Source organism: Idiotropiscis lumnitzeri, chromosome 17 (genome assembly GCF_059441095.1).
Source record: "Idiotropiscis lumnitzeri isolate Australia: NSW breed Sydney's pygmy pipehorse chromosome 17, RoL_Ilum_1.0, whole genome shotgun sequence".
NCBI classification, from domain to species: Eukaryota; Metazoa; Chordata; class Actinopteri; order Syngnathiformes; family Syngnathidae; genus Idiotropiscis; species Idiotropiscis lumnitzeri.
The window spans coordinates 13115190-13391419 of record NC_142407.1 but is presented as its reverse complement, the minus strand read 5'-3'; the positions used below and the strand labels follow the sequence as shown (position 1 = coordinate 13391419).

The 276230-nt window shown below is 43.4% G+C and overlaps 25 protein-coding genes across 41 annotated transcripts in view; 12 read left to right on the top strand and 13 right to left on the bottom strand.

Annotated features, from left to right (window-relative positions):
• Positions 1 to 42195, bottom strand: part of LOC148320354 (cell adhesion molecule DSCAML1-like) — a 42417-nt gene extending 222 nt beyond the window's left edge. The window contains exons 1-33 of one of the 3 annotated variants that reach the window (XM_088279313.1): positions 41896 to 42195; positions 34330 to 34650; positions 32462 to 32608; positions 21596 to 21742; positions 21013 to 21291; positions 19423 to 19698; positions 18232 to 18528; positions 16590 to 16862; positions 15476 to 15760; positions 15242 to 15361; positions 14979 to 15155; positions 14471 to 14670; positions 13918 to 14014; positions 13659 to 13787; positions 13414 to 13581; positions 13264 to 13334; positions 12484 to 12724; positions 11644 to 11829; positions 10356 to 10511; positions 8166 to 8305; positions 6421 to 6574; positions 5839 to 5956; positions 5423 to 5586; positions 5246 to 5344; positions 4821 to 5009; positions 4430 to 4717; positions 4062 to 4217; positions 3952 to 3982; positions 3739 to 3857; positions 3438 to 3590; positions 2755 to 2955; positions 2334 to 2645; positions 1 to 2207 (exon numbers count right to left, since the gene is read on the bottom strand). The exon at positions 1 to 2207 is cut by the window's left edge and continues 222 nt beyond it. In XM_088279313.1, the coding sequence (XP_088135439.1) occupies positions 1780 to 2207; positions 2334 to 2645; positions 2755 to 2955; positions 3438 to 3590; positions 3739 to 3857; positions 3952 to 3982; positions 4062 to 4217; positions 4430 to 4717; positions 4821 to 5009; positions 5246 to 5344; positions 5423 to 5586; positions 5839 to 5956; positions 6421 to 6574; positions 8166 to 8305; positions 10356 to 10511; positions 11644 to 11829; positions 12484 to 12724; positions 13264 to 13334; positions 13414 to 13581; positions 13659 to 13787; positions 13918 to 14014; positions 14471 to 14670; positions 14979 to 15155; positions 15242 to 15361; positions 15476 to 15760; positions 16590 to 16862; positions 18232 to 18528; positions 19423 to 19698; positions 21013 to 21291; positions 21596 to 21742; positions 32462 to 32608; positions 34330 to 34650; positions 41896 to 41938 (6165 nt within the window). In that variant the 5' untranslated portion in view covers positions 41939 to 42195 and the 3' untranslated portion in view covers positions 1 to 1779. Of the gene's footprint in view, positions 2208 to 2333; positions 2646 to 2754; positions 2956 to 3437; positions 3591 to 3738; positions 3858 to 3951; positions 3983 to 4061; positions 4218 to 4429; positions 4718 to 4820; positions 5010 to 5245; positions 5345 to 5422; positions 5587 to 5838; positions 5957 to 6420; positions 6575 to 8165; positions 8306 to 10355; positions 10512 to 11643; positions 11830 to 12483; positions 12725 to 13263; positions 13335 to 13413; positions 13582 to 13658; positions 13788 to 13917; positions 14015 to 14470; positions 14671 to 14978; positions 15156 to 15241; positions 15362 to 15475; positions 15761 to 16589; positions 16863 to 18231; positions 18529 to 19422; positions 19699 to 21012; positions 21292 to 21595; positions 21743 to 32461; positions 32609 to 33274; positions 33649 to 34329; positions 34651 to 41895 lie in introns of those variants that run through there. The other 2 variants (XM_088279314.1, XM_088279315.1) reach the window with 2 other exon arrangements.
• Positions 42196 to 44677: 2482 nt separating this feature from the next.
• Positions 44678 to 50335, bottom strand: scn4bb (sodium channel, voltage-gated, type IV, beta b). Its single transcript, XM_088279793.1, has 6 exons — positions 50099 to 50335; positions 49766 to 49961; positions 47963 to 48126; positions 47678 to 47891; positions 46858 to 46987; positions 44678 to 46648 (listed from the first exon to the last, which is right to left on the bottom strand). Exons 2-6 carry the CDS (start codon positions 49848 to 49850, stop codon positions 46549 to 46551), a joined length of 693 nt encoding a protein of 230 aa, XP_088135919.1. The 5' UTR covers positions 49851 to 49961; positions 50099 to 50335; the 3' UTR covers positions 44678 to 46548.
• A 1114-nt stretch (positions 50336 to 51449) lies between these two features.
• mpzl2b (myelin protein zero-like 2b) lies at positions 51450 to 56385 on the bottom strand. Its single transcript, XM_088280479.1, has 5 exons — positions 56024 to 56385; positions 54145 to 54314; positions 53487 to 53697; positions 53174 to 53363; positions 51450 to 52357 (listed from the first exon to the last, which is right to left on the bottom strand). The coding sequence occupies exons 1-5, from the start codon at positions 56085 to 56087 to the stop codon at positions 52174 to 52176; spliced, it is 819 nt and encodes a 272-aa protein (XP_088136605.1). The 5' UTR covers positions 56088 to 56385; the 3' UTR covers positions 51450 to 52173.
• Positions 56386 to 56983: 598 nt separating this feature from the next.
• pafah1b2 (platelet-activating factor acetylhydrolase 1b, catalytic subunit 2) lies at positions 56984 to 62164 on the top strand. The gene is made up of 6 exons (XM_088280368.1): positions 56984 to 57151; positions 57576 to 57663; positions 58684 to 58773; positions 58911 to 59027; positions 59974 to 60096; positions 60690 to 62164. Exons 2-6 carry the CDS (start codon positions 57577 to 57579, stop codon positions 60966 to 60968), a joined length of 696 nt encoding a protein of 231 aa, XP_088136494.1. The 5' UTR covers positions 56984 to 57151; position 57576; the 3' UTR covers positions 60969 to 62164.
• A 2481-nt stretch (positions 62165 to 64645) lies between these two features.
• LOC148320350 (transgelin-like) lies at positions 64646 to 69845 on the bottom strand. Its single transcript, XM_088279392.1, has 5 exons — positions 69668 to 69845; positions 65813 to 65999; positions 65566 to 65734; positions 65393 to 65495; positions 64646 to 65270 (listed from the first exon to the last, which is right to left on the bottom strand). Exons 2-5 carry the CDS (start codon positions 65990 to 65992, stop codon positions 65120 to 65122), a joined length of 603 nt encoding a protein of 200 aa, XP_088135518.1. The 5' UTR covers positions 65993 to 65999; positions 69668 to 69845; the 3' UTR covers positions 64646 to 65119.
• An 8065-nt stretch (positions 69846 to 77910) lies between these two features.
• Positions 77911 to 91832, bottom strand: LOC148320349 (gap junction delta-2 protein-like). 2 transcript variants are annotated; one of them, XM_088279390.1, is made up of 3 exons: positions 91467 to 91832; positions 90469 to 90525; positions 77911 to 78908 (listed from the first exon to the last, which is right to left on the bottom strand). In XM_088279390.1, the coding sequence occupies exons 1-3, from the start codon at positions 91535 to 91537 to the stop codon at positions 78038 to 78040; spliced, it is 999 nt and encodes a 332-aa protein (XP_088135516.1). In that variant the 5' UTR covers positions 91538 to 91832; the 3' UTR covers positions 77911 to 78037. The 2 variants fall into 2 exon arrangements, with proteins under 2 accessions (XP_088135516.1, XP_088135517.1); XM_088279391.1 differs by lacking the exon at positions 90469 to 90525.
• A 3788-nt stretch (positions 91833 to 95620) lies between these two features.
• rab6a (RAB6A, member RAS oncogene family) lies at positions 95621 to 102528 on the top strand. 2 transcript variants are annotated; one of them, XM_088278855.1, is made up of 8 exons: positions 95621 to 95989; positions 97806 to 97864; positions 97948 to 98001; positions 98105 to 98210; positions 98341 to 98452; positions 100171 to 100264; positions 101232 to 101298; positions 101526 to 102528. In XM_088278855.1, the coding sequence occupies exons 1-8, from the start codon at positions 95920 to 95922 to the stop codon at positions 101588 to 101590; spliced, it is 627 nt and encodes a 208-aa protein (XP_088134981.1). In that variant the 5' UTR covers positions 95621 to 95919; the 3' UTR covers positions 101591 to 102528. The 2 variants fall into 2 exon arrangements, with proteins under 2 accessions (XP_088134981.1, XP_088134980.1); XM_088278854.1 differs by lacking the exon at positions 100171 to 100264 and adding an exon at positions 99704 to 99797.
• Positions 102529 to 102972: 444 nt separating this feature from the next.
• Positions 102973 to 108621, top strand: dnajb13 (DnaJ heat shock protein family (Hsp40) member B13). Its single transcript, XM_088278853.1, has 9 exons — positions 102973 to 103467; positions 103551 to 103654; positions 103990 to 104151; positions 104227 to 104375; positions 104493 to 104606; positions 104725 to 104838; positions 104909 to 104985; positions 105166 to 105362; positions 108037 to 108621. The coding sequence occupies exons 1-8, from the start codon at positions 103400 to 103402 to the stop codon at positions 105323 to 105325; spliced, it is 948 nt and encodes a 315-aa protein (XP_088134979.1). The 5' UTR covers positions 102973 to 103399; the 3' UTR covers positions 105326 to 105362; positions 108037 to 108621.
• On the bottom strand, positions 105691 to 109031 carry LOC148320346 (dicarboxylate carrier UCP2-like). The gene is made up of 7 exons (XM_088278856.1): positions 108927 to 109031; positions 108106 to 108266; positions 107633 to 107840; positions 107372 to 107569; positions 107188 to 107289; positions 106312 to 106492; positions 105691 to 106249 (listed from the first exon to the last, which is right to left on the bottom strand). The coding sequence occupies exons 2-7, from the start codon at positions 108229 to 108231 to the stop codon at positions 106144 to 106146; spliced, it is 921 nt and encodes a 306-aa protein (XP_088134982.1). The 5' UTR covers positions 108232 to 108266; positions 108927 to 109031; the 3' UTR covers positions 105691 to 106143.
• A 2982-nt stretch (positions 109032 to 112013) lies between these two features.
• On the top strand, positions 112014 to 116984 carry ppme1 (protein phosphatase methylesterase 1). Its single transcript, XM_088280446.1, has 14 exons — positions 112014 to 112280; positions 113298 to 113391; positions 113566 to 113658; positions 113766 to 113823; positions 113985 to 114036; positions 114438 to 114592; positions 114784 to 114874; positions 114972 to 115037; positions 115155 to 115281; positions 115444 to 115573; positions 115652 to 115696; positions 115772 to 115836; positions 115916 to 115983; positions 116171 to 116984. Exons 1-14 carry the CDS (start codon positions 112195 to 112197, stop codon positions 116172 to 116174), a joined length of 1134 nt encoding a protein of 377 aa, XP_088136572.1. The 5' UTR covers positions 112014 to 112194; the 3' UTR covers positions 116175 to 116984.
• Positions 116985 to 119104: 2120 nt separating this feature from the next.
• Positions 119105 to 136229, top strand: nectin3b (nectin cell adhesion molecule 3b). 3 transcript variants are annotated; one of them, XM_088280148.1, is made up of 9 exons: positions 119105 to 119309; positions 123240 to 123410; positions 123720 to 124067; positions 124157 to 124456; positions 124918 to 125035; positions 125282 to 125433; positions 133456 to 133600; positions 134931 to 135033; positions 135130 to 136229. In XM_088280148.1, the coding sequence occupies exons 1-9, from the start codon at positions 119231 to 119233 to the stop codon at positions 135286 to 135288; spliced, it is 1575 nt and encodes a 524-aa protein (XP_088136274.1). In that variant the 5' UTR covers positions 119105 to 119230; the 3' UTR covers positions 135289 to 136229. The 3 variants fall into 3 exon arrangements, with proteins under 3 accessions (XP_088136274.1, XP_088136272.1, XP_088136273.1); XM_088280146.1 differs by lacking the exons at positions 133456 to 133600; positions 134931 to 135033; positions 135130 to 136229 and adding an exon at positions 127661 to 130586 and having other exon boundaries at positions 119108 to 119309; XM_088280147.1 differs by lacking the exons at positions 123240 to 123410; positions 133456 to 133600; positions 134931 to 135033; positions 135130 to 136229 and adding an exon at positions 127661 to 130586 and having other exon boundaries at positions 119112 to 119309.
• A 1803-nt stretch (positions 136230 to 138032) lies between these two features.
• rtn2b (reticulon 2b) lies at positions 138033 to 141125 on the bottom strand. The gene is made up of 7 exons (XM_088280114.1): positions 141081 to 141125; positions 139962 to 140169; positions 139359 to 139497; positions 139200 to 139269; positions 138622 to 138668; positions 138365 to 138423; positions 138033 to 138282 (listed from the first exon to the last, which is right to left on the bottom strand). The coding sequence occupies exons 1-7, from the start codon at positions 141091 to 141093 to the stop codon at positions 138204 to 138206; spliced, it is 615 nt and encodes a 204-aa protein (XP_088136240.1). The 5' UTR covers positions 141094 to 141125; the 3' UTR covers positions 138033 to 138203.
• A 1728-nt stretch (positions 141126 to 142853) lies between these two features.
• On the top strand, positions 142854 to 146481 carry ppm1nb (protein phosphatase, Mg2+/Mn2+ dependent, 1Nb (putative)). Of its 2 annotated transcripts, none has more exons than XR_015839634.1 (6): positions 142854 to 143358; positions 143994 to 144565; positions 145458 to 145575; positions 145773 to 145862; positions 146100 to 146163; positions 146247 to 146481. XR_015839634.1 is itself a non-coding variant. In XM_088280161.1 (6 exons), exons 1-6 carry the CDS (start codon positions 142953 to 142955, stop codon positions 146262 to 146264), a joined length of 1293 nt encoding a protein of 430 aa, XP_088136287.1. In that variant the 5' UTR covers positions 142854 to 142952; the 3' UTR covers positions 146265 to 146479. The 2 variants fall into 2 exon arrangements, 1 of the variants encoding a protein (XP_088136287.1); XM_088280161.1 differs by having other exon boundaries at positions 145748 to 145862; positions 146247 to 146479.
• Positions 146482 to 147980: 1499 nt separating this feature from the next.
• kcnk12l (potassium channel, subfamily K, member 12 like) lies at positions 147981 to 149802 on the bottom strand. The gene is made up of 2 exons (XM_088279973.1): positions 149333 to 149802; positions 147981 to 148975 (listed from the first exon to the last, which is right to left on the bottom strand). The coding sequence occupies exons 1-2, from the start codon at positions 149670 to 149672 to the stop codon at positions 147981 to 147983; spliced, it is 1335 nt and encodes a 444-aa protein (XP_088136099.1). The 5' UTR covers positions 149673 to 149802.
• Positions 149803 to 152067: 2265 nt separating this feature from the next.
• ccdc61 (coiled-coil domain containing 61) lies at positions 152068 to 156952 on the top strand. Of its 3 annotated transcripts, none has more exons than XR_015839610.1 (13): positions 152068 to 152166; positions 152276 to 152323; positions 153469 to 153624; positions 153715 to 153797; positions 154275 to 154435; positions 154531 to 154683; positions 154889 to 155099; positions 155183 to 155265; positions 155376 to 155554; positions 155829 to 155907; positions 155973 to 156173; positions 156248 to 156434; positions 156595 to 156952. XR_015839610.1 is itself a non-coding variant. In XM_088279879.1 (13 exons), exons 2-13 carry the CDS (start codon positions 153477 to 153479, stop codon positions 156687 to 156689), a joined length of 1494 nt encoding a protein of 497 aa, XP_088136005.1. In that variant the 5' UTR covers positions 152101 to 152323; positions 153469 to 153476; the 3' UTR covers positions 156690 to 156952. The 3 variants fall into 3 exon arrangements, 1 of the variants encoding a protein (XP_088136005.1); XM_088279879.1 differs by having other exon boundaries at positions 152101 to 152323; positions 156248 to 156281; positions 156368 to 156434; XR_015839611.1 differs by having other exon boundaries at positions 152101 to 152323; positions 155379 to 155554.
• Positions 156953 to 157471: 519 nt separating this feature from the next.
• Positions 157472 to 175598, bottom strand: LOC148320339 (chromatin remodeler ATRX-like). 2 transcript variants are annotated; one of them, XM_088279874.1, is made up of 35 exons: positions 175419 to 175598; positions 174835 to 174932; positions 174702 to 174757; positions 174298 to 174326; positions 174087 to 174208; positions 173762 to 173878; positions 173545 to 173654; positions 173347 to 173414; positions 171539 to 173262; positions 171075 to 171135; positions 165592 to 165746; positions 165311 to 165502; positions 165117 to 165219; positions 164120 to 164210; positions 163852 to 164037; positions 163644 to 163776; positions 162996 to 163105; positions 162670 to 162813; positions 162423 to 162597; positions 162223 to 162360; positions 161942 to 162117; positions 161745 to 161862; positions 161362 to 161498; positions 161255 to 161301; positions 160749 to 160840; positions 160551 to 160668; positions 160381 to 160469; positions 160145 to 160250; positions 159878 to 160055; positions 159614 to 159805; positions 159405 to 159548; positions 159250 to 159321; positions 159086 to 159181; positions 158063 to 158191; positions 157472 to 157996 (listed from the first exon to the last, which is right to left on the bottom strand). In XM_088279874.1, exons 1-35 carry the CDS (start codon positions 175424 to 175426, stop codon positions 157892 to 157894), a joined length of 5619 nt encoding a protein of 1872 aa, XP_088136000.1. In that variant the 5' UTR covers positions 175427 to 175598; the 3' UTR covers positions 157472 to 157891. The 2 variants fall into 2 exon arrangements, with proteins under 2 accessions (XP_088136000.1, XP_088136001.1); XM_088279875.1 differs by having other exon boundaries at positions 165311 to 165481.
• A 1416-nt stretch (positions 175599 to 177014) lies between these two features.
• On the top strand, positions 177015 to 187977 carry pls3 (plastin 3 (T isoform)). Its single transcript, XM_088279876.1, has 17 exons — positions 177015 to 177096; positions 177173 to 177399; positions 181632 to 181737; positions 181826 to 181977; positions 183480 to 183609; positions 183752 to 183884; positions 184198 to 184279; positions 184376 to 184541; positions 184613 to 184755; positions 185204 to 185299; positions 185377 to 185572; positions 185739 to 185817; positions 185919 to 186036; positions 186118 to 186248; positions 186317 to 186440; positions 186553 to 186677; positions 186983 to 187977. Exons 2-17 carry the CDS (start codon positions 177196 to 177198, stop codon positions 187113 to 187115), a joined length of 2118 nt encoding a protein of 705 aa, XP_088136002.1. The 5' UTR covers positions 177015 to 177096; positions 177173 to 177195; the 3' UTR covers positions 187116 to 187977.
• A 1678-nt stretch (positions 187978 to 189655) lies between these two features.
• LOC148320337 (cyclic nucleotide-gated cation channel-like) lies at positions 189656 to 195083 on the top strand. 2 transcript variants are annotated; one of them, XM_088279877.1, is made up of 7 exons: positions 189656 to 189809; positions 190898 to 191011; positions 191446 to 191556; positions 192001 to 192177; positions 192451 to 192558; positions 192630 to 192736; positions 193346 to 195083. In XM_088279877.1, exons 2-7 carry the CDS (start codon positions 190905 to 190907, stop codon positions 194797 to 194799), a joined length of 2064 nt encoding a protein of 687 aa, XP_088136003.1. In that variant the 5' UTR covers positions 189656 to 189809; positions 190898 to 190904; the 3' UTR covers positions 194800 to 195083. The 2 variants fall into 2 exon arrangements, with proteins under 2 accessions (XP_088136003.1, XP_088136004.1); XM_088279878.1 differs by lacking the exon at positions 189656 to 189809 and having other exon boundaries at positions 190711 to 191011.
• A 1770-nt stretch (positions 195084 to 196853) lies between these two features.
• On the bottom strand, positions 196854 to 200206 carry rraga (Ras-related GTP binding A). 2 transcript variants are annotated; one of them, XM_088279557.1, is made up of 10 exons: positions 200096 to 200206; positions 199608 to 199719; positions 199330 to 199429; positions 199178 to 199244; positions 198877 to 199099; positions 198466 to 198561; positions 198253 to 198375; positions 198060 to 198151; positions 197775 to 197890; positions 196854 to 197349 (listed from the first exon to the last, which is right to left on the bottom strand). In XM_088279557.1, the coding sequence occupies exons 2-10, from the start codon at positions 199632 to 199634 to the stop codon at positions 197246 to 197248; spliced, it is 948 nt and encodes a 315-aa protein (XP_088135683.1). In that variant the 5' UTR covers positions 199635 to 199719; positions 200096 to 200206; the 3' UTR covers positions 196854 to 197245. The 2 variants fall into 2 exon arrangements, with proteins under 2 accessions (XP_088135683.1, XP_088135682.1); XM_088279556.1 differs by having other exon boundaries at positions 200012 to 200184.
• A 506-nt stretch (positions 200207 to 200712) lies between these two features.
• Positions 200713 to 203584, bottom strand: chmp1b (charged multivesicular body protein 1B). The gene is made up of 8 exons (XM_088280136.1): positions 203413 to 203584; positions 202632 to 202729; positions 202415 to 202561; positions 201947 to 202015; positions 201694 to 201801; positions 201568 to 201611; positions 201387 to 201459; positions 200713 to 201236 (listed from the first exon to the last, which is right to left on the bottom strand). Exons 1-8 carry the CDS (start codon positions 203417 to 203419, stop codon positions 201192 to 201194), a joined length of 591 nt encoding a protein of 196 aa, XP_088136262.1. The 5' UTR covers positions 203420 to 203584; the 3' UTR covers positions 200713 to 201191.
• Positions 203585 to 204144: 560 nt separating this feature from the next.
• On the top strand, positions 204145 to 208996 carry LOC148320334 (terminal nucleotidyltransferase 5C-like). Of its 2 annotated transcripts, none has more exons than XM_088280325.1 (2): positions 204145 to 204613; positions 205770 to 208996. In XM_088280325.1, exon 2 carries the CDS (start codon positions 205776 to 205778, stop codon positions 207813 to 207815), a length of 2040 nt encoding a protein of 679 aa, XP_088136451.1. In that variant the 5' UTR covers positions 204145 to 204613; positions 205770 to 205775; the 3' UTR covers positions 207816 to 208996. The 2 variants fall into 2 exon arrangements, with proteins under 2 accessions (XP_088136451.1, XP_088136450.1); XM_088280324.1 differs by having other exon boundaries at positions 204145 to 205678.
• Positions 208997 to 209816: 820 nt separating this feature from the next.
• Positions 209817 to 223451, bottom strand: brwd3 (bromodomain and WD repeat domain containing 3). The gene is made up of 40 exons (XM_088279509.1): positions 223069 to 223451; positions 222851 to 222909; positions 222706 to 222735; positions 222459 to 222518; positions 221391 to 221541; positions 221168 to 221266; positions 220180 to 220340; positions 219883 to 220104; positions 219695 to 219795; positions 219535 to 219605; positions 219357 to 219457; positions 219236 to 219276; positions 218988 to 219092; positions 218746 to 218896; positions 218516 to 218650; positions 218302 to 218430; positions 217928 to 218153; positions 217688 to 217828; positions 217429 to 217609; positions 217241 to 217334; positions 216995 to 217156; positions 216464 to 216537; positions 216185 to 216395; positions 215958 to 216068; positions 215602 to 215709; positions 215184 to 215308; positions 215012 to 215094; positions 214819 to 214930; positions 214639 to 214700; positions 214351 to 214506; positions 214158 to 214278; positions 213961 to 214086; positions 213777 to 213849; positions 213646 to 213699; positions 213416 to 213553; positions 213146 to 213298; positions 212907 to 213064; positions 212665 to 212753; positions 212137 to 212283; positions 209817 to 211680 (listed from the first exon to the last, which is right to left on the bottom strand). The coding sequence occupies exons 1-40, from the start codon at positions 223100 to 223102 to the stop codon at positions 210896 to 210898; spliced, it is 5340 nt and encodes a 1779-aa protein (XP_088135635.1). The 5' UTR covers positions 223103 to 223451; the 3' UTR covers positions 209817 to 210895.
• A 2358-nt stretch (positions 223452 to 225809) lies between these two features.
• npas2 (neuronal PAS domain protein 2) lies at positions 225810 to 256847 on the top strand. 3 transcript variants are annotated; one of them, XR_015839562.1, is made up of 22 exons: positions 225810 to 226143; positions 243812 to 243968; positions 244760 to 244816; positions 245308 to 245462; positions 245533 to 245624; positions 245778 to 245867; positions 246665 to 246785; positions 247440 to 247553; positions 247638 to 247756; positions 248205 to 248287; positions 248359 to 248465; positions 248785 to 248932; positions 249075 to 249159; positions 249236 to 249362; positions 251079 to 251176; positions 251310 to 251396; positions 251691 to 251867; positions 253144 to 253353; positions 253475 to 253659; positions 254055 to 254150; positions 254330 to 254458; positions 255170 to 255317. XR_015839562.1 is itself a non-coding variant. In XM_088279016.1 (22 exons), exons 2-22 carry the CDS (start codon positions 243895 to 243897, stop codon positions 255368 to 255370), a joined length of 2637 nt encoding a protein of 878 aa, XP_088135142.1. In that variant the 5' UTR covers positions 225812 to 226143; positions 243812 to 243894; the 3' UTR covers positions 255371 to 256847. The 3 variants fall into 3 exon arrangements, 2 of the variants coding, with proteins under 2 accessions (XP_088135142.1, XP_088135143.1); XM_088279016.1 differs by having other exon boundaries at positions 225812 to 226143; positions 254248 to 254458; positions 255170 to 256847; XM_088279017.1 differs by lacking the exon at positions 225810 to 226143 and adding an exon at positions 238159 to 238624 and having other exon boundaries at positions 254248 to 254458; positions 255170 to 256847.
• A 10-nt stretch (positions 256848 to 256857) lies between these two features.
• LOC148320331 (RPA-related protein RADX-like) lies at positions 256858 to 264884 on the bottom strand. The gene is made up of 15 exons (XM_088279018.1): positions 263826 to 264884; positions 263455 to 263597; positions 262886 to 263078; positions 262548 to 262656; positions 262307 to 262407; positions 261914 to 262033; positions 261688 to 261783; positions 261448 to 261615; positions 260943 to 261100; positions 260746 to 260870; positions 259944 to 259985; positions 259775 to 259872; positions 259459 to 259695; positions 258889 to 259074; positions 256858 to 258816 (listed from the first exon to the last, which is right to left on the bottom strand). Exons 1-15 carry the CDS (start codon positions 264409 to 264411, stop codon positions 258680 to 258682), a joined length of 2499 nt encoding a protein of 832 aa, XP_088135144.1. The 5' UTR covers positions 264412 to 264884; the 3' UTR covers positions 256858 to 258679.
• Positions 264885 to 265609: 725 nt separating this feature from the next.
• On the top strand, positions 265610 to 275327 carry tbc1d8b (TBC1 domain family member 8B). 2 transcript variants are annotated; one of them, XM_088278930.1, is made up of 21 exons: positions 265610 to 265864; positions 267230 to 267340; positions 267455 to 267573; positions 267964 to 268189; positions 268431 to 268671; positions 269049 to 269256; positions 269341 to 269508; positions 269589 to 269750; positions 270122 to 270272; positions 270347 to 270561; positions 271026 to 271143; positions 271409 to 271694; positions 271776 to 271905; positions 271973 to 272071; positions 272240 to 272308; positions 272393 to 272633; positions 272707 to 272772; positions 273590 to 273682; positions 273829 to 273876; positions 273971 to 274068; positions 274395 to 275327. In XM_088278930.1, the coding sequence occupies exons 1-21, from the start codon at positions 265738 to 265740 to the stop codon at positions 274800 to 274802; spliced, it is 3384 nt and encodes a 1127-aa protein (XP_088135056.1). In that variant the 5' UTR covers positions 265610 to 265737; the 3' UTR covers positions 274803 to 275327. The 2 variants fall into 2 exon arrangements, with proteins under 2 accessions (XP_088135056.1, XP_088135057.1); XM_088278931.1 differs by lacking the exon at positions 273590 to 273682.
• Positions 275328 to 276230: the final 903 nt, after the last annotated feature.

The window sequence follows — 276230 nt, the reverse complement described above, 5'->3', positions numbered from 1 at the left end:
TTTTAGAGGATCAACAAAATACAAAATTATGATTTAAAAAAATGGAACAAACAACATCAACATCAAAGACCTTAAAAAAAAAGAATTAGTATCAAAACAAAGGGAAAGAAAAATGTTTGCCCATTCAGAAGTAATATACTGTATTTTTAATTTATTTATTTCAATTCTTGAAAGTGGGGGATTGAACCGTGACGTCTCCCCTTAACCATTCTGACGAAAATAGCTCTTCATACAAAACTGTTTTATGTACAAGACTTCATCTATAAACAACACTGACACAGGTAGCAGATGGTTGAGGGCTAACGGTATTTCAACTTGATTTCATCCGTGTGGGGCCAAACGTGAGAAGCCTGAAGGTGGCATTTTGACATCCACACTCCACTCCGCTATTTGGAAACAGAACAGCAGTTTATGTGACCGAAAGCGCTGCGGGTCCCTGATTTGCTTTGGCTGACAGGCCACGTACTTGACTTAAGTCGAAAATCGACATTTTCATTAAAGCCCAACTAACTCAGATGAAAATCAATAGCCAACCAATAAACCCTCCTCGCAAAAAAAGAGACAAAATAAAATCCATCATGGAGACGCGTGTGCGAGACATTCCAGTAGCTTCTCGTGTGAATGTACACATTTTTGTGGGACATCAAGAAAGATAACGATCGGCTAACTTGCACAACTCAAATGCCTGACATCAAACATCTCGAAACGTTCGAATATTTCACATCGTTACTGGGATTTCTTTTTCCTGGGAGCTTGGTTGTCATGACGATAGCAGGAGCATCTGCTGGTTATAGACACCGGGCTCAAGTTTGGGAGTGATTTTATTCATGAAATGCACAGAAATGCCTGCAACTAGATAGAATTTCAATCATACAATAATAATAATACTTATAATGATGATGATAAAAATATTAACCAATAAGGAGTCCATCTTGCTTTTCCTATTTCCACATACAGTATTGACAGTAATATTTCTTATTCATTCGAAACATCCACACTTAACTTGAATTTTTTCTTTCGTCAAACCTTTATTAAATGTTTTCCTTTTTTCATTATTGAGCGATTGTCTCATTCTTCTTCAATTTGAAAAAAAAAAACTGCCTGGTATTGTATATAATTGACTTTTGTAAATATGACTACACGGCTGTAGTAGATAGCTTTTATGCTTTATCATATTTTCCCTTTGATGTCAATATACCTATATAGAAATATATATATGTTAACTCTTTTTAAATAGCAAACATTCTCTGTTTTCAATGTGGCGTACTTGCAGATGCTTCATTTGGGTTGTCTCGACTTCACAATTTAGTCGCAGAGCGCGACACTTGCACTGCTCAAAGAGATTTTGAGGAATGCACCTGAACGTCTTCTTTTTGAGGACAATTAGAAAGACATACAAAGGATAAACAATAGAATAAGAATAAGGAAGTGAATTGGAAGTCCTCCAAATGGTCAGTAATACTCAAACTATGAAGGACGGTGCATGTGTGTGTGCGCGTGTGTGTGTGTGTGTGTTGTGACATGTCGTCCTGGCCGTCATGGACTCAGAGCTTTTTGTTCCTCACAAATAATCAGCATTTGGCTGCGCAACTCCAGAACTCAGCAACTGTTAGTTGGAGTTAGTAGTTCTTTTCAAGAGTCCCTCGGGGAGATTAAAAAGCAAAGTTAGCTGGGTCTCACCGACGGAGAGGGCAGCGGGCGGCTCACCTTTAGTTGGGTACAAAATGCGGCGGCGTGCCCATCGAGGCCCGGCCGAGGGGCGGGATGGCACCGATTGGACTAGACCAGCGTGTATGACTTGGAGTAAGCCCCCGCGCTCTGTTTCTGCAGCCTGCCCAAGGCCGAGGAGCTGCTCTCCAGGAGCGAGTCTCTGGAGCCGCCCATCTTGTTGCCGGGGTTACTGCTCGTGCTGGACGTGGAGGCGGTGGCCGCCACATTGGAGCTGGGCATGGTGAGAGTCCTCTGGGGCAAGGTGGCCGTGCCCGAGCCGGCGCCCAAGCTGCCAAGTCCGGAGTGGCCCAGCGTCAGCGCCTGCTGCTTGCCAGAGTCTAGAGTCTTGTGGCGGCCCTGCGTGTGATACGCGCGCTGCGTCAAGCTGCGGATGGACGCCTCTCGCGGGGGCACGGCTGGGCAAGGATCGTGCAGCTCCCCTTGCTTGCGGAAGAAGGGATCCGTCTTCATGTAAAGGGGCAGGTTGCAGAATTCACCTGGGAAAAGCAAGCATGGCATTAAGGTGAGAAGCTCTTTTGACCTGAGCTTGGAGATGTTTTACCATTTTTTGTTTTTGTGGAAAAAACACATGGAGGAACTTTGTATCTGCAATTAAAACTCACTTTTGTTTGCGCGATGAGGAATGGGCACCGCCACATTTTTCCCACGGTCGTAGTCCTGCGGTTTGGGTGGCGAGGCGGTAAAGCGGCAGATGCCCGGCTCGGACGGCGTGCTCAGGGAGGTCATGCTGTCCGCAGGGTCGTTGGTGCCCGTCGTCATTTGGTCAGAGGAGCTGTCGGAGATGAAACACTCCGTGATGGTAAACTTGGCGTGCTGCAGGTGCTCCTCCAGCTTGGCGTGCTCGTACGCCCTGGCCAGCTCCTCGTAGGTGGACGACGCGCTCTCTGTTGACACCATGCTGTTACGACCCTTATCTGGAAATGCAGGAAAAAAAAATCAAATCAATAAAAAACGCCACTGTGATGCCAACACAGACAACAGCGGCGTGTAGAGGAGTGTTCAAAATTCTCCGAGGTGTCTTACCTGTGTCTTGAGAGAGGCTGGCGCTGTAGCTGTCACTCTCAGTGGCGGTGATGCCATGAGAGCCCATGGTCCGCCAGTCTGAGGTCAGAGTTCGCGCGGAGGCTGTGGATTGGCTCTGACTGGGTCGGCTGAGCGTCCACTGGCTGGAGTATCGGTTTCTGGAGCTGTGAGCTGATTTGATGCTCTTTCTGGAAACAGGGTCTGAAACACGATCCAGATGATTAGATAGAGCGCTGATTGTGTCATAGCGCGAGAGCGTTCTCCATTACACACCGCTGGCACACATGACAATTGAGTGAGAGGACGTAAACTAGACTTTAGACCAGGCGAAAGCTGGTCTAAGTTGTGGTGCAGGTGGCACGTGATCTCTGGTTGAAGGCGGTCTCCAAGTGCCCACTTTGCAGCAGCCACCTCAACGTCTTCTTGAGACGCTTCGATTTGCCGGGAAATAAATCAACCGTGTTCGGCCCCACAACGGCGCAAACGTCCGCCCGTTTCTTAATGCGCCCGTTTATGAAAATGCTCAGAGAATGAAAACTTCTTCCGTTATAATCACTTCTCTATACTTTTGGTGACATGTTTGCTTGATGGCGTGGCCGGGAAATTTTTTCCTACTGTCTCTCGGCTCAAAGGCTCAGAACCGTGGCAGGAGCGACACTTTGATAAAGTCGGATAGAACTTACTTGTGCCAGGACGGATGTCGGACATGTCGATCAAAGGTCCCGAATTTTGGATGAGTGCCTGGTGGTGAAGCGAAACGCCCGTGCAGAAGTTCTGCGGATTGACTGATTGGCTGAACTCCGTGTCTGTCACCGGCACCGCGGCCTTGTCCTCTCCTTTTCGAGACACATCACATCACAGTTAGCAGAGATATAAATCCACTGTGCCAACCTTTCGATCGCCTCTCGGCTGGGTTGGGATCCAGAAACCTCCATAAATTTGCGTAAAATAATCAAGATGGACGGATATTTGACAAGCGTGCACCTATTTGTTTGATGCCTTCCTTGTCCTCGATGAGCAGCTGAACGCGCGGGATGTCAATGTGGAGGCGTGGCCCCTGCGGAGGGCCCTTCACTGGCGTATCAATGCTTCGGTTGTTCTTGCTGCACACAAAACGCACAATCCATTCGCATGCCTTTTCCAGACTCTTACGACTTTGGGAAAAAAAAAATGATGTTCCTCCTAAAATTATCTCACCTGATGAGCATCTCGGCAAGACTCTTTGCATCTACAAATGAACAAAATGAGATTGGCAATTCATGATGAACGGACTGTCATTTTTTTTCTCTTCCACTTTTTCATCTTACCTCTCAGTCGTTTCAGTCTCTTCTCCTTACGTTTCTTGCGGATGATGAAGAGCAGAGCAACACCGATGGTGACCAGAATGACGGGAGAGCCGATGGAAAACAACTTTTTCACATCATCACCCTCCCCGCGGGCGGATTTAATGGGAGGGATTGTACCTGTTGTGGGAAATATGCATTTAGCAAATTTAAAAAACTGTCCAGGCGGTGTTAAGTACATTTTGGAGTCTGTACGATTTTACTTTGACTTCAGAATGAAGACTTTTTTTTAATTTCTGTAGTCCTAATTATGTAGAGAGTGCGAGTACTTTTCCCACCTCTGGCTCTTTGTTTGGCGCTGGCCGCTGCAGATGACTTTGAAATACACTTACTTCCATCATAATCGGTGGTGGCAAACTGGGAGCTCTGGTTGCCACAGCCAGCGCTGTTGCAGGCCTTCATTTTGAGCTCATACCAGGTTGCCTCCCGCAGCTCGCTAAGGAAGAGCTGAGTGCTGGAGTTGGCTTTGAGGCTCTGCCAGGCCCAAGTGCCTTTGGGCCTGAAGTCCAGCATCATATCCGTGATGGGGCAGCCTCCGCTTGTCCAACCCTGCAGGTTGAGGCCCGCGTGGGTGGAGTTGATGTGGGTGAGCAGCGGCTGGTCCTTGTTGAAAACGGGCTCTGAGGAGAACAAAAGCAGCCCGAGAGATGAGCAGGAGGCCCACAAGGACAACCGGGGGGAAAGAAAATGTACAAATCTCCATAGCATACAATCCGTCCTCACCTCTGCCGTGTGTTTTGGCTTCGATAATCTCACTGATGCGCCCCGGGCCCACGCTGTTCTTTGCTGCCAGCTTGACCTTGTACCATGTTCCACAGCGCAGATTGTCCAACCTAAAGGAACGTTCACTGGAACTGATGAAAACCTCCCTCCACTCCTCGGTGTTGTCCACTGAATACTGAAGCACGAAGCCTACACAATGATGCCAAAGGCACAAGAAGCATGAATGGGAGAAAAAAAAAGAAAAAAAGAAACTGCTGTTATATCAGTTGGCCACTAGGCGGCAGACGTCCCTCGCATTTCGATTGGCTTCTACTTCGTTTCAGCAGCTGCTTCTATCCTCAATCCATGCCATAATGCGTCACGGGTAATGTGTTTTCCATTCCACAATGTGTGACAGAAGCATGATGTGGCTATAGACGGCATACCTCTGATGGAACTCCCACCGTTGTCCCCGGGGATCCAAGCCAGGGTGATGGACGAGGTGGAAGTGGTGGAGACTGTCAGGCGGGGCTGGTCTGGAGGAACTGGAGGCCAACACACAGGCAATGACGTGACAAGTGAGCAGAAACTTAGATGAAGAATATGGATCATGTTTTCCTGACCTTGCACGACCAGATTGACGATGATGGTGTCAAAACCAAGCGTGTTGGTGGCCGTGCACGTGTAGTAGCCGGAATCTTCTGCTTTGACTGAACGCAGCACGAGTGTGCCATTGGATAAGGTCTGCCGCAAGCTGTCGGCCGTCACCGGAATGGCCGAGTCCTCGCTGACAAATGACACACACGATGCAGGTGTGAACAACTTTAGAAATGAATTCTGTCAAGGGAGTTGCGTCGTAATCACGATATGCTTCCATTCAATCGACGGCATTATAAAGTCATTCGTCTTTTATAAAATCAGATTTGGATAAAAAAATGTGTCATGATGATTGAAGAGTGGCCAGAACTGAAATGTAAAATCCCACATGGCTTTGAGAAAAGACTTTAGGGATTATTTTCTTGGAGTCTGATCAACTGACCTGTCTTTGGTCCACTTGAAAGTTGGCGCTGGCTCGCCCACAGACTTGCAGGGCAGGTGAACTTCTTTCTTCCAGGGCGTGGTCACCGTCCCCCCAAAGGACAAGATTTTGGCTGGCACTGCAAAGGGAGACACAAAGACATCACACAAAGTGTTTGACAGATACACCCAAACAGGGAGTCTTACCCCCCCCCCCTTCTTTTGTTTGCTTTACGACTGGCCCAGTTTGTCTGAGAGGAAAAAAACCTTTATTCACGGCTGAGCCCCTCCGCTGACCTCCTACTTTCTCTCATAGTCTATCTTGAAGCCATAGATCCTCCCTCTATTGATTCTCGCCTGCTTGCGCTCTCCCCAAGGGTCATTTTACTTTGGACTCGATCGGCCCTGTTCATCACCACATAATTAACAACAACGTTTCTTGCAAGACAGCCGCCCACGCGATCAATACGACGGCTGTCGATCAATAGCAGCGAGCGCCGACAGGGCAAGGAGGAGGGCGAGCGATGATCGTGAGATGGTCCTGCCGTTTAAAAGTCGTCTTTCGGGCGCTCGGCTCTGGCTCCTAAACCTTTCGGAGACCCACCTTTTCCCGCTGGCTCCACGATGACCTTTGAGCTCATGTTGCCCCGGCCGGCAGTCGTCACGGCAGCGGCCCAGATGTGGTATTGTTTTCCTCGGCTCAGGTGCGTGATGTGGTAGAAGAGCGTTTGTGGGTTGGCCTCGTATTCACTGGGAGCCTGGAACGGAGTCTCGCGTTAGAGGATTGCACAGATCGCAAACGTCCATTGATGACACTTCTGCCCGCCAGATATTGCACAGAGGAGTGCGGAAGTCACGTAAGCTCAAATTGGTAGTCAAGTCAAAATATTTACCTCAAAATAAAGGTTCCAATTTGTCCCCCAGTTTCAACAAAAAAAAAAAAAAAATCGGCAAAAATCATATTCTTAATATAGTGTCAAATAAAATGACCATGGTCAAATTTCTTCTTTTGACCTTAAAATATGATTCAAAATTATGTCATGTACGAATCCAATTCCATATCACAATTGTTCTTGTAGCAGTTTTGGGGTCAAAATAGATTGAGATGTTTCTGAAATTTTTTTTATACGCCCAAAAAAAATCATTTATATATCCGCTTTCAATAATAAATGTCTGAATAATACGATAAAATACATATTATTGATGTGATGTCAATCAAATATTACCATCATCCATGAAAGGGCCTGAAGTATTTGCTTTATGAAGCAGGAAAATCAAAGGCATCATTTCATTTGAACAATTCCAATGATTTCTCCGAGCAAAAATAGGCTCCATTTTGATGCCCTGACACAAACCAAAATGTGCTCACGTGATACAGACATTTCTTGAAAACGATTTCACACTTTGGTCCTGCGGGCACGCAAATCAACGCACGGCCAAGCGCACGCAACAAAAACGCGGCATTCTTTCAAGTCAATCTCCTGTTGTGACTCTCCTCTTTGCTGCTCATCTTTCCGAATTTGCTTTCCCCGCTTTCACCTCTCTGTCTAAATCAGTGAGAGGATGGAGGGATGAGGGGAGGGAGGACGTGTGTGCATGCGCGTGTGTGTAAGGGGGAGGGGGGGGGGTGCGCGAACATTCCACCAGAATAGCGGCCGTGTTGTGGTGATCCAGGGAGTGATACAGGGAGATAATGAAAAGACGGACAAAAGCACTCTCATCTCGATGTGACTGATACCCTCCTCTGCCCCCCCCCCATCTGCCCCCCGCCCGTCTGTCACTCTACCCCCTCTTTCCCCCCCGCCCCCCAGTTCCCCTTGGTCTCTGCCTACCTCTAATGGTGTCTTTCTTTCAGCCGCCCTCCCTTCCCGTCTCACAGATCGTGCTCATTTACATTGCGCTCGTGCACAGAAATTGAGGAGCATTTTTTTTTTTTAATAACAACGAAAAAAAAAGTGAGAGATAGCAGAATTCACGGTGAGATGCGTGCGCGCGCACATGATATCAGCAAAAGTGAAACGCCACACACGCGTGTATAAATAGCAAATGGCTGAAATGTGATGTCTGTGTGCCGTCTCTGATGCGGCAGTGTGCATGTGTGAGCTTGTTCTCCGCTTCATTTGCATATCTACGTCTCATCACGTTGCCAAGACAACCTCATCTGTTCATCTGGGAGGGCAGGAAATAAGGCGACGGCGCAAACGCGAGTGACAAAAAGAGACGCATACAAACACGCATTTCTGCAGGTTCACTAAATAATCGATTTGATCAGCATCAAGGTTGCAAATTCTCATCTAGTCTGAAACCCCCCCCCCCCCTTCAAACCCTGGTGTCTTTTGAGTCGCTTACCGGCTGTCCAGACCCCGGGCTGGAGCAGTAGATGGTGTACTTGCGGATGACCCCATTCGGTTTGTGGGGAGGCAACCAGGACACGACCACGCTACTAAGCGAGGAAGGAACCGCCTTGATGCCAGCCGGTGGGCCGGGAACTGCACAAAAACACGGAGGCAGATTAGCAGGGCAAACATGTACTGCATATTCATGGCAGTGCTTCTCAATTATTTTTTTTTGTTACACCCCCCCCCCCCAGCAAGAAGAAAACAATTCGCCCCCCCCCATCACCTCCTCACTCTCCGCCGAGTCGAGTTAATACTCGCTGTGCACAATGAGCAAGGAGAGCGCCGCTGCCCACTACTGGAGAGCATGTGCAATTACACTTTATTGTAGTACGGCGGGAAAACAGCATGGTCCCCAGGGGCACACGCGCCCCCCACGAATTGAGAAGCACTGATTCATGGCCTCCATGCGCTCTCCTTTTCCATGCTGAGTGTCGGGTGTCTATTAAAGTGATCAGGCTTGTTTGCGGCTTTTTAGTCTTATCCATCACTAAGCTGCTCCGGAAGGACTGGAAAGAAGCGCCTTGACATATGTTCATTCAGACGTCGGTCAGCAGTTCTGACACCGCCACACCCAGCATTCTCCGAACTGGCAAACCCACAAACAGATTAGACACTAATGTCTGATCCGCTGTCGGCCACTTCAGCTTGACACCGGCTGTAGCTTAATGCGCTCAATTGCGAGTCATCAAGGAGTTTCAAATGCAGTAAACACACAATGGCATTGAACGGCGCGAGCGTGAAGATTTTGTCTCGTCGGGTCGGCGGTGGCAAACCTCTTCAGTTCCTGACAGAAATATTTGGTGTGCCCGACAGTGGGCCTCATCTCAGCGCTACAAAAAGAGGCACTACAGCGTAATGCCAAGCCTCCGTAAATCCATCCCCAATTCCTTTTCCCCGCGAAATGTAGGCCTCCCTGATCCCGCTATTGAGCCAGTCACCGACTCAGGACTCAGGTAGGATGTAACAGGGCAGCTTTTACAAGCGAAGGCGAGGGCGAAGCATTTGATAGCTGCTGATCCCGGAGGCAAAAGGGGTGTCGGAAATGAACCTCCATGCCAGAGTAGAAACCAATCCAACTTTATTGATATCGCGCATTTCACAACAGCTGGAGCTGGAACAAAGCACTTTCCATGTGGTGTCAGAGAAATTAGAACGCAAATTAAAAGACATTTGAAGTAGACATCAGAAGAAGAGCAGAACTGCGACAGTCTCATGTTGCGTCAAAAGCAAAAGAATAAATCTTCAAACGAGTTCCACAGGCAACGGAAAAGGCGGGCTGAGGCCATTTCAAGATTTCAAGACCAACAGAAGTATCTTAAAGCGAACTCTAAAGTGCACTGTGAGCTAGCGAAGAGAGGCCAAGATCGGAGTGCTGTGATCCGTCTTCCGAGCTCCAAATAAAAGACGAGCAGCAGTAGTTTGGAGCAACTGGAGGCGCTTGAGGGAGGACTGGCTGACCCCAAAGTCAAGTTCATTGCAGTCATCGAGCCCATCTGGTTCCAAGAATGCGCGTAAGGTGCCAGCAAGCCGAATATTCTGCAGCCCACCGTGTGTGGGCCATGTTAAGATAAGAAGGAAACAGAAGCACCGACATGATTGGTGCGTGACGAACCGTCGCTGATAAGAAGCGGGACAATTGACATTAAACGGCCGAGGAGTCCTCAAGGCGCACAATCGGCAGTCTGACGCTTCTGCCAATCTTCCCATCTTCAGCCCTTGTTTGCCAACCATGCCCCCCCGCCCTCTTTCCTTTATACAGAGTCGTGGATCTGCTGGCAATAATCCTGCCTCCAATGGTGTAAGCACAAAATTAATTCTTTCTAATCCAAGAGGAGTTAATCCTGATGCCTATGGCAAGGGGGGCGGACGGAAAGGATGCAGGCGGCTCGGCATGATGGTTGACTCCCGTGTGCTGTATGCTATGAGACATACGAACGAACACACAACCCCCCCCCCCCCTTCTCGCCAGGATTCGCTCAGCCTGGAGCCGAGTACCCAAAGCCTCTTAATTCTCATTAGCGCCACTAATGGAGCTTCGTAGCCTCAATGAGCTTTTGTCACACCCGACGACAGCCATTCATCTCGTCCCCTACCTCTTGTACGGCCAAAAAGAAAAGCATGTTTGTTTGTATATACTCACGATCTTCACGCGTTTGGATGTACAGCACATTGCTGCGGGCGCCGTCGCCAGCCTGCGTGTAGGCCAGCACTAGGACACTGTAATTGGTGAACTTCTCCAGTCCTCGCAGCTCCACCTGCTCACGTGTGGTGGTGATGTTCTGCATCTCGCCCCACTCTGAGAACAATGGAGTCATTTCAGTCACACTGGCTGGATTGGATCTTTTTTTAGAACAACGGTGAACCTCCATATATTTGCGGCGTGGCATTCATGAATGCACCGATTTGCTATTTGCGGGACCAAAATCCTTCATTCTTATCTGAAAAGCTCGCAGAGGTCACTGTTTTTCTGCTCAGGCCATGCCAGAGCAATAAAAGTAAAACTCTGGCGCCATCTCTGCATCCGGGAACTATTCTGGAGTGAGTTGAGGCGTTTTATTTCGAGAAAAATGGTGCTTTGCTGCCATCTTGTGCCATCTATGGGCAACTAGACGCAGTTTTAGAGAGGTGCGTCAATTATTTCACTGATTACCCCCTCGCTAATAGTGGAAGTTCACGGTACACAAACATAAATGAAAGGACATCGACAACTACGAAACAACAACTGGAGAAAACTCAAAACATTTTATGATGTTCAATATGAACGGGACTGAAATACAAACTATCATTAAACTGTACTTGTACAGCAGGCACATGGGTACGGTATACCAGGGTTCCCCAACCACCGGGGCGCGGCCCGTAAATGGTCCGCGGGCCACAGCGGGCCGCACAGATGAAAGGAAAAACAAACAAACTTGCATTATTTCCGGTGTTCTGAAATTCCTTCCTACCCGTCCAGACGTCCGACCTTTTTATCAACGTGTATTTTACTGAGAGATTTTATTTTATGTTTTATAGTTCTACCGATCTGCACGTAAAAAAACAATCTGAAAGTGCACGGTAGTACTTTGGCTGTCAAATCAGCCTCCGGTAGGACGATTGGTACGGGTAGGAAATTTTGTCAGAATTTATTTATTATTTGAGGCTGAAAATTTTTTTAAATTTTATTTTGAAAAGGGACCGGTAGCTAATTGCCTCGGTCACATTTCGTTAATATTAAACTCACAAGCTACGTACAACGCACAAAAGTTAGGGACCGAATCGGTTCGCAGCGGAAAAAAGGTTGGGGACCACCGCAGTATACGACATTGACACATTTAACTCCAACGAAGCAATCAAAGATACACACAAAGAGGAAGTGATTTATGAGGTACATCCATCGACAGGTGAGGTGCAATGGTGACGTTTAGAATGATATAGATGATAATTACTCTGCATTGGCCATTGGGCCCGGCCCCCGCAGCACCCACCTCCGTCGGGGAAGAGGGACCAGAACACAACCCGGTAGCCTTTTAGCACACCGTGCAGCGTTAGCCGTGGAGGCTCCGCCCATGTGATCACCGCCTCATCCGATGTGACCGAAATGGCTCGTACGTTCTGTGGGGGTTCGCTGGGCACTGGGGACATAGCAGGGGGGAGGGGGAGGGGGGGCAGCAATAAATCAGTCAAATAAGATCAAATGAGCTGTCAATGGCTTCTTATTGGATGCAAGCTTTCAGAGAAATGGACGAGAAGAACGGGAAGGAGAGGTGACGTCGATGGAGGATGGGGGGGGGTGGGGGTGAATGGGTAGAGGGCTTCCGATGCAAATGAGTAGGGTGGGGCGAAATGAGATGCGGACGATCAAATCTAGAGAAAGGCAGCATGCGTCGTTAATGTCAATGCAGGTGTGGTGACACACACAATCAGCAGATCTGGGTAATTACACAAACACGAAACATCCTATCATGATCTCGATGTCGACAAATTACCCACAGAGGACAAGCGGCGTTCTGACAGCAGAGAAAAATATTTGACCAAAAGCAGAGGGACGATGGCAAAGATAAGGAGACAAAGGAGCATGTGAACGCATTTACTGCCATTGACGGCTAAAGACGTCAAAGATCCATTTTTTTTTTTTTTTTTTTACTCTGCTGGTGGGGTGCTCCAAATCCACTTGGACAAATGCATTTTTATTTGCGTCTCTGTTCCATTGGAGCTTTTAAGCAACAGATTTTTTTTTCTACTTTCTACTCACTCCTACTACTTTGTCCTTCTTGCGTCGTCCTTACCATCTTCCAGTGTGGTTGCATTGATCTCCGTACTAGAAGGCCCCGTCCCAGCTCTGTTGAAGGCCTGGACCACCACTCCGTACTGGGCAAACTTCTTGAGGTTGTCTAGGGTGTATACTTCGCTGTCTCCAGTTGCTTTCATCTCCACGATGCTGTATTGGCCATTGCTGCCCGGGCCGTTTTCTCGGTAGCCGATCTGGTAGCCACGGATAACGCCGTTCTGAAGCTCCTTCTTCGGTGCCTTGAAGAGATGTGTTGAGAAAATTCAAACGGACGGATCTTCGCTAAATTCATTTTTTTTTCTTCCTCAGGCATATAGGGAGAGGTCAAATGATATTGTTTCCTATTTTGGCTGAATAAATATCTCTATCAGCTCAATAGTAGTTCCCATAATTGTAAGGTTTGCCGATTTGCGCTTGATCACAAATAACGGCACAATAATCCAAATCAGCTCCGTCGCCGTCGCCTCAAATACTGCGTCTGATCGCCGAGCCGAAATGCAAATGAAAATATTGGACGACTTCAATATATTTTGACTATTGCCGTCATGACATTAACTGCAAATGAAAGTCATGCCCGTTCTGATATCGTTCAAGTGCGGCCCCTAGTGGCGGTGAGCAGTACACAGATGACATCGGCGTCATCTGATTGGATGCTTTGTCAGCACCTTTAAGCAATTTCATGGCATCGCATGACGAGTAGCATCATTATTTATTTTTTTTAACCGTGGCTTCTCTCGTCAGTATTTTCCATAATTAAGATGATAACACACTCATTTACCCTCCATGTGACCCGAATGCTCTGTGATGTCATGGGCTGCAGGATCACATCCATTGGCGGCCCATCAGGCGCTAAGGAAGGAAAACATTGAATAAATGATGAATGTTTTTTAATTTTTTTATTTTGACATTTTTGACATCTGTGACTCACGTGCTTCTTCTGTACTGATCGTCAGCTCTTTGCTTGGAAGGCTTCGGCCAATCTTGTTATACGAATACATGCGGATGCTGTATACACACGCCGGGTGCAATTCAACAATGTTGGCTTGATTGTTGGTGGGTGAGATGTTTCGGGTCGTATACATATGGTCCCAGGAGTCTGACGAATGGATACATGACGATTTCTTTCTCGAAACACAACTTGAAGTGATGAAGACTTTGATTTGGGGAATCTACCTGACTTGTTCTTGTACTCAATGTCATAGCTTGTGATGATGCTGTTGCCATCAAACCTTTGGATCCAGCGTAGGTTCATGCTCCTGTCCTTCACCTCCCTTACTTCCAGCTCAGGGGGATCTGGCGGTTCTGTGTGCATGTGAATGCAAAATTTGCAAGATCTCAAATTGGACTTCGAATACCGACAAGAGTGCGTTCTTATGAGCGCCAATGCTTTATTAAAGGAACGTTTTTGAGACACGTTGCCGAGGCGCGGTACCTTGCACGGTGAGTTGGATGAGTCCTCGACCTTCACCGTAGGAGTTTATGGCGTGACAAGAGAAGAAGACGGAATCTCCTCTGTCTGCCGGGTTCAGCTGTGAGCAACAACCAATATAATAAGCGCCATTGACAGAGGAGCAAAAACACACACGAGCATTAGCGCAATTTAGTTTGTAAAATCAAAAGCGCAAAATACATTCATTTGCTTTCCAACTTAACTCAATCAAGACCAGCCGAGTAAAAAAAAAAAAAAATGTAAAAATTAAAAAAAATATATCTTGGACGTCTTTAGCCGTCAATGGCAGTAAATGCATTAAATTCAGTTGAGAAACTCTTTAAATTGATAACAAAGACAAACGGCTCGTCTCGCTCTCAAAAAGCAAAGATTGCCAAAACATCTCTGGAAATTTCAATCCGCTTTTCTATCTATACACGCTTGACAAATATTGAAGCGTTTTATTCCAAATAATAAACGGAATTCTTGCTCCTCAGCCACGCACGGTAATAAAGACATCAGACACACGTCGTGTACAACGCGCTAGATATTTGACCTTTAGGGTGGAGATGACTTCATCGCCCTTCTTGTTGATGCTGATTGAATAACGAGGATTCCTCTCGGCGTCGATGACCGTGTCGCCCCGCTCCCAGCGGATGATGATGGGCTGCTCGCCCCGAGCGGTGCAGTTCAACTCCTTGGTCTGGCCCTTTCTGGCCATGGTGGTGTTGGGGTGGCTGGTGATCATTGCGGGAACTGACAGGAATCGTAGACACGTGTCGTTACGCGGCATCACGAGACGGGGAAAAAAAAGCCATGCAAACCGATGATATATTCCAAAATGTATATCGTCCCTTCCGCTTCCATTTCACGCTTTAAGCACCGCTGGCCGCATCTTTCGTGCCACATCTCGGCGCTGCTCAGACATGGATTATTGATTACCGGGGTTCTTGCGGTTTGGTTTTCATCACTGATTCATCAGTCCTTTTCCCCGGTGACGTTGAGCAGTGCAGAGACAGGCGCGAGCCGATGTGTTCAAAGCAGAGGAAATGATTGCCACTTACTCTTGACAGTGAGGATCATGCTCTTGCTGATGTCTGAGCCGACTCCGTTGGAGGCCTGACACAGGTAGTATCCGCGGTCATCCTCGAGCACATGTCGGATGAGCAGCGATCCGTTTGACATGATCTGGATGCGACCGGTGAGAGGGACCGGGTGGTACTGCTGCGGGTTTCCCACCCCTGTGCCGGCAAACAACATTGGACTTCTTTGGCTTTGTATTGAGTTGAGCTGTTGCAAAAGTGTTGCGATGCGCTCACGAGCTGACCTTTGGCGTGTTTCCACATGACTTTTGGCGGTGGGTAACCCTCCACGGAGCAGTTGAGAACGCCGGCTTTGCCGTAGATGCAGTCTTGGTTGTTGGGCTGCACCACAAAACGTGGTGGGACTGACAAAGGCAAAGTTGCACTCAACTCATTCGAATTTGGATGGAGGGACTGGCGAGTGGTTCAACTATCGAAAGCGATTCGTCATCTCGCGACTTGACGTGCGAGAGCCTCACCCGTGACAATCAGCTGTCGCTCCCAGCTGACGGTGGCGGCGGCGTTGCTGGCAATGCAGGTGTAGTTTCCGTTGTGTTTGAGTGTCACTTTGGATATTTGGAGGGAGCTCATGAACTCCTTGGTCTCGATGGCAACGCCGGAGGTGGGCCCCGGCACAATGAGCTGGCCGTCTTTGTGCCACGTGATGCGAATGGGCATGTCCCCTGATGACACCACACAAGCGATGTAGATGAGCTTGCCCACTGAGGTAGACGGGATGTCGAAGGGCTGGATGAGAGGTGGCACTGGGGAGAGAGAAAAATTGTTGAAAAATGACGCGAGAGAGCGGCAGCTATGTCGAGAGAAGGTCATTGGCCAGTAGGGATCCTTCTTTAACCCCGCCCCCCCACCACCCCCATCTCCCGTAGCCCAGAAGAGCTACTCTGGTTAGGATCCAATTGGCAGGAGGAGGTGATTCCGTTGCCATAGTAATGGAGGTTGGCGCGGTGGTAGTACAGCTGAGACATCTGGGGGATTTAATCGAGGCTTCATTATTATTCATCTAATTAAATCAGACACACGCAGGCACATGCGCACACCCTTAAACACCTTGCGGCTTGCCCCGCCACCGTCGTTAAGACAAAATGAGTCAATAAGTCCACGCTAAAACATAAAAAATACCAAAACCAGGGCGATCACAATTTGTGGGTGACTTAAGGACTTTGTTGCTAACAACAGGCAGCCATGACACCCCCGCCTCACTACCCACAAGACTTTTCCAGATCTATCTATCTCTCTCCCCCCCCCCCCCGCCACATAATAAGATATAATAATAGTTTTTGACGACGATTGAGTGTGATCATCATCATTGAATTTCGATTAATTGCACAGCCCAAACACGTACTCACATTCACACCCACGCAACTGAGACAGAGCGAATATGAAACCGCCACGTGACGGCTGAATCCTGCATTCAAACTTCACAATTGTGCCCAACAGCATGTGAATGATTATGAATACAAAAAAAATAATATATCGTAAATGAATCGTTACTCTGTATTAAAAATGTGCAGTTTGTGCTCATGTTTGACTAATTGTAAGTTGACCACTTGAACGGATTCCTTCCACACGTACCTTTAACAGTCACATGCACAGTCTGGTTGATTGACAGCTGCGGTTGGATCAGAACACTACAAAGGTAGGTGCCCTCGTCGGCGCCCTTCTGCACGTCCGTCAGCCGCAGGGTGCCGTTGTCAAACAACACTTGGCGGTGATTATCGGGCAGCTGCATGCCGTCCTTCAGCCACTTAATGGAGTAGTAAGGGTAGCCAATGACACGGCACGTGATGTACGTGTTCCTGCCCGCCACTGCCGTCATGTCCCGCATGGGTCTGATTCGGGGCGGACCTGGAGACACGGGGAAAAGAGGGAGGGGGTGGCGGGGCAGACCCAGTGGTCGCAAAGACGGGCCGATGAGGTGAGGGACGTCGTGGCAGAGAGATGGAGCAGCCATGGAAACAGAAGGTGAAGCGATAAAGGTCGATGGACAGAGTGATTGGGGTAAGTTGAGAGGTTACAGGGAGGTTAGTTTTGCTCCCTTTGCTAAAATGGACTGAGGATATTTCTTCTATTGTAGACTGCAAAATGACTAGCAGACAGTGGTACCTTGACTTACAAGTTTTAGTCCCTCTGTGACCAAGCTCCAAAATCAACCCGAAACTACAGAATGTTCAAAAGAAAAATACGATACTACAGCATGGTGAGAATAAAAAATAACTGCAATAAAAAAAAACATTTTGTTCATGAAATAAAATAATGAGTGCTTTAAAATAAACAATAAGTGTCAGAACATTTATAGAATTATAAATATATCGGAAATGTCCTTTGTCGTTTTCGTGGTTCATTTTGAATTATTTTATGTTAAGAAAGAAGGTCCAACAGTCATTTAGAAATTTTACTTCATTACACCACATTTAGTGACTTTTTTTCATCTTGCGTTCAGCAAATGTGCCATATATAGACCACAACTCAAACTAATACTAGAACTAAAAAAACAAAAAACTAAAATGAAGAATATCTGAAAAAAACCCATCTCTAAAAACTCATTAAAGCAACAAGCCTAATAAATTAGTGGAGGACATTTTCAAATAATATTTCTGAAAAGTGAGAGCGAGCTTGATCGTGCGTTTGAGACACATCCCGACTGCCGCTGTTTTATTAAAGTCTGAAAATCTTTTACCGTCGCTCACAGTTTGACCATTTGAACAGCATATTCACAATCTGACATGCTAAACTTAAAAACAAAAAACTTTTTTTTGTGGTTGCCATCACATATCAGAGTCATCGTAAAAATTTTGTACTACTCGCGAGTGGAACACATTTTCTTTTCTCTCCTTTTGTGCACCAGTCGCTGTGGTTCCGTTTTATTGAACAAGTTGGTCATATTTTTTATTGTATTTATTTATTTCATTTATTTTTAATTAATTTGATTGATATATTTAATTCCATTATTTGTTATATTGCACGACTGTTTTGTTTTTTTTTGGGGGGGGGGGGGGGGGGGGTTCGCAACACAAAGCACAAAAAAAAAAAAAAAAAAAAAATCCATCTATAAATAACCGGCAAAGCGATTACTTGTAACTTGTTGTTAATTGGGGCACGTGTAAGTCAAGGTATCAGAGTACTTATAACCCGCTAGACAGATTTATCACTAGCTGGACTGTATTTGTATAGAATGAGGTGTAGAGTGCATTGATATTGAAAAGCAGACAGGCACCTCTTACGTTTATGCGCGCTTGGTACTCGGCGCTGCCGGCCGAGTTGCGTGCGACGCAACGATAGACTCCGCCATCTCGGATGAGCGGGTTGCTGACGTTGACGTGCGAGACGGTCAGGCCGTCCGACTGGGTGTACTGGCTGGTCTTGTAGGTGGAGTCGCGCACCACGGGTTCATCGTCTAGCGTCCAGGTGATGGAGGGCGGCGGCGCGCCTTTGGCCTCACACACGAGGGAGAAAGGCTCACCGGGGTTCACCACCTTCTCGCTGAAGGATGTCACGATACGAGGGGTACCGTCTGATGACAAAGAGAGGCAAACATTTTCGGACATAAAGTAACAAGTTCCAACTAGTCAGAGACCGATATGCTTTTTTTTTTCAGGGCCGATCATTAGTAATCGTGGAGGCCGAAAACCGATATTTGAAGCCAATATTCATTTGTTGAAAAAAAAAGGGGTAAAAAATGGTGTCAAATTTTGGAAAATAAAAACTTGAAAGTTTAAATGCCTTTAAGCACATATTAATTATTCATTATAATTTATTAAACAACTTTAGTGATTTACAACATGTTAAAGCTTTTTTTAGAACTTGGAAAATAGACAACTTAGTTTTAAGGTCTAAAACAAAAAAGTGCAAGGAAGGCCAAGGCTCAGCTGCATGTCTTAGAGTTCAAGGAAAACAAGTTTACTACGTCAAATACTTTTCTATTAATTATGAAATGTAGTTGACTGACATTTATTAAAATTTCGGCAAAGTCTGTTGCCTCCCGTAGTGCGTGTGACTCGAGGTGAAAAAAAAACAGGAAGCTTACTGCTGATTGGCTGCTAGTGACTGCACAAGGAACCAATCAGATGGTGCTGTGAGCGGGCCAATCTGCTTCTGCAGGCAGGGCCACCAGCACAGCAGATAGAGAGACCGAGAGAGAGAAGTGTGCAGCAGCGATCCAAATTTAAATCAGCTTTTAATAAATCGGCCTTGAAAGTAAAAAAAAAAACAAAAAAAAAACGCTGATGCGGATAATCGTCAAAATGCCAAATATCGGTCGATCACTAGTTTTAACATGCTAATTTGAATTATAATGCAACGACCAACAGGTTTGCTCCCCCACTCTATCAAACGTCACCTTTCTTTTATTTTGCAATCACAGCACCGCAGGGCAAGTGTGAACTTGTTGGCGTCTCGTCCAACGTACCCTCGAGCAGAATGATGGAAAAGTCCTGCGACGTGTGGCCCTTGCGAGAAGCAAAGCACTGGTAGGCCCCGGAGTGGAACTTCTGCGCTGCCGTGATCTGCAGCGTGTCGTTGTGCTGACCCTGGATGGAGATGTGCTGGTCGGGGAAGATGGCTTCCGTGTTTCGGTACCAGTTGACCGTGTATTCTGGAGAACCTTCCACAGTGCACGTGAAGAAAAGTGTGCTGCTAATTCCGGTTTTCAGGTTCTTGGGGGATAAGGTCACTCGAAGTGGATCTGAAGAAGAGGAAAGACGGAACGCAATTGAAAACGTTTGAGGTGTAAATCAGTTTCTTGTTCATCCCAACATCGCACCAAATTTCATTCATTTGCGTTTTCAATTCAATTTGTGTCCTCAGTGATGCTCGAAGCTTTTCTGAGTGCAATTCAAACCGTAACCTGTTTTTCACAAGCTAAATGAGTTTCAGCATTTTTCTTATGAACCAGCGCAGGGTATCGATTCAAATTTCCCCAAATCGATTCGCTTCGATACACAAGGGCCCCATTCGATTCGAGTTTCGATTCAAGATTCACTTTGAATGATTTTGGAGTCAATCGAGTATTGCACGCAGTACCAATTTGACTTTGGAATGGAAGGCTTTCTTTGACGAACCAGAGAATGTTGCCAAGTGCGTGCTGGAACGAGTCAAAATAGTTCATATTTACATACATCGTCTTGGCAACGAAAATTGAAGTGGAAAAAGACGTCCGATATCTGGTTTTATGGATCGATATCGGGCTTCGAGAAGAGTAAGCGATTCAAATGACGATATGGAGGATTTCTAAGCCAACTTTTAGGAGCCCGGGGTCGACTTACATTCGCAGAGGAGGGTGAAAAGGGGGCGCGAGCACCACCAGCGGTGGCGACTCAATCGGTTGGACCAAGCAACTCATTAAAAAGCAGCTGGAGATATCGCTTCACATCTACGTCCACTTTTGTGTGTGCGCAAATGTCAGTGAGCAATGAGGCAGCTGGTGGTGTGTGCTAGGGGGCATCGCTGTGCCTTCCAAGCTACACCTCCCCCCCCCCAACCTGTCAAAGTCACAAACTGTGCTGCCGTGATGTGCCCACTGGCAACGCTGACCGCCTCCCCATTCTCTGCCGGTCTGGCTCGCTTTTGCTTCGTTGCACGCTTGCACACTTTCACCTCGCTGTCCTACGCTATCGTTATCGTGTTACTTTGTTGATAATGTCCTTTTGGGCCGGCTGCTCGTCTTGACGATGACCCCCCCCCCCCCTCTCCTGGTCTCCTCACCCTCTTCCTCAGTGATGCTGAGTCGCTCTGGCAGCTGTGTTATGGCTTCAGTCTCACCAAATGACATCGCCGTCGCCAATTCCGAGACCTGACATGTCGCGCCATCCGATACAGTCGCGCTCGCGTTTGTTACAGACACTCACACACTACATGTGCCTGAAACCAAAAAGGAGACGAGCGTGTGAATGGGATCGTCTGCCAGCAAAAGGAGAGAGCGCCGTCGTCTGTCACTTAGTGTGTGTGTGTGTGTGTGTGTGTGTGTGTGTGCGTGCGTTCGTTCGTAGCGCTCACGCACCGATGATGTGAAGCTGTCCGGACACTTCTTTGGAACCGAAGCTGTTGGTGACTTCGCATGCGTAGTTGCCGCTGTCTTCCTGTCGCAGGTCACTGATGGTCAGCCCCGTCAAGCGGCGGGTCCAGCGGGCGTCCGACGGCAACGGGCGGCCATCTTTCAGCCAGCGCACGGTCGGGCTGGGGTAACCTCCCGCGATGCAAGGGAGCTCGATACTCTGGCCGGCATGCACCTCCCCTGCTTGGAAACTGTCCAGGATGGTGGGTGACGACTCGTTGGGGTCTGGAGGGGACATATGGATCAATTATTTCCATTAAAAAAAAAAAAAAAAAAAAAAAACATTCAATGTCAAACGTATATGAAATATTTACTATCTCCAAAATCATATTTACACAATCGCTGTAATATCTTTTGTTTTTCATGCTATCATGACATTTTCCTGACATGTTCTTAAATGTCATTGTGAAGAAAATTGAAAATCAAATTGCAATATTTGTCTGAAAAATCGCAATCCAATTTTTTCCTCCAATCGTTGGCCACTCCTCTCCATCCACGCCATAGAACAATTGGACCGAACGTCTCTCACCCATGACAGAGAGCCGGGCTCCGTTGCTTTGGCGTGTCTCCCCGCTGTATTTATGCCTGGTGATGCAGCGGTAGGTGGAGAGGGCATCCTCCTTCTGAACATCGGAGATGTACAGAGCACCAAAGGAGGTCAGCAAGAACCTGTTACCTGGAAGCACAGCGTCACCAACAACTTCAATTCTTGAGGGGGAAAAAAATGGCATTATCATTTACATAAACAGAAACATGTCATTGCAAAACCAAATTATAAGAACAAATGTGTCATCCAAAAGTGGTTGCGTAAGGGTTTTTTAATAGCGATAAAAAAGGCAGATGCCGATTTTTGGCCTTAATGCCAAAAATCGGCATCTGCCTTTTTTTTTTTTAACTTTCAAGGCCGTTAAATTAAAAACTGGTTTATTTTGGCTCACTGCAGCACATTTACCTCTGTCTCTCTCTCTCTGCTGTGCTGGTGGCCCTGCCTGCAGAAGCACATTGTCCCGCCCACAGCTCATTTTACCCTCTTTTTTCAACAAATGAATATCAGCTTCAAATATCGGTTATTAGCTAATAATCGGTATCGGCCCTGAAAAAAAAAAAAAAAAAAAAGCATATTGGTCGATCACTAGTATTTACCAACAGTTGCGTTTGTTTTTTCAACAAGCGTCATGTTTATTGGGCTCAAGCAAACGCCAGGCGGCCCCGCTTATCGACGGCATGTTTGCATTGAATATTTTGTGCGACCCGATGACGAGACGCAGGCTGCAATTTCCCCGCCGCCTTTGTTTGCCCCCCTGCAAAGAAGTCTTACAGGATAATGAGTACTTTAAGAGCGCGACTCTCACTGCAGTGACAAGTGTCTTGTCAAAACACTCCGACACAAGCGGCGCGACGGCGAGACCAGCGGCATGTGTCAAAAGCACAATTTCCGTCCTCGGCGGCACACCAAAGTCATCCCATCCGCGGATTCAATCGCAGGAATTCCCTTTACTGCTCGCACGATCTATTTTACACTCAGCTCTCGTTTGTCAACTCCCTCATTTGGTTCGTCTCGGTGACGCGGTCGCCAAGCAGAGTGGCAGACGGCGTCAAATATTAATCACCAAATTTATTCATGCTTGCTTGACAAGCCACCGAGAAACGGAGCCCATGCCCGTTAAAGGCGCACAATGCTAGGTATCGATTCAAATTTCCCAAATAGATTCGATTCGATTGACAAGGGCCCCGATTCGATTCGAGTTTCGACTCAAGATTCACTTTGATTGATTTTCGAATCAATCTGGGATTTCTCGCACAATTTGACTTTGGGATGGAAGGCATTCTGAGAAGCTCCAGAGAATGTTGCAAAGTGCGTGCTGGAACGAGCGGCATGAGTAAAAATATTTCATATTTATGTTTAGAACTGAAGCCAATCGTTTTATTGAACATGACCTGATCGAAACCATCAATCCATCTGCCTACATGCTTGTTGGCGCCGACTTCACTGCTTCCGCCATTTTGTTTTGATACACGCGACGTGACGTGTGAACTCACGTCGTATCGATATACGGTTTTGGGACTCAATACGAAAGGGAAAATCGATTGAAATGAGCTCAGCGTCAGCACCTAAATGTCTTTTCGTAACAATGAAACTTCAAATAGCTTTTGTCTCACGCCAAACAAACTTGGAAGTCATATGTGGAACATTTAATTTGAAAACATTTTCAAGGTATCGAAGCGTTCAAGATTGGTTTTCATAACACAAAAAAAAATGGAGTCAACAACGTGGCAAAAAGGTCCATACAACTCAGGACGATGACGGCGTCTGTTGCTTTTTATTCACCATAAATGGCTCTGTTCATCCAGAAAGAGGCTGCGTGGCCTCCAGGAGCGCCGACATTGTTGCAATTTTGCATGAGCTCCATTTGAGCCGCAATACAAGCCATTAGCGGAAAGCAACAATTTCCAGGGGGGGAAATATCGCAATTTCTGGATGGAGATTCTTGAACGCGAACAGAGGGAAGAATATTTCATGGTGAACCAACTGCTCGCTTGCAACTATACCCTCATTAAAAATTTCCCAAACCATCAAGTTCACACTTGTAGCTGGACTGCTCGACGATGAATAGAAAGCCGTTGACCAATTTAAAAGGGGCGGAAAATGAGCCAACTGGATTTTACCAAACCACCATAAAATTCTTCTCGTGTTCAATTTTCTGACAACATGCCTGCGACCTCGGAGACGGAACTACGGCTGAGACAAATAATAATAGTGAGGCTTGGAAGTGAAGATGAAATTATGAATGTGCCAGTGCGGAAAAAAATAAACCCACTCTGTCTATAAATAGAATGCATACAGTAGGCCATTTTGGCACAAGTGTGTGTGTGTGTGTGTGTAATGAATGTGAGCACAAGCGTGCTAGCAGCAAATGCAAATGAAGGCGTCGGCGCAAAGATAACGAGGCCCATATTTCCACCTCCTCAGTGGGCCCATTATTTATTGATGTGCATCTTCAACACACACACACGTTGTTCATCGTGTCCCTGTTGCTAGGGTCTCCTCATTCTGTTTTGGTGTCATTTCAGCAATTATTAAAAGCACAAACGTGATCTCGCTCCGAGATGAATCAATGAAACCACAGCAGCTACAAAAAATGCTTCTCGCAGAACAAAATAAGAAAAATGCACAGCACAAATATAGCACTTCATATTTTGTACCCAATCAAAGGAAGCAGATTTTATTTATTTATTTATTTTTTATTATTCTGGAGATACTCTCTGTGGTGCTGGCATAAACACACACACACGCACACCCTAGCAAGCTTAAAAATAGGACAAATCGTGTTTGTCACAAAAAAATGCTGTCAATTTCACACCAGTGAGCTGTTGTGGAAGCCATTGGAAGAAGAATCCAAGGGGAAGAACGGGCAAAGAGAAAGAGCAATGAAAACGGCGGAGGAGGTCACCGCCCACATCTGCGAGCTCTCGTCCTTTCAAACCTTACGAAAACAAAAGGGGGGGGGGTGTTGTATCTGTATTAAAGTGCACACTCGCTCCAGCCTAACTTGGCTCGCTCTCGCTACCGCGTCTCCATTAAAAGCACAAGTAGAAGCAGGTGTCAGCCAATTAAATATCTCCACTTGTCTGGCTTTTGATTCAGTTTCACACTCAACATCCATGAATGGCGTCCTCTTAACTCCTTCCATTGACATTCAAAGCAGGTTCGATTGGCCCAACTCATGTCGAACAAGCCACGGCGCGTCGGGAGCCCGCCCCGCTGCACCTCGTCCATAAAAGAGACTTTGTTAGAGCCAGCGAGATGCTCCGACCGGGGCACAAGTCACGCTGTCCGTCAAGAGCACGCCGCATGAGCAATATCGCTCTTTCGCCTCTCGCTTCATTTTGTGGAAGAAAGCTGGACGGCGGAAAGCGGCTCGGTCGTCTTTTCATTAAAAAGCCACGCTTGACTGTGTCATCTAAACGGCTGCGGCCTTTCCTGAGCAATTCGGACGGTTTACCTCATCTTTCAATCATGGCCTCTCTTTTGCCAACGCCGGACAGTCGCGTGCGCACACAAGACAAGAGGACACAAAAGGTGAAGACGAAGAATGGTGGCAGAGGAGAGGGGGGGGGGCAGACAGACTAAAAGTCCAGTTTCCATTGCGTCTCTTCTGCTCCACTGACTCCTCTGTCCCAAATTGGCCTGTGTGACTTTAAACAGTAAACACTGGGGTGGAGGGGGGGGGGGGCATGGGGTGGGGGGGGTGCACATGTGTTGTGCTGAATGGACAGCGGGGACCCTCGTAAAAGTCTTCTTATGCAAAGGATGTCGTTTCCATAGATACAACTCAGCACCGCCGAGCCATGTCGGCCTCCGCGAATGCATCGCGAGCGGACAACGCCGCCGAAAACTAACCGCTCCGCGCCCCCAAAAGAGGGAGCAGGCCGTAGACGAGGCATCAGTCGAAGCGTCACGGCAAAACGAGAGATGGAGAGTGAGGGCGAGGTGACGAGAGACGTGCGGAGAAAGACGTCCAAATAGGACTCCATTATTCATGATGTGTGTTTCATGTGCTTGCTGACATCTGGGACAGAAGTGATAATGAGGGTCCCGGGAGAGCACACACACACACACACACACACACACACACACACACGCACATGCGTCCAAATTCACCGCAGTTTACACGAACCTCGCCTCACCTTCCTGACACCGACGCTAAACGGAACTTTAGAGTGTCCCGAAATGAAGCCTGTTCCACCCAAAAATATGCTAGTAGATTAAAAAAAATAATAATAATCATCTACGGAGACGATCATGACCCTCCACCAAGTGGTTTTCACACAGTAGTAGATTAACGACACAGTTTAAAAAAGAATTTTTAAAAATTGATATTTATATATATATATATATATATATATATATATATATATATATATATATGGGGTGTGTGTGTGTGTGTGTGTGTGTGTGTGTGTGTGTGTGGTGAGGTCCACTTCAGCTTAGCCCATGGCCTGAGGCCGTGAGCTGCATTAGCAGCACTGAGTGTGTTGCCTGGTCAAACGCCGCCGCCCCCCCCCACCCCTCCCCACCCACCACCCCCACTACACCATTAGAGTGCTGGTGGCACAGGAGTGTCACTGCCCAGCATGGAGAGAGGCAGAGCTTAGCTCGCGACTGACACACACACACACACACACCCCGAGACACGCGTGCAAAGGCACGCTCGCACGCTCGCACGCACGCACGCACGCACGGGAGATTGTCCGTGTTTACCAGAAAGGATCGTTGAAATCCCAGGCAGCAAAGTAAACAAATAACCCAATGTGACGTTTTAAGACTGGCCGGGCTCTTTAAAGTCGCTCGTTGTTATGTCGGAAAATGAGCTTGAGCTCAAATTGCCAACGTGAACGTGAGCGTTTCCAAGCCGGCTTCAAACTTTCCAGTTTCGGCGTGACCCCGCTGCACGATAAAGCCTTGCTTGGATGCGCTTCGCGTTAGAAGAAGTTCCGGTGACGAGCGCAACACCTTTTTGCTTGGGAGCCACACCCCCCCTTATTTATTTTTTATTTAATTATCCGTCGTCATCAGAACGGTACAATATCATTCAAAGGCTATTAATTGAAACGGCAGCTATTTAATTTTTTTTCCCGTTCCGCTCCGAATTACTCGGTGTGAAGTCTTAATAACATTACACATTGATTAATCGTTCCGCTGTATGTGTGTAGTGAAATACGTGGCTTAAATAAAAAAAAAAAAATTAATAAATAAATAAATCACACGACCCTTCATTCTATCGTCGGTTGTTTTTGTGATTCCGAGTAATAACATGTGATACGATACGTGACCTTGCCTCGGCATAATACTAATCCAGAGCACGGGCTGTTTTTGTCCTTTTTGAGTCTTCCCAGCCAGAATTTGCTCAATGAGCACCAACAGTGTGTGTGTGCATGTGGGTGTGCGTGTGTTTGCTCAGCAAACAGCGAGTCGGATCAATAAGTCTGATTGCCAGGTCATGTAAGAACATGACATTTGGAGGGCCACCGGGGATCACATTTGATTCTTCATTATGTCTCCTTGTGACACCTCTTCGACTGGTCGCGCTCTGGCTCAAGAGAAAAACACAATTGTGTCAGAAGACTTATTTGCGAAGGATTTATTTTATTTTTTTTAATTCAACGGAAAAGCCTCAACATAGAAATCATTTGGCGTTTCAGGTGACATCAAGTTCAACCAACGAGTTACACGTAAAGCGATGTTCGGAAAGGATTAGTGGGGATTAAAAGCAAAAAAAGTTGTTCGCAAGAGAGAGAAATGTGGCCCACCAAACATTTGAACAAGTGCTTCCTTCAAGACAATTTCTTGTGCTGTAATCTGCCGTCGCTAATCCGCCTTTCACTCGCCTCAACAAAGCAGTGGAGGAAAAGTAGGAGGGAAAGCGTTCAAAGCGCTTTAGTTAAATCCCATTTCTTAACCCAATCCAAGCGAGCGATTCCCATTCACTTCTTTTCACACCACGCCTTCCTTCTTTCACCCGTGTTCGTGATTTTGAATAAAGGCTGTGCAATTAACCCAAATTCAATGACGATTATTACACTGAAACGATTACAAATTGGCAAAATCGGAAAAAAACTTCTATTTTATCATATCTGTGTGTGTGTGTGAATGGTTAAAATAGTGCTCGTTTAACAATGTCGAATACTCCAGTCCGAGTTCAAATTATGAAATTGTTTAAAGGTTGCAACCGTTTTATGGCAAACCATACATTTTTCTTTTAAATTTCAAGATAAAACAAATTTTTTTTTGTCTGAATATTGTTTCTCATTGTTTTGTGCCCCCACCCCCAAAAAAATTATAGAATAGAATAACGGTGATTTCAATTATTACTAAAATAATCGTGATGAATATCATTTCTCACAATCGAGCAGCCCCATTCAGAATACTTAGAAAATTAAAGATGTGCTTGAACTTTAATGACGAGAAAAGGGCTGGGATTTGGATTTGGATTCTTCCAGAACCAACTTAATTTGGATCAGCGCCAAATCCCGTTTTTTTAATGCAAAAATTATGGGAAAAAAAAACTTCAATTTTAATATACTGCAATTGATGTTGTCCCTTTTTTTTTGCTAAATCTGTAAATTAGAGCCTCCATCTGGCTTGAAGGCTGAAGTGGTGGCCAGATTTGCGTCACAATGATGTGCTCTCGGGGACTTTCCCATCTCTCCCTCTTACGCTGATTGACACTGATACAGAGTCGCTCGACAAACACGTCACGTGTGTTCTTCACAGCGTGCGTGTGTCCACGGTGCGCGCGTGCTTGATAGAGACACAAAGGAGGCGAAACGGCAGACGATGCAGAGCGTTATGTGTTAAGTGCACGTGAGCCGGCGTGTGTCATCGCGTGGAAAGAGTCAATAATAGCCGACACTTGGCAGCCCTCTCGTCAATACACACAAAGTCTGTGGTTGGGGCATTGTTGTACTCCGCCTCTCACTACTCCCCCCCCGTTAAAACTGGCCTCTCAAGCAGAAATAATTCCGCCTATTGTGGCCCTCGTGCACGCACACGCACACGCGCACTTGTTTGTGCTAATTAACACACTCTTCCACGTGCCTACTCAACCTAACTGAGTAAAAGATGGCTGCCAGCAGCCCATCTGTTCCTGCCTTGCTCTCACTCTCGGCGAGGCAAATGGGACCAAAAAAATAAAAAAATGCGACATGCAAAAGCGAGGGAAGCGCACGTAGAGGTGAACAAAATGCAAAAAAAAAAAAAAAAAAAGACGCAGTCGTATTGTAAATGCAACATGAGGGCATACTTCCAATTTCCTTCCTTGCATGGAGCTTTTAATGTATGTTTGTCCACATGATATCAGCTGCATGATGCCCCCCCAACCCCCCCCCCCCCCTGCTGTGTGCCACATGGGCCACAGAGGCAGGAGCATTGGAGGGATGGATGAGTGAGGAAACGTGATATCACTGGGCAGTTTGAGGGGGGGGGGTCCCAGGAGCCCCAGTTAGGCTCATGTGCTCCCCAGCCTCCTCTGTCATGCGTTGTCCCGCAAGCTGAGTGCAGCAGGACCCCCCCCCCACCACCACAGAGGCGGGCGCAGCCTTAATGTACCCCAGGTTAATGTTTAATGACTTCTCCCGATTCAGGCAGGTTCATGGAAAATCTGAGAATGGCTTCATTGTGTTACAGTGTGTGTGCGTGCGTGCGCGCGTTTGGGTGGCTTGCACATTTGTTCTCTCTCGAGTTTACATGAGTATGTGGTGTCCCAGACAAGTGTTTCTATTAATGTATTCCTTGCTGTGAGTGCACAAGCACAGATTTACCAACAGACACGGGGTGTGCGTGCGTGTGTGCATGGGGGGGTGCGCGTGTGTGTGTGTGTGTGTGTGTGTGTGTTTTGAACCGCCTGACTTCCAAAGAGGACGCCAGGGGCAGAGAATTGATCAGTCATGTATCTTTGGCAGTGACCTTGCCAATCAGGGACAGCATGCTCATATTCGTTTTACTCCCAGATATGTTAAATATTCTGAGGTTCTTCAATAGGAAGCAAAAGTAAACAACGGCAGAAAATAAAATTGCGGCTGTAAATTGCGTCCATTTAGCAGCTTCTATTCATGAAAGCCATCCTCATTTATGCTTGGATTTAAGATGACATTTTTTGAAGGACAAAAAGCAACATTTTTTTTTTTATTCCTAGACTTAAGAGAGTTTTGCCACGACGTGTACGAAACGACTGCGGCCGGCAGTAAACAAAAGCAAACCGTGTGGCAGGTGGACTCGCTTTTGCCCAGTCGGGCATCTTCTGCGGGCCATCCATGTGGCCGCAGCCATCTGCTGGTCCAGTCTGGATGCATCCGAGCCACTCATTAGCTCTCTGCTGGTAACTCTGACAGCGTCAATCTGTGCTCATGGTGTGTTTTTTTTTTTTTTTTTTTGATGCTCGTCCACAAACTCTTCATCTCTCTGTCACGACTCCAACTCTCCTCCTTCAGATCACTACTCCAATTTGCGATCCCCTATTTTCTCATGTGGGCGCAAAGGCGATGGCACCGGGACGGGCAAGTGAGAGGGAACTAGGTCAGTCTGCCTGCACTCCTCCCCGCCCCTTATTTTCCAAACCCCCTTATAATGTTCTGGCTGGACAGGAAAGTGGGACACGTGCACAAAAGCATTAAAACACATCCACTTATATTAACACACACACACAGATGGTGAACATGTGTGACTGTCAGAATGGAAGCGGTTGGGCTTCGGAGGGCTAGGCTGCATGACGTTATGTCATCACCTCCACTTCAATGGCATCGGTACACAACTTGGATTTAGCGCAGAAGCATCTCATTTTGTTCATGGATCCTCTGTCGAAATATGTCAGCCAACTGCACCGCTTCTGCTATATGACAGAATTTTTTTTTTTTTTTTTTGGTGGCTCTTTACAGTGTACAGGCTTTTATTGAATTTCTATATCGAAGAAAATCCAAACACAAGACGAGCAGAGTCAAGATGCACACTCCTCACACAATAAGACCAACAGAATTTAGAGATTTTGTGCCACAACATCCCAGACAGCACTGAGCTCTACCGGATTAGGTGCCGGTGTCATAAAGAGCGAGAAGAGGCAGAGAAGGCTCCCTACTAACCTGCCGTAATTGTGATTGTTGTCACAGAGAAAAGCGACATATTCCCATGAGCAATAAAAATTAAGAATAAATAAATAAATAAATAAAAAGTTTAAAAAAGTGATGTTACAAGGTTTTTATTAACCGTCACATTATTTTTAGGTGAGTTTTTTTATCCAATCAGAATTCTGTTAGCTTGTGTTGCCAGGCAGATTTCATAATACAGCGGCACGTTCTTTTTCGCGCAACCTTCAAATACAATCGTGCGAGTGTCGGTGCTGTGTGTGTTAACGGCTCTCACAGTTGATGGACAGTTGTGATAGCCAATCAGATCACGAGTTGGCTACAGTGAGGTCTTTACGTTGAAGGGGATGAACGCGTCTCGTGATTGAACACCTGAAAGTCGTAACTGGCGACCGTTCGAAAATCTAAACTATATCCTTGCTTTTTTTTTTTTTTTTTTTTTTTTCAACCCACAATGGCCGAAGGACGGAAAAGTGTGGATTTAATTGCAGATACACTTGCGAGGCCATTTTAAAGACGGACCTTTCAAGAGAAGCTACGTCGTCCAATTGTGTATTTCATGTTGGATTGGCATACGCCGCTAAAAATCGGGTGGAAGGTCGAAACGGCATTTGTGCATTCTACTGTTGGTACGGAGGCGAGCGCCGAGTTCAACGAGCGCCGAGTTCAACGAGCAGCTCATCATGTTCGGCATCTGATCTTCACACTCACTGCTCATCGAGTGACCTATTTCTCCCCGAACACACAGCAGCCTTGCGACGGGGGCGAACACGGAAAGCATAAATAGACGCAACAGTCTTGCATTTCACAATCAGATGCGACATTTACGCGTCAACCAAACATGTCATCACGTTTGTGGAAAAGGTTTAAAGGGTAGGAAAGAAGAAATAAAATAACGAACACTACAACAGCTAATTTGACACAATATGTACAGATTTTTTTTTTTTTTTGCATTTTTTCATGAAAACGCCTGGTTTGTATGTCAACCACTAAACAAAAAGCCTGATGTCTGTTTACGAGACCGAATGTTGGACTTTGCACCATAAAACGCCATCTGCCGGAACCTGAGGCCATTCTTGCCCTACTACCCTCCTTGCTTCATTTTCCTTTCGTCATCTCGCTTCAACATTGCACAAATTGTTCAAGAGTTTGAATATGCCGCAGTGATCACATACGAAAAACACGCAGAATGGAATTAGAAAAGACAGAAATGCTGGACACTTTTTTTTTTTTTTTTTTAATTTTGTAAATTTGAACAGAACCGTAGTTTGTGTTCTAATCTATCTGCAAGGAATCCTTGTTCTTCTGAATACAGGAAGTGAGTAACTTTCTCTAATTGGAGCTCCTTTCTTCAATGACATAAAGTGAGACTGAAAAGAAATGACGAAGACAACCGTAAGGTCGTCGTCGCAACTCGTGACGGGATGTCAATTACAGTTGACGTCAACATTTGACATTTGTATTGCATGTGATGGCGTATCAACGTAACGAAATGCGAGAAAAGCAAATATCTGCCCAAAGGCGGCCAGATAGGAGGCCAAGTAAGGGGGGGGGGGGGTCAAGCTGGAAGGGGGGGGGTGAAGGTCAGCTAGATCAGTGATCCAGAACAGTGAGCAGACACAAGACACAAAAGTCAACATACGTCAAGTGTCATGCACCAGCGCAAACTCCAGAAAAAAACATCCGAAAATTCCTAAAATGAAAGCATCCGCCAGCGGTTCAGCGTGGATATAAAAAAAAAAAAAACGTGACTTACCTGGGACGATAGAGACCGTGTCTCTCTCCCAGGAGACGACACTGACGTACTCCTGCACGGCTGTGGGGATGAGGCACTTGAACACAGCTACGTTGCCCCGCATCGAGCGCTGGTCCGCCACGCGCACCGTGTAGGGCTCCCTGAAAACTACACGCACACACAAATGTGGGGGTTACCTCAAATCATGTCGTCGTTCTCGCATCGCGGACAGATCACTGTCATGCACTTGACATTGGAGTCAGCCCGTCCTCCCGAAAGCGCCTCCAGTTGCACCCAAACGCTGCTGCTCGTCTTTCAACCGATTCCACTGTTACCACTTTTATCTTTTCGTAATGCATAATCCTTCCTAGTTCATCAGAATGTCGTTGCCTTGTATGATTAGTTTGAACTAAAACGGACTAAAAACCTTGCGCCTTTTCTGTTGCAGGTCCTTCTCTATGGATAAATGTGAGGCAAGCCCCGCCCCCTCTGTGTCCACTTCTAAAGCATGTTTGAAGGCATATTTTTATTCTTTCGCTTTTGAGTCAACATGAAACTCTCGTCGTTTTGCTCGTCTTCTGGTTTCCACTTCAAATATCTTTTCATTTGCGTTCTAATTTCCCGCTTATTTATTGGACACCACCGTATCGCGCGATTGTAAAGTTAAGAGGAGCAAAGGAATTGCTGAATAGAACCAGTCCACGGAGGACTTGGCTAGCAAATGCAGCAACGCCAATGTGTCGTCGTTGGAAGGGAATTGGATCCCGATTTGCATTGTGCTTTCCACCCAAATAGGAGCTAGCTGCCCCAAAAAACGCCAAGCACCTCTGCTACCTGTTTCCGAGAGATGCCGGGGCCCGGCGGAGGCCGCTGGCGACAGGATGTTTGGTTCACGCTAATCCCTCGTCTGCTGCCGCCAGGCTTTTGGGTCATGCGGGAATGAAGGCAACGCCCGGCTGGCATGCAGCTCAGGGTCCTGGATCAAATCCTCAACTTGCCGCTAGTATTAGTATTAGTATTCGAATGAATATGAGTATTAGTTGCGGCTGGTGTTGGGAGGCAGAATTGGAAAGCAGATGTTGACGACAGGAGGGAAGGGGGAGGAAGCGACTGGCCTGAATGAACCACGAGAGAACAGATGCAGCGCAACTACGATGTCATCCAGATTTACTCTGGTGGTGATTTCAGGTTACTACTTGTTTGGTCATTTCGGTCTCTTCTTCGTGAACCCAAAAGTGCGATTTTTAAGAACAGGATCACACAAGCTAATCATTGAAAAGCACCAATTAGTGTTGTTAATGAGCGATGTGTGCTGTGGCGATATTTAGTCAAACACAGGAGGGCAGTTCGGACAAGTTGGAAGGATACAAAAGGGGATAAATGATGGTGAGATTTCCGCTCATTGACTCGCTCTGCACTTCTGCAAACACCAAATGCAAAACTGTTATTTTTGCTAATACAACGGCAGCAAATGCACTCAAATGCGTCATGATCATCTTCAAGACATGACATCTGTCATGAACATGAATGAATCCTTGTGACAGACGTCATTCACTCATTCACTACCAGCGGAGTTAAAAAAAAAAAAAATGGCCGTCAATGGCAGTAAATGAGTTCAGTGTCATTTGGTCAATGATGTCACTTTTGATGCAAAGGTCACATTGACCAACGTATCAATTCCCATTCGGGATCAAACAGTCTATTTTGGGGGTCAGTGATCCCGTGAGAGAGTTGAGTTTTTTTTGTTTTGTTTTTTCTAGCTGCCAATCACATCCGCTCGACTCATCATGCAGTCTCATTTTGACCTTTGGGGTGTTGCGTTTTTTTTTTTTTTTTCCACCTCCATCATGAAGATTCTTTCTTTTATGACTCATTTCCACCCAACTCACCAGCTTTGATGCGGATGTTGGGGCTGCGGATCTTGCCCGCCTGGTTCTCGGCAGTGCAGAAGTAGTCGTTGTCATGGATGTAGCTGTTGTAGGCAGAGGGCGAGAACGGGTACAGCTGCAAGGTGCCATTGGCGTACACGTGACGGATGTGGGGCACGTCGTAGATGTCGTCGCCAGTGGCCAGGTACCAGCGCAGAATGGCACTGGGGGTGCCCCCTGCTGGACAGGGTAGGGACACCCCCACCGAGCTGGAGTAGGTTACCCTCTGCAGGGAGGCGTTCACAAAGTACAGCCTGGTCGAGCCCACATCCTCACTGTGTACTGAAAGGACAAAAGCGCAAAACGCAACATCAGGCCCGGCTCCTTCAGATGGATTGCAAAACAGCGGTCACGTGACGCAGAAAGTCAGGGATTTGGACCAGCAATCTGTGGTGAAAAAGGTGGACGGACGGGCAAGAGGAGGAGGAGGAGCCTGCTACCTCCATACAGTTGGACAAACAAAAGAGGAAGCGAGAGACCACTGATGATGCGTTATGTGATTGGAATTTCTATGCCAGACGCAGATTTAAGTCTTTTTAATCTCCTTACATATTTAACACACACACACAAACGTGTACGTGCACAGACAGGGCTGCTCCTCATTGGCACTCAGATTAAACCCATACAGAGGAAGAAGAGTGAGAGGTTAGAATCCGTTAGATGGAGGGAGGGGTGAGAGGTCTTGAAAATTTGAGGACATCAGAGGAAAGATTCGACTTGGAGGATGGACACAGCAAATATTTAGTTCCTATTTTTTTTTTCATCCGTACTGTTGGCAGACAATCCAATACTGGCCAAACAGCCAAATACATCTTATTTTGTATGGAACAATTTTTTTTCTTACAATATAGTGTCGTTAATATAGAACAACGACGCGTTTCTACCCGACCCTTTCATCTCGACTGGATACATAAAAGTCTGTCGGTATGAGATTAATGTGAGGAACATAAAAGTTGAAGGTAGTTGCCGTAAAAACGTCCGCACGGTTATGATTTAACCCAAATAACTCCATGAAAGCTAAAAATGGATGTACTATAAGAAAATGGGTTAAACACAAGCGATGCTTGTACATCAACACTGTCACCGCGTTGATAGAGGAGCAAACTTCTCCATCTCGCGGCGAATTTAAACAACAATCAACATTAACAGTGCAAGTGCAAACGTGCCCCTAAACTTGAGAGTGATGAAAACGGTGCAGAATGTTACAGCTGGTATATGAAATGTGACTGACAGTCCAGTGGTGATCTGGGGGAAAAAAAAAAAAAAAAAATCCAGGTCAGACTCCCTCCCCACTGCAGATTACTGATAATGGCCCCTAAGCATAAAGCCATATTAAAGATTGCAATATCTATAATCTCCCAATGGGGGGACAGGACTAAAGTAGAGGAGAGTGGGGGTCACCCTGAGAGCTGTGGGGGGGGGGGGGGGGGGGGGGAGGGTGGTGGATTATATGCCCGGGGGACGGGCACACCAGGCTGGCGAGCGCGGAGGTGGAACAGAAACTGGATCAGAGCTAAAGTCCCACCAAGCAAACACACACTCGCCACTTGCTCAACACACACACACACGTGACACTCGTGCAAAAACAAAACAAAAGTGGGAGGTGACAGCGTGTTGACGTGGTGGCACTGGCGTTGAAAAAAAATACAAATAAATAAATAAATCTAGTGCAGTAGCCACGACATGAAGACTGCGAGTTCACCTCAGACACAAACAAACCGATGCGTCCTCGCAACATGCCATAAAAGACTTCAGGCGAGCCGAAGGTTAAAATTCTGGACAGCTAATTGAAGACCACAAAAAAAAATAATAATAATCCATACTCACAGAACCACTTTGTATGTTCAATTATAGCATGCACGGATTTGGATTCAAACCCGCGAGCTTCGAATTGTGCTAACCACTCGTCCACCGCGCCACACTAAGACATGTATCTCTGGAATGAGATTAAATGACAGCTTCGGGCTGGAGATGCGAAATAAATGTGTTTATTCATTGGAGTTGTGATTTTTAAATGTTGTGAAATATTTGCTCCAGAAAAATGGACCAACCAACCGACCTTTTCATATCTGATTGACTGGGAATGGACACGTTTTAGACACAGAAGGAAAATTTGTTTTGTTCTGCTCCTTGACGTGAATTTGGAATTTCATGGTTGCAAAAGCTCCAAATAAAGATACAATATTTAAAACAAAAAAAGTGAAAGAAAGTGAAATATCATACCGCGATGGGTTTCTATGGCTTCTAAAATTCTTTTTTTTTTTTTTAATATTTATTTCCTTTTGTGTTGTTAAATAAGATCTACATCGCGACAAACTACAACAAAAATGGCGAGCACACTGTTTATTTTTTTTATTTAAGAAATCTTCAAAGAATGCCACGAAAGTAAACTTTTTTTTTTAGGGCATTTGTAAAATTCAACTTTAACGTCTACTCTTGGAGAAAATACATGAAAAACGCGCTTCCTCCACTGTGCTGATTATTCCTCGGCCAACAAGAATGTCACTTGCGTAATTAGAATCAGGATCAAACGGCCCATCTCCTTCCCACTCATTTATGATTTTTTTTTTCTTTACCTCCATCTATCGTGCACAAAAAAAAAAAAAAATCCATGGATAACTACATGTGGGCAACTGGTTAGCACGATGGCCTCACAGTACAGAGGTCATGGGTTCGATTCCGGCTCTGACCTTCCTGTGTGCAGTTTGCATGTCACCCCCGTGCCTGCGTGGCTTTTCTCCGGGTACTCCTGTTGCCTCCCACATTCCCCCCAAAAAATATGCATGGCAGGTTGATTGGACACTAAATTGCCCGCAGGTGCGAGTGTGAGCGCGGATGGTTGTTCGTCTTTGTGTGCCCTGCGATTTTCTGGCGACCAGTTCAGGGAGTACCCCGAAGACAGCTGGGATATGCTCCAGCACCGCCTGCGACCCTCGTGAGGAGAAGCGGAACACAAAACGGATGGATGGATAAGTACAAATATTTTAATGTGGTCTTTCTTCGGACTTCGTCCCACACCTCTCCATTTTTTTATTTGTGTAACTTGTCTCACAAACAAAGAGAGAGTAAGACAATTGTGTGAAAACGCAGAAAATTGCACGACGGTTCTCCAGTACTGCATGTGCTGTCAGCGCCGCAGCCGCTATTTTATACATCCTGCCAGAGCAGCGCATGAATATGGATGTCGTCGAGGTACAAGTCATAACCTATGCAAGGTTTCATCATGCATAATGCAGCTGATCTACGCCTCACCGGGGTGCGCGTGTGTGTGTGTGTGTGTGTGCGTGCGCACACACACAACACTCACACGGCTGTAAAACGGAGAGAGGTGGTAAACAAACGCCAGAGCCACCGGTGTTTCAACATACACGCACCTTCGCACCCCCCGCGCCCAACAAGGGGTGTCAAAACGCATGTTGCCGCATGATCTCCATCCATCGACATCGCCGATCAATTTGACAGCATTCTTTATTAGATTCGCTGCCGGAAATGACAAAGTTGCACAACTCAACCAGATTGAGACGTTTCAACGTGCAGTTTAACGACTTGACGTTGCATCAACAGCGCCTCGTGTGGCAGCCCATTTGGCAGCACTCCCGTTTTGCCTCGTGACACGATTCATCGACAATCTGTGGCGCGCAATTAACAAACCGTCGCCATCTTAAACGTCCCGCGCCGCAACGTAAAAGACAATAATTTTTTATGCTAAATCATTCTACGCTGATTATAAGATAAGATCATTTCGATTGGAAATTGCCCAGGATGGCATTTTTCAATTTGTTCTATGCGCACCCAATCGTCTCAACGCGGCATTCTGATTAATATTCAGTTTGGAGTATGAATCAAGAAACAAAAATTTTTTTTTTAAAAAGCTGTTTTTATCCATCTCATTTTACCTTAAAGCAGGCGTGGGCAAACTACGGCCCGGGGGCCACGTGCGGCCCATTAAACGATTTAATCCGGCCCGACAAACTTTTAAAAAATTAAATGAATAAACCTTGTTAATGCTTTATTTTATAAATCACTTTCATTTAAAATTAAATGTATTTCTTTTCTCCAATGAGGTGAGGTGACCAAAACACTCCATCCATCCGCTCCTGGGCCGGCCCCTGTGTCAAATTTTAGGGGTGTGTAGCAATAACGAAATGGGCAGGTACCGTAATTCCTGGACTATGAGGCACACCCACATAAAAGCCGCAACAACTCTTTTTGGGGAAAAAAAAATTGGGTTGGGATGTCACGGGACCTTTAACTAGCAGTCAATTAACTAGACAATTCTCATGCAGAAAGAAATTGTTTCTTTCCAAGAACATCAACAACTATCTTGGCATTACGAGTTGCTTTTGCCCATCACTGCATACTTGATTCTTTTGATGACATCAAAGCAAAAACTAACCTCTAAAGTTGTGCTTTTGACCAATGGGACGCAAGGGTGTGGAAAACTGAAGCGGAGGAGGGCAAAGTGGACAGAGGCGCTGTCAGAATTGGTGTGAATTGAATATTGGGGGGTGTCAGGAGATAAAGGTAGGTGTAAGCTTGTAGATAATCCTCGGGGGTCTCGTGTAAGTAGGTGGAGGGTGGGAGAAGTGGGAGGGGGGAATGTGCTTGAGGTTACATCTAATCAACGGAGGGATATCGCAGTTCCCACCTACTGTCTTTCTGCACACGCTGTCCCCAACAATCTGCTACGCCCCCCACCCCACCCCCACCAAGATCACCCCACCAAGTCACCCCCAGCCTGTGCTATGTCAGTAAAAAAAAAAAAAGTGTGCTACTTCAGCAGTCCCCCGGGACCTGCTCCCCCTCACATCAAAGCAGCCAGTTTCTCTCCTAATGTGAATATCAAATCTGTGGATCACAAGTCCCAGCACAGTCTGCATAAACGGCCCCTCCCCCCAGCCTTTAATTCTGCCTAGTGATGAGGGAAAGAAAAGGAGGGGAGTTGCTGCGAGAGGAGGAAACCATGGCGGGAGGGAGCGATGGAGAGGGAGATGGAACAAAAACAACCACTTGCTTCTCTGATTTGACATTTATCAACCCAAAAAAAAAACACGCATGGCCACCATCTTGTTATCATTTGACTTTTGTGTCTGTTCCAATTGTTGAAAAACGCAAGTTGCCATCAACAGTTGATTTGACTTGGAAATGTGATGATGGACTGAACGTGGATTCCTTCAGTGACAGTCTTTCATACTTTTCAACTTTGCAGCACGGTTGAGCTCAAGTGCATCTATTTGTTTGGTTGAGGTCTCTGAGGCAACTGACAGTTTACAGTGTTCACAGTTTAACGGCGAATTTGGGAGTACGAGCAGGAAGGACAAAATGGTGACCATGTCTCCGCAGGCACACAGTCGTCGATTTGAAATCATCCTAAGAAGTTCCGGACATCCAGATTGGTCCACATGCGTTCATATTTACAATTGTGTACCTTGCACATAAATAAGCAGCCATTTTGAAAACATCACATCAGAATTGTGGAAAAGGAAAGCTGACTTAATAATGTCACCCAGTGGAGCACATGGCTCTGTCATTGAGCGGTGCCGACTGCTCACATTGCAGCTTTAATTGTGCAGCCTTGCAAAGACAGCACGGGGAATTGGACTGCGCGCAGGGAGGGGGGAGAAAGGGGGGTGGGGAGGGCGAATTTAGCATATTTCTATTTGTGGAGGTAGAGCTGCTTATGGGGGACACGCGAATGTGCCAGGGTGAAGGACCACCTTATTGCTTTGCGAGCGTCAAATTCACATTTTCCGTTTTTACTTGGAACGGCTCACGTTTTTAATAGGCGCCTCAAAAGAGGGCCCGCACGTTGCAGGCCGCTATCGTCAAACTGCTTTGAGGTTCGTTCCACGCAAGGAGAATTTGACCGTGGATACCAGTCAGAAATGGGACGAAAACATGACAAGTTTTGGAGAACATTTCAAATCGGTTGAAAAATGACCAGCATTGTGCTTTAAGGGGCGAATCCTTTGAAGCAATTCTCGTTAATTACGTGGCTGCGACGCGCGTGCCTTCCCACTCGCATTTTGGTGACACAACTACAATTTTTGCACTTGCCGTATCGTATAATGTAAAAAGTGAAAAATAAACATGCGTTTCGCTTCCTGAATGCATAATGTGTTGGAGCCATATGTTTACAACAAGCAAGACAAGGGTGTCCCCGTTCTCTTCATGCGCGCCATTGCGCACACGACACACACGCGCCCAAACGGGCGCGCGCCCGGCAGGCGCGCGAACACGTCTGGGGGTCCAGGTGCGCCATTAGTGAGGAACATGACCGGGCAAGTCTGCAATCTGGCTCGACTCCCTGCCTGTGTGTGTGTGGACACCTTCATTTGCGTAAATTCACATGCGCGAGAGGGCACCGTGACTTCATTAATTCCCCCTTCCAGTTGATAAATAAATAAAAAGGCTATTTGATAAAATACATTTAAGAAAAAATAAATATTTGAAATCATGAGGAAGTAAATGACAAATTGCACTCAAGGTGCAAAAATAATCCAAATACATGCATTTGTGTTTGTTTCGAAAGCGAAGATATGAGTTCCACGTTTTCATTTAAAAATATCAAACATTCGTTGATACAAGGGCCCGGATGTGGAGATGGTGCTTAATTTCTGCAGTTTTCGATGCAGATGTGTCCAGATTATAGAGCACTTTAATAGCGGAGGATCAACTCGGCAGCAGGATCGGGGATTTATTTCATAGGAAAGGGAAAATGTATTTAAATCAACCACGTTGTCCTTTGCGTTTACAAATCAATTTCAACGCTGTTTTGTCAGAGCGGCTAATTGCACCAATTAGGGCCTTTATGCGGGTTTATCCCGATTTAGCCAAAAGGGCCGTTGTCAGGGAAATGCCTTTTGTTCATCATCAAATTACTAATAGCGACAAATTGGCACTAATTACAAAAATAATTAGACGTGGAAAAAAAAACATCCTGGTGAAAATCACTGGTTTTGTGGAGGAGCGATTGGACAGGGCCTTGATCAAAACAGCTGCAATTAGCAAAATATGCACAATGAATGCAAAATAATCATTACAAACCACATGCGCGCCAAGTAAAAACTTTAAAGAGCGCGAGAATTGTTGTGAATTCGTTGCGTAAAATGGATCGATTGAAAGATTTGCACGATTTGCATGTTTTGCACCTCTCGCTGTATTTGCAGCTCATTCTCTCCATTCAGCCATTTTACATATTCATATCCCAACTGGTAATGCGAAAAACAATCCAGGCGTCACGGGCCCGAGCTTGAAAGCACACAGCTCGCACAAAAACACACTTTTCACCATCACTTTCTCCAAAACTTGCACATTTTGAGCCGCCCTTTACATTTTAGTTTTATAAAAAAAAATGAATAGGCAGAATGTTTTTCTCTTAATTAGACGTCGCGTCAACGCGGAAGCCTCGGATCTCATCGCAATTCGCATTCACAACACTTTCCTTACATGGTCGCCTTTAAATCAACTCAGGAACTATCATGTTCACTCTTTGGGATGCAAATGAAAATATTGTATTTGTCTTACCTTCTTGGAGAGAGTACAGCAGGAGTAAAGTTACAAGCCACATGCCATAAATAGCAGGTATATTTTTGGGAGATATTTGCAATCCTTGCAAGCGGGAGGCGGAGGTTTTTCTTTTCCCTTCTTCTGTTTTGGGTTTCTTTTTTTGGGGGGGGGCGGGTGGTTCTGCGTGCTGGACTGGCGACTGTGCTCCCCGGAGGTCTCTCCAGCCCTGCCACCCCACTAAGAATGGATGGGAAAGGAAAAGAGCTTCAGCCCCGCCCAAGTCCCTCCTCTCTTCGCGGGACTGGCGCGTGAACAAATCCAACATCCAACCTCCTCCACAGAGCGAGTGGACCGGGTCTGGTCGAGGGGTTCATATAGGCCTGACCTTGGGCTGTCCATATGTGCCCCAAAAGTTACAGTCTGAATCGCTTGGCACCCACGGGAGCGCGCCCACCTGTGAGTGCAAGGCGACACCGACACTTTGCGCAATGTGGAAGGAACAATTAAGACAACGCGTCGGAAAGGAACGGCGACCGTGGGACTAACGTTACCTCTTAATTTTTACCAGCCTTTTTCTACGATATGGACTTCCTTTACATGATACTATATTGTCTTATGGAGAAAACAGTGAGAAGAGCGCAGCTGTTTGCACATGCATAGGAAAAAACGGAAAAAAAGAAAAGCCTGCAGGGAAAAGTGTTTTTTCTTTTTAAAAAAAATAAGAATCATTAATTGCATTTAAATGTCGAATATGGATTCCACTGTGTCTTCATAAATTCAAATTTAGGACTAAATCACACCCAGGGCATTACATATTCAAACTAAATATGTTTGATTTTTTTAATAGTCGAACTGTACTGTCAAAACGAATAAGGTGGAACAAAAATTATTTTATTTATCACAGTGTGCGTGGTGTGCATGGTCGTATTTTTGGGACACATTTAAACGATGGTTTGACAATTTCCACGCTGAAAGGTAACACCCTAAGGTAAAAATACGTTCTTAACTACTGTGCTAAGTTAATATTGCTCACAATTCTATTTATCTACCGATCTATCTGTCTTCAGATTTGTGGTGCGAAAATTTTCTTAATTTTCTATTTTACTAACTAACTTTTTTTTATACACTCCATATACGTTCTATCACCGTGGAGCTATCTATTCCAGCGATTTAAAGTGACAGGATCAACAATTAAATACACTTTCACTAGAACTCATTTTTGGATTCAAAAGTTCCTAAAATATTATCAAGAATGCTCACCATTTCAGTTTGTATAATGTGACATTTTTGTTTGGTGATGACGTCTTTTATTGTAAACTATGTCCACGTGTCACCTTGGCTCCGGAAATGTCGGGAAACGTCAATTTCAACAATTGACACAATTTTGTACCTAGCAGGGTCAGTCAGTAAACGTCTGTCGCAAAATCCAACACACTGCTGACATCTGCTGGTTGAATATGAACATGCACGGTGTACACTTTACTGACATTACGCGTAGTGAGAATGAATGAATGAATTCATTATCTTAATATTAATCAGTTAATGGCGTGTGGTTCGTTTGGGGTTACTGACGCCATGAGTGTGAGAGTAAAACGTGATTAGTGGAGCATAAGAAACTATGTTTACAAGCTATGTCAATAAGTTCCATTACCTATAGCCTTCATTAAAAAAAAAAAAGTCCAGCAAGTTTTTGTATTTTCCACACTGTGCTAATTAAAGTCTATTTGCTTTTCTGACCAAGCAGAGATGGGGAGTCCGTCCCGAGGGTAGAACGGTCCGGCCGTGACGTGACCGGACACGCATTTTTTTGAGTGACAACTTTTAAAAAGGGTTCAATTAACAAAGGCCGCAGGCTGATTTCAGTTCGACCCAAGAATCGGCCCTCGTGCGTGTGACGAACTTACTCACGCCAAAATTGCCTCCGAACGCGTCTTTAGCGCCACTACCAACTGTACGTGTATAAAGAGACGTGAAGTGTAGTGTCGTCAAGCATTTCCTCCAGTATTTCCTTATTGTGAGATCACGTAACCCTACTTCCCACCTGCTACTGGGGCATACCATTATAAGAGGGGGGCGCAAACCAAGGACGAGAGAACGCAGCGGAAGTCAAACGGTTATACCACGAGCCAGATAATTATTGTTATAAGGATTATGGTATTGACCCCCCTCTTGTAATGGTATGCCCCAATAGCAGGTGGGCGGTGCGGGTTACGTGATGTCACAATAAGGAAATCCAGGCACGCTTGAACGTATGCTGCTGTCTAATGTCTCTTCCTCTCCAAACAATATTTTTTACACAAACTTCTGAGCATCTTCCCCGCACGGCGTCATGTCGGACGTTTTTTATTTTTTTGATTTCGACAATTTTTAAGAATAAGGTCGTAGAGTCGAGGCCAAGTTGGTTGCAACCAATAATAATAGGCATCATTTTGATTCATCTTACGTGCAATGCATATGAATCATTATCCAAGCGCTCTATTTTCGTTTCCAAAAATTTACTTCATCTTTTGATAATCAAATCGCATAATTGGCTTGCACTGACACACAATCTTTTTGGGAATAAAGCTCTCCACATTGTTTTTGATTTTGACATTTAGGCCTTCTACGGTATGTTGTTGGATTTTACCATTGCTCATTCTGCTTAGTATTTTTGAGGAGATGAGTGGTGTAAAAAATGGGATCATTTGGTGTAGATTGCTCCTATCCTGACTCCACAAGCAAGACGAGGCATGCTTTGCTCCAAACTTTTATTTTGTTTTTCAGTAATAAACAGGTTAAGAGCTGATATACAGGAAGAACTTCTAAAGGCAGAGACGTCATCTGAGGGCGAGCCTCTTAGCAGAGTTTTTGCGTGCAGCGATGGAGAATGACTTTGTAAGTCTGCAGACTGCATAATATGATCAAGTATGGTGGGTCCAAACCCACAAGATGGTCCTTTCTGGATATTCGCCCAGCAGTCCAACATCCTGATCCAAATTGTATTAAATTGTATTGCTTGCAATATAATCACAGTGACTCAGATGATGCGTGTTGCGTGCACTTGTTTTGTAATTTGCATAGAAATGGCGACCATTGCACTGTCCTCACCATCAAAATACACACAACACACTTTGAAATGAATTCAATGCGATCCAATCACAATACCGAGTTCACATACAATACAACATAATTCTTCACCCAAATGTATCTTCCAAAATGATCAACTCGGGTTTCTAGATGTAACACGTGTGGACATTCTCACATTCAACATTCAAGTTGTTCTCCTCCCGCATTTAGCCCAAACTCCAGAGGTCATCTTTTTAAAGTGCAATTTTGTAAATAGAAAACATAATAAGTATACATTCATCAATCTGTAGAACACTGCCACTAAACTCTCCAGCGTGCAATATGAGACCTTGTCACATGGTCTTGGAGGTTAATCGAAATTCACAGCACTGCATTTATTTATTTTTTGTGCTGAACTATGAAAATATGTAAAACTAACATCTGCATGGATCGATCGAGTTGGTATAGGATAGGTTAAGCAGGACTGGACACAGACAATGCATATGCAAATTTTCTACTTGTAGTATATTAGCTTTTATTACTTGACCTCCCAGGGCTAAAGCTTTCACTGCAAGAGAATATATAACCTCACATAAACTGTTGTTTTTTTTTTTTGGTTGTTTTTTTTTTTCTTTTTAAGCGTGACTCATGTCGCATGTATGAATTGCATTGGTTATTTTTCATAAAAGCAGCAACACTGGTTGGACATTCATAGGCGTTGGGAGGATTGTCTAGTTCACTTGAGAAGCTTCTGATATTATCCCTTTCGTTGTAATATTTGCATGTCGCAAGTCCACACTTTCGAAGGAACTAAGACGGAACAACAGGCACCAGTTTTATGTCACACAGAGTAAAAAGCCCTGTCATTTTTTTTTGGATGTCACATGTGCAATTTCCAAAGCAATTGTGTTATGTGTGATCACGCAAACCATTACGGGAGGAAGATTTCACCCAGCTGTAGCAACTTTCAATTTTTTTTCCATTTCATTAGTGCAGATATGGGCAAACCACGGCGTTTTAATCAGGACCGCTGAACTTGAAAAAAATGAAATATATAAACCTTGTTCATGTTTTATTTTCCCTGTAGTTCTGATGTGTCACCACTAGGAGGTGCACTCTAAGACATATTTTGTTGTAAGGCGTTTGTTCATTTTCATTTAAATTGAAAGCACATATTTTCTCTTTATACATGTATTTTTTTCTGCAATGAAGTGAGGTTATCAAAACACTCCATCCACGTGCCCCTCTGTCAAATTTTAGAACCCATTGTGGCCCACCAATCAAAAAGTTTGCCCACCTCTGCTCTAGTGAATTGCAAAGATGTATTTTTTTAAGAGAGCGTTTTTGTGTTGATGGAAAAACGCTGAGTATGAATTAAATTTGACAATATAGGAGGTTTAAATATTGAACTTAGGTATCTTTGGTTGAATCTTAAGTGTAAAACTGTGCACGTTTGACAAAAGCGTCTAAAATCTTGCATCCTGTGCAGTGCGTGTACATTTGAAAATCAAAGCAAGGCAGGCCGATTTTTTTGTTTTTCCAAACATATAATGCTTGTATCGTACATTTCCGCAATGAAGGCCGTTACATAAAAGCACTCATGAAGTTGAAAATGCATGCACTTCCTCATTTCTGTTTTGTAGGTTTGGGCTTTGAATCCACTTTCGATCCTGAAAGGCCATTTTCTGTGTTGTCGATCCCTGATGAAGTTACAAGGCACTCCTTACTGCTCGGGGGTACGAGGAGGGGAAGGAGGTGGGGTTTTTGTTGGAGTAAGGGGGATGAAGAAGAAGAACAGACATCAACAACATCTCAAACATCAGGATCGGACCTCTTTGAGGTGTCCGGCACAACGTTCACGTTCAGATTCATATGGAAGCAACATAAAATTGTCAGCTTTTGTGAGAAATGTCAAAGTGTCTGGCAGCAACTCACTTTTTCTCCTTCAGCTTGGAAAGAACAAAGAGAGTAAAGTTCTTCAGCAGCATGAAGCCCATGAGCAGCGCAATAGCTCCGCCCACAGCAGAAGCTATCATAATCGTCAGCGTGTTGTCCACCACCCTCACTGCAAAAAATAAAATAAAATAGAGCACAGCACATCAATCTGGAGAATTACGTTGGTGACAAGGCATCATGCATCCTCATACAGAAAGATCAAAGAAGGAAAAAGCTCCCATTATATTATATCATTACATTACATTACATTACATTACATTATATTATATTATATTATATTATATTATATTATATTATATTATATTATATTATATTATATTATATTATATTATATTATATTATATTATATTATATTATATTATATTATATTATATTATATTATATTATATTATATTATATTATATTATATTATATTATATTACATTACATTACATTATATTATATTATATTATATCATCCTCTGACAGAAATTCCCAAGTCAGGAAATTGGGCCACTGACGATAACAGGGCAGTCCAAAAAATTTTTTGTGTTAAAATATTTTTTTTTCCAAGTCCTTGATTGTCAAAAGTGGGAGCACACACCAGTGAATGAATGATTTGAATGAATGGAGTGAAAAATGTTGGAAACCACTCATTTAAATGTGATTTGGTTTACTATGTGGAAAAAAAAAACACAAAACAACGACATGTACACAACGCGCGTGTGTGTGTAGTGCAATGTCCCCTCATTAATAAGTCAACAGCTGTGCAGGATGAGTAAAGCACTCCCTTCATGACCAGAAAAGAGTGACACACTCACACTCGTCGACTACAATGAGTTTGAAGATGGCGCTGTGGTTCTTTTCCTTTTCTTTGGGGTTTCGTCCGAAGCAAGTGTACTGGCCTCCGTCCTCAAAGGTGATGTTCCACAACAAGATGGAAATGTTGTTGTTCTTCCCCACAAATTCAAAGCGCTCTTTATAAATCTTCACCTTCGGCACCACCCCCTCTGAGGGGATCACCGCGTCACACACCTGATGGCAAAGAGGAACGCCGTCAACCATCCCGGAACGGACACGAGCAAAAATGATGTTGAAGGGCTTACCGTTTGCATGGTTCCGTTGTCATTGAACTGCCATCTGAAATAAAGGTTTTCAATGCCGATGCAGCTGGAGTACGTGCAGGGCAACATGACTGTACTGCCATTGACGGCTTCCAGAAACGGAACCTTGCCGACAGACATCTCCAAGGCCTGAGTGGACTTCACAACTGAAGAGCAACGCAGTAAAATTTTATGATATGAAATCTCACAAGACCAAACCAAAATGTCACAAAGAGCAGATAAAAATTGCATTGATTAGGACGTCTCAATTTAAGTCAAACAAAAATACAAGTATATACTAGTGATAGACCGATATGCTATTTTTTTAGGGCCGATACGATACTGATTATTAGTAGCCATGGTAGCCGATATTCATTTGTTGCAAAAAGGGGTAAAATGCTGTCAAAATTTGGAAAAATAGACACTCCAAAACTTGACTTAGTCAAGCACATGTTGATTAAACAACTTTAGTGATTTACATGTTAAAGCTTTTTTAGATCTTGAAAAGTAGACAAATTAGTCCATGCTGCATGTCTAATAGGTCAATGAAAAACAAGTTTACTCCGGTAAATAGTTTTCTTTTAGTTGTTAGTTGAAGTCAACTGACATTCATTCAAATTTCGGCAACGTCTGTTGCCTTGTTCCCTCCCGTACTGCGTGTGACTCGAGGTGAAAAAGCAATCAGGCAGCTTACTGCGGATTGGCTGCTACCCACTGCATAAGGAACCAATCAGATGGTGCTGTGGGCGGGACAATCTGCTTCTGCAGGCAAGGCCACCAGCACAGCAGAGAGCGAGAGAGAGAAATGTGTTTCAGCGAGCCAAAATAAACCAGCTTTTAATATATTGGCCTTGAAAGTGATTAAAAAGGTTGATGCCGATTATCGGCAAAATGCCAAATATCGGCCCGGCCGATTATTGATCTATCACCAGAATACATTATACATGCGTCTGTGACTGCTGTGCAGGCATCCAGTCCCTTCCTCTTCCTCTTGCGATTCATGCTTCCATCTAGTGTGTATTGTGTAAACTACATGCTGACAAAGCTTTGTGCACAACTAAAGGCTCAGGTGCAATGACGCAGAGAAAACAAAGCATGCCAAAACCCGAATAGTTGTGCACGCCTCTGCGAATAAACTTTTGACGCCGTTTGCGGCGTGCAAGTCACAATGTGCTCGTCGCAACACCAAGGTCAAAATGAGGTCAAGCATCATTGCAGCAAATAGGGAGAGTGAAGGAGGTCACATGTGAGCGACTCTTATTGATTCCGTCACATCGCACCCTCGCTATCGCAATGCCTCTTCTGCTATGGCGCATGGTGAGTTTGCAAAAATAGTAACAGTACGAGCGTAGCGCTACTCGCACCTCTCTTGCATTCATACGCCAGCATGCTGACGATTACATCGACCACACGCAATGCATTAGCGCAATGTCATCATTTGCTGTCAAGAGTTGCTGTCACTTTGTGCCGACAATTGACTACAAAGGTAAAAAAATAAATATATATATATATATATATATATATATATATATATATATAAACAAGTGTAATGAATAATGCAAAGCAAATTGAAAAGAAATAAAAGCATCATGTGCATTAATGCCACATGATTTTTGATGCTCTCCAAAAGCTGAAATCTGTCATGGCCACATCCGTCCCTCAAAACGGGATTCATTCACTTAAATTTAGCAGTTCACTTCAAATTCAAATAATTTTCAAGTGACCTCACTGTCATGCAAAGTATGTTAACATGATAGTCACTTAAGATGACAAAAGGCAATTTTGAAAAAAAAAAAAAAACATTACCAAGAAGTACTGTGACGATCAGGTTAAAGGTCATGTGTGGAAGGCCCAGCCTCGGGCCATCCGCCCGATTTCGACGGACCTCCATGCGTATGCAGGATCTACGCCCCAGACCACTTCAAGATCCAAGCCCGACCTTTGAAAATTTCCTTTAGCCCTGCTCAGCCTCAGCGCTTTCCAGGGTGGAGCCTGGAAGCTTCTGAAGAAAACACAAGATAATGTCAACTACGAAAAAAAGTAACTGAATGTTCAAATGTACACGTAAAAGTTATCCTCAAAGTGTAAAGCCTGCAAAAAGCACGACGACGACTGACTGGTGAGTTCAAGAGCGCCTACCTGGTTCTGCCGGGCAGCGTTCCCTCGGAGGCCCGGAGCGCGGCGGCGGCGGCGGCTCAGCGGCCGACTCTCACCGTGGTGCACCGTCAGGGTTCATTCAAGGAGAATCGGCCGGTCCGCACTCTCACTGCGGCGGCTGCCACATTGCAGGAGCAGCCGGCTAGAGAGACAATTAGTGAGGTAGAGGCAGCCGGACAGAAGGAAACGCCGCCAGTGGAGGCCCCCAAAGCAGCTGACTCCGCCTCCTACTCACCCCTCAGGCTATCGAACAACTTTTGCCTGTCCTCTACACTGGCTGCGTGCCAGCTTCCCTCCCTCATCGCCCCGTCCTCGGCCCCCCCACCCCAGCCCCTCTGCTGACTCGGGGTGTGTATGCAGGCACTTTTGTCAGAGAGTGTGTGATGAGCAGGGAAAAGTTCTGCAGTGCAGATCGGGCTTGTGTAATGCAGCTCCAGGGTCGATCCACACCACATGGCAAGCATTCATAAGCACGCATTATTTCCCTCATGCCGCATGTCTCTAGCGGACGCGATCCCAAGCATGCCGCATGCTTTTTGTGTATCGAAGATGCACGCGCATCCTATCCGATGTTGAAAAGATCAAACTCTCAGTTATGTCACATGACTCCAAGTGCTTCGCTGTGCCATGAGTGGTGCAATCATTTTTCACAACGGGACCTGCTTCTTTAGAATAAACATGCGTTGAGTTGTCAGTGACAAAGATTGATTCACTCTTCATTCCATGAATGGCTTAGCTGATGATCGACTTTATTAATCATTGCCAGATGACTAATGTTGTCATTTTAACCGTTAGTGAGAGGCCACATCCAGAATCCTGTTCATGATGTTAACAGTTAGGATGCGGGAGTCACAATTCTTGAACGGCCACAACTCACCAGTCCGTGGTGCCGTCCCAATTTGGGAGTCATTTCAGGGAAAGTCTACAGCAGTGCTATTCAACCTGTGCCTCAGCTCACTCTACAGAAACCTGAGCACATATGTTCGTACATGAACAGATTTGATTGACAGGTAGGGGTCAAAGGTCACAAAAATGTGTGTGCTGTAAAGGGAGTGAGCCTGGCGCACTGCTTGCACGGCCTCTGATTATGATTAACTCACACAAAATTCGCTTCGCCTTCTGGTTGCTGTCCCTTGGTTGGCCACCAGGGGGCAGTATAATACAGACAAACGGAAATGCTCACAACTCCTCAGTAAGATGCAGGAATAGGAAGCCATCCAACCATTATGTGTTCCGCTTCTCCTCACGAGGTTTCAAATATAACAAAATACATTCAACAAGATCATACTGTAGTCATTTCGTTTTTAACGGTCAGAACAAAAAACATTCCACGTCATGCTTCCAAACAGTTTATTCCGGTTACAAATAACATTCTAGACTATTAGACAAAAAAAAATGTACAATCAAAATACAAAATCATAAGTGCAAAGTTACCATTGTACAGAAGTAAACAAACAATTTTGTCATCTTACGGAGGGGAATCATCCGAGGGCCAGTTGATGCTGTTCATTTGCATTTGAAAGCACGACGAAAGTGACAAATGGTGCTTGATCGTATGTCAATCTTTGTGACCGCAAACAGCGCCTCTGCTTTTGTTCGAACAAAACGAAAATCACGCCACATCACTTTGCGCCATCAGCAGCGGCATGGAGAAAATGCAGCCAACCAAAGCTGGAGCACAGCGACCATCACCTTGAACAAAAAGCGAGAAGGCGCACGAGCGCCAAGCCAACAAATCACAACACAAATACGCAACTTGCACGCAGTAGAGCACAGATGCTACACTGAACCCAACAACGACCATCTCACACGCAAGGACGACGCCATCTTTATTTCTGCCCCCCGGTTGGTCACTCCTTCACTTGGCCCTAATGCAACTGGACTGTAACTGTATAAAGGGAAAAATACATTCTCATGTCAGCAAATTTGGTTCTCCACCAATAATTAATGGTCCTTCTGCTGAAAGGGAAGTGCTTGTGGAAATTTGGTGTCGTCCTGATAACAAACGGATCAAATTCTTCCCGCTCGTCGCAATTACCATTTCACAAGTGCCTGACTTAATCGTCATCGTCACCGTCGTCATCGTCGTCATCATCATCGTCGTCATCATCGTCTTCTTCTTCTTCAATGCCGTCATCCTCGTCATCGTCTCCGCTGCTCGGCTCAGACTCTTCATCATCTGAGCTATCAACTTCAAGTGTCTTCTTCACAAGAGACAGATGAACCGCTTCCTCGGGTTTACTGATGCGGCCCAGCGTTCACGCAAGTGCACACACACACACACACACGCACACACACACACACAATGTGAGCTGGGCTGCTAAGAGGAAAATGTGATCAACCTTCCCAAAGCCCAAAGTGGATTGGACAGCAATACCCAGAATGCTCAGCTTGACCCAGCCAGCCTACAGCAAAGGGGAGAGGCAGGAGGGCGCAAAAAAAAAAAGTATTTAAGCCACATAAGCATTCGTGGCAAAACACAGTTGGCCTTTGATGTTTCTTCACAAAGTACAAAAGGCAAATGTGCTGACTCGCAGCTGCCTATTAAGAGGAAAAAATTGACAAGCCAGAAAATAATCTGCTCATATCATGATTTCAACCCTTAAAAAGAGCAAAAAAGACTCAAATTCTCAGCAACAGTTTTGAATTATAAGGCTGGAGAAAAAGGCACAAACAGAATTTGGAGTAGACTACTTTGTGTTTCATGGGGGAAAAAAAAAAAAAAAAAGAAAAACAAAACAGTTGATCAAAACTGCTGCTGTGAACTGAGATGAATAACTTGAAGAATAGAAAGATTGCTCCATATTCACATCTCCGACATGGACAGCATCTCCAAAACAACAACATTGACAAATGGCAAGTTTTTGGAAATTGCACAAATCGCAGACACGTAAGAGCTAACACTGTCGAGATACATTGAAATAAAAGTCACAAGTTTCACATTGGAGGAGCAAACATGGAAGAAAACACTCGCAAGCTGTTATTAGTCTCTTTCCCAAAATAGCCACACAAGTCCCGAGAGGGAGAGCAGGAGAGGAGCGGCCGGCGGCCCCTCACCACACGGTCGGGTCCTTGCGTTTAAGCTCCGCCTCCTTGCGTTTGGGCTCCTGTGCGTGCATCTCCATGTCTTCGCCCCGCCGTTTCCTCTTATAGAACTTGATGGCCAAGCAGGTACAAAGGAGAATCAAAATAAACACACAGCTGCTGACGACTGCGATGACCAGGATGCTGAGCTCGGAGAGGGAAGCTGAAAGTAAAAAAAAAACAAAAAAAAAAACGGTGATGGCAGAGATATGCTGAGATGGTTCGGAATAATATTTGGGCTTCGTTTTGCGGACCCTCTGAGATGTCCTTGAAGTGGAACACTTACCTTTGTTGACCACGCTGAGGGTGGTCTCTCTGTTATCGCCGTGCACATCTGGGCGATTTCGCACGTTGCAGATGTACGTGCCGTTAAACGTTGGGGGCACCTCACGCAGGGTAATGGAGGCGTCACTTTTGGTGACATCTCCCGACCACACCGCGTGGTCTTTAAAGCGCCCACTTTGAGGAGGATACGGCACCTCCTGGTAGTAAAACACCTGACAAACCCGCACAAAGAAAAAATGGGGTTTAAAAATAAAAAATAATCTCTCTCTCTCTCTCTGTCTCTCTCTCTCTCTCTCTCTCTCTCTCTCCCTCCCTCCCTCCCTCCCTCTTCCCTAATTATATATATTTTTAGTAGGAAGGATGAGACACCATTTCCTCTGACATGTTTTTGGAGTAAGCATCCAGTCAGGGTTTTTAAACAATCGGAGATGTCCGTACCTCAGTGGTCATGTATTATTTTCTTCCACCGGGCTGGGACTTTCTGTCAGGTTTCGCCTTATGCAATATGAAACTGACACAAGTGTCAACAGTAACTGCACTGCAATTGTTGACTGAATAGCGGGCCGATTCAAATGATTTGGCATGTGTTGGCTTGTTCACGACCATACTTCGAAAGTCACCATTCTCTTTGTGTTTAACAGGATTATGTTTGTACCTACCGACTCTTCTCTTTTAGAATTGAGCGGACGGAAGTTCCAAGACACGATAACAGACTGAGTCGAGACAGGGTGACTGGAACGGAAGGTGCACTTGAGTTTAACCGTGGTCCCGTTCACCGCCTCCAGCTCGGACGGAGCGTAGATCTCAATTCCTGACACGTGAGCCACTCCTAAATAAAGAGAGAGAGAGCTCATTCCTAAACTGTTAATGATTGTTACAGAGTCTGAAGGTCACATGTAGTCAAGCCGATGATCTTCTGAAGCAAGGAAAAATCCAATCATTTCCAGCAATATCCACCAAAAAACAAATGAATGTAAATCTTGCAGGTACTTTCTGTAAAAATCTTTTGTGGTTTTTTTTTGAGAAGGAGGAATGCCAAACAATAGCGAGAAACATGATAAGTGTAAGGACGTGGGTATTTTTGTAGGGTGGGGTGGCGGGGGGGGGTGGGTAGGGGGGTGGGGGGGTCGTATATTGCCTTTAGCAAGTACACCTGAGAGCTAAAGTGAAATCTACACGGGAAGCTTTACATGTGACAACACAAGATGAATTAATATTTTAAAAACTACAGTAGAGCCTTGAGATACGAGTACCCTAACTTGTGAATTTTTAATGATAGGAGACATTTTTGGGATGATTTTTCTTTCTTTCTTTCTCTTTTTTTTTTTGCTAGTTCACTTAAAAGGAAAATAAACGGCTTCCATTAATGACAATAAGAGCCACAATCAATTCACTTCAATTGTAAAGAATGAGACACTTTCAATAAATCACTCAAGGAGTTTCCCAATTAGCTTTCTCAAACAACGCATGTGTGTGTGTGTGTGTGTGTGTGTGTGTGTCTGTGCCACAACAACAAATCTGATGCCAATACGTGTTTGGTCACCAAGAGGAGCAACGGGGCTCTGCCGAACTCTTATCACAGACATGACATGGATTTGCGATCTTAAATATTGAACAGGTTTAACAATCAGCCTGCTGTTTTCCTTGAAGACCAAAAAAAGAAAAAAGGTTGGGGTTAAATCCCTCATTACAACCCACACCACGGGATTGTCACTGCGGTTAATCATTCAGGCATCCAATAATTGGGCCTTTGCTGATTTTGATTGGAAGAGGGTCATCAAATTCTGACAGATTATCAGATGTGTGCACCCATCTTCAAGAGAAAGACAAAAAATTTGAATTTAATTAGTAACGCTAAATACAAGTCAAGGCTGATCCTGATCCAGAATCTGAGTAGGCTGTTGAAAATGTCTCGCCAGTCGTAGTGTCAATCCAAAAAAACGACTCATGGATTAACAGCCACTTTTCAAGGCTCAAGTAAATTGTTTAAAGAACATCAGGATACGATCTGGATGATGGAAACTAAGAAAAAACAGTTTCTTTCCCAGAGCATGCTCCATGCTGAACTCTGCTCTCAACCACCTTTGCTTTGAAGAACTGCAACATAATGTATCACCCTGTAAGCGTTTTCAACACTCATTTTTTGTTTTTATTTCTTTATTTATATTTATAAATTTTTATCATTTATATTTGCACCGGAGAGGGGAAGCTCTCCAATCTCGCTGAACACTGAATATAATGACGGCATTCAGATTCGTATTCTAGACAATTTGCTCAGTGTATTAAATCGATCTATTAAATTAAATTAATTCAACATATGATTGCGAGACATTTGTTGAAATGCAAAAATGTCTGAAATCCACAGCTCGACATGACCAGCAAGTCATCACCACGCAGTGTATGCGTTCTAAGGTTCAAGGTTCTAAGCAACAAAAACACATTCGTTGAAAAAGCCTCATTCTACAAGCGAAAATATAAGGTGACTTTTACAGGAGAAACAAAATCTGTCACGGAAGTTTCAGTTTGTCTCGCTCTCACCTGACAGGACGAAGCCTCCCAAGAAAAGCAGATGCCATGTCGGACACATGAGACTAACAAACATCGATGCAGTCTCAACTCGGACCGTCCCTTCGTGGAAATAGAAAGTGGGCAGGCATGTATGTTCCCAGTGGTGGCAAAACAAACCAAAAAAAAAGCCCCCGACAAACTATGCGCGAACTCCGCTTCACACCACTCCCACCGTGAAAATCTTGAGTCACCTCTCCGAGCAAGAACACACCTGATGGGCGGTGTTTGGCCACTTCTTGCATAACCTGTTGCTCTGCCTCCTCAAATGGTCTCCATGCAACTTTGCTTTCAACTCACATATTAAAGAGTGTTTTTTTTTTCTTCTTTTAATCCAAGTTTGCAGGTTTGTGCGGGTTAGTTCCTATGACTCAAATTTAATAGTGACTAGCTTTGCCTCCACCTGGTGGCAAAAAGGGAGATTATGACAAGGGACGCAATCCCAATAAATAAATAAATAAATAAATAAATAAATGTTTTTTTTTCTTTTACCATTTTGGTGAAGCTTTTAATTGGTATTGAAATCACCAAATATGAAGTGTATTTTAAATCAAAGAGTTCTAATAGCGTTCTTTGATACTTGAAGACGATCTAAACGGAGACATCTTTCCAGGCATTTTTCTTCTTTTCTCCACACTCCAGCAGTGTTGGTTTGCAAGGCCCAGTGGTAACTTGAGCAGGATGTTTCGTTCTGAAATGACATTTTAAAGATGGACAGCAAATATGGTACACTGGTACAGTGTTTGAATTTCGCTTTGCAAGATAACTACAGCTTTAATGATACGACCTCGAGAAATATGATATAGGTTACGTTGTTTACATATAATGTAGAAAATAGCCATCATTTAAAATAAACGGGTTCATGAATGGCCACTTTCAAGAACTAACCACCCCTCGATTTTGAACCAAATCGTCGCAACGAGTCACTCTCTTCTCAATAGGATCTCTGGTAGATGCCTTCACGACACGCCTTTTGTTGTCTCGCCTAGCTTGGAGCTCTTTTGATGCTACCATAGCGAGCATCCTCCGCGTCCAACTGCTAGCCAGCTGTCAGGTCTACAACGCAGCTCACGCCAGCCTCGGCTCGAGAAGTGACGCCAGGTAGACCATTTTCTACAATGCAATTATTTAGCATTTGGTTTCAAACGCGGGGGCACGCTAGTGTCAAATGCAGCTTGCATTAGTATTAGTCTCCGACGTTTAGCTAGCTGACAAGCTAACGACAAATCAACCTCCGAGGATGTCATCGCGGACCTCTTTAATACTAGAGTTGATTCTGGAATTTTATAAGCAGTCGCCTAGAAAGGGAAAGTTGTCTGGGTGCATATTAGGCCACACTGTCTGCTCCTAAAACGTTAATCTGCTGCTGCGCGGCTCGTGTCTGTGCTAGCTGCTTCTGATGCTTTTCTCCTCAAAGCAATGGCGTCCATCCTGTGCAGCTTTATACTTTGAATTTTTTTTTTTTTCGTTTTGTTTTTTAATCGTTTGAGATGGTAGTTAGTAAACGTTCTTGTCCATTCTGCAGGATGAGTGGCGACGGTGATGCTTTCAACCCTGCTGCAGTGGCTCAGCCAGTTGAGGATGTGCAAGGAGATGGGCGGTGGATGTCACAGGTATAGTGGTGCTATCGTTATAGCTTCCCTTAAGTCTTTATTTAAGTCAGTGATTGATTAACGTGAACTAATAATCGTGTGTGCCACGAAAATCATAATCTTGCCCTTAAAACGTTTAATTTGCTCCAACTTTTTGATTTTTGCTCATCTATTTATGCCTACGGTATATTGTGGTAGGTGGAACAATTAAATTCACTTCTTCTAAAAGTCACATTGTACGATTAACTTGTGTATCCACGCGCTGTCATTCATGCAGCCGAATAAATCATGACTTCCTTTGAATATGTTTATATATATATAGACTCACACTATCGGCTTTGTGTTCAACCAATCCCAGATTGCGCACTGTCAATTTGTGTGTAAACTGAGAAAAGCTCATCATTAGTTCAGAATCATGTACTGTATTATATAATCAATCATATTTTTGTTTGATGATGTGAATCTTTAGTGTTTCTCTTGAGTCCTCTTTGGATCAATAAAAGTTGGCAAACCGATGCAAGCCATGACAATTTTCATATATAATTCTGGACATGGTTATGATAAATTAGAGGCCGATTCTGTGGGTTCCTATTTTGGATCCAATGTACTCAGAGCACTACTTTATCCAACTTGTTTAGTAGTGCCACATGGTAGGTCTCTGCAAGGTTAATCCATTGATGCTAATAGGACTGAGACAGTCTGCTACAGTTCAAGCTCTCCTATCAGATGGGACTCCAGACGTTTCACACTTGCGGAGCAGGATGTTGTCCCGATTTGGACACAAAATTCAACAGTCCTTCACTGTTTGTGGACAAAATGGGCAGAAGTGTGTTGCAAATAGCTTCAAATATCACCAGCAACTAATGCCCCTCCACAATTGTTTCCTAGTTTTATAGTTTAAACTCTGAACTCAACTTGGAGCATATTTGCTACGCTTAGAAATAAATTGGTCGCAGAATTTTATGATTTTATTTGAATTAAAATGCACGTAGAGGGATTGACATCCCAAACTCTACTGACAAGGTAGTGTTTATTTTGCAGCACACTCGATTCGTGCAAGAGTGCAAAGATGGGGAGCCAGATGTGCTTTTTGTCGGGGACTCTATGGTACAACTCATGCAGCAGTATGAGGTGAGATGGCAAATTTGCATTTATGTACTTTGATGTGAATGAATTACTAAACATGAATAGAAAATGGATTGATGGATTGCGTGGCGCTGCTATTACAAAAAAAAAAAAAAAAAAACGTGTCTGATTTGCTCGTGCAGATCTGGCGGGAGTTCTTCTCCCCACTTCACGCCCTCAACTTTGGCATCGGAGGCGACACCACCTGTAACGTGTTGTGGCGGCTGCAGAACGGAGAGTTGGAAAACATCCGTCCCAAGGTTGGTGTAACTCTTGTTTCGCTGTTGTGCGCACCTGTGAACACTTTGTGCTTGTGTCCTTCTTCGCATGCACAGTGTGTTCCTGACGCTCACACACGCTTAGCCCCCCTTGACTTTGCCATCTTGGGCTGTATCGGAAAAAATGGAGAAGTGGCACCTTACAGCTGTCATGTTGAAGGCCCCAAAAAACTTTACAGTTTGGACTCGCTCTCAAATTTAACTGAAGAAATCTAATATAAATATATAAATAATTTTTTTCCGCCGTCCGACAATAAAGTGTAATTGCACCTCCACTCCAGTAGTTGGCAGTGGCGCTCTCGTTGGCCATTAATTGCAGCGAAAATGCAATTCTTTTGTTGCGGCAGAGAGTGGGGGTGGTGGGGGTGTGAATTGTTTTCTTCTCACTAAGGCGAGGGGGGTAACAGAAAATAATTGAGAAGCACTGCTTTAAGTGCATTTGACCCTCTTAGCTTTTTATTTTGGTTGATTCTACTTGCGTTGGCTTTTCTCCTCCAGTGTCAAAAAGCTTTTTGTCAACAAAGAACTTTTCTCTGAATCTTCTGTGACTTGTGTGGTTTGACATCAAAAGAGCATCAAGAAGTAGAGTTTTCTGTGTTCTGATTTTACATTTGACGTTTGTGGTTGATTCCATTTTAGCATAACGTGACAATGAGATACAGTAGTTGCAATGTTTATTAAAGTTGAGTGTTGAAATCTTTTTTTTTTTTATAAACGTCATCATTGGCAATGACTTATGTTGCCTCTGTCCAGGCGTGTCACCCCACAACGAGAAGTCGAAAAGCTTTCTTAAGATGAACAGGAATGTCATTTGTGTTATGTCAACAATGGCAGCCGCAACATTCACTTGATGAAGTTAGTTGAAAAGAAGCGCACAACACTGTCGTTGTGAAAATGAGGCCAACATCTGTTTTTGGTTTTTGTTCAGATTGTGGTGGTGTGGGTGGGAACCAACAATCACGAACATACGGCAGAACAAGTTGCTGGAGGAATTCTTTCCATCGCGAAGCTGCTCACCTCCCGTCTACCAAAAGCAAAAGTCGTTGTGCTGGTAAGTTGACTTTTGTTTGCTACGGTTTCTGTCTTCCTTTACGGAGTCAAGCAACATACCTTTGAATGGTGTTAATCCATGACTATCTCTCTCGAAGCGTGCCTCGCTACTTGTATAAATTCTGACAAGTGGATATGCATTTAATTGTTCTGCTTGTCACTATACATCGCCGGCACAGATAAACGAATAAAGATTGAGCAACCGTATGTGTTATTTTATTTTTTTTACCCGATCGAATGATTTTCATCACCTTGAGGTAAAATATCACAATGGCTTTGAGCGGGAACATCAAAGTGTGGTTTTATAGTTTTCCCTGTCAGTGTCTGTCGGCTCAAACGACCCCTTTTAAGGCCGGTGCTTCACTTTATTGGCAGCTTGGCGAAGTCAAGACACCAATTGCAATCGTGAAACACCGAGACAAACTACACAGGAATGACCACGATAATGTTTCAAACATTATTTGTGACATAGAGCGAAATGTTTTTTTGTGGCTCAAAGTCGGCGTTTGCGCACACAAGCCAAGTCAAGTCCGCGCTTACGATTCCGATGGCTTTGTTGCGTTTGCATTGATTTCAAACCAAACCGGTTCTCAGGGATTATTACCACGGGGGGAGCGTCCAAACCCCTTGAGGGAGAAGAACGCCGCCGTCAATGACATTCTGCGATCCTGGCTGCCTCGCCTGGGCCAGGCGCAGTTCCTGGACGTGAGCGGGGAGTTCGTCCACTCGGACGGCACCATCAGTCCGCAGGAGATGTTCGACTTCCTCCACCTGACGTCGACGGGTTACCGCGTCATGGCCAAGCCCCTCAGCGACCTGCTGCTTCAGATACTCGAGGAGACGCCGGAGGAGCGAAGGGCGTCGCTGGTTTGAGCCACTGAGTCGCAGCAGCGCCCAAATCCTGCCCCTGGTGTCCGGAGGAGGAATGGCACCCCGAGATGGGCGTGTCTTGGTGTTGAGCGGAGCTTGGGCGCTGTAGAGAGAGAGAGAGAGAGACATCACTACACTCTTGAAATGACTTACTGCCTGAGACCTTGTGCGAGTGCGCCTTCAGATCAAATGAAGTATTTCTCTTGTTTTCTGAGCTCCATTACTCACTGATATGTACAGCCTCATTTCTTCCTCGATGATTTTGTCATGGTCAAATGTTGACGACAACTCTGGCAACATGAGATGTAACTTGGACAAATCTGCTCAAAAGGAAAAAAAAAATACAAAGTGCTTAATGTCCTTCAGTCATAGCTTTTTATTTCAAAAAGGCAGTATCACAAAAAAGAAAAAAAAAGTTCCGGTATATCCCAAACAGCACAGAAAAATAGCACAAATTTGTGTAGTGGTTGGTTCCCCAAAGTGTCCACAAGCTCTATTTCAGTGACTATCGATGACTCCAGTTTGATTATTTTGCTAAACTCACCTCGCCTTGCTGAGCGTTGCGCAACCAAGCGTCAAGTTACACGATGTGATCAAAGAATTTTGTTTCCAACGCAATTTACGACTCGTTGAAAGCAAGTCACTCATCATGCATGCTGACATGGATGGACAACTACGCTCTCTCTCTCCACTTCCCACTTTGTGACGCTAAGACAGTATTTTCTTTCTTATGCACCTTTTCATTCTGTAGTTTTTTTTTTTTTTGTAATTTTATCTTATCGCCCGTTGTTTCATTTTCTCACTGTCCTCTCACACAACCCCGCCCCCTTTTGACTTCTGTACTTCAATACACAATACTTTTAGGAATAAAAAAAAATTGCAGAAGCTACTGAATATCATCACGCTGCCAAGGGGAAAAAAAATTGTCGACGAGCTTATGCTAAAGCTTCTTTATCGCTCATTCGGTCACATAGTGAGCTTGAAATGATCGAAAGTTACTGCTGTCTTAAGCTCTGCCCGATGCGTGCTGTGTTTTGCGTGTGTGCGATTGTCCCTGTGTGTGTGTGTGTGTGTGTGTGTGCGTGCCTACGGAAGCCGTTGTGTACAGTGTGCCTGCAAGTTGGAGTGATGCGCGTGTTTCAAAGTGAGCCGGTTGTATATAAGAGATGTGGAAAAGGATGTCTGAAGGGCGGGTTCGATTGCGGCAGTCTGTCGCTCTCATCAATTATGTGAACTTGTTTGGCTTGTTGTCTCATTATGGAGTTAAAGTAACGCATTCCAATAAAAAAAATATCAATAAAAAAATGATTGGAATTCATTTGCGTTTTGAGTGGCCTTATCGTCTTCACCTTTTGCTTCTTGACGGACTAAAATCCATCTCCGGCCTTTGTTTATGGAACCCTTTTTCAAAATTTTAAGTGATATCTCTTAAGATACACTCTCATTAGTAGTGCAATGCGTGCAAAAATAAAAATGTGTTCTGTACTTGAGTGAATTAAGATGACCGCCTCTATAGAGCAAAATATAGCGTTTTGCCGATCTGATATTTTTGTTCCATTTTTCTGAGGGAAAATTCCGTTTTTAAAACCCTTGTTTATTACCCTTACCCGTCTGAGGACTTATTACTGCAGTTTGAGATGCTAACCAGCAGGAGGCGCTGTTTGATTAAAAGCGGGAAAAGACTGCTTCACGCTGAAGCTTTTTTTCTTTTCCTTTTTTTTAAATCTGCATATCGCTAGCATTACCGTTGCCATGCACCAACCACTCTCCCACATTTGAATTTAAATGACCTGACTGCACTAGTCATGAATGTTTGGTCGACGCAAAGTTCTTTTTTTTTCATCTGGGCTGCTCATCAGCTTTTTAAAAAGCTTGTTTTTGTAATTACTCCTTATCGTGTGTCCAGGGTCTGATATGGATTGAATGAAGAAAATGGCAATGGCTCTATAAATCAAGTTGTATTGTAGTGTATTGCTGTTGCAATGGTGTGCTTTTATTTAGAAGGCCTGACCTTTGACACGGAGAAGCAGAAGGGAAGCTTGGTGCATCAAGGGAGATATTAAACTTTTTTTTTTTGCAAACTGGTTGCAAATGCCAAGTCCTCATCTATCAACAAAGAGAAATTTAAAACAAAAAAAAATATTATGGGCTCAGACAAGCTTTTTACTTCCGGTCAAAATGTTTTATCTTGAACCTCAGGGCGATCGTTATGCCCCTGGATGGCATCAGAAGTACATTCCACTTGAGTGAGGAAAGCGCCGTGTTGCACTTTTGTTGCTTTTAATGCATCTGATGAGATACCAAAAAAAAAAAAATTTTAAACGCTTGGCTCCGTTAGTGAAACGATCCGCCCGGCCGATGTTTAAGTGTTGAAATGTCTTTTTCCCCTTCCGCTCTTGTCATCCTGTGTGCAGGCCGTTTCTCCTAAATCCCCAAATCCTCTTTGTGCTACATTTGGAGCAGACCAAGATAAGAACGAGGAGGAAGGGGAACGGGAAGTCGTTTTTATTTGGCCTCCCTCTGTAACTATTCCTTCGTTGAAAAATGCTTTGACTTGACCTTCTTTCTGACCTCACATGTCGCAATCTCCTTCCTGTGCTCCTTGCTGGGTGTCCTTTTCGAAACAGCAGAGTGTTCTCGATGTTTTATCGCCGTCCCTCGCTGCTTCTAGAACTCACTTATCTGTTATGACCTCCGTCCCTGACTGCCCTTTGTTCGAGTCACTCCAAACTTGGTTCTATGCACGCACACGTGCATACAATGGCTGCCCCCAACAATCGTCCTCTTGAACTCATTTGCTGCCATTGACGGCTGAAGACGTCAAAGATCCATTTTTATTTTTTTTAACACTCGGCTGGTCGTGAATGAGTTAAACCCGGCGATTTGCACATTTCAACACTGTAATCACTCCCTGACGATAGTCTCCTCCCCCCCCTTTTTTTTTCTTTAGCTGCAGATGTTATCATGTTGCTGTTCTTTGCTTTGCACTAAAATAATCAGATAACGTTATATTTCAAGATATGTTATCCTGTTTGTGCGTTGGCACCAACGTTGGTTGAATTGAAACCTTTGGCTTCTGACCATGTCTTTGCCAATTACCTTCAGGTAAAAAGTTATTTCAAAATAGGAAATTTGCTCCACAAGTCAGCTGTGGATGGATGAAAGCACTCGTATAAAATGTTCCGGGTTGTGCACTCTGTGGTGAGGGAAAATAATTTGAACCATTGGGTCATGAGAAATCTTTTCCTCCCAGCTGCTTTTTTCGGGAACACTCAATGAGTTTGCTTGAGTTGTTCTTTCCCGTTTCAAAACAAACGATATAAAACTGTCAATGTTGTCAAACATTTGTTTGGGACATCTGTAAAATTCTGAACTGTTCAGGTATTTAAAAAAATAAAAAATGTTAACCCCTGGAGAATAGAAATTAAAAAAAAAAAGTTAAATACAACAAACTGTACTTAACAAATCTTCTGTAAATGATTAGAAAATATTTAACTCGTGCACAGTTTAAGCATTTCATTCAGTAATTGTTTTGCGTGCCACTAGAGGGAGCCCGCGTTCCACGCTTTGAAAAGCTGACTCAGCTTCAGTCTCGTGGGATTTGTCGTCCGTTATTCATATTTGCAGCCTACTTCCCCAGATCGTTTTGATTGCACTCCAAATTTCGACAAGGCTTCCAAAACAGTGACATGGAACTTTATTTTCAAATCATTTTCATACAGAATGTAGTACACCCCAAAAAAAATGCCAACATTTTGATTCGCGAGGTCGACTATTGTCAAGAGAAATGTAGCAATGACTTAGTGCGTCCCGCTATCTTGTTTAATTGATTCCCTCAAATCTGTGCTGCACTTCGGCTAGGAATGTTTGCAGCCGAGTTTCCTTGAACGCATCGTAAATTAAGCCCGAATTATTTTTTTTTTTAATGAAACTTGCAGAAAACGTACGTTAGCAGAGACGCTCTACAGGAAGTGAAAGACATATTTATTGACAACGTTATGTGCACAAGATCGCTTTGGTCCCCGTTTTGGTCCAGTTTGGTCTGAAAAACAGACGGCTCTCATTTTGTCCTGCCGGCCTAACGATTTTCTGCGAGCGAGTTTCTCCATTTTGGTGCTGGCTGGCCTGGAACAGGAAAACATTTTTTTTGGGCCTCAGTTGTTGTTGATGATCTGTCTGGGCCTCCCGTAGCCCGTCATGCCAGCTTGAGACGCCAACTTGTTTGTGCCCATTTGCAGGCCGATGACGTTCCTGCCTTCGCTCAACTGCTCGTCCGAAAAATCCCTCTTGTTCTCTTGAGCCTTCCTGTAGACAAAACGAAATGTATTTTGGAATATGCCGAATGGACAAGACTCATTTCTTTCTTGCAGATCCGCTTACTTTGACGTCATGTTTTTAGTCAGACCAAAAAAAAAAAAAAGACGTACTTATGGAACCAGCCGGGGTCTCCTTTGTAATTGCCATCATTCTTTGTGACAGCCAAGCTACCCAGAGCCGCCAAGGTCCTCTGGACAGCCGCCATATCCTTGCCTGGAGATGAAGAATCAAATCAATAAAACACGCCGCAAACACTCGCGTTGTGAGTTAAAAGCCGACTTACTTTCATAGAGGTCAACGGTTTGGAATATGTCTGTTTTCGTAACTCCGTATTTTTCCGCCGCGTTGAGGAACAAGGAGATTTGCTCCATTTGCCCAAAGGCCATTTTGGACGTCTTGCTCTTTATTGGCTTGTTGGGCGCGCTCAAGCTGTTGATGAGCTCGCACAAAATCTAGAGGCACACAACAATGTTTTTTTTTTTTTTTTTGTTCCGATCAATTTGTTGCAGTCAATATTTGAGTTGACGTACGCATCCGTTCTTTAGCCACTCCTGGAAGCCGGATCTGCCCGCCTCTGGCCGACCCGCGTTAGGTCCGCACTGGGCCACGATCCACTCCACCAGCGTCTCCTCCAGCTCCGGGTCGTATTTTTTGTCAATCTTGCTCTGCACCTCGCGGGTGAGACCGTAAGCCGGGCCCCTGTTTGCCATGTTGAGCCTGTTAGGAGAGAACGTTCGCTTTTAGAAACAGCGCGAGGATTTTCCTGTGCACGTTTAATGGCCTTTGACCTGGAGATGAAAGTGCATACCTGAGTTGTGCAGCGAGACCCGATAGAGACGGTAAAATGCGACATAAATTTGTGTCATCACAGCTCGGCTCTGGCTTTGTTGTCCGCTTTTTCCATGCGCGACCGAAAACACTCCTTTGTTTTTGCCTCAATCGCTCTCATTTCAGTGCCACCGCTTGTATTTACAAACGCATCGCTCTTCATGCTAACGTTGCGAATATAACGGATATAGAATTCAGCTGTTCCTCGGTCAATCCGTTTCCTCTCATAAAAAACATTTAGCAGTCATTTTTACAGACCCTGTAAAGTGAATTGCGAGATTTGTTTCTTAATCCGTTGTACATGTTTGAAGATAATTTCTGAAGACATTCAAAGACAAAAAACTGTGTCGTGCTCAATTGCGGCGATGTACAGTAGCTGGCGATGATTAAAGAATTGGAGCGCTTCTGCGATCCAGTGAATTCCCTTGGTACTGAGTTACTATTACACGGCCCATCTCCCACTGCGGTGTGCTGTTAGCTAGCTAGCTAAGCTAGCTAGCTAGCGAAGCCTACACCCTCAATATGCATCTTCCCTGCATTTCCAAAACAGCTTGTTGTTCTTATTTCAATTCCCAAGCGAGGAGGTGACACTGCGGGTGAGCTCGCTTACTCTTTTGCTGGCTGAATTTGCTGTCAAAAGTGAACCACTCTGAAACATAAAAAAAAAAAAAATTGCGATTTTCCTCCGAATATCACAAATATAAGAATGTTCAACTTTAAAAACGCCACTTTGATTTGATTTAGATTGTGCTTATCTGACAGAAACGGTTTAAAGTCACTTTGTACAGCTTTTATTTGTCATATCATGCTTGCAACTCGAGCGTGGGTGTGTGTGTGTGTTTTCATAGATTTTCTTTCCTGTCAAACGTGCTAAGCCTTCATCTGTGATCCCCTCTCAAGCTTTTCCAAATGACTTTTCTGTTGCTTTTTCCTTTCCCAGATGCGAGGTTTAAACCGGGGGATTTTTTTTTTTTTTTTGTCGATCTTTGTGAACTGTGGCCTTGTGGAGCCTTTTAAGACCCGTTTGCCATTAAATAAACTTGACAGCCTGCTTTTTTTACTATTACATTTTTTTTTTTAAATCTGCCATTCAAAACTGTCCCTGTTCACATGGACCAAAAAATAACGATCAACTTTATTCCTCAGAATTCATAATCATAGTTTGGCTGGACAAAAAAAAGGTGCACCTTGTGATGATTTCCAGCAGCCTGGTGTCTCTGAAACACCTCTTAATGCCGTCTGAGCTTCCTGTTAGCTTGAACAGAATAGTCGTCCTTCCTGCATCCTGTTTGCTCATTCAGCTGTCATTTCCTTCCTCTCTCGCTAACAAAGAACGTTATGTGTTTACAAGAGTCCAAAGAAAATGCCAAACAACACGGCCGCAAGGACTGCCCTAATAGCTGCTCAAGCCTTCATAAAGCACGTCTAGTCAGGAAAAGTGAAACCGTAATAGCTTTCGAACATGGCAAAGTCTCATTTCAATCATTGTGTGGGAGAGTCCAAGCCATATGGAAGTGTTTAGCCCCCCGAAAGGAAAGTTTTTTCCCACACTTCCTTTTTCTCGCCTACAGGTCGTTGGTATGTCTGCCGACTGCCGATATTAGGAATGAGCTTCGTATTTTTTCAGCGCTTCTGTGTTGTCAACCACCTTTGTTCCCTCCGGGCAGAACGGCACACCCATGACGTCGTCTGCCAAACAAACGGCTGACTTGCATGAGACGCGCTGGCTTTTTGACAAATGATCGTTTTTGTCACACGGCTTGCGTCTGTTTATTGTCTGAGGTTGCCGCGGTTATACGGGCGGTAAGAGCAGAGGCCTGTTCGCCAACTGATTCCAAAGCACTTTATCAAAAACATGTGCTTGGACACTATCGCTCGCAATCTCAAGTTCTGTGCGGGCAGATCCAAACTACTCCAGTTGGACTTTATCAGTGAAGGAAATGAAGGCAGAAAAATATGTACGTTTTGACCTTAACGTGCATTTTGAGCGTTTACCCGTGCACTAACAGCTGATTGGAGGTCACAAGGTCCTCCTGGCGTGAACGATCACAAGTTCTTTTTTGGGGGGGATGTTTGTAAACACATGATGCCGTTTAAGAGCAGGAGTTGAATCATATGCTTTTGGGATATTTAATTCCGACGGTGGCACACATTCCGAGACACTCGGGGAGAAATGAGTCATTGTTACTGTTCAATTGGTATCGTCTTCCATGCTTCGGAATTTGCATTTTTTTTTTTACCACTTGGCTTCATGACCGTTCACGGCTTTGCTGGCGTGTATGCCAGGTGGCTGGAGAGGAAGAGGCAACGCTGCCACACCCGCACGGCATTCGAGTTAAACAAGAAACTCATTAGTCTCGCCTCCCCAAAATAAGTACACTCATTAAAAAAATTAGAAGCAACCAACTTCAGTGACTACAGATTATTTTTTCCCAGAACATCATGACATAAATTTGTCCCTTAAATCACTTTTATACGCCCCGCGAGGAAACGACGGCACCGGGTCCGAAGTTACCAGACTAGGAGCAGGAAAAGGAAAGAAAAAGAGAAAGTTCAAGTTCATCATATTCTAAAAGGAGAGCGAACGCTACTTGAAACTCTCGTGAAGGAAGAGGCTGTTATCTTTTCATGCATTTGAACGTCGTCGCGCTTCATTTCACGGCTTTGTTCCTCTTTTTCCACTTGTATGCCAAATACTGCGACACAAACCACACCTTCGTTACTTGCCTGCAATCTTTTATCATTTCTGTGACTAACTGACGTACTTTTTTTTTTTTTTTTTCGAGAAATGAATGACAGTTTCGACTATTTCACTGTTACTTCAAATCTTGTGTAGAGTTAACTCATTCACGACCAGCCCAGGTAGCATGAATGTACTTTTTGGACTTCTCTATCCGTCAATGGCCATGAATGCGTTTCATGTTTGACCCGACTCATATTATGGTGACCAGCATAAAACTCTTTTTGACTCATATAACGTCCGAATTGTAGTTCCAAAATCTGGCAATGTGGATGGTTTGGATTGCCATGACAGCATGTGTTTATCAGCGGCCTTCAGTCTTTCTTTCGCTGTGTTTTGTCATTTCCCAGTCGATGCACCAAGTTGACTTTTGCTCCCGAACACATTTCACCACATCACATTGCCATGACGGACACAAATTCCTCCTCAATTTGATTAAGAACAATTGAATGAAACCTAGCTGGGGTTGAGCGACAGACTGCAAATTCATTGCCGCTGGACCTATCTCTAGGCGGTCGTTTTCGGATAGAGCAATTATTCCAAACAAAAAGTCTGCTTTTGTGCAGTCCATTGACCAGTCTGTTTTGCTCCCAATTAGAACGTTTTGCAATTCATCACAAGTGCCAAAAGAGAGCAACACTTCAAACAACAGAACGCTGCAATTCCAACCAAGGTCGAAGGAACTTTCACCAACCGATTCTTTGGGGTGAGTGAGTCAGGTAGAAGGAGACTTTTGACACTTCTCGCACAAAGTGAGCCCGAAGCTCGCGTTGAAATCCAAAAGTGAAAGTGGGCTGAAAAAGGAGCTTTGACTTACTTTGCGTGCTGTAGCGTTCAGGTCCACTTGTCTTGTCTTGACTCGTCCGCCTCTTTCTTATCTAATCCCCTTCGGCAGCGTACACTGTGCACTGCGCAGGTTGCCAAGGTAAATAGTGCAAACACCCTCGCCCCAAATATATGACTTCACCGCATTCAAGAGAAAGGAGGGAGTCCGAGAAAGAGATACGCCCTCGCGTCCTCTTATTTCACTCTGTGACCCCGCCCCTTTGTCTTTCTGCCTTTCTTTGAGCAAATTGTAATTCCTTATTTAGGAGAAGGAAGGCAAGGAAAAAGAGGTCACGTGACCGGGGAGTTCGGTGTGGTCACTGAGAAGCATTTTCCAAATATCTCCCCCGCCCCACCGCAGCTCTCGATTAGTGGGGGCAAGAGGGAGGAATGATAGAGGCATCAAGAACACTTTGTGGGAGGACAGGAAGGAGGCCGATTTAGGGGAGAGTATCGAAGCACACGCACGGAGCTCATCTCGCGCCTCTCGTCGTCTAGTCTTAAAGCAACATTGATTTGAATCTCGCGTGAAAAGGAACAGGCCGCGACATGAAAGTGTTGGAACTGAAACTCGCTCGCGCTTGTCCTTGTTCATTTTGTTTCCTTGCGACAAGGAGAGACACTCCCCATACTGAACATGCCAGAGACGAGAGCAAGTCCGCACATGACGAGACTTTTTACGACAAACAATGACGTCACACGTGCGGAGTCATCGGATGAGGCCTTACGGGTCGTGAGCAAACATTCTTTCAGAAATGTTGGCGAGTCTTGTTTGGGATGAGTCGACTCATTACGATGTTTTAACGACTACCTCCTGTAAGAAAAGTCATATGAAGCCAAACTGTCCCGTCGGCTTCAGTGTTAATCATTCGCGCACTGGAACCTAAAGTTGTGCGGTGGAATTGTTACATGGAAACCAGATAAAACATAAGCAGTGTGTACATATTACCAGTCTACTATTCACATTCCAGCTTTGCATGTGGCTCTGATTCACAATTTGGAAGATCATTCGTCTGAACACACCCAGTATTAGATCACGTCTGTCACTTTTGTGTTTTGTTGTCTGTCACAGTACATTGATTATTCCAACAACAAATAGCGATCGGTTTCACCTCCAGCAGCATTTGGTCCGCAGACCTGCAAATGATCAGATATTGTCCATTTTGAGACACAGTATTTTCACTTTTTTTTTTTTTTTTTGATCGCTTCGATTCTTCTTCTGCTGCTTCAACCAGAATTTATGTAGACATAGCTTAGCTGCTTTAAATGCTGCTCTTGTATGAATATATCTTGAATGCATCATTCGATTGTAGCAGTACTTCATCTTTTCTCCGCTATGCTTCCTCCGCATAGCACCAAACATCTGGTGGCTCAGACAGGAGCTTTTCCTGTGAACAGACCTAACAGGTTTAATTTGGTTTTGGGGTGCTTTGACACTCAGCTGCGTGTTAACGATCCTGCTGGGAGCTGCTAATTGAAAAAGACTCGCCGGGAGGACATACAAAACTGTAATGTCATCATGGTGTTAAAAACCAAAAAAAACAAATGGAAAAAAAAACCACGACGCATTAGACAGAATTAGAACGTTAATAAAAGCAGGTGAATAATTCAGAAAGGACGACGGAGGCATCATAGTCGATTTCATACAACGAAGGAGGCAATAATTGCCCAAAATGGTGGCAATGTTTCTGTTTTCAGACTTTTAAGATCTATTATTGGGTACATAAACATACGGTTGAGATCGAACGAAACCTTTTGCTCAATACCTATGAGGACCTCGTTTCGACTTTGCTGCTGAGCGTGTTATGTATTGCACTGTAGGCGTTTTTTTTTTTTTTTTATGAATTCATTGACATTGTCGTATTGGCTTGCGTCGTGGGTGATAAAAAGCTCCATTGTGTGCTGTATCTTTTTTTATCTTAACAGTTCATGTGCACAACCTTCCACCATTAGTGGCTTTGTACTCTGGGAAAGGTGTGTTCATAATGAGGTGCAGGACGTGCATGAATAAAAAAGTCTACATAGACCACAGGCAGTGGATAACACAGGACCAAGCCCTAATTGGACACAGCAGGGAACACATCCAAGCCTTCTTTTATACTTGCTGCGATGCAGCATGAATATCCAAACAATATTTTTTTGTGAGCCCGCGGCTTTTTGGTCTTTTTTTTTTTTTTTTTCTTAGGCTACAGTAAATATCTCCAACGCTCATTGGTGGCCAGTCTCCGGCTGTTTTAAACCTAATTTCCCTTGGGGATCGATGGTCTCTTCTTTTCTTCATTGGAGGATTAGCCGCTGTAGTGTGGTCTTAAATCCTCTGCGGGGCGCTGTTTCATTGGACACGCTGCAGCCACTGCGCTTCTTGACTGTGACCCCCAAACGTCCATATAAATCTTGTGCATGCCATTTAGCGCCTCTCAGAAGGCCATCGGATGCTCACCAGCTGCGCAATGGACATGTTCAAGGTGGATGTGTGTTTTTGGTGTCGTCACGAGCGGCACAAAAAGCGTGTAATGCGCATGGAAGCCATCATGGACAGGCCGCATGTCGTCTGTGAGACAGTCATTTAAGAAATGAGATTAGGCTTGCGCTGAATTCATGTAGCTTGTGTTTATTGATCCAGTGTGGGGGATGTGTGCTGGGAGATTGAACGACTGAGAGCCACGGGGTCCGCTAACAACCTACCCTGGTGTCTTCGTGAAGAGTAAATACATCATTAGCGGCGCAGGGGAGGCCACCTAACCTCTGTTTGCGTTTGAAAAATAAAAAACGCAATTTGTTGGCAACTTCTTTTTATTAACATTCACCAACTGGAACAGGCGTGTCGCGATGACAAATGCACACTTTGGCGTCCACACAGTGACTGGATATTTTTGCAGCGGAGGCTAATTTGGGCTTCCAGTAGAGGTTTATGCGTTCTTAAAGCCAATCCGTAGAGATATGTGGGTGCAGTGGTGTGATAATATGTCCGTGTTCACTGAGAGACATTTTTGTTCCTCAGATATGTGAGTAAAAGTTGTAGAGTACCTCCATTATGTACCGAAGGTATTCTTATAAACTCTAGTTTTTGTCATTTTCATATTGCAAAGCAGCAAACGGTTTGACGACATTTTAGGTCAGTCTTGATGAAGCGACACCTGTCTTCAGGTTGTCCAAATGCTTCAAGGCAAAAATCACGATGCTGACGATTCTCAGGCCTCTGTTGTGATCCAGGCTCAAGTGTCAAAATATGTCAAGATTTTTCTTTTATTTATTAATTTTTTTTTATTTATTTTTTTTTATCTCTCCCTTATAGCTTGATAGGCCAAGTTGGAAACAATGAAAACCGTTTTTTTTTTTTTGGAACACCCCTAGTCTTAAATATCATAATTCATTGTAATTTTTCAAGATTGTGTGCCCATGGCAGCGTACTGTGTTGGCACGCTTCATTGATGTCTCCACTGGCAGGTTACACCATGCCTTGCCGGCATGATGTCATGTTATTTATGTCTCTGACGCACTTATCGCCATCCTGCCTTTCACGCCTCACCAGATCAGGCTTTACCTTTCCAAATGACGAGCTCAACGGAAGCACTCGTTGGAAAAAAGAAATGACTCCACTTAAGTTTCATTTGTACCTATTTAACATCCATTTGAATTAAATTAATTCTAATTATAATAATTACATCACAAGCATAATTGCAATTTACTGAATCAGCTTCGCTTATGGGTTTTTTTGTGATTTTTTTTTTTTGTTTGTTTGTTTGTACCCATCCTCTGGTTTTCACTGAAAAAAAACCTTTTTGGTCAGAAGTATTAACACTATTTACTTTGTTGTCATCTAGTGGCATTGTGTCACCGAGGTTTGTCATAAATACATCAGTGTCCACCACCAAAAGAACACCATCCCTACAATGAAGCAAAAGTGAGGGCAGAATCATGCTTTGGGCCGGATCATAAAACCGGGAGGGGGTGTAGACTTTTAATATCTATTGTATTGATTTGAAGAATGGAGTTGGTGCGGGGAAACATATTTTTTTGACCCCCAGAAAAATACAAAGTATAAGAAATTTGCAGTTTCAAAAAAAATCACTAAGCCAGAACATTAACGAAGAAGCACTTTATTTATTTCTTTTTTTAAGAGCACATACATGAAATGGGATGGAGAGAAAAAGGTGGCTGGAAACAGGGTGACAATTGAGGCAAAAGGCTTTTCCTAATGGTTTGCTGGATAGACAGATGAGGGGGAAGTCATTGTGTTTTAATGTTACCCAGGTGGTTAAAAAAAAAAAAAAAAAAACCCAAGAGAGAGGACAGGCAAGGTCAGAAGTAGCACAGTGAGTCAGGTGGAGGAGGAGAGGGGCAGATGGAGACAGGAAGAGAGAGAGGGGCGAGCGAGAGGAAGGGCACGGAGCGGGTGCCAAGTGTCAGGAAGGGGGGGGGGGGGTGGGTGGTAGCACGGGCTGAGCGCAAAATGGAGACTGACACAAAATGATGGCACAAGACATTAAGAGGCTGCAAGAGGAGGAGCACACTCCAGAGGGACACGCCAACTCCACTTTCATCTTTATGAATGAGCCGAGAGGCACGGAGGCAAATATCCAAGGAACAATAGCGACTAATGAAATGATCTTTCTTCATGCCGACTAATAATGAACAAGCTGTACTGACATGTAGGTCACACGGGGATGAAAATTTGATGAACGAAGCAACCCTGTGTAGAGCCGGTTCATGGAAATCGATGCGTAAACTTTCATTCATCCTTTGACTGACGTGGAGAAAAAAATCCCCGATCCAAAAGGAGGTCGATTTGTGACGTGAAAGATTGGACGGATGCGCTCGGCGTCCGCTTGAGGTCGAAAAGTGACATGATGATGAGCAAACATGCCACAAGGACTGAGCATTTACTCGTAGATGGATCGCAAAGGAATAAAAATAGAAGCGGTATCCTCATGACAGCGCTCTTCACGTACACGTCCTTTTCAGAATTTTTGACAACTACAAATACTGCATGAGTGCATTTGTGTCCCTCGAGGTACAGTGGACATGAACGTCCCATCCTGCCGTTTTCTTGACCTCTTGTTCTCATTAGGGCGGTGATTCTCAAATAGTGGGGCGGGCCCCCCTGGGGGGGGGGGGGTCCGTGTGACCCTGGGGAACATGCTTTTTTTACCGCCGTACTACAATAAAGTGTAATTGCACATCCTGTCCAGTAGTTGGCAGTGGCGCTCTCATTGCCCAATGTGTGCAGCGAGGATTAAATCGACAGTGTAGAGTTTTTTCCAATGAAAATTCTATCATTTATAGTCGTGGCAAAGAGTGGGTTGTGGGGTGGGGGCGCAAATTGTTTTTTTCTTGCGGGTGTCGCCCCCCTACTGGCCGAAGATAGCTGGGACAGACCCTAACCCTCGCGGCCCTTGTGAGGAGAGGCGGGGCCGAAATTGGATGGATTGAAAATTAGCCGCACTGTTTTATAACAGTGTAATCCAGAAAGAAATAAATCAAAAGCGAAATATTTCCTTGGTTGTTTGATCTCCGACTCACTCTTTGTATATATGCAATAAAAAAAAGTATTTTCCTTCTGTCCCCTTTTATATCAGCCAAATGATAACACGGCATGCTTCGGAGTATTTTGGACCACAAGGCATCTGCGGAGTGACGGCCGGGTAGATGACGTTTGCGCTCGTCATTACTGTCTTGTGTGTACTGCTTATGATTACCACTCTCCTGTCACCACGGCAACCAGACTGGCCACATCCTCGCTAATGCTTTTGTCTGGCCGCTTATCGACTCGTTTCGTGCGCGCTTGTCGGCTGGCTTGTTGATGCCAGCGTACGCCGCACACAGCGGTGTCAATCGCATGTCAATACGAACCCGGCATGGCCTCGAAGTCAACGAATAGATCCAAAATTCATCTTCATCAACACGCCTTTTCATCCCTTTGTCTCCTCTCCTGTGCCTCCCTTAGGCCGCTTAGACGCAGCCTGCACTGACTCAAGTTTTAATAACGCTAAAAGGTTCACTGTCATTCTCTCCCCTCACCTCAAATGAGCAGAATTGCTCCGATGGCTTACCTGCTTTTTTTTTTTTTTTAGCCTGGTGTCAGCCCGCACAACAACAAAAAGCTTTTAAAAGGGTAAAAAATTAGGGCTGTCAAAATTCAAAAATGAAGTTAAAGTGACACATTTGAACTCAGTTTGATTGACTTCGAAAATTATTTGCAAATATCGTTCCATATTGCAATAATTGTTCCATATCGCAAATATCGTTCCATATTGTAAATATCGTTCCATATTAGCGGTCTATCTTTTGCACGTCACCTCAGAAGAAAACACGGTGCTCACGTTCCCACTGGGCCTTGCAAAGTTTGAGAAAGGTTTCCAAGAAAGATGCCTGTGAAGAGGTCTCAGTTGAGATCGTCTTTAAGAATCAAAGAAAGCTATTAGAAGAGTCTTTGAATTAAATATACTTCCTAGTTGGTGATTTTTGCATTCATAAAAAAAAAAATCAATCAGTTACAAGCTACGCATAAAGTTGGAATTGAAAAATGTGATTAATCGCAATTAAAATAACGGCATTTTTTTGGTGATTAATTAGTGTAAAAAATTAATCACTTGACGACCCTGGTAAATTAAAAACAAATTGATGTTGGCCTTGACAGTTAAGGATTGTACTCTTAGTTGATTTTCTTTTGGACGCCGACCCCGACAGGCACTTCAATATCCATTAAGTGTCGCTTGGAATAATTTCGTGAGGAATTAACTTGAAAAAGCCCCCAAATAAACAGCGGATGATTTTCGAAAAGCTTCTGCCGTGCACCTTCTTCTTCCGCTGACATTGATGGACAGATGTGTAAGCCGACAGCTGGCTCATCCTCACGTCTCGTGGATCGACCCGATCGGCCTCTTCACGTGAGATGACGTTGCGCATTTTTTCTGCTGTACTCTCACTCGTGGATTTCGTTGAACACCGTGTGAACGATTAAGCAATAAAGAATGACGGATAGATGGGCCAGGAAGCCAAAAGTGTTTGCATAATCATTTATTGACTTCTTTTTCTCTTCACATCTGATATATTAATATTATTGCTGCAGTTCGGGAGCCTTTCAAATATTCACTTTCCACGTTTCCCACGATGCGAGTCTATGTATCGCTTAATATCATAACGCATGCTGAGTACAATTTACAGGAGCAGGATGCAAAGAAATAAAAGTCTTCTTAAGTTAAATGTCATAAGCTATCCATTCTATGTATGCTTCTTGAACATGCCGTTTGTCAGTTCATGAGACGGTGCAACACTTTTCAAAACGTCTCGGAAGGATGAAGGGCGAGCAGAGAGCGCGTCCATCGTACATTTGGTTAAAAGCGGCTCATCTACGATTCATCCTCGTGACCACCTTCGATCGTGAAGCGAAGCGCATCCAGAACGATGAATTCCTAAATGTCAAATATGTACAGCACCTTCAAAATGCCGTACCGAATCGGCTTCAAATGCCTGACAAGCATATACGTATATTTTTTTTTACCCTTGAATTGAAAATTGTGTCGTATCTTCGGATGGTGGTGATCGGATACGGTGGAAACGGCAAATTGCGTTTCTCAACACCCCCCCTTCCGGGTTGCTCTTGAAAATAAACGCCCGACCTGGCGGGCGCCATGAGCACTGAGGTGTGTTACACAGTGTGGCGAGGCAAGTGTGAGACAAATCGTCAGTGCACACGTGTTTGTGTTTTACCGACTCGACATGTTGCGGCAGCGCAGCACCAAGATATTGCCAAATTCCGCAAGGCCATGTCAGTGTTTCTCAGAAAAGGTTTGCACGTGGGTCGTCGGTGCTGTTATATTTCCTGTGGGATTGTGTTTCATCATTTAAAAAAAAAAAAAAAAAAAAGGGTTAAGCGCTTGTCTGCTGACTGAAAATGAGATGTGTGAGTCTCTCTCAGCATCACAAATGATCTTCCAATTCCATTTTCCGACTCGAGTAAGCGATTGGCTTTTTTTCCCCCTCTACGCTCATGCGTATGCATCTTTTGCATATGTGCACATTTTAGGAAATCGAGACGAGAATTTGGTGAGCTACGACAACGGCAAGTCATGAGGGCGGGGCATTCCTCAAGGCAATTTCAATCGAGCGTTTCATTGTTCTGAAATTCCTCAGCTGTCCGTTGGGTTCTTTAAAGGCACCTAGTGTCACCTAGGCAGAATGGAAAGCTCCCTCAAATTCGGAAAGAGCTTGAAGCAGCACCAAAGTCTGTGGTGGGAAGCGGATTCTTCTTCTCTGTGCTCCGTCAAAGTCAGAAAACCTTTTGCGGCCCTTCTGATCGTCGGTGGGTCGGGGGGGGGGGCTCTTCTCCAAAATGTCACGTGTCCTCGAGAAGCCTCTGTCAGACGTAGGCCGACTCGCTGGACTGGGTCCTGCCCAGGTTGGGAGCCTGAGACAGGTGGGAAACGTCCTTCTTGCGCACTTCGCAGATGGACTTCCTTCGAGCCTGCACGCCACGGATGGCCGTCTTGATCTTGCGCCAGCCCAGGTGGTTGAGCTCGGCCAGGTTGAGCACCACGCAAATGCCGCTGACGGCAAACATGAAGACCAGAAAGACGGTCTTTTCCGTCGGGCGGGACACGTAACACTCCACCTCCTTCACGCACGGGTAGCGGTCGCACTCAAACATTCCCGGCACGTTGAAGCCGTACAGGAAGTACTGGCCTGCCAGGAAGCCGATCTCCAGGGCGTTGCGGAAAACCACCTGGATGACGTAGAAACGGGAGATGCCTTCCTGTCGCCGCACTTTGGCGCTCTTGTGCGTGGGCGGGAGCCCTCGAGGTCCGTTGGGGATCTCCTTGACCTCCAGGCAGTCGTGATCCTCCTTACTGCTGTCGGGGTGCACCAGGATGCCGTTGATGTTGCGGGAGTGCAGCTTGCGAGCGTGATGCTCGTGATGGCGGCCGTGGTGACCGTGACCGTGGCCGTGGTGGTCCATGTACGGGTGCAGCAGCGAGTAGCTGCGGTCCCGAGCTTTGGCCGACTGGTGGACGGAGTAGGTGATGAAGCACAGGCTCGGCGTGCACACCAAGATGATCTGGAAGACCCAGTAGCGGATGTGCGAGATGGGGAAGGCTTTGTCGTAACACGCCTGGTTGCAACCGGGCTGCATGGTGTTGCAAATGAACATGATCTGCTCATCCTCGTACACCTTCTCGCCCACGATGCCGACGATCAGGATGCGGAAAATCACCACCACGGTGAGCAGGATCCTGCAGGCACACAACAGGAAGGATCAGCTCGATGTTCAAGTTGCTGTGCTACGTGTATTTGTTGAATTTGTCTCCCCTTTTTTCCTTCCTTGTCTGCTCATTTGGTTTTCATTGCAACATTTTCTCGTCAGCCCTGTTCCTTGTCGCTACCAATCAGCTCCCTTCAGCCACTCGTGTTTTGTCCGGGTGTGCCTCGTGGCCGTGTTCTAGTCAAGGGGCACGCGGTCGCATTTTGAACTAACTGTCGGCGTTTGCGGTTGGGCTGGCTGACTCCAAAACTCAGCAAAGTGCATTTATAGCAATCCATATGATCTCAAAGTGATGCTGTTAAATTCTGCCATGCCAATTTCAATCAATCACCATTACCGGCCGATGCAACGGTTTCTTTAAACCAATCAGATTTGCCATTTGCCTCAAAGGGCCACCGAGCTAGCCCGCAAACACTTCATCATATTCCCATCCTCTGATTGGTTGGTCAGAGCGAGCCCAATTGATTTTGTTGGAGACTAGAAAACGTGTCACACTTTTTTGCATGTGAGCAGCTTCATGCGTATGCATTTGCACGTTATTGCTCAGCAGCTGGGATGAAAATGAGAGCAGTTCATTTATGACGGCGTACTTGCTCACAAGTTCGTCGCAATCACGAGAGGATGCCAGTTAGCAGACTGACTCACACTCCACATTGACATGTGTGTGTGTGTGTGTGTGTGTGCCTACGCATATGTTTAAACAGTTTGTTGTTTGTCATACTAAACGCTAAATATTAGCCACTGGTGCTGATCCAACTTGGCCACTGCAGAGGAGGAACGGGCCTTTGGAATTGCACTGTCAGCGCTTTGTAATGAGCAGCGAGCGCCCGCACATCGCAGGGTGCCCGCTGCCAAAATGCAGAGGATGCGCATACTTCCTGCGTGGACGAGCCAATTACTTAGAACGCACTTTGTCTCGAGGCTGCGAAAAGGAGTGGAGGCAAGATCAATGGGAGCCGCCCCAGGTGGGATGGGCCAGCCACGCTAAACAAAATGAGATCATCAAAGTAACTGACTTCAAATGAACGTACCACGAATAGCAGCATACGAATCGTGAATAAAAAGCGAGCTTTGTAAAGGCGGATTTCTTAATCATTTTTTTTTAAACAAGTGTCTTTTTGATGAGGCTTCACTTGCATTCAAAGGCTTGTTGCCAGAGCAACTGCAAAAATGTGAGATGTTTGAGCAGGGTGAAGGAAATGGCTTGGATCAGATATTCATGCTATATTCCTCAAATGTAAATTGGAAGAAATGGAGATGGAATAAGAAGACAAAAAGTGTTGCAAGTTAGAACCATGAGCATCTCTGGTGAGTACGAAAATCTCACGCCCAAAAATGCGCCTTTGCTATTTCTTTACCAATTAAGCAGGAAATCCCGAATCAACTGGATTGGTTACAAAGTGAAAAACATTTTCTGGTCCCAAAAAAACAAAGATACAATTTGATCAGAATGACAAATGGCAAATGGAGTGCACTAATCATGTACTTTGTCGTGTGTAGCGCTTTTTTTGAAAACACAGCGCCACCTACTGGAAAGCTTTCTTAGAAAACCTCCAAGAGCCGTCGTCGTACGCTGACCAACGGCCATTTTCTTCGCTTTTGGTAACGTTTTTAAACCTATCCGCGTTCTGTCATGCCCGCTAGCTAGCACTAAGCTAACCCGGGGAAGGCTCATCTCTCCACTTCAATGTCCGAGTTTGAAAAACTCGCAACGTGCTAGGATGACGCCAGAGGCCAACGGCAAAGTCACAACAAATATTTGGGCTTTATTTATTTATTTATTCATTATGCTCATTAGCTGGCTCTACGTTCCGATTCTTACTCGAATCCATCTTTGACGTCTTTATCCGTCAATGGAAGTCAATGAGTCAACAGCCAATTTGCGTCACCGCGATTTCTGTTATTTGAGTCAATTGAGTTCCCACTGAAGGCCCTCGCACCAAAAGCATCGCGTAAGAAAGTTCTCGAAGCGCCTTTGAGTTCAAAAGAAACCCGTCTGCCTTCGAGGCGTGGACGCAGCTGAAAGCGAAAGGCAGCCGAAGAACACGCGTCGTTTGCGTGAAAGCGGTTGAAAATGGAGTCGCGCTCCACCTGCGGGTGCACGCCAAGTACGTTTCCTCGTGTGTTGCGACGCAGACGACGAGGAAGGGTCAGCCATGTGTGTGACAAACGTGCAAAATGGCAAACGCGCTTGGCCGTCTGTGATGGAGCAGCTGTGAGCGCGCACGCTACACTGACTTTCACTCCATGAGCGCCGAAGATACAATAAAGCTCAGCTGCACCTTTGGACCGCCATAAATTCAAGTTGTCGGAACGCAGCCTTCAGCTCGAATCAAAAGGTTGATATTTTTTCGGCGTCATGACGGTTGCGAATCATATACAGTGTGCTTTTTTTTTTTTTTTTTTTTTTTAATGCAGTAGTAGGAAAATAAAATAAATTCACTGGCAGATTATAAAGCCGATTATTATTAGGACTTTCGAACTCCGTTTCATCACGGCACACCACACACGACAAGTCCTATATATTCTTTCCTGATTTTATTTGAATATTTAGTTCCCACGCAGTGACGGTGTGCATCTACCGTATTTTCCGGACGATTTTGAAGCACTTCGTTACAGCTCCACCTGTTGTGAAATGCGCCATATGAATATAGTTGGATTGTATTGTATAGAAAGCAGATGGATGAAGGATTCAAGTCGATTATATATTAATATATCATTTAACACCATCGTCAACCATGACGAAATTCCACCCGGACGTCCCATTATTGTATTGCACGTTTTGAGCTTTTCATTTCCGTCCCATGAATAGATTCTGTGCCAATGAACATATTGGGTGTTGTGCAGTGTTTGTTTGTCTTATGAGCGGTTCTGCGTGTGTGCGTGTGTGTGTGTGTGTGTCAATATGTGCACTCCTCTGCGGGCTAACAGGATAATTAGCACATGGCAGATTGCTGCATTAGCAGAAAGGAACGAAGGAAGGAAGCAAGGTTATCAGCAAACATCAAGTGTTTTAGTGCTGCAGAGCGCCAATCGTGTGCTTGAGCACATTTTGCCGAAAAACAACTCGTTTTGGAGATGGGAAGGAGGGATGAGAAGATGGACGTTCGGCTTCAGATAACTGGTGCGCGGTGATTGGTCGTTCTCAGTCCTGTGCAATTGTGACGTATCGCTTGACGTGAAGAATATGCGAAAACGACAGCACGCTGTAGTTAATGAAAATGAAGCATCCTGATTGGTGAGCGGCAGACGGTTCTGTGTGACATCAGATGCTCTGCCACTGTACGTTGGCTGGACTTGCTGGCTTGGCGTATCCCGCCGGCTTCAAAAGTACTCACCCACACACATGCACATTCATTCATAAGGCAGCTGCCGCCCCTCGGGATGACAAGAGCCCGCAGCATGACAGCTGATTTAAAAAAAAAAGGACATATAAAATGTCCCCGTAATTCATAAAAACAAACACACACACACACCGAATATACAGTCAAACTCCCCTGAAGAGGTTTGTTTATTTTCAGTGTCCAGTTTAGGGTCACGGCAGACTAGCGTCTGTCCTGGGCCGACTACACCCTGAATTGGTCCCAGACCACATGTGTGAATCCGAGTCAATCTCAAGCAAACGGAAACCACTCCTTATCTGTTACACAAGTGTAAAATGATGTTAAAAACATGCGAATAATACGACTAAATTGAATGAAGTCACTTTACATTATGTGTTGCACGGAACTGAATCTTATTCCCAACTATTTCCCAAGGGTCAAGTTGAATTTTGAGCAGAGCTTACAAGCTTCCCGGGAAGGATTGTGTTGCGGAATGTTCAGCGGCGGGAGTGCATCCAGCCTTATCTGAAGCGTCAGGAATAATCTCTGCAGTCAGGTCTTGAGTAAAAAGATTTATTCCACCCGTATGCTCTCAATAATAAGCTCCAGCGATTGCCGTGATGAATAAAGACTTGTGCAGGCCGAGAAATTAGGCCGCTTAATGATTAGTGTGCCGACATTTCTATCCTACCGCCACTCAGCACCCCCCCCCCCCCCAACTCCGCTTTAATAGTTTGGAATATACGGCAGGCAGGCCGCCTGAGGGTCCACTAAACAGCGGCGTGAATTATTTTTTTAAGTGTGCTCTCACCAAAGCAGGTGAACCGAGTTCAATCAGGATATTTTAGCCAAGCGATTAACACCGAAACGGTTTCTAAGTACGATGGGCCGCCGAGAAATGGAATTATCACTCTTCTCGCTCTGCTCATGAGGGAAACAACTTATTTGCGGAATTGAGAAACTCACCCACATTAGTTTAAGACGGGATTATTCTGAGGAGGATGCAGCCTTCCTCTTTTTTTTTTTCAGTTTTCATTCAACCTTTCATCTTTAATGCTCTTTCCATCCCTCTTCCTTTACTGGCAGAAGAAAAATAAATTCTCTGTGAAGGTTTCAAATGAATGAAGCGGTGCATTTTTGCTGACTGCATCGAAACGCGCTTCCTGAAACCGCCATGAATCTTATTGCTTTCCAGTGTTTGGAGTAACGACGGCTTCTCTGTCATCAAAAATGTGATCACCTCTGAGGTTTTGTGTGCTCTCAAGTGCCGTGTACTAAGTTCAGCATAACTATACAACTTTCATTAAAACGCCATCATTGATATATTCTGCTTTAACGCATTGTTGAGTGTCACGTAATGGGCAACGGAATACGAACACTTCATGCATGTAATAACATCTCATCGTTTTTATTCGGGTTATAACTCAGCGTAATTGAGAATGCATTTTGTACATTAGAGCACTGCAATAGCAAATTATTACGCAATTATATACATTATTACACATTCACATACACGCAATGTTTTCTCATTACTAATTAAACTGACAATGCAGTGCCAAACAAAATTATTATTACTATTTTTTTTCCAGAGCATTCAAGTAGGAGTATTTAAAAAAAGTTTTTCATGAATTAATTATTATGTCCTAGATGACTCAGTTTGATGTTTTTGAGAAACAACGGAGATGATGTGGTTGCAAAAGTGTACACACCCTCTTATATAACTAAGCAATGTGCCTGCGTTCGGAATTGACCAGTCGCATTCAATCTCGTGTTAAACGGGAGTCCGCACACACCTGCCGCCAATTGACGTGGCCTCTGAATGACGCAAAATTAAGTTCTGATGTTCGAGCAGGCTTTTATTGACGTTTTCGTTTTTGCTTGTTTTCTACAGCAGCGGGTTTATGCTAACACTGACTGCTATTCGGATTTTTTTTCAGAACTCCAGTTCCAGCTGAAGAAAAAAAAAAAAATAACATTTGAACGGGGGTGTGTAGACTTTTTAAACTCACTTTATATTGATTTTATATCTAGTTAAGCCGAAAATGATTTTGAACTGAAGTGATTTGTTATTTGGTTGTTGTTGAGTGGAATTTTATTTTATTTTTTTGCTCATCAAAGCGCAAGAAAATGCCAACCTTTATTTATTTATTTATTTTTAAAAAAACATCAGTGACCCAGTATTTTCTGTCGTACTCTTTCTTCATATAGGCATATGAAATATTCGAATGTTCTCTAGTTTATGCCGTAAATTCCGAGTGTCACTCAGACTGCTGCAAAAGATTGCGTCAAAACTGTCTGATAGACTCAGCAATATGAAAAAGAATCAACGAGGGAAACTTCTTGTGTCATTTCCAGTATCAGTAGAAACTATTATATACTTATTGTAGATCTTTTTTTTTTCCACAAATCACGTCTCTCTCTGCTCTCGCGATGCCTCCTCTGCAGACCCGTCATCCTTCATGAGCTGAACCTCAACTCACTCTCTTTCCGCTAAGAGCTTTATGCGTCTCACAATGGGACGCAGTGCGGCCCATTCCGCCATTTGAAACAGAAGCTTATTGCGCCGCGTTTTTACCGGGAAAGAAGGCGGGCAGGGGGAATATACTGTACGTTTATCAGGAAACATTTTTTTTTCTAGTCTCAGAGAACGTGCAGAAAAATATTACAATTATTATTATTATTTTACATAATTGTCCTACCATTTTTATTTCTCAAATCTGTTTACCCACTCACCGGACACTTCATTAGGTACACCTGCACAATCTAATCCAATCCAGTACAATAGCTGGAACCAAAAAAATAATAATAATCTGCCTATATGAATTTAATTACGCGCAATTATGTTTGACACTGCAAGAGAGATTAATGTTAACAATGTGGTGTCGTTTGACGCCGTATAATACTCCATCATTATCTCTTTCTAGTAGTGAAGCACCCCTCATGTAGCCAACTATGGTTTAATTTAGGAGTAATATATTGATTAAGATGAGCGTAAACTCTCCCTGTATGTGATGTTCATGAGAGCTGACTGGAGGAATAATTGTTACTTAAGGGAAACCTGCTAAGACGAAACGCTTTAACATGCAAGTTCATTCAAGTTCAACCAACCAAGAAATTGATCTTGATTGAGAATTGAAATATAAAACAGGCCGCCGGGCTTATAAATAGTTTATAAAACATATCTTCATCAAATATCAAACTCATTTCAGTCCCAGGGCCGCATTGTTATGTTTTCAAACCTCAGTGGGCCGACTGTAAAGACATAAATGTATGATAACCTCACTATATTATCACATGCAACAAATGCGTAACTACTTTAGAAATCCCAAGTCAAGGAGAAAAAAAATGTGAAAAACTGCGCATGCTCCGAGAACTTACGCGACCTATCAATATGAATAATACCTTGCAGTGAGCGAACGCTGAGCTCAGCTTGACCGGGAAAATCCGCCGTTAAACAGCAAAATCAATTGCAGTCAACTTGGAGGATGGACGTCCGAAGGAACTCATGAGAACCCCGCCGATGCGCCGACAAATTCTTTCATCTAAAAGACCAATGAGCTCCTTCAAGTCATCGCCGAATGATGGATCGCTAAACAAATGTTGACGTGGGGGATTTCTAGCATGGAAGCTCCAATCACAAAACGCGTTTGTCAACTTCAGCGTAAGGCAAATGAGAAGGCTCACTCTAACCAACTCGTGATCTGATTGGCTATCGCAACTGTCTGGCAACGGTAAAAGCCCCCTTGAGACACAAAACAGACACCCCCACGATTGCATCTGAAGGCCTCGGAAAAAAATAGTGCGTCCTACTGGTATTGTGAAATCTGCCTGGCAACACGAGCTGGCGGAATTCTGATTGGATAAAAACTCTCACCTAAAAATGTAACACTTCGATAATAATATGACATCCATGTGAAGAATATGATCATTTTTTTTCTTGATTATGTTAGGCCAGCAGGCCTTGACCGCTCACCGCTGCTATTAACTGAACTGTACGAGCATTATTTTAAAGTGTAAAAAAAATATATCATCCACGGTTTTAAGTCCATGAATGAAGCAGAAGTGCAGCTCTCTTTTTTCTTTTTTCTTTTTTTTAACAACACAAGACTGGTCAAGTCTATATACATTTTTTATAAAGGACGTGACATCTGTTGCCGCTTGCAACAAATGACACATAGTGGTCCATTTTTTTTTTTTTACGTTTTTACGCTATTCGCATGTACGTCAATGTGAAGAAAAACAAGTCAGGAAATGTTCCCGAGCTTATGTCAATTTTTCATGACGGTGTAATTATTTGGAACAGCTGTAGCTTTGAAAATGTATGACGATGTGCTTTAAAAAGCGACACGGCTCATTTATTTTGAAGACGCATCCTCTGCTGCTTATTAAAGGTGCTGTTTATTCAGCCAAAGCTGCATTGCTGTGTCTGCGGAGATGGTGAATATTGCATGTCATTTCTCTCTAAATAGCACTGCAGTACTTAATTCCGTGCAGACGAATATGAAGATGAAAAAAAAATAGATATTCATGGAATAAAAAGTGCACATGTTGACATTGTTAGATACTTTGAAACTCTTTTTTTTTTTTTGCCCTCACCATCCTTTCGTCTCTTTGCATCCAACAATATTTTGGATTTGATCTTCCCGGGATCACTCTCTCCCTCCATTATCTTTGCCTCTTTTCTCGCTCTACTTGTCTTTGGCTTTGGCCCCGCAGCATTGCAGTGGAGAGCAAAATGCATCAAATTCCTTCCTTCCGCTCTACCTGCAAGGTGTACACCTCTGATTTGTTGCTGCAGCCCCAAGGCGTCGTGCTTTTCACGCAAGACAGCGACACACACACACACACACACACACACACACACACACACACCTGTGGCCGCAAGAACATCTGAGAGAGAGATACACTTACGTACATGTCTTGATTGTTCCTGAAAAAAAAAATGGTTCGCATATTGGATGTGATTGAAGGACCACATATGAATCCACACACACACACACACACACGTGTCCCCTTTTCCAGCGTTTTCTATCCATTTCCTCACAGATGGATTTGTAAAAGGAACTATTTATAACTCAGACTAATCGAAATTGCTCATGCCTCCATGATGACAAAGTATGAATTTTATAAACATTGCTTGCGTCTTAAAACGAAATGTTGCCTCTTTCCCTCCCAGTTTTTCTTTTTTTTAATCTTTTTGCTCCTGGCCGTAATTTGCTGCTCGATGAGGAAAGCGGTGTCAAAGGATCATTAATTTTCACGAGTTGTTCAACTCCAACTAAGATTAAATACAAAAGTTCAATATTTATTTTTCTTTTGATGAACAAAATATTTATACTATGTGCCTTGTAGTCTTCTGACAAGAATGATGGTGCCTAATGCCCCCCCTCCTCCCATGATTCACTTTATACGCCACAGTATACTTTACTTAAAATCTAAAATAATCTCAAATAACGATTTCTATGACAGTGAGTGAGGAGACACTATGCAATGCCTTCTTTTTTTTTTTTTTTTTGCAAAGCAAATATGATTACATTCGTCCGTTAATTACGTTGCACATTGAACAAGATGAGACCACCTTCAAACGAGCAGCGCACCAAAACAACCTTCGTCATGAGTCATCGTATAGAAGCCACCTGCAGTTCGTCTGAGGCATAGAAGCAAATCTCACTTTGTCCTTTTCCAAGACTGTGATTAAGCCAACCTATGCTAGTTTCTATTTCTAGTTGAATAACCGAGCAAATGCAGTCGCATCGGTTGGCTTAAAGTCTGCAATTAAGAAGAAAGAGAATGGCACCCGGGGGGCACACAACGTCTGATGGAACGCGGAACGTCATCGTCATATTGCAAGAAGAAAAGCCAAACAGATGACTGACATGCAAAGGACAATACTTTGGAGCAGCGTTCTTTCACCTCCAAGCGCAGGCATGCAATATATTTCGCGTTCTAAATAGCACACAAGGCTCAAAGTTCTTTTTGTGCTGCCGTCAAGCAGTCGCTGCATGCTGCGGCCACACCGTGCGAAGAAGAAACACTTGACGATGCACAACTGTGAATGGCTGCGTCACAGTTGATGATCACCACTGACCACACCCAACTGGGGGGGGGGGGGTTGGCTGTGGTCAGTGGTGCAACACACTTGAACCTTTCAACCCACAGAGGTCAGTGCAACAATTTGGACTCCAGACAGCTTTTTATGGGAGGCACCTGTACAGCGGAAGACTGTGCCAGAGGGTGAGCAGCATTCTCCAACTTGCTGGCAAATCCCAAAAATAGAATTCAGGTGGATTTCCTGACCATGCAAACACATGCTTAGTGTTGGGGGATTCAAATCTTAACAAAAAAAAAAAAGGCTTTTGTCATCTCGCCTCAGATGGCGGAATTTACGGAATAAGAACAAAACAACAAAATCCAGACTATTACTCAAATCAGTGGAACCACTGAAAGTGAATTTGAGAAGAATCAAATATAATTAACCCTGTATGACGCGGTTTTTTTTTCAGAACATATTTTAGTGTTTTTTTTTTTTTATACAGTTCATAGAAAATATAAAGTCGCCCAACACTTCTCTTTGTGTGTTTTGCTTTAATTTGACGATTAACACTCACACGCCACACAACACGGTATAATTGTCAAGAATAACCCGATTGCCCCGAGGCCATTCAATTGATAATCTAAAAATAATACATGAGGAGGAAATAAAGGAGAGTGTCATTATGTGACAATTTCAAGGCTTTGGGCTTTTGACTGCATTCATATTTCGGAGACTCTCCACGCTTCGCTTTAAGTCACAGGTCATTTTCAATCTATGTTGAGTATTATAAGCTCGTTTTGTTACAAAACAAAATCAACTAGCGTAACTCGTGGCCGATGCCCTGTCGCTCATAATAATCGCCGGATTGCAGAGCCGTGCGACATTTCAGTTGCTTTCTGCCGCGTCCTCGATGTGTGAAGCGCTTAAGAGTAAGATCGACTGCTGTCATGCATGACGCTTCGTGTGATAAGATGTCATTCTCATGAGACCTCAGCTTAACTCGCAGGACCTCTCTGTTCTGTCAGCATTAAAAAATCAACTAGTTTGAGTGTTGCTTTTTATTTATAATTTTTTTATTTGCCAATTAAGCATTTTTTCGAATCGACATTCAGGTGTATTTTGTTTTTTTCTAAATATATTTTCAACGTTATTCTTTGATTATTTTTATGTGTTATTTTCATCAGTAGTTACCTTATTTTTGACAACATTAACAATTTTAAACATGGCAATAGTTGGCCTTGGTTTTATACTTTACTATTTCCTACGGGAATTTTTATTTTGAAACCAGTTTCTTGTAATGGATCATGCTTGACCTTAAGGTTCCACTGCATTGCTAAAACCGGGGCCTCATGTAAACAGTTTTATTCCAGAGACAAACAGAAAAGACATGTTTAGGGAACTGCAGCCGACTAGCGTGAGTGCAAAGTGGTACCAAAAACCATGAACTGCATGGACAAGCAGGAACCATGTGGAGACGTCATCGGAAAAACTCTAAAGTTACAGCTAATGCCCCAGGGCCAACTTGAGAGGCTCGCAGGACCAACACGATTTGAGTGAAACCAAAACACATTGACAAAGTGTGTCACGTTTATTTAAGACTGTCTGGATGTTCATAACCTGAGGGTGTCAAACACCTTCTGGATTAATTTTTTTAATCTATTTTACATTAACACTTAATTTTGTTTGTGTAATTTTTGGGTTATAAAGCTAATGCCCGCTCATAATTTGTTTTTTTGTTTTTTTAAAACACAACCAAAACAAGTACTTAAAGGACCATTCTAAATTGAGCCAGAAAAGCTTCTAGTGTGATTGTAATGGTGACTCAGGGAACCATTTTAATGTTCTTCCAGTGAAGTGCATGATCAACAAATAGCTTAATTAAGCACAGGAGAGGGAGCCATTACATTGTTAGAGTATTCATTATGACTTTTGAAAGCGGGAGCAGACAAATTGAGAGTTGCCTCCATGCCTCTGAAAAACTACAGGTGGCGTTCTGCATTTGTATGCGGTTGAATTTAAAAAAAAAGAAAGAAAGAAATGGAAAACGCATTCAATTATGTTTTGACCACTAGGGGGCGGAAAGACTCATTTTAAAAAAAAAACAGTCACAACAATTAGCAATTAGCTTAGCAAGTAGCCATGGCTGACATGTTAGCAAACAGTTTCCTACTTACAAATCCAGTAGAAACAGAGCAACACGGACATCCCTTTGGTCTCCTTTTTCCGGCCACCTGTTGAACGCAATTCCAATATTCACTGGCGTTTTAGCCCTTGTGCTATCGTTTAGCGCTAGCTAAATATTCAGCATTGTTCAACAGTCACTCGGACAAGAAAAATTAGCTTACAAATGGCTCCACAGAACTTGAAAGTTGGATCTTAATTCCTAGTGGTAAGCCCATAAAGTGCGGTCATATAATCACATGACTATCAAATCAGAGTCCTTTCAGGTTTTCCCTCCATCGCTCTGTACGCCGGCAGATTGAATTTCATAATATTGTGCTTTCAACCACAAGCAAACGTCTAAAAATGACTTAGTTGGAAGGAAAATGTCCAGAAAAGCAATTGCGAGTGCGTTTGGTGTCATGTTATGCCGCTCACGTCATCTCTGTCGTGGCGACCCACATGCTGAAGGGTAGAGCCGACGTGCACGCACAGATTTCCCACACGTCGTCGTGTCATGTGAGGATGACGTGTATTTGGATGTCAAATTTTTCTCGTTTCATTTACTCAGTCAAACAGAGATGATGTAAAGTGCGGCTTTTGGGTTTTTTTGGGTGTTTTTTTTTTTTTTTTTCAAGATTTATTACAGCATGTCTGCTTGATGCCAATCAAAATAAAAGCTTATCGGTTCAACCTCTCAGATAAGACTTTCAATGTGAAGTGTTTGCAGATAAGAAAAGCCGCTCAGGTGGTTCTTTTTGATTCTCTTCATTCGCATTCTCACACCTTTGCTATAAATCTCGTGCTCGAGGACGCTCTCTGAATTTACTGTAAGACTCAGTCAAGCTGCTTATTGATTATGTTTGATTTGTTACGCCCAGAACGAATGGTCACGTGAGCAGGAAGGAGAAGGTGAGGAGGCATGGGGAGTTTTGAGGACATCCCAAATCAAGGGCGCAGATGTCCTCAGCAAGTACACACAAAAACTGTGAAAAATCAACCCAATTCTTACCTGCCAATCATGGTCGAGTGCTGCTGGACGGCCGCCTCCAGCAGCCGCTCCAAAATGGTCCATTCTCCCATGGTGAAGCGTCAGGGCGATCACACCAAACGCCGTACTCTGAGGTGACCTTTCTTCCTCTTGGACCCGGTAGAAGTCGAAGGGGGCACAGCCACTAGGACCCCCCCCCGCCCCCTCCCCTCCCCTCCACCTCCCAGTGCACTCTGTGTGAGCCCCACCAGCTCCCTTTTGACCTCTACACCTGGCCTTGGGTGATGTTTTTATGCTTCCCCTCGGCCTGTCGTCCGATGATTCTCTTGCCAGTGGTGGAAGGGTGCTGATCTATTTACCCCCCCTCTCCTCTCTCCACTCTTCCTCCAAGGGTTTTCTCTTTGCCCGCCTCCCCCTGACCCCCTTTCCCTCCGCTCCCTTGTGCAGCGATGCTTGTCCTCCCTGCCGCACCACTCTGCTCTGCACTACAGCATATGCTATAGCTCACTGTTTGACAGGCATGATCACCCACTCTTTTCCGCCCCTCTTTCCCTGCCGACGTTCTCCCCTCTACCTCCAGGGTGCTCCTCTCGGAACCTCAGCTGGCCTCCCTGCCACGGGCGCAGCTCTCTGCTCGTCCTTGCATCGTCCTAAGATCTTCTGCTCCTCTCACCTCAAGACACATGAGGCGTTGGGCTTGATAGCCAGCCGGCTTACCTCAGCATACGTCGGCGGAAAGAAAGCCTCTCGTACTGGATAAAAGCTCCGCTGCTGCTTCCTACTGAGGACTGCAGAGCCGCACCAGCACACGCAGCTCCTGTCTGCTGAATGTCATTTTATGACTGGAGGAATGGTCTCTCCCAAAGCTCCAAGCGCTACAAGGACCCATAAAAAAAAAAAAAAATAAATAAATAAAACTGCACACACACAGGCATAAGCACGCTACCAACCAGCTCCTTCGTAATAAATCAAGTGCCTTGCTGCATCCAGCAAAGGCTGCTGCAGACCTCCCGTCCTGCCTTGTCCCCCTTTTGCTAATTTGAGCACACTCCAGTGCTCAGAGTCACGTCTGCTGCAGAGAGCGCTCGTGAAAAGCTGTCCTGTAAAGCCGATTTCTGGGCTCCATCATCTTGACTCCCTGCAACCTCCTCCTCCCCACCTTCACCTCCCTCCCGCTAACCTCCACTCTCCTTCTCCCTCCACCTTTTGTACTCACGTTTATGTGCGGATCTTTCCCCAACTCGCTCTGCTCTCAGCGCTTAGTCCCCATTTCTGCGTTCCCCCTCCACCTCTGCCTCGTTCTCGTGCATGGAACCGCTCTATCTCTGTCACATTGTGAGCATGCAACAACCCCCCCGCCCCGCCTCCCCGCACCCACTCTCTCTCTCTCTATCTCTCTCTCTCTCTCTCTCTCTCTCTCTCTGGCTCTCTCCTCCCTCTCTCCCGCCCTTCCTGGTAAATGTGCTTACGGTACTCTCCTCGCAGCTTTACTTATGCTTGCAAGAATGCCTCCTTCTGGCCACAAATGAAGGGATTCGACATCTCACGCTGCATTATGTGTCATCATCGCTGCAATCCGTTGTTCCATGGTCTTTCCCCACACTCATCCGAGAAAAACCATTTCCATAGAATGTGTCCCGGCTCCTCCAGTGATTCCCTCCTTCACTTCTTAGCGTCAGGGATGACAACACATCGCCTTTTCCCCTGACCCAACCCTGACGCCGTTCCCATATTCCCTCGCCTAATCGGGCCCTATATGCTCTTCATTCTGTTCACTCCTACTCCCCCCCCTCCTCCTTCATTACATCCCGCGTGCTCCCCATCCCTCTCAGGAGACATGAGTGCTGTATTGCACTTTGCTGTGACATTGAAAGCTGCATTCATTAGATTTATATTAAGGTGATGTGGAAATGGGAAGGTCTCCGTCCATCCTGTGCACACACACGCAGGCAGAGCTGCGTCATTGGTACGCTCGCTTAGAGGCGGTCCGCTCAGGAAGGCCGTATTTCTGCATGGGCAGTGTGAAAGCAGGAAAATAAAAGACACATTTGTGAGTCATTGAAGGGCTTCCCCGTCCACGGAGGATCGGGTGCCGTCGTTTAGCACAAGTGAGAAATGCAGTGGGAAGACGACCAACTTGCACATCAGTGTCAAGTCACCACTTTTCATTTGTGCCATCTTACTCATGCTTCTTCGGAATTTTTAATGACATGCTTTAGCACACGGACGCATGTAACCACAACAGCAAATCTGCTCTATCGTGAAGTGAACAACAAACTCCATCATGCATTTTAGAATCCACTGCATGCAAGTGAACGAATCGAAATGGCTAACACGACAGCGTGAAAGACGGATTTGTCAGTTCAGCATCTCGCGGTCATTCTTGTTCCAAGGACATATGGCGTCGTTGAGGAGAGCAGCAACGGGGAGGTGGGCAATCAAGGGGGATGGCTCGAGTTTGGCGAGGTTCAGGTCTAAAAAAAAAAAACGTGTAGAATGAAGTGCTGGCATCAGCCAGATGGAAACTAGAGCGGCGTAGGATGTGAGCTCCAGAGTCGCAGGTGTGTCTTGCATGACCTACAGCTCAAAAATGCTAAAAAAAAAAAAACACTTACAGCGTGTTCACACAAAGCAGCGGGAAACCGTGCTTTTATGAATTCATATATAGCAATTCAATCATGTAACTGAATCAACCATTCAGCAGAAGGTCACTTTTCATTTCACGCATGTAATCAAACACCCATGCGTTCCTGTATACTGCAACTATCAATTTATTTGCTCAGGTTTTGTTAGAAACGATTAAATTACCCTTTTCGATCAAATAAATGTAACTACAATTATAATGAGCGGGAGCTTCCACATCGCAGTTCTCTGCGATTTGACTTGGCATAATGGATTCTTTCAGTTTTGATTTGATAAGACATCACAGTAGAGCAAAAACGGTCATAAATGACTATTAAAGAAAAAATACTCCCGTCAGCGTGTGTCGGTGTAGTTTCACAGCAGCACAAATTATAGCCTTCAAAATGACTATTAACGCCGTTCTTGAATGGATTTAATAAAAAGTGGTTCTTATAATGGACTTGACAGGAGGTTTTATTGCCAGACTATTGTGTAAAACTGCATTCATTTGACTGGTGAGCGTATGCCATATGAAATACAATTACAATACTATAGATTAATTCGTGTTTTAACTCAATTAAATATTTTAACTCAATTAACTCTAATTTGCATACTTTGCAAATATTGTTCCATATTAGCTGTATGTTTTAAGCACGCCATCTAAGAACATTATTGTCTGGTCAAGTTACCACTGGGCCTTACAAACCAATACTGCTGGAGTGTTAGTACTTGGGGGTAGTTTTGAGAAATGTTTCGAAGATCCCATTCATGAATCAAAGAAAGTTATTAGAACAGTCTTTGAATTAAATTTACTTCATAGTTGATGATTTTGCATTCATTCCGAGATATTATTCAAGTAAATATCGATTACAACTGATTGTTGGTCTATATTACATGATCTCAAGTAGAACTATGCATTAGATTGCAAGAATTCTCCTCACGAGTGCGAGCTTGTCACAGTTTGCCCTCGTGTGGACAAGTTGTGGTATAACATGCATTGAATTAAATACGTTACTAAATAGTGAAAAAAATACAATTGACGTGAGAAAAAAATATACTGAGGATATTGTGTTTCTCTTCCATTCTGAATTCGCAAACACATTATTGTAGGACAGTATTCGATTTATGCCAGTGACATAAAGTGAGAGGCAGAACGACTAATACTTTGGTTGGTCCGCTACCAACTTTAATTATGCTACGGATAATTGATTTTGAAAAGAATATTAATCGCGATTTTTGTAATAATTGCAATCACAATTATTCAGACGATTTTCCCCATACAAAACAAAAACAATGCAGAAAAGGAAACAACATTCAAACAAATCAAGTTTGTTAAAATATCTTTTGTTTAAAACGGTACAACGGTATAAATTCGAGTTTCTTTGTATAAAGAAACAGTGCATTGGAGTTTATTTGCTAATTATTGTAATTATTTTTACTTCTATTAACGGGCGGATAGCAAATTCCACTCCCGCTGCGCGTGGTCGTGCATCCTGTTGTAAGCTATTTTTTATCACCAGTAGATGGCAGCACACTATTTAAGGATAGTGTTCACCGACGCAGAAGAAGAGTGGGCCAAAGTGGCATCTCGCCAGTAGACATGTCACACAAGTAATGTACTGTAATGCTAACTTGTCTGCAGCTCGGCGGTGAGTTGTTCAAAAAGTGTGTAGACGTCGAAAGGGGACATTTTCACAACAGAAACCACGTACAAGTGGCTTCTATCGTGACTTGGGCTAATCGGCTCCACATTACAGATATTTCCTTTTTGAAAACAAGTGGTTAGCTTGCTTTAGCTGGCTAGCTGGGAAGCTCCAGAGAAGTCGCGCACGTCAAAGCTTGTTTCACAGCCATGTCCACGGCCGGAGACTTTGGAAACCCACTAAGAAAATTTAAATTGGTCTTCCTTGGGGAACAGAGCGGTGAGTCTTATTCTTAATTGGGCACATGGACCGTTTTGTTTTAAATTGGTGTTAAATGTGTCCAATTTGGATATGATACCAAATACTTTGGGTGGGTTGTGGCTTTGCTGATATAATCGGTTGTCGTGCCTAGCTCATATTAGCCACGTAACGTATTGATACATATTCCTGAAATGTAATCCCGCTGTTGCTTTCGCTATTAAAACGTAATGTTCTTCTTATTCAAGTGCACGGTTGATATATTTGACGTCGACTTCGTCAGGTGATAATGGTGCTAAATAAGCAACAACTCTTACACTAAAATTGACTAGTAAATCATTTAAAGTCGTCTGTATCAGACGCTTGTGTAATACCGACCTAATGTTGTCTTCTAAACCTGGCCAGTGGCATTCCTGCATTTCTCTTCCCACCTATTTTCCCACTTTCTAGTCGAACATAACATAGAATTCCCATGTAAAGGACAAAAAATGGTCCTGACTCTCAAATCCTTAATCCTCATTTAACAATGTTAAGATAAAAGGCTGCCAACACAACGTTTTAATAGCTCTCACCCAAGAGGTTCTGATGCCTCAAACCAGTACAGAATTACGTATTGATACTGCACTGGAAGTCTGCATGACTCAGCTCTGTGCTTTGTAACTTGAAAGATATTGCTAGCGTCACTATCACTCATTGGATTGCACTGCCCGTTTGAAACCTTCTATTTTATTGTCAAGATTAATTCAGATAAACTCAGAAATCATACCCCCAAATCAAATATCTTGCTCTTAATTCGCGATTAATTGTGCTTAATTCCACCTCCTTGTGGCAACAGTTTGGGAGAATGACACTGTCCCAGGGCACAAATTAACGACTGTAAAAGCATGCTTGGATGAATTTGTTGTTGAAAACTTTTGAACCCTGACCTCAGCCCCATAAAAAATGGTTTTAGGATGAACAGTGAGTCTCGACTTTGTATGTATTATTCACCTTTATACAAACAGAAGATGATTAAATGTTATTAGCCTTTTTCTGTGGAAGATGACTAATACATGCCTGTTAGCATTGTCATTTTGTATATCTGTATGTGTTGCTGCACTTTTTCTGTACCAAGATACATGACTTAAAGAATTTTGATGCTAGTATTGTTTATTTTTTTTTGTAATATTTTTTAATACACGGCATGTGATTGCATATTTTTTTATCTCTAGATCACTGTAAACCGCAACTGGGAGTGGCAACAGTGAGATTGAAGCAGGCACTTGGCCTCATTTTTGAGGATTTGTTCACTGTTTGCACAGCTACTCCTTGTTGTGTTGTTCGCTCCGTCAAATTTTTGTTGGCAACTCGAGAGAAAAAAAAAATATGTTCACTCATAAGTACTTACTTTAATGCCCTCACATCATGTGGGAAAGCCATCCACTTGAATTATTTATTAAATGCTGGCCCACCACTTCTCCACTTTTTAAATTGACAGTTTTTGTGTGTATGGGAATACATTTGCATGTGTTTAAAACATTTGGGTTGGTTTAAACTAAAGAAAAAAGCTTTCATGCGGTCTCTCGATATCTCACAGATTTTTACCCGGTACCGGTCGCCGTTTTCTAAACAGACGTGTTGACTTTGGCCCTCTCGTCATGAAGTGAATGCGTCTTGTAAATGATAGTCCACGCTGGCAAGTGCTCATCTCCCCTGTCCCCCTTCCCTTCCCACACGTATTCACAACAGGATGATGAATGACAACATGAGTTTTTCGGGTCGCTGTGGAGCGCTACTGCTCATGAGCGTGAAGCATGACTCGGTGTTACATTTCCATTGATGTGTGTGTTGCTTTCAGTTGGGAAGACCTCGCTGATCACCAGGTTCATGTATGACAGCTTTGACAACACTTACCAAGTGAGGCCAACGCTCACATTAAAAAAACATTGACGGACTTCTTAGTAAATATGACTAATGAACACCATGTGCCATGTTTTCAGGCCACAATAGGAATCGACTTCCTGTCGAAAACCATGTACCTCGAGGACAGAACGGTAAGTTTTGTGTGTCGCTTAATTTAGCGGTGTCTGATTATTTCAGTTCCCAACATTTGTCTCGTTTGTTTTCCTCTTAAACGTTCCCCGTTCTGCCTTCTAGATCAGATTGCAGTTGTGGGACACTGCGGGTCAGGAGCGATTTCGTAGCCTCATCCCAAGTTACATCAGAGACTCTGCCGCCGCTGTCGTCGTGTACGACATCACAAGTAAGCGGTGATTCCTTTCAATTCCATTTTGTATCTTATATGTAACACCTTTTGAACATCCTTTGGCCAACGCAAACGCGCAAATCACATTTGACGCCATTTTCCATTTCCCTTCTCATCGCGACGGTAGACGTCAACTCCTTCCAGCAAACCACAAAATGGATTGATGACGTGAGAACGGAGCGAGGAAGTGACGTCATCATCATGTTGGTGGGAAACAAGACCGATCTTGCAGACAAAAGGTAATCTCTTCTTCCTTCAGCCAGCGTGCTAATGAAGGCATTGATTGTTGCGGCTCCAACGTCAAGACGGAGTGCTTCACTTCAGAGTTTCCTCATGCGGCAACGTACGTCGTCTGTCTTTGGCTACGATTGTCTGCGTCTGCGATGATTTACCACACTTAGTTCTTTCGTTTTCAAAAGTAGTGAGTAAATGGAACTCCATCATATTATATCTCTTTATTTACCTTCTGTATTCTTCATTACGGGCGGTCAAAATTTGAATTGTTTGTTCCGCAGTCCAAACTCGTGTCAGACGAGTCAGGTCATCTGGGACGGGCTTCTTGTGTGTTTCCCAGAACCTCAAGTGAAGCAGTATTCTGTTACTACCATTTGTCTGAATATTTTGTTTCTCTTTCTGTAATGCTGCGCGCTTTTATGTAAAACCCTTTTGAATTGTCTTGTACAGCAAATGTGTTCTACAGCTAAACTTTCCTTGCCTTGAATGTAACAGGCCAAAACAGCAGCATTTTTTTTTTTTACATTTATGCTATTTTTATCTTTTGGTTTTTGGTCAGTTGCCATCTTTTATAAGGTGTACTGTGTTGATTTAAAACTGTTCGCTTTTTCTTTGTTAATCACAGAGGGCTCTTCAAGCTAGAGACACCAGTAGTAGTTCTTGACCTATTTAAAAAAAAAATAAATAAATAAAAATGTGACGACGCAGACAAGTATGTTGCTGCTTCACAACTTTAGAAAAAAAAAAAAAAAAAACAATTGTCAAGTGATAAAACTAATAATAGATAATAAAAGTCTGTTGTTTGCCATCTTGAGCTTTTCATGAGCTAGTTTGCAGATCAAGCGCAATGCCCTGCAGTAGACTAAATGTTGCTTCTTTGCGACATGTAAGTTTTTGGTCTCTCAGTCAAAATGGATTTCGTCAACATACTTCCTTGACACCAATCCCCACTTTCCTTTGAGCCAGTGTGTTGACGCAATATTGTGGTCGCTAAGGGCGTCACAGAAAGAGCCCAAAAATATAGCAAAAGCTGCAAGTAGGAAAGTACCAATTAACTCCGGATAGTTTTTGCAGGAGTAGAAACAGACAAACTTGTGAATCGAGAGCCACAAAGATTATCCGAGAAAAATTGTTACCTAGCCAGAACGGTACCATACGTACAATGAAGCTCCTTGCTTATCGCTCATTTTTTTTTTTCCTTTTAGTTAATGTTCTTGTTGTGTGATGTCCAACTTTAACCCATTTATCTACCACAGGCAAGTATCTATTGAGGAGGGAGAGCGGAAAGCCAAAGAACTAAATGTAATGTTTATTGAGACTAGTGCGAAAGCCGGCTACAATGTCAAACAGGTAAGATCGAGCGCGCGCGCGTCGTGCTCAGCCACCTCGCCACCGACGCTGCCACCTTGGCGACGCCTCCAAAAGTGATCCCCCCCGACCCCATCCGAGTCACTCATTAGACGGTGCGCTTATGAACCAACCACCGATCAATAGTGCGTTTTGTGAAATGGACGCCTACATTCCATCCTCCCATCCTCCTTGTGTCGCCGGTGAACTTTTGGTCTTCGGAAAAGGTGGCAGCAGGAGCAGGGATGAGCACGACTCCTTCATTCAATTGAAAATATTCAACGTGTACTCCCCCCCCCCCCCCTTCCCTTGTCTGTCTGCGTGACTGTCTGTGTGGTTGGCTGTGTGCGTCCCCGTACGCTGTGACTCATCACAGACAGATTACCACAGAAGAGGGAGAGCAAAGAGCAAAAGAGATGAATGTTCTGTTTATTGAAACAAGCGCAAAGACGGGCTACAATGTCAAACAGGTAGAGCGTGCTCGTGCTCGTGCTCACGCTCGTGTACGTGTGTGTTCATGCTGTCCATTGGTCGGCTTCGTTGGGCTTCACGCACGCATGCATGCTTTCAAACGGAAAAGGCGTCGTTGACCTTTGGCCCCGGGGTGGACATAAACGGGTGTGGCCATTCTGACTGACTCTCTTTTGATGAGAACGATTGACTGATTGGGGGAAAAAACGAATCACCAGAGTGTGAATCGCATCATCGGCGCTTGGATTTTTATGCAAGTGTGCGCTCTGCAAAAGTGCAACGTTTAAAAGCTTGCTGTGTTGGAATGAGGTGAAAAAAAAATGCTCAAAGTCAAGGAAATATTCACACTCTTTGATGAATATCAAAAGATGTGTCAGGATTAAAAAAACAACCAATGAGTATTCGGGGCATGCTGAAAAACTTTGAGATTTGAGTCATTGAATTACAAGAATGAAGTTGAAATGTTACGGGAAGAGTCATTTTAAGAATAAAGCTCAATCTCATTGTCAAGAATTTTGAGATCTTTATTTTCCTATTTATGACTAGACACAGACGCATTTACATAAATGTATTTTTTTTCTTGAAAAATTACATGACTTTATTTATTTAGCCAACATCAGTGTTTATTCTTGTAATATTGACTCCACTCTCGTAACATGAACTTTTTCTTCTAATTCTCACATGTCGTCTTTGTTTTGAACGTGCCCCAAATACTCCTTCATAACATTCCACTTCGCTTCGTCTGTTCAATTCATCATTCACTTGACATCCACTTAGTGGAAAGTCTTTTTTTTTTTTATAATTGGTGTGCCTTTTCGTGTGTGAGTGCTTCAGGTTAACCAGATGCTTGCTCATGCCAATACATCCAAACGTCTCTTCATTACCTTCCAAACAGTGTTTGCAATTTCCTTCATTTCTTTGTCGGGGGTAAAAAATGCTTCTGTTTTTTTTTTTCCCCTCTCGCAGCTCTTCCGTCGCGTGGCAGCCGCCCTCCCTGGAATGGACACCACACAGGACAAAAATAGAGAGGACAGTATCCTTTTGTGTGCGTGTTTGCTGTCTGCTCTCGTCTTGTCATAAGCCGCTACGTCGCTCTCAAACTCGTTTAAGCCCCCCCGTGACAGCTCGCCGTGTCCAGCCTGCCGTTCAAGTGCAGCTTGGTGGATTTGTCAGAGCGCATCATATCCGTCCTCGCCATTGCCATTGACATTGAAATTAAAAAAAAGAAACGTTCTATTCCCTAATTGATGCATCCTTCAGTGATCGACATCAAGCTGGAGAAGCCGCCTGAGCAGCCTGCCAGCGAAAGCGGTTGTGCCTGCTAGAAGTCACCGGGAAACTCTTCTCTTATTGGGCTTGTCTGTCTCTATCTGTACCCTTCACTACATCCGCCTCACTTCTTCAACCCCAAGGAGAAGGGAGACCTTTGTGTTCTCGACAACCTACCCTTGCGTAATGTGGAAATGGTTGCGCAAAAAAAGCGAGCTGGCCTTCTCACGGCGCCAGCTCGGTGTCGACACAGACTGAAAGTCGCAAACAGGCGTGACATGTCAGAGCAACCCTTTCGTCGCAAGGTCGCCCATCTCCTAATATTTCCCAGCATGTCGCCAAGACCTCCAAAAGGACAAAAACATGACGCCCCCACACAGGCTGACACTACACCCTCCCTTTAACCGTCCTCGCACATACTCTTGTTTGAATTTCTTTTCCTGGCTTTCGTTTTCTCCCCTTTTTATTTGGATAGTTTTTTTATTTTATTTTTTCTTAAGAGTATTCTATAGCAATTGTTTGATGATAGTGTTTGGTAAAGAGTTTCTCATATACACAGTTGTTACAAAGAAAAACACTGTAAAAATTACAAATGGAGATGCCGTGAGCATTTTTAAAGTAAAATTAGGGCTTCCTTTCTAGTTTGGTTGGTTAAAAACTTCCTTTTTGCTATCTTTTTTGGGGGGATGTTGATCTTTTCGTTAGTGATTTATCTACATTGACTTGTTATATTTATTTCTACAGAATTCATTGTTTTTTTTTAATGTTTCTTTAATTTCTTCAATCTTGATATGGGCCCCGAATTGCTAATAAAATGTCGACATATCTAGATCACCGTTAGCAGATCAAAGAACACGACTCACTGCTAAATTGTTGGTAAATCATGCAAATTTTCATTGTGCAATTTAAGCTCGTTTCAACATCTAGAGGAAGTTTATTCAGTAGTTTCTGTCTGAAATTGATTTGAAATGAAAAAATAAATAAATAAAATGAACTTGTTACGGCTGCTGCAATTCACTCCCTCATTGGTCCACTTCATTTTCAGATCTTTTTAAAAACGTGCACCTCAGTGACTCCTGTAAGTATTAGCCTGTGTGTAGGTTTTTTTTTTTTTTTTTTTAAATCTAAACTCTAAACGTTGCCTGCGTATTTTCCGTATAATACGAGAGTTACACGTTTTGTATTTTGGATACTATATGCCTGAAATATTAATGCGCACGTTAGCCTTGCATGTCCAACTTTTGGGGGGCTCATTAACCGCATTGATGGCTGCTATTCTTGTATTTTAATTATTTAAGAAAATATTTATTATAAAATATTTATATTTTAACAAAAGGGTTTTGGTTCTGTGCTACCATTTATTGACGGTCCCTAATGACTGTCGGCTTTCCATAGCAACCGATGTAAACATTTCCTACTCAATGGCCTGTTTTGTTGAAACGGCGGTTGTACTAAGTACTGGACTATATGTTTTGTGTGTGTTTGTTTTCGTCATGTCTGTTTTAAGAGTGCTTTTTTTTGGTAGCACATTGACCCGAATTTCTTCCTAACGTTGCAGCGTTGAATGAGACGTCAGTTGGCCGACGGCGACATCATTTGCGTAAATCGCTTTCAAATCATCAACGTCCTAATCGTGCGTGTTACGTCATTCATGTCATCGGTTGCGAACCCCCAAACAGATTTTTTGGTGATTACTATCGCTTTTTGGTGAATGCGACGTTGCCACGAGGATTGAGGAAGACGTCGTGTCGTGGGATTAAAACGCGTTTATTTCAGACTAATCTTTCTTTGATTGATTAAGTGGTTAATTTTACATTTTCATTTCTGACGGGTGGGGGAGTCAAGATCAAGCATTCAACGTTGCAATGTGCAGCGAATACTACGACAAACTTGAAATAAACCGAAATGCAACAGACGCGGACATAAAAAAAGCGTAAGTCTACCTAGCAACAGTTCTGGAAATTAACCAATCACGGGAAGACAGCTAGCGTCAGAATTCCTTTCTGTTTTTTGCAGGTATCGACGTCTGTCACTCAAATTTCATCCGAGCAGCAATAAAGAACCAGAAAGTGCCGAGAAATTTTACCAACTGGGTGAAGCCTACGATGTTTTGAGTGACCGTAAGCATGTCATTTTTTATTTAAAGTTTTATATTAAATACAGCAGTAGTGCATTAATCCTTTTTGGTATGACGATGTATGATGATATTGGTTGTTCTTCATTTTGTTCCACTTTGTATATATTAATTGATTGAATATTATGGAAAACCTAATTTAGTTGAATCCAAAAAGAAACATTACACATTAATAACTACATAGGGGGAAAAAGCTCTGCTGTGTTATTAAGAGACTGATTTGACAATATGATCATTTCTCATGTGTGCCTTTTTTGTGTATTGTGACTTTGGTTTGGATTCTCAGTGTTGGTTCATAACATGAATACGATGTTGTGACAGCTCGAAAAAAGGCAACATATGACAAGTTTGGAGTGGAAGGCCTGAAAGGTGGAATCCCATATGAGTTTGGCAGCGGTGGCGCTTGGTCCACCAAGTACGTCTACCATGGCAATCCAGACAAAACCTTCCGGCAATTTTTTGGCAGTGACAACCCATTTGCAGGTACCACAAATGTTTTGATAATAAACCGCATGTGCAAGATTGATTGCGCAATGATGTCTGTTTGTCTCCTGTCAGACTTCTACACGAATGACATCCCTCTGCTGTTGGGTGGCCTGCTACCAGAGGAGGTCAAGACGCAAGATCCCCCCATCGAGAGGGATCTTCATTTATCCCTAGATGACCTCTTCCATGGTTGCACTAAAAAAATCAAGATATCTCGAAGGGTCAGTTTCGGATGACCTCGCTTGTCTTTTATGTTTAGTTTGACATCAACCAAGGACAGAGCACCACTTTATGTTAAAAAGAAACGCTCCCAAAAATTCTTCTAATTCAACTTGCAGGTTATGAATGATGATGGCTACACGTCAGGTATTAAGGATAAGATTCTGTCAATTGATGTCAAACCTGGATGGAAAGAAGGCACAAAGGTCATTTTCTCCAAAGAGGGCGATCAGGTAAGAGATCAATTGAATTCAATCGTCACAAATGACGCACAAATCGCACATGACGAGACTTGGATATGGCGCAAGGAGTGTTAAGCCTTTTACTCGAAAATGATTTTGTGACCTCCAGGGCCCGAACAAGATCCCTGCTGATATTGTGTTCATCGTGCGACAGAAGACTCACCCTCAGTTCAAAAGACAAAACAACGACTTGATCTACAAGGCCCACATCTCACTGGCAATGGTGAGTCACATGTTCCCGTATATCATATGAAGTGGGGACCGTGGCAGCAACCTGGTCTCTTTCCCCACAGGCCTTGACGGGTTGCTCTGTCAATGTGGAAACACTAGATGGCAGACTACTCAACATTCCCATCAATGACATTGTGCAGTAAGTCTTTATATTTCATTTAGATTCCATATTTGTATTTATACGTCACCAAAACTGTAACCTGAACTAATGACGATCTCGTTTGGATTTACTCATGTCAGATTACTTTACTCTTTCACTTGCGTTCCACCAGAAACTTTTTTTTTCTCTCTCTCTGATTTGTGTGTCACCACCCTGCAGCTTCACATATCAAAAAGTGGTGACCGGAGAGGGGATGCCGCTCTCGCAGAATCCTTCCCAGAGAGGAAACCTCATCCTCATTTTTGGCATCCAGTTTCCTGAGAGGCTCTCCCCGGACAGGAAGGATCTCATCAAACAAGCCCTGCTTTTTAAAAATTGATCGCGGCTTCTCTTCACAAGCCATCAAGAAAAGAAATGTAAGTCGATGACACTAAGACGGAAAGACGATGGCGACTGTTGAGTCATGCTGAAAACACAAAAACGATTCGCTCTTTTCCTTCATTCGCTTTTGTTATGAGCATAACTGTCATGTGTAATCCTTAAACATTATTATCCACTGTTAGGATTAAGATAGCAGTGCGCCAGATTCAAATTTGTGGCCTGAAACTCAAATCAGTCCATGCGTTTTTCTTGATGCGTACAAACTGCTTTGCTTTGTCTTTTCATAAAGTGAGTGAGCTGTCAAAATGATCGAACGAGATCCAATACGACGGTGGTACCCAAAGATCGAAGCAAATCAAACACTTCAACAGTTAATTGCAAAAAACTTGCACTTTATTGTATCGTCTTTAACACCTTTTTGTAACATCCATCCATCCATCAGCTTGTTTCTTTGAATTTATTGACCAGCAACAAATCAAATGTATTTGAGTGCGAGTCCTATCATTAACCCCGAGCACATGGTTCACAAGCAAGCACTGTAATTCTCCCAACAAAAAAAAAAACAAATCAATTCCCTTTTTTTCAATCATATGGCTCAGTCGACTTAAATGGATGTGCTCTCAAGAAGAACGACGCAAGCAACAAAACACACACAAAGTTTGTTGTTGTAAACATAAACATCCTGTTTTCAAGCAGACACCAAATTTGGATCTGCATATTTTGGCCCTTACTAAATTGCAAAAGGTTACCTGAGTTTGTGACCCCCCCAGCCCCCCCCCAAGCTTTGGTCTGTGTGGATTATTGCTGGAAGAGGCTTCAAAAGGGTGACTCCCAGTACTGCGTCACGCCGCGTTTGATTTGCTCGTAGGTGACAAACATGACGATGTTCCAGGAGCCCAGACGCAGGAAAGAAGGCATAAACCTGATGGATGGAAAAAAAAAAATTGTTCCTGATGGGCGCTATCGATGTTTTATCGGATTTACCCTTTATAGAAGGCTGTGGGTCCTTCATTCTTCATCATGGTGAAAGCGCAGTCGATGGCGCTGCGGTACTGCTCGGCACCCGAATTCATGAAGCGTGTTTTAACCACGTCCACCGGCGACGCCACGACTGTGGTACAAAAGCCTGCGCCGAAGGCGGCCGTGAAATGACACGGCAGGTTGTCTGGAAGAAATTAGCGTTCAGCAAATTGGGATGCAAACAAACTCACTCTTAATTTCAATTCACTTGATGCGAAGAATCTGTGTGTGCTCAACCATGATAAAGCAGGCAGGAGTTGGTTGTAGTCGTAATACCACCCATCACCACTAGATGGCAGTTAGTTGCACTTACATTGACTCTTATACTTTTTTTTTTGCAGATTTGGAACGATATGCGAGACAAACATAGTAGAACCTCTCTGATATTCAAATTTGTAATGAGTTTATTTTTGTATCTTACAATTTTGGTTTCTTTATCAGTTTTGTGCTGTCCTTGAATTTTTTTTTTTTATGCGAGAGCTGTCTCAATTGAATTTTTTTTTATACATGCATTGAAAAATGTATTATCGAAAATGTTTTTTTTGCACATGCCCGTAATTTTTGCCCATATTTAACATCGCATTTTTGCTATGCATCTAGTTACGTAGTGCGTGATCTCATGTGAGCGCCCAGAAGCACTTGAAAAATCGTGGCCCCCTCCAGCAATTTTTTTTTTAAGTTGCCCATCCATACAATACTAAATATGAACTACTGAAAAAAATAAACTTCTCTCCAAAATTCTATTTTTTTTAAACACACCTCTTCCTGTTTCTCTGCTCCTTGGCACTCTCGTGAAAACGACATCACAAGAAAAGCCTTTCCTTGATCCACTTTTCTCACCTGTCATCAAGTTATACTTCAGGATAACCTCCTTTATGATGTCGTAGGTCACCAGCTCTGCGCAGTTGACAATGGCATTACGGGTGATGTTGGGCACGCACCCTGCAAGCATACAAAAGATGCTTATTCCCGGAAAGTGAACATCACGATTGAATTGTTAATCCGATCAAAGTCGTACACGGACCTTTCCAAAGGCCTCGTACGCCCTCGTCCCGGGCGATGGTCTTGTAAGCATCCAGGGTCCCGTTGTATCTCCTCCCACCGTCAGCGAGGCGCGCCTGGGCTTGAAAGCGCACTTTCACCACATCGGTCGGTTGTGCCAAAGCCACCGCCATGGCGCCGGTGGTGCAGCCCGCCATGAGCCTCGTGACGATCCCAGAACCTTTTTTCCCCACGCGTTACTATCAGGGAGATGGCGAGATCTTTCCAGGGTCGGGATACTCACTTTCAGTGCCTCGGGTGTAGAATTGCTTCATGGAGTCATAAAGTCCGATTCGTACGGAGGCGAAGCTCATCTGCCTCTGGAGTCCGGCAACCAGTCCGTTGTAAAGACTGGCGGGGCCTTCCGTGCGCACCATGGTGGTGATGGTGCCAAAAACCCCACGATATTTTCTTGCATTGACACCCTCCGCTTTCTGAACCTCGCCCTGAACCTAAAGATCGTGCCGCATATTGAGTGAGGGACATAATGTACAGGATTCATTTTTATCCGGGCGGCACGTGACTTAGTGGTTAGCTCGTCTGCCTCGCAGTTCTGAGCTTCACGTTTCATGAGTGGAGTTTGTTTAATCTATAATCGTTCAGTCCCTTCAAAGATTGACAGGATTTGTCTTTTTTCTTCGTTTTCAGACCAACTAAGCGGATTTAATCATTTCTCCCAGCACACTGGTTCGGAATCAGCCATCAACAAGTTCCCACCTGTAGTCGCACTTTGGCCGTGTCCAACGGAAACGTAAACAGGTCCGCGACGCACGCTGCAGCGCCAGCGCCGAAGAACTTGACCGTCGCCGAGGGCACCACCTCACTGCCTTTCATCGCCACCATTTTCCGTGAAAAATATGCACTCAGCCCAACTTGACCTGCACATATAACACTTCGGTCAAGTTACATAATAGCACTTGAGAGAGTTGAAAGAACCATATTTGGAAGCCACGGCGGCAATGTTTCATGTCTGTCAGCCAATCAGTCAATTAAGTCGAGTAAAAAAAAAAAAAAAATGGAACTTTGACGTCTTAAGCCGTCAATGGCAGTAAATGCCAACAATAAAATGAACTCACTAAATGTAACAAAACAAGTGTTCAGTTGTTCGTGTTTCATCATAATGATCAACACATTTGGTTTTGTAACATAATGGATCAAATAGAACATTTTCAATTTGAGTTGAAATTGTTGTAACGTAGGAATTATTACTTACTTTTGCAAAATGATTGTAAATCTGGCAATATTGACACATTTTGAGGAAATTATTTCATTTCATCTTTTCTTTCCAGGCTTATGGAACAACTCAAGAATTAAAAAAATATCGTGACATTAAACTTGACACTCTTTGAAGTTCCAAAAAAAAACAAAAAACAATTAATTGTAGACTTGAAGTAATCCTTTGTTTGATGCTTCAAACATTTCATGCCAACTGCTTTTCATCTGGCTTTCATTGTGAACATATCCGACCGACTTCTGTCTAAAGGCAGCCGCCACAAATCGCCATCGCATCCTTAATGCATTGAAACCAAATCCATTACCTTTGTTTTCCCGAATCAGCAAAAAGAAGAAACAATCCTGCAGGTGCTCCCTACTCTGTGGCCGCCTGCTCGCTGCTTGTGTCGCCGCCAAGCTCTTGAATTTATGGTCACCTTTTGCACATGACCCCCAGGCTGCGTGACAACTTGGACCCACCTGTTATGTGAGTCGCATGTTTACCAGGGTGGGAGCCAGACACAGATGGGATACTCGAGCTCTTGTTGATCTTCACTTTGCAGCGTCACCGACGGACGGGACTCGTGGACGCTTGCAAACGTTCAAATGGAATGATTGAAAGCACTTTCAAAGACTTTGATGTCATCGGCGGTGGCTTGATCTATGATTATGCAATTCCTTGCATGTACTTTATGTTCATCTGGTGACTCCCATTTGCAACTAATGAGAGGTTTCCTTCTGGAATTCCTTTGGTGCTTTCGCTGGCCATTGGAGGGACTCCGCCAGGGCTGTGTTGGAGAGCAAAAAGTCGACACACTACTTGAGAAAAGAAATATTGGTGGAAGAAATCTTTGTGAAAGCAGCACTGATTTCATTCCTGTAATGAACGGTAATAATTCAGCTCTGCAATGTGCTTGAGTATGAACGTCAAAACGAAGCTTTGCTGTCAATAATCTACTGTACAATACTTTTTGGGATAATTTGGCACCATGGCACCAGAAGACTTCTCTGCACACAAAATGCAAACGGCTCTTATACTGACACCACGAGAACATCATCGCATCGCAGTCGCGTTTGTTTTTAAGAGGGATTTAGCGTTATGAAAAAAAATAATATATATATATATATATATATATATATATATATATATATATAAATATATATATATATATATATATATATATATATATATATATATATAAATAAATTAATTAATTTTTTAAATATTAAAAAAAGAAAAAATATTGAAAAAAATATTGAAAAAAAATAATAAAAAAGATTATTAATTTTCTTTTTAAAAAATATATATAATAAAAAAAATTAAAAATAAGAAATTTTCCCCTAGTGGGGTTTTGAGTTTTTATGTCGATTGTGGTTACATCAAGCCCTTTGAGACTGTGCTTAAGGGCGTGACAAATAAAATTGACTTGACTTGACTTACCACGGTACCCCCTGAGCCATGAGCGCTCCAAAAAGTTGGTAAATCTCAGAACTAAATGTTCTCTAATCTCGTTGCACACTTGAGTACAATGACAATAAAGGGATTTCTGATTCTGATTTCTTGTATATAAGTTGCGGTCATGCTTTCAGTTGATGAAGGTGGGTGGACGGACAGCAAGCTTGGAGTGTCCGCACATTCTACTTGCTACAAACACCCCAAAGCGAGCTATGTCCGCAAGAGGGCCGTCACTTTTTTTCGGCACCGTTGGAGTGTGCATGCCTGCCTGCCTCCATATACGCCGCATGTGACTTTCCGTGGCTTCGGCCCAGCACACTTACGTCACCAGTCACAAGGGAGAGAAGCAACTATGTCGTCGTTTTTATGTTAACGGCCTCGTTTTGATTTCCGATACGATGGCAAATTTAGGCTTGTAAAGTGCAAAGGAAACAGCATCAGAACTTTCCCCTAGAAAAGTTATCTAACATGAACTTCTTGACTTCCAGGGCAATATAAAAGGACCCTCGCAGATTGTAGACCGAGCCGTAAACACCTGCTGGCTGTTCCAGCTTCAACCGGATCGAGGTGACCTCGTCATATACGGCCCTTGCCAAATGAAACCGAGCAGGGCCGCTCGCTTGCCTCACTTGTGCTCTGCTGCACGCCGAATTCCACTAAGTGCGCATCAGCGCCGTGAACACAGCTTATCACCGCTGCCTGCGCTAGAAATAAGGCCCGCGGCTATTTTTAAACTCAGATGCTGCTTCATGTAAATGTTTGTACGCTTGATTATTCACTGAGCCGTCCGCCTCTGTCTCAAGTCAAATGATTTCATTGTTGGAGATAGAGAAAGGAGCTCTTGAAAACAACACCTCGAATTTACCGCATTAATATAATACAGTATGAGTCTGTCATTTTGCCAGAATTAAAGATGATTTGCGCTTGTGGGGTTTTTTTTTTTTGGTAGCATTATTATAGCGTTTTTTTAAAAGATGCCTCTATTGTATTTACATTGTTTAATTGTTAGTATTGTATAATATTAGAACATTTTCTCATGCACTAAGACTATTGTTGTCTATCTCCTTATGCAACTTGATACCCTGTCCTGGTAAATTTTGAACACTAGAATAACAAAGTCCACCCTACTTTTCTGTCGACCTGATGAGAACAAGTCATGCGATAGGATCAAATTTAAACCCTTTAAAAGCCACAATGACATTGTACGATGTGATCTTTGTGTCGTGTAATTATATTGCATGTCTGAAAGAATAATGGAGTTGTAACTCCTACCCACCGACCTACCAATGCCTACAGCACCAGAAAAGTGATTTCTATTTGTTCCAAAACCTATTTAAGTCAAATACTTGGAAATTATTGCTCATCTGTCTCTGCTAATGATGTGTAGTGTCAAGCAGAATAACTACATGCTCTCCTACTAGAAGGCAGCTATAGGCATTCAATACTGATTCCTTCATTTCTACCCCATTTACACACACACACACACATACCAGGCACCACATAATTTTTTATGAATAAGGCTGGCGGGTCAAGGGTATCCAGATCGCGGCAAAAAAGGGTCAAGAGTCCAGCTCTGATAATGAAAATAATATAAAATGTAATATGTTAATGTATTTAGGAATATGTATGAAGTAAGGGTTAGGTTGAGCAACAGGTGTATTTTTTCTTAAACGTCATAGCTATAAATTACAACGCATGGTATATGTATTGTGTGAGCTTCTACAAGTCAAACTGGAAATGAAAACGTCTCAGAAACCTGATTGGAGTCAAAATGTGTTTAGGTACACATTAGGTCATATATTATTAAAATTTGCTATTTTTCCAGTGTTATTTTTTCATTATTAAAATGAATGAACTCTTGTACTTATAGAAAATATCCTATTGCTTCTTGTTGATAGATCTGGACACTAGAGGGCGACATAACATCAGCCATAGCGGAGAAGAATGAGAAAGCGGATGTGACGTAGTGAAGAGAATTAGCCCAATAGCCGTTAGCCTGTGGTCCAAATGTAGCAGCAGTTAGCTGGCATCGGTTGCGTCATGTGTGCCTAGCATCCGTGCTGGTGTGAAAGAAGAAAAAGTAGGTTGATGTCACTTTCAAGCTTTCCTGACAGCGATCGAGATCCGCTTTCAGCAACATGGAGAAACAGTTGCATTTGAACCTGTTAGCTTCCAGACCTCCGATGCCGGGTGGCTTTCAGTCCAGCTCCAAAATGAGGATGGGGTGAGTCAATACGCATCATATTAGCGTGCCATCAGCTGTGTTGCTCTTTAACATTTGAACAATTCGAATTCATCAGTTTCGTTCGGTCTGCATTATTGTCGGACAAGCATTAGTGGTCATGTCAACTGACTAAATTAGCCTGCGGACTGGATCGCAAGCAGCGACGTCGTCAAGACATTGAAATGGACCAGGTTTAATATGACACGACAAGCTCAGTTTTGGACCGTATTCAGACTGTAAGGATTTTTTTATATGGCGCTTATAAACTTGAGGGTCACAGCTTTGATTCAAAGCGCATATAAATAAAATGGTCTTTTTGATATACCAGAAGTCCAGCATTAGTAGACATGATTGAGCAGTTGTTGAAGTATTCATACCATAACTCAATGTCCAAGTAATCGCAAACTGTGTTTCTGCACAACTTGGTCATAAAATGCAACCTCATCTACTTCCAAGGCATGACAATCGAAAAACTAAGTCGTCTTGATAGTAACTAGTAATGCCTTACATTTATTGGAGATGGAAACTTTAACTAACACCTCACTCATTGATTGCACCCAAGTTTGGCTGACTCTTGATTCTGATTAACTGCAAGAGAAATCTTTAGACAAGGACCTTCTATACTTTTTCCACACTGCAGGGTGAACGTTCACGTGATTTTTGCAGTAAAAACATGAAAATGTCTTGATTTTAACCAGCCTCTGTCAATTGTTGTGGCTTTGGTGAAAACTGATGATATTTTGTGACCACACTATGCAGAAATGCATCTAATTCCAAAAGCTTTTCATGCAAGTGTATTCACTGTGCAATTAGGAAAAAAAGGTTTATATACAGTTCTGATCTTTTTTTTAATCATTTTGATTATTATCAATACTGTGAGATTTATATTTTTCAGTAAGAAAAGTTAACACACAACTGAACAGTCCAAATGAAAAATCCCCTCTAAATAAATGATTTCCATCCATTTGTATCGTCAATGGCTGTTCAGACAAAGCTTTGTTTGTTTTTTTAATCCAGGCCTGGAAGGAGGAGAGATTTCACCCCGCTGTCCTGGAGTCAGTATTTTGAAACCATGGAAGATGTTGAAGTGGAAAATGAAAATGGCAAAGACATATCTTTTACTGCTTCTGCATGCCTGCAGAAACATTGTAATGATGATTGTGGTGATCCTTCAAAGTATTCTATTCCAATGAGCCCACACTCAGATGAACATTTCAGTTCAGTCAACAAGAAGCTGTAATAGCGTCTCGCTATTGAGTTGTGCGTTTCTTTGACGGCATGGAACGTTTTCAGAGTTTACTGCAGCGGTGCTCATGGGCCTGTGCTGCTCCTGCTTCATGGCGGAGGACACTCGGCACTCTCCTGGGCCGTCTTCACTGTGAGCGTCATGACCGTTACGATTAGTGTGTCCTCCCATACTGCACGACGGTTAAAATGCTGGTTGTTTTAAAAGTCTCCTTCAAGACATTCCGACATGTTTTACAGGCTGTCATCTACAGCAGGATTAACTGCAGGGTGGTGGCTATGGACCTTCGAGCTCATGGTAGGTGGCATGTACTGTATTCGTCATCACATGAGATTCAGCAGCCACATAAAAACGCACAGAGCAGCAAAACATACAAGCACATCAATTCGACGATGTTGAGGAGCTTTGCTTTATCGGGGGAACACTGAATTCATGTTCACTTCTGTCTTCTCCTGCAGGTGACTCCAACGTGAAGAATTCTGAAGATCTCTCTGCAGACACTATGGCCAAGTAAGTTGCTGGATATTGGAGAAAGAGGTGCAGTGGTTATAACAAGTCTATAACCCCGTCTTAAAATGCCAAGTTGTTTAGATGAGACCAAGCAAAATAATTTTTTCCATAATTAATATGGCAGCTCAATTTAATTGGTTAATTTTGAATTCCACATTACTGCCATTGCTTTATTTTCCTTCTCCACTCAAAGTTTTCTTTATTCCCCCCCTACATTAGTTGTCATGGTGGGCAAGTTTTTAAATTCTTTTCTTCTGCAAAGCCATGGCATTTGAACAGGATTGGGAAGACTAAAACTGTATTTAGTGGCACTTCACATGCCATGTCATTCATTGATGGTGGAATTTGGACCTTATATCAAATACAAAGTTATCAGATTCTCTTTCCTCTTCTTTCCAAAGGGATGTTGGCAAAGTGGTCGAGGCGCTTTATGGAGAAAACCCACCGCCGATCATGATTATTGGGCACAGCATGGGCGGGGCCATAGCCGTTCACACCGCCGCTGCCAATCATATATCGTCGCTGCTTGGCCTCTGCGTCATCGACGTCGTCGAGGGTAGTAGGGTTTTTTCTTTTTTGTGTTTTTTTTTTGAGGGGGGGTGTGCTAATTTATATGACACCATATGGAAAGCGTTTTGTGACAGCTCCAGCTGTTGGGAAATGTGCTGTATCACCAAAGTTGTAAATCCTCAACAAACATTTGTTTAGTAATCTTAAACATGCAGTCCGTTGTGTCTTCTCTCTCAGGCACAGCAATGGACGCTCTGAACAGCATGCAGAATTTCCTCCGAAGTCGGCCCAAAATGTTTAAATCGCTGGAAAATGCCATCGAATGGAGGTGAGCCGAAAAGAGAACCGTTGTTGGCATCTGGCGCTTCAGAATCTTCCGTTTGGTGTGAGCGCCCGCTTAAAGCATGACTACATTTCCATGTTAGTGTGAAGAGCGGCCAGATCCGAAACATCGAGTCGGCACGGGTGTCGATGGGAGGCCAAGTGAAAAAGTATGTACCGCCTTGTCCAGCGCTGGCCATATTCATCCAAACGTCTCCGTGTGTGCCAGCATTTGCTCATGACAAGTCTCCAGTCCTCACGCTTTTCCGCTGCGCCGACATTGACAGATGTGAGGAGTCCACCAGGAGTCCGCTGGTCTCCAATAGCATCGGTGAAGGGATAATCGAAGAGGAGGAGGATGAAGAAGGCGGCGAGGAGTCCAACAAGAAAAGAATGAAGGAAGATGACCAAGAGGTAAATTGTGTGTGTGAAGCTGACCTGCGCAATATTGTGAGATCTCTCGCAGAGAACATGTGAAAAAGCAACAGATCTCCCAACAACTTTTTCAAATCTCGCTAGCTTGCGCAAACGAAGCTAATCTTGTGTCCCTCGGCTGTTACCTATTTTTTGTTGCAGACGCAGAAGGAAAGCGTGTTCACGTGGCGAGTCGATTTGGCAAAGACAGAAAAGTACTGGGAGGGCTGGTTTAAAGGCCTGTCGTCACTTTTTCTCACCTGCTCTGCGCCAAAACTGCTCCTGCTCGCAGGTGCGATCGCTCACCTCGCCACCATTTCTCATAATCGACATTTTGTTGGTTTGGAATTCACGCGTGTTCTTTGTGCAGGGGTGGACAGGCTTGACAAAGATCTGACTATTGGACAGATGCAAGGTAAAGAGGTCGAATCAACATCAAAGCAAATGACAAACTCCTTTGTTTGCTCATCTGTCTGACTTTTGTCCACAGGGAAGTTTCAGATGCAAGTCCTCCCTCAGTGCGGCCACGCCGTCCACGAGGATGCTCCTGAAAAAGTACGTCGCCCAAAAAGCTCAACTTGGCTTTGTTATTCGCTCAACGGCTTCTAATTGTTGCGCTGTCGTCTCTTTCTAGGTAGCAGACGCGCTAGCGACGTTTATGGTCCGGCACAAATTTACGGACTTTAAAGAAGGTTACATGTGGTAGGTGATTCTCCTCCTAAATGCGTATGATCGGGTTCAAAATGTCGTTGCGGACTTGACAAATTCTCAAGAAAATCCCAATTTTTGAAACGGAATGCATGAAAAACCGTCGTTGCAAAATGTAAGCTGCTCTTGCATCTTGTCAAAATATCAAAACTAATGTCTAATTTGTCTGCTCTTTCTACAGTTAATTGAATATGTTGCCATCGAAAAAATATTTGAAGAATCGTCAACATCGTTGCGCAACAGCAGATTACAAAGGATATTAAGAAAAACAGAAAAAGAAACAAATTTGTTTTGTAGATAATTTGCCTTTCTGCTTTGCCTTATTTTATTGTAAAACAAGAATTTGTTTGTATTCTTTGCTCTTTGTTTTTGTCATGTAAAGTTGCTCTTAAGTTTTTTTGTTTTTTTTCCTCAAGACTTGATGTGTTTTGGTTACAAAATGTGTTTGTGATGGCACACGGTGGTTCAGAGGGATTTTTGTTCTTCCTTTCTTCAAATGTGTAAAATTTAGCAATATGTCATGTAGCCAGATCAAACCGGCTGAATTACGACTGGTTTACTTCAAGGTTCTCTACGGTCGACCTTGTAAAGAACTCAAACTTTGGCACTGTTCAAAAACATTATTTGATTGCCACACCATATTCCTCGCTACCCCCCCAAACCAAATCGTTTCCATCCACTTGCGCTCAAAATAATTCAAATCTCGTTCCAAGTTGTACTTTCAGTTGAGAACAAATTTAATAGCCCCACATAATCAATATCAGTCATTATCTTTATTTAAAGCTAATTCAAATTGAAATGATTTGTGATTTTGAGTGCAGCTGTTAAAAACCTACATTTGATTTGTGAGTTTTGGATTATTGCTTGAGTGCGTCGTGAACAGCAAATGTGTGTACATGAATTTAATATCACATAGCACAATGGCACCCGATGCACACAAACGACAGTTACTTACTTTCTGCGTTTCATGGAATAAAATGAGGATTTCAACTCTTGTTTGTGTCTGTTTACACGTTACTATATTGTGTGTAGTCCAAACTGGCGTGTGGAACAAACGTGAATGGATTTAAAGTTTTCTTAAAACTCGTGACAAACGGTGATGGGTACCAACACTTCCAAATCTTTGCTGAGGCACCGTTAAGACGAAAAATCAACAATGTCAAACCATATCCAGCAGATGGCCTCATTGGTATAGATGTGAAAATAATGGGCACCCAATGTAAAAATACTCAATACATGCAATCGAATGAGTTTCTTGACTTATTTGTGTTCACCTAGTCCCAATGTACACACACAAACTGTGAGACTAATTTATGAGCATAAACAGGGAAGGGGGGTGACAACCCATGGAAGAAAAAGCAATGTCTGAGCGGGAGGTGGACTCATTTAACCGATCTTTCCTCTGCCACAAGCCTCGAGTCCTCTCAAAACCTTCTTGGCCTCTGCGAAAGAGCACTTGAAGGCCTGAAAAACATTCCAGAGAGGGAGAAGTACCTGGTGACGGGGGGCACCGAGACAAAGGTTGTTGTCATGATCACAAACTCCTTCACATCTTTTACCAAGAAAATGGACAATGACATTTTATTTCCCCGTAACTTTCTCACTGTTTGTGTGCCAATCATTTATGAGTCGCCGTTTCATGACAAACATATAAACGAGGCTGAAACAAATGAAGTTTCTAGTTTCAGTAAATCCTCACAAATGTAAGTGCAAAATGAAAGACTGTTGGCTATTTGAGGGAAACACCAGGAATCAATCACGTTGTGCTTTCAACTTTTATTTTGTTTTTTAAGTATGACTCTTTAGGCTATTCTATCTAATGAATGCTTTGAGTTTGCGCCATATGCACAAAACGGTGCACAACCTCCATGTACACCATCTATGAGTTGGGCCTCTTGTTTGCAACTTGCCAGAAATGTCTAGAGGGTATTCAACAGTGTTGAAAGTCCAATTACATAACAAGCTGGTGATGAAATGAAAGCTCGGAAGAATGGCATTGACATGTGACGGTAAAATGCAACAAAATGGAATTTACTAATGCAGCAATCTAATAATTCTGCCGCAATTACTATTAAGTAATGGTATCCTCAACGGTTGAGACTGAGACTCAAATTAAAGCGCTGACCTGGTTAGCTTTCTGTGAGCAGGGGGGAGCGCGGTACCCCAACCCCCCCTACTCATCCCACCCACATTCAGACATTAATGAGACTGGAATACTGGATGTGTCAACCAAAGTTTTTCACTTGAATTTTACAGCGAAAACGGAAATATGCAATGTGACATTTTAGTGATGGATGAAGCAAAACTATTCACCCATTTAGGGGAGGTCTACCTTTAAGGAAACTGAGTTATCAATGATATTAATTGCATCTGAGCTTATCTCGCAACACACCTCTAATGGGGGGAAAGAGTGTGTAAATGCGACGTCATCAACACGTAATAATAAGGAGCCCATGTGGACATGTATGTACTCTATGTATTCTGCGTGTGCGCGCGCACGTGTGTAAATAATTAAATCTAGAACTGTGGTATATATCCGATTTTAAAATTCATACAGTCTATGGTAGTTAGTTTCTCTTCAAATAGGCCATAAAGCTCACATAAATAAATAAATAAACATGTACACAGGTCGAGTCAAATTTATTGATAGCCCTAATCACGTTTCGAAGGGCTTCACGTGCCCACAGTTGACACATATTAACAACATCCCCTCATCTTAACCCCCAGGAGGGCAATGAGAAACTAAAAAAACACTAAACAAAAAAACTCACACAGGTTAAAACTAAAAATAAGTTAAAAACAATTCAAACATTGACATCTGAAAACGGGCGACTGTTGAAAGTATTAGACGGGTTAAGTTTTGCATTTGGCAAAGGTGACGACATATTTAGTTAAGCTCGGCGTGTGCGGAGACAGAAACGATTAAAGTGACTTGATTAATCAATTGATATTGGGTTTTCAAAAGAGATTACGTAATGTGACTCCTAATGGTTTGCTCCTCCGAGGGTAAGTTTTGCTTTGGACGCACGGTTAAATCTCATTGACTTCATAGGCAGGTGAGTTTACGTTCCCCCCTGCTGTATTTGGCGCAGATGGTACGGTCCACATGCACTCTGAGTTGTTGCTGAGGAGCTTTCTCTGTGCACTCAGTACATACCATCAAATTGGCTCGCAGCTGCCGCGTCCTCTTGCAAGTATTTGTCGCTTTGATTAAAAATCAAAGGAAACAAAAAGAAAAAAAATGCCATCTTTTTCTTACCGAACTTACCTCGGACGCCATGGCACCGTCGCGTTGTTTCACCTTTTGTTGCATATCACAGGTGAGTGGGATTTGATTCGTTTTGTGTCTTAAAAAAAGATAAGTTTTTGATGAATCAACTGTCAGGCACGTTCGGCTAGCAAGTTTTTCAATATAGTTCCACTCGTGGACTGAAAGTGCGTTTTTTTATTATTATTATTTGTGAATATCTATATGTATATTTCTTTACTATTGCAATTTTAGCAGGTGGCTCGGAAAGAAATAGCTCCGAGAAAAACTTGGCTTCAAGTTGACTTGCCTCGCCGCTTCGGGGTGTTTCCAGCTAGTGCCACCACGTTTGCTCGTGCTCCGACCTGGAGCTTCCATAGTGACACTCCATAGGAACCGCCGAGGAACAGATGCAATGAAATTGTACATACCGCTACCCTGCTGGTTCAATGGCAGCCATATTAACGCCTGAACAAAGTAGCATGTTTCTATCACTCCCTCTTTCAAAAGTATTGGGACATTGATTCCCGTTTTTTTTATTTTGCAGGAAACTGAAAACATTTTGTTTTGCCATCGGAAGATAAATGGGTAACAAGTGAAACATTTTCAGGTATCACATGTAGGTGTAATGTACAACTTAGAGTAGTGATCGCGATGAATATCAGATGTGCCTGGGATATTATCCAATTTCACTAAATTGGTCCGAAAGTTATCTATTCACCACAAATAATGTAATCAATTTGTTTATTTCTCTATGCCAGCCATGTAGAAGCACAGCGCAGAACAATTCAATCCCCTTCCACTTGACCACCGGTGTCAAACTCAAGGCCTGGGGGCCAGATCTTGACCACAACCTCATTTTTTTTGGTTGTGTACCCAGAGCTATGTCTAGTGTTATAGTGTTGGCTGCAGGCTGCAAAATATGAGCTGCGGGTGATCTTTTTTTTTTAATGACCGGCATTGAAAGGCATTGATCGACATATGCCGATCACATACTCTTCCAAGGAAATCGGCCAATCACGATCGTTTGGAGCACCAATTGGATTTGTATGGTATACTTTGCTTCATTGTTTAGAACGAGTTAACTGATTTTTCTACTGACGAGTTTTGCTAAGACTGCACTTGTGACATCAAGGTGGCTCATTGTACACTTTTTACAAGTTAGATCAAACTTTTTACTTGTACTGACTGATAAGGAGCATTTTATTTTATTTTTTATTTAAAAGTGTTTAGCTGTCTTAATGTCTGGGGCTGAAGATTCGATATTCTAGACATCTTTACAACATAAATCTCGATACGGTGAAATCGTTTCATTTTAGGGTCGGATCTCTCGTGTGTGTGTGCCAGCCCTTATCCCGCTCCGCATATTGCTGGGCAAATGGTGAGCCTGGCTTTCCTTACATCGACAACCACCGTGCAGATTCTTGCCGGCCTTTGGCCATCTCCTCTTCCACCTCGCTCGGCGCAGAGTGTGCGTGGTCGCCAGAGTGTGGAGAACAAGCAAGCACCCAAAACAATGAAAGCATTATTGTGGTGCGCGGCTACATTGCCAAACACAAACACCACCCCCACTACCCCACCAACAACTTAACGGAGCAATCAAGTAAGTGTTGCTCATAAGAAGCTAACGCCGTTATCTCACCTAATGCGAGTCTATTTTCTGCTCTGATTCCCACTTTAAGCAAAACTCCCCGGCCTCTGCCAAGACATCCATATTTATATCCTTGCTGCCACTTACACATGCTTGATGGACTAACTTGAAGTAACTGCCAATGCCTTCCCTGTCGGGAACCTTCGGGTTACGAACGATATGAATCGCACGAGCCCACCCCTCGTGTCTTTGACATCAAACCACATGAAAGGCGACTACTATCTTTGTTTTCTTTTTTCTTTTTTGTTTCTTTAAGTCACTTCATTTCCAGTATGGACCCAGGGAATCCCTGGAAGAGCACCCTAAAGCTTTTCTACAAGCATGCTTTATGTTAATTATTCGTCGCCCATCTGAAAGTGGTACGTGTGACGGTTTTATTGTCGAAAGCGAGAACCAGCGTCAGACAGTCCCTGCGGAGCAGTGTGTCCTTGATGCGAGGATATCTACAATCAGTTTTTTTTTTTTTCTTTAACAGGGTGTGAAGGGGACACATTGTGGTCCATTTGCACCCCAAAAATCTTCTTTTTGAGACGCCCCTGCCTGCTTGCACCCCAAGTACATGCTTCCTCTTAAGTCACGCTAGGCTGCATATATCATCAAATACTTTGCCCCTATTCTTGTCGCTTTTTACTCTCAGTCGGAGAAAAACGAGGGCACGCTTATGTAAGGTTGTCATGTCACCACTAAAAAATTGAACACAGTCGCTATACCGCCCGTCATTACATATTCACAAGTGGAGAAACGCTGCTTGCTTCCCTTGTACTGAGCTCTTTGCTGTCTTAACTTTTTTTTTTTTTTTTTTTTTTATTGTGCTTGTATTGAAACGGCAAGGCGAGAAATCAGTTTTACGCTTGATTTGAGCAGCAGAGAAGTGCCCACCGGGAGTCAACTTGGCGGATCGTTTCTTTAGCACCTTGTAGCGGACGTTTGAATCGGTCGTAAATGGACGAATGTGGAGTTTATGGCTCCATATACTTCCAAAAAAACGCTGTTATGTTTGACTCAGTTTTTGATAAATGTTGGAACCAAATTGGAGGTTGAGAAAGTGCTACCTGGGCTTTCAAAGTTTGATTCATGCGGCAGACGTTACTTTGCCTCAAACGGTGTCATGTGTCTCTTGGGACAAATTCACGAGACATTTTAAGCACTTTTTGGGCTGCATCGAGCGGCGGCGGCGGACTGTGCTGTGAGAAGTCCGTAATATTTCTTCGGAGGTCTTAGCCTGACATAATTCTTCTTTTCCAGGACGCTTGCCAATTGGTAATATTTGCCTCCGAGGCCTTCAAGTGAAAATCTCATCTGTTTGCACATGTACAATTTGATTACTGCCAGAGGTTTCCAAGTGAATTACTGCCTCGGAGCATGTGTCGTGATCTACTTAGTATTGAATGTCAGCGTTGTGTGCGGCTGACGGTGTGAAATTGCCAATGCCTCGTTTCAGGCAACTAATTAGCGCCGCTAAGTGAAGCAACATTGCCGCGTTCAAGATGGCTCGGCTTTCCGTGGAGGTGAGCTTACAGCGATTGTGCAAAAGAGCGAAATCAAATAATGGCTTGATAGCGAGTTGACGCGGTCGCTCGGTACTCCACCGAAAATTTGAGGACGCGCTCTTTTTCAAGAGGGAATTTGGCCGGAGATGGCGCTGATTTTGGCAAATCAACAATGGAATACTGTTTTTGGAACGCGTTGCCGAGCAGCACAGCAGGTTTTGATTAGTCGTGATGTTTTCCACGCTGGCAGTTTGTTGCAATTAGTGATGTAGTCCAAGGTTTAGGGACACATTTTTCAATGTTCTTTCGGAAAGCCGTGACGTCATCCGTCTGGTTTCTCTTAACTGGAATCTTGACGACAGCATCCCTCTCGGTCGTCTTTCCTCGCACTTTTCCTTTTTTTTTTTCTCTCTCTCGCTCTCTGAGCGGTGATGTCATCTTCATTTCCACATGTACCCTCGCCTCCGCCGCCTTCACTGGGATCCTGTCTTATCCCTTTTTTGCCTTTCTTTAAAAATATGAGTTTGGGGCTTTTGAGCGGTGGCTGGATTGTGACAGAAGGACCACGAGTTTGTTGGAAAAGAGGACATGCCGAGACGGGCCGCTTTCATGCGCTCCGTCTGGGTGGAGGGAAGCTGCAGATTAAACGGATTCATCAAATGAACGCTCCCACTGTCGTCTGTGTTTTATTTGTTTAAATGCTTGACGCCTGCTGCGATGCTATCACGCTTTGAATCCCGTCTTATCACCGCAAATGTCACACCGCTCGGAGCTTGGAAACATTAGAAGCGACGCCATAAATATTCCTCCATGTAGTTTGAGCAAAAGTCCTAATATGACCTATATTGTTTCTCTTTCTTAGGCTGGCGGCGGCAAATACCTTTTCATCCCAGGCCGCTGGATTATTTTGTTCACCGCAGTCGATGCGCAGATTTTTCAGTGTTGGAAAAAATAATAAAGGATGTACTATTTGAGAAGTGGAAGAAACATTTTTGCTTAAATGAAAGCACAATTTTGCCATCTTTCCTAGCTGGTTAGTTATTTAATAATATTTTCTACGCGCCTTCTCTAGGTTAAATATGACGTTACATTTGTGGAATACGATTTGAGCAACAAAAGTCACCCCCGTTTTTAGCCATCTCAGGGGCGGCCATTTTGTCACTTCTGTCAACCTGATAATGACATCCCAGTTGCTCAGGTGACGACCAATCACGTTTCAGAAGAGACAAAATGGCCGCCCTCTTAGATGGCTCGAAATATCTTCCACATAGGCAGTTTGTGTGTGCGTGCTGTTTTCTGCATTTGGGACAATCTTTTCCTTTTATTTGTTTGTGTATGGCAGAGATGCTGGCCAGCCAGGTGGTCGTGCCCGCCAGTGTGAGCGCCGTGCTGGGGAAGAACCTGACGTTAGAGTGCCGGGTGGACGTGGCCACCAATCTCACCCTCACTCAGAGCTCTTGGGAGCGGCGTTTGCCTTCCGGCTCGGTCACAGTGGCCGTGTACAACCCGCGCTACGGCATCTCCATCTCGCCCGAGTTCATCCATCGCTTGTATTTCCGCTCGCCCTCATCCCACGACGCCACCATCGTACTGGAGAATGTGGGCTTTGCCGACATGGGCATGTACACCTGTAAGGTGGCGACGTTCCCACTCGGGAACACTCAAGCCTCCACGACGGTCAGTGTGCTCGGTAAGCATTTACCGCCCATGTACATAAATCCAACGTCGTTTTCTTTGCGATGCCTCGTCATCACTCGCGCTCCTTCTCCGAATCGTAAGTGGAGCCGAAGGTCTACGTGTCTGCCGGCTCCACGGCGCTGATAGACGGCAGCAACGAGACGGTGGTGGCCACGTGCATCGCCGAGCGTGCCCGCCCACCTGCCGAGGTGTCCTGGGAGTCCAACCTTTTCGGCCAGTCGGAAGTTCAGCTTTTCGACGACGTCAACGGAACCACCACCACGCAAGTGCGCTACCTTTGGCCGCCCACCCGTCACATCCAGGGCCACACGCTCACCTGCGTTGTCCGCCACCCGGCTCTGCTCAACGACTTCCGGGTCCCCTACCAGCTTAACGTGCAATGTAGGTGAATCTATATATGGGCTGATGTTTGTACCTGAAATGGCGCCGGGTAAAAACAAGCGATAGACCGAAATGCTTTTTTCAGGGCCGATACCGATTTTATTAGCGCTTGTGACTCGAGGTGAAAAAGCAAACAGGCAGCTTACTGCGGATTGGCTGCCACCCAAGGAACCAATCAGATGGTGCTTCTGCAGGCAGGGTCACCAGCACAGCAGAGAGAGAAGTGTGCTGCTGCGAGCCAAAATAAACCAGCTTTTAATTTATCAGCCTTGAAAGATGAAAAAAAAAAAAAAAAAAGAGGCCGATGCCAATTCTTGGCAAAATGCCAAATATCGGCCCCGATAATCGTCCGCTCTATCACTAGTAAAAATGAGTGGACGCATTTGTTTGCCCGCAACATTCGGTGTGACTTTGTCACGATGTTTGTGTCTCTGCTCATCAACTTTGTTTCTTTGCCGCAGTTGCTCCTGACATTTCTGTGTTGGGATACGACGGAGACTGGTTTGTGGGTCGGGACAATGTTCAAATGACGTGCAAAGCTAATGCAAACCCACCAGCTCATCACTTCAGATGGATCAGGTGTGTATTTCGTAGGGACCCTGTCTTAGCCTCACCACTACCTTTCCAAAGATGTCATCTAGTAATCGTTTGCTTGGAGCTTTTGTTCCGCCAGCTTTACAAATAAATCCAGCAAAAATGTTCATGCGTTTTCTGAGGGATGTTTGCTGAACTTGCCATTTAGCCATAAAATATTTGGAGCACCAAAGTCCATTTCACATCAGTACTTTCCGCCTTTTTTTTTTTTTTTTTTTTTTTTTGCGCCAGGCTGGACGGCGAGATGCCAGACGGCGTCGAAATCCTGAACAGCACGCTACTTTTCCTGCGCCCTCTCCAGAGAAACGACTCGGGCGTGTACAGGTGCGAGGTCGCCAATGACATCAACCTCCGCAGTCGGGACGTTCGCATTCTCATACAAGGTGAGCGCACGGCAACACATTTGCCTTAGCGAGCACAATGCATGCCACGCCGCACGCATCGTGGAGCGTATTGCTTTGCGGGACGCTGTCCTTTTTCCTGTCGCTGAAATGCGACTCTGCCTCACTCGTGTCCTGCGTGTGCCAGCTGCTGGCTGCCTCGCAGCGCATTCACATTCACCGGCATGTATGGGGACTTTGAATACTTGACCCATAATTGCTCGCTGATGATTTAACACCTCAAATGTTCACATTATGAGTAACGTGTAAAGGCCAGCCCTTTTTTTGCGTTTTCTCTTCTTAGCACGGCCTTGAAATGCACGCGTGTGTGTGTGTGTGTGTGGGTGTGTGTCACACCGGAAGAGGCAAAAGTCTCCAGCCTGACTGGGATGATGTCCTCCCTTTCATGAAACTTTAACTCGTTCTTTTCGACTCTTCTCCATTATTTATCATGCGCATTCCATTTTCTTACGCGAGGGTCAGCGCCGGCGTTCACGAGATTACGTGTGTTGCTTTACTTTACGCCGGCTGTGTGTGTCAGTGGGCTCGCACATGAATTGACCACCTTCTTTGAATGTGTTCCATTCATCCACATCACGATGACAAGAAGACCTCCGAGTTTGTGGTTTTAACCAATGGGACGCATGTTCGTCTCTGATCTCGTCTGGCACCACTTTGGCTTGTCGTCTGTTTTCATGACTCGAGTTATTCCATCTTTCTTTCTCTCTCTTTTTTTTTTGTTTTTCTTTTAAATCTCTTTGGTTTTGTGGTGCCACATTCGGATCATTTTACGCTTGCTCTATTCACGTTGCAAGATGTCAGGGCAGTGCCTTACTGTTGTCAGCGCTGTGAATTTTGCTCTTGCCTATTACTGTTAACTATGACCTCAGCGTATGTGAATTTAGCGGAAAATCGTATGAACGTGTAAACATTACGGTCAAACGGTTTTGGAGCCAACATGAGCTCAGAGTGCAAACGGCTACAGCAATGCTGCAAATGTGCTAAAAATGTGGAGCAGTGCCACGCGTGCAATCGCTAGCGATTCGTCGGTTTGTGCTGGCATCAAACATAAAATCTCGAGTGTGTGTGTGTGGAAAATGGTGACTTCCTTTCTGAATGTTCTTGTGAGCCTGTGCAATAGTTGTCTAAAAAGTAGGAACAAACATCTCTAGGATGATTTAAAAGCAAAACTAAAATTTGTCAAGCACTGAAAACCGCCCACTCGTTTTGGAACGTGTCCAATACGTTGAGATTTCTCAACTTCTGGTCAGAAAGCGACAGAACGAGAAATCTTTTGCCCGCCGGTGCTGCTTTTTGTAATCCTTCTTTCAGTTGTCATCACTATGTAACCTCTACAACATGTCCAAGCATTACATCTAATCTCCTGCTTTAAAGACCCTGTGAAGTGAGTGCCTGAGATTTGTTACGAAATGCATCCATAAATGGTTTGCATCGGCACTGCAATGATGACATGCAGTTAGCTCGCTCAAGTGGCAAAATGGCCGCCCCCTGTGATGGATAGAACTGGGCGGCTTTTGCTCCCCCATTCATCTTCCACAAACGTAATATTAATCACAATGCCGTGTTCTAAAGAAATTGTTGGACTTTCACCGCCTGAAAGTGTCGTAAAAAATTGAGATTTTTCACAATTTTCAAGGATTAACTGTAGCGCGTCAAGTTTAAGACATTTATTTTCACTTTGCAGGGTTTTTAACAATAATTAAAACCAGGTTTATACACACCTTGAGAATGCTGACTGTAGTTTAGTGTGTGCAATAGTTTTGTCAACCAATCCCTACTGTAGTCCAGCGTTTCCCAACCTCGATTGAGCCAAGGCACATTTTACTTGAGGAAAAAAAAATTCTCCACACCAGCAAAAAGAAAAAGAAAAAAAAATCTACTGACTTAATGATCTCATCTCAATTTACTTACAATTGGTTCAATTGAACAAAAAGTCGATTTACTTGCAGAAAACCTACCATCAAATGTAAAAGATTTCAATTGTTTTTGCCTGTGACTAAATCACTGACAAATGAACGAAGAAACGCTATTTTGTGAAAGTCAAAGAATTTGGATCATTTCCCGCACCACACCTGAACTCTCACGTCCCGCTGTGCCGTGGCGCAGTGGTTGGGAATCACTGCTGTAGTCCAATGTAGTTGCACTGACATTGTGCTTGTCTGTGTCTTCACCCCGCCCCCTGACCCCGCCCCCTTCTACTCCCCATTAGATCCTCCCACCATGCCTTCCACCATTACTGCTCCTGTCCTCTCGGGTTCTTCCTCCTCCACCCTAGTGGACGATAAGCGCCACGTTCATCTCAGCTCTCCCACTCTGCAAGCGCTACCGGAGAGTAACCTGGGCACCGTAGTGGGTGGGGCAGTGGGCGGGGCCTTGTTCCTGCTACTGCTGCTGTGTCTGGCCGGCGTGTGCTACCTGCGGAAACACCAGACCTTGCACGGGGTCTACTACGCCAAACAGTACCCGGGCCCCAGCGATCTCCACAAAGCCCCCGGCAGGCAGCACGAGCTCCAAGCCGCCAAAGCCGGCGGCGGCGGCGGCGGCGGCGGCTCCCACCGCCGTCAGGACCACGACAGAGAGGAGTGGGGCGGCCGCGAGCTCAAGCGCCACTGCAGCTACAACGGCGATGAATACCCGTCTAACGGCTACACGCGGGCCATGAGGGAGGGCGGTCACCACAGCAACCAGCCGAATCCCCCGCAGGGACAAACCGACTATTGTAGTCCGCAGCAGCAGCCCAGGAGGCCCCGATACACGCACTCTCCCAAACCTACGAGGAACGGCTCCCCCTACGTGCCAAACAACTGCTACGATAGCGGCCCGGAGGGCGATTACGTCTCTCACAAAGACGGCTCGGTCATCTCGCGCAGGGAGTGGTACGTTTGACCCGCTCCCCCGCTCGCGTCCTGATCACCACTTTACTAAATTAGGAACGCTTGACTTCTCTCCCTCGAATACATTTGCACCCTGGAAGACACTTGACGGGCTCGTGGTACGAATGAGCCTCATTGTGGCTGTGCGCTCTGTGGACCGCCCATTTCTGTTCAGTCACGAATGCTGTCAGGTGAGGAAGCCCCGGTGGCCTTGCTTTCTCATTTGCACATAGTGACTCGCTTCACAGACCTGTGACCTCTGAATGCGCTACACTGAGATGAAAAGGGCGCTGGCCGGAATCTGATGTACACGTCGCGATCCATCTCTTGCGATTTCAGATGGTTACTGGTCCAAATAATTGCACTGCCTTTTGCCATAGTCTCAACATTTTTGTCTGTGAATCGGAGGCTCTGCTAACTTGAGTTAATCGTCCGGGATGGACCCTCCCCGACTGTTGCGCTTTGGGAAGTTGCGAAAGGGAAGCCAGGTCACTGCCACCAGCAGACATCAAGTCTCCGTTTGGAAATGTGATGAACGGGCCTGCCGTGGTCCTTTAGTTAACCTCTTGAGTTGGGTCCTCTTTGAGTTTACGACGCCCGCCTCGACATGACGATAGCTGTGTTGGACCGTTTGCACTCTGGCACGCGGCCAATCTGTCCACTGGGGGGGGGGGGGGGGGCGGTAGTTGGGAACATGGCCGCCAACACGGACCCGAGTGCAGTATTAGGTGACACAGCAGTGGCACTGCCGCTACTAATCTGTAGCAGTGTGATTTTAAAAGCTCGTCTGTGTGTGTGTGTTTTTTTCGTTTCTCCTCAGATTGTCGCAGGTATGATTTTTTTTTGTTGACATCCAGACAAATCTGAGTTTGAACCGTCGGGTGGTTTGCATGCCAATGCGGTTATGATTGGAATCTTTTGTTTCGACGCACACGCCGCGATTGGTTTTGGTCACCACGTTTGTTTTATTTGCATCGAATGTCCGGAGCTCTCTGAGATGTTAAGTATTTTGGCACGTGCACCTCCTTGCACAGTAGTGTTTCTAATCGGTAGCTGTTGTCATCTTTCCGATATTTGCTCCGAGGCCAAATATTTGCTTGTGTGTAGAAAATAAGACAATGATGTGTAGAAGAGACTAGTTGACAATGAAGTCGTAGCATATATTATCTTATCACAGGGTCCTGTAGCTTGAAACCGAAAGACACGTTAGCCACTTTAACGGTAGTCGCTCGTTAGTTCAATCGATGTTCTTACTCGTCCCGATGTGACTGTGGTGCTGTGATTAGGCAGCCATTGTCGTCGTGACATTTTGGCCCGTGCAAATCATGTCGTTTCGAATGTGAAATGCTGGAGACACATGGGGAAAAAAAAAAAAAAGAAAAATTCAAGTCGTCACGGCCATATTATCGCGTTTACCTCCAGTGTTTGTACAGTCTAAAGAGTGCCATCTTTTGAGGCCACTGCTGCCAAGGTAGTACTCGTCAACCCGTTTTTTTTTTTTTTGTGTTTGTTGTTTTTTATTGAATTGGTGAAGATATGAAATCGTTCCTCAGGCAACGTTTGTTGTTACAATCCCCAAACTGCCGCCATCTTGTGCGCTGCAATGATTGAGTGCTGACGTTTTCATGGTTGGCTGACAAAATAAGCATCGTGGCCGCCACGGTGTCCAGGCAAACATCCGTGCAGGTAACAGGAAGCATGGCTGCCTAATCCCCCCCCCCCCCTTTTTTTTTTTGCTTCTATGCACTAAGGCGGAAACTTCACCAATCGATTTAATTTTTTTTTTTTATTTAATTGTTTTTTTTTTTTGCAGCCCTCGTACCCGTATTCATCCAGTTTGCTTGAGTGATGAGACGAGACACCTTGAAAATTGAACTAGTGCCTTAGATGTTTGTTTCCATATTTGTAGGTTTTTTTTTTTCCCGATTTGGGCTCGGTGCCATTACTGTTGTACTGTTCTCAGTGCCATATATTCACCTTCCACGTGACGGCGTATTGCAAACCCGCTGTAGGCACTAAAACACAAACTTTTGTTGGAAATGAGTTCACAGGTCGAACCGCAGTAAATAAACACTGTGCTTAGTTTACATTGGATCAGCACCTTTTTTTTTTTTTCTTTTCTCTTTGTATATACATATATCTCCAGTATTCAACAGGAATGTAAGTTAATGGAAAGAAATCTATATTTATGTCAGTGAAGCATTTGATTTGTTGTTCTTTTTCCAGATACTTTGTCTCAATAAAGCACCTTAGCACATGTGAGTTCTTTTGACTCGTCTTCGGCTCTTTGTGCTTCAATAAATGACATCATCTCTGGCTCCCGAATGCTGCATAAGACCACCCACCCCTCCGCTCTCGTCAGCCCTCCCCGCTCCTTCAGATCCAGTATGCACATCTGGGACGCTGCCGATGATGTAATGCTTCCTCGCTTCATCTTCGTTACCGTGTCGGTCTCGGAATGAGCTGGGATTACACTTGGTGTCAAGTGGAATACGGCCATTTGTAATTTGGATTTCCAGTGTCCGATTTTGTTTTTTCTTTTCCTTTTGGATTCAGCATGAAAAGGCCCCGTGCACCTTCTCTTGCTCCTTTTGTGAGTTCACCCCCTGTGTCTCTCCCCTACTGTCTAGCAGCTGGTAAAATGAAACGCTGAGTGTTTGTCTGGCCCCGAGTCCCACTCTCCAGCCCATTGACTGTCCCCATGGCAACAAGCTCATCTGGGGCTGCTTCTCTTCCTGTTACCTGGCCACAAAATCTGGAGGGGAAGGGGAGGGACGGTCGGGGGAAGGCCGGGCCCGCACGATGCCGTGACAAGCGGACACCGGGAATGTCCCGTTAACCCTCTGCCGCATGACGTCGCTCATCACTTGGGTTTGACCTTGACATTCTTGCGTTTCTCTGCACTCTTGACCTTGAAACGCGGTGGTGAGCGCACACCAGTGACTCATTTCAAGAATCACGATGTTCAACTTTTGACGTACTCGTCGACAAGATCTTTGATTGAAACGGCCCCGTTTCCAAGGTTACTTTCCACGCCTGACGAAGGAGAGCTGACTCTTCTCTGAGTTGGGTGGGATCAAATGGTCGCCATTTTTGAGCTGGGAAAGACTAAATGACAATATGGGGTTGAAATGGCGACACTTCCCCGCTAACGACAGCAGCATCTGCTCCCGCCGGGCTGGAGTGTGACCCTTGACCCTGTCGCTGTGGATGGGTGGGGTGGGGTGGGGGTAACTGTCCTGTCATCACCTGCTCCCTCGTTTCTCTTCATGGTCTGCTTGCCTGACATCGCCAAGCTTTGATGTCAAACCTTGACTGCCACTCTGTATCTATTGAGCAAAGAGGAAAATTTGGAGAGAACTCCGTTTGTGTGGCCCAACTTGATGACGTAACCCAACAAATGCTAATTTTTTTTTTTTTTTTTTTTTTTACTTGAAGTTGAAAATCCCACACGTTAAACACAAACTATAAGGACACTGGCAGAGCATTGAGGCGCAAGGGTCCTTGGCCTCCCCATGACCCGCCAAGGATAAACGTCCTAGCATTGTATTAAAAAAAAAAAAAAGAAAAACACAAAAGTATATCCTAATTGAGTGCAATAATGATCATCGTTGCATATTCAAAACCAAGATAAAAAAAAAAAAAGTCTTTTTGATTCAGATAAATGAATGACCTTTTGACCCGGACGGCAGCTGCTGCTGCTCTTCTTCTTCTACGGCGTCATGGTGCATTACGGCGGGAAGGTTGACGAGCTGCATTTTTAACGGCGCTCCGATCGAGCGGCGCGGCCCGTGTCGTAGTTCAGCCGCCGTCGGGGCGAGGCGTCTATGGCGGCGGGTGTGGAGGACGAGATGAAGGGCACGTGGGGATGAGCAAGCTCCAAAAGTCCACACTTGTCCGCATGCGTCATGATGGAAGTGGTATTTAAGATTCATTGCAGCACATTATTGATCCCCCCCCCCCCTCCCTCACCTCCACAGCTAAATCAACTGTAATTGACCCTTGCACGTGTACTTCTCCTCCTGTCACCTTTTGTCCTCCGTCGGCCTTGTGGGCTGTGTGTGTCGTTGTCCCCGTTGTACACAGAAAGGCCGGCCTGTGACATGAATGCATTTTAATCGCTGTTAAGCCGTAATCCCTTCGGGGGGCGGGTGGCGTGGCGTGTATGCGAGCATATGGTCTAACAAAGCTAATTCCGCAGACATTACAACAGTATTTAAGATCCTCGCACCCAATGAAGGCGGGGGGGGGGGGGTGATGGAGGTGAGCAAAACGTGCTCAAACACGCTGGAAGGGTCATAAATGCAAGAAATGACATTTTCATCAACTTATTTGCACTCGAGTGGTCCATGCGTTTTGTTCATTGTGCCGTAAGAAGGTACCGCATTTTCTGGGCTATAAGGCGCACCGGTGAAATTTAAAAGAAATAAATAAACAAAAAATAAATAAATAAAAATATCCCAACCACACCCGTCTATAAGCCGCAGTTTTCTACATTTTCAAAAAGTTGTTTACTGCATGTACAGAACGATTTTGTTCTGTGAATGCACATTAAAGGTACATCAACAGATTGTTAAAACAGTGCCACGGCAACAACTTTGCTCATTAAAACACAACAGACCCAAGAGAAAAAAAAAAATCAAGATTTTGTGTATTTTCTAAACTTTAGAGCGCCCCTAGTGGTGAAAAGAAAAATACACAGAAAAACTTCACTGTTGCATTAGCCGTGTGGTTCCAAATCGAGGAAAAAAAGTAGCAGCTTCTAGTCCAGAAAATACGGTATTGGGGGGCCAGGCGAAAACCTGAAATGCCGTATTTAATTGTACATGTGCATTCACTTAGCAAGAGACGAAAATTGTATTTGTATGGACAAAGTTAACCATTGTTAACAAAATATTAAAAAAAAAAAAAAAATATATATGTACTGTTCACGGCCTGCTGCTGATTTGAGCTTTGTGGTTGAGGATATGAAAAAAATGTCTTTTGGACCAAGACCCAATTGTGACTTTGTACGACATCCATGAATTTTCATCTCAGGTGTTTTCTGCTCATTTGCAGAAGGTTAGAGCGTCATCTTGTCCTCATGTGAAGGCTGCTCTTGTGACCACACAAAGTGTCTCTCTCGTCCCAGAACAGTCTCAGGCCGAAAGGTCAAACTCCATCGCCGTGGCCGGGGCGGCGATCGGCGCGGTCCTCGCTCTCTTCCTCATCGCCGTCTTCATCATCGTCCTAGTCACGGCCCGCAAGGCCCCGCCGGCGGCCTTTTCGGACAAAGTGTAAGTCAAAGAAATCTGACTCAACTGGAAAAATCAAATGACTGATGAAAAATGATTCCCCTTGAGCTTTGGCTCCGGCCTGTCAGCGGATTCTCTTGCACCGTTGGTGTGCCAAAGAACCGTATGAACTGATAGCCCCGCCCCCCCCCCTTCACCCACCCAAACCCGCATTTTATTTTGTTCGCATGTTCTCATGTTCAAAACACTCAACCCTGAGGCTGGCTTGAAGTGCTCGAGGACTTGTTTTGATGAATTAAGTTTCAGTTTCATATTAATGTCCTCGCCGCCGCTCTAACTTGTAACTTGCAGACCGGAACGCCTGTGCAAGGTCACAGGTTGATTCTCCTCATTCATCCTCGTTAATGTGCCCTCGCGTACTTGGGTACAAAAAGTAGCAAAAAGTGACGGCTAAATAAATCAAGAGTGGATAGTTTTGTCACTCTGGAGTCAGTTTTTTTTTTTTTTTTAACTCATTTGCTTACTATTCAGTTTGTCGAATATGAATCAAGCCGTAAATTGCACCTGTTTTAGGTCTCAGAGGGCGACCATTTTGTCTTGTACTGCCGCTCGCTGTCGACTGAAGATGACATCACCGTGCTGAAGGGCTCCGCTTTGCGAACATCACATGACCAAACCCAGAAAACAAAAGAGCCGTGATTGGTCGTCACCTGAGCCCGTAACCATGGCGATGTCATTTTAAGATGACAGCAAGTGGCAGTGCGAGCCAAAATGGTCGCCGCGGAGACGGATAAAAAGTTTGCTTCTTGAATTCATATTCCACTAACGCACTATTAATCGGATTGCCCCGTTTCGACTAATAAGTGCGCCCAAATATTTTGACTTGACTTCCACTTTCAACTAACTGCGAATTTTAGCGTTCGTAACAATCCTCCATATTCCTCCAGCGCTGTTTTTGTCTACCAAAAGCAGTTGAAGGTGGAAGGTGTGCATCGGCCCGGTGACACTGCAGAGCCGTGCATCCTGCAAGGCTGTAACCAAGTTAGCATCTTAAGCGTGACTGTGGCTGACTGTCCCGTTGGGACCGCAGGGGCAGGCCTCGCCACCCTCCTCCATCTCACACAAGAGTGGAAAAAAAAAAAAGATGTCGAGCGCAGCATCCACCGGAATCTTGAAAGCGAAAAGCATTTCGTGTCAATTTTTACGACAAAGTGCATTTGGCGTCCTCATCAGAATCACGCCGTCGTCATGAAATCATGAAACTTGGAAGTCTTATAATAATTAGCCAAACATTTAATGATTGTCACGACTTTCCAAATGCGGCATTCTTTCCTTGTGATTGACATTTATGTTTTTATGAAATCCTCTGAAGGATTGACCTTCCTCCGACACACAAACCTCCTCCGCCGTACTCTGAGCGAGCGCCTGCTGTTCCTTTGGGTGTCCATGCATCCCAGGTGGCCTGGCTGTGTCAGGTAAAGCCCCCCCCCAACACCCCCCCCTCCTCCTCCTCCTCACCGTGACGTTAATGATGGCGCTTTCCCCACACGCTGGCGGACGTCCACCTGCAGAGCCGCAGAGCCGCCGAGCAGAGGTACGAGGCCACCGAGAGGCGCCCCGCCCCGGCGGCGGGGAGACGAAGCCCCTCGCAGCCGTCCCGCCTGGAGTGGGTTTGTCATCAGAGCGGGTCGGAGCGAGTGTACATCAACCACCGCGAACACTACGTGTGATGTGACGCCACGTCAGGCCGCCGCCGCTCGCTTTGAACGCCGTCAAGCTTTGAGCAGCTTGCGTCTGTCTACCGAGCCAGACGAGGAAACATCTGGAAGCATCGGAGGTCGAACTCGCCTTCTTGTAGAGCGTCAAAATCGCAAATCAAGTCCAAAATCTTTGCGGAAATAGGTCGCATGTGCCCCCACCAGTCTCAACACCGGTTTGTGGAATAAGAATTCCGAAGACTAACGCACCCCTTTGTATCCATCTCAGGGCGGCCATTTTGCCTTCAACCTTTTTAGACAAGTGGAGGTCCAAATTGCACTTGACTTTTGCTTTCACTTCACTTTTAAGAACATGCACCTTAAGTTCATTTTACAGCATTTTGCTGCCTATTGACGTCCTTTTCTTTACAACTGCTGATAATTAGAAGTGACAATCGATTTTTGACGTCTGACGTATTAAATACGGCCGTTCCATTTTGGAAGTGGACTCGTCAATTACTTACATAATTTTGATATTTGCCACAGTGTCACCGTATGCTCCATTTGTTAGCTTAGCTAAGCAAAAGTGCCAATGTCCGCTCATGATCGGCATGTGTGGCAAGTCTGCGCACATACAAATGCTCCTAATTTGAATGGAGGCGTCTCAAGACGATCATTGCTTTTCATTCTCATGTCATCATGACAACAGTGTCCTGAAGCGTGTCATCGGAGCAAAACACATCACAACTGCCGAGGTCCATTGAGACCATCTGTGCTTATGTTTGCTATTTTCTTTTGTCAGACAGCAAATTACACCTTATAATTAAAAATATTACAACCACTGCCTTTTACAGCTACTGGAATATTTTGTAAGGAGACATATTATGGACAATGTACTTTTTTAATTGCTTGTGTAGAAATAGTTGGATCTCTAATGTTAATGCGCATAAATAAAGTGTGACATAAACAATCAACATGTCTCTTTAGCGTGACAATTTGGGGCTGCTTGTAATCGTAACCCTCACTGTGCAGTGGGCCCAATGTGGCCCACTGGCCTTACTTTTGTCCTCTCCTGTTTGTTGTTGTTGTTTGCTTTGTGTAAGCTGTTCCAAGCGGTGAAAGTTCTGCCCAGAAACAAGAAACGAAGTCTCTCGTCATCTGAGAAATTGTTGAACTATGGAGAAGGTTTGCTGAGATTTAATTTCAAGGTGACAGTCACATTCCACCCTCTGTGTGTGACAGTCGTGAGTTGCTAAGCGTGGGAACATCGCGGATATAGAGGTAGAAGACTTTGTGACTGTCTGAGGAGTCTACTGGCACTTTTTCTAATGACGTTGCAACCATACTAAACTTGACTGTGACCGTCAGCATCCATTCGTGAGTCCACTTTGCAACCGATTTGTCAAAGCAACACCGAGCCTCGCCCCATTATCCATACTGACACTTTCCAACAGCGACATCCAGTGGGCGCATGAAGAACTACAACAGATACCACTCGCCAGGTCAGTTTTTTTTGTTTACTTTCCTATTTGGAGGTCACAAGTTTGTTTTTATTATTTATTTATTTATTTTAATCAGTGCAACTGTACAGAAAATAAAATGGACAATTTAAATCAGAATGAATCAAATCAAATATGACTCTTTTTTTTTTGTTGCTTTTTATTACAGAAAGAAGAACACCAGCCAGGAATCAAAGGTAAAAAGAACGAATCTCTGATGGTATGTTTTCATTTTATTCTTCATAAATGCCTTGTATAAAAAGGGTGTGTGCTTTCCCCAAAACAAAAAAACTCCTTACATTCTGGCTGATCCATTAGCTCCTTAAGACTGTTAGTTTTAGTACAGTATGGGGTCATCAGTGTTATACGAGCATACTTTTGCAGAACGTTAACAATTCATCAATAATGCAAGTTTGCTGAAGAGAAAAATTACAAGTTGATGCTGTTTTTTAGTGTGCATCATTCTGCCTGCTCAACTTTAACAGAACGAAGCCTATTTTTTTTCTGTCTTCATCACCAGTGATGTAGCAGAATAAAGCATACTCAGCAAAAAGGAAAACAAAGCGAATGACACCATTTAAATCAATCACATAGCTTAGCCTTTTGTCCAGATGCTAACACAAAATGCATGTATAACCCTTAAAGCATGATATTTGGACGCAAATGATGCGTCACCAAATTCAGGCTTTCAAATTAACAGTACTCTTTGTCATATTCTTTATCCTCTGCGAGGTGCTGAGCTTATCTGAGATGTCTATACTGTACAAACGTCCATGTACAGGATATGCATCCGTTTGCCCTATACTGCCCCCAGATGGCTGAGGCGGGCAGTGGCACAATTGCCCTACAACTGATGTAAAGTGTGACAACAACAACAACAAAAAATCCTGTAATTGTGTAATTACTGCACGACAGAATTACATTACATTTTTTTTTTGGAGGGTGCTGTGGAATAATGAAATTTCCATTCATTTCAATGATTTGCGATTACGAGTGATTGAAGTTTTGAGTGTTATAAAGGATTAAAATTAAATCGTTAAATGCATCGTGATTGTCAGGTGTGGTTCAGTTTCATTCGATTGATAAAAAAAAAATCCACAAAGCTTCATTTTGCATCGTAACAGGGACACAGTGATTGGGCTAATGTAAAAATAGACCTGTTGCCACTTTAAAAAAAAAAAAAAAGAAAGAAAGAAAAAAAGAAGAACAGTGATCTTGTGTGCATGCCGTCCCTGACTGAAGTGGATGTGTGAAGTTGTTTGCCCACACAAAGTAAAATTCCTTTCTCCTCACACATGCCCTCCTAATGAATGGCAGCTTTGTTTGAGCTGTCAGCATCGATTAGATGGGTGCTCCAAAACCAACGTCATGGTGGACTCATGGAGGGATGCGGCACCCTCATCATCACCACCATCATTTGGACGCATGGAAACATCTTGCGTACGCTCTTTACTTTGCCTTCACTTTCTGTTTGGAGTTGGCGACTTGCGCACGAGCCGATTTGACTGCATCGCGCACCCCGAGGCACCTGACACGAGATGTAGCACCACATCATGGCCCATATTAGTTTCTGTAAATACTGTATGTAATTGTGTCACTATATTACTTACCACGTTTTGATTTTCTTCTCAAAAGCTTTGAAAACTCTGACAATCCTCCTTATCCTCACCTGGAAGGGTGGAAACGTTTAGACCATATTTCTACGTCACCTGGTCACACTATTAGGAACGCTACACTTGCACAACCTACTTTTCAAGACAAGTGCTATATCCCAAAAAATTGTGGATGTTGTTCAATTGTGCACGTGTACCTAATGTTGTGGCTCGTGAGTATCTTTCCAATAAGATGCATACGTGCTAAATCTTACCTGCTGTTTTTTGTAGAGCAGGGGAAAGGAAAAGAGAACAATGACAGCTGTAACACAAAATATATTGATGTTGAAATCAACTAGACGTGCAGTAAACGGTGTTTTATTTTGACGTGGTGACTGAGAACCAAATGTGGACGATACTTTTCAATACAGTGAAAGTATCCAACCTTTTCCTGTCTAATCCCTTTGAACAATGAAATCTCTGGAAGCTCTCTGCCGAGCATGGCTCGTGCTGTCGTGACGACCGAAATACCACAAAAAAGCCTACTAGAACATCTGAACTTGATCTGAGGTGCTTGGTAGTTTGTGTGCAAACTCCCGTTTAACAAAGTGAAAATGTGAGGGTGTGCACACTTTTGCAACCACCCTTTTTTTTTTTTTTCAATTGAGTTGTACACGTTTTAGGGCACATTAATGGTGGTAAAAGCTTTGAAATGATTTATCTTGGTCTTGTAACAAGAACGTTTTTTTTTGTTTTTTTTGCTGATGCAAAGTTGTACTCGTGGAGGTAAAAAACATTTTCATGTTATTTGTTTCTAGTGATAAAAGAACCACAAAACATTTCCTGAACTCACCAGTTATGACCAGAGTCAGTCCGGCAGTAAGAACGCCGACATAGGTCAGCAGGTACAGCAGCAAAACAAACTGAGAGAAGGAAAAAAAACAAAAAACATACTGGTATCAAATCAGTCGGCGTTTGTCATCTTTTGCTTTCAAACAACCCAAATTCGGACCTTGAGCGAGTCAAGCACGTTGTCAATGAAAAGAAGACGTTTGAGCTCTGTGACGGCGAACGCTATGAGCAGCACCACTTCCTCCACCAGCATCACCGTCTCCTTGTCTGTCAGAGAGCTGTCGTAGTCCAGATATGACCTGGAAACATATTTCGTGTTTTAAATATGGATAATTAGGAATAATCGATATGGTTCCATTGGAATCTCTCCCTTTCTACCCACATAATTGGTGTAGTGTGGAAAAATATGCGAGCGAAAGAATCAATTTATAAGAACTCTGAATTTACGTTCTCAGCATAAATTAGGCATTTAGGTGGCAAAAATACCATAACGGAAATTGAATGGGAAAATTATTATCATGATCATCAACTGGATGGATAACTTGCTTGATCACCGTTGGCTGTGATCACTCCCACAGCGGCGCAGACCTCTCACTCCCAGATTGACCATCATCTGGAAAATTATCAACTAACCTGCCTTCATTTCACGAAAATACAACCCAGTCTTTAAATTGTAACTGTGTAGATAATCCAAAGGTGAACTTTCAGTAACGTTACCTTCCTCTCTTTGTTCCGCCAATCAAAGCAACATTAATGGACTCACTGGAAAGGATGCAGCCCCGGGTTCCAGCGCAGCAGCTCCAGCAGCTTGTAGTAGAGGCGCAGGGGGAAGGTGACGCACATCACGCCCAAACAAATGTGAGAGAGCAGAGTGATGGCGCTCAGCTGGAACAGACTGGCCAGACACACCACCAAGCCCGTGAACACCACACCGGTCCTGGCCGTGCTCCGCCAGTAGACCAGGTCCGTCACTGCAAACGTAACGTACACATTCGGAAATGTTCAACTTCATGTCAAATGATTTCTTTTCATTTAATTATTTCAAGTGGTCTATGTAAATAATTAATTTGGATTCATTACCTTTTAGACTAAATTAAATTAAATTAAATTAAATTAAATTAAATTAATTTAAATTAAATTAAATTAAATTAAATTAATGGGTTGCAAACTTGCAACGGAAAGGGCCTTGTGTATAAAAATGGTGCGAAACCAATCATCATGCGAGTGACTCTTTGGTGTATTGTGATGGGACAAAATGAAATACGATGCCTAATAATAATAATGATAATAATAAATAATAATAATAATTATAAATTGCATAGCTTTAAAACCTTTCAAGTGAACCAAGGCTGTAAATATAATAAAAAAATACATACTGTTCTGTAAAATGACAATGTTTGTTCATGTGATAATCAAGTACTTGTTCTTTAGTTTTCCGTCGATATTTTTTTAATATCATTTTTTTGTGGGCAGGGAAGTGCGTCATTTTGTGTGTAATTCTCAAACAGCTCTCATGACTTTAAAATATGAAGCTGATAAATATGAAACGTGACCTAAACATGACACACAGCAAAAGCAAAATTTAATTTCAGACTGTCTCAAGTCTGTTAGAACAACTGCAGATAACGGTTATTGCGTAATTTGTCATCGCATTAAGCCTTTCTTTATAGAGCACGCAATGAAACGCAACCCTGGGGAAAAGCCTTCTCACATGCCCCGACTTCACAAAACCAACCCAAAAATGTGACCAGCGTGTGCTCTCACACCTTTGTGCACCGACGAAATAAACGAGCTTCCCATTTTGCGCATGCACCTGACAGCCTGACTGAATGACAGCGTGACCGCTTTCAACTTCAAAGCGTGCCACCAATTGTTTCCTTACGTTTGCTGGCCATTTCAGCGGAGGTCCTGCTTGTGCTTGCTCTCCTCTCTCTCCTTCTTGTCGGATGTGCAACGCCGCAGGCTTTTTTTGGCCACCGCCGCTCTGTCAGCAATATAAGGACGCCCTGGCCTAATTTTATCCCGTATTGGATGGCCCCACTTTGGATACACATACATGCATGCACGCACACACGCGCCCGCACGCACAAATTGGCAACTTGAGACATCAGCATGAACTCATCCCTCAGCTTTGGTGGCCGACTGGAGGCCGTCGCGGACAACTTTCATCTGTCCTCCTTATTAAAGACGTTTGTGAGGTCATCTCTCCTGCAGCTGGATAGCGAGTTCACATTTAATCTGGAATAGAATTTTGGTAAAATTCTAAAATGAGCGTCATCTCGAACAAAGTGATAAAACACACACCTCACAGTAAAGGTGTGCGCCCCACCGTGAAGTGCCATTAATCTGCACCGCTTCCTCAAAACACCCAATAAAAATGTGTTTTTATATTCGATTGGTGTTGTCGTTAGGAAACTAACACTATTGTAATTTAATCAAACATAGAGTAACGAGATTAGTGCAATGTGAAACAAAGTAATCAGTTGGTGCATCATGATTTAATGCTTCCATTGAATTCATTGTGCTGCTCCTCCTGCAGTGCCCACCCTGGCCACTGGGAGGCAGTATAATACAGATGCAAATGAAGCAAAGTCCTCACGAAGCGCAGAGACTCACTTCGGTTGTGCTTGGCTGTGCATAAAGAACATCTGCCACATTATGTCGATATAAATTGCTCTATGTCGTTTACGTCCAGATAGTCATTGCTTAAAGGGTGTGTTTTTTCTTCTTATCAATCACTGTTCTAATTTTCGTGTCGACAGCATGGATTCAGTTGCCGCTTAGTGATGGTGTGAATGTGAGTGTGAATTCTTGTCTGTCTCTTATGTGCCTGCGAAACAGAATAAGTGGTGTAAAAAGTGCAAGGCTTGGTGGATGGTGTTGTTTCCAACTTTGAGCAGATACCAAATTGCCCAGAAGATTTTTTTAAAAATGTCATGGAAAAAACATTTGCAGCAATACAGTCATCGCCAACATTTTTGGCAATAGAAGTTGAAACCCACAGGGCAAAAATTGGTGTTAAAATTTCAGGGTTACATTTTTGGGGGTTGATTCTAACTCTAGAAGTGTCATTTTAACACATTCGGTGTAATATGGTGTCTTTTTAAAATTCCCGCCACCAGCCACTGTCTTTGTGTTTACGTCCTTTCTTCCATCACGAAGTGATCCAAATGGCCGGCCGCCCCCTAATCCAACATGCTGTGATCCTATAATCCAACCTGATCAAAGGTTGGGTTTATCGCAAAGTGGGAGGGGCCACGGCACCCACAGGAAGACTGCGACGCGAGCAAGGCTACGCTCCAACATGAGGCGGGCTGGGGATTGGTGCACAGAAATAGCCGACCAATCCCGGAGCAGGCAGAGCAAGCATAACAAGGCAAAGAGACAGGCCTTGAAAGAAAGAAAAAAAAAAGCGGAGGAAAAGGTGAAATTGAGGCAGAGGAGAGTGACGATGCGTGGAGGAGAGAGCGGCGCTTAGTGACGTCTCCCGTGAGGAGATGAGCGAGGAGAGGGATGTGAGAACATTCCTCAGATGAAGCAGCCATGCACTGAGGAGATCCCGGCGGCAGCGGCAGCGGCAGCGGCAGCGGCAGCGGCAGCGGCAGCGGCAGCGGCAGCGGCAGCGGCAGCGGCAGCGGCAGCGGCAGCGGCAGCGGCAGCGGCAGCGGCAGCGGCAGCGGCAGCGGCAGCGGCAGCGGCAGCGGCAGCGGCAGCGGCAGGCCTCGCTACCAGCTGTAAACACAACATATGAAGCATGAGGACGTCGAGGAAGGGAAGCGTGGAGATGCCCGCGTTCGTGCGGCAGCTGGTCAAAGAGACGGAGAAGAGGGTCAGCTCATTCTTCAAGGGGGGCCGGGGAGGAGCGTCCGAGGGGGAGCAGACCGGGGAGGGGGAGAAGGAGGAGGTCATTCCCAGCCCCTACTTGGACCGGCCCGTGTTGGACAAGCTGGCCGAGGAGGGTTGCGCCCGCTGGGGGCTCACTTACGCCCTGGCGAGCATGCAAGGCTGGAGGGCCAACATGGAGGACTACCACAACTGCGTGCCTCAGATGGGGGGGGAGCTGGCCGACTGGAGCTTCTTCGCTGTGTTCGATGGACATGCGGGGAACGCGGTGGCGCAGCACTGCTCGCAGCATCTTTTGGGTCACATCCTGGCCACAGGTGAAGCGCACGCGCACGTGCTCAGGAATGACGACAGCATGCACTCGTCTGCCTCCCGCAAATCCAAAACAAAAGAAAATAGGACTGTCGATGATAACGTGATCAAACTGAAATGTTTTTTCGTAGTAGAATGCGATTTTTAAGGCTGCAGACACAAACGAGTACCAGAAGTTGTTTGGTGCTCATTTCAATTTAACGGCACATTTAAATATATCATTGTTATATAACCAAATGAACTTTCCTGTTTTTATTTCCTGATCTCAACAACAAGTCCTATACCAGAGCAACACATCTTCTAAAATCATATTTAATTTTGGGGGAAAAAAATGGATCGCAAAAATTGACATAACTCATCGTTTTTCAATTCCGATTTTTTTTTTTTTACGAAGCTTGGAACTGATATCGACTTGAATAAAATCTTTGAATTCATGTGGAAGAAAATATAAAAGTATATTTCTCCTCTGACTGTTCAAATCGCTTTCTTTTTTCTTTGAATTTGCTTCTTCTCCTGCAAAATGCAGAAAAACAGTCAAACGAGACACCCAAGGCATCCAACTAATATGGTCTTTGAATTTGGATTTCTTTTTTTTTTAAAAAGTGTCAATTGTCATTTGCCGTTGTGTTTGCGTTGACAGGTGGCCTGGGGCCGGACGACGACCACGTCAGGGTGAAAGCGGCCCTAACTGAAGGCTTCCTGCAAACGGACAAGCATCTCCACGCCGTGGCCCGCCGAGAAGGGTGGGAGAGAGGCGGGACCACCGCCGTCGCCGCCCTCCTCTCGCCCTACAACATCTACTTCGCCAACTGCGGCGACTCTCGGGCCGTGCTATGTCGCTCGGGTCAGGTTTGCTTCTCCACCGAGGACCACAAACCTTACTGCCCTCTGGAGAAGGCGCGCATCGAGAGCGCCGGAGGATCCGTGTCCCTCCAACGTATCAACGGCTCATTGGCCGTTTCCCGAGCGCTGGGCGACTTCAGCTACAAGGGGGCGGAGAACAGGTCAGCCAACGAGCAAATGGTCTCGCCCGAGCCGGAGGTGTGCGTGGTGGAACGTTCGCCGGCCGATGAGTTCCTGGTGCTCGCCTGCGACGGCGTGTGGGACACGATGAGCAACGAGGAGCTTTGCGCCTTCATCCACAGCCGCCTGCTCGTGTGCACCGACCTGAGGGACGTCTGCTCGCAGGTCATTGACCTCTGCCTCTACAAGGTCAGAAACGGGACGCTGGAAATCAAACTCGAACAACATTGGGCGTAAAAATGGATAGATAAAAAGAATGATCTTGAACTTTTATGAAAAGTGACTGCATGGCTCCAGCTCAGCCGCAACATTATAGAAAATATCTGACTGATCATGGAAGTCACAAAAGACGTCAAATGGATTGAAATAGTTCCCTAAAGTTGAAATTCTTCATTCAGCATTTCAATGAGTGCACGACGCACCAAAACGCAATTTCAGTTACGTCATTTTTAATGGGCGAGAGATTTTATATAACGTCCCACTGTGACTGTTCTCCGTCGGCTTTGCAGACTGTCGGTCAAGATATAAAATTAAAAAATTAAAAAATACTCAGCATAAAACTCGAGAACATTTGTATAATGCATTTGATTCTTTTTTTAAAATATATATTTTATCTCTCCATGCATCCGAGTTTGTAAATATAAGCTGCTTGACAGTCTGGCCCACGCTGAGTTCTGGATCGTTTCTCACCCACCTGACGAGTACAAATAAATATTCACTCATGAAAACGTGGAGAAGGAAAGCCAAAACAAGTTCATGAGCGATAAGTAAAGAAGCTGAGTGAAATAAACACATACCGACATGTACACACGCGAATATTTGAGCTGCCCTCCGCTTGACTGTCACGTCCATCATGTCATCATTACGTAATCATTACTCTCCAGTGTGGAAATGCACAATAACCTCAAAATGTCACATTTTCTTCTTCATTGCGTGCACATTTCTCTCCTCCACTGCAGCAGCTGTGTTCTGAAAAAAAAAAAAAAAAAAAAAAAGATCAAATAGGCAGCGATGCTTTAAATAGTGCCGCGACGACGCGAGTCTAACGCTTTGTCAATTTGGACGTGACTCTCCATCGCAGGGCAGCCTTGACAACATCAGCATCATTCTGCTGTGCTTCCCTGGCGCTCCGCAGCTGTCCACTGAGGCGTTACACCAGGAGGCCGAGCTGGAGGATCTGCTGGAGTCCAAAGTAGCAGGTATGACGTCAGGCAAACAAACCGAAAAAAATCTGCATAGAGCACTTCATGATTTCGAATTGCGTCTTTTTCGAATAAATGTGAGTGCGCGTGTGTGCGAAGAGAGACAGGGAAAGCCTAAAAACTGGGGGAAAAAAATTGCATTTTGTGTTTCATGTCTTCTACTTAACAGAGATTTATGATGAGTTGTGTGCCAGAGGGGAGGATCCTGATTTGCTGGCGGTCCTCACAGTCCTGGCATCCACAGTAATCCCCGGATTACCACCAGGGGGCGGCATTCAGAGCAAGTGAGTGCCAGCGTGTGCGTCCGTGCAACCGTGCAAGTGCAGAGGGTCCTCCATATGTGACGGCTTAAACAACAATTTAAAGTCGACAATAGGAACCGACACACACTCTCTAAAATATAAGGAACTGAAATGAATACTCATGTCAAGTACAGATACTTAAAAAGCTATTCTGGCACAGTAACAAATCCAGGGACGAAGGTAACATGAAAGTGCTTTTTATGTGTGTGTGTGTTACAGAAGGAACTGTATTATCTCTGCTTACTACCAACAGAGAGAGACGCACAATCCTACAGAACCATATGTACGTAAAAAGTCACAATTAAATCCCGAACCATCAAAAAGAAACACATTTTTCAGTGTTGTTTCATTTTTCTGTCCAACAAGGGAATGGAAGGCTCCTGAAGAGGCCGACTGGATTTTGTCCATGAAGGGATTGTAATTAATGTCGGTATTAATTGTTTTATTCACGTTTCAAAATGGACAAAAAGGGAGTTAGTGAACAGTGTCTGTTTACATCATTCTAGCGACCATCACCTTGTCGTAACAAATACAATGCAAAAGTAGCTAGAGGAAAGCCTGATACATTCTATATTTGTACAATTTAATGTATTTATTCATATATATATATATATATATATATATATGTATATATATATATGGTGTGTGTGTGTATATGACATTTTGTCAGACTTACTCAGCGACACTGACCCAGCAACAAACTTCTTCCTCATATCTAGTGAAGAGGAGAGGCAAATGAAAGCCTGTAAAACTGAATATCAGCGACTGTGAAATAAGAGTGTATGAGAAAGTTTTTGTTTGAGGTTGAAAATGCACTACTTGATGGCTACATCTACTCGAGGCTGTCATACACGATGATCAGGTCCATTTGTTCCAAAAGGAAATGCTAATAATGCTCATCTGGTTAGCTGTTGGAAATGCACAAAAGTTCAGGGAATAATCTCATCTAATAATGTAAAGAGAAAATGTATTTTACTCTTAATACGTTGAGGTTTGTACTTTAGTTTTTAGGAAGGCGTGTTAGAGCCAAAATAAAATAATTAAAATTGCGTGGGGAAGGAATTGCGTCATGACTCAAAATCAGGGTTTGATATCTTAAGTTTTGCTTCATTTTTTTACATTGAGCTTCTCAATAAACTACCTGAAAACATCCTCGGTATATCGCATGTGAAATGCAATTTCTTCCCCCTCTGCATGTTGGAACAAAATGTACTGCCTTATCATCTTTTTCTTGATCATCCTGATCAAGAATTACGTTTTATGATTCTATTATTAATGTTGTATTCCCTCCGTATTCTCGGTATTATATGTTAAGAATGAAATGGTTTTCAAATTAAATAAAGAATATTTGAACCAATGTGACTCCGAGCATGCAAAGAAATGTTTTGGATGATAATCTGAGCCAAAATTGCACACAATAAATTAAAATGACTTTTCTTGCATCGAGGAAAATCGCGCCGGCTTTCTTGAAATGATGAACGCAAGTTGATGCTGTGCGGCTCCTCGTACTTTCTTCCACGGAAACATATTAGTCGAGGAGGTGGAAGGACGAGCACAGGCCTCCTTAAATCATCAGCGGTCCAACATGGAGTGCTCCTTCACGGCTGCTTTCATCTGATTGCTTTTGTATGAGCCAATCACTTGGAGACATCAAACCTGTCTTGACTGTGAAATTGAAGGCTTTCGATTGCCTTTGTGTTTTTTACTCCTCAAAAACCCAAATGTGAGCCTATCGACGTGACCGACTGCAATGAATACAAAAGGACAGAAAAAAAGGTTTCAAATCAGAATCGGGTTGCGACGCACGGAGGATGTCGATGTGCGTTGCTACCAATTGGGGATGAACAATGAATCAAATTCAAATCAACATCGCGATGCCCTTTTGAAAACTCAAGAAAAAAATTCAACATTCCTGTGCTTTTATTTTTAGCATAAGCCGAACCTAGAAAACATTAATTGTACACGATATTATTTATTGCTTATGTTTGAAAATTCATAAATGAGAAGAGGACCTGGAAAATAACGGAATATTAAATCACAATATTGCGGAAAAAAAAAAAAAAAAGCAGTTTGAATATTTTTCAAAATGCGCAAGTCCTACTACCGATCCACACTGGTTTCCTGTAAACGGTTGTTCATGATGGCCAAAGCGCCCACTCCCTGGGAAAATCCGTTGTGGTGGCCGTAACTCTGCCGCGGCCCCTGGTGGGCCGTCTCGCTCAGTTGCTTCTGCAGCATTGCTAACGACACCTTATTGGACACCATCAACTCATTGACCGAGATCATTTCCCCCGACAGCCGACGGCCCACGTGCACGCCGTCCGTTCCGGCGCCGCCATCCGTCTCGCTGTCGTCCACCGTCTGCGCCGAGCCGTCGGCGTAACGTTGCCTTCCCGCGGGGCGGTGCGACGGCAGCGGCTGCACCGCGTTGCGCTTCGACCGCTTTTGAGCCGCCGGATGCCTCCGGTCGTGCTTGGTGTCGTGCAGGCAGGGGCAGCAAAGCCACCAGCATCCCGAGCACGAACAGAGCCGACGCTCCCTGGGGCACACCGACTTTTCCAAGATCCAATTGAGAGTTTGTTTGATGATGATGGAAATGACGTTAAAGAGGGAGTAAATGCAACATACTCCCATGAGGATGAAAATGCAGTTCCCGAGCCGGTAGGCCTCCTGAGATTCATACTGCTGCCTCTGGCTGCTTACCAGGTCGCCGAAGCCGATGGTGCTGAAGGCCACGAAGCAGAAGTACAGCGAGTCCACGTAGCTCCACTTCTCCATGGAGCAGTACAAAGTGGAAGCGCCGCAAGCGATCACGATGGAGGCCAGTCCGAGAATCAGCATCACGTAATAGACGGAAGGCTTCCAGCCTTCCAGGCTGTCCTCCTCCCCGGACGGCTCCTGCCTACTGGACACGGCGCCGACTCCACCGCAGCGAAGGCGACGCTCATGACACCAGCGCATGATGTAGGCCAGCATGGTGATGATCCTCTCCAAGAAGAGGTTGAAGAAGAGGATGGTCGCCGCGCAGCCGATCAGACCGTAAAAGATCAGGAAGGTTTTTCCGGCCATGGTCGCTGGGGTGGTCATTCCAAATCCTTACGGAGACAAATTGCAAGTAAGACGCGAGGGGAACCTGACATTTTGCGACAGGCTTCAAAGAAGGGTGTTTTCATAACAAATGATGCGATGAGATAAACGCTGAATTGAATCTTACAGTGGTGCCTCGAGAGAAGTGAAGTGTTCTTGACTCAAATCATCTTTCCCCACTCAAATGAATGGAAATGCCATTAATCCATTACACCCCCCCCCAAAAAAAAGCTATTTTTTGTTTCATAACAACAACAACAAAAAAACGCACTCTCTAATTTTGTACTTTTACTCTTGATTTCATGCAGCATTGCAGGCCTAAAATCGTGTATTTCCTCAAGCAAACGAAACGTTACAAAGCTCACCAATAGTGGAGACCACTGTGCCAACAAAGTAAAAAGCTCCCGAAAAGTCCCAGCGCGGCCTCAACGCGTCCACTCGTATGCCTGCTCCGTTGGCCTCCTCGTACTGCCGCAGCAGGTTGCGCAGGGCCCTCGGGTGGACGCTGTACCGCCGGGTGAAGTTATCAAGCCGCTGCCTCCACAGACGGCGGGCTCGGAGCTCAAAGGGATGCTCCAGGGCGGAGAAGATGGCGGCCCCGCACACTAGGTACAGAAGAATGAGGGCGGCGAGAAGGAAAAAACGAGCGTTGTCTTGGTTGATGGGCGCTTTGGGGCGGCAGACGGCCGCCTTCCTCTGAGCCATGACCGCCGCACGGAAACTGCCAACAACATCGAGTGGACTGCATCAAACCCGTGTCACGTGTCTGCCATTTTGCCATTTAGTCTGCCCTTTAGGAGGTAAAATGCATGCTCTATTGGGTTTAGGTCTGGGGACTGATTTGGCCACCCCAAAAAAAAGGTCAGGTCAGGCAGAAAATATTTGAAGCTAGATGCAGAAAGTTGCGTGTGCAATACAATTAGCAATTTGCATTGCGAACATTTAGAATCATTTTGGATGCATAAATTAATTTTCCAAAATACATTATAAAAGTGTTGCGCTATGTTAGTCCGTCATTTCTGATGAGCATAAACCATTCACCAATCCAAGTTGAATTTTAAATACATGTAAATTCAGGCATGGATTTTACAGTAAGAAAAAAAAAAATACAAAATTATTCTACTAATACAAAAAAAATGAGTCCTACCTGGTCAGGTTGCCAGCAGAGTCGCTCTCGCTGAGCACGGCTGCTGTGCATCTGTTGAATGATGACCGACACGAGGAAGCCCCTTCAGTTTTGCTTTTTTTTTTTTTTTTTTTTTTTTTTTTTTTGTGTGTGCAAGCAGCACAGACGCAATTACGCTTCATTCGTCTTGCACTGACATCATTTTTTTCCCCGCCCACACCAATTGTGTTCAAGCCCACCCCGTTTGGTCGTGTCCCCCATATCGTAAAAATATGACATTGATGTTTTGATTTTGTTACCTCGTGAGCAGCTGTCACTCTTCTGGGAGATGTTGGTTTGTGTCTGTGGAACCTTGCACATCATTTCTGTTCGAGATTCTAGAACTGAAAAGTGTTTTAATGGGGTTGAAGTCACGGTTTTTAAGTTCACGCATTATTTATGGTCCTTTGCAGTTGTAAGTTAAAAGCATGATTTGTTAATTAATCCGACAAGAAATGTGTCCCAAGACTTTTGCGTTTGTAAGATGCAGCCTGGTTGCACTTTTTGCGGATGGAACCTCTGATAGCTTTTTGTTGTTGCTGCAGACTGTGTGAGGTGTGTTTGTAGTCCGGCCCTCCCTTTAATCTTGAATGGAAGTGCAGCTAAGTGCAAAGCTTTCTTCAGTCGGCCCTCTGATGACTGAGTGGCAGCTGGAGGCAGGTGCGTGCCTCATGCCTGTCACACAAAATATTGCAGTCTGGAAAATTATGATCCAGTCATGTTCATTACAGTAGAAAAAAAAATACCTTTTTAAGGCTGACAAAAAGTGCAGGATTTGTGGAACAGTGAAAGAATTCCGTAAATTTGTCAAATGAGTTGTCACAGGTGAAGACAGTGATGCAAGCTTAGTACATTTATCTAGCTTGTATAATTTGTTACTTGTCAATTTTATGTTCAACGAATTTGGAGGGATTTCCAATTTTTTTTTTAAACACTTCTACGTGAGAAGTATGGATGCCGATGTCCTTTTCTATGCGACTGCAAACTACAACTACCATAATAAATACGTTGTTAATGAAAAGCTTGTGGACACTAAAACAAGGCAATATTGTCTTTGTAAAGGATGTTTGTTTGTTTTTTTTAATCATTATTTTGATACAACTCTATTGGACCTCATTCTTCATGCAGGTCAACCTTATGTGGCTGTTGAATATACGTAGATGTCAAATACATGTTTGATTTGTTGCTGAAATTCACTGTTAAATACAAATATGTATAAATCTTTTGGTGTTTTTTGTGTTTGTTGTTTTCTGAACGGATTGCAATTCCAAGTGATGTTTTCTTTTCAGCGATTTCATGGAAAGTGGTGTGGCATGATGCAGCGCTTGTGATTCTGAATGGTAAATCCTGCGACAATCATTCTTGAGCACACACATGTACGCGCACACGCACACGCGCACGCACGCACACTTGTATTTCACTGCATCTCAGACTCCCACACTGCAACGACTCGAGCCTTCTCCTGAGGGTTCAGCACCATCTCTATGGAAACCGGCCCTTCACGTGCACTGCACAGCCACGTGCAAAAGACAAGTGCTGACCTTGACCAGCAAAAGCAAGCCTTCAACAAACATTTTTTTTTTCTTTAGTGCCTGTCGTCATTATTAGTGCTACTGTGTTGTTGTTGTTAATTGTCGTAGAACATATGCAAAATTTCCCTTTTTACTTAATAAAAAATGTCATTAGACACTAATTTGCTCAGGTGTATTTTGCTACAGTTTTCTATTTCATTTGAGGTTTACTGTACGTTTACAACGGTAATCGCCCATCAAAGCAAACAAAAGTATATATAAAACATTCTTAAAAGATGTGAGTGAATTTTTTTTTGCTTTAATTTCAACAAAAGTTGTGTGAATCTAATGTGAATCGTAAGTGAGCGTCTTCTAGTAATAACACACCATCAATAGAGGGCAGCAACGAACCGGGGATGCCCAAACAAATCCGAGGAAGAAGCGTCACACCACCAACTAATGAAAGAGAAGAAGAAGAATTGAACGTTTCCCGGTAGATGGCGCGCCTCGGGTCCTCCCTTAGGTGGTTCCAAATTTCTTTTGGATTTTGAGTAAAGTACAAAGAAAACTGTTTTAAATGCAATTGAATGGCTTTATCCAGTCAATACATCATGTTGTTTTGCCAACATTAGCTGTTTGCTGGCGACGAGTGACTGCAAGACTCATCGCAGGAACCAAAGGTAATGTTTGGCGCTGTTGTCTACAAATAAGGTGACGTCATTTATTTCTGATTTCACTTTGCAAAGCTGCATGGCAAGCTTGTGTTGTTGTTATTATCGGAACGAGCGTGCTAGCTAGCTGAAGCTAACGATGGTGACATGTCATGGTCAAAAGATCTCAAGAGACCCGCCTTGATTCGCTCAAGCCACCGATTCCAAAAATGGAACAACGGTGCGCCAGTGAAGTCAAGTCAATTGAACAAATTGGTGGTCATGACGGTAAAATATTGTGCCGTGTCACTGATTTGCTTCCCTTTCCCTGTGGGAGAAAGTGATGTCAAGCGTCAATGGCAATTGCGTGTTTGTGCAGACCAAATAAGAACACATGCACCATTTACTGCCTAAAATATGTTATTGTTGCTGCTGTTATTTTTGCATAATTTAAAGACTGCTCATACGTTTTCATTTAGCACCAACTTTTATTGAAAAAAAAACAAAAAAAAACAAGACTCGATTTGATGCACGTTTGCGTGACTCACTAGCGCCCTTAGCTGCGTGTTATGGTAAATGCAGCATAGCGTGCCTTCCAGCTGCTCAACTTGAACTACACAGTCCTGTTCCTCGAAGGCCGCTGACCTGCCTGTTTTGCCCCACCGTTATCTAGCTTCTGTAGACCTTGCTGATTATCTGATCATTTGAATCAGGTTTGTTGCAGCGGGGAAAACAGGCAGGACAGTGGCCCTCGAGGAACAGGATTGAGGACCTCTGCTGTTGAGCGTATCCCAACCTTTAGTGATTCAAGGGACAAATTTTACATATGTTATTATAAACGATTGTTTCTGTTCGAGGACGCCTAAAATATGTGAATTTCCTTCACAATAACACAATCGGACAAAATCCATGAGTTTTTTTATTCTGTTATTGAGATTGTTGTCTTGATGAAGGACTGTGCGACCCATTCGGCCTTTACACGTGATTACATTTTACCCTTACCCACTGATAATTTATCTTCCTATTTTTAGATTATTTCCAGCTGCTTTCATTTTTATTTGAATTCATAAATGTAAACGTAATTATCCGTAAGCGCACTGTAGATGCTGACGGATTCAGACTACTGATTGCAGTCATATCGTGGGCACACTAAATGAGTTGTTCCTTTGACACAGACTGAGAAATGGAGGACGGCTCGGAGGTGACGGAGAACATTGTCTTCCGAGGAATGGAATTCGCCGTGAAGGTAGAAGTGGATAATGGCGTGCTTCTGGTGGAAATCTCTGATTCAAAGACGGCAGACCAGTGGAAGGGAGAATTTGATCCGGCGTGTAAGTTGTCACTTATCATTCAACGATGCCGTGTGCGTGTTTTAAGTCACATTCCTCACCTTGCATTCTTCTCGTTTTCATTTTTTCCAGATATTGAAGACCTCACGCGAAAAACTGGCAACTTCAAACAGTTTCCCATCTTTTGTAGCATGTTGGAGTCCGCCGTGAGAAAGGTACGCCGGCAAACAAAGCACGCACGACGCTGTAGGTTGCTCGCGAGTCAATGGAAGGATGTGAACGGACGGGAAGACGCTTCGGGCTGCATGAGCTGAAGCGGACGAGCATTCGTTTTGCTTCCACTGGAGCGAAAAATGTACAAATTCCCGTGTTATCTTGTTCCCTCTCTCCGGGCGGGGGAGGTCGAAGGGAGTTGGGGGAATGTCAATGAAGCAATTTTGTGTGCATCGAGGTTATCCACCGCAACTAGAATGACACTCTCGGGTGTCTTTCGTGCATTTGTTGAACGTAGTCAAGACGCAAACCGAAAAACAACTTGGATGCTGCCAATTCGATTTTTGATTTGTCATTTTATTGTCGTGTGTACATTAGCGAGCGCAACCGCAAATAGATTAAAAGTCCACAAGCCATCCACGCTGGATTGTTATGAACAAAATGTGCGTCTTGTTTCTTTTTGGATGCATTTTCTGCAGACGAGTGATTCTGTCACACTGGACTTGCTGACCTACGCGGACCTCGAGCTTCTGCGGAACAGGAAAGCGGGAGTGGTCGGTCGCCCTCGAGGCCATCCGCAGTCATCCGCGCTCACCGCCAAGCGCTACCTTATTCTCATCTACACTGTGGAGTTTGACAGGTTTGCGTGCCTTTGTTTGTTTTTTTTTTTGGAGGGGGGGGGGGGTTCCCCGCTCTTTTGGTTGTTGCGCACGGCTGACTTGTGTGCTTCTGTAGGATTCACTACCCTTTGCCGCTGCCGTACATCGGCAAGCCGGACCCGGCCGCCTTGCAGAAGGAAATTAGGAGCCTGAGGGCAGAGCTAAGCGCGCTCACCTCTCAGGGCGTCGGCAAGTCTGCGGAGCTCGAAATCCACCGCTTACGAGCAGAGTAAGTCCAAGTGCTCGTTGTCAATGTGCGTTCCTAAAGTGGAACGATTGAAACGTTCTTATTGAAAATTCGCTACATGTGAAGTCAACTGGAAGTGTGTAAATTGTCTACTTTTCCCGTTGACCCCCCCCCCCCCTTCAAGGAAATTTCCCAAACTGGAAACATCTGGCTATTCATGTGACGCTGCTAATATTTTGCTTTTAAGGCTGGCTGTGATGAAGGAAGAGAAAGAGGCCATCGCCAAGGTCCTGGAGCGACTGCAGCTCGGCGGAAGCGTCCCTACGCCCGGCGGGTCTCAAGACTGGAGGAGTCGGGATGTGGTGAGGACCTTGGAGGAGCAGCTGCTCAAGGAGAAGGCCAAGAGTCAGCGCTCGGCCAGCAAACGATGTCAGGAGCAGCGACTCCTGATGGAGCAGGTGGGAGCGCTCGTGGACGCCGTCCCACTCGGAGTCGTGAGCTTTCTGTCACGCTTTGAACTCTTTCGTTCCCGTCCTTCCAGCTGGATGAGTTGAGGGCCTCCGAGTGCACGCTACGCCTTCATGTCAAGAGTCTGACCAACGAACTGGCACTACTACGCAGAAGGTTAGACGGCTATGTGATAGATATGTCCGGTAAATCTTAATAGGCAAAGGCCGCCACTGATTCTTTCAAATGTATAAATCTTTCTCCACTCTCCCTCCTTGTATCTGAAGCAGAGGGACGCCGGCGTCCGCATGCGGGGGGATCTATCGTTCGCACAACTCTGCCAGGGGTCGCTCGGGATCCAGAGAACGGAGAGGCGACAGAGTGCAAAGGTCAACGGAAAGAGGGGGAAGAGCGGACTCCACAGGGCCGCGCGCCGTCGTACGAAGGCCGTCACCTTCTCCCACCGGTGTGAACTTTGCCCTCTGTAACAAAGTCGTGGAAGTCACGAAAACAAGGATTGCACATAAATATACAGTTTTACGGCTGAACAATTTTGAAAAATAATGTTCTTGCATTTTTTTCCCCCCCTCAAAATTGCAATTGAGATTTAACGTAATTAAGCAAGCAATACATTCATAGTCATCTGTATTCCAATAAACAATTTCTTATTAATTATACCATGACTTAATGACAGTTTATTCATCTTCTTCAATTAGTTTATATTTCTGTAACTCTTCCAGGGTCCCGAGCACCTCGCTTCGACCCAACTGCTTACATCCAGGACAAACAGCGCCGGCTCAGAGAATCTGAACTCAAAAAGTACGTTTCCCTTCCCGCCAAAATCTGTTTTTAGGAATGATTATCATTTGTCTCGTGCGTGTCAGACAGTTGAAGGTGCGGCGAGACTTAATGATGTCGCCGTCACCGGTACCGGAACGAGGACGTTCCCGCTCCAGAGAGGCTTGTCCTCACTTGCGGCGCACCGGCAGCCGAGGGAGGAGCTTGTCCATCGAGCGGTACGGGAGCAGAAACTCCTCTGAGAGTTCCTTAGTGGATATGGAGGAAATGACCAAAGCGCTGCTCAGGTAACGTTCCTCAAAGTGAATGGAGTGTGCCGCTCCCGCATGTTCTCGCATCTCATGTGCCTTCCGCTTCACAGAGGGAGGAAACACACGTTCAATGGCCCCATTGCGGTGAGTGAGGTGTTCTTGATTTCTCGTCACGGTCGGTGGTGACATTAAACCTCTTGAATCTGGAACATGCTTGTAACCGTTTACAGTCCAGAGGAAGCCTGATAGCCCGGAAGCCCTTAAGCAGCACTCCGACTTACAGGATGAAGGACAAAGGTAATTCGGTCATTTCTCAACTGATTCGCACCAATCCGACTTCAAAATATTCATTTCGCCATTCAGCCTTCGCTTGCAATTTGTCCCAAATGTGCGTTCTCTAGTTGAATATCTCAAATTGAGAGCGTTCTCGTCACGTGTTGCATTTGTTTCTCCTCAGAGAGCTCCCGAGACACAGGCGCGGAGCTGTCGGAGATTGACGCCAGACTTCAGGCCCTGCAGGAGTACATGAGGGACTTGGACACGGGACATTGACAGATGGTGCAGCTGACAGCCCAACAAAGTTCACATGCTGAACTCAAGAAGTGAACAGCGTTTGCAGCTCTGAACGCCATTTTACTTCCTCCCTCTGCATGGACCAGAAGCGTTCCGAGACTGTGCCGGACCTCAAACTTCAGGAAATGAAAGCAAATCACTGTGAAAGTTTCAAGACTATTTTTACATGAGTGTTTTCAATCTTTTTTTTTTTTATTAATTTAAAATATTAATGTGAATAAATGTGGCTATATTGCAAACAAGTGGATTGAACAAAACATTTGGCAGTGCTGATTGTTAACTGTGGCAAAAGGACACACATTCTGTATTTAAACTGAAGTACAGGATATATATATTTATATATAATATATATTTACGGTTCACCATTCATAAATTGAGCCATTTCGCTTTGGTGCTTAGGCCGAAGCAAGAAAAAAAAAATCTTTTCACTATTTTGGGTGACAGGGAATTATGAAGTAAATTGAGTGTCATTTGGACAAAAGTAGTGCTTTGTCGCCATCTTGGTGTCACGGCTATAAATTGGAGTTTCGCTTACACAAAAGTAGTGCTTTGCTGCCCTTTTGTGGCATTTACAGGCAATCGTAAATGTTTTGGGGGGAGTGTCAATTACAGGCAGATTTCCACCAAAAAATATTTTACACACCTTACTATTACAATCATGCTCACATGTTTTATTATAGAAGCCGGTCCAGTTTTGATTACATCTTTTTCTTTATTTGTTGCATGGGGTTTTCTTGTAGTCAAGTATTTTTCTCATCATGGTATTTTTGATGTAAGTTTATTGATACATGAAGGAAGTACACTTCCTAAGTTGCTCCAGTGACAAAAACAGTGCAAGACATTACCAAAAAAAAAAAAAATCACAAAAAGCAAAAATTGGACATTTTTACATAAGCATAGAAAAAGGAGTGTAGTATTCAAAGTGTCACGCTGACTGATCAGACATCGATGCCAATTATTATGCGATTTCTAATTCCGGTTGCTCTTGGAAAAAAAATCAGAGCACCTGAAGTTCCCCATAATGTTACGCCATGGCTGGTAAAAATCATCACATGGACGAAAGTGAATTAAATGACCAAGTTGGTCACATTAAAGTGCTTATTGGAGAGCATGTGAACCAAAAAAAAAAACTGTGGAAATGATTTCAAGACTTAACCAAGCGATGGCACGTAAGCGAGGCTTCAGTTATTTGCCGATGTTTGCTGGTCGGATGGTGCGGACGCAGTCGGCCCGTGCGTCTCTTGATTCCGTCGCACGCTCAAAATGGTCTGGATGTGTAGTGTGAGCTGGAATACAAACGGTGGTGAGCATTCATTTGGCCAAAACAAACACATGATCCCATTTGAACTTACTAATCGCTGCTCTTCAAGAACTTCGGCATAAAAGGCCTTTCGCCGCGCCAGCTCCTTTGAGTCACTTTCTCGCCACTGCACTGCCTTCACCTTAATCATATCCACGGATATTTGTGGATGTTGGCGCCACTGGAGCAAAAGTAAGGACAGGAATTTGACAAACGGATGTGATCCATGAAATTGTAGCCATTTATTCCCAACAGTCAATTCTCTTCCTTTTTCACTTTCAGCGTATGAGAATAGATTGATTTATTTTTTTCGTTCAATGAGATGTTGCCATGTGCGAAAGAGCCGTGCTGGGACCGATGCAACAAAATCTCAAATCAACATTTCTTTAACCAATCGGTTTTCCAATTTGACCTCCAAAATCTCAGCATTTTAAAAGTTGTTTTTGTCATGTCATTTGATAATCTCAACTGCTACAGATTATTGATGATTTCTGGGGAAAAAAAGTACAAATTGCATTTTACATTTGTTTTGGCCAGTTCTAAGAAAAATCAAAAAACAAAACTCTTGAATGTTTTCGAAAACCTAAAAAAAAAACTATGGAAACAAACAAAATCTTTAAGGTTTGGGGACGTTAGAGTCACTATATTTTGTGGGAGCTTGTCTTTTTTTATCAATGCATGGAAATGTTGAAACGATTACCATAGTGACTATGTATCGTCATCTCATTGTTAAATCATTCTTTTAAAGAAAAAAAAAAACATGGCCGACTAAATGATGGAGCAGGCATCTATTGTCCTTTAAAACTCATTATTTGCCTTCTTGATGCTCTCTACCACTTGGTTGAGTGGGTAGTTGAGGGTTTTAAGAGGTGGAATAAATAATCGAAGTCCTACCTGAAGGCACAGGCGCACCACAGAATTTGCAAAATGGCAGAATGCCATTTTGAAGCAGTAAAAAAAAAAAAAAAAGAGCGTGCTGAAAGAGCTTTGTTTTCCCCTAACATTTGTCGAGTTGAAATTGGATCATTTTCACATCCCTTCCGTCATTGAATAAGAACGGCAGCGCACCACTCACCAGGTGGAGCACGTACTCCTCAAGGGGGTGCGACGTCATGGCCTGCACGGCCTGGAAGGCGGCCGCTAATTTCTCTCGGCTTTTGTTCAGCAAGTGCTGCAAGCGCATATGTTGTGTTCAGTCAAATGCAAAAGGGCGGTGGGCGGAAGATGCGGCATATTTACCACCAGCTCTTCATTGGTCCTCATATTCAAGGTGTCCAGCCTGATTTTCACTGGGGCGCTGGCTGGGTGGGACTAAAGACAAAGACGTACTGGTATTAGACTGGGAAGTGCGTGCGCACGCTGAGCTGCTGCTGCTGCTGCTGCTGGCTCATTACCTCAGCCTGATACTCCGCCCAGGCATCTTTGCGTTCTGCTTCAGTGAGCTCCTCCTCTTGTTTATGGTCCAGCAGAGACGCATGCTCATGGTAGCTGACAATTTGATCTTTGCACTTCTCCAGAAGCATCGCCAGAACGTGATCCTGACAAGACGTGTGAGAGTACACGATTATGAACAAGTCCACAAAATGAACGTGAAAATCGTTACCTTCGGCAAGTCCGAGGTCTTCCGCTTGGTTTTCCTGGAATGAGGCTCGTCCAGCATGTCCGGCTCAAACGTGTAAAGTTCGGTGAGCTCGGAGAGGGTGAAGTGTCTCTCGATCTGCTGCTGATCCACCACTCGGTAGGACAAAGACTGCTTCGTCACCTGACGATCGTAGATCTTCTCCTCCATTGTGCCCTACGCGTCAACGTAAGACGCAAACAAAGACAGATTATCGCGAAGTGGCTGCCGAATTAATGATGAGCTCACCTGCGCCAAGAAGCGATACACGAACACTTGCTTGACCTGGCCGAAGCGGTACACCCTGTAGATGCTTTGAATGTCGTAGGAGGGATTCCACGAGGCGTCAAAGATGATCACCCTGTTGGCAGACACCAGGTTGATGCCAAGCGAGCCGGCCCTTGTTGAGATGAGAAATAATCGGCCGCTAAAGGGAGACAAGATTACATTTGTCTCATGACGTGTCCAATGTTTTTGGGGTTTTTTTTGAAAGGAGAAAAGGAAGTCCAACTGTACCGTGGATTAGCGGAATGATTGAAACGATTAGCCCATTTCGTCCGTAACGCAGCAGTGGTGGAACCATCCAGGCGGTAATAATCAACGTTTTTGATCCAGCTTCCCGCTATGTGAAAACAGAGGCCACATTTCTTAGAATGGTACAATTGTGGTCTTTTGACTGGAGTCAGTAACTTGAAAAACTTCTAAGATGGAGGACGCTCGGGTCAAGATACCGCCGAAAACATCAACAATACCTTCAGATGAGTCCTTTCGTCTCCGGTGACAATCTGTCAGGAAACTCTCGATCAGGTCTAACGAAACCAGGGACTGACTGAAAACAAGTCTGAGGAAAGAAAAGAAAAGAAAAATTGTCTCTTTGCACCACGGAGATGTGTTGAGATCGAGGGAGAGAAAAGACACATACACTTTGTCGTTCAGCGTTTCAGCCATCCTCAGGATCTCAAACAAGAGGACCAACTTGCCCGAGTGCTCCAGGATGTCGGAGTCGTGTTGGGAAAACATATTTTTGAACCAGCACGGGCCTGAGAGGGCACATGACACACAAGGAGAGCGTTTGTAAGGTGCTGCCGTAACGACTGCGACACTAAATCACTCTCGCTACCTTCTGATGCAGCATCAGCAACATTTGCTGCTGTGGATTGGCTCGGATCATCGATGGTGCTGTTGCTCGGTCCGCTATGGCAAGCCAAAGGACTAGAGTGTTGGAAAACACTACATTAGTTTAGGAAAGTCAAAATGTTCTGCTTAGCATTTGCCTGAGAAAAAATATATATAAAAAATTGAATAAAATAAAATAAAATAAAAATAAATATATATACATAAATATATAAATAAATAATATATATATATATATTTGGTTTTTTTATTTATTTTATTTTTTTAGAAAAGGTCTCATGTTTTCACATTTTGTGGTAGGCTCTGGGATGAGAGAGAGAGAGAGAGAGAGAGATATGGGGACCCCATTCACCTATATTTCTTTGATACACAAAAACAGCACAGCTAAGTTATAGGTCCCAAAAAATACAACGTAAAAAAAAATATATATATAAATTGTCTGAAGTTGGTTATTTAATTGAGCAATTTGATGGTGGTTTCGGTCGGTATTACCTTTCCATGAGCGGAGTGCCGGAATTGATGTTCTTTCCCAAACGTGCCTATCGGTAAACAACCGTTATTTACCAAATGGGACAGGTGTGCGAATTTTAATTTCTTACCCTGAGCTTTTTTTCATTGGCCTTGTAGCTGAGTTGAAGGCACCAAGGATGAGTCCAAATTCGAGCGAGGGCCTGAAAATCCTTAAACAGGTTTGCGCCGATCTTCATTTTCGCAGTGCCGATAACGTTGCCCAGGCCTGAGAAAACAGGCCTTAACTTAAACATCATCCTTTTAAACTAAATTAAAGGAATTAAAAAAACAACGCCTATTATAGACAACATTTTTCACCTCTAACTGTCATAAAATAATTTAATTTCTTGAGATAAATATTTTCTTGTGAGTAGAAAATACCTTCAATAAGTAACTTGCGGATGACAATTAACAATCAATGATCGATAATCAAGTTTTGGGGAATTTTTCCCCAATGCCAATGTCGACTCACCACTGACGTGCTTCAAGTAGTGGCTGTACAACGTCCGCTGAAGCCGAGACACCCTGACTGCCACGACGTACTCGTACTTGGGAGGCAGAAACTCAGTCAGCTCGGAGTAATCTCTCCTCTAAAGGAAAAATAAAAACGTGTGAGCGATTGCTGAGGCAATAGAGAAAAGATGACAATAAATAAAAAGGACTTGTTACTTGCACAAATCCGGTCAGCATGGCATGGAGGACGTGAGCGCGCCTCTTCATGATTCGAACATCTCTGGGCGTGGAGTCAGCGCATTGGCCATTCTGGATGGGGTTGACAAAGCGGTTTCGAAACTCCCCCAGTGAGCCCAGAAGGTTCTTCTTGATGAAGTTGACCATGCAATGGTCTGTGGGGACAAATAGGAAATTGAAATCAAGAAAGGGATTCGAGTCGAATCGGCCCAAGACGCAACACTGCCAAGAGTTGAATTAGTGCAGCCGAGCAAACTTACACTCCACCAGATTGTTTTGCAACGGCGTGCCAGTGAGCACCACTCTCCGTCGCGTCTTCACAGCGCCCATGACTTTGGAAATCTTGGAGTTTTCGTTGCGCAGAACGTGCCCTTCATCACATATGACGAAATCTGGACCTGAATGCGAAGCGGCCTCAGAAAACATGTCCAGGTATCGTGAAAGATGCAAAGTCCTCTACCTGGATCCACCAGGATGTTTTGAAGCTCCCGCTTTAACTTCTCGTCCAGTTTGGGGGCGAGTGAGAGGTTTCGGAACATTTCGTAGCCGATAATCATCACCCCTCCAGTAATGCGCCAGCCCTGCAGCGCTCGGAGTCGGTCGGCAAAATTCTTTTTGGTGGCCAACTCGCTGACCTGTCATACGTTTGTGTTTCAGCACATTAACCGCATCGGGATGCGTGCGCACGTTGGTTCAAGTTAACGTACCTTGACGATGTCTTTCCCTAATTCTTTTTGCCATTTCTTGAACTCGCCCACCCAGTTGAGCGCCGTGTTGAGAGGACACACGACCAGGGCCGTTTGAAAAGGTAAGATCGTCGACTGCAATACCGTGTGCAGGAAGGCGACCACCTAAAAAGAGGAGGAAAGAAGGAACAAATCATGGGAGACGGTCAATCATTTGGAATTTTGGGGATGGATAGTAACAGCGACTTAACATTTTTCTTTTTAATATAAGAAGTGATACTATAAGCTTTACTGACTCTTGTGACTTGTTTTTTTTTTTGTAACTTTCCAATCAATCTTCTCCATACCTGCAGAGTCTTTCCGAGGCCCATGCAATGAGCCAGGATGCAACCTGATCCTGGAGAGGAGTTGGCCTTCTTCACTGACTCACAGCAGTTGTCCCAAATGAACTGGACTCCTTTTCGGTGAGGACAGAGAGAAACAAAATCATTTACGGGGCGAGTCATCTAATCGTAATTAACAAGATCTAACGAGATCTATTAGCGGCCCTCGTGAGGTTGCTATTTTCAAATGAAATTGCCCTTTCTTTCTTTTTTTTTTTGTTTTAAACCTGTTTTACAACCTCAATACGCGGACCTCCAACTTAATAAGCAAATTAATAAATATATCAAATTGTTATTTCTATACCCCAGGGACATGTAAAAAAAAAAAAAAAAAAAAAAAAAAAAAGGAGCCACAAGAGGGTCTTAGTAATTTTTTGGCGCGTTGCCTCAAAATCACGGGAGTAAGCTCACATTTTTGACATCACGGTAGACCAGATAGCACATAAAAATGTCATTAGACACACGAATGAATGAATTCCGACCAGAATCATCAGAAAATCTGAGGAAGGACCTTTTTTATGTTCCGAAGTGAGTGTGAAACGCCTTTGAGGTGATCGCGATGCATGAAGAAAAAGGTTTGACATGTTGGCACAAGCGAGTGTGTGCACTCACCATCCACTTGGTGAGGCTTGAGATTAGTCACGAGGTTCCTGTGCACCTGGACTAGAGGTGTTCTGGTCTGCTCATCTTGATCCAGAATCAGCTTGGTGGTGACAGACTCTTGAGACAAATTGACAACAATCGTCTGGAAAGCAACGCCGGCGAGTGAGTCAGTTTGTGACGACGACAAAATGAATTGGTTTGTTTTCGCTTGGAGTACCTCTCGTCGCTCCTCCATCAGTTGCTCCCGACTCGCCAGTCGTCTGCATCGCTCCTCCTCCTCTCGCAGCGCTTCCTGGGTCTCGGACCGGAGATTGTCGTCTTGGATGATTCTGCGGATTTTTTTGCGTCCTTTGGGTGTGCCCGGAGTGTTGCTAAGTTCGTCGCCAGCGTTCGTTTCGTCGTTCTACTCCAATGTGAAGAAGTTGGGGTCAATCTATGAAAACTCTCCTTTGCCGGTTGTGGTGAGCGGTCGTTGCTACGGTTACCTCCTCACTGCAACTGTCAGACAACAAAATGCAGGTCGCCGGGGTCTTGCCGACAAACGGAGGAGACTCCTCTTTGGCTTTAGACGGTGAACTGCAACAGGAAAATGACAAGAGGATACACACATGCAGTTCCTACCATTTGCGTATTACGTCACAAGAGTGTCCCTCCGTCACAAACAATTTCTAGATCACTTGTCCTCAATTGGATCAGGAGCAAAAGTGCAAAAAAAATGGCTGTGCCAAGCTTGAGGCATCATATTCCAAAAGGCCTGAGTCCGTACTTACTGCCTAAGGTGCGGCATTAAAGTATTGAGCAAAGGTTGCGAATACTCATATAAATGTGATGACATTTTTAATATTCGATTAGCCCCCCCCCCCAAAAAAAATTTTTTTTAAATGTAAAGTTTTTTTGAAGGGAAAAATATATTTTTTCCATTATGGGATGAGGCTGTGACAATTCGTTGTATGACAAAATGACTACCATATTTTCCGGATGCGGTGCAGATTTTCTGTGGATTTTTCATTTATTGTTAGGGGCGCTCCACAGTTCAGAAAATACGCTAAATAAATCTCGCTTTTTTTTTTTTTGCAAACTTTTTTTTTTTTTTTGCAAAGTAGTTGGCGTGTTAAAAGGCACCGTTTTAATAATCTGTTGATGTACCTTTATGTGCATTCACAGTACAAAATCGTTCTGTTCATGCAGTAAAAAATTTTTTTTTTTCAACATAGAAAACTGCGACTGAAAGCCTGATGCGGCTTGTATATTGTTTTTTTTGTGTTGTTTTTTTTTCCCCAAAAAAATAATTACGGCGGCTAATAGTCCGGATAATACGGTAATTCTATCTGGTAATTGAAACATTGAAAAACAACAGAATGATAGCACTAATTTCCCACAGAGTAGAGAATGTTCAACTGATTGATCAAATATTCTTTTGTCCTGTCACAAACACAAAGTGGATGTTTTTTTTTGTTTTGTTTTTTTAATTTCCTCATGTACCTTTCAAGCTTCTCTTCTTCTTCCGACACACTCAGCTCCTCGCTCATTCCAAATTCCTCCAACTCCGACGAGCTATTATCAGTAATTCCGCTCTCATCGTCAACTGGACATAAAGCAGCGCCGCCACATTAAAAAAAAAAACTTCCAAGACGCCACCCAAAGGCAACGCTTCATGATGTGTGACGTGTCCTTACTGCTCGACTGGTTGGGGTTGACTCTCGTCTTCTTGTCTTCCTTTCCTGCTTCATTCCCTGATGCTGCCTTGTCACTTCCTGTCCCTTCATCCAAGGCGAGTTTGTGGCGCAGCAAGTGGTGCTGCCTCACGTTGGGGCCATCGGCACCAGCGTCAGAAGACAACTTTTCGCCTGTAGCACACATTCGAATGACTACATAACCAACGGGAGGCTCGGACTCCCGCCAGAAAATCATTTGAAACAAACCTGACTTGTGCTTATTTGGAAGAAATACCACTCACCGCGGTCCTCTTGTCCACATTCGTCACGGGCTTGTTTAAATTCCCTTTCAGGCTCAGAAGAAGACTCAGCATCCTGCGTTTCCTCATCAGACGATAACTCATCGAGCGATGAGAAGTTGGTATTGATTTGGGCCAAAAGTATTTTCTTAGCGATTCTTTTAAAAAGTAGAAAAAAAAGGACAAGGTACCTCAAATTCAAATTTCAAGATCAAGTCACATCAGCTTCAGCTGGGAAATTAAAAAAAAAAAAAAAAAAGAAAATATTGCAAGGCAAAAGTGAGATCAGTTTGAGTTTAAGGCGCCTCTAGACAAAGCTGAAGCAAGTCTACGAAAAGCCAAAACAACAAAGTCGAACCTAGTGACAGAGTGATCGTTCGACATGTGAAGCGGCAGAAAAAGACAGATCAGACATTTTAAAGAGCAAACATTTATTGGCGCAAGCAAGCATAAATGCACAGATGGCACCAAAACACAAAGACATTCTTTAAGAGTACGCCCGTCTACGAGCGGGACTTTTTTCTTTTTATTACATCATTCCCTCTTGCATTTCCTAAACCGCAAAATACACTCAATTGACAAATGTATGCAATTACACCTACAGCCAGCAGGAGGGGGGAAGGAAGGAAATATAGACAGTCTCCCACTCCTTTGGAGTTAGCTATACAGCAACAACTAGTCGGGGAAGACTTTTTACAGGATGCCGTCGTCCTGTAAATATTATATTTCTATCAATTCATCCAGAAGGACTTTTGTGAGATTAGAGCTCGCCGAATGTTAGAGCTCAGAGATTCACCTTCCGTAAACTGGGAATTGTCCAGGAAACATCGTAAAGATGAATTGAGATTTAGGGGCGAAAGAACGATCTCTGTGCAAGGATCAATCCATTTTGCTCATCCAAAAAAAAAAAAAGTCTTCTGGCAAAATCTAAAACATTTACAACGACCACATATAAATAAATACTATACACGGTAAGCGATGTAACATGGTATCTCTACACTATACAACAAATGAAGTATTATTCTGAAATCTCTAAATCATCCTGCTTATGACCCACATTTAAAAATGGAGAAAAAAAAAAAAAAATCAACTTTGAACGTTTTGTACGACCAGTCCAGTGCTGCATTAAGACAAGTCAAGACTTCTTCTATACTTGAGCTCAATTGTCCATCCTATTTCAAATCTCTCCGAAATCCTGACGCTTGCACATGCGCCTAATCGAAAAGTAGGTCATCGACATGAGTCACAAGAGGGGAAGGGGGCAGCCATCTTCACTGCCACTGAATCCAACGTGTTAAAACCGGGAAGTGTTACAGTGTAGCAGCAATCAAGATTGGGGGAGCACAAACAATGTGATCTTCACATTCTTGCTGACCATTTTACTAGCGAGTCAAAAAAAAAAAAAAAAAGTCACAAACTACAACCAAATGAGTCGAGGGCTACAAAATCCCACATTTAAGACATTTCTTCCTAACAGCACTGCATTCACTGCTGTGCTGTCAGAAAATCCGACCTGGAGAGAAAAAACACGAGAAACAAACATGGGTGTCATTAAAAAAAGGACAGAATCGGAATTTGGGTGCTTGTTATTGTTGTTTCACAGCCCACTCTCAATTCTCAGATGTACAACATTGTTCCGTCTACTTTCGACTTGGAAGTACTGACCTGCGACATTTATTCCCAAACACCAAATTGTCTCAACTTCAGAGAACTGCGATTGCTTTCTCTGAAGCGGCTCGGAATTGGAAGGCATTTAAAGAAGCTGTGCGTTCAGCTTTAGAAAATGGTCAGCAGTAATGTTTATCTGTGCATAGAAAGTGGGGTCAAACATACAAAAAAAAAAAAAAAAAAAAAGAATGTTTAAATTGAAACATGGCACATTATGAGATCCGTTCCATAACGACACGGCAACCACGGATTGCGATTACAGCAGCTCATTTGGCTCACAAGCACATCAACGGACTCTTTCCAGCTGCTTTGTTTTTTTTTTTTTGTCACAACAGGAGGCTCACAGGGAAAAGCCCTTCGGAGTCAAATGTTGGCTTGAGTTTCAACCGCGTAAGTCTCCAGCGCTCCTCAGAGCTGAGCCTTGAACACAGTTATACAACTCTATTGATCGCTACGTAAACTGCTGCAGCGTCAGATATCGCGATACCTCGGCGGACCAAAGACTGCGTGTGCGTGAATGAGGCCACACTGGACTTGCTTATCCAGAGCTCTCAAAGTCTTGTAAACTTTTTCATTCGTGCTTCTTCAAAATGACACAGGTCATTCAACGTCTGTGCAGGATTGCAACCGATTGTGAATGCCCCCCCCCCCACCTCGACCGAGGAGGCGGAAGTCAAAGGCCATTGGCATATACTTTTTGTTGACAGTGCTCGATTGCACGTGTTCTCTTTTTTTTTTTTTTTTTTTTAAAGTGAAGTGACAAAAGGCAGGCCATTTAAAATAGAAAAAGGAGAGACTAAATACCAGTTTTAAAAGTATTATGTCACAAGCAAATTTATTATTCATTATGGTGGCAAATACCAGAGGCTTAATGTTGACGCCTTAAATGTTAAAACTTTGCACTAATTCACAATCAAAAAAAAAAAAAACTGAATTGACATGCAACACAAATCACATATTTTACAAGCAGATGTGATTTGTGTCTACAGAGAGTTGCATGGTTTCAAGGTTGGTTTGGTTTTTTTTCAGTTATTTATATGACAAGATTATGTTCACCACAAAAGGCAAAGAGAGAGTAGATTTTTTTAGATAGCAAAATAAAGTTTCAAGAATGAAGTTTCAACACAAACCAATGGAAAGGCAACTTGGGTAAAATAGGTTCGATTTCTGGCCACATTTAAACAGGGCCTGACAAAAGGAAAAACATTTAACGTTTTAAAAGGAAAATCAGTAGAGAAAAGAACAGCAACCTAAAGTGAATCTTCAGACTTGTGCACTTCATAATTATATTTTATGTAAAAATTCTCAGGGGATTGAATCGATTGCAACTGGAGTGTTCTGGTTGTCTATTGCAACAGTCAGACCGAATGTTTCTGCCGTCGATGCAGTTCACATGATCAAGCGCGGTTGCGTGCCAGGCGAGAATTTTTGCTCCATTTCGGCGTGATAGGCTCAGATTAATTCAAATCCAAATGTTTTTGTTTTTTTAAAGCACACATAGTATGATGAAATAAAAATGTGGGACAATGTCATTGCGGTCTATGGGACGAAGATTTACACAACACAGGCACCTTCATCTTAAATTGAAAAGACCACACCAAAACGTTGATCCACACGCGCACGAATCAGCGGCATATTTCAGTAAACAGGCTACACTAACCAGCGCCAAAGTAGTTAAAAAAAAAAAAGTGTCGCGTGTATTAAATATTTATAATCTCATCCATGTTATTTGATCTATTTTGCACCACCGGGTCCTGACTTTGGAGATCTACGCAATAATAGGTCTCAAAATTATATTTTTTATCAATTTAGCTTTGCTAAGAGACTATATATTTTAGTGACATAAGTTTACATTTATGGACAATAGTACAAAAAAAATGCTTCTTCATATACAGAATTACAGAATTGACGGCACTGTACATCGTGACAAAAAAATCTAAATCGCAATATCTGTCTGAAAAACTACAATATAATTTTTTTCCCCCTAAAATCATTCAGCCCCATCGGGCACAGATGACGCATTTGAGGCAATTTGAGCCAAAAATCCACACATCTGCGCAAGGAGGAAAAATTGGAGAACTTTTATCACCTCAAGGGCACCAAAAGGTTTCAAGAAAGAACTACGTCACACACAGCGTCCAGGAAAGTTCATTTTGGAGTCAAGATTGAACAACAATGGTGTAAAAAAAATATATATATGTATAAAAATTCCACTACGGTCTGCATTCACCTGGAGGTCGGCTATCAACACCTTTCTACTTCAACAAGCAGCAGCACAGCACAGACACGCACTGGCATAGTGAAATGAAAATGAAAAACAAGATCCTAGCAGGCTACAGGACTTAGAGGTTTGCAACACAGACATCTTCCAAAAGCATCCAGGACCAAGCCCAAAAGGAGCAAAGCTTGGAGAACTGGAAGCGAGGAAGGAGGCATATCTGGTGAGAGTATTGACTTGTTTACAGCTGTTGAACCGTCAACCAACATCGCATTTAGCAGCCAATGGAACACAACCAAACCAGCGCACAGATCACGAGTGATGTTCAAACTTTTTTTTGGTCTGTTGGAGAAGGAAGAACCCAGTGGCAGTGCTCTTGTAATGAACTTTTTTTTTACATTTATACAATACAAATACAAATATGGATGCACAAAAAAAAAAAAAAAAAAGTACAAGACAACCTCCGGGGTCCTCCTTGTTGGGTTAACAGAAAAGCCGCACACACTGGCCCATATTTTTTGACTCACACCACCCACCGGAACACCGTGCATTACCAGAACCTTACAACACAGACCGATAATGTTCCTATCAGCCCACTGGCCAAAGACAAAGCGTATAGGCACCAGAGGGAGGCCCTCAAAACCTGTGGTTACCCCAAAAGGTCATTTTGAAAAAGTCCATCTAGTTCCAGGAGGAACAAAAGCAGGGTAGATGAAGGAAAAAAAAAAAAAAAAGGAAGAGTGAAACGTCTTCTAAAACAACCAGAACAGTCCAGTTATGGTAGATTCAATGCTCGGAGAATGAAATTACCTGGACGAATGAGAATGATCACAGGCATCTTTATTCAGTAATATATTTAGAAGATTTTATATGAAATAACCTAAACACTAACAACGATGATTTACGATTCAGTGCGTGGTAGAAAATCAAAACAATGAAGGTGAAGCATTTCCGTTTTAACCTTGCCAATAAATTTGCCTACAACAAACGTAAAAAAATTCAAGAGAATTTTTAACAAATGAGACATGGGCTTCCCTTTTTTTAAACTCAATCTGACACGCACACGCACACACGCACAAAATCGGAACGGCAAGATTTCAACTTCATACTTCACCTTTGAAAGTATGTCACATTTGCATCAGTTCAAAATGCTTCACACAACTTTGTTGATTGTGTAGCACCCCAGGCGAGCAGGCTCGACTTTCGTTACTTGGTTCAAATACTTTCACAGCATATAAACCTGTCAGTCATACACGAACAGGTTGGAATATAAGGCAACAAACAGTTCCTCTTTTAGGACATTGAACTACAAGCTTCTTTCTTCTATGTCTGGGGGCAATCAAGTTAAGTGATAAAGATATACATTTGAATAAATCTTTCTGTCAATAAAACAGCCCTACGTCTTTTCTATTAGAATGTGTATTTGATTTCCGGCGCTCGACTGCAGCTACGTTTTGGCCGCGCGTGAAAAGACCGCAACTGACTCTTGATGGCATTGGAGTTGGTGGATTTAGCAGCGGCTTTGCTTCTCGGACTTGCAGTCTTTCTCCCAAACTTTGGCTGTTTTACACACTCTACTTCCTGGCTTTTAGAACCATACCTATTTTCAAGGTCGTCGTCATCCCCTGCTGCCCAGTTGGGTCCAGCTCGATCCTCATCGCCTGCGAAATTAAAAAAAAAAAAAAAAAAAATCAATCAAAATAAAAATGACAATTACGAGCGTGAGTGTGAATGTTTGTTTGTCTAAGTATCCTGAGGGGCCTAGATGTGTGATGGAAAGATGCACGCTGTAACTTGTAGGCAACATCCGGAGACAAAAGCACAGCAAATGTACGCTCAAGTGAAAGTAGATTTGCAGCCATTCTAGTCGCGTATCCTACAAATTGACGTCAAATATGCTTGACAAGACAAAATCAAAACCAAAAAGCCAGGAGTGTTTTTTCTCACGCGTTATATCGGCTCAAACTCTGATTAAGCATGTCCTCGATAACTGTAAATACGACAAGGTTTTGTGAGTGACGAGTGGAACTGTGTAGCGGAAATGGGGCACGACGTCAGACTCACCAGATGATTGACGGAAAGCCGTCGGTCCCGATAAGGCCGCATCGTCTGTGACTGCTTTCATCTTCTGATTGTCGGTGTCACTCCCGGAGTCGTCGTCGCGTTCGTCCTCGCTCGATGACGAGGTGGTCTCGATTACTTGGTGGCGAGCATGAGTCTTGTGCTTTCTGGCCTCCGCTATGGCCTGCTGTCGAGCACACCCTTCCGTTTCGCTCTTGACGAGATGAGACTTGCCGATGGACCTGAGGGTCTTCAGGTGCTGCCTTGGATCCGGCAGGTCTTGATCGTCACTGGAGGAATCCGTCCCGGGTTCCCGCCGAGTCTTAGCGACGCTGTCAGACTCGGGCGAACGGTCCAGCAGTTTACGTTTGCGGCGAATCCTCTCGGGCGATATCGGGGTGTTCTTTGTGAGCCAGAAGAGACGCTTCTTGGCCACTTTGCCGGACGCTTGACTGCCATCATCACCGTCGTCATCGTCACTCCGGTGCTCGTCGGAGCTTCGGGTCATCGCGACTCGCTCGAGAAGCACGGCGGGTATTTCATCTGAGTCGGAGTCATCTCTGGTATGGCTTAAACTTTGCTCTTCGGTGGTTTGGGCGACCGCTGAAGTCGGCCGTGCTTCGGAGTCCGACTCGCTCTCGCTGTCTGCCGTGGAGAGCGACGCTTTACCCTTGACGTCGCTGGGACGACGCAATGGCGTCGTCTTCACACGAGGAGACCGCCGATTGCCTCGCTCCTCTTCTAGGTGCAGCGATGTGCTTGCGTGGTCCACGCTCATGATAGTGTCAGCAACGGCCATGTCTTCATTTCCTGGCGCATCTTTTCCATGAAACATTTCCTCTCCCACGTCTTGTGGAAGAACTGAGCTTGGCTCCTCCGCCATCGGTACAGGTGTAAGTTTGACCACTAGCTTTTTGGTCATGTTGAGACTACTTTGAGGAAACTGCGGGCCCACCGTCTGCAGATTCTGTCCAGCATTGTGTGAAGACGAGTCGACGCCCTCACTTGAGCTTACCACATCAGTAAGGACTTCCTTTTCCGCAAATTCATCTGACAGCTTTGGCAACGTATTCAAGCTTCCATCAACGGATTTCTTCTCGTCCGCTTCTGTGGCAGCTTGGGACACAAAGTTGTTGCTAAGTAACTCCTCCCAACAACTGGAGACGAGCAAGTCGCTGAATTCTTCCTTCAGGCTTTCCTCGAGAGCCGAAAGAGACAATCGCATGGATTTCACGACTGTCAAATACGACTTCAAATAGAGGCTGCGAACGCCTTGTTTCGTCTTTGTCGCAGTATTAATGAAATGAATGAAGTTCGTGTTCACGTTGTTTGCCGAGTCCACTAAATGTTTGACCTTTGCGGTCATATCCTTGGAGACATTTAAAGTGTTGTAATTGAACACAACGCTACCATCCGTGCCATTGTGATCCCATTTAGCACAGGGGAGGATTTGAGGTAGAGGCAGCATGCCATAAAGATCCAATTTCTCCGGCTCGGCTCGGTTTCTCTTGCGTTGCTGTTGCCACAGATGCTCCATATTCTCCAGCACGCTGTCGCAGGCCACCACAAGGCCAAAAAGGGGCTCGGGGTTACACACGTAGCAGTACCACTTGCTCTCCAAGATGCCAGAGAGCTCCTTTCGCCCCAAATTTCTCAGAATGCACTTCTTGCAAAAGGCGTTGCTACAGAAATCACAGCAGATGAGGTTGCCTCCTTCTGCACACCAACTGCGAAAAAAAAAAAAGTACAGAAGGTACCATTTAGACGCAACACTTCAAAATAAAGTCTTTATTTTCCCATTTGAATCTTACCGACACTGCTCATCCATTCCATCGGCATCCTTACTGATGTCGTCACTCGAGTAATATCTGTAGCATGACTGACAAACCAAAACGGAGTGAAAATGACAGATTTGTTAGACGAGAATAATCATGCACCGGGGTTGGAAAAGAGAAATGCACTTGAAATATAGTGAAATACCAAAAAATGACAACGTATTTCTGACTCACCTTACAAATAAGTACTTTGAGAACTGGATGGCGAATTAGGGAATCTCTCTGAAAGTGGTTCACCTGACGGCCACAAGCAGTGCAACTGACAATTTCCAAATGGTCGCCCCCTGTTAAAGCCCACAAAAGCATTAGCTACAAAAACGTCTTCTCATATCTTGCTGGGAGAAGAAATTTCTTGTGTTGTGCAATTTTGGCCACCGCAAACTTGACTGACCTCCTCGTCTCCTTGAAAATTCTTTCCGTAGCACGTTACTTTTCCGGCTGCGGAACTCAGGACCCCTGAAGTCATCTCGGCCATTATCTACAGCTTCAGGTCTGACCAAAACAGTGCCTAGACAAATCATGGCAAGCTTGTCATTACATTGTAACAATATAAAAGAAGGATGCAGAACTTTACAAGTGAATTGCGTCAGTATGGATGGAATAGACAGTGTTGTTGGATTTTACAGGAAGAACTATGAAAAAAAAACTGCATTAAATTTAAAACCTGTGCAGAGTTGTGTTTCAAAGTAATGTCATGTGGCAAAAGTAAGACGTACCTTTAGGAAGGCAAGTAGAATCTGGGTGACCATTTGCACTGAAGGGGAAATCTACATTGTCGCTGTCGTTTGAGTCTGCAGATTCGTCCAAGCCAGAATGCTTTGTAACGACAGAAGGTTTTCTGAAATGATATTGAGAAAGAAGTGAGCCAGTTTCTCTTCTATTTTTGTCATGTGCTGAGCGTTTTGCATGCAGTTCTTCTAAACCCACCTTCTGGAGAATTTTGTGTCCACTCGTGCCTGCGAAGAAGCAAAGTGACACTTTTAAGATGCTGTGCACAGTTCCAATTGTTGTATGTGGATTTGCATCTTGCCATGAATGACAACCAATAGTAGAAACTAATAATTAAAGTTCATTACTATCACTCTATCAATGTAACCTATTCCATGCCATGACCACGAGAATGTTAAGACAAAACCTCCCAAAACAAGTTATTTTTCATTCGTGTTAACAATGGATTACAAATGTAAAAACGGCCATTTTCCTGCTTTTGCATTTTGATCTTTGATTAGGACACCCGGGAACTGTTTTATACTTAAAAAAAACAGTAGTATATCACCTTTAATACATTTGATGTGACTTGCTGAAACGTTTAATATTGAGTGTTCCATTACCTCGATTATAGAAGGGGCTGCCGAATCTTCCACGGGACCATTCCTGTTTGTTCCATCTGCAAATGTAACATAACATGTCAAACAACATTCGGACCAATCTTACACAATAAGTGTGACTAGGTTGTGATGTTACCATCAGGCTCAGTTGAGCCATTGCTGTCCTCGTGCGTAGAATGGGCCAGGTATTCATGGAGCTTGTTGACCAATACATTGAGCTTGCTTGTCGTAGCACTGTAACCCAGACAAAAGCTGTGTTTTCTAGCCATCTGTTTGAATACTAAATACTCAAATATCTAATAGCGGTAGACAATAAAACAATTAATGGAGCCAACTATACAAGGGTATACTATATTACCCTGGGAGACAGATTTATATTCTGGAACGTGAGTGGGATGGTTCCATATCTGAACGTAAGGCAGTTTGGCTGGGTCCAACATTTCTGATTTTGACCACTGTATGCACGTGAACAGTAATTCAATTGAGACATAATGCGGCAATATGACAAAACAAATGTTACTTCTAACAATAAAGTAATTAAAATCTTAAATGCAAGAACAAATGTATCTTGTTCATGCATTTTTAGACGAGTCACTAAGTTATTCGGAAATGTAAGCGTGTATAGCTTCAGACTGGCAGCGAGCCATTGTAGCTAACCTAGCATATCGCTATTCACCATTCTTGCTAAGAGCGTACGACGCAATGCGTTCGTCTATTTACCTCGACATCGCTGCAACATTTGGCGAATTCTTCTACGTCCTTATCTTTTAAGCATGCCAAAAAGATGGGCTTATTTTAAGCGCAGCATCATACAACAATAAAAACAAATACAAGGCCCCCCATTTTTCGTATTAGAATGTCGAGTTACTCAGTTTTCCTGCAAAATGATTTGCACCATTATCGCCCCCTGTTGGCCCGGAGTAAAAGTCACGGTGCTGTTGAAATTAAAATTGGGAACATGGAAGAACAATAGTTGGCGCTAGTTTTGCGTTATCTCGAAGGAAGTTAGTATGCTAATGCACGCAGAACTTCAGTTTCACTTATGTTGTAGGATAATGATTATAAATGTTATGGCGACCGCACAGTGGCTGCCACTTCAGGTTTAGAGCAATAGTGGTCCAAACATCTGTCAAATCAATCAATATTTCATCAAACATTCACTTGCAGTAACTTGGAATTGCACTGGCACCCAAGCTTTAAAAAGTTCAGCGTGCAATTTAATCGAATGTGGCAAAATTGGAATTAGACCGCAATTTAGAGATCTCAACGAGAAGTCAAAGAGAGCGACCCAGGAATGAGCATGGGACACGTGTTCGGAGAAATGAGAACAGTGACGTCAGGTTTCCAATAGAATTAAACATTATTGTAAAAAAAAATGAACCTCTGCTGGTACAAAGAATTTATTAAGCATTTATAAAATTCGACTACTCGGAAAGGCTCCAGAGGCTCAGATGAGAGGTTGTGAAGAATGGATGAATGGATGGAGTTAACATAAAAAAATCCATAGTTTTAATCAGATTAATTGACATTGTTTCTAAACATTTGCAACAGTGTACATGCTTGGGGAAACGGATGGATAATATTAGATGTGGAGGAATAAGAAATATATCTAATGCATTTCTGACTCATCTCGCACATAACTCCACTGTATTTATAAACAGTATCACCTTTACAAATTTGTCTAAATTATAAATTTATAATAAAGCAACCTACTAACTGACAGGAGCTATTTGCTCTAAACATCTTTCAAGGTCAAACAATTTGAAATGTTGACAGGAGTGTAAAGATAGGACATCCAAGGTTTCATTCCATTGTGAGAATCATGTGGCTTTGAACATTTATTCAATAACCTTGATGTCACTGTACTAGTAGTATTTGCCTTCTCAAGTTGGAGTGTGGTGCTTGTGGGCACAACTAAATGGACTGTATAAGTGTTGAGAATTGTTTAAAAGAAAAACACGTCAAGATGACTCCGTTTAGATTGTATTCAAGGATCAAAGTAAGCTACTTGAACAGTTTGTGAATTAAAACATACTTCGTATTTGGTGATTTAACATTAATTCCAAGATATGATTCAAGTAAATATCTGTTACAGGCTTTACAAAATATAGTAGTTGAAAATTTTGATTAATCACAATCAATTACGGATTTCTTTAGAGAGTTACATAAACAACGCGCAAGACACAAAAACAAACAAATCAATAAATAAAATCTTCAGCGGTGACGTCACCAACATGAAAGAGCGTACATTGTATTATGACGTCACTTACTTTAAAGAAGCCATTATAAAGGCATTTTACGTCCACTAAAGCCATAAAGAGCCAATCAAAGACACATTTGGGAGCAAGCTTTAAGTTGGTGTTTTAAGAGCAACACTTGACTTCTCCACGCGACAAAGGTAAGTGGGGTTTCTTCGTTAGCTTAGCAATAACCGCTGAAATTTTAACTAGCACGTACACTGCGTTCCATTATAGAGAGCCTGCTGAGAGTTACGAGTATGTCGGCCTTTACTACAGCGAAAAAGAGCGAGTTGGTAAAAAGCCTCTCGCCGCCACAGCATCCTCCATTCGCCAGCAATCCAGCGGGCGGTGACGCCACAACAGGGCGGGACAAGAATTCCAACTCCGGACTACTTCGCACTCGACGTGGTGAAGACAGCACTGCGAGCTGGACGCCGTCTGGAATTTCAGGCGAACCGAGAGTGAGTAGCAATTTCCTATCCTAACTTGTCGGTGCGTTCAATTGCATGTACGCCTTTCATGTGTCCATCTTTCTTCGTCACGTCCCGGCGAGGAGCGCCGGATTAGCGCGAGTCCACAAGGATAGATCGCCGTCTGTTAACTTGACTCTTGTCTGCTAGCCAGCCCATCTTTGGCTGCCTTTTTTTTGTTTGTTTTTGTACTCCAGTCTAGGCAGCCCGCGACCACAATTTACTCTCTGTACTTTTATTATGCATTCCTGTTAGCATCAAAGTTTTAAAAGTCTTACATGATCGCATTTCGGAGACTTGGCAAAGCGGGTTTGAATGTGACAGTTTTTCGTCAGTAGTCACAAGCTAAAAAAAAGTTGATGCAAGTTTAAGTGAACACCCACGTACGTCGCCACTTTTAAATCATTAAACACACGCGCGCGCGTTTGTGTGTGCGCCACCTGACTAGCTCCTCTGATGATTTTTTTCTTTTTCTTTTTCTTTTTTTTTGGGACAAATGTTCCATAATGCTGGCTCTATCCCAGTAAATGATTCACTGAGGATGTGCCGCTCCCTCATGCACACATTTCTGCTATATCAGATCCTCCAAGGTACATTGCTCGTTTGTATACGTCGGCGATTTTACGATCCAAAAACTGAAATGAAGCTGTCTTGTAAACCGGCGGCTACATGCCATGTTACGTCGTTAAGTGTTTTACCAGGTGGAACGATCATCTGGTGAGACGGCTCGCTTACAGCCAAATGTTGATACAACGCCACAATTTGCCTTCATATTGCTGGCGTGAGGAATCCAAAAGGATTACTCACAGTGTCAGAAGTGGAAAAAGTGTTGCTTGCACTTCCATTTTGGGTAAATAAAATAGCTGCTTTGCCTTTATTGGCATTTGCCCTTGAATAAGTGGCATTGCTACTTTACATAAAAAAAAAAATGTTTCCCCAGCACAAAACCACGTGGGCAACTGTGTGTTTTAAACGCAGATGGGATGTTGTCTTTGTAAAGACAAACCAGATCATCAAGCAGCAGCTAGAAGGTGTGACTTGTGTGGGCCGCCCCTTGCACACTAGTAACTTGTGTGTGCATGGAACAGGTTAGCCCGCTTTCTGTGCCGTCAGCACTCTCTCTGCTCGTTGCCTCGTTTCACTTTTCTCACATTCTCTGTAGAATCTTTTACGGGCACTGTGCTAGAGGAAATTGTTCTTCCTCAAAAAGATGGTAAAGTTTAATGAATATTTCCATGACATGTTATCTGATGGGCTAGTAGGTCACTTTTGAATGATGACACTCTTGATATTTAGTTCAATTTGAAAGAAATCGGATCCAGCCTCTGTCATGGCCCTCAATGGGATAAGCGCTATAGAAAATGGACAAACAATGTTGGCTTCCTCTGCTGGGAGGTCATGATGAGTGCGCTACAGTACAAGAAAATAACATTATCTTCCAAAGCACTCAGCATGAACAAATACGAAGTATTGCACTGGCTAAGAAATAATATAAAGATCTCTTAGGTGTGTCCGTTTGTCTGTGGTTAAAAACGCCGCCCGATTCCAAACTTTGCAACCCGCCCGGTAACATTCCTAAGTGATGGCTGCTGAGAAGCGGTGCTCTTTGCTTCACCGCAACTCCAGCTTTTCATTGACTGCTAAGTAGTGACCTTCACAAAGCAAGTCGGTCCAGTCACAAAGGTGACCTGCCCATTTGAATCTGTCGATTGTCTCTAACTAGCGTTAATGGAATCGCAGAACCCCGCCCTGCTTGAAATCATCGATGATGTCGCTCGTGTTGAGCATCCACACGCAGCGGTTTGTGTGACGGCGTTCTCACCTGTCAATGAACGTGGCTGGGCCTAGCTTATCCATGCGTCATCAAGAGGAAGTAGCGCTGCATACCGCACGCTCATACGATCGTGAGTCAGGTCGCCTCACATGCACCGGCGTTTTGCTCGAGAGTCTGTTGGGTGAGTGTGTATGAACTTAACCACACGTGGGAAGGGTGCCAGTCTATTTGTGCGCCTTACGTGTTTGACGCAAATGTCGCGGATGAAGCACGGTCAGGGCCGGCCGGGCGTGTCGGCGGCGCACTCCTCCTCCTCCTCGTGATCAAATTAACTTGAAGCGAGTCTTGAAATGGCCGTGTAGGTCCACCTAGAGTCGTCGGAAGCGGCGTTGTTGTGCTGAGACATCCTCTCGGACGTCGTCGTTTAATCAGCAGAGCAGGTGATGTTGTGGTGCCACTGCAAGAGATCAACTGGATAGGATGAAGAAAAACCTGAGCACAAATTGTTTGGGATGCAGTTGAAGTACCACTCACGGCCCAGCATATGAGAAGCCTTTTTCAACCTCTGAATATTTTGTTTGCTCGCCTGTTTATTGTCAGACGTGCTTTTCCCAAATGAGCCCAATTAAAGGAAATTTATAGAAGGAATTTGTTCCACGCCATTAAGTCACAGTTGTAAGCATAATGGACAGAAAGAAGGAATTACAGTTGGTAAAGCTACGTTGTTGAGCTAAAAAAAAAGTGGGCGGTATCATTCCAGGGACAAGAGCAAAAGACGTGAGTAAAAAAATAATTGATTCAAATCAATAAAAGCAGCAGAAGATGGAATCTTCATCCTACAGTTGAAATGTGTATTTCCGGCGCCTCTTCGTGATTTTGCTCGCGTGTGCCGTGAAAGCGACCACCGAGGGTTTGCGCTCGCTCCCCCCAAACCTGAGCCCAGCTGTCCCAAAACGACAACTGCCTGACTGGCATTTAAGGCCGCGGTTTGTCTCATACGACGATCACAAACGCGCTTTTCTTCTCTGCCACCAGCGTCACGTCTCACATTTGTCCCTCGCCATCTGTGGGCGCCGCTTTGTGTACTTAACCCCTCTTGTGTTTCCACTCGGGCGCTGACGAGGGTGTGTGACAAGGGCCGGCAAATGAGGTCATGTGTGTCGACCCTTGTTGTGGCCGCAGACGCGTTTGAGAGGTTAAATATAGCAGCGCAGTTATTTTCCTAATCGGTCTTGCCCAGATTTCGTAGCATTTTGCTGAAGAAAAACATTTTTTTTAAGGAGTAACGTTTCAAGTCGGGCTGATTTTATTATTCATGCAAGCAGACTTTTATCTGGATGATTGTTGGGCTAATCTCTTGCCGCCACATGGCTGCTGTTCATCAGCTTTCATTAAGACTGTTGATGTGTTTTTTTGTTTTTTTTTTTGCTTGTGGAAGAGGAAGTTTAGTTAATTAGTTCATTGTTTGCCAAAGAGAAACTTAAACTCACAAAACAAACACTCGTGTGCCGAGCAGGAGCAAACCGTTTGTATGTTAAATCAGGGGTGGGCAAACCTTTCGATTGGCGGGCCACAATGGGTTCTAAAATTTGACCGATGGATTTGGTAACCTCACCTCATCGGAGAAAAAAAAAAAACATTCCAACAATATATATGTCTTATAAGAAAACATGAACAAGGTTTATTTATTAAATTTTTTTCAAGTTTGGCGGGCCGGATTAAAACGTTTAACGGGCCGCATGTGGCCCCCGAGCCGCAGTTTGCGCACACCTGTGTTAAATGATCTTTTCACAGCACTTCTTGTTTTTTCAAGAGTCGTATACAACATTGTGGTGCTGAGAAAGCAGAACTAGCTTTCGCCTGGTATTTCTGACTAAGATGTCCTGAAACTCACCAGTCTGGATTTTAAATCAGGAAACAAAAGAAGCATTTTTCTGTGTGGAAAATGGGAGATTGTCGCTGCCGTTTCAGCTTCACGGTTGTTTTGCGAAGACTTGTGTTCCTCGCGAGGAATGCCACCACACCGGTTTGGCCTTGGAGAGGCATCAACACCGTCCTCGCCTCTCAAAGCGGAGCCCGAGCTGCACATTCCTTGGCTTTTGCAGCCAGGAAGGGAGCTCCCTGACAGAAATGTCGCCGTTTCTGGGATTTTAGCAGTTGGTGACTGTCTCGGAGTCGGTCGGGGAAAGCAAAACAATGTCTCGGAGCGTTTTGGCTGACTTGCGTCATGTTATTGGATATTTTCTTTTCACACTGTTTGTCCGCGGGGCTTTTTGTATGCTGAGCGCCCGAACAAAAGGCCCCCCAAAATATTCATGGTCATTTGCCAAACATGAACAAATGGGAAAGAAAAGTTTTTAACAAGCATTCAAGCCAGTTTTTGTAATAATCTTTCAAACATTGAGAAGGTTGTGTGCCTTTGCTAATGATTTGCTCATTTCCACGGCAGGCCCATCTTTTGCCAACTGACCATCCTCAGGTCAATCTCAGAAACATGTCTGGCAAGATATCAAAAGAGGAACTGGAGGAAATACGAGAGATGTTTGGCAAGATTGGTGAGTGGATGAGTGGAATATCGAAATGAATTACCCTCAACGTTGTTTGCGCCACATTCGGTGTCGAAAACGTTTTCTGTCGCTGTAGATCTGGACCACGATGGTTTCATCAATGATTATGAACTCAATGAACTCCTGAAGGAGACCGGCCTCCCGCAACCCGGTTACAAGATCAGGGATATGATCAAGAAACTGGATCGCAACGACGACAACAAGATCAGCTTCCAAGAGTACCTCGGCGTAAGTCAAATTGCCGTGTACGTTAGCGCTAATAGCAAAGGAGCTAATGCTAGCCAGCGTAACAACGCAACAGTGTTGTTTGTTTGTTTGTTTGGTGTCATTTAAAATGGGTAGATGATTCAAGGATTTTGCCACCGTTACAAAGCCAACATTTAATGAGTAGGACTGTGCTGGGCGTGGCCACATCCGGCACCTCCTCGGTCAGTGCGAAACATGACGGCGCCATTGTGTTTGAGAGGCAGCAGCAGGCTTGTGATAGCAACACAATTTGAGAGATGCCAACCTATAGAAATTCACTTCCTGAAAAAAAAAAAAAAAAAAAAACATGTGAGCAGGACCCCTGTAACAAAGGGTTCAGGTTATTTCCATCAAAATTCCGAACGGTATGTGTGGTGCAAGCACACATTTCAATTTTATTTGGAGTTAATCGGAGGTACTTTGAGGTGGCACCATCTAACATGAGTTTGAGTGTGATTGGTTAATTATAAACATAGCTAGATCAGCAGTTATGAGGGTGTGTACACTTAAGCAATCACATTGTCAGTTGTTTATTTAAGAATTCATTGTTTTGCATATGTTTTATAATTGTCAAGTCACGTTAATAATGATGGAAAAAGTATGGAAATATTTTTTTTTCTCTTTAAAAAAAATCTCAAAAAAAAAAAAAAAAAGAGACCTGGGGTGTGTAGACTTTTTATACCATTTAGCTTAATACCATAATTGCTTAAATCATTTTTAACTTACTATTCTCAATGATTATTTTCTGAAAATGTTCAAAAATGACTTTGCCAACCATGCTATGAGGCTAACTATCAATTTTTTTTGTCATGTTTTTTTTTTGTTGTGCGTGTGTGGCTTGCTGTGAAATTTAAATCAAATTTAAAATGTGTGTCATGGCACAACAGACGTTGGGAACTACAAGATTAATGTGTGTTGCGGTCCAAAAGTGTCTGGTTGGCGATGATGCAGCTTGATGCAAGCGTCACATGACAAACCGGAGTTCGGCTACTTTTTGTCCAATCAGCCTTCTCGGCTGCTGCTCACGTGCGCGGTTTTAGTGATTCACATCAAATGAATTCGCAGTCACATAAACTGGCTGGTTTGAATGAGTGTGTTGACCCACAGACTGTTTGGAAAAGTTAGTCAGAGTTGCGTTTGTGTGTCCCTGCTGAGTCGAGCTCTGAAGATGTGACCAAGTCATCCCCTTCCACCTTAAAAGAAATGCAAAAGCTGCAACATAGGTGTCTTTGTTTTATTTTATTTGATTATTTTGAGAAACTTGATGCCTCATGACAATGACGAGACATTGCAACTATGCAGCTGCATCTGCAGACTGACCTTGGTTGCGCTGGCTGGCTGATAAAGATCACAAAAAAAAATATATTTCCTCTCTACGTTAATTGTCTAAATAATTTGTCCAAACAAAAAAAAAAACTGTTACGAGCTTGGCTGTTAATTGTTCTGAATGGGCCCAAATTGAATTCTCCCTTGTCTTTTTTCAGATTGTGAACGAGCTGAAGGGCTGCGAAGTCGCAAAAACCTTCCGCAAAGCCATCAACAGAAAAGAAGGCATCCTCGCCATCGGAGGCATGTCGGCGCTGTCAAGCGAAGGAACACAACACTCGTTTTCCGGTACGAAGGACGTTCTTCTTAGCGTTTAGTTTCATGTCGGTGTGTCGTCACTGCTGCCGCTGCTAATATTTGCCGTCACTGTCGGCGCAAACTGAAACAAAATTGCTTTTGCTGACAATGTCTTCCATGTGCACCCTGACAGAGGAGGAACGATTTGCGTTCGCAAAGTGGATCAACAGCGCTCTGGAAAAGGACCCTGACTGTCAACATGTCCTGCCCATGGATCCCAACACAGACTCTCTGTTCACGTCTGTCGCCGACGGTATCCTACTCTGGTGAGACTTCCTCCTTTCACTTCACGGCAGCAATGAAACCGGTTCTCGCTTATTGTTCCGTGTGGCTACGCCGTAAATGTGAAATAGGAGCGTGTGATTTGACAATGCCTATAAAATGACGGCTTATGACGTGGGCTAGTTAATCATCACAAGTTTTAACAAACTTGAAGACAACATTTTTATTCTTTAGCTCAACATGAGACTGGCGTTGTTCTTCTGGTATCTATTTTATGTCTTTTAATTTTCCTTTCTTATCCACACGGAAATCTGTGAATGTTTGAATATTTATTTATTTGTTTTTATGACATGGCAGCAAGATGATCAACCAATCGGTGCCGGACACCATTGACGAGAGGACCATAAACAAGAAGAAGCTCACACCCTTCACAGTACAGGTCAGTTAACCCTTCGTTGGCGGCAATTGGGATAACGATCAATTTGGTCCGGAAATTTTGAGTTTGATGACACCAATCAAATACGGAACGTTACAGGAGAATCTTAACTTGGCGCTGAACTCCGCCTCGGCCATCGGCTGCCACGTTGTCAACATTGGCGCTTTAGACTTGAAGGCGGGAAAACCTCACCTGGTGCTGGGCCTCCTCTGGCAGATCATCAAGATCGGGTTGTTTGCCGACATCGAGCTCAGCAGGAACGAAGGTAAAAATCATGGCACGCGTCAAGTTTGTCCCGCAGTTGCTTACCCGACCCATCATTGGCGCCTCGGACAGCTTTGGCTGCGCTGCTGAGGGAGGGCGAAACGCTGGAGGACTTGATGAAGTTGTCGCCTGAAGAACTGCTGCTCCGCTGGGCCAACTTCCATCTGGAGAATGCTGGCTGGCAGAAGATAAACAACTTCAGCTCTGACATCAAGGTAGGCAAAAAAGGTCACTAACACAGATGTCAGTCTATCGGCACACCGGGCCTAACGATGTTTGCGCACGCAGGCCCGTAATATCCGCCTCCTAAAATAGGACTCAGGCGGTTGTGAAACCTTCTGGTGCTCTTTGGCTGACGGCCAAATGAAAACGTAGGCAAAAGTGATGACTACAGCATACGAGCAGGTTCTCGAGTGGAAAAGTATTTTAATCAGTACACTGCTTCTGCATTAATATTTGACACGTTTCTGTCCAAAGAAAAGTGTTTATGCCCCCACCCCTCCTTTTTTTTTTCAAAAAAATTGAATCACCATCACTTAGTTAAGTCATTGTAGTGTAAAAAGAATTTAACACAATTTTGGTGTTGATTTTGGCTGGCTACCAGCCCGTAGCGTGGACTACATCTCGTTTTTTTTTTTCCCCCAAATGTGTGCGCTTCTCCAGGACTCCCGGGCCTACTTCCACCTCCTCAACCAGATCGCTCCAAAGGGCACCGAGGAAGGCAAGCCGGCCATAGACATCAACATGTCAGGCTTCAGTGTAAGTGCAGTGCATCTGGGCGTGGTTATCGCACAGAAACATCTCTCTGATGAAGGACATGCGCGCTCGCCATGCAGGAGCGAGACGACTTGAGCAGGGCGGAAGCGATGCTGACGCAGGCCGACCGGCTCGGCTGTCGCCAGTTCGTCACGGCGACGGACGTCGTCAGCGGCAACCCCAAACTAAATCTGGCCTTTGTGGCCAACCTGTTTAACAAATACCCTTCTCTGACCAAACCTGAAAACCAGGACATCGACTGGAACCTTCTGGAAGGTGAGTTTGGCGAGACGTCGACTGAAAGAAATATCAAATGAACGCTCAAAAACGCCTTGTGACAATTAGCTTACATTGACTTGACTCATGCGCAAATCCGGTCGAAGTCCCAGAAGGCCTCATTAATCCCCTCCTTTTTTTTTTTTTATTTATTTTTGCTGTGTAGGTGAAACACGGGAGGAACGGACATTCCGGAACTGGATGAACTCCCTGGGCGTGAACCCAACCGTCAATCATCTCTACGTGTGAGTAGCACGCCAACATCTTTGACGCCGCTATCCATCTGCATGGAACATGTTTCCGCCAAGTCGTTGCCTCCAAATGAATGTAAAGTGTTGTCTTGCAGAGACCTGCAAGATGCTATTATCATCCTGCAGCTCTACGAGAAGATTAAAGTGGATGTTGACTGGAACAACAAAGTCAACAGGCCTCCTTACCCCAAGCTGGGAACCAACATGAAGAAGGTCAATTGATTGCCTTTAAAAAAAAAAAGGCACTCGTCCGTGACTTCCTCACGTTAGACTTGAATATCGTTTCACATCCAGTTGGAGAATTGTAACTACGCTGTGGACCTCGGCATTCAAACCAAGTTCTCCCTGGTCGGCATCGGCGGACAGGATTTGAACGAGGGCAATGCTACGCTCACCCTGGCGCTGGTGTGGCAGCTCATGAGAAGGTGAAAAAAAAAAAAAACAATACCAGATGAGCTGAAATGAATGACAAGGCCAAGTTAACGTGCTGCAGGTACACTCTTAACGTACTGGAGGAACTGGGTGATGGCGAGAAGGTCAATGATGACATCATTGTCAGATGGGTTAACAAAACATTAGCAGAAGCCGGAAAGACGACCAAGATTTCAGGCTTTAAGGTAAATCTCTTGTGCCCCTTTTTTTTTTTGTGTTTGACCTCATAGGTTGGGGGGAAAAAAATCCCCAAATTGTGTTTGCGCGTGTGTGTGTGTGTGTGTGTGTGGTGGCTAGGACAAGGAGATCAGCAACAGTTTGGCAGTACTGGAGCTGATCGACGCGATCCAGCCCGGCAGCATTAACTACGACCTGGTGAAAACGGGACACCTCTCTGAAGATGACAAGCAGGAAAACGCCAAGTATGTTTTTTGCTTTATTTTTTTGTTAAATGTGCAGCGAACCCGTGTTTTAAACGTATAAAAACAGACCGTATTCCTTTGTACATGTTCTCACTTGAACAGTTCTTCACATAGGATAGAATAGCTTCTCAGTGGGAACAGTGACTATTAGTTTTGGTTTTATTCCCACTCATTTATTATTGAGGACAGTATCATATCAATTTTTATTTTTTTTTTGGGTGTTAATTATGCTTTGAAATGTATATCTTGAATAGACCTCAAGCCTAAATTGGGACATATACTGCAAATCAATTCTGTTTCCTCAGATACGCCGTTTCCATGGCGAGAAAGATCGGCGCTCGCGTCTACGCCCTCCCCGAAGACCTTGTGGAAGTCAATCCCAAAATGGTGATGACTGTCTTTGCGTGCCTGATGGGTCGTGGGATGAAGCGAGTCTAAAAGAAGACAGGCTGCGATCATTGTGACACTTGTTGCGCCCGCACGACATCCATCTTTTTGGACCCCCCCCCTCCCTCCCTCCCGCCCCAAACCCTCTCAGCGTCGCCGAAGGATTATTGTTAAGAAGATTGAAAACTCACCTAATTGCCTGTTAATCGCTGCCTCCTCTTTGAAAGACTGGAGGTGTTTAATGAAGAATGACGTGCCGTTATTTAATGCCGCCACACTCGTAAATTTCAAATGGACCTTGCGTTATCGCCAACTTGCAGTTCCCTCGATACATGTGCGATAAGCTGTTTTGTTTTTGTTTTTTTCCCTTAAAGCATCGATGCATAATTGAGCTCGAAAGGTTTACATGTCATTTACTGCCACTGATTGTTCCTTTGTTAGTTTAAGAAGGAGACGAGAACGATTTTGTGAGACGCACGCTTCAGAACGACACCCCAACATTCATGCATGGCTCATCCACTTCTTTACATATCAGTATACAGAAGCCATACGGTCAAACTATCGTGACGACCACTCTATATGCTGTCCGTATTTTTGTACGTTGTGTATTTTTGTGGGACCGTTGTGTGAGGTAATATGCTGGTCAGAGCTGGGCTTCTGTTATTATTATTATTATTATTGTTAATTGTATTTTGTGTCTATTGAGGAATAGGTCGTCGGGGCTCTCAGCTGTGCCTTCTTGTCTCAAAGACGAACCTTTGAGCTTTTTTTTTGCCTTCTTTTGCATACAATCGTTACCAAATAGAAACTGAAACCTCTTCTACGACAATGGCCGAATTGTATTTGGCCATGCGGTCATGTCTCGTCCAAAGTGCTTCTTGACGTGTAACAATAAATTTGACTTTGAAAACTGCTTTTTGTTTGTTTTTTTTAATGAATGCGATCTCAATTGTAGATCTTGATCAAAACAGAATTATTTTGCAACTATTAATAGGCCAAGATGCAAAAAATGCAAATCCTATTTCTTCTCATACTTGTGGATTCGGCTATTCAGACTTTTCCTGCATTGAGTTCCGTCCCAAAAATTATTTTTTATGCCAACACCAGTATTGAGGTGAATTTTGTGGGATTATGCCAAAAAGTTAAATTATATTATATGATATTAGCGACTCGCATGTCAGCCCACAAAATAGCAATGGTACACTGTTTAGTCTTGCGCTGTATTATCACCATTAACCACTAGATGGCAGACATGGCTTAGTTGTGCTTATGCTGTCTTGCATTGCCCTAAACAATGTGAGTAGGCCTAATAATTTTTTGAGGATTTGGAATGACATGGAGTCCAACAGCACCGGAATAATAGTTGTATATGATAATTTTGAGTGAGGTCATTTTTGGAGGGAAAAATGCACAAAATTTGTTACTGAATTTGATATTGGCTTGCTCAGCAGTTTTGTGCCATCCTTTAATTTTTTATTTTTTTTTTTTTTAATGCATGAGAGCCTTTTGCGCTCAGATACAAAATATTATCGCGGTCATTTTTGAATTATCCAACCCTTGGTCTTGATCTTCTCTACATGGTTTGAGCATGAAATATGTTAAGACAATGACGTTTAAAACAGCCTTTTGATCTACAGCTGATTAGGAACTTTGTGGTTATATGTTGCACCCCGGTAGCGCTGATGAAAAATCGTGCCCCCCCCCCTCTTTCATTTAAGTTGCCCATCCCGGTTCTACAGACACGTGTCTAGTCAAAAGCAAGAAGCTCCATTCAGTTTATTGCATCGTTATCTCTTCAGTGGCAACGACGTTTATGATCAACACCTCAGTCTTCCTTTTTTTTTTTTTTTTTTATTGCTGCCTACTTCCTTTTTATCTACCTGCTTATTGTTATTGCCCTTGATTGTTGATACTTCTTTTTTTTCCCACACATTTTTTAATTTTCTGTGATCGCATTTTATTTCCATTTGCACGAGACAAAAAAAATGGTATAAAGGGAGTTTTAGTGTGGGTTTGATTCGGGGGACATTATGCTTTGTTAGTTTGACAGTGTTTCAGTGTTCTAGAAAAAGGTGGAGGGGTGACAGATTGATTTTTACACAGTTCAGTGGCCTGAGTGTCAGGCAGACATGACGTCCTCTGGGCTGTACTCCCTACTGGTCTTTGTTATGTTTTTAGAATGAGAAAAAAAAAACGTCACGCATTCATTTTGTTTTTTCATAGATGAATGATGAGCAAGCTTTACTCGCTCTCCAGTTGCCTGGTCGTTTGATTCCTCACTCAAATGTACGGCATAAACACAACATGGCAAAGTTTGCTTCCCAACGATTTTGGCCTTTATCTGAGGGCGTTTTCATTCCACTCCTTTCATGTACATGTTGGCTACAAAGAGGGAAACCAATGAGTCCATGCAACAGCTCTGATTTTGAAGATTCTCCTGTCCTGGGTCTGAAGACGTTCTCCCGGTCATTCTGAGTTTAAACCTGCTCTCTCTCCACCTTGCGCAATTTCGCCCGCCCTTTATCGACTGCTGCACCTCATCTTCCAACCTTCCTGTCTCTGTCAAGTAGACGCACTCCAGCACAGGAGGAGGAGGAGGAGGAGGTCAGGTTATGTTACGTGACTGCACTCACTGGATTTAATTTCACTGCTGCATCCTTGAATCCAAGCAGAGATGGACTGGCTCGTTACGTCTGCGTGAGGGCACCATGCGGATGTTATTGGACTAACAGAAAGTCATCAAAGGTAAGTACAACTCACAGCGTGATTCTCTACATTTTCAGATTTCGTTTTTTTAATTTGCATAACTTTATAATCATTGCATTTTGATATGTTATTGTGGAGATTATGTAGATGAATTCAAGGGGAAAAATGTTGTTCAGTTCATTTTTTGCACCGGACTATAATTTTTGCATGTAGAAAATAGGCTATTTCAGCAATTAAATCTAGATTTAATTTTTTGTGTCAAATGTGGTATCATCGTCATGTTATTATTTTATATAAATATCAATTCGAAGCAACAATGTAATAAAGTCTGAATCCATGCACTGCAGTTCCATCAGATTTCATTATTTTTCTCTTTAATTATTTAACCGGGAATCGTTTGCATGCTCGAACAAACATTGAGGAGGTCATGCTGTTATTTCATCTGTACAAGTCATTAAACAGAGCAGCGTAGGTGACAGACGCACTCGCGCGCGCGCACACACGCACACAGCCCACTGGTTACCCAAGTGACACAGAGCCCGAGGGAGAGCATCTGATTTGCTCTCAGAGCTTCAAGACGCCTCCGTGTGTTTTCATTAATGATCCTCCAATTAGTCGCACGGTGGTAACAGTCATCTAAATACCTCTCAGAGCTTCGGAGGCTGAACACTAACCGTCTTTCCCGTCGCTCAGCCTCACCAAGCAGCGAGTCGCTGCTTTTCCATCTCAACTTTCCCCAGTCACCATGTGCACCACCGTGGCGGACACCCACGGTCCCCAGACTGCAGCCTGACGTACACGCCAGAAACAAGCAACACACACACAACACAACACAACACAACACGACGCCTGTCATCACGTGAACACTCTTCCATTAAGTGCGTGTGTGTCACGTGTGTTGTGACATCATGAAAGGTACACTAGGGCTTACTTTCGAAGAGAGACGGCGTGTCTCCGCTGCTTTCCACACGCCAGCTGTAATCAAGTGGCTGAAGGCGACGCACCGGTTCGCGTTGCGCGGCATGCTGGGAGATGTAGTTCCTGCATTTCGTCGGGTGGAACTTGCGTCTGCACGGGGAATATCGTGTCTCGGTGTGACGTCACAGTGTGCATTTGTACCTCGGCAGGGAAGGGATGAAGATGACAGGCCACACGCCTGAAAGAGATCGGTCGCCCCACAACCTGTCAGTCAAGACCAGTTTGGAGGAGGAAATTGAGAGAGCCGGGAGTATTCTTAGCAGGTGAGATTAAAAATTCGTTTAAGGAATATGCCCTATCATGAGGCACCGTACAACTGAAGAAGACCTTTTTATTTTTTACATGTGGACATTGCCAATTTAAATCCGCTAACCTGATGCTAGCACATAATGCTTAACATCATGGGCAACAAACAGCATCTATGTGGCAGCATTATAACATTTTATGTGACAGATATTTGTACACAAATGTAGCAACATATGTAGAGGAATTGGCATATATTCTTTATCCTCTGCGAAAAATGGGGGGTAGGGGATGGCATATTACTCTATTAAAAGATACATGTGCCTTTTAAGCTAGCTCGCTCAAGTATAGTTAAACTCCTAAAGCTCGAAATGAATTAACTAATTGAGAAACAAGATTGGTTTGGCACAGTCTAATGTTTTGTTTTTTGTAAATTTTCCAATTTGCGTTGGAGGGTTCCGTCCATCTGTGACGACACGTCCTCGGAGCTCCAAAGGGTCGCTGCTCTCGATCCTCACGGTGGCAACTCCAGAAACTCTTTTCAAAGGAATGGAGCAGTTTCAAGGTAAAAACGCAGCAGACAACAAAGATGGGCTAAGTAAGGCTTTTACGTTCTTTAATACGGTCCACCATTTATTCAGATTTTTTGGGATTCATTCATCTCATTAAATAGTTGCTTAATGGATTTATTGTAATTCATTAAATGAAAATATTTTGAATTCACGGATTTCTTAAATGTATTGTAAATAATTAAAAATGCAAAATAACAAAAAATAAATAGTCATTTCTAATTCAAATGCACAGAACCTACCTTTACCTTTTGCATTTGGCATTCAGAAAGATAGAAAGTGCATACACTTGCCTTGTTGTAAAGCGCCATCCCTGGTTGTCATGGGAACAAAAGCGACGCTCTCCATTGGCCAGCAGTAGATTGATGTGAGAGTAGGGCAGGCTTACTTGCACGAAACACGCTCAGCCTCATTTCATTACTCGTACTGCTGCATGTCAGACTGGTGAGCCTGGTGGTGAGACTGAGGGAATGGGCTCACCGGAGCTTGATCCAGGAGCAGGAGCGACCGGATTCCTTCCTGGAACGCTTCAGAGGGCCGGAGCTGCGAAACGCCCCCAGCCGCACAAGCAACGTGCAAACGGATGCCAACGGCAACAATGCCAAAGGGATCCTGAGGTATGTCGCCAACGCACTCAGTGGGAATAGTGATTTCCTAGCGACCAGTCCAGGGTGAACTCAGCCTATCACCCAAAATCAGCTGGAAGGAGCTCCAGCTCCCCCGAAAAATGGATGGCTAATTTAAATGTGAGACTAAGTAATCTAATAATGAGATGTTTGTCAATATTTGGTGACGACACCTCCCATGTTGAGCAACCAAAAATTTTGTGAGCTTAGCTTCTTCTTCTATTTGCTTTGAACGTTTGAAACTAACATTGAATTTGCCTTCAGGACCAAATGGAACGTTTATGTGGTGTCTCCATCTGACGACGCCTACTACCGCTGGTTATTCGTCATCGCCGCAGCGGTGCTTTACAACTGGTTCCTTGTTGTGGCGAGGTAAGAACAAACAAAACATCTGGGATGGGAAAACAGCGACTAGTTGAATTTTTTTCTATTCAAATCCACAGGGCATGTTTTGATAGATTGCAAGTGGCCAATTACATCTGCTGGTTGGTGCTTGACTACCTCTCCGACATTGTTTACGTCATGGACACGTGTGTACGCCTTCGCACAGGTGACATGTTCTTTCGTGCAATATCAGTCGCTAAACTCGAGTAGCAAAATTGGCCATTCCGTCAGTAATAATGCTTTCAATCCGTCACCTTCTCAGACGTCATTTACAACTTTGAACATTGCTCGTTTATCTGGTGTGTTTGTGTTGCCCTTCTCTAAACTTGCTCCGTTTTTGAAGTTGTCTCACTCGTTCCCATTCCAGGTCAGTCCGGTAATTTTTTTGTTTTCCGTCTGCAGATTTGTCACAAAAAACATCGGACTTGATCCGCTGCACAACTGTTCATTTCATCGATAAACGTGAAACAAAACAGCCTTTTCTTACAGCCGCCCGGGAGTTGCGTTTACTTGAGGAATTGGACAGGGAACACAAAATTAGAGGACTGACATTGCCTCAACGACCTCGATTGGAATCCGGAGCCAGTTTCAATAAAATTGATTTGAACGAAGAACGTTTCAGAAAAAAAATAATAAAAAAATAAAAATAAAAAATATATAAAAATAAAAATAAAAATAAAAAAAATAAAAATAAAAATAAAAATAAAATGCCCTGGCTCAAGTCAGCTGTGTAAATGTGCGCGGCGACGAGGCCTAACCCGACATTTGCTTCCAGGCTTCCTGGAGCAAGGCCTCCTGGTGAAGGACCACGCCAAGCTCAGGGAGAGCTACGTGCGGACGTTACAATTCAAGCTGGACGTGGTTTCCATCCTGCCCACCGATTTGGCCTACTTCTCCACCGGCATCCACACGCCTCAACTGAGGTTCAACCGACTGCTGCGCTTCCCGCGAATGTTCGAGTTCTTCGACCGCACCGAGACACGCACCAACTACCCCAACATCTTCCGCATCTGCAACTTAGTGCTCTACATCCTGGTCATTATTCACTGGAACGCCTGCATCTACTATGCCATCTCCAAATCTTTAGGCTTGGGCTCAGACACTTGGGTGTTCCCAAACATGTCCAAACCGGAGTATTCCTCGCTAACTCGGACTTACGTGTATTGTCTGTACTGGTCTACGCTCACGCTCACCACTATCGGAGAGATGCCGGCACCGGTGCGAGATGAAGAGTACCTATTTGTGGTTTTTGATTTTCTGGTGGGTGTCCTGATCTTTGCCACCATTGTAGGAAACGTCGGTTCTATGATCGCCAACATGAACGCCACCCGTGCCGAATTCCAGGCTCGGATCGACGCCATCAAACATTACATGCACTTCCGCAAAGTCAGCCGAGAACTGGAGACTCGCGTCATCAAGTGGTTCGACTACCTCTGGACCAACAAGAAAGCGGTAGACGAGCAAGAGGTGCTCAAGAACCTGCCCAACAAACTGCGAGCCGAGATCGCCATCAATGTCCACCTGGAAACTTTGAAGAAAGTGCGCATCTTTCAAGATTGTGAGGCGGGACTGCTGGTGGAGCTCGTGCTCAAATTACGCCCGCAGGTCTTTAGTCCGGGGGACTACATTTGCCGGAAAGGGGACATCGGGAAAGAGATGTACATCATCAAAGAGGGGAAGCTGGCTGTGGTGGGAGACGACGGCGTGACTCAGTACGCTCTCCTGATCGCCGGCAGCTGCTTTGGAGAAATCAGCATTTTGAATATAAAAGGAAGCAAAATGGGCAACCGGCGGACCGCCAACATTCGCAGTTTGGGATACTCGGATCTGTTCTGCCTCTCAAAGGACGATTTAATGGAGGCCGTGACCGAGTATCCGGACGCTAGGACGGTTCTGGAGGAGAGGGGCCGCGAGATCCTCATCAAAGAGGGAATGCTGGAGCACGACGCCGAGAGCGGCGGACTGCAGCGGGAAGACACGGAAGAGAAGGTGGAGAGGCTGGAGTCTTCCCTCGACAGCCTCCACACTCGCTTCTCGCGGCTTCTCTGCGAGTACACGCGCACGCAGCAGAGGCTGAAGCAACGCGTCACTCTGCTGGAGCAGTGGATGAATCAAACGGACGCGAGCCACGACGTCATTGTGGATTTGGAGACGACGGTCGGTGACGCCCAAGCACGGCCCTCCATCCACGCTGGTGACGCCCCTCTTCGGAATACAGCTGTGCCTTGAATTCCAAGTGCCCAAACTTACGAGTTTTTGCAAGTTGTGAGCTCTCGCTTGGCGGACGAGGCCATTAAGGGACTGTCACGCCCTTGCAAGTGGGCAACGGGAGACAATGTTCGATACTTTCAGACTTGTTTTTGAACGGGACAGCCAAACACGTCACTCTTGAATCTGCTTGGTTCAAAGTAACCCAAATTGTGGGTGAAATGGCCAACCCAGCGCTGGGTCCAAAATGGAGCGAGCCAATGCTTTGTTATTTATACCCAATGTTGAGGATTTGACGCAGCAAGATTTGGATCTAAAAATGGGTAAAAAAAAAAAATTTTAAAAATCATACTGAGCTACCAAGAAATTATCAGTGAAGCTCTGGTTAAAAATAACAAAAAAATGTATCATTAACTTTTTCTAAGAAGCGATCCACTCGGATTGTGTCTTTGTCAGTTTTTTTTTTTAAACACCTGTTTTGGGAAACACGATACTATCCACTATTCTTTGTCATGCCAAGTATGTAAAGCTGTCAGCATAATTATATGTAAACACCTCGTGTTTGGTTGCATCAGCTGAGGGATTTTGATCAAGACAAGGGCTCTGGCCCTGAACACCTCATCGCTTGCTGGCCCTCCTGGGAACAAAGCCCAAGGAGAGATGCTGGAAGGCCACTTGTTGGGTTCACAAACACAATTATCTTTCCAGGTCAGACCTACAACACAGACGCCATAAATGGATGGCTCAAGCTGATGATCATTTTTTTTGGGACATTTTTTGCTCTACGACTCGTGATTATGTTAAAGGTGGCAACATTACAGGTCAAATTGACCCATTTAATAAATTAATGAATAAATAAGAACGAGTGGAAGTTTTTTTTTTTTTTTTTGCACGGCGAGTTCGGCAGTCAATAAACTTTGAAACATAAATGGTTTGAATCGCTGGATTAAGAAAAAATTGTAGGAAATTTCAAGACAACAGGAGGGTTTATAACAAAACAAAGAGTTCTGTTGTTGTAGTCTATTCGAATTTCCCTCGCTGAACAAAACGACGGGGGAATTTCCACTGGACGTCGCCTTGGCATTCCAGGATGCCAGTCAGCCTTACAAGTAAAAGTCTACACAACCCCTTTTCAAATGCAAGGTTTTTATGACGTACAAAAATGACACCGAGATAATGTCAAAACTGACCATCATTAATGTGACTTATAATATGCGCATGTGTACGCAAGTGTTTTTTTTTTTTTTAAACCCAACTGACTGCTATTTGGAAATTTCGAACGGTTCATAATTCCTTATTTGAATTAAGTCGTACAAGTCAGCGGTCACATTCATGGTGGATAAAGTTTGGTATGTTTGTCCTGGTCTTATTTCTTTATATCACAAAAACCTGGTTTTAGAACAGGGGTGTGTAAACTTTTTATATCCACTTGTACTAGTGACCTGTCAAAGAACATGGACACTTGTTTTTTTTGAGTATCTTCATCTATACTGACATTGGACCACATTAGTGTACAGGTGTACCAATTAAGTATGCGAAAAGTACCTTGCACGTCCTAAACCTAATTCCTCTTAACCCAGTGGAGTTAAGGTGGAATTCTGTTTAAAAAGAAAAAAACTGAAGTAGTGTATCGTTAAATACAGATGAAATATTTTCCTATCAAAGTTGGCAAGTTCAACAGCAAACAAACAAGTTGGTGAGGGTGTATCCCACATTGCGTAATGACTGATTACTCTAATTCCTTTACCTAATGAGGTCACTTCTGCTGCCAAAATGCGAGATTGAAATTTGTCAGAAGGCAGATTGGACTCATTTTAATCGGCAGAAATGCACCGCGCCCTTTTGAGCACGTTTAATACCACCGGGATTCCAAATATGTTAACGTCTCATCTAATTTTTCAATTTTGCCTCACAAACAGTCAAATTCATATTTAATTTTTTTTTATTTAATTCAACTACATATGTGAAGTGACATATGTAAACCACATCTGGATTTTCAGGGGTGGGCGAAGTTTTGTGCTGAAGTAGTTTTAAGATGTGATCAAACACACACACACACACACACACACACGCACTTGGTATTTCTGAATAAAACTATATTGCTTGTATTTTCAAAGAACAGCACACATACTTCACATATACATTGGAGCAGTAGCTGTTGCATTTCTTATTGGGGGTGAAAAAAGAGAATGAGAACCCTGATAACTGGGGTCTTCAGTATACAATAGTGAAGGTCATAAGATCTCTCCCCTCAGAGTAAACACATTTTTTTCATTATCTAATAGGACACAAGAGGACAAATAATTGCCACAAAAAAATGTGGTGCTTAAAATGACCGGGAAACAAAACCCTCGTATGAGGTGTGATTGAATGTGAGGATATAGTGAGGCAAGGATGCAGGTCTCCTTGTGTTTTGAAAAGGGGCGGCGCAAACATCTGGGAGCTGATTGGCTGACAAACATGGCGGCTAGCGCATTCGCATGTGCAGGCTGTGCTTGGGTCCGTCCACTCGTTCCAACTTCTCAAAGTGTTTCCTAGCATTCCGGATATTGATGAGGGTGGCCGCAGAGGCTGTTGGAAATCAAGCCGCAATATACAAGTCAATTTATTTCATTTAACATTTAATTGTGAGGGGGGCGGGGTGCAAATAAAAAAATGTGCCTATTGGAGAGAAAAAAAATTCCTACATTGAAACAAGTTCCATTTCTGGTTCTGTGGTTATCATCACACTTATTGTGACACAAATAAAATTAATAAATTATGTATATATTCGATTCCCTCATAATAAGATTAATAATAGAATTAAAAGTGCATTAGAAATCACGGACATTTTAATGCATGGTCAAAGCTTTTAAATATATTTTACAGTAATGCAAGACTTGGGAATAAAAAAAAAAACCTTATATCTCAGCTAATTTAAATCCATGGGATAATATCACTAGTCATAAAAAAACATACTCATATAGGCTCCACTGTACGATTCGGTGACTACTTACGGATAGACGGGTCTGACATGATGACCATGACGTATGTGTTGGAGGTGAAGACGTCAATAAAGGCCGCAAAGTTGGAGTTCCTCACTTCCATGCTTTGGAAAGAGGCTGCCAGTTTACTGAAATAGAATGAAAGAATGTCAGCCTCATGAGTGCTGACCTTTCGCTTTGTTTCTTTGGCTTTTTCTGATTAGGACGGGAGGGGGCGACGCAAACATAACCTGCGATACAAGACAGTTCTACGCATGTCTCACGTTGCGTGACATTTGGACTATTCTGTGAACGTACCTACAGCTGAGTTTGAACTGTTTGATGATGTTACTGATCTTCTCAAAGCGGTGAGCATCCCGCTGCTCTTTGCACTGGTAGTGGGAGATCACCTGCATTGAAAGCATTGCACAAAAAACGGCAGTAAAGAATATATGTTTACATATGGGGTGCAAACATGGTGCCCAGATGTTGCTTTGTTTTGTATTCCGACCAGGAATGTGGCTCTCTCAAAAAGAAGGACTTCATCTGCCTCGATAATCTGCGCAAAATTCCTCAGGTTCATCTCAAGTTGCTGGACGTTCGGGATAAGCTGGTATACAATGCTGGACCACGCCTGCAGGAATACGTATTTAAGCATTTGGTCGAGCATCGGTCAGGCTTATTAGAAGAAAAAAAAATCTCACGACCGGTCACGCGGGCAAACCTTGTACAGGGTTTCATCCCAGATGGACGTCCTGAAGCACGTGCAAGCTAAAGGTCGGGACAATCTCTTTAAGTCCTCCTCACGTTCCTTAAAGATCTAAAGGCAACACACGCACACACACAAAATTATTGTAGTTAATGAAAATGAATAAAATGTCTAAAATTAACGTTGACAAAATATCACCGTAAATGAATTAAAATAGTGCTTTGAAAAAACGATGACTGCCTCCCAGAAACGACATTAAGTAGACAAAAATAACTATTTACTCATTTTAGTCTTTGGCATTAAATTTTATACAAAGGTTTTTACATTTAATTTCAAACTTATTTATCTCACCGGAGCCGGTTTTACACAACTGTATGGCCAGATGTATTTTATGTATAACTCTGCAACAATGAACATCCACCCTACCAAGTCCCTCTGGTCCTCCTGCACAAGATCCATTTTGTGTACTAAGCAGAAGACTTTAGCATCAGGGGAGTTCTGTAGGATGGCTTCCAGACACGACTGGTAGTAATGCATGTCTTTCTCCAGCTCGCGGCTCTCCACGTCGAAAACATAAATAAGCACTTCCACATTCCGAAAGATGTTGTCCCTCTGGCTGGTGAAGTAGTTCTCCATGAAAGTGTCTTGTCTGGGGGAAGCAAGGATGTGTGTGTGTTAATCATCGCATCAAGCAGACGCTGGCAGATAATCAACAAATGTACTTTACCCTCCACAATCCCACAGGTTTAGGACGAGGTTGCCAAGAAATCGCACATGGGAGTGTTCTACATCAACTGCAGTTCAAGTAAAAAAAGGATTGAATTATAAAAACGGGCAGAATAAGAAAGAAGATGTATGGACTTTCTTGGACATTCTTACTTGTTGCTCCAAGGCGACGCGTGTCTCGGGCTATGTAGTTGGCAAAGATGATTGATCGCATACTGGTCTTTCCTGACCCACTTTTCCCCATCAATAACACCTTAAAAAAAGATTCATTACAATGTAAAAACGTAAAGTCAAGAACCTTCCAGTTGTGAATGTAAAGAAAATTGACTTCCGTCATCTAGCCGCTCCAATTTCATCAATTGAATAAACATACTGTCGAACTTTGTCAGTGTCAATCAAAAGTCAAATGGCGTTGTGTTTGAGCAACCGACCTTTTTCTTCATGGTTGAACTGGACATCCCCCTTCAGAAGACACGATGGAAGTTTGCAACGAGCTGCGGGTCAGGTGACTTTATGCGCAGTTCTCCTCTTCCTCGCCCTCAGCTGAGGCACACAAATTAGCACACATATTTTGCACTTACGTGTTCCCTTTCACAGGAGCCACTTTAGCAAAAAAAAAAAGGAAAGAAAAATTAAAAAGAAAACGCAAAACTACACGCACTAGGTGAAATTAGACGTCTTAAATAATTACCTAACTTCATTCAACTCCACTTTTAGACACGGAGCAATGTGCAAGCTAAAGCTAAATCAGCTAGCGAGACATACGGTACAGATTTATGCCATGTAGCTTAGCCGCTAGCTAAAAAATAATTAAACTACAATCTGAGTATCTTACCCAAACTGGACAGAAAGTTTACTTGTGTTCAACCGAGGGTAGACATAAGTTATTGGCGTGAAAGAATCCAGTTGTGTACATTACTTGATGGGATCAGGTTCAGACAAGAGTTGAGATCAGCTGCTTCCTGTTTACGCCGCAGTCACATGACGTGACGTAGGCGCTCTGTTGTGGATGACAGACAGAAAAAAAAAGCACTTTCGTCATTCCGGTTACGGGCCACTTGTTTTAAAGCGGACGTCCATTTCAAAGTTTGAATTGTTAATATTTTTATCTGGTCGGTTTTTATTGATCTTGAAACAAAAACGTATTATTTTCTAAAGGTATTGAAGAATGACTGAGGTCGATTGTGGCCGCCTATATACAGAATGATATGCTGATGAACGTTATAATATTTTGGCTGTTCGACAATAACTCAAAAAAGCATTGATCGTAATGTTTTTTAATGGGAATTTCCGTAATTTATTTCATATTGCTTGTCTTCGTTTGGGTTATGACAAAAGTGTAAATGGTGAAAGACAGTGTAATATTTTATTGTAAGACAAAAATGTAATAAAATGCTCCAGCTAGCCCTAAATGAGAAAAAGCACGGGAAAAAAGCAGTAAATACAGTTTCAATACATTTTTTTATAGTGTAACAAATAGTTTCACATCAACATGGAGTTGAATAATTTATTGAAAAGACAACGGGATACAAGTAGTAATATTATAAAAGTTTATTGTGTGTAATCTGCAAATTGTAACCTGGAACCAAACGATCAGTCGATTACCACACAAGGCCTTGTCATCAGAAAGGGATTTGTAATGTCACTCACACAGAAAGACAAGAATAACCGGTCACACAGTATGAAGAACAAAAGACTTTCCCGGACCAACGCTTCTTCACCGTAATCGTATGGAATTGGCCTTTACATATAGTAAAAAATGGCACACTATTCACTTGCTTCCAAGTTCTTCAGTGTATGTGTTTTGCGACATACCAACATTTCCTATATTCAGCATTCCTGTGCGAATCTAACATTTTAAGTTTTGGTAAGTTGTTATAAACACTAAATCAACAAGAGTTATACTCCAGAGAAATTCACCAATGTGAAGAGGAGAAACAGATCTGAAAGTAATATTCATGTAATGCATATGGACAGGTCTCGGTTGTACAATGTCGCTCCACTGCACTTGTCCTTTACATTTGATCTCGGAGTTTGGCCAGCCTTTGTGACAGCTCGTCCTTTAGATGACAACAAGCAAAGACAATTATGGATTAGCACAGGTTAGGACAACATTTGTCCGCCAAGGACTTCATTCTTGGAGTATTACTCATTTTAGAATGTCACTATTACTCCTTCTTGCTGGGAAACATTTCAAGACGCCACTTCACCTGTTCGGCTGAGGCCACGCTGGTGCCGACCGATCCCATCTGCCCCTCAGGGAGCTCCAGGTTCAAGTCCAACCTAAACAAAGTGCATCAAACTGAAATAAGCAGCTTTCAATACACCTCAAATAAAACTAACTTGAGCACTAAATCTACGCATATTTGATGATTTCCTACGGGACATTACCCTGCTTCATCTGCCATCTCATGTAGCAATGAATCCACTTGAGTCTGTAACACACATTAAAATTATTGGCGTGAGTGTGCGTGTGGAAAATGAAGAGCACGCTGTCGAATGAATACTGTCGTGTACCTGTGGAGTGCTCAGTGTTGTGGAGCTACTCATCGTGTCTTCCATCTGCGCTGTCTGAACGTCCAGCGTCTCAAACTGGCGCTCAAACTTGTCCATGAGAGATGAAATCTGCAAGGAAAACATCCAGAGAATGAGCCGTGCTCAACAGAAATGAGTGCACCCCAACAGCCCTTCATAATCAATTTTTGGGTCCAGGCACAATTTGTCCATAGGGACATTTAATTATTTCATACATTTTTGAAAAAGACTATACCTTCTCCAGATTCATGGACTTCAAAGTGACATCCATGCCTTTCACCACTCCAGCCATAGATTTGGTGACCTGAGAAGAACAACATGGTTACGAAAGTGGAACCGACAATATTGTCACTTCTGTCGACTGAAAATGACATCACAGTTGCTCAGGGCTCAGATAAGGACGCAATGAATCATGGCTCAAATTCCGAAATCAGGTGAGCCGTGATTGGTCGTTACCTGAGCAACTGTGACGTCATTTTCAGTCGACAGAAGCGACAAAATAAAGAAAGAGATAAAAAGCAGCTCTTCGGCCTTCAGACTCCACAAAATGTCCAAATAATATATCATTTGAGTGTCCTTGTCTTGTGTTTGTTTTTCGGGATTGTCCATGTACACTGCACGGTATATGCGCACATTATGTTCCTTTCTTGCTTTGGTTGGGATTTCATTATTTAACGTTCCGCGGTTTCTTATATGATAATACCTGGTTCATTGTGACAGCAGTTTGGACCCTTGCGGCCACCGCTTCCACCCGAGCGCTCATCCTCAAGTAGGTCACAGACTGGTTCTTCTGTCTTATGGCATTCTCTGCGTGGATCCTCGCCACGTCCATGTTTCCCTTTTGGATGGCCTAAAGATAAAACACAAACAGTGTCAACTGTCTACAGCCAAATCTAGTAACCGGTTGTTCGGCCACATACTTTCTTGACTTTCGCTTTCTCCATTTTCTCATCTTTGTCGCATTTCTTGGAGTTTCTTTGGAGTTCTTTGGCGGCAAACTTTAAACTGAAAAGATGCTCTAGGATATGAGGTTAAAGGAAAAACAAGTAACAGTGGCACATACATTTGAATGACAAGGGCTGAGAGTGACTCAGAGCTCTCAACAAAACAATGCAGTAGAAACATTCAAGTGCTAACGTCACAGACTGCAAAACTGGAAACCATTCAAACTTAAAACAACTCATTAACCATTGGAGCAATCAGTAGCTAGTGACAGATACAGGTAATAGTATTTCCATTTAATGTTGACTATAAATTCAATAGAGTAGTTCAATGCCTCAGGTTGCCATGATAAGACCTTTCAACCACATGTACAATATGCCATCATAGTTTAAAGTCACATTCGATTATTATAAACTGTACAGTCGTGGTGAAATAAAAATAAAAACAGCACGTTCTACTTGATTGGTGTTTAAATAAAAATAATTTTTAAAAAAATCAAGTTGTACATATTGGGGGTTTTCTATTCGATCTTTAGCAACAGATCTTTTTTCAAGGCCTTAAGCAGAGTTCAAACCGGCGTCTAGGGTAGACTGCATAAGTTAAGATTTACTTTTAAATTCAGCGAATATATGACGGTTTATCATTATTTCTGTTTTTAAAACACGTAAACAAAGCTACTATCGTCCAAAAAGACCGTGTTATGATCGTCTGAGCCTAGATCTTCGCATTCCAACACTTGTCGGTCTTTTAAAAGGATACTATCCATGCTTGATATTCTGCGGTGGCTTCGACGTTCACAAAAGGTGTTTATTCCAAAAAACGCAAAAAGAAAGCTGGATTTGTCCGTAAATTCGTCGGTCTTCTCGGGTTTCGGTCTCCTTCGTTGTCGTCTTCCGCACTTCCTGGTGTCTTACCAAAATACGGCTGACGTCAACGTCACGTGGTGTTGCCTCGTTTGACGTCACAAAGATGGTCGACCCCGCCTTAGCGCGGAATTTCGCAGCCACATTGGATGTGGAAAATGTGGAAAAGGCTTCGTTAAATTCCCTCTTGAAGATGTAACAACTGTTTTAAGCTCAAAGCAAGACCGCTCGTGGAATTTCAACTTTACATTTACATTTGATTGTATTATGTCATTATAACATAATTTTGTAAATAGAATTGGCTGACTTTGCAACTAATATTCTGAAGTCCTGTATGTGTATTCAACTGTGAATTGCTGTGGTAAAACCCTTTTCTTATTTACAAAATTTCCCCTACGTAATATAAAAAAAGTTGTATTGTATTATATTGTATAATATGGCATAAAGCACGGGCCAACCCTCCCAACACGAATATGAATGAAATGTTTACGCCTTCAAATATAGAAAAATAACGCTCCCATTTTCCGTTCGTCGGAAATGCTCCGTTCATGACGTTTGCGATACAAAACATCGTTCTTATTGGACCAGTCTGTGAAGGGGGCGGGACCAGCGCTTGATTGCTGATAAAGGATTTACGTTGTGGATCACGGCGGGGGAGAGTGGATGACTCACTCGGTCGGCTCTGCTGCGACGTTTCACCCCGCAACAGCCAGCAGAGCGGTGGCACGCCGGCGGAGCAGCGTCGCTGACAGTTCGCTGAAGTCCACCAAGTCCACCCCCACCCACTCCGCACCCCCCAACATCTTTAACATACTTTCGACTGACCCCTAACATACAACAATTCTGCTCGGACACTTTGAGTGGGCTCCAAGTTGCGAGAACGAGCGTCGTGATTTGCCGTAAATGTTCGTGACGCCCGATTGCCATGGAAACAGTGCCGCTGTGCTGAGGAGGGGGATAATATCGCGAGTTGCCAGTGATTTAACCTCTTTTTAAAAGAGGTCCGATAAACCTTTTGGATATATCCGAGAGTCTTTTTGGGTTTGCCTTTCTGCGGCTGTGCGTTCAGTTTTAATTTGTCGGGTTAAAAAAAAAAGGTAAGTTTATTTTTCAATCATGTTTCTCCATAATATGCTGTCAACCTGTTTACTCTAAAATAAAACGGGCTTTCAGGTCATTTCTAAATTAACTTTAGTGAAATATCAAAACTCACGTTTCAAAATAGAATGTGTGCTTCATTGCCTTTATTCGTAGGGTACAATTGCACTTATGGACTATTTGTTTTGCATTCGTGCCATTGAATATCGAGCAGCTGGATGACTCATGGTGTTGTACTTAAAAAAAAAAAAAGTGGAAATGGGGGAGAGAGGATTCCTGCTGAAGGACCCAGCTGATTTAAACCCTTAACACTTTGGACATAATGACATGCTGAACCATCTTGTTTGCTGCGACTTCATCAAGTATCTATATTTTTTCTTTGTAATGAAACTCACAGCTATCATCTTTCACCTTTTCATTAAAATGCATCAATAATTGGAATATATAAAAAAAAAAAAAAGTGCCATTTAATTCAAACGCAGCGTTTATAGGGACACTTTCCGCAGTAAAAAGTGAATTAATCAAGTAAAATAGATGATGATAATCCAATCAGAAAACGCTAATGTGAGATTTCACATCTTCTATAAAATTCCTTCTTGAATAACCTACAACTGTCACAAATGTGTCTTAGTAGCTTTAAATATGGTTTTGATGTTGATTACTGAAATGGAATGAGTCATCCCACAAATAACGAAGCCTCAATACAATGCAAAGCTTTCGCCTCATAGCAGCAGGAATAAAAGCGCCTCCTCATGCACACATGCCCTCGAGTGCGCAAAGCGCATCACATGGTTAGATTCATCACCGCCACTTCACAGGCAAAGAACTAGTAAAGGCCATCGGGTTCAGACTTCCTGCAAAATCCCATAAAGATGTGCGTTAGCTTCATTGAAGATTCAAAATTCTAGACTTCATTATTGTATTTCAATGAAATTTTCTCACCATCTGTATTGGATTATTTACTTTCCCGATATCTGTACTTTCCTTACTTTGTCAAAATTGCTTTGTTAATTTATTAACAGGACATTTGTCATTTTTTTCCTTCTCAACATGAGCACGCTACCGTAAGTTAATAAAATATATAAACATATTTAAAAAAAAAAAAAAGAAGTATTTGAGTACCTGCACTTCTACTTTTGCCACCTGTGTTCACAGACCAGCATGACGGCGCCTCCAACCGAGAAACGATTCCACCACCTGACCCTGGAGCAGCTCCAGGCTCTCGATAAAATCCTAACCGAGGTCATTCCCATTCACGGGCGAGGGAATTTTCCGACGCTGCAGGTGAGTGCCAAAGACATCATCCGTGTGGTGAAGGATGGACTTGTCGAAAGAAACATCCGGGTGAAGGAGATCCGCCTCAACGGAGCCAGCGCCAGCCACGTTCTGGTGAGGGACAACGGCCTCGACGTCAGGGACTTAGACATTATTTTCGGGGTGGAGTTACCCAGACAGGAGGACTTCCAGGTGATCAAGGAGGTGGTGTTGGGCAGCCTGAGAGACCTCCTCCCATGCGGCGTTAGCAGACGCAAGATCACCTGCCTGACCATGAAAGAAGCTTACGTGCAAAAGATGGTGAAAGTTTTCAACGAGCACGACAGATGGAGCCTCATCTCGCTGTCCAACAACAGAGCCAAAACGCTGGGCCTGAGATTCGTCAGCGCTCTTCGCAGGCAGTTTGAATTTAGCGTCGACTCCTTCCAGATCATCCTGGACCGCATGTTGGAGTCCTACTGGGAATGTGACAGCAGACAAGGGAGGAAGTTGTCCTCGGATGCTCGCCAGTTGGCGTCCAAAGACAGCGAGGGGGCGAACGAAGAGCGAGGGCATTCCAGCGTCCCTCAGACGGCTTCCGGTGGCGAGATCGTGCATCATCGTCGAGATGCTGAGGAGGTAGCGCAGACCGAAAAGCGCGACGGACACGAGGAGTTAGCGTCGAAAGATGTCGATTTCAAGGTTCACTCTCAGCAGGAGGAGCCGCAACGGGACGCGCGCGCCGAAGAGGATGTTGTTTTTGAGCCCGGCCATGACAAAGAAGAGTTATCCAAGGGATCTCCGGTGGTTTCGTCTCCGCCGGCTTGTTTAAAGTTGCGAGTTCAAGATGAGGCCTGTCATTCGCGTAAAGCATCGCTCGGGAAATCCGCCGTGCAGGATTGTGTCCAAGTGGACTCTGCCGTCGCCACCCTGCAAGAGTCCCGTCACGAGTTCTCCTCCCCGCCCCCGGCGAAGAAAACCTGCAGTATGTCCCCAGAGGTTCTACCAGAATACTGCCCCTCGCCCAAACTACAAAGAAAAATGTCCCGCAAGATGATCTGTCGTCCTGAAAAATGGTCTTTGCTCACAGACGTGTCCGATATGACCACCGAGCCGATAGCAACGCCAATCGAGTCGCCGTCGCAAGACGGGGCTCATGGAGTAGCTCCCTCGCAGAGCACTTTGACAAATGTTTTAGGTGCGGCTGGCACACTTTACACCGGACCGGAAACCCATCGGGCTGCGGAGCCAACCGTCAAGCCCAAACATTCCAAGAAGCCTCCAGATTGCCATTCTGGTGGCCACACACATGAAGCGGAAGTCGGACCGACTCGGGACGTCAGTTCAGAGACTCGACCGATCAGCTCGTTCGGGTCCTCCGTGGCAGTGGAGTGCATGTATGGCGACTTCGCGCAGGCCATGGAGCACCTCCGGCAGCACCTGATCGCCACTCACCACCCCGAGGAGATTCGAGGAGGGGGCCTGCTCAAGTACAGCGAGCTCTTAGTGAGGAACTTTCGGCCAGCCAGCGAGACGGAGATCAAGTCTTTGGAGAGGTACATGTGCTCGCGCTTCTTCATCGATTTTCCCGACGTGAAGGAGCAGCAGCGCAAGATCGAGGCGTACCTGCATTGCCACTTGACGGGCAGCGAGGAGAGCAGCAAGTACGACTACCTGATGACTCTGCGCCGCGTCATCGACGAGAGCACCGTGTGCCTGATGGGTCACGAGAGGCGGCAGACGCTCAACATGATCACCGTGCTGGCGCTGAGGGTGCTGGGGGAGCAGAACGCCATCCCCAACGCCGCCAAGGTCACATGCTTCTACCAACCGGCCCCTTACATGAGCGAGCCCATTTACGGCAGCTACTTTGTGGCGCAGGCGCAGCCCTCGCTCGTCTACCACCCCTACCCGGTCCACGTGAACGTGCAAAGCGGCCTGGTGTAGCCACGGCTTTGTGCCCTCTGGGAGGCGGTGAAGGCACATTTTCAGATTGCCGAACGTGCCGCCACAGGCACTCAGGCAAGTTTAGAAAAGATGAAGCAGCCTCCCCCCCCTCGGGCACAGTGTCCTTTTGACATCCCACCTTGGTCAGGACTGAACGGGGTCCAGAGGCAAAGACTTTTGGAAATGAGAGAAATGCAAAATAGACTATGGACACGGAGCAAAAGAGACGGCGAGTATGAAAAATTGTTCCGATTATTCCCGAACAGCGTTCTCATGTAAAACAAACCCCATTTCAGATGAAGTTGGGACATAAACCCCAGAAGACATGATTTCCAAATCCTTTTCATACGATATTCAATTGGATTCACTAAAAGACAATTTAGTTAACGTTCAAACTGTTGAAGCCAAACACTTATTGAGTATTGTGACAAGAAAAGGTCAGATTATGGTAAACATGACAGTTTTTTTTAATGTATTGCTGGCATTAAATTCAAAATGAGAGAATATTTGACAAAACAGAAACAAAATAAAGCAAAAGAAAAAATGCAATTTTTATCGTTCTTCTAAGTGTTTGTATTGGCTTACAAGTATGACAACTTGAAAAGTGTTCGATTGTTTTTACTTCTCCGGTTTCAGCATGACATTGCATCCCCCCTCACAGCACTGTGATGTGTCTTTTGTTTATTTTGATTTTGAAATCTCATTGATGGATTAATTGTAATTTAATGAAGCAGCTCCACTCTGAAGAACACCTAAAAAATATGATTACGTTTTAGTGTGTGACTAAGTGAGTCGTGGATTTCGCGAGCATCACTTGTGTAAACACGTTGTCTGCATTATTCAAGTGGTCGATGATGTCACGTGATTAGATGTAAGAAGATGTATGTGTACACTTACTGGCCACAACATTAGGTACACCTGCAGAACCTAATAATCCTTTCCGTTGATGAGCGTGTTTCATTTTGATTCACGTTGTACACGTACCCTTTCTATAGTCACAGTAGATAGCTGTGGTGTTGTCCTGCTTGTGATTCTCCGATGCGATATTGAATTAATATGTGCAAATATATGCGTTTCCAACGGATTGTATCTGTTGTGGTCATTGGGCTCGTTGCGCCTAAAAAATGGACGTATAGCCCTCCTGTCATGATCTATCAGTGTTGACATTGTTGTGCGATGCATGGTGAAGAGTAAAAATAACATCCAACCATTTTTTTGTCTGGAGTTGCCATTTCTGTTTGATTCTTAGTATGGATGCCGACTTGCGGGTGGGTGGTTCAAACCTGTCCAAGTGACAATTTTCCTCCATGCATTGATGGAGTCCGCAGTATGGAGGTGAGGCACGGTGTCGTGCGTCACAGCTCAACCTTGTTTGCTCTGCTCTGACTCAGCCCACCTTTCAACGCGTTCAAGCGGAACAGTCAGACACACGTAACAAGTCTTTGTTCAGCGGGACCTTCCGAGGCCTTCTGCCATTGGTTGTTGATGGGATGCTGGGATATAATCACATTTCATCAAATCAAATTATTTGTAAACTGACTGTCCTGGAAGTGTCTGGCAGGGAATCGAACCCGAACCATTTGCGTGAAAAGCAGCAGCATGTACCACGAACCCTACCAGTGCGCTAACTCCTGAACCTGTAGGAAATATATAGGGAAAGATTTGACTTGGCATTTTTTTTTTTTATTATAAAAGTTCAATAAATTATGCATAGATTTGAAACCAATTTTTAGCAATGAAAAAAAGAGACCAAATTTAATGCAATGCTCGATTTTGCTACCGTTTTTGGCCTAAATAAATGTGTTCATCTAAGCTAGACTGCTTGAAAAATATTTTTGTAAGAAAGCAAACATTTAATGTAAAATATGAAATAATTAATTTCCCCAGTTGAACATAGTTCAATAAAAACAATGTTCTATTAGGACAAAGTTACACAGAGAGCTGAAGGACAAACGGCTGCAATAAGAAAGCACACAAACCATTATAGTAATTTAAAAAAAATCTTTATTTAAAAAAAATCAAAAGACTGTATAAAAAGTCACAAAGTTGAGTTCCACTCACAGTAGAATGTGTCATGTATGTCAACTATTTTGATGAAGAGACCAGACAAAATCATGGAATTGATAAATTAATCATTTTGTTGACACCAGTTAATGCTCAGGCTTATAGCACCGCATGTTATTTTGAAAAGAAAAAAAAAAACGTGTTCTAATTTGATTTCCCAACTCTTGATCGCACAAAGTAAAACAATGGATGCATTGTGAATCTAGTTTGATGAGAATTCATTATCCCAAGAATCTTTAATTCTTTGTTTTCATCACTGCTAAGCTGCCACATGGAGAAAATAAAATGTGCAAAAATATCACGTTCCTCATTCCGGTCAATGCAGGACACAGCAATCCAAGTAAAGTAGAAGCAAGAACTATGACTGTGAAAGATTGTGGCGACACATTTGCTTGGACTGGGAGTCTTCGTGACGGCATCCTTCTAGGAAAAGTACAAATACGAATAGGATGCAGGCAAAAACAAATTCTAACTAAGAAATAAACTTTGAAAAGAAAATGTCATTAAAGGGAAGCAAGTGAAGACGTCCTATTTACAGTTTGTGGAAATTGTGAGAAAGCTGGATTACTGAATCATTCCCTCTTACGTGAAATAAAAACAAAACAAACTGGATAAAAGGTGATCCAGATAGTGGGAGCGATTAGGAAGAAACAAGCACCATGTGGTCACATTCCTGCTTCCTTTCTTTCTTTGGTGGCCAGTGACGAGACAATCGGCAAAGCGTTGACTATTGTTAAGTTGTGACGCGCTTGAAGATGAAGAGGAAGAGGAGCAGTAAGGCCGACGCGATGAGTCCCAGGGAGGGAGAAGGGCCGAGATGACCAGCAGCTTTTAGCCGGGGTCACAAAAACCCCATGGCAACATATTAGCACCATTGTTTAGATAAAAAAAAAAACAATAAATCACCTTGCACCCACCGTTGTCTATACATATATTTTCTTTTGTTTTATTTACACACCTGTACAAAAAAGGAAGAGAAAAAATCCCTGCAGTGTAGTTGCTTGTTTTGTGGAGGTTCAGTGGCCCCAGCCCATGAGGTGGCTGACGCGAGCTTTCTCAGTCATGCGCCGTACCCGTCCCGAGCGGGACCTGCCCAGGTTGAGGGGGTCGTCGTCTTTGGAGGCGTGAGCGTCGTCCTCCGACTCGTCCTGATACACGACTGTCCTGCGGCCTTGCTGGCGAGTGGTCACCTGATGAGGCTTGTGGCACGCGCTGTTGCTTCCTGAGCCTTTGGCGGTAGCAACGACCGACGCTGCGGTTGACGAGCTATCTTCCTCTTCATCGGGTTCCTCCTCTTCTTCCAGCTCCTCCTCCTCTTCTTCTTCTTCATCGTCCTGTACCTCAGGTATGATATTTCCTGGTTGTATTTGCTGCTGCTCCTCCTCCTCCTCTTCTTCCTCCTCCTCCTCCTCATCATCCTCCTCCTCCTCCTCCTCAATTTCTACGGGCTGCTGCACGCGTGCTTTCTTAGCACCCTTCATTGTGTCCCCTCCTCCTTTGTGTTTCCGCTTTCCTGAGGTAACTGTCTTGTCCTTCAAAGAGATCCGCAGCGACAAGCTGGGGGCTTTGCTGTAGTCGTGATCTCCGCCCTCCACGTATTTCTCCGCCTCGCAGTCCGAGTTGCTGTCGCTGTCGGACGAAGACGAGGAAGAGGAGGAGGAGGAGGAGGAAGACGATGACGACGACGCGGAAGATGACTCGGATGAGGAGCTGTTGGACCCCGACTCATCGTCGTCGTCGCGGTCGTCAGACTGAGCCGGGGCCGGACCGGACCGCTGGTCGGAGACGCTCCTTTGGAGTCCTGTTACACACGGCGTTGTTGGCGAGATTATTTCAACAACAGACGACAGTCGTCACTCACCATGGAATGAACACCCGTTAATCTTGGCCGACCCATGGCCAGATATTTAAATACAAATATAAGGGCAGTATTTTCTATACATTTTATGTTTTTTTTTATTTTTTTGTGATCAAATATGTGTTTTGTTTGAATAGCTTTGAAGCATACAAAACTATGTGTTGAAGACTCTTAGATGGACTCTATTACGGATTTTCACGTAGAGCATGCGTCTGATCAATTCTGTCACTCTGCCATTCGAGTCTATTATGTCCCAAGAGTTTGATATTATCATTTCATTCTGTTATTTAATACCCTTCATTGACTGCCAGGGAGGAAACAAGTTGCCTCAGAGTGATGCAGGCTGCATTCTGAACACGCACTCATTAAGTTCCCCTGACAAAAGAATGTATCGGATACCTGATTTCTTGGTCGGAGTTGCTTGGTTACGCTTGGATCGGTGCCGCTGCCGGTTTCTGTGGTCGCTGCTTGTCCCTGAACTTGGAGAAGAAGGCTGGACGTTGTAGGGCAGCTCCTCGTCCTGTGCTACACTTCCACTTTGCTGAGCTAAAGAAACACGTCTCAATGAACACGCTGCATTTGATCTAAAGTCATCTCATTGTGTTTGTAAAACCCATCCATCCATTTTCGATAATACTTCTTGTCCTCATTAAGGTTGCAGGTGAACTAACTTCAGGGGGAATGACGAGGTAAAGCCTGTATTGGTTGCCAGCTAATTGCAAGGCACAAGTACATGATGATTCACATCAACATTCATAGTTGCTGTAATCTGCATTAGACCTAATTTTCCTGTTTATGGAATGTGGGAGGAAGGCAGGCGACGATAATCAAACCCCGGACCTCCGAATTGTGAGGCAGGTATGAGTGAAGCACTCATTCACCGTCCGGCGCGGTTTGAAAATACGATCAATCGGAATCATTTCATACCTTTATGTGGTCTCTGAGAGCATTTCTTCACTGAGGTCTTGGATTTTTTGGAGTGTGACACCGCATCTGACTTGTGCTTCTTTTTAGAGCTGCGCAAACATAAAACAAGGGATGTTCATATTTTTAAAGGACCTCCCAAATAATTACGGCTCACAGCAGTTAACATTGAGTACAGTGCACAATAAAAATGCACAAATAGTAAACTGTGAGTATGCGTGCAGTGGCGTAGAGGCTTAGCGTACCTCACAGTTGGTGAGCTGCCTCCATTGTGCAACCGATTCCGGTAACTCTCCCTCTGACGAGCGCGCCGTTCGTTCTGAATGGCCGACTTGTGGTCAGAGATGATGGAGATGATGCTTTTTTCAAAAAAGGCCGACAAGCTGAGTGTCATTGTGTAGATCTAAACAGAAAACCAAGAACATTGAGAACTTCGGCCTTCACATAGTGTGGATGGTGAACGGAAGCAACTTCAGTGCTCTACCTGGGACTTCTTGTTTGGTGTATATGCTTTGGAGTTACTGAAAATGAGGCGGACATCTTTGGCAAACTCCATGGGGTTCTCATAATTGCCAGCGATCAGCGTCTCTGACACGGTGCCCAGATCCATGGGAGTATCGATGATGTCTCGATAGTCCTGAACAAAAGCAGGACAGATTTGTGCAGTTCAATTTGCAATTTGTTTTATATTTTCAGACGTTATCTTTATGGGTATTATGTGAAGCCGTGTTGATGTTCTTGCTGATTATTTTACCGGATACTCAAAGAGATCAACCGGCTGCCTGAACGGCTGAGAATCATGGGAGGAGATCATTTTACGCAGCAGCTCTCGACATTGGCCTCGCCACGCTTTCACGTCCAAAACCACCCCGCGCTTCTTTGAGTTGCTTTCCTGGAACCAGAAAAGTGACAAATTCTAGGGATGCACGTGGTGTTTTGAGGTCATGTTGAATTGTTGCCACCGAGTGCCGCTGTCTCTCTCACCCGATGTCCTGAAGATGTCCCCGGAGTGTCGGAGTCCACATCCACCTCTCTTGCCTGCAGGGGAACACAAAAAAACCCAAATTGAAATAAATTTAAAAAAACAAAAAATAAACATAACACTCCAGTCTCACCTCATCTTCTCCACTGCTGAGCTCAGATTTCAGTCGATGATAAAGATTCAAGATGTCAGTGCAGCTTTGGTCTCTGGAAACACAGAAGAGGTGCATCATTACTCCGTTGTCCAATCTATGAATACGGCGATTTCTAATTGGATCACCAGGTGTGCGACTGTGAAAATTAATGCGAACGAGTTACCCGATGTAGTGGAGGAGAACGTCCGTCACCACTTTGGCCGCAGCTACGATTGGGGTCTGGGGTTCGTTGAACGTGCGGGCGTTGTGTTCAATGTAGCGCACCTCCCACATGAGAGCGGAGATCCGCCTGAAATAGAAAAGTGCAACTTGGTGTAAACACGCTTCGATCACAGCGCGGTCGCGTGTGCTGCGGCGTACCTGTAGAAATGGTTCTCCAGGCGTTTGTAGATGGTGCTGATGTCCGTGGGGTAGGCCACGACAGTGCAGTACAGAGGGTACGCTTCAAGATTTACAGGCGAAGCAAACGGCTTGGCAACATCTGTGGAACGACAGAAAAGCAGATCCATCATGAAGTCGCATGACAACTAATCCAGCAACTTCTGATACGTACCAAGTGTAAGCAGCTGATCGATGCCATGGACAATTCTATCGCACTCTTCATCCCGTGTGTGCGCCCCCCACTCTCCTTCCTGGGGCTTGTAGAGCAGAGCTTCCAACTCATCCTCTGAAACGTCCACGCCGGCACCCACCTGGTCAGGTAATAAAGCTGAAAGCAGGAAAAGTGTCATTTGAGAAGGCTACGGATCATTTCAATCAGGTGTGATGGAGGAGGGAAACACTCACACAAAATATGTGCCTGGGCTCAATAATTAAATCCAGTTGCCTTAATACTACTAACCTTCCTCTGGAATTGGTTCCATGTCCCAAGGGCTCAATTTCTCCTGCTCACCATTGTCCCACCTGATCAGACAAAGGAGTCGATACAGTCGTACAGACAACACATAGAACTTATTTGACTGAAAAGTATAGAACAAAAATGAGCTCTATTATCGAGCAGAAAAAGAAAAAGCACACTTACTTGACTGCAAAACACTGAAACATGCTGTCTGGATAATCCAATTGCAAAGGCTCCTGGTCCTCCACCAGGCCAAACCACCAAGCGTCATCAATGATGCTGCGGAATCTCATACCTGGAGCAAGCAAGGAGATAAAGCGTCAGCAGCAATCACACGTGTATGAAAACGCCTAAAGACGGAGAGGTGCGGCCTTACCTGGCTGCCAGTTGTGGTCTTTAGCCTCATTGTAGAACTGTTGCAGTACAAGGAAATCGATAACATCTGGCATGTCATGGTACCTTTGAAGGGAAAAAGAAGAGAGATTTGAGTAAAAAAAAAAAAAAAAAAAAAAAAAAAAAATTATATTTGACTTGATATGAAAACACACTTTAGGGAGAATGAGTCATTGGTCATCTTTCCTGAGAGTGGGTCTAAGAAAGCCAGTTTTAGGCAGCAGAGAGTGGGCGGTCCCACTTCATACTTAATTCCGACGACCTTCACAGATTCCTGGTCCTGTATTGGGTCGCAAGGAGAAACAACCACAAAGTAAATAAAGAAAATGCCAGAAATGCTTTGACGAATCAGCGTCTCTCTACATCTGAGACCAAATCATTTAACTGTTGCTGACATTTGGAACACATTCAATTCATATTCAAGATTTGTAACTGCAGATGCAGAATTGTAGCACACCCGAGCAGCTATTTCAATTCGAGGTGATGACAATTATTGGTGTGTTTTTGCCAATGCCTAAAAATGTAGGCCCACTTTCAAAGCACAATATTAGTTTGTTCAATGGTGAGCCTAACCCTGAGTTGGAGTTTGTTCCACGGTTGTTTCTGAGGGTTGATGCTGTAGGCTTTGGACCTGCGGACCGCCCGGACATAAGCCTGGTGGCCCTGTTTGAAGTAGATGAGCTGAGTGAAGACAAGAGTCACATCGATTAGTAATACAGTCAACCAATAAGATGTTCAAACTGCAGAATATTGTATGAGCAGCTCCATTTCAAGGTTTCGCTTTGGCTAATACAAACAATTGTATTGGTGCAATGAAGCTGGTTTTCCCAATCCATTCATATCTCATCCTATTGGCTGTTCACGTTTCATTGACTGTGGACAAAATTAATTTTCACGGCTTAAATGAGCGCAAATGAGCGAGCTTCTACCTCATCTCCCATTTGTGGGACAAAAGGTGAACGACGGGGGATGGTCTCCATTATCCATGAGGGTGGCAGCCACGCCAATGCATCAAGTCCTCCCAGAGAGGTCGTGGGTTTCTGAGAACATAAACGGTGTTAAAGGACGACGTATAGGCCAGGAAAAACAACATTGATATTGTTTGATTGATGTCCTAGCAATGTGGCAACAGATGCTGTAGGAGGTTGCAACTCACTTGCTTGGTCTCTTTGGGCTTTTTCTTCTTCTCTTTGCTGTCCTTTTTCTTTTCCTCCTTTGCATTCTCATTACCTTCTTCCTCGTCCTCCTCTTCCTCCTCAGAGCTGCTGTAACCCGAGGGCTGGACAGGCCTCCTGGTTGATCGCTTAGGGGGCTGGAGGTTTATCCCAGCATCGGCAGTCCAATCAGAATACTCACTTGAGGAATCACTACAAGTGAAGGATGGCTGTTAAGTCTGCGGAAATAGAATTGATCAGCTTGAGTCAAAGATCATCACCTGGAGCTGCTCTCACTCTGCCACTGAGCTTCACTGTCAGAGGACGCACTGCTGGCCTCCCCCTGATCGGCTCCCTGGTAAAAACACAAATATAAAAAAAAAAGTTTAATATTAAATATCAAAAGGTTAAGTGTTGGTATATGACATATTAAATAAAGATAGACGTTTTGAAGGGAGCATATCAGCTATTAAAAACCTGAAATTTACTAGAGAAGATTTTGAATGGGACACAAGAAAGCAGAATTTTTATATACAACTTAGTTAAAAAGTGTTTTCCTCTGCGTAATAAATCTTCATGAATCTGTTTGAGATTCACTGGTTCAGGATTTTTTTCTCTGCAATTTAAATCCCTTGAAATTTGTAGTTCTTCAAATGAGTTTAAAAAAGGTGTTCCTCTGTTTAACAATTATGACACATCAGGTTGTTTTGCTTCACAAACGTTTAATCATAGTAATTCGTTATATTAAAAAAACACAATGAAATTACTCCTGATGTTTTTTTTTCCCTGGAGATGAAAGAATATGAACCAACTTCTCTTTCACTATCGGAGTCTGCATGGCTGTTAGACGTTCGTTCGTGACCGCTCCGGTTCCGTGGACGTCGTACTTGAGCCGAGCGTGTCTCATAAGCATGTCGCTGTTGTTTTTTCTTTGTCGGACGCAAGCGCCGCAGGCGTGTGGTCAGGGGCTCAACCTACAGAGCAAAAGAGAAAAGCAATGAGATAAATATTTTGTGTTTATGGCAAAAATAAAATAGAGGAGTCATAGGTATGCAAACCTTGGGTGGACTGGTTACTGGTTTCTTTCTTCTCTCTGCATTATATAGAAAACATTCCCTATCACTTTTGGCTTGTCTGCTTTCCTCCATAACACTGAAGAAACGATACAAAAACATGTAGATTCCTCACCGCTTGAGTTTGCACTCTTTTCAGTCCAAAAATCGGATGAAATTCCTTCCCGACTTACTTAAATATTCCTTGCGGCAATTCATTGACCACCACTCTGCGACTCCAGGCCAACAAGTCTCTCTCGGTGGCCACTTGACTGCGCAGGGCATTATGCTGCATTTGCCACATGCCGTCCACCTGCCCACTCCTGCGAGGACCCACATCATCTGGAGAGGAAGCGACCACCTCCACTGCATCACCTGCCAAACAAAAATAGAGACCGAATGTTAAAAATTCATTCGGGGTTCCAATTCATAATAGAAAAAATTTACACCTACCGTCTGCTTCGTCAGCCTGGAGTTCTGCATTCTGATGCTCATCCTGCTGATTCTGCAACTGTCTGATGAGGTTGTCCAGAATGCTTTCGACATTTTCTGCCGTTTGCTGGCCAAGAACTTGCTCAACCAACTCTCCTTCATCTTGGAGAACAAAATCAAATTAAAATGACATCATCAGGTATATTCCCAGAAATTAAATGATGCATGCCAGATGAATTGCTAAAAGAGATCCTGTATTACTGTTAGTCATGTATCCAAGTTGAGGTATTAGCTGATCGTCCTTGCAATTCTCTCTTCCCGGTACCAGTCGCTGATAGTGTGTAGGGTGAGGATTGCCATCAACGTCCACTAAGAAAGGCGAAGGCATGAGGTGCGGGGCCTGCTGTGTCTGCTCATCCAGGACATAGTTGTTTGAGTCTCGAATAAGAGGTCGGTAATCCGTGTGGAAGAACATCTGGTCAGGAATCTGGAGGGGATTAAAACAGCGTTTGTGTTGTTTAAAAAACAGCAGCTGAACCATGTGTGCAACAATTGACATGTGAAGTTCTTAACTATCTTGGATGGGAAGAATGGGGGACTTATTGTCCATATGAAGAAACAATACACTCGGATACCTTCTCATATGGCGTGCTGCAACCGAAGCCAAAGATGAGCAAATGGCCATGTGAGTCAGTGCAGGCAAAATGCTGACCATCAGCTGAGAACTTGCAGTCATAAATAGCCCCATGGCCTTGACCTTCAATCTGGGGGAAGGATGAAGGATGAGCTGGGAAAGCTCCTCAATAAAGAGATCACTCATGATTAATCGAGTCATCGTTTCTGGATTACCATGTTGAAGAAATTGCGAATCTTCACTCCTTTGCGCAGGTCCCAGATGTAAACATTGCCATCGTGGCCGGCTGATAACAAGATGCGCGAGTCAATTGGGTGTGCCTCCAGCACAAACACCTCATCGTCATGACCCTGGAGCAGAGAGCAAAATTGTTTAGCACGTTTTTTTTTTTCCCGCTCCCCCACATCCCTCGTATCTATTGGGGCAGCAGAGAGAAAGCACTCACTGAAAGAACATGCTGCAGCTCTCCAGTACTTGCATTCCACACTTTAAGTTGATAGTTTGACACAGCTGTAGTGACGGTGTGATCTGCGCGGTCCCAAGCCACCATGGTCACCACCAGCTTGGTTTTATCATCTCCATTGACAACAGAACTCCTGCAGGAAAGGTTTTCATTCCATCATGGAACACTGAGTGACATCGCTGTATAATCCCACGATGGCCACAAAAATGTTTTGTTTTTTTTACCCTGGAAGCCTGGCAGCCATGTCTAAAGCGATACTCTTCCACTCTTGTTGCTGGTAATGCCAAATCCTAGCCGTGCCATCGCGACTGCCACTCACAAACTTGAGGCTGCACACATAAAAAAAAGAAAGAAAGAAAAGTTGATTGTTATGAATGCACCACAAATCAAAGGCCTGAACAGTTTCTCATTCACTAGCAACAGAAAGTGTGTCCAAAACTTTCGAGCATATGAATAACAAACTGATTCTTACCTCTCACTATTATGGCAAAACTGGACAACAACAACTTTATCCTACAAAATCAGAATGGTGACATGTTAACATGTTGTCCATTGATATCGTAATAAAATTATGTAGCTTCGGCGTTTCTCACCGTGTGAGCGTCCAACTCAGAGACCTTCATCGGGGGATCAGCACCAAGATAGTAAACCCTGACCATGTGGTCGCTTCCACCAGTAGCCATGAACATCCCACCTATCAACAAAAGACTCAATATGAAATGACACAATTTCCTCAACTCGAACGTCGGCTTCTAACGCGAGTACACTTACCACCACTGAAGGAGGAACTAGAGACCTGCACCCCAGGACGTGACCGCTCAACAAATTTGACCGGCTGATCACTGCACATTATGAGTACACACATATTTCCATTACAATCAACTTCAACTTTAGAATGTTGTGATGAGTGGCAGATGTCAGAAATACTTACTTGAATTTCATGCTGACAGAGTGCCACTTCCAGAAACACACCATGCCATCTGCACCGGTAGAGGCCAGGTAGCGCGTTGCACCCCTAGCTGAAGGGCAGAACTAAAAGAAAAGGGGAACACATGGTTGGTTGGTTGGGATGCAGGTATTTATTTTTTCAGTTCGAACAAGCATGTTCATTTCACTCACCTGAATGGATGTGATGGAGGCAGCATGCGCTTGCAGCACGGTGATGGGTGCGCAGGTCCGCAGGCACCACACTCGGATGATTTTGTCGCAGCTTGCCGAGGCGAGGAGCGAGTTCTCGTAGTTGACGGCAATATCACAGATCTCAGCGGCATGACCACGGAGCGTTGCAAGGAGCCGGCCATCATCTGTAGCCCAGATTTTCACAAGGGAGTCATCTGAACCCTAAAACAACACAACATTTGCCAGAAATGAGATAAGACGTCGAGTAATTCGAATGGTCCGCAAATCGGGACTCACTGTAAATATTCGTCGACCGGTGCGGTCGAAGGCGACACAGTAGACTGCAGAGAGGTGGCCCAGGATGCGTTTGTGTATCCTCATGTGTTGGTAAGAGGAAGATGGCAGTGCCTGGCCGTAGCGGACAGTGCCAGTGGTCTGCCGAGCGCCCATGATGGATACTTAAAACAAAGACATTTGAAAATTTATCACAGCAACAAAGAAAAACAGACAAGAAAGGGAATATTCATTTTGAGGGGGATTCCTTACAACTCTATGTCCATGTTTTATCAGAACGTGAGCCAAAAAGCAATTGCCGCTTTCGCGCATTGGACATGTTCTGTCTAAAAAAGACAACGCCAATAAATGACAACTATATTTAAAAACAACTCTTGCAGTTGTTCTTATGTGGTGTCATTCCCTTTTCACTTGAGAGCTAAGCAAGCGTCATTAAAAAAGTACTCAGATTACGAACCACAAAAAATCAAAGCACATTCTTTATGTTATGCAACATGCCCTTCTGCCCTCCATTCCCGCCAGAGTTTCTGAATTTTGTCCAAAGCGATCCTGATGTTCCAAATGAAGACTGTGACAAAGCCTGTTTAGTTTGTTCAGAAAAATGCCATGTCAGAAACTCTGGCTATTTATTGGCAAGAAGATTTGCATTCTAGAAATAGATCATCTGTGTCATTCTTTACACCGCTTATCCTGCACAGGGTCACAGGTGGGTCTATTCCAGCTGGTTTTTGGACGAAATGCGGACCGCACCCTAAACTGGTTGCTAGGCAGTCGCATGGCACACACAGATACAGTCGCCGAGGGGGGAAACGATCCCACTCTGAGTGTACCACTACAATATCAGCAACCCTTTGGGAATAGATAATCCACTCAAATCCCAAGAATGTTACAATGCAAAAGAAAACAAAAATACTTAATTCTAACATGTTTTGTTGTTATATACACGCATGAAGACAAGTTCTAGCCAATATGTTTGGGTGTTCATACACACCAACATTGGCAGCATATCCAATGTTGACAGGGGGTTCTGGTGGACGTCCTCTGTGGAGCGCAGCAACAGCTGAACCACTGCATACTTTGTGACCACAACCTGAATTATATAAATGTGCGTTATAGAAAATATACATGACAATGAGTACATATTGTACAACAAGCAAAGGAAAGAAATTCTTACAAGCACATCTACGTAAAATCCATAAAATTAGAATAATTACTTTTGGTAGTACGAAGCAAGGACTGTCTTCCCAGACCCAGAAGCGTTTGGACACCAGGGACACTAGGTGGGATCTCCTTCTCTATGAGCGGGCCTATCCGCTTACAAACACGCAACAGATAGTCAGCAGGAATGTGCTCATTCAAAATTACCTGCAAGATGACACACAGACAGCGAACAGCAATTTTATTGACCAAAAATGTGTGTATACACAAATTCAGATTTAAACATACAAGTGTGGCATTGACTAGAGTATTTACATTCATGTCTGCACGTTTTTAATAAAGCCCAGTAATATAACTTAATGAAATTAAATAATAATAATGCCTTTATTAGTCCCACAATGGGGAAATTCGAGATTCAAACCCAGGCCTCCTGGGGAGACTGGGTCCTGAACGCGGCGCCTTAGACCACTCGGCCATCCTGAAATTATTGTGTTGACTGGAGCCTTTCACATATGACAAGGGGCGAGAGGCGTAATTAAATCGGACCCGGATGTCGTGCACGTCAGCCAAACATGCTGACCACTATAACGCCGTACTACCTGCAATTTTAATTTTTAAACACATTTTCCAAAATCACAAAAAATATATATTTTGTATAATGTTGAACGTAATTAATATTGAATGGGGTATTGATGTGATTATATTATTGATGTGTATATTATTTCTTTCATTTATAATTTCTAGTCTTCCTCGCTCATGTTTAAGCTTAGATACGACGTTGCTTCGAGATGGCCAATATTTACCGCCCTCCCCCTTCGCCGGTTGGCTCTAAATTTCAAAGCCAGAACGCGTTTGGCTCAGAGGCATTAATGGCAGCGCAGATCAACCAATCGAACTACAGCAGAGAGTATTGCTCCGCCCACCTTTCCAACAAAACAGCAAGCCGTTGCAAGCGATTAATCAGCAGCCCGATACTAAAATAAATGTACAAATTCAAATAATGGTCCAAAATGAACCACAGTAACGAGTTTTTATGTTATATCTAATTAAATAAACGATGCAGTTTACGAATTCAAAGATACACTTACAACACGATACATTTATTAATAAAATTATTCACTCACCCAATCTTGGAAGGTCCGTTTATATTTATTTCCGTCCCAAGTCCATCGTTGTGGAATCAACTAAAGTTAAAACAAGTTGTTATGAGATAGCGTTAAGACAATGGCCTCCGTTCTCGACTACTCGTTCCTTTGTAGAACTCCGGCGGAAAAAATTGCTATCAACTATGACCTACAAAACGACCAAATGGGAGGCAAGGATCGGCGACCCCGAACGAAATAAAAGGCAGAAAGTCGGTGCTGAACCTACCTCATACTCCTCCAGCTCTTCGACCAGAATCTAACAACGGACACACACGCAATCAACGTTAGCCGCTAGCGCTTGGGTAGCCCATTTAATTCAAACAAACTACACGTCTGTTAATGGTAAATGTTGTGTTTCTTGTCGCGTTTACCTTTGCTGATTTTTGACAAGGTCCAGATTGCAGAAACCTGGCAATGAGGTAATACAATTCTGAAAGGAGAGTGCGCTGCGTTAGCATGCGTTGTTACCGTTGAGCCGCGCTAATGCTAAGGTAGATTTGGCTCGCGCTGTGTTCCTTAGCTGGCTATTTCAAAACGGTGGCTATTGGCAAATGCTTCCGAATGGAAGGGACAAATGAGTGGCACTCACCGCATTCGACCTGTGAACAATGTGTTCCTGCCATGGCTCGAATGGGACGGGCGGCATTTAAACAAAACTGATGTTTGGGCTCGCTCGTTAGCCGCCGAGCTAGCCAGTAGCTTGTAGTGTGTAAGCTAAGGAGGCTAACGGTTGTGAGTGGCCTCTCAAGTCGCTCAATGGGCCAACATCCGGCCCTTTGCGCTGGCGCCCTCTAGTGACGGCTAAGCGACTTTGCCAATTGCTCCTTTGACAAACATGACGATTAGGGACATTATCAAAGATGTATGTAACCTTTGTTTTATGTCTGAAAATATATTATGGCACGGGCAGCACCGTCAACTAGTGTGCGTGGCTTGCATGATCTACTCGTGCATGTTTTGGTTTTCACTGGCTGGTTGATAATATTTTGCAGAAATAAATACCAATGACAGATTTAATTAGCCGATTTTATGTTCCGAAGATGTATAAATAAAACAACTTATTCACTAATAATATATAATTGATAAAATAACTTGGCCCCTTAACAGTTGTATATTATTTACAGACAGTTCTTTTTATTTGTTTTGCAATACTTATTCCTTTTAGTATTTATTTAACTTTACAACAGAAAAGAATTGTCAAATATAATATAGAATACGCTATAATATATATATATATATATATATATATATATATATATATATATATATATATAATACTTAATTACGTATTTATATATGTATGAAAGCAAGCAGGAGTACTTGGTGTTTTGAACCAATTTAGAAAAACCGAAATGCCCTCCTCACACAGCCTCTTTATTTTTTCTATTGTGCATCAAAATGACAATTTGTTAGAAAAATGGCAATTCAATCTTTTCCTTAAATCGGTCGGCCCTTATTATAGCACTAATTTGGGGAGTGACTGTCAGAATATAAATATTGCCTCAACACTAAAGCTTTAGTGAGCCTAACTCATGTCACATCCATTATGGTGATGGTGTTATTATAACTGTGAGATGACTTGACCGCTAAGGGTTGTGGTCGTGTATGTTACCTTTTCTCTTCAGTGGACACAAAAAGGAAATTGTCTTGAATAACACAGTGGGCTACCTGGTAATTGTGCTGGAAAGTGTAAAATAGGGTGTATATATTCACCAGCCACATCATTAGAAACAGTCACCTTAAAGTACTCAGCCAAAACTTCCCTCCTCCCCTCCGCACTCACCAGTGCAGCCAGAACTGCTCTGACATGTCAAGGCGCGTAGGCCCGAAGACCTCTGGAAGTGTTCCTTGGTATCTGGCACTGAGACGCTAGAGAAGACCTTGCAGTAGAGAGCTCGGGGTTCTGTGGCTCAAACAACATGTTTTCCTAGAATGTTCCTCTCATTCTAGATTGGATTTCAGTGAGAGGCAAAGTCCGCACCTTGTTATGATCCTCAAAGCATTCCGGAGACTTTTTTTTTTTTTTACAATGTGTTACTTGTTCATACACAAGTGCTGTAGGCTGTGTATGTCAATTCAGTGGCATGCTGTTTCATAGAAAAGCTTACGGTTCCACTCATGTGCACCTGAGTGCATTCTGGTGGAAAAAGTGTCACCAGTGAGGTAAACAACATGCATGCCAATGGTTAGAAGTGAAACATACGAGAGTCAATCTCAGTATCGCTGTTATATGTTCAATTGTAGGCACGACTGGTGAATGGCTGTTGTGCTGCTTACAGAACGCTGTAATAAACGTCAGTGCACTGTGTGATTTATTTTTTTCCATTAACTTGTTCGTGTCCATGTTTTTATGTGAATAGACGGACTCGCCATTTCCATTAAAAACACTGAGGGCTTCTGTAGCTATCGTAAGAATATTTCTATTTAATTGGTTTACCTGTGTGTGCGTGTGTGAGTTTCTTTCGTTTTCTTTTAAGATTTATGTGTATGTTCTAGAAGATACTGGATTTAATGGCACCATAATTATGCCATTTGTTATTGGAAATATTACTGAAGTGGAAACTTAATCAAGCCCAAATTGTGTTTAACCCTTAGCTATGCAAGTTTTTGAGGAATACAATTACTTGTGTAATATGTTATTTCTAATAGTATATTTTTATATGAAAGAAAACCAAGGTTTTTAAGATTGCTCTGCGTATATGTTCATAATTTGTGAATTATTTATCTTCCATTGTCGGTGTAGAAAACGAGTACATTTTAATTTTTACTTTCATTTGAAAAAAAGGAACCAATAAAATTTGCTTGTTAAATCCCCTGTGTTGTATTTCTTTATCTAAATCACACATTTATTTTATGTATTTGTATTCTCATGATATAGATGGTTACACGTTCATTGATCTCTTATTAGCTATGTCTACAAATAATTTCTACATTTCTGTTTGATCCAGAATAAAAAGCAAAATGAACCAATAACGTATTTATGGCCATTTCCGTCTGAGTTTTAGCTTCCTATGCCGCTATGGCAACAGAAACTTATTTTACTTTCCCTTTGAAAAGGAAACCACCGAACCAATAAAAGTGCTATTCTTCCGTAACCTGAGTTTTATTGAAAAAAAAAAGTGAGGATAATGACTGGGTGGCTTTTTAAATCATTTACGTATTGATTTGTCGTGTTTTTTTGCGACCATGTCGGTTTAGAAAAGATCTCATAAATATTCATAAACCTATGATTCACACTATATGTTCGTAAAATAAATCTCACTCGCTCTCTCTCGTGCGCGTGCCCGCGCGCGCTCATGAACTTTATTTAGTCCAGTGGGCGGGCCCTTGCTGTGGCCGCACACTGGCTGCAGTAAGGAAAAAAAAAATGTTCATCCAGTCTTCACACGAGCGTTGCCTTCGCAGTACACCTTGTGAGTCACATGAAGACGTTCGATGCCGGGAGCTGCGTGGACCGGTTTTAACGGGTCGGATCATAAGAGATTGAAATCTATAGAAGAACGCTCACGAGACGTCAGTGGCTGCTCCGGCTTTGGACAACTTCTTTTCCAAGGCTTTTTTTTTCCCTTTTTGGAATGTAGAGCATCTGTTTTGTGTCGTCGCTTTTACCGCTTCTGCGTGTGTTTCCTTCTGGTTCCGTCTGACCTGCATTTCTCACAATCAGGTAAGACTTCTTCTTGAGACTGTTCATTCCACTTTCCTGACTTATACTACGCATTTAGTGACTTATTTAGCTTTTACCCACAAAACTGATTTTGCCCATTTTAGCGCAAAAAGTTTCCCCACCAATGGGATGGCTGCTCCTCATTCGATTGTTATTATGATATTGTCTTACCCACCTGACATATTTCCCGTAATCAGCTGCGATGGAGTCATAAATTAGACACCAGGAAGTTATAAACTTGTTTGGTTTAAAGAATGACTAATTAAAACGGAATAGATAATTAAATGAAAATGCAATGGAATGATTAAAATCGAACTCCCCGAGCAGGGATGTGTAACTTGCACCCTCCGGATCAAATAAAACTCCGCAGTGGAAAGAACGGGTTTGAAAATACTTTTAACATCAACCCACAAACTGTAATAAACTTCTTATTGGGTTATTGCAGAACTTTTAATACATAGCAGGCTCTCTGACTGCGTCTCCAAATTGAGCCACGGCAAAAACCTTCCATTTAAAACAGCCCAGGTCCACGAAACAAAATCGTCCCCCAAAAAGTATATATACTTTTTCTGTAATTCTAATTCTGTATATATACAGAATTAGTGATGAGTTTGTATACATTTACCTCCAAATGTCAAACTGTTTAGTTGAATACGACTCAATTACTTTGTTGTCAACAGGTGGATACGCAGGTAAATTGGAATTTGCGCCATCTAGTGGAAGAGCATTTAATTGCTCTGCCTGTCACTATACATGACAGGCATAGACAGATAAAAATATTGAGCAGTTTTGCCAGCTCCATGCGTTAAGTCGGCATCCGCGAACAGCCATGAAGAGGATGTGTGCTGAGAGCTGAGCAGGCTGAGCTGGGTCGCTCCACGGCTGACTCAAGTGGGCTATTCGCCGTGCCATATGCTCCTTTTACATCATGCTGCTCAACATTTGGGCCAGCCTCATGACTCTCTGACGCTGCTATCGCCTTCTGCTGCTTATCTGGACTCCTGTCACCACATACAAGTTGCACTAGATATGCAGTACGTTTGCGGGCATTAAAGCAAAACTTGCTCATAAAGGACACGCTGAATAGCGACTTAATAGCGTACTAATCACTGCGCTGTGGGGAAATTGTGACGTCATCACAGTATGTGGCCACGTTTACACATTGTTGTTTGATGAAACATGAAAAGTTGACGCGATAACGCCACACATGTTTGCATTATTGTTGTAATCTGAGTTATGTTCACGCCACACTTGTTTGTTATCATTTTGTGAAGATGCAAACTCATAAAAGACAGCAGGTCGAAGTATTTAGCATGTTTACTCGATAAATAGACTCTCATAAGAATTCATGGTTCAATTGCCTTTATTTTAATGTCAGCCTAACCTATAAAACCATAAATCATAAATCGGATGTGGTTTATGTTATTACAGATTAAGTTATGGCACCTGTCTGTCAAAACGACGCGGAAAGAGGTCCTCGGGGAAAAAAAAAAAAAAGTTGAACTTTAGAGACATTTTAACAATATTTTTCCCGACAGGAAATGCACATATTTTTATAAATACTCCTACTTTTGCCTAATTCAGGATGCAACAAATGCCAATTAATTGTGTTCAATTTTCACCCCATGTCTGAATTTCCAAATCTCTTGGCGGAGGCGAGGGTTAGTTAACTGATGGCACGGAGCCTCCTCTCTGATGTTACAGAGCATGTTGTGGAGGGGAAAGTAGGTTACTGGGCCATGTCCTGCAAGCTTAAACTGAAGGCTAGTCTGAATATTGCTCGAGCTGCTTAGTGTGACTGGGCATGCACAAATGGCTGAGGTCGGCCTAGCAGCAAAAGGCCTCCGTCGGGCCCGCTGTCTCTTTAAGGAAACAGAGCCGGGGCGCTCCACATAAGGACCAATGTTGAATGTTCAAGCCTGCGTTGATTCATCTCCAACGCATGGAGTACACGCCAATTGGCACAAGAGGCAAACTCACGGGGATGTGCGCATCTTTAACATCACTAATGACATCCTAAAAGTGTGTAATGAGCGGACACAACAGTATCACCACATGCAAAAAAAAATAAATAAATAAATAAATCACTGTTCACAGTGTCATACCGGGGCTCTTCTGGACAAAAAGAACGAGAATAAGTTGTTTTATCGATACGCCAATTGGGTGGTCAATCGTAAAGGTGCAGATTGTCATTAGACTGCGCGAGGGTACATATTGTGCATACGTCAGAACAAGTGTTAATAATGTTTGGGAACTCGGAGTAGGAGAGCTGGTTAGGATGGGCTGATGTTGGAAATACGGTGGCAGACATAAATCATGTCAAGTAAAAAGGGGACAGAATGTTCCGTATAAATGCTCAAATGCAATTATTCAATTTATTTACGTCTGTAGGGTTGTCTTAAAATATATCATCGTCTGTCAGGAGAATCGGGCGAGAATTGATCCCGATTTTATCACTTGAAATGACAATTTTAGAAGATGGGCAGCAAGGTGGTCTCGTGGTTAGCACTTGGGTAGATTAATTCAAGACTTTTTTTTTTGTTTTTTGTGGTGACTGATGTCGTGTGCAACTCACCCAAAGTCGAGCTGAATTCGGCTCTAAAAGGACAAATGCATACAAAAATGGACCGATGGAACTCCAGAATCTTTTTACAGTTTAAATGAAACCCTGTGATTTAAAAAAAAAAAAAAATCTATTAAATGTATCTGTTGGTATTTGTACCATTACAGTTGATTTCTTTTTTCTGTTCAACACACGAAATAGAAGTCGATTTTTATTCAAGAAACCAGCAAACACATACCATCGGTGACCTTTGCTTACATGAAATGATTTAGTCAGCATAATTGTTCACTTCTCCTTCCTTTAAATATATTTGTTGCCGTATTTGGACAAACCCATATTGAAAGCGGCAGAAGCTTGACACTGAAAACATTTCGACTGCTACAAAATCAAGTCAAGAAAACCTGCAAAAAATGTTGCCAACGTGGGCACGATCGCCACATCTGGTGCCGTGAGGTGAATGGAACCATGAGTACAAATGCGGAGTACAGAAGAAAACATTTCTGAATAATATATTGTACAATAGCCGGCCATCTTTTTTTGGAACGCTCAAATTCGGGGTCCACCTTTGACATTAACATTTCCTCTACTTTCATGAGAAGGTTTCAATAATCTACAACTGGAAAAATGATGCCGCATCTTTAATAAGAGATTTGCAAAAAAGATTCACATTAAAATTGAAAATATTGAAAAAGTGCATCGAGTCAGTCGGAAGTCAAGTTTTCAATTGACTTTCAAGGTTGAACAGTTGCGAATATTGAAGATTTAAATTCAATGAATTGAAGTTTCACTGGGACAGTATGTAGCCAAAGATACTCTGTCAGAGTATATCGCGTTCAACGAAATGTCGTTAGCGATATTCACGGTAAACATGGAATGATGGCCGAAGCTCAGAGACTTAGGTCAAGTCTCTGGTTACTCGATTTGCTTTGACGCCACACGGAAACTGGATATAGCGAAGCACTTCTCCAAGAATAATGAACTCCATAAACAACGCTCTTGCTGGGGAAAACCATTGTGAATCCGAGCGGAAAAGGCTCGTTAGAAATTGTTGATGCTTTGAAAGCAAGGAAGTATTTTTGTTGTCATACCTTTTGTGGGCCAGTGAACTCAACAAATAGAAAAGTCCAATGTGTCTTGATGAATTAAAAGAACCTCCTTTCTTCAGTTCTTTCTTTCTCATTCTTATTTTTTTTATAGACCTTGCAAAGGGAAAATAAATGTCTTCCAAATTTGACACACCACATAGACGAGCTAGCCCCCAACTAGCTTGCGAGCTAGCAGGGTTCCGGTGCTCTTCTCAACCTGCGAATGGGCGGTGAACTCGTTCGCGGCCTCGTCGGCGCCGTCACCTTCTCGCTTGAGAATATTGAATTACGGCATCCGCAATATTCTGACAAGGTTGTCATCCGGGAAAAGTGCGTTTTCAGGGTGCTAGCGCAACTAAGCTAGCTAACAACATGCTGTATTCTTGTGGTATGGATGCGGCTCGTAATCATAACGGGGAAACTCACAATTGTGGCGGCTAACCACCGCGTTCAAGTTCTTACTCTATAGTGGAGGAGTGGCGACTCATGTCAGGGCAAAAAAAAAAAAAAAAAATCAATGAAACAGTTTCACGATTTTAGTACTACACAAGTCGGAGTCTTTGTACATAATTCCGACAATTATCTTCAAACATGTACTGTATAAAGTAAATAGAAACTAATCTGACTGGTTTGCACCGGTCTCATCAGTTCGTGGCTAAATATTAGAGCGGTAAACCCGTCTTGTGCGGGGTTGGCCACGATTTTGTAATTCATGAATGAAGTTCTTCTTAAAGGAGTCCAAAGTTGGAAACTGGTTGAACGGCACACTCGTGACTTTTTAAACAAGGTCCTGTCAAAGTACACTATCTTGTGTGCACGATTGGTAAACGCGCGCCGCGTGGGCCGCTTGGTGAGCCGCTTGGTGAGCCGCTGATAATTCTCGTTTCTATGTGTGGACATTCGACAAAATGCCAGCGAATGAGTCACACTCACTTTTGCCATCATTCATGGACCGACGTACGTTTTGCTCCACATCTGTCTTATTCTTCAAGTCAGCTTTGTCGGGCCAGTGGAACCATGTTGCACATGACTCCCCGGACTATGACTGGAATTTGTGTCATCCTCTTTGACCTTGTAGCTATGACAGGCCAAATGTTCACGCTCCGGTTATATAACTTCCACTACAGACGTCATCACCCTTGCTGCTGTCGCCGATCTCTCGCTCCAAAGCACACAGTCATTGTCCTCAGTAGCTCCGGGGCCCTCGTTCACAGAGGCATGAAAAAGGAGATTTCATCTTCTTTTTTTTTTTTCCATTTGTAGCATTGAACCAAAACAAACAACTGGACGTGAAGTGTGGGCAAGGTGTTCGTTAAGGGACACGGCTGATTCATTCTCTCATTTGTCAGCACGATAGGCGCTTGTCACCACTTTTACCTTTCATTCACAACGACAGATCACAATGGAGGAATGGGTGGAGCACCAAAGTTTGTATTCCAAAGGCCAAAGTTTTACAATGCGCATTGGCCACTTGACTGTGTGTGACCTATTTATGACTCATATCTTTTGCTTAGGGTGTTGGCTACATGTGCCTTGACCGCATGGCTCGTCGTTGTGGAGTCAAACACTAAACAGTGCAGGAGACGACTTCAGTCTGATGCGAAAATGAAAAAAATTTACATCACCTTCGAGCTGTCGTTTTAATTTAAATTTTTTTTTTTTTTTATCAATCTTACCAATATTTTTTTTTTCCAATGCAGTGTTGCAAAATGAATTTATATGCAGTCTTTGAACCGTTAGAGCCAGTTCCTATGACACAGGTCCCGTTAAACTTTTTGTTGATCAGTAGCGACGATGGAATCATGTTATTATAGGACTTCAAATATGGAATTGATTTAGAGCTCCCTCTAGTGGTATGTAAAAATCATTGTAGTAAATACAGAGCAGTTGGATTTTGATGAACACTTGGGCCTACTATGCTACTGTATTTTAACGTTGGGCATTGGTTTTGGCAGGCAGAAGTGTTTTTTTTTTTTTTTTTTTGTAGTTGGTTTAAAAAAGTGAGAGAAGTGAACCACTGGCCTAATCTGTAATTTGCCACTTGAACAGCCTTGTGGGTGCAGCTGGCAATGGCAATTTTTCACTGGCTTGTGGATTAGTTGTGACAGCAAGAGTTTTTATTTCATGAATCATAAATTACATTTGCTGTCTGTATGATTCATAACCTGCCTATGGAAGAATTTTTTGGACCATTTGTTTTCTGATTCACGTCAGACAGTTTTCCTGGTGTGTAACCTACTTAAGTGTCTTTCTTCTTTCAAGCCACTGAATCTATAAAGGACATTTCTTTTGGATTACAGAATTATGAATAGACGTCACTGATGCAACTGGACGTGTGCATGTCTTCAATTAAAAAAAAAGAAAAAAGCAAACACTTGGATATACGACGCTCACAAAGATGGATGAACAAGGATATATTTGGAATTAATCAATAGTTTTCAGACAAATGAAATGCGCTCCTTATGATATCTCACGGCACACTAGGGAATCACCGGCCCTAGTCTACATGAACAATGTTTCAGTCAGTTTCTCCAAATTGTTCTCCAAATCCAGCGGTTTGCCTCTCGGTCACCGGACAGGATGAAAGGACGAGTTGTGTATCACGCATCAAAACAATAGATCATCGTAAAGTACTCGTAACTCGACTGCATCTGTCCACACAAAGATTGTGGAAAGTAGCCAGAAGGATTTTTTTTCCCCCTTCTTCCCAGAGTGCCAACGTTCCAGACGTTTTTTAAAACATTTTTTTTCATTAAAAATGTAGATGTTATTAACCTACTTTCTTGGTCAGGCGTACTCTGATTATATGCACACTCATTTGTCTTCGAGAGCAGGCCCCTCACTTGAGAATAAATGACGTCTGCAGCTGTAGAAAGTTAATTACATAAACATGCAGGATATTTTTTTTTTTTTATGTTTTGGAGGAAGTTGCTGTGACCAAGCTTTTGTGTTTTGCAAACAAAACCGAATTCATGTGCAAATGCAGTTCGCTACACAGCCCTTTTGTGTCTGCCAGGTTTCTTAGGTAGAATACTTCTTTTTCCTTTCCTTCCCTGTCTTGGGAGCGAGATGGATTTAATAAAAGGGACTTGTGCTCCTTATAAATATGGAAGCCGCTGTTTCATAACAAGGAAAATGCAAGAGCAAGAGACAGGAATGAAGACGTAAAGTCATTTTTTCCATGGCCTGCTTACAAAAGGCGGTTTGAGTTCAGCTCGACGGCCGCTGGATGAAGCGAGAGAGTGGTTTCACTATTAATTGCCAGTAAATTAGTCCAAAAAAAAAAAAGAAAGAAAAGAGCGATGTCATGTTTATTAGCGTGGCGGTTCTGCGTCTTATTTGAAGCATGTCATCATCTTTGTGTTGTCAAGAAGTGAAAGCAAAAAAAGCGGGGCTGGAGACGTTGGTACAAAAAAATGAAGCAGCGTTGGTTGCCCTTTCCACCCGTGCCCTAGAATCGTGACCCACATATTTGCTCACACACTGCGTTGCGTGTCTTTTCCTGACCGGCAACACACAATAACAGGCCCGCAATGATGGGATGATTCATTGAGAATTGGCCAAAGCGTATACTTTAGAGGAAATTTCCATATTGATTTATCTGATGAGAGAATATTTGGGAGCGACATCTGCTTTTCTCATGGAAATGAGGCGGCCGCTTATGAATTCATGCTGTGTCTGGGAAGTGTTTAGTTTGGGTAAAATATCCTAGAAATCACTTTGGTGTAAAGCTGAGTCATGGCTGAAGCGAAATGAATGCAAAATAAGTTGCATTTTGATTAGTCATAATTCTATTTATAGATATGAGCCTTTCTTTTTTTTTTTTTTTTAAAGGGGAAGTCAACCCCTCAAAATTTTTTGCAATAAAACATTCTATGTACCGGCACAAGTCTAAACATGGCATTCGGATTAATATTGTGTTTGTGGAATATGAGTTAAGAAGCAAAATTCACCTTTTTTTTTTTTAGCCGTCTCAGAGGGCGGGGGGCGGCCATTTTGTCACTTTTGTCCCCTGAAAATGACATCACAGTCGCTCAGGTCTCAGGGAAAGTCCGATCACGGCTCACCTGATTTCTGAATAAATCGTACATGATCAGATTATGGTCAATAAATCGTATGTTTCATTCACAAATGAAAGTGGAAAAAGACGTCAGTAGAAGTATCGATATATGGTTTTATGAATTGATATTTTGCTATGAAAAGATTTTTTTTCAAACCAGACCTCGTCGTCAAACATGATTAATGCACAAGATCCAATTTTGCTCATTGATTACTGTGCATCTTTACATAGCGAGGTTATGCAAATGAAGGGGGTAAGGACCCCCCTTCGCTCGTTAGCAGGGCAGGTGAAGATGTTTCAAGTGACACACTGACAGTCCAGCCAGTAGACGTCAGCTTGAAAGTGCAAGGTTTCAGTTGCTACTCATGGGAGGATTAGTGTGAAGCTGCTGTTTTTGTTGAAACAGATGCTGCACACGGAAAAGCACTGCCAAGGACGAGCTTTGATAATGAGCTTCACAATGACCGTTAACCTTTTCCAGTGTTACTCATTATTGTATTGTTGGTGATGAAGTGAATGTCCTAATGGCGCTGCAAAGGGTCCTTCATTGCGGATTGAGGAAGGCGTTGTCGGGTGTGAATAGTTTGATGTTGATTACCGTTACGGCATGGACATCAGCCGTGTGCTGAGGAGATTTGTTTGCCGGAGGGAATTGAATTGGTGTTGTTTTATTGGTACGTCTTTTTATAGAGTGGTACTTTGACTTATAAGAGCCCCGATTTCAAAGTTTTATAAGGTAGATTTTTTTTTTTTAATTTTATTTTGCTATGTGAATCAAGAACGATTTCAATGACCAGTGTGCTTCAGTTCAGTGAAAAAAAAAAGGAAAAACGTGTTTGTGGCCGAGGTGCAACGATTAATTGACAACTAATCGATTTGCAAATTAATCAATTATTTTGAAAATTAATGAGTAGTTCAGACACTTTTTTAAATTTAAAATCCAAATCTTCAGAATTTCAGTCTCTCATAGTTCTGCAGTCTTCTATGACAGGAGACTCTCAGAATATTTGCATTGAATCTAAAAAAAACATTTGCAAACGTCTTCTTTTACCTCGGAAAAAATGATCAATAATCGACAGATGAATTGATTCATTAATAATTTTTATATATTTTTTTTAAAATAAGTTTTTCTTCTATTATTCCAATTGGCTGTTTAATTGTGCAATTCATTTTCACCAAGTATTATCTCGCCCTTTCGTATTGCTATTTTATTGACACATTCATGACTTTATGACCTTGACTTGACATCGAAATGATGTCGGAGCCCACTATTAAATCAACGTCACATAAAGGATGGACACATGTATTTGTGCCGCTTGCAGGGATGCGGTTGCTTCGGGTTTGGAGAAGTAGACACCACACACGGTTGCCATGGCAACACAGAGGGAACAGCATTTCCCGAGTCTAATTAACGAGAGTCAGCGCTCCAACAGAGGGTCACGATGACATCATCAATACCGGCGACTCTCAGAATCTGCGCGGCCTCTCGTCTCAGTGACGATCGAAATCATCATCATTTTTTTTTTTTTTCCCTCTCTGTTTGTAAAAAGCCCAGCACATGGACGGAAGAAACAGCTTTTATGATGTAGTCAGGTCTTCCTCAGAGCAGGAAATGTCATCTTATTATCTAATAGCAATAGCATGACCTACATAAAAGAGCAGAACTAATCCCCATGTAGGCGGATGGTGAATAATGCAGGAAAATGTGGGAGATCTTAATGAATCTTAGATGTCTCACACTTGTTGGCTGCTGGCACGGCGTCATTTCGCTTCGTCAACATCCAATACTGTTTGATGACTGCGGCTTTATTCACTTTGTAGGTGTGGTTTAAACTTTTGATTTCAACCACATTTGGAATTATAGATTCTTTCCAATCAAAATGTGAAGAGAAAAAAAAAGTCACTGTAGACATTAAGGGAAAAAAAACAAACTGGTAAACGTGGTTCAAAGAGAAAATGATGAGCGAGTGAAAACAAATGTGTCATGTGGATTGAAAGTCACTAAATAACGAATTAAAAAAAAAAAAGATAGAAGTTGTTGCTCGGCTTCGGTTCATCGACTTGAGTTGCGGCTGCTAAATGTTGGCAGCAAAGTCCAAAACAAGCAACAGATAGAGAAGCATTCTTCAAAAAAAGAGGCCAAGTGTTTGCCTCAAGCTGTTTACCGCTCACAGCACAAGTTTGAACGTCAAACAAAGATCACACATGGTGTAATTCACCAAACAGCACACAACTTATGAAAGTCTGCTAGCCTAATGCTAATACATAATGCAAAACGTCATAGACCAGCTCATAAAATTAGCATCGATCTTGCAGTCGTTGCAACCAATTTTTCATACAAGTTGCAAATGTACGCGGCGCGTAAAAATAAAAAAAAGTCCAACCTGAGCTGTACTTTTGCATTTTCATTTTTGCCTCGTCTAAAAAAGTTTATTTGGCACTTGAGGTTGATGCAGTGTGATGAAAAATGTGTAAAAAAGAAAAAAAAGACTAAAAATGGTCAAAATGTGCGAGCATTTCTACCCCCCCCTGATCCGACAATGTTAGCCTGCCCTTTTAGTCCCAGACGGTGATATCCGAGCAACAGATGGTTGGATTATTAGAACACTTTCTCGAAGCATTTTTTGTTATCTTAAAACTCACTCATTGCCATTGACGGATATAGACGTCAAAAAGTACATTCATTTTACCTGTGCTGGCAGTGAATGAGTTAGCTGTCCAGCTTCGTTTAATTAATGCTTATAATCTTTTAATAACATCTCGCCTTGTTTTCTTGCTTCAGGTAACTAAGAGATGTGTGACAATTAACTTGAACTTGACACCACTGGAAAAAAATACCAATTTAACACGTACTTTTTGCAAATCAATTGTCATGTGTGATCTATATCTTTTCTGCTGTAACACTTCAAATTTCCCCATTGTGGGACTAATAAAGGACATCTTTATCTTTATGGCTTAATAGAGGATCTAATCAGAGGCAGCGGCCTTGTTAACACACAGCTGTAATCGTGAAATTTTGCATTTTTCTTTTTTTTTTTGCCGTCAGCGTCTGGGGGACTCCATGGAGACTGCACCGTTACGCTTAACCAAATGAGATGAATGCACCGATAATAGAATGCTTATTTGTCAGGCGGCAAAGTCGGCTGCTTGAGAGGCAAGAGTTTTGCCTCCTACTTATTATTGTGCGAAGGCTGGATCAGCCTAGCGTTTTCAGAAATGGTACTCTGAAATGAAAACCAATTAAATTTTGGTGCTAATTTCTCAATATATTACAATTCGATTATAAACCAAACGCTGGTTATTGGTTTTAAAATATAATCTAATAATAATAATGCCGCTGGAAGTGCTGCAAGCGAGAAGCTGAGCTGTGCAGTGTTTGTTTGTTTGTGGGAGGAGGTAGAAATATTTTGGGCAAATGAGGCGGGTTTTTTTTTATCTCATTTCATGATAACGGCAAATAGAGATGACGTCACGTCAGCGTTCACTTTATGCTTCATGTTTCAAGTGGAATTCAATTCAAGTCAAATATAAAGTCACGTGATGTTTGTTCCTCAAAACAACTTTGCAGCTTCGCAGACAATTGTCAAAGTCACTCGCAAGTCACCAACACGGAGCGCACATTGGACTTTTGATGATTGGTTGGATACATGCGACCTGACCGTTCAGAATGAGGCTACATTGCAAAAAAAATTGGAAACACATCCGATCTAGGACTGCGTAAGTCACATAGGTCGTCGAAATTGAGACGTCCAGACTGTCATTAAAAAAAAAAACAAAAGAGATACAGGTCACATATGGGCAAAACCATCTGTTTTGGGTTGTATTTGCTTGCAGCCTTCGTAGTTGGGATTGGAAATACAAGTCCCACCTCTGGTATCTGAACTTTTGCAATTAGGATTGATTGGAAGCAACAAAAATATTTAGAGGCTGGTCCACCACGAGCTTTTGCCATTAGTCATGCATACTGTTGACCCACATTTGGGGGAAAGGCAACCAGGAAGTTGTAAAAAAAACAACAACAACAAAAAAAAAAACGTCAGCATAGGAAACATGTAACACAAATAGAGCTTCTTGTTAAGCTCAAGGGATTTAAGTGTTGTCTTCTTGCGGGGTCGCACTGTTAAACACCCCCCCCCCCCCCTCTTTTCTTCTTAGATGAAAATAATAGGTTTAGAAAGTCCGAGTGAGACGGGCTAATCGTCTGCGGTGACATATCGTGCTCACTTCCCTCCAATTTTAAAAGGCGCAAACGCTCACTGTCCACAAATGACATTGTGCATGGAAGCACGTGTTAAAGATTACAAGCTGTCCCCTCCTCCCGGTGCCTGCAGCTTCTTGCTGTTGTCGACGATTGGAGCTACCAGCTGACCTACTTTCTCCCTCGCAGCGACTCGCTGCTGTTTGCGAGCTCCGCCGGGAGGATCGCGCGCGGACCTCCAACGCGCTTCAAAGTGGATTGGATTATTATTATTATTATTAGTGTTATCCCCCCCCCCCCATGCTCTTTCTTTCCGTGTCGGAGGAGAAACTTGCTCAGCCGGAATCTGCAAAACGGCGCTCATCGGCGGGCCTTTTTTTTTTTTTTCCCAATAAATGCACCTTATTAACTCGTTATGCAATTGAACATTTTCGGTGCCATGTTCTCGCGCAGGGGGAGCTGCGCAATCCTCGCCGCCCTGTTAGTTTGCCGGGGCATAAAAACACAATGAGCACATTGGTTCGGTTTTATAGGCGTGGATGTTGCTTTTCTCCCGGACGCCTTTTCTTTGCAAGGTATGTGGCTTTTCCATTCGAGGTTTACTAAAGTTCAGCGCGACCTGTCAAATTGAAGTGAAGCCGGTCATGCACAATGTCTCCCCCCCTCATTACTGAAGTTAATAATTTCATTCAGGAGTCACTCAACATGTGCAGGATTCTAAACACACAACGGGCACTTCATTAGATATTTGCTCAGTTATCTTTGAGACTGCCATGTGTTTATTATTGTCATGGGTGTTATTTGAGGGGTTTCTAATATTGTGCTCCACTCCTATCCAACAGTACACAGCAAGTGTTTCCCAAACTTTATTGAACCAAAGTTCATTAAGATTGGAAAAAAAAATGCCTTCTACAAAATCATCTGTTTATCTGATTTGGCCGCTTGAATACATTGTGATTGAGTAAAATGGTTATTACATGGTTATTATTAGTAAATTGGTTAATTCTATAAACTAAACTAAAAATTCAACTAGTTTTAAATAAAGGTATTGCCATTTAGAGCATGTATTTTATGAATATTAAAATTGGTTAAAAACAAACAAACAAAAAAGCCCCCCCACCTGAATTTTACAATAAGAAAAAGTCTACAGCAAAGCACCAAACAAAATTGTCATGAAAAGTATACACCTAAAATAATGCATCATTTGAGAGAAAAAAATAAAGTCCACAGCTGCATCTTTGCTTTACTGAGACGAGGCACAGATTTGATTTCAATGTCATTAAATTTCATTCGTCTAAAAAAGCTGATTTAATAATGTTTGGTCATTTTTTTTCATGATGTATCGCGTCAGGCAGAAAAAGGAGATGCTTTTCCGCTCGAGTGCAAACATGTTAGTAACCGTGCATCCAAATCGCAAATGAAACAGGCGCGAATGTCACACCGAGTGAGACTGATACGAGATCAACATTACATCAGCGCATGTACTTCTCCTGACAATCTTTTTTTTTTTGGTTTGTTTTTCTTGGTGGTGTGCCATGAGATTTTTCTTATGTAAAATACTGCAAGAATCTTGGCTAGGATGTACCAAATATTTTAGTCCGGTGAGTCCGTATTAAGCATACATGAAGTGCCCTGGTTTTACGGTTGACATAACCAATTCCACCCCCAGGGTTGGATTTCGACCTGATGACATGCATGGCAAAGCGCAGAGGTGATATTAGTCACTGTGATACCACCCAAAAAAAAAAAAAAACCAGGATGATGAATGGCAGTTTAGAGGAGAAATCATTGCACGGTTTGACAGACTGCTTGGGTTGGGCTGGTGTTACCCAACCTGGTAATTGTGTTTTGTCTCAAGCAGTTGTGGTTGTGTCATTCATTCGCCTGGCCTTAACACGGGTTGCTCTACAAAGGAGGATCGCACCTTTCAATTTGGCGATTTATTGACTGGGTGCACGCTGTGCAGTCGCGGGGTTCACTGGGTGCAACCTTTGGCCATCCCACCGTAACCTAATACAAGTGCTTCCTGTTCCCTTCGGGAGGCATTACGTGCAGTTGTTGCATTTAGTTGGATGGATTGAGAAGATTCTCGAGGACAAGAAGCCCTGCTGGGGTATCACACAAAGGAGTGGTCAATAAATATCACAACCTATTTCTTTGTTGCATAATCGTGTTTATGGATTTGGAAAATTGCGGATGGTAAAAAAACAAAAACATGCTGGGATATATTTGAATCCAAACTAAAGTCAACCAGATGTTTTTTGTTTTTTTTTTAAATTGAGTGACTCAAGCGTACAAACCAGATGCAAGAAGCAAGGCAGCGCCCGCATTTAGTAGCCACTCACCAGACACTTCATTAGGTACACCCACACGATCTTAGCCCTGGATTTCAGAAAGTCACGGTGCACTTGCCTTCTCAGATGATCCTTTTTTTTTTTTTAAGTAGAATCCAGCTAAGGCAATGTTCCATCACTTTTCGCGAGCCACCCTGCAAATGGTAAATTTCCGTGAAGTAGAGGTTGACATTTTATTTATATTTTTTGGCCCCGTATTGGAAGTTTCGCCTTATAAATTTGACAGCTGCAGGATGCATTCATAAATGAATGTGAGCGCAGCATTTTCTGTGCCTCTACAGCGGACGAGGATGACGGAACTACTGTCACACTTTCAGATTACTGCATGGGCGTCTGAGTGAATTTCCGAATGCAAACTGGTTTTTGGAAAAGTAAAAAAAAAAAAAGTAGATAAATCGACAGTTCTTGACTGGTCCGAAGAGGCAAAACTGCAAGAGACGTAGCTATGCTCACTAAAGAAAATCTGCAATGGAGTGAATTTGCAACAATCAAAGTGTGAAGTAGCAGCAAAGGAACACCGAATATTCGGTTGATTCTTTAGGTCAAAGTGGTTTTCCGGGCACCCGTACGAGAGTTGCGTCACAATTGTTGCCATGACCTCAATAATAGTGCTCTGTTTTGAATGACACGAGAGGAAAGGTATTTCATTATTTAACGAAGGGATACGCCAATTAGTACCTCTGCCAAGGAGGTTATGTATTCATTCACGTAACAGAACGTGCTCACTATGTAATGTTTCCGGGTGCTGGGGCATGGCACAAAAGAACAAGCTCTTACATTTTGGTGCAGATAAAGAACAAAACAACTATATGTTTTTTGTTTTGTTTTTTAAACCTAATTTCCGATACTTTCTGTGAATAGTTCGGGCTACACTAATTTGCTGAATGAAATTAGGACTGTACAGCCTTGATGGAGGCCGGCCCGCTTGATGATTTGATTGACGGGTGTGACGGACAGTTGCATACTTTTCTTTTCAATACACATCATTAACACGAATATTAAAAATAAATAAATAAATTTCTATAGAGCAAGCTCTGCACCGTTCTCAACGTCTCCCACCTCCAACCCTTTGCAAATGTCTTGTCCGCGCTTTGGATTTCATTTACAGTGTTGGTTTATTCAGTTGCGATGCTCCAAAGGTTGAGCAGCACTACACCTCAAGCGGCTCGTTGAATGATTCTATCTGTAAACAGAATGTTTAAACAGCTCCAATCCTTATAAGGTAAACACGCCGGGTTTATTCTTATCTGCTGCATACAGTCAGCCTATTGACTGAGTGGAAGGCGGACATGTCACCAAGTTTGTCTGATCCCAACGTAAAGCTCAGTATGCTCACGTCCATTCCGAGCGGCGTGTGGTGAAATGTCGTTTGATTTCGACTTTAGAGCAACGCTGACGACGTTAAATGGGGAAGTACCTGCTGTCACCGTCTGTCACCTGGAGAATTACACAAGTTATCTTACACCACCGTGGCAGATAACACGACCGTGCCCTTGTAAGCATTAACCTGTAATAACATATTTGAAAAGACAACAATGCGTTCAGCGATACGGTGTTGGTCCTTATCGTCGATTACACAGCAAATTTGAATCAGAAATGGATTTAATGTGTCATTCAAAAATATTTCTGCCCCTGATTTATTATTATTATTTTTTTAAGCATTTCAGGGTTTTGAGATACTATTTTGTTGCTTTTAAGTCAGGCTTATTAAAAGTTGCGCAATACAGATTCTACCATGTGTTGTCATTTATAGCTATGACGGTTCCGAAAAAAAAAAAAAATCTACCGGTTGCTCAACCTAACCCTTAGTTCATTATTATTATTATATTTATTATTATTAATATTAACATTATTATTATTAATATTATTATTGTTATTATCATTGTTATTATTATTATTTGTATTATTGTTATCATTATTATTAGTAGTAGTACTATTATTATTATTATTATTATCATTATTATTAAATCTTTAGGAGCTAGAGAAGCAAAAAGAAAACAAACAGCGCAAAAATGTTTCCTTGCATCTGTGACTACAAAAAAAAAAAAGTATATTTAGCCTATTAATTGTTGATTGTGTGGAATAGATTGTCGACTTGTGTGCTTGAGACCAAATGGGCTGCACTTGTTGGTTGCTTGTTGTCTGAAGAAGTGCATGACCTCAGTTATGGGTCTGCTTGAGAACATTTTGTTCAGTTCCTAACTCTCTGTCGGTGTCAGTCACGACCGAGCATTTGCATCTGTTCTTGTTAGGTTGTGCAGAATGTCGTCCCTCAACAAGCACGAAAGTGTGAGGCATCCCTTGAGCGGAAGGTGTTGTTCCATTAAAGGTCAAAACGAAACCCAACGGTACACCGTTCTAATCAAAGTCGCAGTTGTTACATTGACGTTCCTCCGAGGCATTTCAAAGCTGTTCGTTTGCACTTGAACTTTGCGATGCCGACTTTGTAGCGCGAGTTCAGGTTGCTAGTTGAAAGCTTTAAATACTCCAGGGCACGCTCGTAACCAGACACCGGTGTCTTTAGCTCTTAACCTAGCAAGGTGTGGTTTTAACCTCAATACAGTTAAAGAATGTAGGCCGATACGCGTGGCTTCATTTTACACTGTGAGGAGTTGATGCTGTCATGTGATGCGGCAGTCTGGGGCGCGCTTGATGTGCTTTACTATCGCTCAAGAAGACTGACTTGTAAAAAAAATAAATAATAATAATAAAAAAAACAACAACGCTAAACTAACACTAAACACAATAGTACGTAATATTAGGATTATACATTTCTTACGGATTTATAAAATTCCAAAAAATAGCAAAAAAAAAACAACTAGAATGAATGCAAGATTTAAAATGATGTCCGCAGGACGTGACTGAAACGAGTGTTCATTTTGCACTTAATGCTAATTGCGTCACACAGGTGTGTAGCCATTCATAGACGCACGCTGACAATTAGTAAGCGACAGTGCGTGTTGGAAAAAAAAACAAATTTTCGCCCCATGAAATAAACAGTCAGAGCCGTGTTCAAAATTCACAGTCGCAAATCCTTAGCAGCAAGGTCAGAACGCCACCCGAAGTTCGCGCTGCACGTCCTAAAAATCAGTCCGAGTGTCATGTGTTAAATGTTGCAGAAAAGGTTGGACATTAAACTGACTTTTTCATGGATTACTTTTTTTTTTTATTCATTTGATTTGAATAAATCAAACAAACTAGCTAGGGTATTGTCAACGACATGAGCGCAACTCACCAGACCTCGATTCAGTCAGCATCAAAAGATTAACACAAGCAATCGCTGGTTTTATTTTGCTCATCTTCCCGTTTGTGAACATTTTTTTTTCTTTTCTTTTTCAGTGGCTAAAATGAACTGACAACATGTGTCATTTCCCGGATGATGGGATCTTTTACTGTGTGTGTTTGCAGGATTCGGCCTTTGTTGGGCTTAGTTTTGTGCGAAGGTGCGCTCAGATGAGGTCAGCACAGATGAGACTCGAGAAAGAGCCTGGATGGGAAAGAGCGTGAGTATGGACAACCTTTTGGACTTCGGAGGCCCCTGTCCTTCCAGCCGCAGAGACTGGGAGTAAGTACAAAAAGGAGCTTCCGTTCAATTTCTTTCAATTTTTCTTGCATTGTTGTGTTCTAATGGCGCCGTCACACTGATCGAAATATTACGTTTGAGGAACAACTTCAATGAAGCCTCTAATTGTTGATCACTTCACAATGCTGTAGCATCATTCACAATCGCACTTGTTAACTTCCTTTTACATGTGCAAATATCAGGATTTTTTTTTTAAAGAAGATAACTGACTGCAGGCACATTTGACATTATTCATTTAAGACTGTTTTTGTAATAATAGTGACGGGGATTTAATTATATTTACACGATACAACAGTGAGAATCCACCCTCAAAAGATTGTGTTACACTTTTGAGGATTCTTAAATATATATATATATATATATATACATACATATAATTTTTTAAATAAATATATATAAATAATTAAAAAAAAAAATATATATATATAAAAAGCTATATTGAGAGACAGTGTGAGATTGTACCGAGACGATTTAATTAAAACCTAAATGAAGCTTTATTACATGCTCACAGCCCTATCATACATATGTATCATCATATAGGAACTAAAATTTCTAAGCAGTACGTGAATGGATTTTTATAAGCAAACCTCCTGTCTAGTTTAAATATGAGCATGCAGTTCAATAATGTGACGGGCTGGCTCATCATAATAGAAATAAACTGTGCAGTTGCTAGGTAACTGATTTTTTTTTCTTTCTTTTTTATAAGATTTAGAAGCTTTGTGCATTGTTTGAGGATCACGAAAGTACGTCTATTTCTATGCATCTCTTTCTAGTTCCAGCAGCTGCATGGATGATTTGATGGACGAGGATGAGAAAGACAGGGCAAAAAGGTGCGCCAGACTTTTTCACACTTTGCGATCACAATCGGATGTGTTGGAATGTTGATGACTTGACTTGACAAGGAAATCCAAAAAGATATTTTTGGCGCAATTTCTCCCAAAAGCCTCCGAAATCTGCTTACAGAAAATGGTAGTTTTGAAAATGTGCTTCTAATGCGAATGGATGTTTGCAGGGCGTTGACCTCACTTGCATTCCAAATAAACAGTTCGAATCAATGGCCAAAGTCGCGAGTCAATTTGAAAAGATTCTGCTTTGGCTCAGAAAAGCTTATGAAAAACCAGCGCAAGACATTTTGCACAAAGGTTAGGCGTGTTTCCACCACGAGACAGCAAAAAAAAAAAATCTGACTTCTTATTCAATTTCAATTGAAAACCATCTCCAAAACATCTTGAGAAAATCGTTTTTGCTGCGCGAGTGGTCTGAAAACTTTGCTCTTGCCCTCTCCTGGAAAACTGACTGACTTTGTCTGGACCGCTTAAAGGGCATCCCGAAACAAATCGGAAAAGAAGAGAAGAGATCAGTTCAATGTGCTCATCAAGGAGCTGTGCACCATGCTGCAGGGCCAAGGCCACCCTCGCAAGATGGACAAGTCCACCATACTACAAAGAACGATTGACTTCTTGCAGAAACAAAAAGGTAGGACACTTGCTTTCGCCATCGCACCTCGTCGTTCGTTTTAAGCTCTTAAACTGGACTCGCTCGGCAGACATCAACGCTCAAAATGAAACGTGCGACGTGAGACAAGACTGGAAGCCTTCTTTCCTCAGCAACGAGGAGTTCACCCAGCTCATGCTCGAGGTAAACAAAGCAAGAAGATGCGCTACACTGGCGGCAGGATTTCAATTTAGAAAAGCGGGCACCGTCTTTGCATCAGCTCGCCAGCACTTCATGAGCAGATGTTGTCCGTCACCAAATTGGCTCTTGAACGACTCTCTTGTTCTTATTTTACAGGCGCTCGATGGGTTCTTGATAGCGTTAACTACAGATGGAAACATCATATACGTGTCGGACAGTGTGTCTTCGCTTATTGGACATTTGCCGGTGAGTGTAAAAGCAGACAGCCGATGCCGTCTTCTTGTCTGCGTTATTCAATATTTGCCCAATTTCACAATTCCGATTTTTTTTTTTTTTTTCAAATCTGATCTGGGCCGATTTGGTACGTTGAAATCAATCGGATTTGTGCCCGAAACGTCTTCAATATGAACGCTCATCTGTAAACATCTGACCAATACGTCATTAAAAGCCCAAAATGCCAGCCGACGCAGGCTACGGACAATCGTCGGTGAATCTGAAGTTGTTTGGACTCACAGTTTTGTCCTTAAATTTGACGTTAATTGAATCCCACTTGAAAAATGAAGCATAAAGTTGACATATGTGACGCTGACAGTTTATTTATTCTGCGCGGCAATGATGTGATGTCATCTTTAGTGGAAGACACCATGAAATGAAGAGATCAAAAAAATGGATATTTGACGTCTTTAGCCGTCAATGGCAGTAAATGAGTTAAATACACTTTTAAGAACAGGAATGCCGGATTAAAATTGACCCAAAAAGTCTTCTCTTGACTAGAATCTGGTTTGTTGGACAGACGAAACCAAGGACAAAAGAAACAATGAATCCTGAGACATATCAGACGATACTCTCTGCTGGCACGCAGCCGGACGCTAGAAAGCTGAGAGGATGGTGTGCTTCACGGCGCAGATGCTTAATGGCCCTGAACATACTTTGAAAAAAAACAACAAAAACACGAATCTTGCTCAAAGTGTGACATCAAGCTAATAGAGCACGCTTTTCACTCACGGAAGCCTGATCACCCTGTGTCTATCCTATCGCACCAGTCAGATATGGTGGACCAAAATATCTTAAATTTCCTCCCGGAGCGGGAACACGGAGAGGTGTATAAGCTGCTATCTTCGCATCTGCTGATGACTGACCCCATTGCTGCCGACTTCCTGACCAGTGAGTCGCCTCTTTGCACTTTTGTCTGCCACCCTCACCGTTCAGGGATCATTCGCGTGCGCTTCACCAGGTCAGCACAAGTTAAAAATACAGCCCGATCAGTCGGGTCTGGAGGATCTATTTAAATGGGAGAAATAGCAGGTTGTGGAATTTGGGTCGGTACGTTATTGGATTGCTGATTTGCGCGTCTATAATTAGCCCTTTAGCTAATAATAGTCACATGCTTAGTATCATAGTTGAGACTTTTAATCACTGTTATGTTAACACGGTAATCCCGCAGCAATGAACTATCTCAGGCTCAAGGCTCTGACCTTAATCCCGCATTACTATTTGGGTTTTTCACAGAAAGAGAGATGTGACGAGCTCAGCCTGAAATCAGTTACAGAACCGCGTGGCTTGGACATCAAAAGGTGTTCCGAACGGCTTTGGGCCGTTCCAAGCAAAACATTTACAGTGATACATTATATGAGTTGAAACTGACCAAAGCTCATGATAAATTGAACATTTCCTAAAATTCAGAAATGTAAACATTCCTATTTGAAGTAATTGTCGCGTTCCTTGCTAAGCAGCTGCACATCCAAACACGCTAAATGCTGATTTGTTCGGACTCTCCATTGCGTCAACACTCAATTCAATTCACAATGTTGCTTTTAGGTGAGGCGCATGTGGAATTTTGCTGTCACCTTGCCAGAGGGAACATGGATCCAAAAGAGGCGCCTGTGTACGAGTATGTCAAGTTTGTGGGAGATTTCAAGTTTCATAACAATGGTGAGCGCGACCCGTTCTGACGAACACACTCCATCGAGCGGCTTTGACCCAAGTCGGACTGTTCGATCTCTCTCTCTGGCGCAGTGCCTACATCCTCTTGCAACGGGGTTGAACTGACGTTACCGAGAAGCCTGCAGACGTCGCTGGAGGAGCACGTCTGCCTCATCGCGACTGTTCGATTAGTCACGCCGCAGTTTCTCAAGGTGAGTTGTTGTCGGCGCATTCACCGGCGTCAGCGTTATTTAACCAATGAGACCAGCCTGGGGCTTTTTTTGAACAAACCTTCAGACGTGCCCGTGATCAATTCATTTCTTTTAATACAAACATTTAGTCAGAGGTTTTTAATTTAGATTTTTTTTACTTACATTGATGCTTCTGTTTTGGTGCCCGGTTACAATTTGAAAATATTAATAGAATAATTATTTGAACATCCGTTACATTTTGTGACTGTTGTTGCCTATGAAAGTCTTTTTGTGGTTGAGAATTACAAGACGAGCAATGTGGACCAGTTTGTTTGTGTGTGGCGCTCACAACCTTTCACCGTCAGCCTTGCGCCGATGCTTGAGTAAACATTGCTTGTTGTGAAGTCATTGAGGTGACTTCCCCCTCCTGTGTTCTTTTCTTTCTTCTTTTTTATTTCATTACTTATAGGATTTGTGTAACGTGGACGATCCTTGTGATGAATTCACATCCAGGCACAGCCTCGAATGGAAGTTTCTGTTTTTAGATCACAGGTAAACGTCAGTGATTCCAAAAAGATCAACATTTTTGAAACACACTCATTGTTGTTTTCATTTGTTTGCAGAGCTTCTCCAATCATTGGCTATTTGCCCTTTGAAGTTCTTGGAACATCTGGCTATGATTACTATCATGTGGATGACTTGGAGCTTATAGCGCAATGTCATAAACAATGTAAGTAACCCAGTAAACTGACGCTTCTTTCATTCGGAACTTGCAGCGGAAATCCGAGTGCATTCATTGTACGGATGCACAAGAAGAAGCTTGAGCCCGATAATCGACATTTCAGTCCGCTAATATTGAATGGGAAGAACCCAAACTTCACTTCTTATAAATAGCCACGCGCCAGAAGGAAATGGTGCATGTTCTCTATTGTTTTTTTTAAGCCATGTTCCTCTTTCATAAATTTATTGGTAGGAAGTGATATTTTAATCAACTAATAACCATTGGAGAGGCCAGCTCTCTTGACTGTTTTTTTTTCTCCCCCTCCCAGTAATGCAGTTTGGAAAGGGTAAATCCTGCTATTATCGCTTTCTGACGAAGGGTCAGCAGTGGATTTGGTTGCGGACGCACTACTACATTACTTATCACCAATGGAACTCCAAACCGGAGTTCATCGTGTGTACTCACACCGTTGTCAGGTGAGATTATTTGGTCTGTTGTTGCTAGCCCACGAGAAGGACGCCTACCCTCTTTTGTTGTCGTGGGATTAAAGATGCCTATGAGGCATGCGTCTTCCTGCAGGAGCGCTGTGACTAATCTACACATCTTCTTGTGATTCAGTTATGCTGAAGTACGAGCGGAAAGGAGGCGAGCGTTTGGCCTTGAGGAGCTTTCTCCTCCTGAGATAGCTCCCTCTTCTGTGAAGGTAAATATCCAGAAATTTCTCTATCTGATAACTGCGAAATCTGCGAGTTGAACCCCCCTTGTTGGGTACGTTTTAGGCCCAGGAGCTCTATTTGGACATGTGCTCCACGCTGGACCCGCCGCTGGACAGAAACAGCGGTGCACGTTCGGTATCCTCCCACAGCTCTCGGAAGTCCTCCCACACAGCGCTGTCAGACTCTGCATGTGAGTCATCCTCTGCTCTCCAAAGTGCCAACTCACACAATAGGTTGACATCAAACCAGATGAGGCTCATGTTTGGCTCCAGGATTCCATGTTCACTATCAGCTGTTTAGAAAACTGGAACGCTGCTTGATAATCCGGCCACCCATCCACCCAATTTTTTTTTTTTAATAACGCGTGTTATCTTTCTGGTTACGGGTGAGATGGAGCTTATTCCAAATGACTTTGGGTGGGAGGTAGACGACAGCCCGCAGGCAATTAATCACAGGGCACATAAGAGACACGTAGGACACGTACCGTAAGCATCGATTTGCCTCGACCAAAGTATTTTAATTGCTGTTTGTTTGTATGGTCCGTAATTCGCATGCTAAAAAAATATACGGCTAAACTAACACTAATGTCGTGCTCCATTCGTTTTTTGTTACATGAAATAATTTACTAATTTCCGTTAAAAAAAAATGGATGGATGAACAATCAGAATATGGCGGCCATTAAAAACTGCTCCAGAATCCAAGATTTTGCCGACCCATCACAACCCGTCCTCCATGAACCAGGAGGTGGCCTCGTATGTTACAATCAACCAAACCCAAATATGGTGCTTGTCACTCATATCAACACTGGTACGCCCCCCCCCCCAGCAAGAAGAAAACATTTCCTCCGTGGAACTTGCTGTTAATTACACCTTTAGAAAAATTCCTTCCTCATATGCTGTTTTTACGATTAAATAGTCTCTATCGCATACGTTAACAAACCTTGTTTATTTTAGCCTCGACTCGCTCAGACTCCAGCTGCTTCTCCACCCACCAGGGGCACAAACACTAAACAATTCCTCCTTCTGCGCATTTGTGAACAAGTCACAGTAGCACTCCTAAAAAGCAATTTATGTTAATCAAACGGTAAATAATCCACCCAGTTAGCGTTGCTCCATTGAGAAGTGTCTAACTTGCGTCACAGTCTGTGGGTTTTGCATCCGAGGCAAAATGAGGTGTCAGCCAAGACCTGGTGACTCAGCAGTATTGTTAAAAAAATTTTTAAAAAAAACTGAAGGAAACCCAATTCCTGTTCTTCTCAGCTAAAGTGCGATGTGTAATACATTTGGTGCAGACTGAGAGGAGATAATGAGAAGCACGATAGTGAGAACTCGTTTAGGTTTAAGGCAAGGCCAGGCAGCTTTATTTCTATGTTTCTTCTCTGACAGTTTCATATACAAGGTGCTTCACATAATTAAAAATGCAACGTTTAGAAGCATCACCGAAACAAAATAGCTGCACTGTTCTACACTGGCTTGACACTTAAAAGCGAACCTTGGGAAATGGGATTGACCCTCAATCACGGGAACAAACGTTGAGACTTCACAAATGGGAGGAAGCCTTCAGTTGAATGAAATGCACCACAAATTACATTTGAGAATTATTAATTACTTGTTATACAAGATCATGATATTTTGCAAAAAACAAAACAAAACTGCACTATCAACACCATGACGCCTTATGCAATCATCATTTGGGTGGCTCAAAATATTTTACCATAATTGTCATTATTCGCAAGTTATATACTGGAAGAAAATTACACAACATCAATTATATTACAATATTTTTGTATCATGATACAGGAATACTGCAATGATCAATAAAACATTTCAAGCAAGTGCATCTGTGAGGAGGACTACGTTTCCTCAGTGCCAATTGTTTACAAAAGTGTCATTTTGCTTCTGTGCAGCGGCAAACTCGTACACGGAGACCTGCACGCCGTCGTGGCAGTCAACTTCGATTGGGACCGAGAGGACGCCTGCCAGACTACAAGTTGGGCGTTCAAAGGTGAGTTTATACATAGGCTGTGTGTGTGCGTGTGTGTTTGGAGATAATGGCGGAGTGGGAAACAACTGTACAAATTCAACACAATATTTGGAATGGTCGAATTCCTAAAACTTGTATCTTTTTCACCTTGTAGAATTCGATCCAAAGACAAAATTCCTTTGAGCTGGTGCCCCAAATGAGCCTCCCCCTTTCTCCTCCATGCAGCAAGAACACAGCGATGGTTAGTGTTTAGACTTCCCTTCCTGTCATTTGTCTTCCTCTCTTTTGTTTGTATGCAGCGCTAGTGCTCAGAGCGCTTCCTCTCAACTGTGTACGTTGCCTCCAGGTTATAGGATTAAGTGCACAAGTCAGACGACAGCTGGCACATTTTTTAGATTAGCATCTGCTGTAATTGCAGCTTTGAAACTTTCAGCCGTTTGTCTCAAAGCATGAGAGTTGACTCACTCGTTTTTTTTCTGCACAATATTCGTCATTGACCACTTTCTGGAATCGACGTGAACTGTTATGTTTGCAGCAACAGCAAACGCAGCAGCAGTCGTCCATGTTACAGCTGCAGCAGCCTCAGCTGGGTGTCATGAACCAGCTGAAGGAGCAATTGGAGGAAAGGACACGTATCCTGCAGGCCGACATAAAGACGCAGCAGCAGGAGCTGCATGACATCAAGGAGAAGCTTCACCTCGCTAATCTTCAGGTAACCAACTCCGGACACTAAAGCTCGACACCCGAGAGCGCGTCAGCCTTCAGCGTGTATCGAGTTGAGTAGTGTTCCGTAGAAATGAACAGCCAAATAGTGGAAGTAGATTGACATGTATAAACTAGTGCTGTCAAGTGATTACATTTTAAAATGAATCACAAAAAATGTTCATGATTAATTGCGATTAATCACATTTTTTCTACTAATATTTTTGTGAAGCTTTTAGTAGTCATTTACTTGAATAATTAATGCAAAATCACCAATTATGATGTATATTTAATTCTTACTTTGATTCTTGAATACGATCTAAACGTAGATAATGGCATTTTTCTTGGAAATATTTCTCAAAATTGTTGGTTAGCAAGGCCCAGTGGTAACTTAAGCATGGTATTTTGTTCTGAGAAGATGTGCTAAAGATGGACAGCTAATGTGGTCAAATATTTGCAAAGTATGCAAATTAATTTTGACGTAAATCGAACTGCGTTAAATATTTAGTTAGTTACTTGGTTGTTGTTAAATATTTAACTCAGTTCAATTTTTTTTTTAAATGAATCACTTTAATTTTGACAGCCATGGCATTCTTGTAGGATGGTAATATATATATATTTTCTTTCCACGTTATGTGATTTAAAAGAAAGAACGTGATGAAAGTTGTAAATTAATCAAAACATTTAAACCTGATGCATGTCTGTTTATGACACAACAAAGCCATGTTTGTGTTTCTATATCATGCAGATTGTATCACATACCCTAAATCATCCAATTTATTGCCCAAAAATGTTCCCCTTAAAATCATGAGCCCCTCACTGGCCATTATATTAGGTACACTTGGAGACTAATGTCTGCATTAAAAAGATAATTGTTCTTAGTTTTAGACTAGGATTCATTTTTAATGATGCTCATTATGATTGAATGCTCTCCTTCATAGCAAGACTTTAAATGATGTAAACACACAAAAAGAAAAACACACTAATAAACACTGCTGAGTATGAAAGAATCAAAAGAAAGCATTGTGCAGGTGCACCAAATGCTGAGGCTGATGAGTGCGCATGTCATCTGGCTTAATTAGTCACCGTCGTCGGCAGTAAGCCTTCTGCTGGCGAACCTCCCACAGTAACCGGGGAAATGGCCCCACCAAGAGGTGGCATGCAAAACAAATGACCCACATACGCCAACATTTGTGTAACAATCATTTACTTCCTTTATGACTCACGTGTTAAGAAAACATGTTCCTATGAGTGAAGACTGACATGTTCTCAAATGCGATGTGTAGATGTTGCTACAACAGCCGATACACAACGAAATTGGACAACAGCCGCAGCAACCGCAGCAGCTGCAGCAGCAAGGCCCAGGCAGGCCGGCCTCGCAAAGCCAATCGGGGGTCATCAGGCAGCTCTCAGGCCACCCGAAACCGCCGTCCTGCGGCGCCCACAGTTCGTCCCCTCACTCGCTTCTGAGAGAGAACACCTCTCCCTCGCCACAGGTACGGCCAACAAGAAAATGACGAACATACAAGCGCTACAATTTCTCTTTCAATATATTTCACGGTTGCTTCTGCTGATTTTATTTGATTTTTTTTCAATGAATCTGACAATATTCTAAAGGTCCCACAGAGGATATCTCGGAGCGGCCAGGTGCCGTCAGTGAGTTTGCCCGTGCAGACCAACACGAGTCTGACCATGCCCTTCTACAGCAACCCCATGATGTTCTCACAGACCAACACGAGGCCTCTACACGACACAAACCAAAGACACACGGACAATGACTTAAGCCAAGACGGACAACTCCGGTAAGAGTCAATCGTCGCATTGAGATATACTCGAGGACGGGGCTGTATCAAATGAGTTGGATCTTTGACGTCTTTAGCCGTCAATGGGAGTAAATGAGTTAAGTATCAAAAGTATTTCAAAGAGTGTTTAAAGTATTTAATTTTTTTGACTCGTTTAGCTTACTTCAATGGTGTAGTCAAAGGTCTCAGTGTCATTACGCACACCTGTCACATCAACGCAAACTATAAATAATGAAGTCAAGTACAGTAAGGTGTATTGTATTGAATTTATAGTCCCCAAAAAATATGGTATCTATGTCAATTTGTGTTGGGCAACTAAACGATTTCATCGCTAAATTGTTTTGCTGTAACATATCAATCCCAAAGAGAATCTAAACTCTGATGACATCCCACAGGATGCTCCTGAACCAGCCAATGCAGACACTGGTCCCAACGAGCGGTGGGTCCACGCAGTCCTCCCAGCAGTGCAACATGGGCATCCCCCAAACGATGTGAGCATTTTTCCCAGTCACAACTTGGACCACCCCCCCCCCTCCCTCGCCCCCCCGCCGTCCTGTGTCTGACCCGTTGACTGTTCCCTCCCTCCAGATACACGCTAGAGCAGCAGATCATCGCGCCCTCGTTCCCCATGCAACAGGTCAACTGCAACGCCGTGCTTGTGCCCTCTCAGGTGTTCACGTCGCCCATCATGATCCCACACAACAGCTTCATCTCGCACCAGTCGCAGCAAAGCTATCAGGCTCAGCCACAGGCCTCCCAGCACTCCCTGCATCTGCAGCAGCCCCAGCAGTTCTTTCAGGTGTGACGTTCTCAGCCATCTTAACACCGTTATTGATGTGTCGCCTAATCTTATTGTGGCTTTGCATTTGCTTAAAGCTGCTCTCGTGTTACCATAGCAACAATGTCAGGAGGCTGGTCAGCAGAAGAGCCGCATTTTCGTTTAAGTCGTTTAAATTGAATCATTTCAATTAAATGAGAAAAGTCGATACGTTTGCATTGGATTTATTTATTAGTAATGTTCATTCTGCCGGTTGTGTTTTTTTTTTTTTTTATACATACCGTGAAGTATGATAATATACAAGCACATATAAGAGTAAGTTATTCGACCTTTACTAACCGCTAAAACATTTTTGATGGTGTCAATATAAAATGAGCATTATTATGATTCAAAAGGCAGATTTTTTTTTATACTGCTTCTCAAATGGAGCGCATGAAACTGTGCAGCTAAAGAAGCGGCTGCTGTGAGAGCAGTATAATGAATTGTTCGTATGAATGAACTAAATATATACAGTTGTTAAAAGTATGAAATAGCAAACACTACCAGTCAAAAGTTTCTTGTGCAAAAAATTTCCCTTTTTTTCCCTCCATGAAAATGATTAATATATATATCATTTTCGAATATAATATCTACTATTTCGAATATAATCAAAATGAAGAATTCAATTTTATGATTTTTTTTTTTAATGAAATGTTCGCTAACCGAAGTGAATTTGTGTTCTGTGTTTTGCAGATGACTCAAGGACTCGTGCACAGTGGATCGACTCCAGCATTCTTACACACCGCCAACATCCCACAGCAAGGCACTGTGGGATACATCCAGCAGCAGCCCGCGCCGCAAACACAACAGCAACAGCCACAACAAAGACAATACCAACATTCCCAAAACCAGAATGCTAATGTTTCAGACTTTCGGAATATGCTAACGCGGTAGCACGGCGGAACGTGCGAGAGTGCTGAGCTAAGCGGCCCGTTGCCGTCGTGGGAAGTGGAAATTTGCATCGAGGCAGGAAAACTGATGCGAGCGGCCTGAACATTTGATGTGAAGCCGCTCGCCTCCGCGAGGACGAGCCGGAGTGAAACGACGACGGGAAGTGGACCTGAGGAATGTTGATGATGAGAGGCGGGGCCTTTCATCACCAGCCTGCGACACGCTCAGTTGTCATTGAAACAAGTGAATTTATCTCCGCTGTCACGAGGACGCCACTTTAATTTCGCAAGTGTCTGTTTGCACTTTTGGTACCATGCCCCACCCAAGAGTAGGATACAGTATTTATTTTTGCCTCTACATTTAATATTAAATGTTCCCTCGAACGAGTGGCTTCACAGAGACATTATTTCCTCTCTAGTGAAATCCCGAGCATTGTTTTCATTTTCTTTTTAGATGAGTTGGATGTCACACCCCGAGGGTATGTTTGTGGAAATCCTACAAACACGCATCCAGATTTTGTTTGAATGAAGAAGGGCTTCTTTAACAGCCGTTTCTTGGCACGACACCTCTGGTGAGCCCCGCAGCAACACACCTCGCTTGGTAAACAATTAAACGGAGGAGGGTGGGTTGTCTCTTGTGCCTTTGAAACCATGCTACTCGTACCATGGTGCAGTTCCAATGTTGTGTCTGACTACGGCTTTAAAAATCCTGCTCAGGGCCATTTGGAATACAAAGTGTATTTTCAATGATCGTAATTTATATTTTTTTGCCCACAGTAGATTGAAAATAATATACATTTGTATTGGAGATTAAATATATATAGATATATGTATATCGGATGCCTTTTTCAACCTTAACTTGCCCACCCCCCCTCTCCACCAATCAATTGAAGCACTTGCAGGAATGATATCATTATTTTATTCAATAATTTATTTGCTAAACACATTTATTGTAAAACAACTGAAGAAAGAAGTTTTATATGTTGAGATTATGATTCATGTTAATGTTCATGTAGGAAATGATGGGTCACCACTGGTCTTAAAGTCTTACACCCACCTTATTGGAAGTCATTAATAAAATCCACTCACCGATGTGCTGTCTAAAAACATTTGGGTTATGAAGTATACGCTGCGACATACTGATGGATTTTACTACGAAGCCAAGCTCTGATATTCAAGAATTACCGCAAATAAACAAACGTATGTTGGTAAATTGAACTGTTCACTCCAATCAATTAGGATATCAAAAGTGTGCCTTTACAAAGATAGTCATGCTGTATTACTCATGAGTACACAGTTCATTGAAACTTGAAATGATCGCGAGGTGTGAATGTAAATGGCGATAGTTGCGATACCAGTATGTTTGTGCGGCACTTAACTGGTCACTAACTTTGTAAAGGCACGCTCTTTGCTCGAGCTCCTGTATGGGATCTCATTAGATTACGCAAGCGTAACTTGTCAGTCACGGGTGGCAAAATAAAATATAGACAGACGAGTGAGCCTACATGCACAAAGGCAGCGTATCAGAGAGATGCCGCAGAGATGAACAGCTGCTAATGACCTGAAAATGGAACTGCTCTTTCTAATCACTCACAAGTCTTTCAATCACTTTTTGTTGAAGGAAGCCTCTTTGCAGCACGCTCAACCGCCTGTCAGCTTCTCCCTCAAATTGTCATGGTTTCCATTTGAGTACATGTATTGGTTTGCGGCGGTTGAGCACCACAGAGGAAGAAAACAGGCCCAGTAGCTACTCTTTGACTATGTGCAATGTCCCTATGAGAATGTTAATTTATGCTGTATATTTACAATGTTTCGCTACGAGTGTATAAAGATGTGTATATTACGCCACGAATGGTACTGTGTAAATTATATTTTTTTAGTTACCCTGACATTCCTCCGGGGAGAGAACTCAATTATTTAGTTGACAATGATTACAGCTTGGAGACTTGGGAATGTGGTGCAACCTTTTGTTTTTGATGGCTCGTGGCGCTTTCGCCATCCCGTGGTTGACCCATGACTTTCTGGTTTTGAAGCTAAGCAGTGCCATGTTATAAACTGATACGTTTGTCATTTGGCGTCATGACATTCGCTAAGAAGCTGTTGCTCATCCATCATGGAGAAGCAGGTGATGGGGAGTTGGAGTGTCTACTTAGCAGATGAGGTCTGCAACATGTGGACCTTTCAGTCCAAATATTTGCCTTGCGTTCATATTAAATATAACATCTAACTTGTGACTGACTCACGTAAGAGTCGACGCAGTGAAGCTAAACCTTCGTATGAATCGGCGTTGTGAGATGAAAATGCCCGTTTCCCCACCGGATATCTGGATGCAAATGTTCAAATGGTGTGAATATTCGGCTCTAAATGACTTCGGTTTTAAAATCCATCCCTTCGCTTTCAGATTCATGGGCTTTTTCTATGAAGTGTCAATGTTTTTTTTTTTTTTTTTAAGGTTTTCACATGATTTTTCAAGTGACACTTTCCATTTGTACGAGAGAAAATGAAGGCCAGAAGCTGAGGAACACTAACCTGCACACAGCCATTGCTGCCATTTCAGTGCAGAAAACACAGTGAATATATTGTAGATGAGATAGTTTATTTTCTATGTCCAATAGAATACATATGTATGTTACATGATTTTAAAATTAAAGTAATTTTGTAACAGATAATCAAGTGTCTTATTAGTGGAGGTGAGGCTTTCTTGTGTTGGTGTTGCACAGTTGCTTGTATGTACTTTACTCCTCCTGTATTTTCTATTGAAATAAGCTTTAAAAAAACATTGTTAATTTTGTTTAAAATATAACAAATTAAGTTTACAGCCTAAAATATCTTGATATTAAATATGTTCTATTGAATTATTTATAAATCAACCTGGTTATTGTGAAATAAATATTTTCAAACATACAGTATGCATTGTGATTGTGAACGCAAAACAAAATGGGATGTTGTTGACCTCTAAAGTTGCCAGCCGCGACGTTATAACACTATTATGCTTTGAATTTATTTAATTATCTTATCAGGTTGAGGTTACAATCACATTGAGGATTGGCATTCTGTTGTGTGTTTGTGAGAGAGACAGGGTTGAGTTTATTTTGAAGCTTAATTTGACGTTAACGAAATATGTCAGTTTAAAAGTAAAAAGCAACAGCAAAGATTTAGAGGCAGGGAAATCTATTAGACGATTCAAAAGTGCTGCTGGCAATATTTAAATAAATTTCCGCTGACAAGTAACCAATCGCAACTTAAAAAAAAAAGTTGTTCATGTGTGTCTTTAGATGTGATGTGTGTAGAACAGCGCCTTGTTTTAACCCGCTTACGCAACCGAAACTTCACTCACTTTGTACACTTTGCTAATCAGTACCTCCACCTCCTCTCCACCAAGGTGACAAATGTCCAGGACACACACCAAATGTGTGCCCTCCAGCTCGCCAGCGGTCGCCATGATCTCCGCTGGGTGACCAAATATTAGGTGTCATCGCGATGCTAAATAACTTGGTAGTGGCGGCGCAGGGTGAATTTTACCTGGTCTGTTGTGTGACGCCCCACTGTGGCCCGAGGGGACATTGCTCAGAGGGCAGATGAAACCAGAAGAGAGACAAGACAGCATGGTGTTGTCATGACGACCCAGAGGAAGACCGACGGCTCTATGGTCGCCGGCAAGCACGATCGGTAAAAATGCTGCGTCGACAGCCATTTGCTTGTTTATGCCTGTCGAAACATATTTTTAAAAATAAATGTAAATCATATGTATTAATTCAAAATAAGTACATGTTAAAAAAAAATGAAGTTCATGATATAGTCATTTTGTGGTGACTCCCTGATGACTCAACCATGCCTGACTAAAGGTCTGTTTGTTTAATCCGCCGTCAGAAAACTTCACTAGGTTTTCCATCTGAATCATTTTCTAACCACAGACCTGACATTCAAGGAGAAAAGTTCACCGTTATGCCACAGTGCTGCCTTGCCTAGTTTCAGGCAGGCATTGAATTATAATCGTGAGTGGCTGCATGTTCAATGGTGTTGTGTTTAGGAATAATTGACGGCACATCGGATTGCATCCTACATCTGAGAATTGAAACTCAATAGTCTTACCAAGAATGGTAACCTGGTAGTATCCTGGGCAAACGGCGGTTGGGAGTGCGTCGGCTGACTGCTCCGGTGTCCAACGGACGGGATGAAGGTTGCTCCAGCGTATGAGGGCGTTCTTGTCATCTAAAGTGAACCTTTGAGAAATGCTGTCCTGATGAAGAGCGCCGTGATGCAAATGCAGAGACACTTCTTGCTGCTGCCTTGACCAACTGGTGCTCTCCCAGGATAGCCGATTGTGGCCTGGTGGGAAAAAGCTCATGTTCAAGCAGATCAAAGAATGTGTATCAGGATAAAGTAGGTTCACAGTTTACAATTCAACCTTCATTTTGGGGTTGCAGACTCGGTTCCTGTGACTCTGAGTCGCTGTCATCCTCCGGCTGCTGCATCCCTCGTTCTACTTCGGTATTCCTGGCTCCTCTGTAGAAACAGACGTCTCAACTGAGCGCGGTTCAAGTGGATAGCAACGATATGAGCAACATCATTCTTACCGTTTTGCCGGAACGCTACTCACTGAACTCTGGTCTATATTTCTGGGAGAAAAAAAAAATATGCCACCTTAATTAATTGAATACTTTGACCACTATTGTTCACATTTACAGGTGCACCTTAATAAAGTATAAAATTGTGGAAAATGTATTTCATACAGTAGTTCAATTAAAAAAAATATGATTTGCTACATAGTGGAATATGTTTTTCTTTTTCAATAATTTGGATGATATTTCATAGCAAAGAACATCCCCAACTTAATTCTCTCAAGAAATTAGAATACAGCGGCGAATACACCACGATTTACAGGAGTGCCGAACCGCATACATAAGACACAATTGAAATGATTTTAATAAATCCCCCCCGCGACCGTGTACAGGATAAGCGGTGCTGACGATGACATGACGTGAAGTAAGAATTAAGTCTCTGCAAAATATTTTCCTGAGTGTTTCTGTAGTCTGAAGACGGGTTTCACTTTGAATCAACTACAAATTAATTTATAAGTTTTTTTCTAGCATATGTAAATTTATTGAGTAAGCAGCAAGAGCCTTATTGATTTAAAACTAAATGTGTACAGTGGAAGCTTGGTTCATGCTCACGTACAAAATGCTTTCTCTGTGTGACATGTTCTTACAGACATAACTTTTTCTTTTGCGCTCTAAATGAGCCCGCAGTACGGCTGCCAAGAAAATGAAAAGCGCAAGTGATTGTATTATTAGGAAGGCCTGAAAGTGTCGTGCTTCCTGTGGCGTTCTGTGAGCGCTGCCGGTGCGTGTTTTGCGATTAGGGGAGCAAATATCACACCTTGTCTTTATCGTCCTTTTCCTTTTCTCAAATGTTTGTTTTGATGAGGCAGATGCAGAATTGAGTAACAAAGTTGCATCACACACATCTGACACGGCTCGGTCACCCGAGGACACACCTGGCACCTGCAGGAGAAATATTTCTCTCATCAATTGAAATGTCATTGCTGCAGGGCAATTTGAAGAAACATGTGAAACCTCGTTGGCCCCAAGGCCTTGTGGCTCAGTCGCACTTGACTTTTCCACATATCTCACAGCCATGATCTGTCCTTGAATGGCAAGCTTTTTATGTTCTCTGTACTGCAGGGACTCCAACTCCTTCTTCAAGTCAGAAGCAGCGACAAGTGGAACTTGTCCTGTCGCGTGAACATTTAATCAGACAAAAGTGACGACGGGCAACCACCAAGAATCATGTCGGAAGATAGTTAAGTTTGATAAATTAAAAAAAAATTCTATTGTTAGTAGCTTGACTTAATTTTCAAAGTACTGTTTTTTTCTGTCTGGTCCAAACACAGAAGCATAAAGATATGCCACTTGCAAATTTCTCATTTCTAATCTAAATCTATTTTTATTTAGGGATTCCTCCAATATATCACAGCACCCAAGCACACCTGATGGTGCCTTCATTCATTTGATTTGTTTTCATAAAATATTTTGGAATTTGGAAACAAAATAAATGATATAAAGACACCAGTAACTTCACCTGAGGTCCCCGCCACTGGCTGGGTGAATGTGCGCGGGGCATGAGGGTAACAATAATGGCCACCAAACGCCGTCTTCTGGAGGACCTGGTTGTCTTTGAGAGACTTGTTCCGCTGCATGAGGCTCTGCACTGTGCGGTCATTCTTGTATGGTTGACCCTTGTGGTAGCCTGTTAGGGCAAAGTTCAAACTGCACTGAATCACTCATCCTTCCCTGCATTTAAGATGTGTGCAGTTCTCACCGGTAATGAACATCTCTGTCTCGCAGCTACTGGTGAGGTAAGGCAGGGAGCCTTCCACTTGGCACACCCGCATCTGAGTGCACACCAGGTAAGTCACTTAGAGAGAGAGAGAGAGAGAGAGATAGAGAGAGAAAGAGAGAGAGAGAGAGAGAAGAACATGTGTTTAACAAACAGAGATGGAGATTTGCTCTAACAGTCGGCAGACGTTTTATAGGAGGAGCCTTACTTGGCGATATACTGCCAAAGATTTCTGACTGGGAGGAGGAAAACAATTCCAAGACAAAAGGATGTTCCGATGTACCATCCATTGCATGCACCCAGCGGAACGACCAGTACTTCTCAGGGCCTGCAATAAAAGTAAAAAAAAAAGTCAATCTACAACAAGTCTATCTTTGGTTTACAAAGGTCCTGACATACAAAGGTTTGGAGGTTATGAGGTTATTGGGCATAAATTGGAGCTACACCACCGCCATAAGAACAGAACCGCATTGTAAATTGAGAATCCCTTATGTGTGAAGTTGAATTGAATTCATGCGATTCATCTGGGCGTGTCCACAGCGTGAGCGTTCGTCCATGTGACCAAGTGTTTTTTTTTTTTTGTCAGCTTGGCAAGTCTCACCTGTGTTGCCTTTACTCTTTATTCGTTCAACACGACCAACAAATGTCACCAAACCGATGACGTCGCAAACAGAATTGTTGGCAAACGTTTCAACGTCTGATCTGGGAAAATGGAAATGGGAAATGAATCATGGTTAACAACACAAATGTTGGGTGAAGAAAAGCCTTTTTTTTGCATTAGCACAACCACCACAAAATCAAGTGCAAAGTAAAGACAACTGAATGATTTGAGTTTAAATCACCTGGTGGCAAAGCGATAGGACACATCAGGCAATGACCATTGAGGCTGAACATTCTTCGGTGGCACCACGGTGATAATAGAAGATGGGTTGTGAGCGTTCAGGCAAATTTCTGAGACATAAAAGTTACAAATGAGATCACACATGCCAGCAGCTGCACTATGACTTTTCTATGATCGTGATGGATGGAAAAACATTTTTTCAAAATCTTTCTAATGTCAGTACACCCTTGGTAGGGAACCAGTGCTTGAAGGTCAACAAATGAAACTCTACGCACACACACACGCACACACAGACACTCAATCAATTGTTCACGAGTTTAAATGTGATGGAAAACATACCAATTGAGGTAAAATTCTTGATTCCATAATGGTCCATTTGTGGGCGGGAGCGATTTGAATAACTCTGCTTCAGAGCATAATTTTGGATGTACAACACCGTTCCAACGTTGAGCAAGTTATAAAACTGCGGACAGAGCTCATTCCAAAGCACAAGTGACATGATGCCACTCTGGTCGGCAACTTCAAAATATGCCTGAAAAAAAATAAAGAAAGGTCAAATGGGGAAGGGATTACAGCAGAGGTGACATATTCTCAAACATTTTGGATCCAGAGCCCCCTCCAGGTAGTAGCAATACTAATATGTGGATTATTATTTTAACATTTCAACCTAAATAGTCATAAACTGTTCAACATAAATGAATTTAACTAAATTTAGGGGAATTCAATTCAATATTTAACTTTTATTGCCACTTGGTGTGGACTGCTTCCACTAAGAACATTGCTGCTTACAGAGAGCAGATGGTTTACAGTGATTTTTAAAGAGGATAGGACATAGAAATTATTTCAGTGACCCCTGGTGGTCTAGGGACCCCAGTTTGTGAACCACTGCTTGAGTAGGTTCTACTCACCTGGTAAGGGAAATCAATCTTGGATCCGAGCTTGCCATAATATCTCAATCTGGATTTCTGCAGTATCTTCACGAGGAGAGGACCGGGTTTGCATGTGCGTCTGAATGCTGACTCCATCTTATCAATAAGAGAGATCATGTTCACTGTTGGGCAGGAGGACATCGGGGAACATTAAGACAATATAAAACAATTGAATTCCTTTAAACATGTAACATGCTTTTTTAATCAAAAACATCAGCTTTTCTGCGCACTTAGTGTAATAGACAATAAAGGGCATTCTGATTCTGATGTGTCTCCCCTATTCCTAAAATGATGGATGCGCTCCTACAGGCAGGTGTGAGAGCAGCATGACAATGAACGCAGCATCTCACCGTCCAGCACTGTCTCACGCGAAGAAAACGACGAGGTCCACACGTCCCCTTCTGGATACTCATTATTCCACAGAGACAAGTAGTGTTTGCGGCTCAGCTGAAGTGGCACGTCGCTGCGGAGCAAAGTGCTCCTCTCCATACCGCCTTTGACCAGCACGGGCAGCGTGCTCACATCCCGAATGTGAGCCAGCAGGACGGATTTACCCGAGTCACACCTTAACTTCTCAATGCTGATATAGCCGTGACCCAGTCTGCGTTCGTTGTAAACAAACGAGCACTGCGTGATGATGATGTCCGAGCCCGTCCTCAGGCTGTTGGTGAGAACCAAGTTATTTAGACTTGGGTGAAGGAGGCATTTGGCTCGCCACACTCCGTCGGTGACAATCACGTCGTAGCTGTAGCTGTCACTCGACTGTCCTTCATTTTGGTCGCACAGGTAGCGCTGAAGGGCGATGACTGCGACACTAGCCGCCTCCTCTTCTTCCACAGTTAATTTTAGTTGTTGCCTGGTTGATAATTGCTCCATTGTCCTCCGTAGGAAAGACGGACGAGGAATACCAGACGAGGTCGATGAGGTATCATCCATCGTGGAAAACTAATCCAGCAAGTTGTATACAGCAGTTTTTAAACTAGCTCACTTGAGCTAACTGTCCGCTGTCTTCCTGTGCCGCCGTAAGCGAGCACAATTTTATGACAAACCACTATATAACTTATCTTATTACAACCACAAAATATAAAAATAATATTCTTTTTTATTATTTATTCATTTGGTAAATTTGCGAACAAAGTTACATGGCCCCGGATAGCGAAGTGGCTAACAATTTAACGCTGGTGCTCTTTGATTACGTCACTCTAAAAATTGAACAATTAACAAAAGTTCAACGAATATTTGAAGAAAATCATTCTAAGTTGGTCCTACCACTAATCAATCTCAGGGTCGTGTCGTAATTGCTAGGAGGGGGACGCAAACAAGAGCGCCTTAGTTCAAATTCCCCGCTCGCTTGGCAGTTGCCACGGATGGAAGCAGGGAGAGTCGCACTAAGTTTACGTCATTCACGCGACAAATGAACTTCTGTAGTTTTTACATGTTTTTATAACTGAATAACACAGCTCCGAAGCCACGCCGCATTGCTTAAAGTAGTCTCTTTATGGGTGGCACTACTTGATTAAAACACGGTATTAAATTCCTATGAAATGTATCAATTGAAGTTATTGGCTTCATTTTCAGACAAAAAAGTCTCACAATCGCCATGTAACCCATGGATTATGATGGACCGTGCACAGAATACTGAGATGTTATTTTTGCATAACAACATACTTTTAGGTACAGTTGACTATGCACTGATGGTGCAGTGGCGCTCTTGGCTGCCTCCCATTTAGTGACAGTATGAATGTTTGTCTGTCTCTGTAAGTCCTGTGAGCTTGCCAGTTTTTCACCCCAAGTCGGCTCGGCTAGGCCCAATGCCCTATATCTCTGAAGTGCGCTAGAAAATGGAACCATAATTTTCTTGAAAATTGGGCAAATCTTTATTGCTGCAATGTGACTAATTTGAATACACTACTAAGCATACAATTTTTCAATGTGAATAAATAAGTAGGGTTTGCATTGCACATTCATTCATCAACAAAAACGCTACATTTATGCAATTTTTATAACTCGACTGAACCATGCATCTTTTATAACAAATGTTTATGCATACAGTACAGTAGATACAGTACTGGCACCGCCCCCCACTGAAAAACTACAATCCCAAAATGCTTTGCGGCTGGCAACATTTCTTGTCTACGTGGGAAGGGAGGCATCCGGGCAGCGGACACAAACAAATATTCAACGGGTTTGATGTGTGTGCTCCGCTGGAGGTAACCGTGGCATGACAGGAGGATTTGGAGGCGATCGCTGACGTTTCGCAACATGTGGCTCAAACCCGAAGAGATCCTGCTGAAAAACGCCTTTAAACTGTGGGTCACCGAGAAGGATAATGAGTATTTCGTGCTTCAAAGGAGGCGAGGGTACGGTGAGGGTGGAGGCGGCTTGACAGGTAATGTTCACGGGTATCCTTTCACCCCCCCGTATGATGTTTGACAGCTGTTGTGTTTTCAGATACCAAGTTGCTATTGGGCTCGCGAGTCACGAATGACCATAGCTTTTCTTTTTTCCCCTCTCCTATTTGTCTGCTGAGAAAGAAACGACAGTTTGCTACTGTATACAATAGCATACTGCTACAAATGCACTGTAACAGGTTTAAAGACAAATAATGAACAGATGGCTTCTGTTAACATTGTTCTGTCTGTCAAAGTCTAAATTGTTCTAGCATATACTTGCCTGATGGTTTGCTTGGAGCAAAGTGCAGGTGAGGAATCCTCTGTTTATTCATTTCTTGCTGGCTGGCCTGTAGCTATGCTTCAGGTTAGCCTCAATAATTCGAGACGAAAAGCCTGATTGTACACCATCTCCGAGAATGAAGCATATATTTGACATTGGTTAAGCAAGAAATGACGTGTAAGTTCATCATAATGGGGTACAGCGTTTTCAAACCACTGGTTGGTCGGAGCCAAAAATTGTACTCAAGTACTTTCACTTTATTACTCAATTAAAAAATTACTCCTGCATATAACAGAGGCAAAATCAGTCACAATAAATGTTTTTAACTTAACTATGTTTCCCACGTGAAAAAGCATAATAGGCTCAAATATTTGATCATTCTGGCCAGTCTGTAAATAAATAACAAATAACTCTGCTCAACAGCAAGTTTTTAATCAGATACATTTATGTGTCTATAGCACATCTGTTTTTGGAGTAGTATTAATTATAATAATGGTGTGTTCCATGAAGGCAAATAAATGCCATCTGCCTGTTTTAATGATAACAGTGTTTAGCCACTAACCGATGTAAGCGCGACAGTTGAATGCTGCAGCGGAAAGCCTCTGCAACTTGAGAGCCTTTCGTGTCTCAAGCATCTTTCAGCATGTCTATTCTGATGACCTTTGCTGCCTCCCAATGTGAGCATGATGATGCATAATGTTTCGGGACACTTGGAATTCCTCAACTGCAGCTGGAACATGCTGAGAAGTCATTTACCCACGGCAGCAAGAAAAATCTGCAGTCTGTCTGTCTACTTGTTAATTATTAATGGAGGTCATGTGAGAGAGAAGCCTAAAAGTACCAAATGTGGTCCTTGTGTATCTCTGACATCGAGTGCACAATCATATTCTATACCCTGTTCGCTTGTGTTTAGAGGCACAATCTGCCTCCCAGTCATGTATGAGTAATTTAATTTAATAATGGTTATCAAAAATAAGATCGCATTAAAGAGAGTGCAGCTGTGATTGTCGTTTGTTGCAGAAAATGCATGAAAACTTCATATAATGTTGGTTACAAAATCTCATTGCGCTGTGTGTTGCAGGTCTCCTTGTGGGAACGCTGGACACAGTCCTGGACTCCACATCCAAAGTTGCTCCTTACCGCATACTGCACCACACGCCGGATTCACAAGTGTATTGGTCCATAGCATGCGGTATATGCTTCTAATCTCATTCCACTTTTGCTGAATTTCAACTTTGGAATTCAGTAAAGAAAATCGTAGCATGTCGTTGGTAAGCTATTTCCTTCTTTCCTTCTGTTGTGTCAGGCGTCACGAAAGACGAGATATTCCAGCACTGGGATTGGCTGCAGCAAAATATCATGAGGACTCTGTCGGTTTTTGACTCCAGCGAGGATATCACCAGCTTTGTGCAGGGCAAGATCAGAGTACGAAATTCTAAGCACAAAATGTTCAGTTGAATCTTTTGACATGTCCAGAGTCAGTGTCAAATATGTTTCACGCTACTGTATTACAACGATACCAATCTGTTTTAAGTCAGCACTGTCTTGGTGCTAATCATTTAAGTTGATGATTGCTCTGTGGAACTGCTCTGCATCAGAGAGAGGAGAAAAAATACAGCTCAATAAAAATCACTCTCTATGCCAATGCAAACTACACATATTGAACAAACGTAGTGTTAACTGTATACTATTTGACAGTGCCAGTCAGAACGACGATTCTTTTATCGTGACACCTTGGACGTCTTTAGCCGTCAATGGCAGTTAATGAGTTAACAAAACTTTTAATACTGCAACACTGTACTGTGCATTTCTCAGGGTCTGATTGCTGAAGAAGGGAAGACGTCCCACGTGCTGGAGGATGACCCTGAGAAGTTCAGAGAGGCGTACTTGAGGTTCGAAAACTGGTTTGCGCTGCCGCCGGACGAGAAGCTGGTCACGTATTATGCCTGTAGTTACTGGAAAGGCAAAGTGCCCTGCCAGGGTTGGCTCTACCTCAGCACCAACTTCCTCTGCTTTTATTCCTACCTGCTGGGAGCTGAGGGTGAGAAAAAACTGTGTTGTTTAAGGTCTTTTGCTTCTTCCAAGTTTTGCTCCATGTATTAACCGATTTTGGCCAGGAGAGGGAGCCTCTACTTTTTAAATATTATAATTTAGTAGAAGACATGAAAAAAAACAAGTGATGAGTCTAAAATGAAAACAATTATCCTTTTTTTTTTTAAGATGAAGTTTGCCGTTATGCTGATTGTTTAATCATGCATTTTCTACTTTGCTTGCATATTTAGTGAAACTGGTCATCTCCTGGGATGAGATCTGGCGCTTGGAGAAAACCTCAAATGTCATCTTGACTGAGAGCATCCATGTGGTGGCTCACGGGGACGATCACTACTTCTCCATGCTGCTGCGTCTCAATGAAACATTCGTCATCATGGAGCAGCTAGCTAACTACTCCATTAAGCGCCTTTTCGATAAAGAGGCCTTTGAGAGGGAGAGAGCGCTCTCAGACCCGCTGCAAATTACCAAGAGGTGCTGTCTTTCTGCTCATTATGTCTTGAGTCACATCACATTTCATAAATTCATCCATTTATTTGAACCATATTCACTGAAATGACCCTACAATTTTGGGCGAATCATTCATAACAATTTGCGACAGCAGACAGTTGTCTGATTCAAAATGGCAGCATATTCATCCTCAAATGCACCCAAAAAAGTGCAGTCCGCCATGTCACAACTTACCTCAGTCATGATGCGAAAATTACAACCGCCCACTCGCCAGCACTCAAACATTTTGTTCTGCCCACTTATTCCCAATACACAACAATATATATTTAAATTAAAACACCTGGACGGATAGTCCAGCCTGTTTTGTTATTCTCAATGATTTTTTTTTTTTTCTCCCATAGAGGCCTAGAGGCTCACGCGAAAAGTGAGCAGTTCCGGACATTTTTCAGGCTTCCCAAAGAGGAAAATCTGTTAGAAGTGCACGAGAGTTTCCTGTGGGTGCCTTTCAGCCATTTTAATACACTTGGCAAGATCTGCCTATCTGAGAACTACTTATGTTTCGCCAGCCAGGACGGGAGCCAGTGTCACATCATCGTTCCGATGCGCGAGGTTCGGACAGCAATGATTTATTCCCATGATGACACTTGCATCCGCCACACGTCCTCTGATGAAATAACGCCACCCTCTTCCCAGGTTGTAAACGTTGAGAAGCCAGATTCCAGCAGCCGTGCTTTAACAGTGTATGTGCGTGGGAAAAGGGCACTCCGATTCACTGAAGTGCGGGACTACCAGCGTCTGGCCACGACGATCCGCAGCAGATGTGGCATCAGTGCCAGCCCGCAGCACTCCGCCTCAGCAGAGGTAACAAGTGTTGACTCTTGGAAATCCACGTGCGTTTTTTATTTTTCTCACATCAACATGGTTACGTCCTTGTCGCTAAGGTCATCCGAGGCGAATGTCAGTCGCTCATCAACCACTTTGACGATAACCCGGAAGACGTGACACTCATGGTGGGTCAGAAAGACAGCAGCAAGGCAGTAAGCACGGAGGCGCTCATGACGGTTTTCCACCCCCAGGATGTTGAAAACCTCGACCCCAAAATGGTACGGGACAAACACACACCGGGAGTGCTGACTTTTTTTTTTTTTCATTTTGGTTCGTTAATTGAACAAGTCTACTTTATCAAACTAAAGACTTTGTAAGACCTTTACGGGCGAATATGAGAAATGATATCCTCCATCTCTCAATGTTTCCTGGTCAAATGTGAAATCGAACCTTATTTCTCATGCTAACTTTCCTCTACTCTAAATATTTTGGGGGGTTCATTTAAAAGTGATGAATAAAGTGCAACAAATGCCTCATTTGTAAAGCATTTTTAAAAAATATATTTTCAATTAACAAACAAACTATGTATGGACTGAAGCATTGAGACACAAAAATGTTGGGTACATTTTAAACGTATTGTGATCAACAGCTTAAAGAGAAGATGAAGGAGCAGTCTTGGAACATCCACTTTTCGGAATATGGCCGTGGTACAAGTATGTTCTTCACCAGGAAGACACGTGACTTGATCGTCCGTGGCGTTCCTGAAGCCTTGAGAGGGGAGTTGTGGATGCTTTTCTCAGGTAATTTATTTGTGCTTTTCGAACATCCCTCATCATAATCTTTCGATCGTTGTTGACATGCTATAATGGGTAAGGAGCCGTAAACGACATGGCGACTCACCCCGGCTATTATACGGAGCTGGTGGAGCAATCTCTGGGCACGAGCACGCTGGCGACAGATGAGATTGAGAGAGACCTCCATCGCTCTCTGCCGGAGCATCCTGCGTTTCAGAGTGATACGGGAATCTCCGCCCTTCGCAGAGTCCTCACCGCATACGCTTCGCGAAACCCGAAAATTGGCTACTGCCAGGTAAATTTATACGTCACCTGTCGGTGGCACAGATGACGCAAAATTTCCTTGAGGGTGTTTTGTTGATTTTCGTTGTGATTTAGTCATATAAATGTGTACAGTTATTTGACCGTTTTTTTACACTTACACAAGAACTCTGCATTAGGATGTACATGCCACACAAGAAATTGTTTTGCACCGCAATGACCTCATCGTTTCGTTCCAAATTCATCATTAGTTTCTTTGAGGCCATATTATTGATTTGAATTTCAAAAGATTTTACTGACGTACATTTGAGAAGTGGGTGAGTGATTATTTTTGCAAACAAAACTAAGGTGCATTAAATTGTATTGTGCCATTAAAGATTATGAATAGAATATTTCTTCAAAGGCTAATCGTAAACTTTCAAGGGACACAAAGGTGCATAATACTTCGACTTTTCTGCGGGCAATTTATTCCAAAAGTGACTCATTTCTATCCCTCAGGCCATGAATATTCTGACCTCCGTGTTGCTGCTCTATGCCAAAGAGGAGGAGGCCTTTTGGCTATTGGTCGCCGTCTGCGAGAGGATGTTACCAGATTATTTCAACCGGAGAATTATTGGTGAGAACGGGGCTGAAGGGGGGATGGGGATTTCACAAATGTTATTTATTAACCTTAGTGAATATTAACGATAAAAATCGATAAATCTTTTCGTTCCCTTCGTCCACTGTGTATTCAGTCATTTCAAGATTGTACCATTTTCAAAGTTATTTTGCAGTTATTTTGTGGTGAGTTCTTTGGCAAGCGAAATGACTTGGCATCTCGAGTTGGACGATCCACTTAACAATTAAATGAATGCTGAACCGGGCTGATTTTGTTTCTCCAGGGGCTTTGGTGGACCAGGCCGTTTTTGAGGATCTGATTCGAGAGCACCTCCCCCAGTTGGTGGAGAACATGACGGACCTGAGTTTCTTCTCGTCCGTTTCTTTGTCCTGGTTCCTCACCCTCTTCATCAGCGTGCTGCCCATCGAAAGCGCCGTGAACGTCGTCGATTGCTTTTTCTACGACGGCATCAAAGCCATCCTGCAGCTCGGCCTGGCCGTGCTCGATTACAACATGGACGCTCTGATCGGCTGCCACGATGATGCCGAAGCTGTCACCATCCTGAACAAGTAAGCCTCAGCCGCTGTGTCTGGGAATGTTACTCTTCTCAATCCGCTTTGAAATGATTTTGTTTTGAATTTGCGCTTTAGATTTTTTGATAGTGTGACAAACAAAGACAGCCCGTTGCCCCCAACAGTTCAGCAAGCCCCTGTAGGCAACAACGGTAAATCGACCCACTTAAACGTGGACATCAGCGAACTGATCCGAGAAGCCTACGAGGTACTGTGGCATTTTTCTTTCCCTACGGATCGGTTTTAGCGTGTTTTTGAATGTATTTTCTCTCTAGAAATATGGCAACATTCGCTCAGAGGAGGTGGAGAGTTCACGAAAGAGAAACAAGCTTTTTGTGATCCAGACACTGGAGGACACAACAAAGCAGAACGTGGTAAGTGGGCCCTCGATTTAGTGCGCCATTTCGACGTTGACCTTCTGCTGTACTGCAGAAATGACACACGAGCACACAAGCGCAGGTGCTGTTGTCGACCACAGCTCACAACTCGACACTCACGCAGCCTTTTTTGGACTATATCACTCACGATGGGGTGCTTTGCAGATTCGGGTCGTGTCCCAAGAAGTCAGATTTACTCCTGCCCAGCTGGACGAGCTTTACAATTTGTTTAAAGTGAGCGTTGCACTTTGCTCTTCTCTAAAAGCAAATAGCACTTAGGTCTTAAGTGTCGCCCTCATTGCAATGATGTTGTTTCAGAGGCAGCATTTTCTTAGCTGCTATTGGACAATGAAGAGTCCAGCACTGCTTCACCACGATCCGAGTCTTGCCTACTTGGAGCAGTACCAGCTGGCCTTCCAACAGTTCAGCGTGCTCTTCTCCTTGCTGGAGCCTTGGGCTTTTTGCACAAACAAGAGCACGCTTTCTCTTTGGGTTTTCCGCTTAATCGACGAGAACCAGGACGGCTTGGTCAACTTTAAAGAGTTCTGTTGTGCGCTTGGTGAGTGTTCACAATTTCCTTGTCACAAAGGCCGCTTTCAAACTCCTTTATCCCCTCGCTTTATCTGCTGCAGATAATTTGTACTGTGGATCTTTCACGAATAAGCTCAAGTTCCTCTTCAAGCTGCATCTACCACCAGGTAAGTGGATGGATGCGTTACTCGGATATGAACAAATGTCTTTGAGCCACATTTCTAAGCAAGGATTGCGTTGGACCTCTTTGTCAGCTTCTGAATTGCAATTTTTTGGCAGTTGTACTTTAGCAAATCGCTCAGTCAACACACAAGGAGTCGCAAGGGAAAGTGAACCAGTCCATCCGTATTTGGGGCTGAAGCGTTTATTCGTCGAGCATGTTGCTTTGTGAGGGCTCGCTCCCTTCAATCTATGACTGATCTGCATGACGTGGCGCCGTGTGCTTGAAGGCAGCATCAAGACTAGTCGGCATGAGGTGGAACGTCTTTGCAATGGAAACGATCGCAAAGCAATCACAATTTTTTAAATATTCAATTTGCGTGGGAAAAAAAACAACATTCATGTCAATGGGCAATTGAGAGTCTTCAATTAAACAGTTTTTTTTTTCAAATTCAAACAATAGAAGAAGAATTTAGGAACGTCACTCACTAAGGTAAAAAAGGAGAGGCACAACCAGAATCTTTTCTCACTGGGCTTCCTAAAATAGATTGGATGACTCATCGATTTTTGTGCTCATGCAAGGTTAGAGCTCATGTTCCCACTGAAACTTAATTATTTATCTCACTTTGAATGCTGTCAAATTTCAAATTCACTCAGCCTTTATAAAGAAATTCCAAATCACAACTTGTGGTCTATTTGATGCAAATAAGTAAACATGACCAACATTTTTTGGTTAATAATTGACTCCACTTCCTCTGGCTTGCTTATGATCTTCTCTGTTTCTTCATCTTTCCTCTCAGTGCGCTTACAGTCAGTCTTTTCTAGCTTTCACAGGTAGTCCTTTGCTCGTACCGGAACAAAGACTCCCAAACTTTTTGGCAGCGACAGAAGGCGCTCCTCACTTGAGTAGACTTCCTGGTTAGCGTCTTCACTGCTTCTGCCCTCCTTCCAATCTCACTTTTCCCTTTCTCAACATTTTCGTTCATTCTTCAATATATATTGATTTTTCTCTGAGGATTTTTATTTTTTATGTGGTTGGCTCACATTTAGCACATATATTACAGATTTTGATCTTCCAGAAGATGGCGTGATTAAGAAAAGCCCTGAAAGAGGTACTTTGACAGTCATATGTCATCAAAGGCTTTGTGCAAATGCATCACAACGCTCATCTCTGTGCGTGACTCGGGATGGTGTGTGTGTGTCAAGGTCGAGGGAAAGTGGATCTGCAGGCATACCTGAAACAATGGCAAAATGAAATACTTAGGAAAGAAGAAACCATCAAGGACCTTCCTAGAATTAATCAGGTAATTTCATTAACTTGCTTCTTTGCGCTGCACGGACAAAAGTTTTGAGAGTGGGACGAATGCTTAATTCCTTAATTAGGTTTTGTTAAAAGGAGATCTATTAGGCATTTCCGCACATATTGAAACCATTCATGAGAATCTTTTTAATGTGTTTTTTTTTTTTTTTTTTTTTAATAACCAAAATAGCTCAAGGACCAAAAAAGGGCTGAAAATATTTAAAAAAATATATATATCATCTCCAGATCACAGATTTTATTGTACTATATAATCAGCGTCAAGTGCTTTTTTATCCAAGTATGCTTTATTATTATTTTTGGCCATCTCAGGTTCAGTTCATTCAGTTCTCCAAAACCTTGTACAACATTTTTCACGGCGATCCCGAGGAGGAGTCTCTGTACCGCGCGGTGGCCCACATAACCAGTCTCCTTTTAAGGATGGAGGAGGTGGGCCGGAGGCTACAGGAGCCCAGCAGCCCGGCTGCGTCCTTGAAGCCCACTTCTGCAGACGGGGAGGACGAAGCTCCTCCCACACGGAAAAACGCCGACACCCCCAGCCCCCAGGAAGCGCGGCCTGAGCTCTCTGGGGCGGACTGGTCCTTTTCGTTTGAACAGGTCCTCGCGTCGCTGCTCAACGAGCCCGAAATAGTCCGCTTCTTTGAGAGACACGTTGACGTTGAGAGTAAAGTGAAGCAAGCTCAAGTGGCTCAGCTGAAGCTAACAGGGACTAGCAAGTGATTGGCTCGATTATTGACGCAGACGAGGATCAGAGGACGAAGGTCAAAAAAGGGCTGACATGCAAAATCCTTCGATGGCATGCACACACGAGACATCTTTTCAATCCTGTATTGTTCACACTTGGGGACATTCGTGTGCCACTATTTCCTTGCAACCGTTTGTCAATTGACTTTTTTTTTTTTTCATATCGCTCATTATGCAGATTTCAATCCATTTCCAGATTGCACCCACCCAGAATGCCGTTGGAGCCCGTACAATATAGTGAACTCATTCACTGCCAGCATAGGTAAAACGAATTGACTTTTTGACGTATATACCCGTCAATGGCAATGAATGAGGTAATATTTTATACAAGACACAAAGCCCAGTTTATTGTACAGTGTTTCAAATGATACACGAGATTGTTCTATAACCTCTGATGTCATACTGACCTTCATGTCAACCTAGTTTGCCTCTTGCAAATTCGCCCTGTTGTACTGTTAGGGCTTATGACCAGTGTGTGTGTGCGTGTGGGTGTGTGTGTGTGTGCGCGCGCGTGTGTGTGTGTGTGTGTGTGTGTGTGTGTGTGTGTGTGTGTGTGTGTGTGTGTGTATGCTCTGCTGACGAGAAGAAGCATCCTGTCGTTTGTTTCTTAATTTGCGACACTCGCTGTCAGCGCAGTCAAGCGAGTACCCCCTGCACCAGTATCACTAGTGCGTTGGCTCAAAATAGCTCAGGCGTGAGCTGCTTGGAATGGAATGCGAAGGATATTTTACCTTAATCTAATCTCAGGGTGCAATTTATATGCGTTCAAATGTGGATTATCCTGAGAGAAATAATTGGAAGTTTATGACTGAGTTCAACATTCTTATTGTTCAGCCTGTGTAGCACATTTGCAACATTTGGATGCACGCCTTCAACAACATGCAAAGTGCGTGTTGTTTTTTTTTCTCTTTATCTGTGCTTTTGCTGCTTGCTCCCCAATGACTTGTTGCACATTATGCCTTCACATCGGAGGCGTTCGGGTCAAAAGGTTTTGGATGCTTCCATCTCTTTGGGCCATATTCACATATTTAAAACTTTTTTTTTTTGCTGTATAAGAAAAGACTGTTCAAGAAGTGATTTGAGCGCCAGTGTTGGTTTTTGTCTTTTAATTTTTTTTTTTTATGGCATTTAACACGTCTACTACAATTGTGAGTACAAACCAGCATCACCTTTGAAAACTGATGATCCATGTTTACATGTCTTGTGTCAAAGAAAATATTGTATACTGTAGACTGCTTTGATCACGTCAGTAAATGAACGGTTAGGGTTAAAAAAAAAAAAGCCATACTCGTTATTCCAGTGTAACGGCTTTCTTGACGCATTTAAACAGTTAAAGTTATAAAACAGATAGTTAAGCCGAACTGATAAAGTATAAATATATTGAAGTGATTTAATAGATCTATA

Bases quoted from the DNA above. Each gene is read 5' to 3' on its own strand.
- scn4bb (XM_088279793.1), bottom strand. From the start codon at position 49,850: ATGGAGGTCCGTCGAAATCGGGCGGATGGCCCGAGGCTGGGCCTTCCA. The intron at 47,892-47,962 runs GTAAGCCCTTCA...CTTTGCCATCAG, and splicing joins ACAACGGAACCATGCAAACG to GTGTGTGACGCGGTGATCCC. The intron at 46,649-46,857 runs GTGAGTTGCTGC...ACCCCCGAGCAG, and splicing joins TCCAAGCTGAAGGAGAAAAA to TAAGGAGTGCCTTGTAACTT.
- mpzl2b (XM_088280479.1), bottom strand. From the start codon at position 56,087: ATGTTTGTTAGTCTCATGTGTCCGACATGGCATCTGCTTTTCTTGGGA. The intron at 54,315-56,023 runs GTGAGAGCGAGA...CTCTTTATTTAG, and splicing joins GGGAGGCTTCGTCCTGTCAG to GAGTGGCTCACGTGTCAGGA. The intron at 52,358-53,173 runs GTGAGGGGCCGC...GGGCCGCATCAG, and splicing joins CGCAAGGACCCGACCGTGTG to TAAACCCGAGGAAGCGGTTC.
- pafah1b2 (XM_088280368.1), top strand. From the start codon at position 57,577: ATGAGTGGCGACGGTGATGCTTTCAACCCTGCTGCAGTGGCTCAGCCA. The intron at 57,664-58,683 runs GTATAGTGGTGC...TTTATTTTGCAG, and splicing joins ATGGGCGGTGGATGTCACAG to CACACTCGATTCGTGCAAGA. The intron at 60,097-60,689 runs GTAAGTTGACTT...ACCGGTTCTCAG, and splicing joins AAGCAAAAGTCGTTGTGCTG to GGATTATTACCACGGGGGGA.
- LOC148320350 (XM_088279392.1), bottom strand. From the start codon at position 65,992: ATGGCAAACAGGGGCCCGGCTTACGGTCTCACCCGCGAGGTGCAGAGC. The intron at 65,735-65,812 runs GTACGTCAACTC...GTGTGCCTCTAG, and splicing joins AGTGGCTAAAGAACGGATGC to ATTTTGTGCGAGCTCATCAA. The intron at 65,271-65,392 runs GTACGTCTTTTT...TTTTGTCTACAG, and splicing joins GACCCCGGCTGGTTCCATAA to GAAGGCTCAAGAGAACAAGA.
- LOC148320349 (XM_088279390.1), bottom strand. From the start codon at position 91,537: ATGGGAGAATGGACCATTTTGGAGCGGCTGCTGGAGGCGGCCGTCCAG. The intron at 90,526-91,466 runs GTAAGAATTGGG...TGCGTTCAACAG, and splicing joins CACTCGACCATGATTGGCAG to GTGGCCGGAAAAAGGAGACC. The intron at 78,909-90,468 runs GTAAGTAGGAAA...GTGTGCCTGCAG, and splicing joins GCTCTGTTTCTACTGGATTT to GATCCTGCTCACCGTGGTGG.
- rab6a (XM_088278855.1), top strand. From the start codon at position 95,920: ATGTCCACGGCCGGAGACTTTGGAAACCCACTAAGAAAATTTAAATTG. The intron at 95,990-97,805 runs GTGAGTCTTATT...TGTTGCTTTCAG, and splicing joins CTTCCTTGGGGAACAGAGCG to TTGGGAAGACCTCGCTGATC. The intron at 98,002-98,104 runs GTAAGTTTTGTG...TCTGCCTTCTAG, and splicing joins TGTACCTCGAGGACAGAACG to ATCAGATTGCAGTTGTGGGA.
- dnajb13 (XM_088278853.1), top strand. From the start codon at position 103,400: ATGTGCAGCGAATACTACGACAAACTTGAAATAAACCGAAATGCAACA. The intron at 103,655-103,989 runs GTAAGCATGTCA...ATGTTGTGACAG, and splicing joins CTACGATGTTTTGAGTGACC to CTCGAAAAAAGGCAACATAT. The intron at 104,839-104,908 runs GTGAGTCACATG...CTTTCCCCACAG, and splicing joins CCCACATCTCACTGGCAATG to GCCTTGACGGGTTGCTCTGT.
- LOC148320346 (XM_088278856.1), bottom strand. From the start codon at position 108,231: ATGGTGGCGATGAAAGGCAGTGAGGTGGTGCCCTCGGCGACGGTCAAG. The intron at 107,570-107,632 runs GTGAGTATCCCG...TGGGGAAAAAAG, and splicing joins CTACACCCGAGGCACTGAAA to GTTCTGGGATCGTCACGAGG. The intron at 106,250-106,311 runs GTAAATCCGATA...TCCATCCATCAG, and splicing joins CCCACAGCCTTCTATAAAGG to GTTTATGCCTTCTTTCCTGC.
- ppme1 (XM_088280446.1), top strand. From the start codon at position 112,195: ATGGAGAAACAGTTGCATTTGAACCTGTTAGCTTCCAGACCTCCGATG. The intron at 114,875-114,971 runs GTGAGCCGAAAA...TTTCCATGTTAG, and splicing joins GAAAATGCCATCGAATGGAG to TGTGAAGAGCGGCCAGATCC. The intron at 115,574-115,651 runs GTGCGATCGCTC...TTCTTTGTGCAG, and splicing joins AAAACTGCTCCTGCTCGCAG to GGGTGGACAGGCTTGACAAA.
- nectin3b (XM_088280146.1), top strand. From the start codon at position 119,231: ATGCCATCTTTTTCTTACCGAACTTACCTCGGACGCCATGGCACCGTC. The intron at 119,310-123,239 runs GTGAGTGGGATT...TCTCTTTCTTAG, and splicing joins CCTTTTGTTGCATATCACAG to GCTGGCGGCGGCAAATACCT. The intron at 123,411-123,719 runs GTTAGTTATTTA...TGTGTATGGCAG, and splicing joins TTTGCCATCTTTCCTAGCTG to AGATGCTGGCCAGCCAGGTG.
- rtn2b (XM_088280114.1), bottom strand. The intron at 139,498-139,961 runs GTGAGTCCATTA...ATATGTTTCCAG, and splicing joins CCGGGGCTGCATCCTTTCCA to GTCATATCTGGACTACGACA. The intron at 138,424-138,621 runs GTAAGATTTAGC...CCACCCTTCCAG, and splicing joins TGCTCTACAAAAAACAGCAG to GTGAGGATAAGGAGGATTGT.
- ppm1nb (XM_088280161.1), top strand. From the start codon at position 142,953: ATGAGGACGTCGAGGAAGGGAAGCGTGGAGATGCCCGCGTTCGTGCGG. The intron at 144,566-145,457 runs GTCAGAAACGGG...TCTCCATCGCAG, and splicing joins TTGACCTCTGCCTCTACAAG to GGCAGCCTTGACAACATCAG. The intron at 145,863-146,099 runs GTGAGTGCCAGC...TGTGTGTTACAG, and splicing joins GGGGGCGGCATTCAGAGCAA to AAGGAACTGTATTATCTCTG.
- kcnk12l (XM_088279973.1), bottom strand. From the start codon at position 149,672: ATGGCTCAGAGGAAGGCGGCCGTCTGCCGCCCCAAAGCGCCCATCAAC. The intron at 148,976-149,332 runs GTGAGCTTTGTA...TGTCTCCGTAAG, and splicing joins CACAGTGGTCTCCACTATTG to GATTTGGAATGACCACCCCA.
- ccdc61 (XM_088279879.1), top strand. From the start codon at position 153,477: ATGGAGGACGGCTCGGAGGTGACGGAGAACATTGTCTTCCGAGGAATG. The intron at 154,684-154,888 runs GTAAGTCCAAGT...TTTGCTTTTAAG, and splicing joins ATCCACCGCTTACGAGCAGA to GCTGGCTGTGATGAAGGAAG. The intron at 156,435-156,594 runs GTAATTCGGTCA...GTTTCTCCTCAG, and splicing joins TTACAGGATGAAGGACAAAG to AGAGCTCCCGAGACACAGGC.
- LOC148320339 (XM_088279874.1), bottom strand. The intron at 161,302-161,361 runs GTAAGAAATTAA...GTTTACCGATAG, and splicing joins CCAATGAAAAAAAGCTCAGG to GCACGTTTGGGAAAGAACAT. The intron at 159,322-159,404 runs GTAATGAGCCAG...CTTTGTCTTTAG, and splicing joins GGGCGGAGTATCAGGCTGAG to TCCCACCCAGCCAGCGCCCC.
- pls3 (XM_088279876.1), top strand. From the start codon at position 177,196: ATGTCGGCCTTTACTACAGCGAAAAAGAGCGAGTTGGTAAAAAGCCTC. The intron at 185,573-185,738 runs GTGAGTTTGGCG...TTTGCTGTGTAG, and splicing joins CGACTGGAACCTTCTGGAAG to GTGAAACACGGGAGGAACGG. The intron at 186,037-186,117 runs GTCAATTGATTG...TTTCACATCCAG, and splicing joins TGGGAACCAACATGAAGAAG to TTGGAGAATTGTAACTACGC.
- LOC148320337 (XM_088279877.1), top strand. From the start codon at position 190,905: ATGAAGATGACAGGCCACACGCCTGAAAGAGATCGGTCGCCCCACAAC. The intron at 192,559-192,629 runs GTAAGAACAAAC...TCAAATCCACAG, and splicing joins TGGTTCCTTGTTGTGGCGAG to GGCATGTTTTGATAGATTGC. The intron at 192,737-193,345 runs GTGACATGTTCT...ATTTGCTTCCAG, and splicing joins GTGTGTACGCCTTCGCACAG to GCTTCCTGGAGCAAGGCCTC.
- rraga (XM_088279557.1), bottom strand. From the start codon at position 199,634: ATGTCCAGTTCAACCATGAAGAAAAAG. The intron at 199,430-199,607 runs GTCGGTTGCTCA...TCTTTTTTTAAG, and splicing joins GTTCAACCATGAAGAAAAAG to GTGTTATTGATGGGGAAAAG. The intron at 198,562-198,876 runs GTAGGGTGGATG...TGTTGCCTTTAG, and splicing joins AGGAGGACCAGAGGGACTTG to ATCTTTAAGGAACGTGAGGA.
- chmp1b (XM_088280136.1), bottom strand. The intron at 202,016-202,414 runs GTATTATCATAT...TGTTCTTCTCAG, and splicing joins CTGCTGTCACAATGAACCAG to GTCACCAAATCTATGGCTGG. The intron at 201,802-201,946 runs GTATAGTCTTTT...TTTTCCTTGCAG, and splicing joins AGTCCATGAATCTGGAGAAG to ATTTCATCTCTCATGGACAA.
- LOC148320334 (XM_088280325.1), top strand. From the start codon at position 205,776: ATGACGGCGCCTCCAACCGAGAAACGATTCCACCACCTGACCCTGGAG.
- brwd3 (XM_088279509.1), bottom strand. From the start codon at position 223,102: ATGGCAGGAACACATTGTTCACAGGTCGAATGCG. The intron at 221,267-221,390 runs GTAATTATTCTA...TATATAATTCAG, and splicing joins CTTGCTTCGTACTACCAAAA to GTTGTGGTCACAAAGTATGC. The intron at 212,284-212,664 runs GTATGAAATGAT...GTGTTTCTTTAG, and splicing joins CTCTCAGAGACCACATAAAG to CTCAGCAAAGTGGAAGTGTA.
- npas2 (XM_088279016.1), top strand. From the start codon at position 243,895: ATGGGAAAGAGCGTGAGTATGGACAACCTTTTGGACTTCGGAGGCCCC. The intron at 248,933-249,074 runs GTGAGATTATTT...CTTGTGATTCAG, and splicing joins TGTACTCACACCGTTGTCAG to TTATGCTGAAGTACGAGCGG. The intron at 249,363-251,078 runs GTGAGTCATCCT...GCTTCTGTGCAG, and splicing joins AGCGCTGTCAGACTCTGCAT to CGGCAAACTCGTACACGGAG.
- LOC148320331 (XM_088279018.1), bottom strand. From the start codon at position 264,411: ATGGATGATACCTCATCGACCTCGTCTGGTATTCCTCGTCCGTCTTTC. The intron at 263,079-263,454 runs GTGAGTAGAACC...ATTTTTTTTCAG, and splicing joins AGATTGATTTCCCTTACCAG to GCATATTTTGAAGTTGCCGA. The intron at 258,817-258,888 runs GTAAAATTCACC...TTGGTCACCCAG, and splicing joins GGCGTCACACAACAGACCAG to CGGAGATCATGGCGACCGCT.
- tbc1d8b (XM_088278930.1), top strand. From the start codon at position 265,738: ATGTGGCTCAAACCCGAAGAGATCCTGCTGAAAAACGCCTTTAAACTG. The intron at 268,672-269,048 runs GTGCTGTCTTTC...TTTCTCCCATAG, and splicing joins CCGCTGCAAATTACCAAGAG to AGGCCTAGAGGCTCACGCGA. The intron at 272,072-272,239 runs GTAAGTGGGCCC...GGTGCTTTGCAG, and splicing joins ACACAACAAAGCAGAACGTG to ATTCGGGTCGTGTCCCAAGA.